Source organism: Anolis carolinensis, chromosome 3 (assembly GCF_035594765.1).
Source record: "Anolis carolinensis isolate JA03-04 chromosome 3, rAnoCar3.1.pri, whole genome shotgun sequence".
In the NCBI taxonomy this organism is placed as follows: Eukaryota; Metazoa; Chordata; class Lepidosauria; order Squamata; family Dactyloidae; genus Anolis; species Anolis carolinensis.
The window spans coordinates 244,968,764-245,230,465 of record NC_085843.1 but is presented as its reverse complement, the minus strand read 5'-3'; the positions used below and the strand labels follow the sequence as shown (position 1 = coordinate 245,230,465).

The following is a 261,702-nucleotide window of genomic DNA, read 5'->3' as shown; positions in this document are numbered from 1 at the left end:
CTTGTCTAGAATTCCACTGTTTTTGAGTGTTGTTCTTTATTTACTGTCCTGATTTTTGAGTTTTTAATACTGGTAGTCAGATTTTGTACATTTTCCTGGTTTCCTCTTTTCTGTTGAAATTGTCTACATGCGTGTGGATTTCAATGGCTTCTCTGTGTAGTTTGACACATTGGTTGACAGAGTGGTCCAGCATTTCTGTGTTCTCAAATAATATGCTGTGTCCAGGTTGGTGCATTGAATGAGTGCGCTGCCACGGCTGACTTCTCTGGTTGAATTAGTTTTCAATTCTCAATCGGAACAGAAATCGGATCATAAACACTGCTTCACTTTCTTCACTGACACTGCATAGCTTCTGCAAATTACCATTTCAGCACATTATTATTATTATTAGTAGTAGTAGTATTATCCCACTTATTTTCTCCCAAATTAGATTCAAAGCTAACAGTGAAAATCATACAATATGTAAATTAAACCCCAAAGCATACAATTAAATGGACTTATTAAAAAGACTTAGGCCTCTTCCACACAGCTGTATAAAATCCACATTGAACTGGATTATATGGCAGTGTGGACTCAGGACCTTTCCACAAAGCCATATAAGACAGAATATCAAGGCAGAAAATCCCAAAATATCCGCTTTGAACTGGGGCCCCTTCTACACAGCTGAATAAAATTTGCTTTGAACTGGAATATATGGCAGTGTGGACTCAGATAACCCAGTTCAAAGTAGATATTGTGGGATTTTCTGCCTTGATATTCTTGGTTATATGACTGTGTGGAAGGGCCCTGGGCTGAGTCCATACTGCCATATATTCCATTTCAAAGCAGAAAATGTGGGATTTTATTCAGCTGTGTGGAAGGGGCCTCAGATAACACAGTTCAAAGCAGATATTGTGGACCATCTGGTTTGATATTCTGGGTTATATGGTTGTGTGGAAGGTTTCAGTGGTTTCCGTAAAACCATTTGAAAACCTGTTAAACTACATAATACACAGCACATTACAGATTGCAAAGTCCTTTATTTTGATATACTTGTAGTTTATAACATCTTGTTTCTATTTATTTTTGAAATAATCCTGATACTATTAATCCCGAAGATTAAATCCCCATGAGCATTTAGGGCCCTTCCACACAACCATATAACCCAGAATATCAAGGCAGAAAATCCCACAATATCTGCTTTGAACTGGGGGCCCTTCCAAACAGGCTTTTTATCCCAGGTTTTGATGCCAGGTTTTCTGTTTATCCCAGATTATCTGGCAGTATGGGCTCACATAATCCAGTTTAAAGCTGAAAATCTGGGATCAGATCCTGAGATATAGGGCCGGTTTGGAAGAGCCCTGGGTTATCTGAGTCCACACGGTAGGCTATTAGGAATTGTGGGAGTTGAAGTCCAAAACATCTGGAGGCCTGAGGTTTGCCCATACCTGATCTCCAGTTCAAAGCAGAAAATGTGGGAATTTAATTCAGCTGTGTGGAAGCAGCCATAGTAAGTATATTTACTAAATGTTTGCAGACTTTCTTCTGCAAAATATCTCCACATGCCACTTTATTATTTAAAGTTTACAAGAATCTTTCAAAATATGTAGAAACCTAGTTGTGTGGGAAATAGCATCGCAAGCTTTTCAAATTCTTAATCTATCTGGGACAATCTTTGCTGCTGCCATAAGGAGGAAGCAAAATCCAGAAAACTTGCATGAGATTTAAATAGCAGTTTAAGGCACTATGTTTTTACTGTTTGAGAACTAAAATTTAAATATCTAAAAAAGTTATATTTTGCTGCTTCCTAGAAGTTTTCAGATTCAGTGGAACTTTGTGGGAAGTGATCGGTATTTCTCTGCCGGGTATTACATGTTGAACCCAGATTAAGGAAACTGGAAACTGCTTTCAATTCCTACAGATAATAAATGCTTATTGTGAACTAGTCTATAGTTCTACATTATCAGGCAAAGCCAGGCTGGGACCAATTTACTGTGTGACGTGTGAGGGAACTATCTATCCTTAACGAGACATCTTCAAAGCACCAGTGGTGGGAATTTTTTAAAGTGGATATACAGTCTTCATAGCCATCCCACAAAACAGAGTCCAAAAATGCAGACAGATATGTTGCTTCATATCAACAAATAGGTTATTGCTTTTATCATGTGTGGCAAGAGCTGCTAGAAGAAACGAATTACTCATTTAAGATCAAACCACTGTATTGCAGCTGATCTATATATATAAAAGAGTGATGGCATCACAGCAATTCACAAAACAACAAAAGTACAGGCCCCCCAACCTCAAAATTTGACAACACAACCCATCATCCACGCCTCAAGGTTGATACAACAAAAAGAAAAGAAAAATAAAGTCCTAATTAGAGGGAGAGCAATATTTTTTTTTATCCAATTGCTGCCAGTTTAGAGGGCTAATCTCTGCCCACTTGGTTGCCTAGCAACCAAGGGACAGCCAGGTTTCAGTTAGGGGACAGGCAGATTTAGGCCTCACTGAGTCTTCTTCCACAGATTATCTAATTTGCACTGGATTATATGGCAGTGTAGACTCAAGGCCCACACAGCTATATAACCCATTTATAATCTTATATTATCTGCTTTGCACTGGATTATATTGACTCCGCACTACCATATAATCCACTTCAGTGTGCATTTTATACAGCTGTGAAGAAGGGGCCTCAGATAATCCAGTTCTGAGCAGATAATATAAGATTAGAAATATACAGTAGAGTCTCACTTATCCAACGTAAACAGGCCGGCAGGATAAGTGAATATGTTGGATAATAAGAAGGATTCAGGAAAAGCCAATTAAACATCAAATTAGGTAATCGTTATACAAATTAAGCACCAAAACATCATATTATACAACAAATTTGACAGAAAAAGTAGTTCCATGCGCAGTAATGCTATGTAGTATTTACAGTAGAGTCTCACTTATCCAACACTCGCTTATCCAACGTTCTGGATTATCCAACACATTTTTGTAGTCAATGCTTTCAATATATCGTGATATTTTGGTGCTAAATTCATAAATCTAGTAATTTCTACATAGAATTACTGCGTATTGAACTACTTTTTCTTCCAAATTTGTTGTCTAACATGATGTTTTGGTCCTTAATTTGTGAAATCATAACTTAATTTGATGTTTAATAGGCTTATCCTTAATCCCTCCTTATTATCCAACATATTCGCTTATCCAACATTCTGCCGGCCCATTTATGTTGGATAAGTGAGACTCTACTGTACTGTATTTACAAATTTACCACTAAAATATCACAAGGAATTTAAAACACTGACTACAAAAACATTGATTATGAAAAGGCAGACTGCGTTGGATAATCCAGAACATTGTATAAGCAAATGTTGGATAAGTGAGATTCTACTTTAATATGAAATAATTATGGGATAGAATAATGCAGAACAATATAATCTCTAAAACCAGGACAGTAAATAAACAGGGGAATTCCACACAGGAAACATTCAGGGCCAGCTAACACCTCCCAACAAAGTATTCCCATCATCAAAGTCTGGCAAATCCTCTGTTTTCTCAGGGCCACAGACAGTAGAAGCACATAAAATATCGCAAACAACACCACTCTGAAAACAAGGGAATTCCAGACAGGAAACAATCAGGGCCAGCTAACACCTCCCAACAAAAAATTCACTCAGGGAGGAAACAGCCAGGCTTTAAAGCTGCAAGGCTATTACATCCTAATCATTTTTCCTAATTGCAGCATTCATACTTGCCTCCAACAAACAAAAAAAACCAATCAGAAATATTGTATATTCACAACCTTTAGGAAATAATATCCCCTGATGGCGCAGAGTGTTAAAGCGCTGAGCTGCTAAACTTCTGGACCGAAAGGCCACAGGTTTGAATTGGGGGAGCGGAGAGAGCCCCCACTGTTAGCTCCAGCTTCTACCAACCCAGAAGTTCGAAAACATGCAAATGTGAGTGCATCAATAGGTACTGCTCCGGCGGGAAGGTAACGCTGCTCCATGTAGTCATCCCACATGACCTTGGAGGAGTCTACGGACAACGCCGGCTCTTCGGCTTAGAAATGGAGATGAGCACCAACCCCCAGAGTCAGACACGACTGGACTTAATGTCAGGGGAAAGCTTTACGCTTTACCTTAACTACCTCCAATTCCTCAATACTTTATTTCCCATACCACCAGACTTCGCCACAGCAACGCGTGGCCGGGCACAGCTAGTAATTCATAAGATATTATTCAGAAATGGGGGCTCCTGCCTTCAATGGGATCGTAAGAATACCGTCTTTGCCCTTATAGTAAAACATTGCACCAAGCAAGCTCAACACTCCTGCTGCTATGAGGAATACAGCTAGCTGATAGTGCATCTATATTGTAGAATTAATGCAGTTTGACGCCACTTTTAACTATCATGGCTCAATGCTGTGGATTCATAGGGGTTGTAGTTTGGTGAGGGATCAGCACTCTATGGCAGATAAGGCTAAATATCTTGTAAAACTACAACTCTCATGATTCCACAGCATTAAGCCATGGCAGTTAAAGTGGAAACTGTCCATCTTCCCTGTTCTCAATCATCTACCTACCGGCACCACTTTTTACTGAAGGAACAAGCACAGTTTTGATGACAGTGCAGTGCACATACTTCCATTTTCTAGACAAAGACCTATTCCCAAACTGTCTTTAGTTAAACATGTTAAGTGCCTTGTCTAAGAAATAGTTTAAATAACTCAGTGTGATGACTGATGCACTGAGACATGATTGATAGAGCTTAAAAAGATGCATCAGTAGATTTTAATGTTTGAAATATGCTTTATTTTAAGTAAATGGAAGAATGAAGAGAATCACTCCTCTTTTAAAGTGGGCAAATTAACAGTTGAAATAGTGAGACTATGTCTAAAAATATTATAGTTATTTCCATTTCAAATAATTTTGCCACTGCATTAGTTTATGTGCCAGGAACTGAATTTTATGTATCACGATAAAGTTCTGCTTTTGATTATGGCACCAATATGATGTATATCCTGCCAACCTAGCAGTTCGAAAACATGCAAATGTGAGTAGAACAATAGGTACCGCTCCGGCGGGAAGGTAACGGCTCTCCATGCAGTCATACCGGCCACATGACCTTGGAGATGTCTATGGACAATGCCGGCTCTTCGGCTTAGAAATGGAGATGAGCACCAACCCCCAGAGTCAGTCATGACTGGACTTAACGTCAGGGGAAACCTTTACCTTTTATGATGTATATAGTAGGGATGTTGTGCACTTAGCTCACAAGGCACTGGCTTGTCTGAAACCTGTTTATGGATTTCTGAGTCTTGCTCTGATTCTATGCTTGGTTAAACTACATCTAAGTTACTTTTAAATAATTATGAACTGCAGGTACTGTTAAATATACTTTAATGCCTGTTTATTTTCACTGGCAATAATTTATTATATTACAAATAGCAAGGATGAATGTGGAGCTTCTGTGCTTACTGAGTAAGATTGCCAATGGAATTTGTATAATGTTGCCTGAAAGCAATAACTGAAGGAATTCAGGTCATGCCTCAGATGAAGTGGAGATAGCATGTTATTCCACTATAGATGTTGTTGGGGCAAACAAATGTGCCTGTGACAGTGGCAGGACCGAAAGCAGGGCCTCTCCAGAAGATCTTAGTCACAGTAGTTCGTAAAGGGAGATGCGTTCAGACAGGTAAACTGGGCTGAGGCCGTTTAGGGCTTTATAGGCCAAAGCCAGCACTTTGAATTGTGCCTGGTAGCAAAGAGACAGCCAGTGGAGCTGACGTAACATGGTCATTGTGTGCTCCCTATATGCCACCCCAGTTATTAACCTGGCTGCTTCTTGTTGGACTTTTTGAAGTTTCCAGACAGTCTTCAAAGGCAACCTCATGTAGAGCGCATTGCAGTAGTCTATCCTGGTTGTAACGAGAGCATGGACCACTGTGGCCAAATCTGACTTCCCAAGGCACGGGCACAACTTGCGCACAAGTTTTAATTGTGCAAAAGCCCCCCTAGCCACCACCGCAACCTGGGGTTCCAGGCTCAGGAATGAGTCCAGGAGGACTCCCAAGCTGCGAACCTGTGCTTTCAAGCCATCTAGCACAGGCTGTAACCCTATACTCTGTTCGGTCTTGCGACTGACCAGGTGGACCTCTGTCTTGTCTGGATTCAACTTCAATTTGTTTACCCTCGTCCAGACCTTCACAGCGGCCAGGCACTGGTTCATAACCTGGACAGCCTCCTTAGCATCAGCTGGAAAGGAGTAATAGAGTTGGACATCATCTGAGTACAGATGGCATCGAACTCCAAAACTCTGGATGATCTCACCCAACGGCTTCATGTAGATGTTAAACAACATGGGGGACAATACTGAACCCTTTGGGATACCACGGGACAATGGCTGCAGGGCCAAGCAGGTGTCCCCAGCAACACCTTCTGGGTGCAGTCTTCCAGGAAGGACTGGAGCCACTGCAGAACAGTACCCCCAAGACTCATCCTCACGAGTCGACCCAGAAGGATACCATGGTCTACGGCATAGGTTCCCAAACTTATTTGGCCTACTGCGCTCTTTCCAGAAAAAATATTACTCATCGCCCTGGAAATTAATTTTTTAAAAATTTTAATAGCAATTAAACAGAAAGATATATGTACCTGTGGCCAACACCGCTCCCCTGGATTGCTGCAGTGCCCACCAAAGGGCGGTAACGCCCACTTTGGGAATCACTGGTCTACGGTATCGAAGGCTGCTAAGAGGTCGAGGAGAACCAACAGGGACACAGTCCCTCTGTTGAGTTCTCTACAGAGATCATCCACTAAGACGACCATGGCTGTCTCAGTTCCATGGCCCGGTCTGAAACCAGACTGCGATGGATCCAGATAGTCAGTTTTGTCCAAGAATCTTTGGAGCTTCGAGGCAACCACATGTTCCAAGACTTTGCCCAAAAAGGGGAGGTTGGGAACAGGCCAAAAGTTGTTTGAATCAGTGAGGTCCAGTGATGGTTGCATTCGCCTCTCCAATAATCTTGTCAAAGTCCTCGGGTTGCACAAATTGAAATGAATCCATTAAAACCAGAGAAGCAGGTGCTCTCGCTACATCTTCAGAGACTGCAGTAATTATGGTGTCCAGATTGGGGCGAATCAGAGCGACTTTATCTGCGAAGAATTGAGCAAATACCTTACAGCAAGCTGTCGAACAATGAGGCAGAACAGTGTGAAACAATATATGTAACAGCAATATAAATCACCATAATGATTATTTTAAAAAGCAGCCAAGTTTTAGCATAACAGTAAATAGAGGGAGGGAAGATTTAAAGAGTTCTTAAATGGGGATATGAATAGCTCTTTGGGTAGAAGAAAAGTGAAATAAGGATTAAAATGTCCAAGGATTTCTCAGTTTGCTTACACAATTGCTTGCAATATTTTTGAATATTGCTTAATATATTCCCAAAACATACATCTTAGGGCCCTTTTACACAGCAATATAACCCAGAACATCAAGGCAGATAATCCATAATATCTGCTTTGAACTGAGTTATCTGAGTCCACACTGCCATATAATCCAGTTAAAACAGATAATATGGGATTTTATACAGCTGTGTGGAAGAGGCAATATATTATTTTCTGTGACTCACAATTTTGTTCATGAGGGACACAACAGAAGGCCCCGCTAAACTTGTGGAAACTACTGCAAAAAAAACATAGTGGCAGAACAATAATGATACTGGTTTCACTGGAAGTTTTTGTTGTCAATTAAAAGAGAAGGCCTGATGATGACTCAATCAGAATGCAATTGCAGGACAGACACAACATCATGAGATAAACAGCAACCAAAGGCATTTTTATCCTTCTGGAATTGCTTTATCAGTATTGTGTGATAAAACCCTGAATCTGAAAAGAAGTGTAATAGATTATTTTAGGCCCCTTTCACACAGCTGTATAACATCCACATTGAACTGGATTATGTGGCAGTGTAGACGCAGATAATCCAGTTCAAAGCAGATATTTTGGATTATCTGCCTTGATATTCTGGGTTACATTGCTGTGTGGAAGGGACATTGGATGTGGATGGTTCAGCTTTGTTTTGTTTTTTGCTGGGGATTGAACTAGATAAGCCATAAGCATTATATTTTTATGATTGTATGAAAACTGCATTTTTGGAAAAATAGATATATAATTATTTTAGTTTTAAAGATTGAATAATCGCAGATTGTATTTTATTATTATTATTTACCTTTATAATCTAAAAGATAAAGTATATCTGATGACAGGTCCTTTAAAAACGAGTGTTATACTAAAAATGTTTATTTTTAACCTGCTACATCAGTCTGCTGTTTTTTTTTACTACTAAATTATTTAAACCCTGAGCAATACAGAAACTAAGAACTTCAGCAGCCAGCAAATCATAAAGATAAATTTGAGACCCATGAACTTTGGAGGCATTGTTCAGAAGCAACTACAGGCTGATGATAATGCTAATATTGTCATTGCCATCTCCACCATTGCCATCACCACCACCATCATCACTGTGTCATGTTTTGTTGGGCAAACTTCAGCCAGCAATGAAACTATATTTTTATGATTTATTGCTAAATAAGAGCTGTGTTAGAGGAATGATGTCCATGAAACAAGAACCTTCCTTCTCACACATTGTATTTCCTCATTTTAGAAGGAACCAACCAAACCAGAGTTCCTGTTTGGGTTTTCAGTGATGTTTTGTAGTTGATGTTATGTCTAAATTAATAAAAAAAATAGGTTGTGGGTATTAATGGCCCCATCCAGACAGGGCCTATAATGCTGGAGCTCCCGCTGTTTTACTGGAAGCGTCCAAACGAGATCTCTGGTAAAACCAAATTAATTCAAGACAAAGCAGGAAAATTAATTAATTTGATAGCCCATTTTTGAAAGGTTAAGTTCCAATGGGCTATGCAAAAGTTTTATCCTTTTCATTATGTCTAGTCATGTCTGACTCTGGGGGGTGGTTCTCATCTCCATTTCTAAGTTGAAGAACCGACATTGTCCGTAGATGCCTCCAAGGTCATGTGGCTGGCATGACTGCATAGAGCACTGTTACCTTCCCTGCAAAGCAGTACCTGTTGATCCACTCACACTTGCATGTTTTCGAACTGCTAAGTTGGCAGAAGCTGGGGCTAACAATGGGAACTCACCACATCTACAGATTCGAACCACCAACTTTCCAATCAACAAGTTCAGCAGCTTAGCAGTTAAATCAGCTGTGCCACCATGGCCCCTCATTTTTAAATGTAACTCCTCCCATAGATAGATAGATAGATAGATTAGCTTTGGATACCATAGGGAAAGGTTAACACTCCTGTGGTGTTCATTTTGCTGTCTCTGCCCAAAAGATTTCTCCTCACTTTCTGTCCCTGTGATAAATTTTGAAAATTTTGGATTGTTGAAATAAGGACTGGTGATAAAGCTTCTGTGGAGACACTTTTCCTCCATGATAACCCTTTTAAGAGTGTATTTCCATGCGTAGGGTTAGATATCCCCTTACTTCCTTTTGTTCCACCCCTGTTCTTAACTATGAGTTGTTTGTAAGTTGATGTTTGTAACTTGGGGACTGCCTATATACATTTTGTAAGAAACCTTCAAGTGATATCTAGAAAGTTTGAAATATTTTTCTTATCTGACCTGGTTGATGCATTTCACACGTGTCTGCTGAAATACATTCAACTGCTTTTCTTTTAAAAACATATTTATTAACATATTTTTACACCATACTCTAATGTTTAAAACACATGTTCCAATGAAATTTTGGAGAGCGTCAGGCAAATATAGGGCTTTTGCTATGCTTCCTTGGCATTGTTTCCCTCATGGCCATTTCCTGACAACATGCTAATTACATATTAATTTAGATTGTGATACATTTTGCTTGTTGTGCTCTGCATTCATTACTGCTATCTAATCCAAAGTGCTCTGCAGGGAACTTGATTTTTACTGAGATTTTATTTTGGCAAGGAGGCTTTTAAAAGTCTCCCTTGCCTGCTTATTACAGCAGTAGTTACAGCCAGAGCCTCTTACCTTCATATTTGTAATTACTTTTTAAAGGCCAATGGAATTGCTAATCAGCATGACTATTGTCACGACCCAGGCTGCAGAGCACCAATAACCATACACAGAGGCCAGAATCTATCTAATATCTTTATTGAAGGAATATATAAAGTTAATAAAAACAAGTGTAGAAAATAGTTCAGAATTAGACCTTTCAGGAAAGGTCAGAATTAGTCCAAAAAGCAATGTCCAATAAGAAATATTAAGGTCCAAAGTTGTAATCCAATAACCGAAACACTCACTTTGCCAAGCAAAGTGAGGGGAGATGACAAGGTCCTTTAGTCCATGAAACTTGAGCGAGGCTAGGAAATAACTTGATACTTAAAACAAGGCTTGAACGTGGAACAAGGTAACTAAGAACAAGAACAAGGTCCGTGGAATAACTTGATAAATCCGTGGAACAAGGCAAGGATTGATCCTGGGAAACAAGGCAAAGTCCGTAGATAAACAAAGGCTGGGAAGCAAGGCGAAGGCTGGATAGCAAGGCAAGGCTTGAGCAGGAGCGAGGCTTGAACCGGAGCGCGCTGTCCAGACACAACTCGCTCCGTAGGCTGACGAATTGACTCCGCGAAGTTACTACGCGGGTAAAACACCTAAATAGAGTCTAGCTTTCCCGCCGAAGCAGTTCTCTGGGAATCAGAACCGAAAGCTAACTCTGAGACCAGATGTGAGACTCCCCAAAGATTCTCACGAGAAGCAGTCTTAATTGGCCACATTCTTAGCTGCAATCCTCGCACTCCTGCGCGAAGCTGAATCCAAACTTCTCTGTTGTTTACAAAACTCCCGGCGCAAGAATACGGGAGAAGTAGGCTCTGGGCTTGTTTGACATACTTCTGGGAGACAACTTTCTTGCAGGTGCAAGGTTCCCAGATCTGCCTGGGAAAGATCTGGCTGAGAGGAATCCAGTTCAGACTGGGAAGGTAAAAAACCCAAGTTTTCATCTTCATCAGGAATTACAATGTCCTGAGCAGGACTACAAGGCCCATGGGTCATCACACTATCCCCCTCCTCAAGGCCCCTCCCAAACTGGGGCCCTCTCCCCGAGGCGCGAGGTCGTGGTTTGGTGGGATAGGTCTGATGAAAGCGACGGGTTAGATCAGGAGCATGGACTGTGGAGGCGTCTTCCCAAGAGCGTTCCTCAGGGCCAAAACCCACCCAGTCAATGAGATATTGTAGGCGGCGGCGGTGAAAGCGAGAATCCAAAATGTCCTCAACCTCGAACTCCTCCTCCCCATTCATCAAAACAGGAGGGGGGGCCGGTTGGTCTGTATCAGGTCGCACACCATCCGCCGGAAGGAGCAGGGAACGGTGAAACACGGGGTGAATGCGCATTGAACGCGGAAGTTGGAGTTTGAAAGTCACGGGGTTTAATTGCGCCACCACTGGATAGGGACCAATGAAACGGGCATCTAACTTCCGGCAAGGGCGGTGGGAGGGCAGAAAGCGAGTGGACAGGAAAACCCGATCTCCTACCTTGATTTCGGGGCCCGGCTGGCGATGTTTGTCAGTGTGGCGTTTATAGTCCTCCTTGGCTTGGTCCAGTTGCTGGAGCAAAAGTTGTTGCACCGCTGTGAGTTCCTGCAGCCAATCCTCTGCTGCGGGAACCTCTGAAGTTTCAATGACAGGGGGGAAGAAACGTGGATGGAAGCCGTAGTTTGCAAAGAACGGCGTTTCTTTTGTAGAAGCTTGAACTCCATTGTTGTAGGCAAACTCAGACAATGGTAACAGAGAAGCCCAATTGTCCTGTTGATAGTTTACATAACAGCGAAGATACTGCTCCAAAGTGGCATTGGTGCGCTCCGTTTGCCCATCTGTTTGGGGATGATGAGCTGAAGATAAGCGAGAGTCTATGCCCAATAGTTTTTGTAGTGCCTTCCAAAAACGAGAGGTGAATTGAGATCCACGGTCTGTGACTAAACTCTTGGGCAATCCATGTAGTCTGAAAACATGTTGAAGAAATAGATCCGCAGTTTCCTTGGCCGTGGGGAGGCCTTCGCAGGGAATGAAATGGGCTAACTTGGTGAATAGGTCCACCACCACTAAGATCGTGGTGAATCCACAGGAAGGTGGTAGGTCAGTGATGAAATCCGCGGAAATTATTTCCCATGGGCGAGATGGGGTAGGAAGGGGGTGTAAAAGTCCTGAGGGCTTCTCCCTTCGTATCTTGGAGCGCTGGCATACTGGGCAGGTGTTGACATATTTTTCCACATCCTTGCGGATCTTGGGCCACCAAAAATCCCTTAGGATCAAATGCATAGTTTTAAATAGTCCGAAGTGTCCTGCTGGTTTGCAGTCATGACACAGACGAAGCGCTTTTTCCCTGCCCGGTCCGGGTGGGATATAAACATGATTTCTATAGCAGAGCAGCCCATCTTTAAGCGAAAAGGGGAAATGCAGACCTTGGCGAAGTTGGTCCTGCGCCCAGGCATCTGCTTGCTGACTAGCCCTGATTTCTTGAGCACAGATGGGTCCTGGAGTAGGGGAAGTTGAACCAATGGGAATGGATTTGGTGTTCCCCACCGTGAGCGTGGCAAAGTTCTCAGGTTGTAGCAGTTGGGATTCAAAGGTCTCCTTGCGTCCTGCAGCGTATTCCGGTTTACGTGACAGGGCGTCTGCTTGCTTGGTTTGGGCTGGGGTCACATAATGGATCTGAAAATTGAAACGTTCAAAGAATAAAGCCCAACGTTGCTGCCTCTGATTTAGTTTGCGGGCAGTTCTTAGATGTTCTAGATTACGATGATCAGTGTGGACTTCAATGGGAAATTTGGCCCCTTCTAGCCAATGTCTCCAAGTTTCAAAGGCTGCCTTTATGGCCAGTAGTTCTTTTTCCCAAATGGTGTAATTCCTCTCTGGTGTGGTTAGTTGACGAGAATAAAAGGCACAGGGGTGGAGGTGATCTCCCACCGGTTGTAAGAGTACAGCCCCAATTGCCACATCAGAGGCGTCCGCTTGCACCACAAAAGGGGTTCCAGGATTTGGGTGCTGTAGAATTGGCTGGGAGGTGAATAGTTTCTTTAGTTGCTGGAACCCTTTCTCTGCTTGATCAGTCCAGCGGAAAGGCTGCTTTCCACGGATGCAGCTAGTGATGGGGTCGGACCAGCGGGCAAAATCTGGAATGAACTTGCGGTAGTAGTTCGCGAACCCCAAGAAACGCTGCACCTCTTTCTTGTTAGTTGGCGCCCGCCATTCCAATACTGCTGAAACTTTGGCTGGATCCATGGAAAGCCCTAGAGGCGAGATGCGGTAACCAAGGAAATCTACCTCTTGTAGATCAAAAGCGCATTTTTCCAGCTTGGCATAAAGTCCATGATCCCGCAATCGTTGTAACACCATTTTGACGTGGTTCTCATGTTCTGATTGTGATCTGGAAAACACCAAAAAATCGTCCAGGTAGATTATCAAGAACCTGTCTAGATAGTCCTGAAAAATGTCATTGACAAAATGCTGGAACGTTGCGGGGGCTCCGCATAAACCGAAATTCATAACTCGGGACTCAAATAATCCGAATTTGGTCTGGAAGGCGGTCTTCCACTCGTCCCCTTCCCTGATGCGAACTAAGTTGTAAGCCCCCCGAAGATCCAGCTTGGTGTAAACCTTGGCTCCTCGAAGCCGATCCAGTAGATCCGAGATTAAGGGCAGGGGATAGCTGTTCCGCTTGGTGATATTGTTCAATGCTCTGTAGTCCACCACCAAGCGTAGTTCCCCTGACTTCTTCTTCACAAACATCACTGGGGAGGCGGCTGGGGATTGAGAGGGTCTGATGAATCCCTTGCGAAGGTTTGTCTCTAGGAATTCCCTGAGAGCTTCTTGCTCTGGTTCAGTCAGGGAGTAGAGATGCCCTCGCGGGATCGGGGCCCCCTCCACCAAGTCAATGGCACAGTCATAAGGTCTATGTGGGGGTAATTTTTCGGCTTCTTTCTCATTGAATACATCCCAATACTCGGAGTACTTCTTTGGCAAGGTGATGATGGGCTCGGTGTCTGTGGCATGGCATACCTTGGCTACGAGGCAATGGTTTTGGCAGTACGGTGAAGCAAACTGCAGTTCTCTGTTGGACCAGGAAATGTTAGGGTCGTGGAGAGTCAGCCATGGAATTCCCAAAATCACAGGGAAATGGGGGACCTCGGTAACAAAGAAGGAAATCTCTTCCATATGTTCCCTTATCCACATCCTGGTGGGTTCCGACCACTGACTTACGGGGCCCGTCTTGAGGGGACGGCCGTCTATGGCTTGCACCACACGGGCATTCTTGAAGTCATGATATTGTAATCCCAGAGAGTCGGCATACTCTCTATCGATGAAATTGTTGGTAGCTCCAGAGTCTATCATGGCGTGGATCATGACGGGTCCCCTTTTTGCTGACCATAATGTGACCACGAGAAGGAACAGGACCCCGGTTGGCGGCTCTTGGATGGATTTTTTGACCGGGTTGGCGAGCCTCTCTACACCCGGTCGTTGGCTTCCCCCGCCGGCTGTGTGCCAGTCGGCTCAGACGCCTTCGTCTCCGTGGAGGACGCCGCCGCAAGACGGGCGGCAGGCTTCCCTTTGGCTGGGCACTCTCTGGCGAAGTGGCCCCCGTTCCCGCAGTACCAGCAGAGGTTTAAGCGTTGACGACGGGCCTTCTCGGCGGCATCTAGTCTGGGACGCACATTGCCCAACTGCATCGGCACCTCCTCGCCTCCTCTGGGGTATGGGGTTGGCGGTGGGGGTCTCCACACCGGACGTGGCTGAACGCTGGCGGGAGCGGGGGGTTTTGCCCCGGCTCTACTGCCCTGGCCTCGAACCCACTGTTTTCTGTTGGCAATCATGACTTCAGCCCGTAAACATTGATCAATGAGTGCCTCGAGGGTCTGGGGAGGATCCACCTTGGAGATTTCTTCCAGCATTTCAATGTTGAGACCCTCCCGGAATTGTCCCCTGAGGGCTACATCGTTCCAGCCGGTGTTGTGGGCCAGCACTCGGAACTCGGCTATATACTGAGACATAGGTCTGTCTCCTTGGAAAAGGCGACGGAGTTTGTGACCGGCTGCCTCCAAATTGTCCTCGATTCCCCAAGTCTCCTTGAGGTGGTCCAAGAAGTGTTGCGCTGATCTTAGGTGTGGAGAGGCTTGGTCGAACAGTGCCGTCGCCCAGCTGGCCGCTGGCCCGTCTAGAAGACTGTAAACCCATGCCACTTTGATGTCTTCTTGGGGAAACTCGGCAGCACGGGCCTCCAGATAAGCTTGACATTGGCGACGGAAGACATGAACCTTAGAAGCTTCTCCAGTAAACTTGGTTGGCAACGCCATGGCCGGAAGACGAACTCCGCGTTCCTTCAAACCCCTTATTTCTCCATCCTGTGCATTGAGCTTATCACGGATTCGGTCCACCTCTTCCTTGTCGATGGTGTAGGTAATCGGCTGGCCGCTCGGCCCAGGTACGACTCCGGTAGACATTCTGGCCGAGGTTAATTGGTGCTTAGGGTGGCGGAGTCAAACTGTCACGACCCAGGCTGCAGAGCACCAATAACCATACACAGAGGCCAGAATCTATCTAATATCTTTATTGAAGGAATATATAAAGTTAATAAAAACAAGTGTAGAAAATAGTTCAGAATTAGACCTTTCAGGAAAGGTCAGAATTAGTCCAAAAAGCAATGTCCAATAAGAAATATTAAGGTCCAAAGTTGTAATCCAATAACCGAAACACTCACTTTGCCAAGCAAAGTGAGGGGAGATGACAAGGTCCTTTAGTCCATGAAACTTGAGCGAGGCTAGGAAATAACTTGATACTTAAAACAAGGCTTGAACGTGGAACAAGGTAACTAAGAACAAGAACAAGGTCCGTGGAATAACTTGATAAATCCGTGGAACAAGGCAAGGATTGATCCTGGGAAACAAGGCAAAGTCCGTAGATAAACAAAGGCTGGGAAGCAAGGCGAAGGCTGGATAGCAAGGCAAGGCTTGAGCAGGAGCGAGGCTTGAACCGGAGCGCGCTGTCCAGACACAACTCGCTCCGTAGGCTGACGAATTGACTCCGCGAAGTTACTACGCGGGTAAAACACCTAAATAGAGTCTAGCTTTCCCGCCGAAGCAGTTCTCTGGGAATCAGAACCGAAAGCTAACTCTGAGACCAGATGTGAGACTCCCCAAAGATTCTCACGAGAAGCAGTCTTAATTGGCCACATTCTTAGCTGCAATCCTCGCACTCCTGCGCGAAGCTGAATCCAAACTTCTCTGTTGTTTACAAAACTCCCGGCGCAAGAATACGGGAGAAGTAGGCTCTGGGCTTGTTTGACATACTTCTGGGAGACAACTTTCTTGCAGGTGCAAGGTTCCCAGATCTGCCTGGGAAAGATCTGGCTGAGAGGAATCCAGTTCAGACTGGGAAGGTAAAAAACCCAAGTTTTCATCTTCATCAGGAATTACAATGTCCTGAGCAGGACTACAAGGCCCATGGGTCATCACACTATCCCCCTCCTCAAGGCCCCTCCCAAACTGGGGCCCTCTCCCCGAGGCGCGAGGTCGTGGTTTGGTGGGATAGGTCTGATGAAAGCGACGGGTTAGATCAGGAGCATGGACTGTGGAGGCGTCTTCCCAAGAGCGTTCCTCAGGGCCAAAACCCACCCAGTCAATGAGATATTGTAGGCGGCGGCGGTGAAAGCGAGAATCCAAAATGTCCTCAACCTCGAACTCCTCCTCCCCATTCATCAAAACAGGAGGGGGGGCCGGTTGGTCTGTATCAGGTCGCACACCATCCGCCGGAAGGAGCAGGGAACGGTGAAACACGGGGTGAATGCGCATTGAACGCGGAAGTTGGAGTTTGAAAGTCACGGGGTTTAATTGCGCCACCACTGGATAGGGACCAATGAAACGGGCATCTAACTTCCGGCAAGGGCGGTGGGAGGGCAGAAAGCGAGTGGACAGGAAAACCCGATCTCCTACCTTGATTTCGGGGCCCGGCTGGCGATGTTTGTCAGCGTGGCGTTTATAGTCCTCCTTGGCTTGGTCCAGTTGCTGGAGCAAAAGTTGTTGCACCGCTGTGAGTTCCTGCAGCCAATCCTCTGCTGCGGGAACCTCTGAAGTTTCAATGACAGGGGGGAAGAAACGTGGATGGAAGCCGTAGTTTGCAAAGAACGGCGTTTCTTTTGTAGAAGCTTGAACTCCATTGTTGTAGGCAAACTCAGACAATGGTAACAGAGAAGCCCAATTGTCCTGTTGATAGTTTACATAACAGCGAAGATACTGCTCCAAAGTGGCATTGGTGCGCTCCGTTTGCCCATCTGTTTGGGGATGATGAGCTGAAGATAAGCGAGAGTCTATGCCCAATAGTTTTTGTAGTGCCTTCCAAAAACGAGAGGTGAATTGAGATCCACGGTCTGTGACTAAACTCTTGGGCAATCCATGTAGTCTGAAAACATGTTGAAGAAATAGATCCGCAGTTTCCTTGGCCGTGGGGAGGCCTTCGCAGGGAATGAAATGGGCTAACTTGGTGAATAGGTCCACCACCACTAAGATCGTGGTGAATCCACAGGAAGGTGGTAGGTCAGTGATGAAATCCGCGGAAATTATTTCCCATGGGCGAGATGGGGTAGGAAGGGGGTGTAAAAGTCCTGAGGGCTTCTCCCTTCGTATCTTGGAGCGCTGGCATACTGGGCAGGTGTTGACATATTTTTCCACATCCTTGCGGATCTTGGGCCACCAAAAATCCCTTAGGATCAAATGCATAGTTTTAAATAGTCCGAAGTGTCCTGCTGGTTTGCAGTCATGACACAGACGAAGCGCTTTTTCCCTGCCCGGTCCGGGTGGGATATAAACATGATTTCTATAGCAGAGCAGCCCATCTTTAAGCGAAAAGGGGAAATGCAGACCTTGGCGAAGTTGGTCCTGCGCCCAGGCATCTGCTTGCTGACTAGCCCTGATTTCTTGAGCACAGATGGGTCCTGGAGTAGGGGAAGTTGAACCAATGGGAATGGATTTGGTGTTCCCCACCGTGAGCGTGGCAAAGTTCTCAGGTTGTAGCAGTTGGGATTCAAAGGTCTCCTTGCGTCCTGCAGCGTATTCCGGTTTACGTGACAGGGCGTCTGCTTGCTTGGTTTGGGCTGGGGTCACATAATGGATCTGAAAATTGAAACGTTCAAAGAATAAAGCCCAACGTTGCTGCCTCTGATTTAGTTTGCGGGCAGTTCTTAGATGTTCTAGATTACGATGATCAGTGTGGACTTCAATGGGAAATTTGGCCCCTTCTAGCCAATGTCTCCAAGTTTCAAAGGCTGCCTTTATGGCCAGTAGTTCTTTTTCCCAAATGGTGTAATTCCTCTCTGGTGTGGTTAGTTGACGAGAATAAAAGGCACAGGGGTGGAGGTGATCTCCCACCGGTTGTAAGAGTACAGCCCCAATTGCCACATCAGAGGCGTCCGCTTGCACCACAAAAGGGGTTCCAGGATTTGGGTGCTGTAGAATTGGCTGGGAGGTGAATAGTTTCTTTAGTTGCTGGAACCCTTTCTCTGCTTGATCAGTCCAGCGGAAAGGCTGCTTTCCACGGATGCAGCTAGTGATGGGGTCGGACCAGCGGGCAAAATCTGGAATGAACTTGCGGTAGTAGTTCGCGAACCCCAAGAAACGTTGCACCTCTTTCTTGTTAGTTGGCGCCCGCCATTCCAATACTGCTGAAACTTTGGCTGGATCCATGGAAAGCCCTAGAGGCGAGATGCGGTAACCAAGGAAATCTACCTCTTGTAGATCAAAAGCGCATTTTTCCAGCTTGGCATAAAGTCCATGATCCCGCAATCGTTGTAACACCATTTTGACGTGGTTCTCATGTTCTGATTGTGATCTGGAAAACACCAAAAAATCGTCCAGGTAGATTATCAAGAACCTGTCTAGATAGTCCTGAAAAATGTCATTGACAAAATGCTGGAACGTTGCGGGGGCTCCGCATAAACCGAAATTCATAACTCGGGACTCAAATAATCCGAATTTGGTCTGGAAGGCGGTCTTCCACTCGTCCCCTTCCCTGATGCGAACTAAGTTGTAAGCCCCCCGAAGATCCAGCTTGGTGTAAACCTTGGCTCCTCGAAGCCGATCCAGTAGATCCGAGATTAAGGGCAGGGGATAGCTGTTCCGCTTGGTGATATTGTTCAATGCTCTGTAGTCCACCACCAAGCGTAGTTCCCCTGACTTCTTCTTCACAAACATCACTGGGGAGGCGGCTGGGGATTGAGAGGGTCTGATGAATCCCTTGCGAAGGTTTGTCTCTAGGAATTCCCTGAGAGCTTCTTGCTCTGGTTCAGTCAGGGAGTAGAGATGCCCTCGCGGGATCGGGGCCCCCTCCACCAAGTCAATGGCACAGTCATAAGGTCTATGTGGGGGTAATTTTTCGGCTTCTTTCTCATTGAATACATCCCAATACTCGGAGTACTTCTTTGGCAAGGTGATGATGGGCTCGGTGTCTGTGGCATGGCATACCTTGGCTACGAGGCAATGGTTTTGGCAGTACGGTGAAGCAAACTGCAGTTCTCTGTTGGACCAGGAAATGTTAGGGTCGTGGAGAGTCAGCCATGGAATTCCCAAAATCACAGGGAAATGGGGGACCTCGGTAACAAAGAAGGAAATCTCTTCCATATGTTCCCTTATCCACATCCTGGTGGGTTCCGACCACTGACTTACGGGGCCCGTCTTGAGGGGACGGCCGTCTATGGCTTGCACCACACGGGCATTCTTGAAGTCATGATATTGTAATCCCAGAGAGTCGGCATACTCTCTATCGATGAAATTGTTGGTAGCTCCAGAGTCTATCATGGCGTGGATCATGACGGGTCCCCTTTTTGCTGACCATAATGTGACCACGAGAAGGAACAGGACCCCGGTTGGCGGCTCTTGGATGGATTTTTTGACCGGGTTGGCGAGCCTCTCTACACCCGGTCGTTGGCTTCCCCCGCCGGCTGTGTGCCAGTCGGCTCAGACGCCTTCGTCTCCGTGGAGGACGCCGCCGCAAGACGGGCGGCAGGCTTCCCTTTGGCTGGGCACTCTCTGGCGAAGTGGCCCCCGTTCCCGCAGTACCAGCAGAGGTTTAAGCGTTGACGACGGGCCTTCTCGGCGGCATCTAGTCTGGGACGCACATTGCCCAACTGCATCGGCACCTCCTCGCCTCCTCTGGGGTATGGGGTTGGCGGTGGGGGTCTCCACACCGGACGTGGCTGAACGCTGGCGGGAGCGGGGGGTTTTGCCCCGGCTCTACTGCCCTGGCCTCGAACCCACTGTTTTCTGTTGGCAATCATGACTTCAGCCCGTAAACATTGATCAATGAGTGCCTCGAGGGTCTGGGGAGGATCCACCTTGGAGATTTCTTCCAGCATTTCAATGTTGAGACCCTCCCGGAATTGTCCCCTGAGGGCTACATCGTTCCAGCCGGTGTTGTGGGCCAGCACTCGGAACTCGGCTATATACTGAGACATAGGTCTGTCTCCTTGGAAAAGGCGACGGAGTTTGTGACCGGCTGCCTCCAAATTGTCCTCGATTCCCCAAGTCTCCTTGAGGTGGTCCAAGAAGTGTTGCGCTGATCTTAGGTGTGGAGAGGCTTGGTCGAACAGTGCCGTCGCCCAGCTGGCCGCTGGCCCGTCTAGAAGACTGTAAACCCATGCCACTTTGATGTCTTCTTGGGGAAACTCGGCAGCACGGGCCTCCAGATAAGCTTGACATTGGCGACGGAAGACATGAACCTTAGAAGCTTCTCCAGTAAACTTGGTTGGCAACGCCATGGCCGGAAGACGAACTCCGCGTTCCTTCAAACCCCTTATTTCTCCATCCTGTGCATTGAGCTTATCACGGATTCGGTCCACCTCTTCCTTGTCGATGGTGTAGGTAATCGGCTGGCCGCTCGGCCCAGGTACGACTCCGGTAGACATTCTGGCCGAGGTTAATTGGTGCTTAGGGTGGCGGAGTCAAACTGTCACGACCCAGGCTGCAGAGCACCAATAACCATACACAGAGGCCAGAATCTATCTAATATCTTTATTGAAGGAATATATAAAGTTAATAAAAACAAGTGTAGAAAATAGTTCAGAATTAGACCTTTCAGGAAAGGTCAGAATTAGTCCAAAAAGCAATGTCCAATAAGAAATATTAAGGTCCAAAGTTGTAATCCAATAACCGAAACACTCACTTTGCCAAGCAAAGTGAGGGGAGATGACAAGGTCCTTTAGTCCATGAAACTTGAGCGAGGCTAGGAAATAACTTGATACTTAAAACAAGGCTTGAACGTGGAACAAGGTAACTAAGAACAAGAACAAGGTCCGTGGAATAACTTGATAAATCCGTGGAACAAGGCAAGGATTGATCCTGGGAAACAAGGCAAAGTCCGTAGATAAACAAAGGCTGGGAAGCAAGGCGAAGGCTGGATAGCAAGGCAAGGCTTGAGCAGGAGCGAGGCTTGAACCGGAGCGCGCTGTCCAGACACAACTCGCTCCGTAGGCTGACGAATTGACTCCGCGAAGTTACTACGCGGGTAAAACACCTAAATAGAGTCTAGCTTTCCCGCCGAAGCAGTTCTCTGGGAATCAGAACCGAAAGCTAACTCTGAGACCAGATGTGAGACTCCCCAAAGATTCTCACGAGAAGCAGTCTTAATTGGCCACATTCTTAGCTGCAATCCTCGCACTCCTGCGCGAAGCTGAATCCAAACTTCTCTGTTGTTTACAAAACTCCCGGCGCAAGAATACGGGAGAAGTAGGCTCTGGGCTTGTTTGACATACTTCTGGGAGACAACTTTCTTGCAGGTGCAAGGTTCCCAGATCTGCCTGGGAAAGATCTGGCTGAGAGGAATCCAGTTCAGACTGGGAAGGTAAAAAACCCAAGTTTTCATCTTCATCAGGAATTACAATGTCCTGAGCAGGACTACAAGGCCCATGGGTCATCACAACTATTTATTTGCTGCATTTAAATTCTTCCTGTCCTCCAGAGAGAGGAAGCTTAACTATGTGGACAGTTCAAAAGGATGTGCATATTTAGATGACTGAGCAGGTTGGAAGCCCATCCTACAAAACGGCCAGAAAACATTTTAGGAGTAGATGGTTGCAGTGTTCCCTTAGGTTCACTATTTATAGAATGGACTCATGTAAAAATGTGACACAGAACTCAGATCAAATGATTCATTACTGTTTTCAACTGTGAGAAGTAGCTATTGCAAAACCCTGGCAGTCTTTGATTCCTTCTTTTCTAAAATTGGTTGCCTGGATAAACGAATATTGCCTAATCCTTAACAACAGTTTTCTGTAGAAGAGAACAGTGTCCCTGAGGATATGGTTCTGTTAAACTCTGAGTAAACAAATAAAAAAGGCCATGTGTTGGTTTATTGTATCTCTGTATTTCCATTTAAATATACTTTATTTATATTCCACTCTATTTCCCTGAGGGGACTCAGAGCAGATTACAGGTACATATATAGCAAACATTAAATGCCATTATACAATTGACAAAGACATACAATACATAAACAAAGGCAGGCTGCCCTCTTTCATTTCCGACATCTGGAGGCTGTGCTCGACGGCCATGGGGAGGTGCTGTTGTTCCATTCTTCCACATCGAGGAGCCTGTCGATTGAACTGCCAGCATGTTTTTCAGGGGCCCCTTTTATCTCCCTGCTAAAGCGGTACCTATTTGTTTACTCACATTGCTGTCTTCTAACTGCTGATAGGCAAAAGCTAGGCTAATGGTGGGAGTTCACTCTGTCCGTGGCTCGAACTAGCAAGATCTTCTGTAGCTGGCAGTTTAACCGCTACGTTAGCTGCAGCCTTACAACTATTTGGAGATTTGTAATCTTACTGATGATTGGTTTTTATTTCTTTGGTCCATTAATACACAGTTCACACATTTTCAGTGTCAAAAGGCATGCATGATTTTTAAAATTTCATATTGGCTAAATGAGATTTTTACATTACAGTTTACATTAGTATGACATAAATTATATTACTGGAACAACATTCAGCACATAGATGCCACCAATGTGTAATCCAATCAGTGTGCCACTGCAAGAAGATGCATTTTCCTTTACTTTTTGGTCAGCTCAAAATAAACTTAGAACTCCATTCCCAGACAATAGTTCCTTATGTTCAAACCATATCTACCACCATACATTCATTTACCACACAAAAGGAACATATAATACCAGAAACTAGCTCTGGCAGTCTCTCTCATTGGAATGGGGTCATAACAGTTACCCTTTTTATTGTTATTTAAGGATCAGCTGAAAATAATTCATGAGATAAACAAATGAAGCACTTGCCTATCTGCCGATTCTTGCTGTTGATTCTACTGTGTTATAGCTTGAGATTTCAAAATCCAAAATACAGCAGAGTCTCACTTATCCAACACTCACTTATCCAATGTTCTGGATTATCCAACGCATTTTTGTAGTCAATGTTTTCAGTGCATTGTGATATTTTGGTGCTAAATTCGTAAATACAGTAATTAATACATAGCATTAATGTGTAATGAACTACTTTTTCTGTCAAATTTGTTGTATAACATGATGTTTTGGTGCTTAATTTGTAAAATCATAACCTATTTTGATGTTTAATAGGCTTTTTCTTAATCTCTCCTTATTATCCAACATATTCACTTATCCAACGTTCTGCCGGCCCGTTTATGTTGGATAAGTGAGACTCTACTGTACCCCAGAATCCAGTCTGTCTGATACCTTTGAATTCTGGTGGTTCAGTATACACAAAATTTCTCCTTTGTGGTCTCTGTGAAATCCGCATATCCATATGTGTGAATTTCACAAATGACCACTAAAAGAAACATGATTACAGATAAGTAACCCATTATTATTCCATGTACAAAACAATTTAAATATTGTGTATAAAATAATCTGCAGGTATGTATATAAAGTGTTTATGAAACATAAATTTCATGTTAAGACTTCAAGATAACTTATTACGTATTCAAAAATAGGAAAGAAATTACGAAATACGAAACATTTTGATCCCGAGCATTTTGGACAGGAGAATGCTTAATCTTTATATGTCTGTGATTTTAGAATTATTATTTTGTACTATTTGTATATTACATTTGCTTTATGAAGATTTTTAGCTACCCGAGGGTGCATCAACACTGCCCCACCTTAGGAACTTTAAGCCTATGAAGTCGTGCTTTTTGAGTCTGTGAATGCATTTATTATGTATAATCTCACACCTTCAAAATCAAGAATTATCCTTGAATCACCCGAGTTCAGACTTACAGTATATTTCACAGAGAATGGTTAACTGCAAAGATGAAACTGCGGTTTTTTGCATTTTTAGAAAATCAATAACTTTAATTATTAAAACATTTCTATCCTATCCTACACCAAAGAGATCCGGGCAGTGAAATACTATCAGGGGAAGATCTGATAATCATGGATATTAAATTTAGAGGTATTGTTTTGATTGGGGTTAGACTTCATTATTGGATCTTTCTTTCTGGTTCTTTTTAGTTTCTTCCCAATGCTTCCCAATAACAAAGGGCTACATTTCTTTGTCAATAAACAGAGTGGGTTTACAATTTGGTTGAAGTTGATCAATTAGTTTTATTTATGACACAATGCCCATTATAAAACATGTTCATACAATGTAACTGCTTGGAAATAATCAAAGATGGCTAGAACACGAATTCATGCATGGCAAAGGAATTACATGTAAGGTAAGAAATAAAACAACAAATCCAAATATATTATGGCAAGCCAATACTGGCAAGATTCTCTTTGCAATCTGTTACTGATTTTTAAGGAATCTGCAGTGAATCTTTTGGGCTTGATTATAATAGATTTGGTTAGATCTGCTAACATATCTCAGAAAACATCAAGCGGCGCTTTCTCCCAGAAGATTTCCCAAGACATTGAAGTCCATTCCAGCTTGAAAAAAGCTTCTTGGGCCTCAAATGTCCTAAAACACGACAATCAAATCCTAGGGTGCACCTGCACTAAAGAATTAATGCAGTATGATATCACTTTAACTGTCATAGGAATAGTGGGAATTGTAGTTTTCACAAGTGAATGCCAGTGCCTCTGCAAAGTAAAAAAAAAAAAAAAGATCCAAGATTCTGTAGCATTGACCCATGGCAGTTAAACTGGTGTCAAGCTACATTAATGCTGCAGTGTAGATGCCCTCTCCGAGACTAGAAGCAGCAGCTGAGGATGAGTTTTCAGATCTCAGCATTATTTGACTGCTTTTTAAACCTAAATATTTCCAGAGTCCTGTTTTTCAGATTCTTGATTTAGATGTGATAAATACTTGGTGGATAGTTTCAGGGAAGCCTCCTGAAATTCCTTGTTTACAAAGTAATAACAAATGGCATCCAAGCAGCAGTTGGTGTTGGCAAGAATAGCTGCCAGGCTGACAAATAATTCAATATTTTCCATTTCAGCACAGCTGGCTTTTCTGAAATCAGCAATGAATCGAATGAAGAGTGCCACATGAAGGGGTAAAAAGCATACGAAGAACACCCCCATATTTGCAAAAATTATGTTGATTGCTTTCTGGATGAGCTTTACTTCTTGTGGATGGGTGTTTTTCTTCTTTATGAGTTTTGTTGTGATTCGAATGGAACAGAAACTCAAGATGGCTAAAGGTATTAAAAATCCCCAGATGACAGATGCTAAAAGAAATACTGATGGTTTTTTGGTAATCTTTATAAAACAAATTTCTTTCTCAGATCGTTCATCCACAAATTTCACCGTACATATTATACTTATAAGCAAGATCCAGAGAAATCCACAGACAATAGCTGACTTCCGAGGAGACCTTAGATTCTTTGCTTTAAGAGGGTATGCTATAGCAATATATCGATCAATTGCAGTTATGGTGATCAGGAAGACACTCATGTACCTGTTGACAAAGTATGCAGACTCCAAGACATGACACAGTGTATTTACAGACTTTGTCTTATAAGCTAACCTGACAGGCAACATCAAGACGAATAAACAGTCGGCAGCGGCTAAATTGGTCATGTATACTCTAGTTTCACTCCATTTGTTCAGTTTAGAGCAGAACACCCACAAGGCCCAAACATTTAATAAGAGTCCACAGATGAAAGCTGGTATGTAAACAGAGGTTTCAATGATGTATGTGAGTTGACTTTCAGTGCTGTTGCAGACTGTTCCATGCATTTTGTCTTGGTTCATTACTATGCTGATACTGTGAAAGAAATATGGTCATAATTACTGTATCATCATTCATGCTAACATCAGTTTCAGAAAACTCCTTTTTGATCTACAATTCCTAGGACCCCAACTTAATTGAGCAGCAGCCTGAGAGTGTTTTATTCAAATTAGAACTTGTTTAAGCTCTGGATAATTATTATTAGGTTCACACTTCAGTGGGTACAACAAGCTCTATGGCATCCCCTTTAGAAACTCTACAAAGAGATCAGGGGACCTTCTTGTCTAGAGTAGGCTCTGGTGTCGGCACAGGACTCGGAAACTAGAAGGAGACTAGTGGAGCTCTTTTGAAAGCAGATCCTTAATTCAACCCATTATGTTTCACATTTAAAATACAGCTTAAGAAGACAATGTGCGACTATTCAGTATTTAGTCCTTCTCTTTTAAAGATTTTTTTTAAAGGTGGTAATGACAACAAAAAAGAAGACCTGTTGGGAAAACATGGACAATTTAGAAATCAAAGCTGATGAGGTCTGGGAACCTGGAAATGTGAATGAATCAAGGCAATTGAAATAAATGCCTTACCTGAACCCAATGGTAGAGTAGAATCTGAGTGTTCAAAGTACTTTTCTGAAAGAGGTTTGAGTTCTTTCTTCTGTTAAGGTCTTGTCATAGAAGTGATCTTGTCATGGTTCATTGTCCTTTCTTCTCGTGACTTCACCAGATAGCCTGCTGTGTCAGGTTCCTGGGTCAAAAAAGCATCACATATACTAATATCACTGAAGGATCATCAGTTCTCATTTGGCCAAAACAGCGTTTGGCTTTTCATATGCTGCCTGCCAAATATTATTTCTCTATTGTTTCATGAGAAGTTGATCAAGCACCCTTATCCTGTAGTAAATGCAGCAGTTGTATCAAAGTTGTTACCAATAGGTTGTACTTTTTGTGCAGGCTATGTAGATTATAAAATGATAGCTCCCCATTGATATTATCATAGCACAATCTCTTGTTCAGCATTGATCATTTGATAATGCCACAGGAAAAGGTAGGCTGTTATTTTTTTGTGGTAAATTAATTGTAGGCGTGAATGCAACAGTCATCATGTCTTGGGACGAAAATGAGATTTTAATTCAAACAGATAATAAACACGTCTTTTAGGTAGAGTTTATTTGCATAGTACTGCTTAGATGGTAGCAGCCGCCAATATTAGAGATAACTTCAAAAATCTATCATGCTCTTTGAGTTAGTCACCTCCACCTCCATGTTTTTCATGATCTTCCAGAGCCTGTAACATTCATGGCCTGAATTCTTCAAATCTTTTCATATTTTTGTCTCCCTCTTTTCTCTGTCATTCATGCTATCATTCTTCTTAACAACTTTCTGGCAATCCTTTTCTTTTTAGGACAGATGCCCATATGCCTTTGAATGTTATCTATTTTTTTCTACTATCTGTTTACAGGATATAAAAATCTTCTCCTTTTTCTTACATATTTCATTTGACCAATACCTGGTTTAAGAGTTCTTGGCTCAGGAATTTCTGAAGTTTAAGTAAAGGTAATGATTTTTATAATGCCATATTACAGTGTTCCCTCACTACTTTGTGGTTTGCTTTTCGCAGACTCGCTGTTTCACGGTTTTTAAATAAACACTAAAATAATATTATAAATCATAAAAATTATGATTTACAGTGGTGGTGGTCTCAGTTGGGTGTGGGCGGTGGGGCGGAGAAGGAGCCCAAATGGCAGCGGGAGGAGAAGGAGGTAGCACCATGTTCCCCTGCATCTTTCTTCCCTTCTCTCCCTCTCTTCCTCCCTCCCTCTTTCGACTTCCTTCCTAAGGAGAAACCTAGCGTCCCTACTTCGCAAATTTTCACTTATTGCGGGTTGTCCTGGAATGTAACCCCCGCGATAAGTGAGAGAACACTCTATTTACTACGGCCCCTTCTACACTGCCATATAATCTAGTTCAAAGCAGATAATCTGCATTTTATATTGCAGTTTAGAAGGGGGCATGGTGTACTTTTATGATTTTACTTAGTTCTCTGAAGAAGCCATAGGCCAAAGGAGGTCAAGCTCTTCTGCTAATAAAACAACTAAATTTTGAGCATTTTATTGTTTTTTTCTGTGGATCCCACCAGATGGGTTCATTTGCTTCTAATCTTAAAATGGATCTACACTGCCACATAATCCAGTTCAAATCAGATATCAGTATTTTATTTGGCAGTGTAGATGGGACCTAAATCATAAACCACCTGGGACAATTTTGGGTTCAGTGTGTTATTTGGAAAATTAGATTGAATTGTTAACTATAGTAAAAGCTAGGATCTTCATTAGTGGTGGCCTGGGTCTAAAAATATTGGTTGCCAGGAGGCAAAGAAGGTCCACCCACAACTATAAGGCTATAATTTAATTTAATAGTTAAAATAGTAGTATAACTTAAATTTTAGTTTCATACAGTAATCATATTGGAACTTCTATTATATTTGCAAGGTACTAAAAGATCTTTAACATTTTCAACATATGTTTAAGGGGATCCACTCAACATCAGGCAAGCTGACACTGGCCAGTCCACAATTGATCTCGACAGATGTTAGTATATGAAAGAAATTAAGAGACTGCTGTATTGGTTTAAATATAGTTTTACAAACTACAGTAATTTGTAAAATGTTTTACTTAAAAACATTTTAAATTATTTTTCAATCTTGGTGAATTAATTCCATTTTAATGTTATTCTGATTGATGTAACTATTGCATTTTAATTTCTAAATTCTCTTGAATTCCAGTTTATAGAAAAAAGCAAGGCATAAATTGTCAATAAAGATAATTATCCATGTGTATGCCCTTGCAAGAATGCAGTATAGAGATAAGTAGCTTGTTTATTTCTTGCTACAGGTTACCCACCCAAAGTGCATTCTCTCTCCCCCCCCTTTTGCTAGCAACCCCACTCCCAATCTCTTTGTTTCCTCTTAACTTTCCCTGCTCTCTTATTTCTAATTTCTATTTTAACTTACCTCATTGTATGGAAAAAGTCAGATTAATTAGAGAAGAAACTAGAAACAACTAGAGAACTTGGAAGTGCAGTTTGTCCTTGTCCTCGAGGTTTTGGAGACATTCTTCCATCACCTATTTGTCCCCATGACTGACAATTGTTGCTTCACTCCCTGTGCTGAGATGGCAACTAGAGCGAAACAAGCAATGTTGTCCGGACAAGGCTTAAAAGAAAGAAACATGTTTTGAAGATGTGAGTGTTCTGGTTTCTTTGGGCTTTATGGATTTATGGGTTCTACCGATTTGCACTCCTTGCACTTCTGGTATAGCCACCAGCTGAGTGTGACTCATGGGATGTTGGCCAGAGATAATTGTAGGGTAAATGTTACGATATGTGCTGCAATAGCTACCGTGACTGCCAATCTGTTTCCATTCACAATTGAAATACAGTACTTGTTAGCTGCCATCTCCACTAATGTGGCTCAAATCTATAGAAACATGAGAGTTTTAGTTTGGTGAGACACATGCATTATTTGACAGAGAAAGCTAAAGATCTTCTAAAATGCCGTTTCCATGATTCCATGGCAGCTAAAGTAGTTGCAAATTGCAGTGGGGATGCACCCTTTGTCTTTTGGCCATCCCATTAGTGAGAGAGCTCCAAGTCATGTTATCATTAACTGGCCAGTTTACGTCTTGCAGATGCAGGACTTTGACTTCCTAGACTGAGGACCTCATCAGATGGTTGGGGGGAAAGTGGAGAGAACCGTCTTACACTGTTCCCTCCTGTCTTTCCCTGCCTTCAGGGATAGCTATCCCTGTTTTTGCTCAGGGATGGCTTTCCCCCATCTTTCCTCTGCTTTACCCTGTTTTTTTCTAGCAGGAGTCAATTGACACCTGACTCCTGATAGACATCTTTGTGCTCCGTTTCCATGTGCTTGGGAAACGGGGCACCACAGAGTCCCACCAGAAGTGGCCCTGTGTTGTCTGATGACTTCCAGGGGACTTCTTTTGTTTATTGCTAATGACTGATTGTTTTTGTCACATATATTATTTTTAGCTTCTCTGAGGGCACTTTATATAGAAAGGTGGAAATATAACTTTAAAACACAACAACAATACATCCTGAAGTGTGTGAACAGAAAGCTGATATACTTCAGGAATAAACAAAGAATGAGGGCTTACTCCTAGTTCTACAACTTTAAAGAGGAAAGGGAGCAACTGCAATGTAGGTGGATATCAGAAATGGTTGCTGGTGGCTCTCTGGTTTTCAATCCAAATTTTAAAGGAGGTATTTAATGTGTTGAACGTATTTTGGGGATCAGGTTTAGTACCTTGGGTATCTCCTATAAAGTTTGGATTAAAACCCGGAATAGATACACCTTTCAGCTAACAATGAAACAATCATTGACTCTATCTACCAAAAATGGCAAGTCAGTCTTTCAGTTTCTAGCAACGTCATTTTGGGGGCTGTGAAACCGAGGTTAAGACCAAAGGTAAAATGCTGCTTCATGAACAACAATTTGCCGTTAGAGGGCAAAAGTGTCTTTTGAAATGGAGGGGCTTTGAGGCCTAGTCTTAGTGAAGGTTGGAGAACTCATCCACCCACCAGAATCCACTTGGGAGTTATATGTGACTCTTAGCCTGCAGATTCCCACATCTGCTTTAAATATAGTCACCAATATCAATCAACTAGCTGCAAGCAACTTTGTGATGAAATGGGGCAATAGCAGAATAGATAGATAGATAGATAGATAGATAGATAGATAGATAGATAGAAGTTGTAAACATTACCTTGATCTAATCTCATATCTTCAAAGCCATCAAGAAATCTTTTGAAGGACATCTTCCTTCCAACATTTAAAAGGCATCTTCAACATAATGTTTGCTAACAATTGTCTGACTCAGTTTTGCCGCCTTCTTGGTACTTAGAATCCTTCTTCGTTGTGTGGTCTGTTAGCTTCCTTCCTGATTAGGATCAACTGAGTTTTTTTTTTTATCACAGCAATGTTTTTCTTGACTTACAGCTTCCACTGAATTTTGTTTTCTTGCTGTAAAGAGGAAGGCAAAGCTTGAAACACAGGCAAAGGAACTACAATGTAGATGGGAAGTTTCAAATTTTGTACTTTAAGCCAATGCTTCTCAAAGTACTGGTCCATGAACATAATTTGGTTCATGAGCCACTAACTGCCAATCTCTGATGACTTGCCAGCAAGGAAACAATCAGATGTAGCCTATAGGCATAAATGTGGTACCAGGCTGGCAAAACATAGATGCCAGTTCCCACTATCAGATTGCTTGGAAAGCATTGCTCTAAACTTAGATACTTGTCCAGACAAGGTCTAGACAAGTATCTAAACTGCTCTAAGCAAAAACAGAGTCAGACATTGCGTTTTTGTCTGTTTGCTGCCTGGCAAGATTTTCTATAGAAATGGCCATTGATTCCAGAGTTAGCATCCTAGATGTTGGAGGAGAAGGAAGATAATCATATGAAACTCTCCATTGATCTCTGTTGGTGTTGGAAATTTTGTTAACATAAAGGAAGTCTTGTTAGATGCAACAACATGGCCTAGCATGTTGCTTCCCACAGTGGAAAAAATTGGCCTGTGTGCATGAAATAAGCATGATATAGTAGCATTTGCTCTCTCCTACCATTGCTCCATAAACAGTGGTGTTCAGAGATATGTTGTCTCTGATTCAGAAAGTAATGTAAAGCTGTAGTATCTCCTAGCTCTATTGTTTATCTGATCTCATGTAAAAATCTTTTAAATTGGCACCTGTACTGCAACACATAGTCGCATTTTCACATGTGAAGAAGTTATTCCTTTTGTGTCTCCTGAATGTTCCACCATTTCGCTTCTGTGAATGACTCGAAGTTCTAGTGTTAGGAGACAACTTACTTTGTTCCACTTTCTCCATTCATAATATTTATCTCTGTTTCTTTTACGTCATCTGTATTTATTTTCATTTGTACAATATGTTGGATATTACACACACCGTGGCTGGTTCTTCTCTTTCATAAATTGGACTAAATTATTTGAGACATTTGGTTATGTTTTGGAGGAAGGAAATCAGTGTTGTGATCCCCTCAAACTATTACTTAACTTAAAGAGATGTTTAACATACCTATCTGCTTACCTTTTTATTCCAACAGTTTGCTGCTTGGGTTAAGAGACTCTTGTACTTATAGAATAAGACTCCTTTGCACACCTGTTCTGCTACCAGCTACATGATTAGATAGGCCTCATTTTAAAAACCTGTGTATCATTGCGATCTGAGTGTTGGACTAGAAGTCCAGAAGAAAAGGGGTCAAATTCTTCGACAGCCATGAAAATCCACTGTCAGATATTGAGAAAGGCAATGGCAAAACTATTAGATAATTTTAAAAGAAAAACCTATGGTTGATTTGCTTTAGAGACAACTTAAATGGGAGTCAGTGTGAAAAATTAATGTAGAGAGTGTAAAATATAAGCTGGATCTTGGTTAAATGACCCTTCTAGGAACTTAGATATGCCAAAAAGGGGGTAGAAAATAAAGAGTATTAAAAAGAAGAAGTGGCTATTTGGGTCATTCTGGGAATTTAGTGGTTCAGTGTGCACTTCTCTAAATTTACAATGTTGTTTACAAATGACCCTTAAATCCCAAGATGTGCATGTACAGAGAAATTCTCATTTATAGGCTATGTGTTAGGTGTGTGCTTTGGTTGCCATCCTTGAATATGGCATTTTTTTTGAGCTTGTCTATATACTTACACAAATTCAAAAACATAGCTATGTTAGTTTGGACTGTCAATGTGCACAAGGGATCTCCTAGCACCTTAGAGACCAATTGAGAGAATAAAGTTGGTAGCATAAGCTTTCATAGAGTAAGTTGTAGACTAGTTATAACTAAGACTTACGCTACTAACTTCATCCTGTCTAAAATGCAACAAGATCACTTTACAGACTGCTTACATGAGTGAGAAAGTGATAACCTCAAGATCACCTTGTCTACTTTTTAGTTGACTAGGAATGTGAACTTGGGTTTCCTCAGTTCTAGTTTCCCAATAACTGAGATGATGGGAACTGCAGTTCAACAATATATGCAGGGTAACAAGTTGCACCTCCAACCACTGTATCACCCTGTATAATATGGACATTATTAATTCTGTAAGGAAGCTGTAACAGAAATATATATCCACCAAAGATTTATATGTGTATTAATGATACACAAGAAACAAACAAGTATGTTGTTGTTGTTTATATTCCACCTTTTCTCTCCATACGGAAATTCAAAGCGGCTTACAAGTAAAGCATAGCAATACAATTTAAACTATACAAATATATAAGTACTGAAATGGTTTTGAACATCATTAAGAGCATATAAAATCACAGCAGCCCCTGACGATTTTAAAAACCTTCTTCTTTAAAAACCGGCTGGTTAGGACACCAGCCACAGGACAGCCCATTTGCCCACGTCATAGATTTGATTCAATGTGGGCGATTCTGACAGCTCTTATCCCTCATGTTTTTGTACTTTTGAAATGGAAAATCCCAGTTCGAGAGTCCAACGATGATCTCAGATGGTCTTTTTCCCCTTCCCTTTTTTATGATCATTTCTTACATTTGACTTCCGAGTCGTGATGGACGCAGACAGGAAATCCCCCTGCATCGTGGAATGGGCTCCATCACTTTTCATTGCCTCAGTGGCTTAGAAGTTTTTAAACGGGGGTGTGGACGTGGGATAAGTTCCATAGCATTCCAAAGACAAGTCTGCAGGCATTTTCAAAAGACAGCATCATTTTATCAATTTAGCTCTAAAGTTGTAAATCTTCAGTTAAATTGGACTTTGACTGCATTTCAGTTAGATTGGACTTTGACTGCATTGATTTAAGGGCAGGTAAAAGAGATGCAGCTTCCTGGAATTCCTTAGCAACCAAATAATAGCAAATAGCATCCAAGCAGCAATTCAGATTTGCCATGAATGAAGTTGCATGTGTGGTATTGCTGAAAATGCGGCGCACCTCACAGTCAGCGGCATTCATTATATATTGAAGTAGCAGGCTTATGTTGAAAGGCAAAAAGCATATGATAAAGGTGCCCAAGTTCACAGAGATCACCAAGATGGCTTTCTGGGTTAACTTTTCTTCATGTAGACTAGCATTCTGTTTCTTCTTGAGGCATCGGATGACTTGTGTGGAACAAAACAACAAAATTACCAATGGTATGCAAAAGAAAATGGTAAATTTGATAGGGATATGATGCAAGGATTGTCCATCCGAAAACTGAAAAAAACAAATCTCGTTTCCTCCTGAAAGGGAAAGGAGTGTAATTCCATAAATAAAACAACAGATCCAAAAAAATAAAGAGATGATGGCTGCCTTCCTCGGAGACCGTATTACTTTGGCTTTTAGAGGATGCTTGATTGCAACATATCTGTCCAACGCTATTAGTGTGATAGTACTGATGCTCATTGGCATATTGATGCAATGTATTATCAATATGACTAAGCAAAAACTATCAGTAGGCCAGTTCGTTTTGTGAAAATACATTATGAATGGTAAGGTGAGGACAAGCGTATAGTCTGCAAGAGCTAAACTGATCATGTAAATTCTAGGCTCTGTCCATTTGCGGAATCTGAAGCAAAACACCCATAAGGCAATCGTGTTGAATATGATCCCAAAGAAAGTGAACAGGCTGTAAAAAATGACTTCAAAAGTCATGAGGAGCCCATCAATTGGAAGTTTGCATTTACCATCATCAGACATTCCTGCAAAGAGAATTTTAAATTAAGTATCAAAGATAAATATATTTAAATAAAGCATTCATTCATTCAGAAAACAGCAACTGGTTTAACTCTTCCATTTCCAAGCTCTCCTCTTGCATATGCTACAAGCAGGGGCAATATGTTCTCCATATTGTCCTGAAAGCATTCATGTATTGTTTAGACAATTTCAGATTTCTGTTGTGTCTCAGGTTCCCAGTGGTGCAAACTGCCAACCTAGCAGTTTGAAAACATGCAAATGTGAGTGGATCAATAGGTGCCGCTCCGGTGGGAAGGTAACAATAATCATGCAGTCATGCTGGCCACATGAACTTGGAGGTGTCTACAAACAACGCTGGCTCTTTGGCTTAGAAATGGAGATGAGCACCAACCTCCAGAGTCAGACACGACTAGACTTAATGTCAGGGGAAAACCTTTACCTTACCTAGCTCATGCTTGCTATGTAAATCCAGTATTACAATATTTATCATTCTAACATATGAAAACAGTTGGAAGACTTCTTTGTATTCGTAGCCAACTAAACAATACAAAGATATGTGAATGTGTTGCTGTGTTCCTTCAAGTCATTTCCAAATTATGGTGACCCTAAGGTGAATTTATCATGGGGTTTTTCTACAAGGTTTGTCCAGAGAGATTTGTCTTTGCCTTCCTCTGAGGCTGATGAGTGTGACTTGCCCAAGGTCATCCACTTAGCTTCATGGTTGAACAGCGATTTCAAACCTAGTTCTATGCTCAAATGATAAATAATATTAATAAAGGACTCTTATTTGCTATTGCTCGGTTGCTCTTGTACTCATCTTCTCCCAGTCAGGTTTGCAACCTGCTCCTGTCTGGCTACAGAGAGAAGAAATGTCTATTTTCGTTTGCCATTTCCCTTTGCCTCCCTGTGGTTTGCTTTGCTGTGTTTACTGAAAATTAGACACAGGCAGTTTTTAATAAAGGTCTGTTTGACTAGTTCCCCATCACACCATTTAAATAACAAAACCAACAGTAGCTGGAAAAGCAATGCACGAGAGAGGTGATTTTTAATGTGAACATATCAGGCTGTGCTTTCTTCCATTACTCTTCTCTGTAGTTATATCCTATTAAACTGTTTCTCTATGTCTTCGTCTCTCCCTGTGTGTAAGTTCAAATAAATACCTAGTTTTCTACCGTATATATTTCCTAATTTGATCCTCCATTTCCGGAAGTTGTTTATAAAGAAAAAAGTACAGTGCTTACACAATATAATATAACATCAGTGGCAATAAAGCAAGATAAACCAACTATAGTATGAAATATATATAAGACAGTCAGGATTTGAACTCAGTGCATTATTAGACTGCTTATCCCTTATGTCTGCTATCTAATTATTGTCTTACATGCAAAATGGAGTTTTAATCCTGCTCAAACTTGAGCAGAGCAAATTGTGAGGAAAAGGTGAATAATTACCTGACATTTTGATTGCAATCTTCAGGAACCTTAGAAATTCAGTCTGTAGAAAATTTCCTGTGCAGAGTCAATGTGGTTGTCTGGATGCCACAGGAAACAGTTCATAGTATCTGCTGTTTCATAGCAGTACTGGATCCCACCTACATATCGGGAAGTTGTTATTACGTCAGTTCTGCAGCCAATTGCTGTGGTATTATGTATGTATTTATTTTTGTGTCAAAAGCATTGCATAAATAAACAAATATAAAACTGATAAAATAGGTGAACACAAGCGGCTAAATGATTTTAGATCAAAAATGGGCAACAGCAACCACATTGTCTGTAGCTTTAACAGTTCTTCCTCTGTGCACGAGGCAGGGCATTGTGGTCAAGCATACAGATGCTTAGTTGTTTGTTCTGCTCCACAGCCGCACAAGGTGGAGGATTATTCTAGGCAGTGCCATTTAGCCAGGTTATCTTTTGATCTCACTACTCCACTTCTGAGTCTGTTCAGGGACTTCCAAGTTGCCCATCCTTGGTTTGCTCCTGGAGGAAGACCCTCATGGGGTCCATCCATTTGGGATTTCCTGGTTTAGCTGCCTACAGGGATCTCCTTGCTGTTGTTGGATGAACATTAAGACGAGTGGTGGTTCTCATTAAACTTTTCCTTGATTTGAGTTTACTGGGGGGAGGCTGATAGCCATGCAGTGGGTGGCTTTCCCAGTGTTCAATCTTATTTTTCTCGCAGTTGGCAGCAACTTCCTGTTACACATCGGGGCGGGGGATGCCAGTTAGCTTATAGAGTCTATCAACAGGTGTAAGTTTGAGATATCCTGTAGTTATTCTACATGTTTCATTCAGTGCTATATTCACCTGCTTCACATGGGCAGACTTGTGCCAAACAAGGCAGGCATACTCAGCAGTTGAGTAAGACAAGGCCAAGCTGATGTTCTTATTTATTTTGGTTCTGCACCCCATGCGTTATTAGTAAGTTTCCGCAGGATGTTATTGCATGCAGCTACTTTGTGCTTGGTGTTCACACAGTTTTTCCTAAATGTTAGTGTTTGATCTAAGGTGACACAGAGATATTTAGGATGGGAACAGTGTTCGAACTCTTGGCCTTCCCAGGTAACTTTCAATTTTCTGTTGGCTTCATGGTTACATAGGTGGAAAGCACACACTTGTGTCTTGGCAGGGTTAGGCTTAGTGGTATTATGTGAAGTAATACGATGCAATACTACTGAATGTAAAGGAAGAAAGGTTTTTCAAAGGCTTTTACTTCTTTTAATCTTGGTTCCTTGAACTATTTCCAAACTTTTAATTCAGACATTCTATGCAAATTTGAAAAAAAAATACTCTTCTTTCTGCAAGTAATATGTATGATTACAGTGATCTCAGTAATTTCCTGTCTCACATTGAACAGAGGAGTATGTTAAGAAAGAGAACTTTGAGTAAAAGAGGTTAGTTCTTGGGAAGCTAACTAGAATACTTTGAATATTGGCTCACCACAAGCATATTTCTAGTAAAGTAGTTATCAAAGCATTCTATGTATAATTTTGCATATTAATCTGTATATAGATGGAGGAAGACTTTCTGTCTGCAATTTGTGTGTTTGTGTGTGTATGTGTGTGTGTGTGTGTGGGGGGGGTGGAATTTCCCCTTGGAAATATTTCATCAGCCACAATGATGTTCTGCTTTCTTTTTCTGGGAGAGAAAATGAGCTGATAAGGAAAACCCACCATGGGTAAAGGCTTTGAAGGTCCTCTGCCATGGATTTTGAGGTGCAAAATGTCTATATAATTTTGAAAGCAAATAATACCATCAATAGAGTATCATATGCATTTTGATATTTCAGTTTCCCATATTTTCTTTTCTTTTTTAATGAAGTTTCTACAATAAGTTGCTAAGGGGCAAAGTGCCTGCTCTTTGCAAACAAAGGAAGTGTATGACCACTTATATACCCATGTATATACGTATATACTCCGGTGGTGCAGTGGGTTAAACCACTGAGCTGCTGAACTTGCTGACTAAAAGGTCGGTGGTTCGAATTTAGGAGTGGGGTGAGCTCACACTGTTAACCCCAGCTTCTGCCAACCTAGCAGTTTGAAAACATGCAAATGTGAGTAGATCAATAGGTATCACTCTGGCAGGAAGCGAACAGTGCTCATGTTGGCCACATGACCTTGGAGTTGTCTAATGGACAACGTCAGCTCTTTGGTTTAGAAATAGAGATGAGCACCAACCCCCAGGGGTGGACATGACTAGACTTAATGTCAGGGGAAAACCTTTACCTTTACTATGCATTTAAGTCAAACATCACCCCCAAATCCCTGTGTCAATGTAAGTACTATACCATAATTCTTATTTTTTTTTAAAAAAACCGGAACTATCCTGTTTTCTGGGTAGAGTGGTTGACAAAAAAGAGCTTACACCAGGGGTTCTCAATCTTTTTTTAATCACAGAAATTCAAGATGTAGCACTAAATTTCATCTCATATTTGATAAACAAAATGACAACAATATTGACGAAGCAAGGTAGTTTCACAATTTGAACATGCAAGACATTAAGTTTTATCATTCAAAAATTTATTTTCTCCATCAATGTCACATTACAGACAAAACTACAAGCACAAAAGAGATATAGAAAAAAAAGAGAAATGATAACAAAACTAAGACAAGACATGGAGAATGAATTCGGACAAATATTGCAGGTCCACAGTTTGTTACACAAATACAGTACAAGGTATTTAAAGACATTGTTACATTTGTTACTAACTTTTACTTGGTTTTGTAAAAAAAGGAATTCAATGAGGATGGGACTTTTTTATTTTGCACATTGAGACTATATCTAGTTGAATTTTTGGCAGTTGCAACCAAATATGATTTAATACCATAAGTAGGTATGAACTTCAAAGAACTAAAACAGGCATGGGCATACTTCGGCCCTCCAGGTGTTTTGGACTTCAACTCCCACAATCCCTAACAGCCTACCTGCTGTTAGGAATTGTGGGAGTTGAAGTCCAAAACACCTGGAGGGCTGAAGATTGCCCATGTCTGAACTAGATGGCTTTTTAAAAAAAGGAGCCTCTGGTGGCTCAGCGGGTTACACCGCTGAGCTACTGAACTTGCTGATCAAAAGGTTGGCGGTTCAAATCTGGGGAGTGGGGTGAGCTCCCACTGTAAGTCCCAGCTTCTGCCAACCTAGCAGTTTGAAAACATGCAAATGTGAGTAGATCAATAGATACTGCTCCAGCGGGAAGGTAATGGTGCTCTATGTAATAATGTCGGCCACATGATCTTGGAGGTGTCTGTGGACAATGCCGGCTCTTCGGCTTAGAAATGGAGATGAGCACCAACCCCCAGAGTCGGACATGGCCAGACTTAACGTCATGGGGAAACCTTTACCTTTACTTTTAAAAAAGAGGAAAGCAGATGTTTAGTTTCGCTTCCTTTAGAAGTAACCAAAGTGTAAGATTTCAGTGTCATTTCCTTCTTGTATCACTGAGGAAGAATTTCCCCTCAGTCTGTTCCATCTCATTCACTTTCCATTCCCAGATGTTATTTGTTATTTTTACTTACTAATTACAGAATTGAATGAAGAAACTACACAAACAGAAATAGCTAAATAATAAAAAAGTATCTGAATTTTGCTTTGTAGGCATTAAATCTTCTGCCATATATCTAAACCTTACCAGAATATTACATACATAGTATCAACAACCACTATGACATAGCACACTATTTTTTTTTAAAAAAATTGTATTTATGATTTTAAATATACATAAAAAGTGGTGGAACAATGTTTGACAATAGATAAGGAAAAGAAAAAGAAAAGAGAAGAAGAGGAGAGAAAGAAAAAAACCTCACCAAAGCTGTTGCACCCTTCCAGCTCCTCTGCATCACGAGGTACGTCTTCTGACCTAAATATTTGCTGCCAAAACAACCATATACCTCTAAAAGCCAAGGATTACTTATTAACGCGTATCACACAAGTTCTATTTTCCTTCCTTTCAAGTATTGTCTCAACTTATTCCAGTCTGTCTTTTGTCTTGGTGAGATACTCCATGATATTGTTTGTGTTAATGTATCCATATTTTTGATATCTAATATTCTTAGCATTCATTGTTCTAGTGAGGGAATTTCTTGCATTTTCCATAATTTCGCTATGCATATCTTAGCTGCCATTGTCATGTATATGAAAAGCTTTTCCATATTTAGATCCATCGGAAAGTCTATAATTCCTAAAAGGAAGTACTCCGGTTTTAGTTCAAATTTATTTTGGAGTATTTTCTCCATTTCTTTGTGAATTATCCACCAGAAACCTTTTACCTTCTTACACCTCCACCACATATGTATAAAGTCACCCTTGTGTTTCCCGCACTTTCAGCATTTCCCGTCTCCTTTACTCTTATTAAATTTCGCCAGCCTCTCCAGTGTGATGTACCATCTATAAAAGATCTTGTACGAGTTTTTCTTCAGTTCTGTTGAGTATGTAAATTTTAGTTTTCTTTTCCAAATCCTCTCCCATTCTGCTATGGTTATAGTATGACCTACCTCCCTCGCCCATGTGATCATAACCTCTTTAACTTGTTCTTCTTCCGTATCCCATACCAGCAGCTGCTGGTATAGTAATTTAATTGTTTTTATTTCTGTTTTTAATACTCTGTCCCAACAGATATCTTTGACTTCAAATCTTGTCTTTTTTGTCTTCTTTATAGCTCTCCCTGATTTGCCAATAGTTTAACCATGTCATTGTCGGTTCCAATTGTTTGATCTCTTCGTATGATTTAAGACTGATCTCTTGATTTCCCAGCTATAATAGTTGTCTATATGTCAACCATCTTTCTCTTGGTAGTTCCCTCATATGCTCAGCTTCAAGTGGGGATAACCACATTGGTACCTTCGTATAAAATCTGTTCTTATATTTCTCCCAGGTTCCTATGAGCGCTGCCCTCAAATCATGATTTTTGAAGTTTCTTTCCTTATTGATTTTCCCTTTCCAAAGGTAGGTGTGCCACCCTTTGTTTAGATCTTGACCTTCGAGGGTTAGTGCTTTTTTCTTCTTTAAAGTGGTCCAATCCTTAACCCAACTCAAGGCGGCTGCATCATAATAGAGCTGGAGGTCTTTTAAATGTTTGAATCCTATTCTAGCCCTTTCCCCTCCCCATATAAACTTTCTTATTTCTTTTTGCCATCCTGCTAGTGTTGTTTTTGTTTTTAAAATTGGTAAGTTTTGAAAAAGAAATATTGCCTCAGGCAAGATCTTCATTTTAACTGCTGCTATTTTCCCTAAGAGTGAGAGCTGGAGTGTCTCCCATCTTTTCATTCTTTCTTTTATCTCTCTACATTTTTTATCATAATTGTTTTTTTGAAGTTGGGCATTACTAGCCATTATCTCTATCCCTAAATATTTTTTTTTTACTATTTCTATTCCCATTTCTTTTTGTAGTTTCTCCCTATTCCTTTGAGTCATATTCTTTGTCAAAATTTTAGTTTTTTCTCTGTTGATTTTTAATCTGGCCATTTTGCTGAAGCTCTCGATTGTCTCCCACTATTGATTAAATTGCTTCAAGGGTTCTTCTATAAGACATACTAGGTCATCCGCATACACACGTATTTTATAACTATTGCTTTGGGTTCAAAGTCCTTTTAGTTCTTTATTTTTCCTTATTGCTTCTAGAAGAACTTCTAGTGTCAAGATAAATAATAAGGGGGAAAGGGGGCACACTACTTCTTAAACTGTAAATCCCAACTTCAAATGGTGTCCCTTTAGCTGTTTTCAGAGCTGCTTCATGGAAGTACAGTAGAGTCTCGCTTATCGAACATAAATGGGCCAGCAGAACGTTGGATAAGTGAAAATGTTGGATAATAAGGAGGGATTGAGGAAAAGCCTATTAAGCATCAAATTACATTATGATTTTACTGATCAAGCACCAAAACATCATGCTTTACAATAAATCAACAGAAAAAGCAATTCAATACACGTAACATTATGTAGTAAATACTGTATTTACGAATTTAGCACCAAAACAATATATTGAAAACATTGACTATAAAAACATTGACTACTAAAAGGCAGAACGTTGGATAATATTGGATAAGCGAAAGTTGGATAAGCGAGACTCTACTGTAAAATTAAAACATGTTTATTCCAATAAAATCTGGTATACTATCTGCAGATTTTTGCCTTTCATCAAGTTACTACTAGAGTGAGAATAGTGGCAACTATATATAGCAGAGACGTTGGATAACAGCGCAGTTCAAAAAAGTTTGACAGAGGAGTGCCAACATGGAGCATCCCTGGATAATAACAAACACACACAATATTATGACTTTTCACAACTATATGTTATTGGGATTTAATATAAGCTTTTTAAGGCTGGTGCTTTTTTAATACCCTTTAGGGAGCACAGAAGCAGCACATGCAGGAACGTGAAAGACATTGCAAGTGAAAGTTATGGTATTTTTTATGTCTCCCTCTTGAGGTGTGTGAGAATAATAGACAATTTCAGACACCAGCTTCCTAGATGTAGTCTTGTTGCTCTCTTCACACAAAATCTTCTGATGCACAAAATAAACGTGCAAACATCATTTTTGGACTTACATTTCAGGCTCCACAAAATGATAGAAAAGCTGTATATGAAACACACAATGCTTGAAATGCAAAATAGGTTTGTGGAAAGGTCTTGCTAAAACCAAATCTAGGCATGTAAAAAATAAAGTCTGAAGTTAGTAGGGAAAGAGTTCTCTAAGGCCCCTTCTACACTGCCATATAATCCAGATGATCAAAGCAGATAATCCACATTATCTGCTTTGGACTGAGTTATATGAGTCTTACACTGCCATATAATCCAGTTCAAAGCAGATGATCTGGATTTTATATGGCAGTGTAGAAGGGGCTTAAGTTATGGGCTGTGGAATATAAAATATTTTCCTTGGGGAGCATGTAAGGGATGAAGGGACATGCAGGAGACTATGTGAAGTATCTCCCTTAGTAACAGTGATGCAGGGACCCCTTATTATTTTAATGCTTAGGAGCCCAACACTGCCAAACAAGTTGCTATTATTTTCCTACTTGAGAAGGCAAATTAAACATTCCTAAATATTAAGACTCTCACAAGCACAATGCAGACCTCAAAATGTGCACTAGGTAGACTGCAAGCAATATTTATTAATCGAGGGGGAGGGGAGGCCCCGGTATTTCATAGCTCTTTGTGTATAATACAGTTTTGATTGATAATGCCTGAAGAAGCTCAGCTATGTTGGAGTCTTAGTGGTCCAATTTTGCCAGATCTTTTGGGTGGGGATTCACCCCCCCCCAGTCTTCACCCCCACTCCTCTATCCTCCTCCTCCTCCTCCTCCCTCCGCCTCCTCCTCCTCCTCTTCCTGATTTTGGAATTATCTATTTCTAAAACATTGGTGGCTCTATGCAATGTAAATGTAAGATAACGAAGTGCTCTCCACTGCAAGTTAACTTATGCAACCTTGAAAAAGATAACATTCTAAAGATTGCTGAACAAGCTATAAATATGGAAAAATTCTTGTGGTTCACAATATATTCAGCAATTTTCAGAAAGTTATCTTTCTGAATACATGGGCGTTATTATCAGTGTTGATGATAACACTATGTAACAAAATTTGAAAAAATGTTCCTGGTTTGAAAGTGTTATTTCCTGTTTAATTGTGCGGTTCTTACTTTGACAGTCATTGTTATACTCCAGAAACTTTGCTTTTCTGGCTGTCACAAACTATGTTGAACTGGTTGAGACTCTATGAGATATTAATTGAAAAACAAAAAAACAAAAAACAAAAATTGTGCAGTTTAATAAACTCTTTCCATGTTTTTATGATAGACTCAATTAGGAAATTTATAACTCAGGAAAATCATGCTACATAGTGTAATATACTGGTTGGCCAATGATTAGAAATTTTGGGAACTGAAGTCCAAAAACCTGGAGGGCCACAGGTTGTGCAGGCCTGCTCTAGAGCTAGCTTTTAGGAAGGATTGGGCTTTGGAGAACTGTGCAAAGTAACTGTGACCCTTTAGAGTGGCAGGGATCCTCAATGTGTGGATGAAAGCATCATCATCATCATCATCATCATTTAATTACTTATTAATCGCCCTCCATCCACGATGCTCTAGGCGATTTACAAGATAAAAAGGATAAAAATACATACATACAAATATTGATTAAAAATATTAAAATAGATTAAAAGCTCTAGTAAAGAGCCATGTCTTGAGTGCTAGGGTAAAAGGCCCCAACTCACGCATGGCTCTCATATAGGGCGGCAAGGCATTCCATAAGACAGGGGCAGAAACAGAAAAAGCTCGGCGCCTGGTCCTCTCCAAGTGCACTTCTCTAGGACCCGGTACATAGAGTAAGTCTCGTTGGGATGGTCGTTGCGACCTCCGATGATGGGAGAAGGAGAGACGGTCCTTTGAGCAGCCTGCCTCACTAAATGGAAGAGCTGGTCATGAAGCAATCAATATGTAATTTTTTTTCTTTGCCTCACTTTATAAATCTTACATTTGTAAGAAGGGGATTTTATTTTCCTTTTCCAAAGTAGAACTTGCAGAAGAAGAACCATTAAAATATCTCCAACAATGAAAGCGTAGGATCAAAATGACTCCCATTAAAATGGTTCAGATTACTGCTAGTGAAGGCAACGGAGAAAACTTTTAAAACCTAAGTTTGTTTTTGCCAGAGACATATTGAAGTCCACATAAGTAATCTGAACAGGCTGACATGTCCTAGATGTATGCGGCCAACTATGTGGATAGCTTATATACTATGCAGTTTTGTAGACAAGAATGTCCTGACGGAAAGCTAATGAGCATTCCCAATGTGGCAGTGTCGACACAGTCATGTTTGCAACAACTCTGACATTGTTTGTTTACTCAAGTACATTGGAAAGGGAATGCATTAAAAGAAGGGACTTGTTTTTATATTTCTCCCCTAGCTTCACTCAATCTCTCAGTAACCTGAAATCCTAAACTTGGATTTTGTTGAGTTGGTGTGTATGTACTGATTCTACTTTTTCTAGAAACTTGAAATGAATTTGTGTCATACAAGTTTTTGTTGTTCTCGAAATTGGATGAAATTCTCCCAAAGGATGAATTCCAAAGTTAAATATAAAATTTATTTTATTTTATTTTACATTTCATAGAGTTGTGCAATTCTGAAAAAGTGGCATTTCCCCCTCCCCGCCTTTTACCTAATTTCCAGTAACTCTGCCAAGAGGGGCAGGAAAACTACACAATACATAAGAGATTAACTCTCCTTTCATAAACAGATCACCTCAAGGGAACTAGACAGGAAATGCACACCCACTAACCACAGGCTGGAACTTTTCATATGTCTATACTAAAAGCTCTTTAACAAGATAAGCTTGCCCACAGTTTCAAAATTACACACCTATCATCCTTAAGAATCACATGAAACTCGCACTGTACCCTTCATAATTCCTTATGATCTCAACATATATGCTAATTAATAAAGATAACTGGTTACGCTGAAGCGGGGTAACTATGTCTGCACTCATACAATCCAGTGCATATCTCCTGGGAAACTAAAATAATATGATGTGCCTATGTGTGTACCTGAGGGGTATTTCTGGCTTCCCACCTACTGTGAAACTAGAGCAATCAGGAAGGGACAATGCCAGCATGCAAAGATAATGCCGTCATGTAAAAGAGTTTTCTCGCTTCCTGAGGGAGCCAGAGAGGATTAACTGTTAGACATCTTTGCACAGATTAACTCTGTATACTTTTCATTGAAATGTTTATACAGTATTTACATAAAAAGCCATTGTGTTTTCTGGAACTCACCTTTTGTGTAAACTGGACTGCACAATTAATTGCATCACAGACTACCTATATTCCCCCACCACATTCCAAAGGTCTGTACCTTTCTCATTACCTTCCAACTGACTCCAATAGCATTCCACAAATGACAACCACAACCATTGGTGACATCAAGAGGAATCCTCAGCCAATGAATGCCCAGATCCTAGCTGGGCCAACCTTTAAGCTAATCAGAGGACAGGTTTTCTGAATGACTTATCAAAATGAACAAAATGTTCTGTCTCTGATGCATGCTATATGTTGGATCCTTTGAGAGTATAGACTCCATATCTGACATCCCTTCAGGCCTGAAAGTAATACACCTCAATTCCTGTTGCCTTCAAATCTGGCTCATGTATTAATTTGGTCATTGGTGTAGTGGAGCGCGCTAGGCACTGGACCTCAAGTTGTGATCTTAGCAAATAGTTGAAATCTAACCACACTATTTGGTATTTTCCAACATGTGTTATGATTTTATGTATATTCCAAACCCTTCCCTGACAGGCTTCGGTATATGTTTCTGTTTGCTGATTAAGTTATTGGCAGCTCCACAGGCATTGGGTCCTCCCTCCTTTCTGTTCCAGGTAATGAGTCATCTAGGCTAAAAAGATTGCTGAGAGACGGCTGCAAGAGATGGTGTCTGAGACAGCTATCACAGCTATATTCCAACTTATAATGTGTGTGCTGATACTTTCCTTGATTGAATTCTAAGTAAGTTCATCTTCAGGACACCATTGGATGCTATCTTTGAACTATTTCTTTCCCCCTCCATATGGGGGTCTCACAATGGCCAACCATCAATTATCATCCAGAATGTTACACTTGGTCTTCTCACTTTGTGAGGTCCTTTTGCAAAAAAAAAGAAAAAAAAAAGAATGTCATACTTTGTGGTGCTTGGACCTCCCACAAGGGCATGTAGTTTAAGCATGTTTTATAAATGACTGGAAGGATACTACCATACTCAGAAAAAGCTGATAAAACTATAAATACAGTATATTTTACCAATCATTTATTAATAGCATCCTCTACTGCCTCATCCTTTTTGCTCTCCTTGTGATTGGTTATGACCGTCCTCGCCATCAAACTTAAGATGGGAGAAGACTGTCAAGTAAAAACATCAAAGATCTTTTCCGTAATCCTTTTAGGAACAAGTATATCTGGAGAATTCTCATGATCCTTAAAGTAAAAGAAATGGCTTCCAAAATAGCTTCACCACCCTTGTTCCAGGCTGCATAAGGACACATGGTTGACCAGCACCCCCCTTGTCTTCCTTCTAAAAGCCTAAGCAGGTGAATTGGGCACATGCACAGCCTCTGTCTGGAATATGTGACGTAAATATACTGCAGAACTATAACATTAATGCAGGGGGAACATAGCCGCCCACTACACCCCAGAAGTATTTACTGCTTGTTTTGATCTGTCATTTGAAAGCTCAGAAAGACACTAGGGAAATGTCAGCAGAAAGATTCTTACCCTGCATTTTCAAATGAGGCTTCTGGTAGGATTTATTGGGCAGAAGAAAGGAATTATATCTTAAAAGAAGACAGAGGTTCTCAACTTAGATCAAGTACACTTTGCAGTATTTATATTAGTCCCTGGAGAGAGCATAAATGTACATATCTGTCACTTTATAAGGAATGTCATTAAAGAGAGGGAAAGGCAAACCAGTCACCAAAAAGTATGCTATTAACATTATTCTGCAGTTGAGAAACAGCAGAGGAGAAAACGAGATGATACGAGAGAAAGCCTCAACTCTCACTTAACTCATGGTTACAGTAGACAACTTCCAGAGAAGATTTTCCAGGGCTGCTAAGAGGGAAAATAGTAGATGAATAAAAGTCCATGTCTAAAGTAGCAAAGTTCTTCAGGAGCTTTTTTTAAAGCATGATGATGTTTATTCCTGGCAAATTCCACAAAGCTTACAGTTAGGTGAAAGTTAGAACTTATTAGGATAATATATATCTACACGAAACCTTTGACATTGTAGGAATGTTTGGTATGTACAACAAGTAGGGTTCAGCATAGCCAGTGTAATATGATGTTGTGGTAGGAAAGGTTACAAGTGTAAAGGTTACAAAAACCTTACACCAATTGTTTCAGGAAACCCAACTTGGGGTAGGAAAAGAGATACATAGAATGACTGCTGCCCAGTAAGGGGGGATTGGGAACTTCCACTATGTACTTCATCACACAGGCTTTCAGACCCATTGTAAAACGCTCAGAGCACAGTTCCTGGATGGAGTCCACAGGATCTCTTTGCACGATGCACAGCTACATCCAGCAGGAACTATGCTATCAGCATCCTATGACAGAGCAAGGAGAGCACAGGACGCACTCTGTGCTCTCTTTGCCAACAACAGGGACAGAGATTGGAGAAGCCAGCCAGTGACATTTCCCCCTGTGTGATGTGGAAAGTGGTACTGCAGACGATGCAGGGCACAAGGTGATAGATTCCCCTGCTGCCCCATGGATTCATCATGATGCCTGGTGAATCCCTCCACTGTCACCCATGCTAGGGAACTAAATGTGATGAGGTCCTAGATCTACATAATTGCTAAACTGTTTTATGAAGACAAAACAATCATGAGTATGTAACTCTAGCGTACACATGTGTAACTGCTCTACAGAATTCTGGCAATAAAACACCAAACAAGATTAGCACTATAGCACCATAATACTCTCTTATTTAAGTCGTATTTCTGTTGTATTGTGTCCAATTTTTGTTGGCCCTCTCTTAGAGTTCTTGGCAAAATATATTTGAGGCTGAGAGACTGGCTTGCTCAGTGCTTCTTCATGCTGAATGGTGATTAGAATCTTAGTCTCCTGGAATCTTATGACTTCATCACATGACATGATTGCCACATGCTGCCAGGACGCTCCCTCCTTGGAGTCTGCCAAAGGCCATCACATGACATATGGTAACTTCTGGCGGGGCTCTGTAGAGGAAGAGTCCTGACAGTGTGCTAGGATGCTTCCCTCAGAACACAGGAGATTTCCCTTGTTCCATAGAGAACAATGGGGACAGTGTGGGAAGAAAGAGTGCAGCAATGCTTCCCCATGCATGAGAGGGAAGCATCGCTGCAGGTGGGGCATGGGGCTCTAGGATTGTCCTGCTGCCCCACTGATTTGCCACAGAGACTGGCGAATAGCCCCACGGGATCAATATGATGAGCTCTCTAGTTCACCACTCAAACCATTACCCAACCACACTACATACAAATTATTTTTTAAAGATGGTGTTCGACAAATAGTTTCTTGTTCAAATATATAGACCGAAAGGGATTTCAATGCTAATTAAAAGATTAATGTAGTAGTGAGACAGCTCATACAGTAAAGTTTCAATGAATTTATGCTGAGCCTGAAAGAGCCATTCAGGTGCTATGCTTATTGGTGCAGATGGAGCATAGTGGGAAAAAGGCAACAGAAAAATAGCATTATTTCCAGTAATGTAGAAAGTCACTCGAAATTCCATTTGTCGTTTGCAGAAGAAAGGCAATTATTATTAGTGCTAAGCGCCAATCATCTGGAATTAGCAATCTCTCTCTCCCTCCCTCTCTCTCTCCCTCTCTCTCTCTCTCAATCAATCACCTGTCTATCTAGACATCTTCTATGCACACACACTAAGCAAAAGACAACTCTACCATTAAGAGGCCTTTGAGCCAATCACTCAGAAGTGATTGGTTCTCTCTTAGATGAGTGATTTAAACTAAATGAGTCAATCACCTCCATGAGGTGAGAGAATGCAACTGGGCAGCAGCGATAGTAACAGAGTGTGTCCTTTGTGCAAGCGAGATTTGTGAACACCAAGCAGCCACTTCTTGATCAGCAGGAAGTGGCCGTTATTGGTAAATGGGAAAAATCTGGTCAGAATCCACTACATAGAATCATAATTATGGCACTATGAAAAAAGCTACTGATTTTCAGCCTTAGATCTTCCAGATGCATTGGACTTCAACTCCCAGGAATCCCAGCCATCTTACCAGAAGTCCAAAATACCTGGAAGACCAAAGGTTAAGAACCAGTATAGTACACAATGGCCATATTAAATTCTACCAGTAGGCTTTATTAGGTTGCCAGGCATCAATTCTCAAAAAGAATTAGTTTGTCAATTCATAAACAAAAATGTAATTGTGCTTTGGAGCAAACAAAAATAATGGTACCATTATTTTTCTCCAAACTATCAACTAGGAAAGTATTGACACAACTGTTCTAGGACTAAGATTTTAAATGGAGATTGCTTCCAGAATTTTTCCATTGACTTAGATAATTTTCTTACACTGTAGAAAATGCAATCAATTTATTTTGACTAGATAAATTCCCATTTGTCTTCTATAACTACCATACCGAAATAAAAAGACTGTTGGTGGAAATGTTTTAAATTCTCTTCAGTGATGTGTCATTTGCTAACAGAGGTGATAGCTGCATTATTTGAATAATTATAATAAAGTGTGTCATGCTGCCTACATTCAAAGAAACATTAGTGAAGAAATCTGTGGTAGCCGAATTCCTTTGGTGTTCGCAGTTAGTCAAGTGGGAGAACCTTTGTCGTCCTTAGACCCACTGTTGTTTGTGCAGAGGATGCACAACTTGAAATTGTGTTGGATTTTACCCTTGTCCACAGTCTATAACAAGAAGCCCAGGGGTATAATGCCATCTACTCAAGTTGGTTCAATGGTTGCCTTATACTCTGTTATAATGTTGTTTTATTCTGTTTTATGATATTGTTTTATGTATCTCAGTGTTTTATGTATTTTAGTGTTTAACTATGTTGATTGGGGTCGCCCCTTGTAAGCCGCTCCGAGTCCCTCCGGGGAGATGGAGGCGGGGTACAAAAATAAAGTAGTACAGTAGAGTCTCACTTATCCAACATAAACAGGCCGGCAGAATGTTGGATAAGCGAATATGTTGGATAATAAAGAGGGATTAAGGAAAAGCCTATTAACCATCAAATTAGGTTATGATTTTACAAATTAAGCACCAAAACATCATGTTATACAACAAATTTGACAGAAAAAGTAGTTCAATACGCAGTAATGCTATGTAGTAATTACTGTATTTACGAATGTAGCACCAAAATATCACGATGTATTGAAAACATTGACTACAAAAATGCGTTGGATAATCCAGAATGTTGGATAAGTGAGTGTTGGATAAGTGAGACTCTACTGTAGTAGTAGTAGTAGTAGTAGTAGTAGTAGTAGTAATTATCTATTTAAGTACAGGAATGAGCATTTGTAGGGCTGTAACCATCTTGTTTTGGGCTGCCTTGTACCTTGGTGAGGCATACCAGAAATGATATTTTGTTCACTTTGGTTTTCTTGCTACTTGCAGCTTGGTCAGTTGGATTAATATCTGTATTGTATGGATTAATATCTGCACTTTAATCCTATACCAATGGCATGTGGTACCAAACAGGGGTATCCTGGTTTGGTTTATTTTATTAAGAGAGTTTCTGAATAATTACATCAAATCTTCTTCTGAGGATAAAGGAATTGTGTTGTGCAATCAAACTATGTCATCAATCTTCATGCTTATATGATTTTGATGCTCAGTAATCCTGTGGTGGCACTTCAGCATTAAAGATTGTACTTGGGGACTTTTCAAAATTATCTGAGCTGAGTGTTAATTTTAATAAAATTGACCATAAATATTACCCAGATATTTATTTCCTGGACATTAAATATTTCTTTAGCCAGTGAACAGTTTCATATTAGGATAACTAAGAAAGAATGTAGAAATCTTTATTTTTAGTAACAGCAAACCTAAAATGGGAAAAGAGTTTAGATTTAGGTTATTTCTACCTAATGGATACATGATAACCTGAAAAAACTATTCATCTATTTGTGCTATTTTTTTAACTTTGATAATTAAAAAAACCTTACCAATTGGCATAAATTGAAAATAATTTAGTCTTGTTTCCTGAAGCTGTTATCCATGAAATGTACTTTTTCTACTCTAAACTGAGTTTGTAAACTTGGGAAAGATGCTTTAATGTTACATCATTAATACCACTCTATGGACACCTGGAGTTATATGTAAAAGAAAAATAATTTAATGTAAAATGTTTTGATAAGGGAGGGTTAAGTAAACCGTGGGTTCATCTGACTGATTAAAAAGAGCAGAAAGTTTCAAATTTTGAATGTTTTGTTTAGTCCAGAGTGTTTTTTGTGCACTCCCAGTACGATGAGAAATTTTTTACATTACTCCCCCTGACCATTTTCAAAAGCAATATAGAATTAGAAAAATCAGTAAGAAAATCTGGGACCTTTCCAATCAATCTGGATGTAGACTGTGAGACTTCTTTGCTGATAGCCAACCATTTTTATAGAACTGGTGGAAGAATCAGTTTAAGGGTTCAAATATAAACTGTCTTACATGGTATCTGGTTGGTCAATTTAATCAGACAACAACATAAGAAAATTCAAGTTCTATGGCATCTCATCCCATCTTCAATTTTGTTGGATACAATTAATGGTTATGTTAAGGGATTTCATAGAATCATAGAATTGCAAGAAACCTTATGGGCCATTCAGTCCAACCCCCTGCCAAGAAGCAGGAAAATCTCATTCAAAGCAACCCTGACAGATGGCCATCCAGCCTCTTGGGACATGTCTCCCAAGTATGTAATGGTTTGATTAGTTTTGGCGTGAGTTCCTCAGATGGCCTCAAAAGGAAATAGGAAACTTACTGGAGATTGGATTCCAGAGTTTAGGGTTCACTCAGTCATGGAAACCCACTTGATAACCTTGGGCAAGTCATATTCTCTTAGCGTCATAGGAAAGCAAAGGCAAACAGGCGCTGAATAAATCTTGCCAAGAAAATCCCATGATAAATTCACCTTAGAGTTTTCATAAGTTGGAAATGACTAGAAGGCATACAACAACAACATGAATGTACAACAATGCTGAACAAAGTTGAAAAGAATCTGGACGGTCTTTTGTGATAAACCAGATTTTTCCTATAAAATGCCATGTATTAGAAATTCCGAAACGCTGTCAGACTGCAGTGCATGTAAATGCTTCTCTAAGACTCTCAATAGATAAATTATGGAGTCCAAATATTGTGTAAGATGATATTTTTACCACTAAAATATTCTACATGTAGTGTTGTGTACTAGTAGAAAATAATGTACGATTTGTCTATAAAAGATAAGAAGTGTCGATAGAAGCAATGGGTCTAGAGATTATGAAATGCCAAAAAAAGAGAATAGGCCAAGGCTGGAATGTGTTAGTAATATGATTATCTTTCAGGAGAAGTATGTAACAACATAAACTAATTGTTTATTTAATAAATATACAAAACAGATAACACTCCATGTTTATTCTTTTGTATTATACATTTTCTAGAAGTCCAAAGCTTTAGAAATTGTTATGGAGGATGCTGATAATGAATTGACAATACTTTTACTTCCAGGTCTGGGAACTCAGGTGACCAAAATGATAAACTTTCAAGTAATTCTAGCTTGATACAGATTGGCAAATATAAAGCAAGGAACATTCAGTCCCCAACTAAAAGATGTATGAATGTGTGGCATGCACTTTCAAGTTGTCTGCCAACTCATGGTGACCCATGAGTTTTATTAGGAAAGGAATACTCAGAAGTGGTTTTGCTGTCTCCTTCCTCTGAGATATAGCTTACAGCAGCTGACATTCACTGGCAGTCACTCATCCACTTATTCAGAGATGAGATGGGAGAAAACATGCCTTTTCAAAGATGAAGCATTTCCAGTGGAGTACCTGAGATTAGATGGGTCTTTGATGTGATCCTGCAGCACTGTTCTTTTGTAAAGAAATCCTTCTCTTGAGATGGGAGGGACTTATCTAATTAATCAGGTTTTAATCTTATTTCAATAGGCTCATTTCACAGGCAGACTGTAGATTATCTGTGCCAGAAGGAACACACATTGGATTCTGCTCTCTGTGAGTGGCATTTACATCTACGCTTAATCAGACTGTTAATTAAAATGATTTCTATCGTGTCTTTTGAAAGTGCTTGGAATGATATGAGCTACTGTACATCCTAAATAAAAACCAATGAAGAATATGGATGCAAAGTTACACATCCGCTTTTAGAATGACAGTAAGCCCCATTGTATTCATGGAACTTAACTGCACAAAACTTCTAGATATTTGCATGTCGATGATTTTATGTTTCTAGATATTTGCATGTCTGTGATGACATTCAAAGAAATTTTGAAGTGACAAAAACTTGATGTCTGCCCAGTATATTATGGTAGAGCAGAGTTTCTCACCCTGGGGGTCGGGACCCCTGCCGGGGGGGGGTCACAAGGGGCTGGGTCAGAGGGGTCGCCAAAGACCAGCATTTTCTGTTGGTCATGGGGGTTCTGTGTGGGAAGTTTGGCTCAATTCTATTGTTGGTGGGGTTCAAGGGGCTCTTTGATTTTAGGTGAACTATAAATCCCAGCAACTACAACTCCCAAATGTCAAGGTCTAGTTTCCCCAAGCCCCATCAGTGTTCAGATTTGGGCATATTTATTATTCTTGCCAAGTTTGATCCAGATCCATCATTGTTTGACTCCACAATGCTCTCTGGATGTAGGTGAACTATAACTCAAGGTCAATGCTCACCAAACCCTTGCAGTATTTCCAGTTGGTCATGGTAGTTTTGTGTGCCAAGTTGGTTCAATTCTATCATTGGTGGAGTTCCAAATGCTCTTTGATTGTAGGTGAACTATAAATCCCAGCAACTACAACTCACAAATGACAAAATTAATCCCCCCAACCGCACCAGTATTCAAATTTGAGTATATTACGTATTTGTGCCAAATTTGGTCCAGTGACTGAAAATACATCCTGCATATCAGATATTTAAATTACGGTTCATATCAGTAGCAAAATGACAGTTATGAAGTAGCAACGAAAATAATTTTATGGTTGGGGGTCACCACAACATGAGGAACTGCGCATTAGGAAGGTTGAGAACACTGTGGTAGAGGATGGCATGAAAATTTGTTGAATTCATGCAAAAGGAGTATCTTAATTCCTTCCTTGCCTTCTGCTTTGAAAAAAAAATGTCATATGGAAATCCAATTTGCATTTATTTTAATGAAATCACCCAGGCAAGATAGATTTAATGTTTTTAATTTCTTTTTTTTATCTGACAAAATCACCAGCTGTCACCACACCCTAATTAAATGTCATAATTTTCCATGGAAGACAGCTACATCTTATGTTGGTAATTACTTCCGATTGCTTTAAAAATTATTTGAATCTTAATCAAACAGAAGTCCTACCTAGACTAAGCCTTCTGGAATGAATGGAACTTGTTAATTATACAACACTAAAACAACAGCAACATTGATTTCAGTGGGTTTACTCCAGATAGAAATGTAATTCAAAAATGTTCAAAGCATGGATCTCCAGATGTTATTGGACTGCAACAGCCTCTCTTGTGACGGTGGGAGCGGGAGGAGAGCCTCCTCAGAGGATCGAAGTGTGAATGTTGCAATTGATCAAGGTGATCAATTGCAACATTCACACTTGCCTCAAACAGACAAGTGTTCTTTCTCCCACCCTGGACATTCCACAGATATATAAACCCCCCTTGGCTAGTTTCCAACAAACCTCACAACCTCTGAGAACATGGCCATACAGCCCGGAAAACTCACAGCAACCCAGTGATTCTGGCCATGAAAGCCTTCGATAACACATTTAACATGTTCAAGATTTACTATTTCCTATTTTTTTGTAAATGATTATTATATATTAATGAAAAGAAAGGTAATTGGTATGAGGAGAAATATGTTGATAATTGGTGATGATAAAGCATTTGTCAGGTAAATCAAAGCTGAGTAATGCACAGAGAAGCTGCATCACGTCTGCTCCTGCGTAGCCTTACCCACAGTAAAGAAGACATGGGGAAATGTTTGTTGAAGGACCAAGAAGGAGGGTTTTCTTTTTTACCTCCAAGTGTTGTCCCATCTCTTCAGGTTAAAGGTAAAGGTTTTCTCCTGATATTAAGTCTAGTCATGTCCGATTCTGGGGGTTGGTGCTCATCTCCATTCCTAAGCTGAAGAGCCAGCGTTGTCCATAGACACCTCCAAGGTCATGTGGCTGGTATGACTGCATGGAGTGCCGTTACCTTCCTGCCAAACGGTACCTATTGATCTACTCACATTTGCATGTTTTCTAACTGCTAGGTTGGCAAAAGCTGGGGCTAACAGCGGGTGCTCACTCCACTTCCCGGATTTGAACCTGCAACCTTTTGGTTTGCAAATTCAGCAGCTCAGTGCTTTAACACGCTGCGCCATCGGGGGTTCATCTCTTCATTCCTTTGTTTTTGTTCTGCAGGACTGCACAAGCACAACAAACATCTCAAAATGGATAGAGTTGGGTGTTCAAGTTTTAAAACAGACAGATACTGAGTTTTCTGTTCTTGCCCTTCTTCCCCTGAAAGCCAGGAAAACAACTTCAGTAGACCTGCCACCCCAAAATGATTAATATATTAGGAAACGTGCAGGGAATAATCAATCCAGACAAAGCTAAACAGTTTGAAATCCTATTGATTTTCACAATGGGATGAATTAATTGTATCCTTAGCTACATAAATGTCATGTGTCCAATTGAAACCACTGAGCTTTGACCAGATTGTGACCTCTTGTTGCACAGGCTTAGAGTTTGGCAGAAGAGCTCTGTTCTGTTTCCTGTTTCAAAAAACAAACAAACAGAGTTTCCTTTTATTGGTCTTTGGGTGGCCTCTGTGGAGACTAATTGCAAGTTACAGTCTATGGCCTAATTGTCTTGTTTGGTGTTGCAGTTGCTTAGAGTGAAGCCTTTTGGGTTTTGGGATCAATTCTATAGAGCTGTTTACTTAGAGTTCCACTGGTTCAAATGCTGCAGATTTAAACATATTTCCTTGAGATCAATGGGACTAGTAACGAGGAAGCATTCATCAAATAGAAATGTTAAGCAGTAATTACACATTGAACTTTTTCTTAATTTTACAAAAAGACTTTGCTTTTTAACCCCAAAACAGTTGCTGACAATGGTGCTCTTCTGAAATGTTGCTTTCCTTCAAACAATGTTTTGCAAATACTGAGTATGTGGAATCTTGTGGTGTTGAAGAATGCAACATGAATATTATATTGCATGGTGAAATTAATTTTTGTTCTTTCTTCTTTGGAGATTTACAGAAGATCAATAGTCACAATTAAAAATGGACTGATGACCCATTGGACCTTTCAAGCTCTATGATTCTATAAAGAAAACTAAAACATATAGAACCTTCAAGAAATTATAGAATCATAATCTTTCAAAGGTTCAGTATGTTTTAGTTTTCTTATGCAAGGTTGACTTGATCTGGTTCTTTCATTTTATATGTGCTAATTATTAGCTTTCAATAAACAGGCTGCTGAGACATGTTGAACTCTCCCTCTTGAAGTTCAGGAACCCATTTCTATTCTTTCTATGCTATTTCTGCCTTTGGTACTAATATTTCTATTAATGAAGTAAAGCCCAGGAACACACCTACTTTGCCAACTGAGGTATGCCTGCAAAACAATAAAGTGCCCTGTTTAAAGTCCTTTCCTCAAAAACCCAGTTCCTAGAGCCCATTGGAAGAAATGTCTGCCAACAGAATGACAGAAAAGGGAGATAATAATAATAATAATAATAATAATAATAATAATAATAATAATAATAAAAAATCTTTATTTCTATCCTCCCCCATCTCCCCGAAAGGACTTGGGACGGCTCAAAATACGACTAAATACAATACATAATATATAGGAACAAATAACACATTAATAACAAGGAAACAAAATAACATAAAACAAAATGGACACATTAAACTATAAACAGTAAAAGCATTAAGAAAAACATTTGAAACATTTGAAATGAGATAATAGAAATGTGACACAAGCATAGTTTTCCCAAGGCTTAAAATGAAAAGCCTCAGTCCTGTACAGAAGAGACAAACTTTGCGATTGTAGGGAAAAAGTAGTATAACAGCCCTTCCTTCCTAACATTTTACTGATATACTACATTGTATCCTAACATTTGAAGTGGGAGAAGTGTTAAATCAAGTATGGGCCAAATTCACCCCCCCCCCATGGATGTAAGGAATGTTGAGGGTTGTAGAAATAAATAATTAGAAGCTTTAACACAGTTTTTGAATCAAGATAAACCCTGCAGTATCATTTCCAGGCAGCTGCTGTCCTCCCTCTCCAAGATGAAAGTGGCAGTTAAAACCATTTGCCTCAGCACCAAACTAGAGACAGCAGCCAATCAGAATCCTGGCTCTTGACTGTCTCAGCCAATCAGCTGTCGCCACATGCCCTTTCCAGTGAACTCACCACATCATGGTGTCTCTTTTACAAACCTTCACAAGAGATGCATTACAACCGTCTTAGGAAGAGAGCCTAAAGAGCCTACAGAGCTTAAAGGCAGACACCAAAAAGGACCTTTCTGTTATCTGTACCAACCATATCTGGGGAGGTGTTAGGATTGAAAGAAGGGCTTTTCCTGAAAATCTCAAGACTCAGGCCAACTTATCCAGGGAGGCTGGGCAGCCTGACCCTATATATAAGGCTTTATAGGCCATAACCAGTACCTTGAATTGTGTCCAGAAAGTGACTGGCAGTCAGTAGATCTGTTGGAGAAGGGGAAGTGTATGATCCTTACAAACATTTCAAATTAACTCCCTGACTACAGCTTTTAAAAAACCAATGAAGTTTCTGAACACCTTTCAAACGCAGCCTATTACAGTTATCCAAATGTAACAAAACTAAATTTAAGGATTCTAGTTTGAAACATATATTCATTGGAGCATGATGATTATAGTTCTGAAAATGAACAATACAGACTAATATGGAATACATATGGCTGGGATTTAAAGAAAGGATTAATTCATGCATCTATATAGAAAAAAGGAATGTATCATTAGCCTGAAAATAGAACAGCCAGCCGCAGCACTTATCCATCATGAAGAAAGAAACTCTTGCTTTGCGACTTAAAAATACAAATAGAACTTCAAAAAAACCCACAGCTTTCCCTATGGAAACATAGTTGTGTCGTTGTTTACCACTTAGTGAAGAGGACTTTCTTTAGTGTTATAATATTTTCAGAGCATCCTACACATATCCATCAAAAGTAAATCCAACTAACTTCAGTGTTGATATTAACTAAGTTTCTGAGAATTTCAGCTTTATTATTCAATACAACTCTTATAATTGCTAGGGATTTCACATATCAATTTGTTGTATGGATGGACACACAGAACTGGAGATAATAGTGAAGCCTATTGAAATGGAAGATGTCTGGCCCAAGAATACCATACAATCATGTCAGAGGAGCTAGAAAATGCCCAAAAAGCATGTATTTTGTTGGTTATGGATAAATTAAACCACAAATGCCCCACAGATTGTACATGTACTGTATTGTACATGGCATTTCAACATAGTCTACTTAAGTTTAAGAAGTCAAAAGTTTGTTGACAATTTGTACCATTTTTGTGGATCTAAGAAAACCCTATGAAATTCATGGGGTCACCATAAATTGAGATAGGACTTGAAAGCACATGAACTATCACAATAAATGTTTTACCCTATATGTGTTATGGATTTGGGAAGGTGACTACTGTAATATTGATAAGGGGCCACTAGATGGCAGGTATTGCAATGATTTCAAAGACACACTGATTATCATGAAATAATAACTATATTTATGTAATGGCTATGCTAAAGGCACCTTTAGGGGGAAATGTAGTTTTGTTTTTGTGACCCAAATGTAGTTTCTATATAATGAATCATTTATGGCATAAGCTACATAGACCTGCCATCTTTTAATAACTCATCTCATAGTGATGAGTTAAGATGATCATTCTGGCATCTAAATAAATAAATTGCATTATTTTATTTTTCCTTGTTTCCCAGAATTTAAATTTTGAACTAGTTTGAACTAAAGGTGCTGCCAAGCTTCGTAAAGAATGGGCTTATGTCAGAATACAGATTTTCTCATTTTTCAGACAGTTCCTTTGCTCTGAAATTCTTCCCGAGTTAATAATTCAAAATTCCTAGAGCCCGTCGGAGAATATTATGAGCTCATGTACTGGTTTTGTAGCTCCACAGGTGGCATTCACCACATTGGTTTGCTGAGAATTGCTGCTGCGTTTTTAGAGCTTGAATGACTTAATCCAGTTTGCTCCAACTCTGGCTACGGAGGGAGGAAACATAGTTGAACACAGTACTTCTCAAGCTATTGGATGTGAGGGATTCATAATTACTTTTTTCAGTATGTCAGATCCTGTTAGCCTATTGGTCAACCAGCACTGGCCCATGGACTATGCTCTTGAATTGCACTGGTCTAATACATCCAGAGGCCACCCAGAAAAACATACAGTCAGCTTTCACATTCATTGGGGTTGTGGATACAAGATCCTTGCAACAACAACAACAAAAAAGACTAAAAGAGTTTTTTAAAAACACTTCTCTATGCAGCTCCAGGTTTTCCATCAGGACTGTATTCTCAGCTTCAAGCAAAAGTTGACTATAGAGCAGTGGTTCTCAACCTGGGGTCCCCAGATGTTTTTGGCCTATAACTCCCAGAAATCCCAGCCAGTTTTCCAGTTGAAGGCCAAAAATACCTGGGGACCCCAGGTTGAGAATCACTGCCATAAAGTCATAATGGAGGGCCTGGGGAGAACATCATAATCAAATCTGTGAGTAATAAAATTCATAAATGTCAGACTTTCAAATGTGGAGGGCTAACTGTAGTTCATTGCTTTCAATGTATAGGAAAATTTAACTGGCAGAATGTGGCTCTAAACAGTGGTTCCCAATTAGGTCCCCTAGATTATGTTGGATTTAAACTGCAGAAACCTCAACCAGTGGCTGAAGGCCAACAATATTTGGGTTCTCAATTCTGATTGCTCTAAAGCAGTGGTTCCCAACCTTTGGTCCTCCAGATATTTTGAACTTTAGCTGCCACAATTCTTAACTGCTGGTAAACTGTGTGGGATTTCTGGAAGTTGAAGTTCAAAATACCTGGAGGACCAAAGGTTGTGAAACACTGCTCTGAAGCAGCCAACTGTCTTCAACATTTTTACATAGGATTTGTAACTGGAAGAGACCACAAGGATCATGTAGTTCAACCCCCATCAATGACAACATATTATAATTACTGTATTATATTTATTTATACCCTGCTTTCTCGCTCCCGAAAGGGATGCACTCACACTTGAGAGATAGCATACAACCTGTGTATAAGAACCACCAAATAAGGTACCCAAGGTGGATGTGCAAGTGATTTAAAGGTCATACATATTTATCTCCCAGGGTTGTCTATATGCTCCCAGAAGTCAATTTTGTTTTACCTCCAAATGTCCTCTAAGAAAAGAAAGAGTGAAGAGCATAGAAAAGGTGTTGTAAAGAGGACCTTCTTTATCAGTTAGTTGAGTTATTTTTGCACACTGAAAAGCCTTACATTCATATGAACTATTTCAGAATTCATGGCAGTCTATTAATTTGTTATCAACATTTTGGCACTCTTATTTTGCACTGACAATGTCTGTATCTGGTTTTTTTTTTTTTTTGCCATGAAGCAAAAAATCCAAACCTGCAACAAACCCCTTTGAGGCAACTACACAGTGTAGCTTGTAGCCAGTGGTAAAGGTACATGATGCTCGGACTATTATGGAGTGTGTAGCCTTATAGAAGCTTCTCTTCCAATTACCTGTGCCAGGGTTATTGACCCAGTTTTCTTGATCTATCGCCACAACTGGTCAAAGAATTCTTTCCATGCTTCCCTGAAGATGACTTCTGAGACCTCTGTACATTTGAAGCCTACGTGTTTTGCTATAATAAACCAAAACTGGCATGCAAGCACATTAAGGTCATAGAAAAGGACTTTTCCATGGCTAAATGAGCAGTTTTAATAAATGCACAATTAGCAATTCTGACCCAGAAGTTAAGTTTCTGACATTTCAAAGGACCTTTGAACTTGGACTAATGTGATAGAAGGAAATTAAAAAAAACATCACCAGGCAAAGAAAATTCAACCTGGGCAGCTTCTAGTTGCTGCCTAAAACCTTGTATTATTAGGCTTTCAATATTGAGTGTCATTCACACAAATTTTTAACATGCTTTTGAGGAATGCTTGTAATTACATTTGCCTTATGTGCAAATGTATGAAAAGTTAGGTACTTAAAAATGGGCCAAACACACAGTTTGGACGGGGGTGGGGGGTTTCTGTGCTATTGCGCACGTCTTAAGAGAGCAGGTTTTTTTTTTCCAAATTGCAAGACAACTCCAATGAGAAGAGATTGGCAATTAGATACTGGACTTACAAAAAAAATGATTTGCATTATAGCTAATACATTTGAAAGTTTGTCTATCTTTTTCCTCTTGAATTTCAGTGCCCATCATGGCTAATATTCAGATATAGTAGGAGCTTTAATTGAAGAGCTTCTAGAGCAGGCATATTGAAATTTAGGCCCTCCAGGTGTTTTGGACTTCAGCTACCACATTTGGCTGTTAGGAATTGTGGGAGCTGGAGTCCAAAACACCTGGAGGACCAAACTTTGCCCATGCCTACTCGGTTCTTCATGTCTGGATTAGACCAAAACAACATAACCTGTCAATTTTGGGAAAAGGACTCCATGAACCATCTCTGATATGTTCATGTAGGCTTTTTGCCCACAATTGCCACTACATTCACTTTAGTGTAAGACCATAAGAAAAAGACAGCTTATACATATTGCTTGCTGCCCATTCTAATAAATGAAGATACATGGGCTTCAAATGACATGAGAGTAGACAAGGAGCTTTATTTTCTCAGGGCATGACTTTTTTTCCAAAACTTTTCATGCAAGTAACTTTGCAAACGGGAATCCTATTTTAGGTATAGCTCAAGTACTTTTACATCCTATAACCAAGGAACATTTTCTGCTGGTTGACAGGATAATCTCTACTCATAACGTGCATTCAAACTTGACATTGAAAATTAAAAGGCAGCTTTGAATGCTTAAGTTATTAATAGCGTGGAACAAAACTTGAGTTTTAGCTTGATTGTGATAAAATGACAGATGTAGATGGTATAGTGGACATAATATAGATTTTTCTAAATTGCTGTTGTGTATGTCTGAGTTGTTTCTGATTTATGGCAGCCCTAAGGGAACTCTGTCATGGGATTTTATTGGAAAGATTTGTTTAGAGGAGAATTGGCATTGCCTACATCTGAAGCCGAAAGAGTATGACTTGCTTAATGTCACCTGGTGGGTTTGAATTACCAAATGGGAATTCAAACCATGGTCTCCAGATTTGTAGCCCAATGCTTAAACTACTACATTATGTCTGCTTCCTGTATTCCAAATGTGTGGAAATTTTCCACTCTTGATTTTTGGGAAACAAATATAGCATCTGTACAGTCAAAGCTATATAAAAGAAATTCCAGTGATTTCAGTGGTAGAGATATACAACATAGCCTTCAGAATCTTTATGCAGAAGCAAAACCTATTGAATTCAATGCTTTCTTTTGCACAGATGGATGTGCTTAGAATTCCAGTTTAAAACATGTAAGTGAGTGCTTTGGTTGATGTGTGGCTGTTCAATTTTCCTAGGGATGATAGGAATTTTTTCCATCTTGCTATGAAAACCTCCTATAAAATTTCCTTAGCAATGTTCAGCCATCCAACATTGAATTTTTGATTGCTGATTTTTTTTCTTCCTATATATAATTTCTTATTGATTGACCTTAAGTATACTAATTACATGTTTATGTGAAGAACTGTTTTAAATATAATTTTGTGTATATCTTCTGCTCAGAACACCAGAGAGTATGTCAAAGGAAAACAGGTTATATAAGGATACTCCTGCCATCTGTCAATGCATGTTTCCTGTCTATATGCAGAATATTGTATGTCCAGCTCTACTAGACACAATCTTTATTTAGAATTAAAGCTGGTAGAAGAAAAATATTTATAGATTAGAAGACAGAAAGAGAGCCATGATAGACATTGGCAACTTCACAGTCTCACCAGAAGATAATACTATAAGTAAGATTGTTTAGATTCTCCTTTGCTAATCTACGGTAATGACACTGAACCAATCAATGCAATTCTGCTGGTTGTTTACATTGGAAACCTCTTAAAATGTTTTTCCCTTGCAATTTTCAACCATTCTGCCAAGTAAATTACAGGTTTTAAAAATATAAATGTCATTCTAACCCAAGAGGTTTGTCTGTGCACAGCCATGGTTTGAGACCTGTTGTTAGCTTGTCTAACATGCTTTTAGTCCAGACATGGGCAACCTTGGGCCCTCCAGGTGTTTTGGACTTCAGTTCCCACAATTCCTAACAGCCTACCAGCTATTAGGAATAATTGGAGTTGAAGTCCAAAACACTTGGAGGGCCCAAGTTTGCCAATGCCTGTCTTTTTTTGATAATATTTTATTAGGGTTTTTTTTTAGAGAAAGAAAAAGAAAGAGAAATACAGTAGAGTCTCACTTATCCAACATAAATGGGCCGGCAGAACATTGGATAAGCGAATATGTTGGATAATAAGAAGGGATTAAGGAAAAGCCTATTAAACATCAAATTGGGTTATGATTTTAGATATTAAGCACCAAAACATCATGTTATACAACAAATTTGACAGAAAAAGTAGTTCAATATGCAGTAATGCTATGTAGTAATTACTGTATTTACGAATTTAGCACCAAAATATCATGATATATTGAAAACATTGATTACAAAAATGCGTTGGATAATCCAGAGTGTTGGATAAGTGAGTGTTGGATAAGTGAGACTCTACTGTACATTGAAAGAGGGGGGACATTGTTTTTTATAGGAAAGTAGGAAGAAGAAGAGGAGAGAGAGAGAAAAAAGAGAAAAAAGAAAAGAAAAAAAAGAGAGAAGAAAAGGGATGCAAATAACAATCCGGGAGGAATATGTATGTATGTATGTGTATGTGTATGTATATGTGTATGTGTATATATATATATATATATATATATATATATATATATATATATAGGTTAAAAGGTAAAGGTTTTCCCCTGATGTTAAGTCCAGTAATGACCGACTCTACGGGTTGGTACTCATTTCCATTCCTAAGCCGAAGAGCCAGTGTTGTCCGTACACACCTCCAAGGTCATGTGGCCGGCATGACTGCATGGAGCGCCGTTACCTTCCCGCCAAAGTGGTACCTATTGATCTACTCACATTTGCATGTTTCGAACTGCTAGGTTGGCAGGAGCTGGGACTAACAGCGGGCGCTCATTCCGCTCCCGGGATTTGAACCTGGGACCTTTCGGTCTGCAAGTTCAGCAGCTCAGCACTTTAGCACACTGCGCCACCACTAGGGGCTATATATATATATATATATATATATATATATATATATATATAAATTAAAATTGACTTCCATCTTATTTTTGCTGGTTCTTGAGTTCATTCATAATTATTGTCCTACAGTAGTAGTCCTGCTTCCCCTTCCCCTTCTTCCTTCCTTGGAGTTGGGTAAGTTCAGCCGATAGCAGGGCCGGTCCAACATGGAGGCCGTTGAAGCGGCCGCTTCGGGCGCACGTCAAGGGGGGGCGCTGTCAAGGCCTTGACAGCGCCCCTGTGTAAATTTACTAAGGAGGGAGGCGGCGGCGGCGGCGGCGGGGATCATCGCCTCCCTCCTCAGTGAAGAGTTAGGCCTCAGATGAGGCCTTCGCTGAGGAGGGAGGCGATGGTCCCCGCTGCCGCTGCCTCCTCCCTCCTCGGCGAATGCGGAAGGCCTATCTGGGGCCTAGCTATTCTCGCGAGGTCTTGCGAGGACTCATGAGACCTCGCGAGAATAGCTAGGCCGCAGTAGGCCTTCCACGTTTGCCAAGGAGAGAGGCGGCGGCGGGGACAATTGCCTCCCTCCTTGGCAAAGGCCTTCCGCATTTGCCAAGGAGGGAGGCGATTGTCCCCGCCGCCGCCTCTCTCCTTGGCGAACGCGGAAGGCCTACTGCAGCCTAGCTATTCTCGCGAAGTCTCGCGAGGACCCGCAAGACTTCGCGAGAAAAGCCAGGCCGCAGTAGGCCTTCCGCATTTGCCAAGGAGAGAGGCGGCGGCGGGGACCATCGCCTCCCTCCCAGGTGAAGGCCTTCCGCATTTGCCAAGGAGGGAGGCAATGGTCCCCGCCGCCGCCTCCCTCCTTGGCAAACGTGGAAGGCCTTCACCTGGGAGGGAGGCGATGGTCCTCCCCGCCACCAAAGCCGCCGCCGCCGCCGAAGCCGCCGCTGCTGAAGCCACCGCCGCCGAAGCCGCCGCCGCCGCCGCCGCCAAAGCCGTCGCCAAAGCCGCCGCCGCCAAAGCCGCCGCCAAAACTGCCGCCGAAGCAGGTATGTGCAGGGGTGGGGGGCGCAATTTCGGGGGGGGGGGCACTAGGTTCGCTTACAATGCGAAATTACCTAGGGCCGGCCCTGGCCGATAGGGTTTAATTTCATCTGTTTCAAATAGTCTTTTACTAGGTCCCAATTAGTTTCCTTCTTGGTAGACCCTGATTTTGAGATAACCAGTAAGTCACCCTGTCCATGTTCATGATGTCTAAAATTTTATTTAGCCAGTCCTCTTTTTGTGGTATTACTTTTTGTCTCCACACCTTGGCATATACCATCCTTGCTGCTGTAACCAAAAAATTAAACAGAATCTCTTTGTTGTTGTCATTTTCTATGTCTAGCATTCCCAGCAGGAAGAATTCAGGCTCTCTTTGAATTTTTATTTTTAGAATTGATTGTATAGCTTCATGTAAAATTTTCCAAAATTGTTGCGCTTTCGGACAGGTCCACCAACCATGGAAAAAAGTTCCTGTCTGTTGTTCGCATTTCCAACATTTGTTGGATACATTCTTATTACATTTAGAAATTTTGTATCGTGTCATATACCATCTGTATTGCATCTTAAGCCGATTTTCTTTTAGATCATATGAATAGGTATATTTGAGCCTTTGGTTCCAGATTTTTTCCCAATGTTTTAATTCAGTTTGATGGCCAACATTTGGGGCCCACTTCACGATACAGTCTTTTATTTGTTCTTTCTCTGTTACCCACTCTAGTAATTTTTTTTAATAAATTTTAGTAATCAGTTTTCTCTCCATTTTCATTATATTGTTCCAGAAGCCATTTTTGTCTGCAAAACCCAGGTTCCTGTCTTTCTTAAAGAGTCCAAACACCTGCCTATATTAGAACCAGGAGCAATTTGGAAACATTGTTAAAAAATAACAAAACAGTTAAAAACACAAATTCAATATAAAATGTCTGTGTAATAATACTCAGCGAAACCAGTTGCCATAGTACAATGGGCGTGATCAGGATATATAAGGGATAGTGCAAGGGTATTGGATAAAGTGAAGAGAGTAGCATATTCTGTGGAACCTAGGAACTGGGCATTTGTGACTAGGGACTAGGCATTGTCAAAAGCAAGCTGAAACAACCAAGTTTTCAGGTCCCTACGAAAGGTGGACAATGTTGGGGATTGTCTGATGGCCTGAGGCAGGGCGGGAAATGTGACAAAATGCCTATCCTCTAAAGGGCATTGGGCATATATAGACAGCTATGGAGGGGCACAAAATGGCATTAGCTATAACGGGGAGTCATGCAACAAGAAGGATAGAACTGAAATTCACTATCTGTCTTCTTCAATGTTCACATTTTAATGAGATGTCACATGCAATAAATTCTCAGCCTGACACCTGTAACAGAAACCACAGTTAAACATTACCTCTTTTCATCTCAATGTGTTCTAAACTAGAGATGGAGAAGCTAAAATCCTTTAGGTCAGTGCTACTCAGGATGGAGGCCCATGGAATAGTGCTGATCTGCAAATGAGCATCATTGATCTATATATTAATGAACTACAAAGAATAGAAATAAATGCTTATCCTTCATATTGTATGCGTTTTATAGGTTCAGAGAAATTTAGTCTCCTTAAAAATATTTTACCAAGGCTGGCCGAGACTGATGGCAACAGTCTCAACAACTTTTGGAGGGCCATAGTTTCTCCAGTCTTACTTTATAGGAAACCTACTTCTTGGAAGACAGCAGCTTGCTCAGTATTCATGGGATCTCAATGTCCAAGCTGAAATCTATCAGTTGTAGCTGTAAATTCCAAGAGCCCTTGAAGTCCTATTTTCATCATGCACTTCTTGAAATCTTGATTTCTGAATAGAAATAGTCTCATTATTAGGAGTGGAGATTTGATGTTTGTATCCTTTTGTACTTTCCGAAGTTCTTTCATCACCATCTTTCTGAAAAAGCTTTATAAATCGTATCTGTTAACCATAAATAGCTTCAATTATTTCATAGAATCATAGGGCTGGAAGAGGCCTTGTGGGCCATCCAGTCCAACCCCCTGCCAAGAAGCAGGAAAATCACATTCATAGCACCCCCGACAGATGGCCATCCAGCCTCTGTTTAAAAGCTTCCAAAGAAGGAGCCTCCACCACACTCCTAGGCATTTCCTTCTCACACTAGTCTTCTTTTGGGTGGGCATCTGCCTTTTTGCCCATCAATAACAAGGGCTGGGATAAGTATGAGGAGAAAGCAGACCAGCAACGGGATGCACATGGCAACATAGGGACTATTATCAAAGGTGATGGTCTAGCTTCAATGCTGGTTTTTCCGCCTCATGTGATAAAGTCCTCCTCTGCCTTAGAAAAAATAATATCAAAGCTCCTCTCATTAAGTCAGTGGTTCTCAACCTGGGGTCCCCAGATGTTTTTGGCCTACAACTCCCAGAAATACCAGCCAGTTTACCAGCTGTTAGGATTTCTGGGAGTTGAAGGCCAAAACATTTGGGGACCCCAGACTGAGAACCAGTGTGTTAAGCTTTGCAAAGAAAGCCACCATTATAGGAAGTCAATCAATCTGAACGTGCTCAACAAGAAATCATTCGCCCAATAAGTTTTGCATTTTCCAGGCTAAAAATGCTCAGTTTCTGTAACTTTTCTCATTAATTTTTCTTTGCATATGACTGACCATCTTCTTTGCTCCCTTCTGAACATGGGAAGCTGGAATTTGGCTCTTGGCACAAAGCTTGCTACAAAACATGTACATAAATCCACTATAAAGAACTTACATCCAAACATTTGTCTTGAAAGAGTTGTCTACAGGAACAGTACTCTGCATCTTTTAAGAAGTTAATTGCTGTTGGGTTTTTACAAGTGCAATCCTTCCTTTTTTATTTCTTTATAGAGCCAGCCAACCCTCCCTGGCTGTATTTTTCAGCTGATCTCTCTCAATTTATCACAAAACTGAAAATTACTGACTTTATGAACGATTTAAATATTTAATTAGACATTTGTATGAATTATAAGAGCTCTACACTTTTACACAGTATATTTGCAGAGGTGTTACATATGCTAAATGGTGGGTAAATTTAACAAAGGGCACATACAGAGTGTCGTATGTCAAGGAATAGTTTATTGAGGCATATAAATAGCTATGGATGAAATATCTGTTGAGCTTAAAGCCATTTTTGTCACTAGGAAACCAAAGATGTTTGCATACACACACATATATACTCACACACCAAAAATAAATTTCAATCTATCACTTATCCTTAACAAGAAAGAATCAGAGCAAAGTCTATGTCTCACCAATGCAGGCAATATGAAGTGGGAGGACATGACAGAAGGTCTCCTTGACTGTGGAGCTCCATTTGCAGAATGCTTTCATCTGCAAGGTCCACCTGGTGCCAACATAGGTTTCTTCCCAATGTGAAATAAAATGCATCTTTTTTATTAATGTTTTAAGGGGACTGATTAATTTTTGGGGTACACATACACAGTTTTCAATTGTTGAACTGTTGGCCCTCCACATTTGCAGGTTTTTGTCACTTCTTCACTTAGACGACCCGTTCCTCAGCTTTCGCACAGATCACAACATCTTTTCTAATCGCCTCCATTCATATCTATTTTGAGTACAAGTTGACCAGTGTACCATTTATGACCATGTTAGTCTCTCACATTATATATGCCATATGGAATGATATTTTTGGACATCCTTGTTGTGCAGTCCGCATTCTCTCCGCAGAGTTTTGTGGATTTGCTTATTTTGGGATTTGATTGATACACTCTCTAGGAATGTCTAAGTTATCCACTATCTTGCATACTATATATTTAAGTGTTGCAATATACATAGTACCAACGAGTAGATATTTGGGTGCACTTCAACCAGATGATGGGAACAAAAAGACTCCTGTAGTTCCCTTTGGTTTCTTTCAGATTTCCTAAATAAATAAAATGGGAGATTAATATTGTCAAAAGACAAGAGTGACTTATCATTACGCTATGGCTTGGTGCTAAAGCAAGAAAATGGAACTGAATTGAATCATTTCACTTTAAGTGAAAAATCACAAAAGTTTTCCAGAATACTTACCATCTCTTTGCTTTGTTAAGCTTAAAACCAAGATCTAAGCTGTTCGTATACATCAAAGAAAAACCTTTTGTTTTAGTAGTGTTACTGGATCTCTACTACATAAGAATTCTTTGTTCCAAGCAGCCAGCACACACAGACTTTGTGGCAAGAAGATCTTTCAACTAATCAGCTGCTTAATCTTCACAAAGGATGAAGGATTTTTTTAGCTTTTCCACCTCAAATGTTCTAGTAGTGTTTTGGTAGAGAAATAAATAGATACCAAAGAGCCTGTGCAAAAGAGTATAAGTGTGGCATCAATGTAAATGGTGACAAGTCATCTATAACAAAATGAAGTTCAATGTCTTATCTAAAGCTGGAGTTACTCTGTGTGCAAGTAATTCAAGGCAAGTATCTGAAGCAAGCTATGGAGAAGAATTCCAATGGAACAGAAAGATTGCCCAAAGGAAAGGATGAAATGCTGGCTAATGATGATAAATGTTTCTTCTCAATACTTTATGCATTATCAATTTGTTTATTCAACTTTATGAAACTGCACAAGAGTATGATTTCACAGCTTTTGAAATGGCTATTGGCTAGCAGACTTCTATGAATATGTATATATTGTAAAATGATGCAAATGTCACATTGACTAAAATGCTTTCCAAGCCTTCTGCCTGTTTGAGAAGTAAGATTCTTTTTATGTACTGAGGGTTCTTAAATCATGGCAGGACACAAACAAATTTACAGTAAATATGAAATATTGTCAATTCCTTCTATGCAAGGTGGGGAAAAAAAGAGACGCTATCAACAAAACAATATCTAGGAGAAGGAAACTTGGAAGAATAATGAATGAGACATGCATCAAAATAAGATGGTGTTGTTCCACAGAACATATTATGGTGCAGTACTCAGATTGGGTATTGAATTTAGCTCTGGGTGCCCCATTTTAAGAAGAATATAGATGAGTAGTAGTAGCAGTTATTGTTGTTCTTTTAATACCCTGGTATTCCCTCTTGATCAAGATCCAATGTTGAATTCAGGAAAGGTCAATGGGGATGTTAAGACATATGGAGGACAAATGAAAGGTGCTAGACACGTTCAGCTTGGTGAAGAGAAAATTGAGAGGTGACATGATTGAGCTCTTTAGATACACCAAGGGCTGCAACAGGGCTTTCCAACACTGTAAAAAAAAGACATACTCAACCAAAAGCTGGTGCTGGCAATCACAATGCATAGCAACTAAGTATCTAGAGGTTTTTTCACCTTTAATCTGACTTGACTCCACATTTTTGCAGTATTTATGGACTTTGGGACCATCTTGGCAGCTGGATCAAGTCAATTTCACCCCAATCTATTGTCAACCCACACACTACCACCATCATCCTTTCCTTGCACTAATCAATGCAGAGAATGGGATGGGTTGTTACTGCTCCTCTCCGACCATGGAGTTTCCTGTGAGTACCTGCCCATCACAGTCATGTCTGCTGAGATCAGAATCAGCAAGAAGGAGGGACTCACTTGGCAGAATACAGATAAGAGGAGGACCCAGGAACTTATTTGGACACCAACATAATGCTGTGGGGGGTTTGGCCTGATGCATGTGACCACCATCATTAAGTGGCTGATGTAAATAGGGCCACAGAAAGGAGGGAATATGCTTATTTTCTGCTGCTGGAAAGGGTAGGAATGGGTCTAATAATTTTAGATTACTTAAGGGTAGATTTTGATTGAATATTAGAATGAACATCTCAAAAGTGAGAGTATTTCAGCAAGGGAACCAATTGTCTCGAAAGAGATGGTGGGGTCACTTTCATTTGATGTCTTTTAAAAAATGGCTGGACAGCTACATGCTGTGATGCTTAAGCTGAAGATCTTGTACTAAGCAGCAGGATTTGCACTAGAAGCAGCCCCTCCCAACTCTATTGGTCTACAAGTCAATGAGTTTGCAAGTAATGCTTAGTTTCATAAGAATTTTCTCTTGGTTTGCAATGATGGCACCATGTTGGGCAAAGGCACTGAAGCTGAGTATGAACGTTTGAAAATTTCCACCTTGATACTTATAATTTGGGGTTTCTGCAAGCATGCAGCCTTCTGTGTAGACTAAAAATCCATGCATAAGTTTGCAAAATGACTTCCAGAAGCTTTCCTAAGAACACCTTAGGTGCCTGGCATTTATCACTCAATAAGGTTAAGGTAAAGGTTTTCCCCAGACATTAAGTCCAGTCGTGTCCGATTCTGGAGGTTGGTGCTCATCTCAATTTCTAAGCTGAAGAGCTGGCATTGTCTGTAGACTCCTCCAAGGTCATGTGGCCAGCATGACTGCATGGAGTGCCATTACCTTCCCGCTAGAGCGGTACCTATTCATCTACTCATATTTGCATGTTATCGAACTGCTAGGTTGGTAGAAGCTGGGGCTAACAGCGGAAGCTCACCCCACTCCTTGGATTCGAACCACCTACCCTTCAGTCAGCAAGTTCAGTTGCTCAGCAGTTTAACCCACTGCGCCACCAGGGGGCCCCATTATCACTCAATATGTATTTAAAAAATTGTTGTAAAATCTTAAGCATCTGCATGGGAGATTAATATAATGTTTCAATGTTTCTGGTATTCAGTTTCTTAGGGGTTGGAGTGTACATTGAGAATTCCCACTCTGTGTGCAATTGTTTTTAATGTTTTGTTGGCAGATTTTTAAAACCTTTATGACAAAATGTTGTTTGTGATGGTAGTGGGAGCATTGTGGAGTCTTCTTCCATCCTCACTTCTGCCTCTACCAGCTTGGGCACAGAGTCAGAGGCTTCTGAGTGCCCTTCAGCCAACGGTACTTGCTCTGTTCTAAACTATAGTGGTTGCTTGTAATCCTAGATGTGATCATGGTCAAGATATGGTGGAAGTAGCTGGCAGCTTTTCTCTTCTGCTTGTGAAGCCATTGCAATTAATGAAAAAGAGAAAAGTTTGAATCTATGCCTAGACATACCAATTGACATAAATCTAGTTGCTTTTGATGGTTGTTCTGTGCTGAGACAGGACTCAGCTCAAGTTCATAAACATTATTATTGCAAGTATTATTTCTGCTAGATTTTTTTTAAAAAAACAAACATCTTGAACCTTGTCTATGCCTTCCCCCATGTTTGTTAGTTGTGAGTCTCATAGTGTACCTTCTGGCAAATTAAATTAATTTTTAGCAATTCCATTGGATTAATTTTTTCATTCCTTATTTAGTAATTAAATTAAAGTAATTAAACCCCATTTAATTAATTTTTATCAACGTCATGCAACAAAGTTTGCATTACCCAAGTAAGTGCTATTTATTTAGCTATTTGTAAGAATGCAGAGGGACGTGCCTTGGAAAAAGAGAAACTTGTTTGTATATAATTACCTTTGAGCAATGTGTGTAAAAGCAACTGCAATGCAGGGATGGAGCTTTACTTTTTTCAGAGGTGCACATTTTTTGTTGGCACATTGTGCTGCACCAACTTACTTGAATGAATCTAGCAAGACATACTGAGCTCTATTTAGCCAACAGTCTCCTCCACAGAAATAATACCTGAGTAGTGAGAATAAGCATCTTAGTTCTGCTCATTTTAGACTCTGGTTGTTGTTGTTGGGGGTTTTTTTGGGGTGGGGGGAAGACCCCAAAAAAGACCCTTTATGCCTTCTTTGCCATTATGATCTGCTAGTACTGTTCCTCAGTTGTATTTACTGATTACAGTACTGTACTTGCAAAACAGTCAATGTGCAATCAGACAGTGGAAGCTATGACTTTTACCAGTTTTCATCACAGAGCCTCTTTCAAAGGTCATACACCTTATACAGATGCATACAGGGAACCTGGACTCAAGCTGCATAGCTAAATATCTGGATAATCAGACAGCTTTAAACTTTATGTCTAAGCTACAAGCTGGTAGGGCTGTAGACGTGTTGGTAGTCCTTAGATGGGCACCTCTTCTCAGTGCTGCCACTGCTAGTGCTATATTCCAGAATAGGTCTCTATAGTTACCTACGGACCCACCGCCAAGACCTTACACTTAGAAGGCAATCATACCCGGCCACAAGTGATACCCGATGATGATGATGAGTACTATATAGGACTGCTCTGCTCCATGAGGTACTTTGCTAACATAAGACAAACCTTTTCAAGCAAATGATTTGCTGAAATATCTGGTCAGGTTTCTGAGTTCCATCATCTAAATTTCTGAAACTGAATATAAAAATCATCTCCCTCGTCCCCAATTATTCAGATTTCTTCTTCAAGTCAGTACATTCATTGAGACATTCATTATATATAAAGTTGCTTGTTCTCATATGAATACAATGTTATAGCCACATGTACACTGATCAGACAAGATTTACTCTTGTCTGGAGCTACATCTCAGAGGAATTTAATTCATGTAGGATTACAGATCACATAAAAATATTAGCCCTATAAAAAGATGTGGTTATATTGTATACTGCAGTTATAAGCCTGCTGAAAAATACTGCCCTAAAGAGTAATTTCTACCATTTATCTAGACTTAGTGTAAATCTGTTGACATACCAAATCCATTGAGAGGAACTAATTGCAACTCTTTTGAATCCTTCATGTTTGCCATTGGTCATGTTAGTTTTTCTCACAATGTTTGTGATAAACTGGACTGATAACTGCAACACAGGATCAGCTAAAAGAGTATGAATAAATAATCCTACAAAAAAGCAGCAGTCTATTGTTGCAAATTAATTCATGACATCAATCAAGAGACTTAAAATGACACAGCTGTTCCTCTTTTAATAATGGAAAAAATGGTTATCAGTTTCAATTAGAATCTGACCGAATCTACAGTATTACTGGAACTCAGAACAAAGTGAAATAAAGCAGAAGCAGCACAAAAAGTGGAGCACAAGTGCATAACCTTTGTTTCTCCAGATGTTCTGGAAATCAGTTGCTAGAAGCCCCAACTCCCATGACAACTGGCCAAGCTTTCTAGCTGTCCAAGTCTGAAAATGTGCAAGGTCAGAGATCGAGAACCACTAATGTAGAGAGAGAAATACATTATAAACCACCATGTGGTGAGGGCTACTGTTGTAAGGCACCCAAGATGTATCACTGATCTCAAACAGTTTGCCTTAGAATATATGCATCCAATTATTTTCATTCTGATTGTGCTTACAACATTAATGAATGTTGCAGAAGGGAAGTCTGAGAGGAGACATGATGGCCATGTATAAATATGTGAGGGGAAGTCATAGGGATGAGGGAGAAAACTTGTTTTCTGCTACCCCGGAGATTAGGAAAAAGAACAGTGGCTTCAAATTACAGGAAAGGAGATTCCACCTAAACATTAGGAAGAACTTCCTCACTGTGAGAGCTATTCATCAGTGGAACTCTCTGCCCTGGGTGTGGTGGAGGCTCCTTCTTTGGAGGCTTTTAAGCAGAGGCTGGATGGCTATCTGTCGGGGGTGCTTTGAATGCGATTTTCTTGCTTCTTGGCAGAGAGTTGGACTGGATGGCCCACAAAGTCTCTTCCAACTCTATATGATTCTATTATTCTAACTTGGGACATTTTATGGCCTTTTTGTTTTTACTTCTGTTGTCTATTAAGTTGAATAAATAAATTTATTCAGTTATATTTGAGGTTCCAGGTTTCTCTGAGTAGGCGCTTGAACTGGATCAGAATACAACAACAACAAGAAGAAAAACCCCTATAAGCTAAATTGGGAGAATGTTCAAGAGTTGCAGCAGTAACATATTTTCCAACATTTCATGCATGAAGCCTGGCGTACGTGTGGCCAAAGCACAATCAGAGTGTGGTCAAGATGGCACAAGTCATTAATGAGGAAGAAACATTTGAGCTAGGTGTCAGCAGTTGTCTTTGCCAGACAATACTGGGAATGGCAAGATTCAACCTCTTTCTCTCCCCATCTAAGTTAATTGAGAGAAACCTTATCTTTCATTTTGAATATCACTGGGGCAAAGGGGGAGTGGGAGAAGAGAGAAACTGGGATATTTTAAAAACAGCTGATGTCTCTGCCAGATCGAGACAGTTGGAGGGTGTGCAGCAATGCCTAGCTGTATGCTATAGTCTGCTTTTAAACTAATACGAATGTACAAGAAAGCAAAAAAGTGTCCCCAGTGGCACAGTGAGTTAAACCTCCAAGTTGCTGAATTTGCTGATCAAAAGGTCGGCAGTTCGAATCCGGGGGCAGGGTGAGCTTTCGCTGTTAGCCCAGCTTCTGCCAACCTAGCAGTTTGAAAACCTGCAAATGTGAGTAGATCAATAGGTACCGCTCCGGTGGGAAGGTAACGATGCTCCATGCAGTCATGCCAGCCACAGAACTTTGGAAATGTCTAAGGACAATGCCGGCTCTTCAGCTTAGAAATGGAGATGAGCACCAACTCCCTGAGTCGCACATGACTAGACTTCAGGTCAGGGGAAAACCTGTATATTACTACAAGAAAGCAGCTAATTGCATGAATTTGCAGCGCATCATATCTCACAACCATTTCATTTCAGAATTTTTGTACACAAAAGGTTATATGCACAGAGCTTTTCTGGTCTGCTCACTGGTGACATGTTGTCACTGAAGATATTTGGAAAGAGGACAAAGTTACAAGAGATAGACTTAACTATGGTACATCTAGTTTGCTACGCAACATCCCACTTTATGAAGTCTAAGTATAGGTCAGATCCCATTTTGGTTGGGAAAGGTTTCTGGTTAGCTGGGGTGTAAATGTGGAGGAGACAAATGGGGGCACTGAATAAGAATTCTGCTCCCAAACAACATTTTTCTCCAATCCTCAAATTTCAAGCATTGCAAAGAGAGAGAGCACTGAAAATAATTTACACCTAGTACCCTTATATTTGCTGTGTTCTTATTCCCTTGGTAACTTTACCTTCCTCTTTTCTACATTCTATTTCTAAATACTAGACTGGACTTTTAAATTACTGCAGTGCTAACTGAAGGAACATTTCATTTTGGACAGAAATCTTATTTGGTAATATAACATCCTCATTTTGCCACATCATAGCTACACTCCAGTGGTAAGGTAGATGGCATCCCATCTATCCAAGTAGTATGATATCTTCTGAGATTGAATTGAATGATATAGCCCAAAATTAGTACTTCATCTTTAAAAAATAAATGGATCGTGTCACAACCAACTGAAGAAAGATGAGGTGGAAAGCAAATAATATTGCATATGCAGCAAGAGACATTATGTTTGTTTATTTTATCCCAGCAATAAATTTGGGTGCGTAAAATTGCAAGTCTATTTCTATGCATAGATTACCAATTTATTTATTTCTTTGGATTGCTCCGTCCGTCCAATATTTCACTGTATTGATCTGTTGTGTGATGAGGTGAACAAAAAGTTTGAGAAATTGATCAATCAGAGCCAATTTCACATTCATCCTCTTTTTGAGATTGACTTGAGTAAATTTTCTGTTGTGGTTCTAAGGATTCTTCAAGATGCTTGGTTCTAACGGGAGCCCAATACAGGGAGCGGTCAACCCTCCTGCTTAAGGAGCTCCACTGGCTACCGTTCATTTTCCGGATCCAATTCAAAGTGCTGGTGATCACCTATAAAGCTCGGAACGGTTTGGGGCCCATCTACCTTCAGAATTGTCTCTCTCCCCCTATGAACCTGTATGGTCTCTTTGGTCATCGGAGGAGGCCCTCCTCTTGCTTCCGCCAGCATCACAAGTGCGGTTGGTGGGGACGAGAGAGAGGGCCTTCTCTGTAGTGGCCACCCGGTTATGGAATTCGCTGCCTGGGGAGATCAGGCAAGCCCCCACCTTGATGACATTTCGGAAGAGCCTGAAAACCTGGCTTTTCACCCAGGCCTTTGGTTAAGATCGCCTTTCTCCATCACAATTATTATGCTCCTCGACCTTTTGTACTGGTCGCTCTTCCCCTGATTCCTGATTGTTTGATATTCAGGACTCCTCCCTACCTAATGTGACCTTAAATGATTCTAATGCACTTTATCTATTTCCGAATTTGTTACTCAAAATGTGCATCTTGCTTATCCACTATTGCAACCTCATGGTTTTTAATTTGATGTTTTAATTCTGTGTTGTGTTTTTTCGCCTATTGTGTATATTTTATTACTGGTTTTTGTTGTTGTCCTTTGATGTTTCATATTTTATCATTGCTTGTATTTTGATTTCGCTGTAAGCTGCCCCGAGTCCCCTTCGGGGGAGATGGAGGCAGGATATAAATATACAACAACTTCTTCTTCTTCTTCTTCTTCTTCTTCTTCTTCTTCTTCTTCTTCTTCTTCTTCTTCTTCTTCTGTTGTTGTTGTTGTTGTTGTTGTTGTTGTTGTTATTATTATTATTATTATTATTATTATTATTATTATTATTATGCTATAGAGGTCTCCACCACAAGCAGTTGCCCAGGTTAATGTAAGTAGGCACTCCTCTCAAATGTATTCCACGGTTCCATTTCCTTCTCTATTTTCTAGTCACAGGGTGTCCTACATAATACCCTGGGGGTGGGAATGGAGAGGAAGTACTTCCTTCATCAAATACCTTTGAGAGAGAAATACTAGAGCAGCAAATGAAAGCACATCCAAAGCAATAGCAAGGACAAAGTGACCAGTAGTTTCCTGGGACTGATTCAGAAAAGCAGAGAACCATTCAACTGAGACCCCTTCCATACAGCTGAATAAAATCCCATGTTACCTGCTTTGAACTGGAATATGTGGTAGTGTGGACTCAGATAACCCAGTTCAAAGCAGATAATGTGGGATTTTCTGCCTTGCTATTCTGTGTATATGGCTGTGTGGAAGGGTCCTAGGTTATTCTTGTAGGACACAAAGCCCTAAAGACTAAAATGCAACCAGTTTCTTGTTACTTCCTTACTTAATAACTGCAGCAGCTGAACTAAATTGATATGGCTAAAGCCATACCCTTCAAAGCAGAAGAATAATCACTGGCTTGAATCAGCATCATTTCTATTAAGAGTAATGGATCAACATCTTGGTTTGTGCAAATGCCTTTATTTTGCACGGGGCCTGCCAATTCTTCCATCTGTCAATCTATCTCAGTACAATGATTTATGCCACAAAATGAACATCTTCAGCTAGGGAAGCATTTTTAGTAATCAGCAAGTCAGTGCTGCTATACTGAACAACATATCTCTTGTTTTTCAGATTCTGCTTAGTAGCAGCATTAACACATCCTGAGTGACATTGTCTTCAATTGCCATTGGGATGGACTGGGCAGCTGGTGTAATTGGCACACTTCAGTTGAAATAAAGGGATTTAACAACACTAGCCAAAGTCCTGTGACCCCATCACCCTTCCCATATGCACTGGGAGGTTGTGTATTGAAATTAATTACCTACAGTTTGAATGAGATCTGCATGGTATCACTAGTAGGTCAAACAAGGTCCGTTTGGGGTTAGCAGAGAAATTCAAAGGAGGTCTTGGCAGATTCTGATGGCTCAGGCCTATAGAAGAGGATGCATGACCTTTACTGGTTAAGCTCTGTCATCTAAAAGACCAGTCCTTGTGGAAATATCAGGGGTTGCTTTTGCAATATGCTGAAAGTCAGCCTGAAAAATTAGTATCTGAGGATAATGTCATCTCTAGCTAGCTACTAGTCATGATAGCCAATAGCAGAGATAGTATGCCTCACAAACTGCTGGTAGCAGGTACTGTTCCTATCTTCAGCTTGTGAACATCTGGTTGGCCACTGTGGGAAGAGAATTCTGGGCCAGAGAGGCCTTTCTTGTGGTTCAGGAAGACCCTTCTGAAGGTCGTAACTCTAGACATAGAGGCCTATAGGTAAAGGTTTTCCCCTGACATTAAGTCTAGTCGTGTCCAACTCTGGGGGTTGGTGCTCATCTCCATTTCTAAGCCAAAGAGCCGGCATTGTCCGTAGACACCTCTAAGGTCATGTGGCTGGCATGACCACATGGAGTGCCGTTACCTTCCCGCCAGAGCGGTACCTATTGATCTACTCACATTTTCATGTTTTTTAACTGCTAGGCAGAGCCGGCCCAACATAGAGGCCAATGTAAGCACCCACTTGTGGCAATCTTCCAAGTGTTCTAGGAAATCTACTCTCATCAGCTTTAGTCAGCACAATCAAAAGTAAGGAATGATGTGAAGTATGGTCTAATAACACTTGGAGGTTCACAGGTTGCCTATCTCTGTGTTAGAGTTAAAGTTTCCAAATGCTTTTGAAGTCCTACGTATAAAGAAGATCATACTTTTTGCCTTTATCCATAGAATATAATACAGTCTACTTAGAGTCCTATTCTAGGTATATTCTCATTCAGGCAGTAACTAGACTCAGACTTGTTCTGTCATCCTCAGCTACAGTCTACAGATTAGTCCTTTTAAATATTAAACATTAAGAATTCTTAATTCTTGGCTATTTTGGACTTTATGTGGAGTTCAGTATTGATTGAAGGCAGAAGTGGGGCCATAATCTAAGGATGATCAAGACAAAACTGCATCAGGTAAGATAATTTATTGGTGATCAACGGATTCTACAGGTTTCTAACAGATGTTGTTATGTGGAGCCCACTTTTAACAGGGAATAGAATCAAAACATGTAAGTTCTTGGCATCAAGTTACGGTCTTTTTGGATGCTGGCTGCTACTTGGAGATTTAGGAATTTAGCCCAAAACTTTATATGGGCAAGGCTTGTGTGTCTCTACTGAAATGCAATCCATGGTTATATAAAACAAAGACTATGGTGATATACATGTGAAAATGTATGAAAGACCAAGCCCTCTGGTTTTGCTTAGAAACATGTCAAATAGCAGATTCTGCTATAGTCTCTATATCAGTGGTTCTTGACCTGGGGTCCCCAGATGTTTTTGGCCTTCAACTCCCAGAAATCCTAACAGCTGGGATTTCTGGGGGTTGTAGGCCAAAACATCTGGGGACCCCAGGTTGAGAACCACTGATCTATATAGTACTAGCTTTGCCCGGCCACGCGTTGCTGTGGGTTCTGGGGCGTATAGTTGTGTTGTTATAGTCACGGTGCCCACAACTTTATCCTTTTATATATATAGATTGGTGTGCATGTGCCTTCAAGTCTCCTGTTAACCAATGGTTACCTCATGAATTTTATAAGGCTTTCTGAGTCATGGAATACTCTGAAAGTTCATCCTTTGAAATATAGTGTCCACCTCTTGCATTCATTGGCATTCTCTCATCCAAGTTTTAATCAGAACTGACCTCTCTTAGTTTTTAAGATCAGAAGAGATCTAAGACTTTTCGGGTATTTAGAGTATACATGTATCTACATACAATTGGTAAAGAAACTATGGCTAGCAAACTTTCGGATCCTCCAGAGCTCCAGTTCCCATCATCTGTAACCAGCCTCTCCAATGGTGAGGCAGGAACTGAATAATAGTACACTTGGAGTACTACATCTTTTGCACCCTTTACATAGGCTCTTAAGTAGACTTGCATAATGCAATTCCCCCACCCCCTTGTGTTCATTTTATATGGCTGAAATTTTGGCACAATCTTTTTTCCTGTATTGGAATAAGAAGAATCTGGTTATAATTCTTCAGCATTGGTATATACACATAATCTTCTCTGCATATTGACAACTGAACTGGGATTTATTGTCAATGCTAGGAGGAATTCATTACCACAAGAAATGTGCACACTGCAGGCATACAATAAATCACAAACAGCATCTGAAGAAACATAAGGAAAGAGAAAGTCCTAGTTACAGTAAAGGCCATTGGTGCTTCGTGATATATACCTTCTGGCCAGACTGAGAAGGGCAAATTCAGTTTTGATGAAAGACACACTTTATAACCTGGTTGCTTGTTTAGGAATGCTCAAAGTCAAAGCAGGTGCATAAAACAAGTGGAAGTATGACTCTTTAAGATTTCAGATTGACAGTATCCTCAACTTACTCAGCATTTTAGAATACAGTTCTAAATTGACCTTGGCAAAACTACAGGGATTGGATTTTTACATAGTCTATCTGTTTGTAAACATTCTCATTTGCACACTAAACCCAAATGGGGTTTACTTTATTTTAAAGAAGCATTTTTAAACAACATGGATTTTTTTTAAAACAACAGGAGAATATTTGTCTTCCGGTGAACAGAAACTCTCATGCAAGAGAAAGCAACAAAAGCAAGGAAGGACATCTCAAGTTGGAATACAAAATAAGCAACATTAGTGCTAGCAATATGATTTGTGAAGAGGTAAGGAGAAACAGCATTCAAACCAGCATTCCATGTAAGGTACTTACTACATTTTGGCATGAGAAAGACATTTCAGTTCTCTCATTTTGGCCATGCAATGTTTGATCTAAAATGAGAGTCTCCTCTCATTTTGAGATTCCACATTAAAAATGGTTAACCATGAATGTGAATTTTTTAGGAGTTCATGAATAAAACCATTCTTAGTCAAGCTGATAACAATTATACTTTATAATTGGTAAAGTGAAAGGTTATATAATCCAGCCCTTCTAAAATCTTATTATTTTTGCAAACTAATATTGCTAAACCCAACCTGCCTGTTTTGTGAAAGAAAAACAAGCTAAGTGACAGGATATATCCACAGAAGTTCACTAAACAAAATAACATACCAACCTCTTTCACTACTGTTTCCATATGATACATAAAAATATTGTCTGCAACTATCTAATTACAATAGTTAGTGGTCCCAATGTTCTGGGCACCCATCCATTCTTCTTCTGTTTCTCAATTCTCATGTTGATGTTAGCTTTTTTCCCTTGCCAGTTTTAAAAGAAAAAACTAAAACAAATCTCTGATTAGTACACTTCAATTAACATTTTAATATTCATGCACATTTTGCCTCCCCACAATCATGCATTGTTACAGAATTAGATGTACAATATACGATAGTGTGACAAGTGTAAACAATGGCTGGCATCCTGTTAGAAAGGATGTCGCAAGGTAGACTTATGACCTCATAACTGTTTGGCTTTTATATTTATGATAATAACACCCCGAAGGGATGGAGGACTGTGGCACTAGAAAGCTAAGTGATGGAAGATTATGTGTCCAGCCAGTGAGCAGTTATGTGCTCAGCAGAAGTAGGGGCCAGCCTGGAGCTCCTATTACAACTTCTCTTTGCATTACCACTTACAGGTGGAGGCTGGGTGCATCATTCTCCAACACCCTGCACACCTGCACAGCTGATCTCCATCCTTGGATTTTGAAGTAGATTGTGAGGTCACATCAGGAAATCGCCCATAGCCATGACAGTGTAACTATCTTCCCAATGTAGGATCTCCGATGTCCAAATTACAGCCATTTGCCATGTGCAGGGGTGGGTTTTTATTTAGAAAAATATCCTAACAAAAGTATTGCTTTTTGCAATGTGGGTAATTTTTCTTTCCAAATAATGCAATCTGGATGTAAGTCTCGTGCAATTTTTTTGGATGAAGTGTGGTACAAAAAGGCTGAAAAGATGTACTCTGGCTGTGAATAAATTGTTCCCATGTGCAGACTGCAGAACAACAACGCATGAGATTCTCATTTTGGGTCAGAGGAACTAGACGTGTACAATAAACCTTATCCTTAACCAACAACCTAATCCTCAATATCTTGGAATTCCCATTGTGATCAGAAAATATCCCACAATCTATTCAAGGCAATTTTTTGTTATTCCAGATAACAAGAGTGAAAAAAAACCCCCTTTAAATTAATGTTTACTTCATCAGACTGTGAAATTCATCTAAAGTTTCTTTTAAGTACTTGACTTAAAGTCTTTCTTGTTCCCTGTGCCTTTGGTCTGTTTTCAGAATATCTCCACTTATTTTTATTCCTTTTCATTTATTTCAGCATCATGAGCAAAATCCAATATATTTCCTAACTAGCATCCTGCACTCAATTTTGTCTTTATTGAAAACATTCTTTTTTTGCTTCTGAAAGATATAGCAACAGATATGGGCAACGTCCAGTATAAGTGATTTCAAAATAACGAGTTGACCAAAAAAAGCTAACTAACAGAAACAATAAAAAGGAAACACTTAAAATAGTGAGTCAGGCTTACGTTAAGATTAGTTTAACTTCTGTTTTCTCTTTTGCCCTATACTCTGTAGGACATGGCAACAATTGTATTCAAGCCATGAATAAAGATGGTTAGATAGCAAGAATCCAGTGAATGAATGGCTATAGTATGATATATGTTCAAATGTAATGATGCATGAATCACAGTGTTTCTTCCTTCTCCAGAATTTTTACTGTGTTTCTACGTATTCCATTAAAAATGCTGCCTATGTTAGTATTACTTAATGATGTGTTATTCTGGTTTCATAGTATATTTAAAATGTTATATAGTTTTGTTTGGAAGCAATAGATTACAAATAAAAATATATTTAAATTTACCATTTCCCAATAATGATATTGTAACTAGCATGCATCACAATTATTCCTTAATGTGGGGCAGCCACGGCTTTTGCAATATTTCTTGTACTTTTATACTTACAGGATAGATTACATCTAAAAATTATTTCAATTTACCATTTCCCAATAATGGGAGTGTAGCTAACATGCATCACAATTATTCCTTAATGAGAAGCGGCCACTGCTTTTGCAATATACCTTGTACTTTTTAGTTACAGGATTGTGGGCTCAATACATGATGGAGGAGTGTGGTTCAAGTTTGTGCTGTACCTTATGATTCTGTATTAGGACTGTTACTTTTTCTTAAAATGAGAAATTCAAATGCAAAGGACTACAATTCAAAATACACATATGGTAAGTAATTGTTTAGGGCAGAGGTTTTCAAGCTGTGCTCCGTAGAGCCACTGGGCACCATGCTGCTTCCCACCTCCTCCTCCTCTTTTCTCCTCCTCTTTTCTCCCCTCCTCCTCCTCCTTCTCCTCCTCCTCCTCCTCCTCCTGAGAAATGCAGGGAAATTAAAGCTTGGAGTTGCCAAAGCAGTAGCCGCAGCCTCCTCCCAAAGCACAGACCCTTCCCCACTGGCTCCCTTGCTGCCCAGACTCTTTTCCTCACTACCCAGACCCCTCCCTCCACCTTCTTTGCTTCCAAAATCCCATTTCCCTCCCACCGCTCAAGGGGTGCTTTGATTGTGCTTTTCCTGTATTCCAGAAGGGAGTTGGACTGGATGGCCCCTGGGATTGCTCCTCCTCCTCCTCCTCCTACTACTACTATTACTACTGAGGCTGGATTGCCATCTGCAAGGGGTGCTTTGTGCTTTTCCTACATGACATAAGGCGGTTGACTGGATGCCCCTGGGGTTTTCCACAGAAATACTGTTAAGTTTATGTTGGTTACAATTGTTCTTCGTTTTAAATATTGTATTGTTCTTTCTTTCTTTTCTTTTTTTAACACTACAAATAAGATATGTGCACTGTGCATAGGAATTTATTCATGTTTTTTTCAATTAGTTCACACAAACACTCTCCACCCATCTGCCACTTGTCTGGCCCGTCTGTCAAATTTTAAAATGCAGTGCGGCCCCTGTGCCTAAAAGTTTGCCCATGCCTGATACATAAATATATACATTAACTGTGCTCCATGCAGTCATGCCAGCCACATGACCTTGGAGGCGTCTATGGACAACACCGACTCTTCAACTTAGAGACGGCGATGAACACCACACCCCAGAGTTGGACACGACTGGACTCAATGTCAGAGGAAAACTTTATCTAATCTAATCTAAATATTTATTGGGGCTCCACAGGAAACTTTTGCTTCAAAAAGGGCTCTGCCACCAAAAAGGTTTGAGAACCCCTGGTTTAGGGGATACCTTGGTTTAATATTGTAATTATTTAATTTAATTTGCCAAGCTCTTCAATGAATGAAATGTAGCAGCAATCGGGATTTCCTTCAGACCAGAACTGACAGAAAGGACATTGATCTGCCAGTTGCAACATGTTATAGGTTACAATTTAGCTCAGTGGTTCTCAACCTGTGGGTCACCGGATGTTTTGGCCTTCAGCTCCCAGAAATCCTAACAGCTGGTAAACTGACTGGGATTTCTGGGAGTTGTAGGCCAAAGCATCTGGGGATCCAAATCAGTGGATCTCAACTTGAGGACCCACAGGTTGAGTTCCACTGATTTAGCTCCTCAATTTTATTAGTCTGCAAACAGATTTTGGCTTCTCTTTACTCAAAGATGGAGTGTTATGACCCTCCTTTGTCAGTTTCTCCCATAAGAAAAAACCAGGCAATTGAAATGACGCGCCCCGCTAGTTGAATCCATCCCTGGAGCGTTTCGGGGTCGTCTCTGTGCGCTGCCCAGCTGAAAATCTCGGGGCGTAGTCCCTCTTTAAATAATTCCACTTTGGTCACTTCAGACCATTCTGGTACCCTTTCCGCGAGGTGAAGGAATTCCTCTGCGTACTCGGGCACTGTTTTGTCCCTCTGCTTTATTCCTTTCAGCTGGTCTCGAGCCCTCAATTGCTCTAGCCGGTCTCTAAACCGGTTTTCCAGTGCGGCGAGGAAGCGGGGCACTGACCTCAGGCATGGGTCGCGTCTGGCATGAAGCTGCACATACCAGCTGGCTGCTCCTCGCTTTAGTGTGTTGCCGATGGCTCGAACCCTGCTTGCCTCGGAGGGGAATGTGTGTGCATTGTCTTCCATGTATCCTCTGATGCTAATTAGAAAAAAGTTCAGTTCATCTGATTCCCCTCCGTATTCTAGTTTGAGATCTTCCCTTCTAGGCATCCATTCTGCAGCCCGTTGATGCTGTCTGGGAGGCATGGGGAAGGGTTGCATCAGGTTTCCTCGGGCGGCTCCTTGGAACACGCCGCGCCCCACTCCGGTGGTCATTCTGCGCGGCTCCCGAAAGTCTGCCGCCGCTGTCGGCTCTTCCGCCCATCCGCATACTGGCCTTGCTGTAGCCCCCTCATCTCGCCTTTCCTCGTCGTACGGCACATCCTCCTCCTCTTCCTGGATCCCCCGCTCCTCTCCGCCTTCGTCTGCAAATCCACTGGACCCGATCCCTGGCCCCAGTGGCCTTTCCACCCCGACGCCCATTCGGGGGGTTGGGAGCTCTGTTGGAGATGGCGGCCTCAGAGTTCCCAGGGCTCGCTGACGCTCCACTTCTCGCGCCATTCTGTCCCGGAACTCCAGCTCCCGCCAGTATTCCTCATCTCCCTCGTCCCTTGCCGCCACGGGACTCTGCGTTGACGCTCGCTGGCCCCTCTGGCTCCAATCTCCTTCTTTACTTGGTTCTCTCTCGGCGCCATATCGGCTGGGCTCCTTTTGGAGATTCTCTTCCAATAATGGCACCAATCTCCCCACGGTTTCCGACAGCCTGGATAAATTAGTTTCCAGGATGGATAACCGCAGGGCCACGGTCTCCGGCATACTTCCTCCAGATCCCCAACTGGTTTCTGCAGCCGCAGAGACGCCTCTTCCTCCCCTGGGAATTCTCTGGGTCACGCCGTTCGGCCTGGGGTACCCCGTAGAGGAAGCTATGGCTTGCAGCGTTTCTTCTCTCTTCGGCCGGGCCCCTTGCAGAGGCCTCTCTGCCCCATTTGGGCTTTGATCTCCTTCTTCACTCATTATCACTTCACTGCGAATTCCGCAGGAGGGTGAGAAATGGATTCTCGACTTTAATGTCAGGCTCACTTCAAAGGACCAGTCTGAACGCAGATCAAAGATAGCTGCTCTCAAATTCAATCTTTATTGAAGAATACATGACTTTGGAAAAGTCGAGAATGACCTAATGTTTACATACATCTAATTTTATCACTTCTGATGCAACGTAATATCACACGCAAATATCATCATCAAACCCCACCTTCGGGATCACATTTCTACCATGATTTCTATTCCCACACACTACAGCAATTATAATTGTTTATACTTTCAACTCTGAGTTCCCAGGCTCATTTTATCTTCTCCCGCCAGGTGCTTGCAGGGTTGTTTTATGTTATGAAGTCAGATTCAGGGCTTGGAAATTCAGCCCTGGGATCTGGCTCCATGACAGAAATGCTTTAAAAGCTACACATTTAGAAGCTTCTTACACAATATCTCATCCCTCTATTTATCCTTTTAGTCATCCCCTGCCTTTCCTCCAAAGCTGAAACTTCTGCTAGTTTATGAAACAAAAATAAATAAATAAATAAAAACAACTGGCCAAAAACATTATAAAAGTTTAAAGTGGCGATTAAAATAATGAGTCCTCCCTCAAGAGCTCAACCGACAAGAGTGACTTTGTTTATGGAGTGGCTTCTTCGGGGGGTATTTGTACATATGCAAAAACCAAGAAGGAAACTGGATCAGTAAATCCTAATTCAGCTCCCCCCCCTTGTTAAGTGTTTATTTGAAAGCAACGCTGCTACGGCTTTGTTTCTCCCATCTAACTACACCTTAAAGATTTGGGTTTTCCAGAAAGTGTACTTGGTAGGATCAATTTTTACGAATTTTGTGTGCAACTGTTTGTTCCTCTGCTATTGACAGGCATGGCAATTTGGCACCTTAATTACTATTCAATTCCCTCTCTGCAGGCTCCAGATGGAAATTATTAGCACTTTTCTTAATTACGACAATGAAGACCATAAGTGGAGAATCAGTAAGCAAGTTTCAAGACACAAAGTATTGTGAAGTTACATGACTCTTTCGTCTTTTTGTTTTTAAAAAAGTTTGTGTTTGTTTATAGTCCTTGTGAGTTTTGACAAATACTTTATTATAGAAACTGCTTAAATATGTGTGAGATCAGAAGTTGGAGGGAGTTGTGGACTGGAGAGAATGATATATGTGACCATTCAATTAACAGATAATATGTGATGCCAACAAATGCATTTCTTGAGTGCAAAGTCTTAATCCTACATGATACTGTACCTTTAACCCAGTCTTTCTCAGCTTTTTGACCCTGGAGAGCTTGAAATAATGTTGAGGTCTCAGGGAATGCCAGAGTAAAAATGATTATACTGATGGCTCACTCTGCATAAGTGTAATGAATAAATTATAGATATGATTATCCAATACATTGTTAGTGCTATTTTGAGCAGAAAATGATATTTTTCTGTGGATCTGAATATAGGAAATTTATTACCCTGCTCTTTTTGTATGGTTCCTGTTCCCCACAAGGAATTCCAATTCTAATGTAAATCAGTAGTGAAAATCTGTTTCTACTTCCTTTCAATTTTCTATTTGATATTTTTAAATTATATCCAACTAGGCCTAAATGTCTTATCCATTTTTTTCTGTTCTATAACATGATAAGGAAGTATAGAATGAACAAGAGTATATTATTATTGACTATTTATTTATCATTTACTTCATTTCTACCCCGCCTGTCTCAACCCTGGAGTGGACTCAAGGTGGCTTATATTTTTTCTCCATTTAAAATGAATTTTTTTTTTAAAAAAAAAGCTCTTTAAAAACAGGTTCTTTCTCTTTCCTTTCCTTTCTTCCTTAATCCTTTTCTTTCCTTTTTAATATATTTTTAAAACTGAGAAAGTAAACATAATACTTTTTGTATTAACTTAGTGTCTTGAGCCAAAGTGGGATATAATTTTTCTAAAGCCGATTTTGGTACATTTAATTTAAATAGTAGTTGTATATTGATATTATGAATTGTATTTACAACAATTTTTTTACTTTGTCAGAAGCGAATTGAAGTTGCTTCTGGTGTGAGAGAATTGGTTGTCTACAGAGACATGTGTCCAGGATACACCTGGATATGTTACCATCCTACTGGGAGGCTTCTCTCATGTCCCTGCATGGGAAGCTAGGACTGACAGATGGGAGCTCACCCTGTCTTGCAGATTTGAACTGCCAACCTTCAGGTCAGTAGTTCAGCCAGCACAAGGGTTTAACCCAGTGGTTCTCAGCATGTAGGACTCCAGATGTTTTGGCCTTCAACTCCCAGAAATCTTAATGGCTGGTAAACTGACTGGAATTTCTGGGAGTTGTAGGCCAAAACACCTGGGGGCCCACAGGTTGAGAACCACTGGTTTAACCCATTGTGCCACAGAGACCCCTTATTTACAAAATGAAAATATATTGACAGTGCAGACTAGAAAAACTTTGAAAACCATAAGCCAAATCAATATGAGAAAAAAATAATCTGAGACACAATTTTATACAATACTTTGAAAACCTATTTTCTCACTAAGCCACATGATCAAGCTCAAAATTCCTCTGTAGAATGAAAATTCATTTCTAAATTCTAATAACACTGGTAGAGCTTGTTTGCTCTTATAAAATCAGTCGGTAGCACACAGGAGAGGCAATTTGGTAGGGAGCGGTTGAGATCATCAGCTTACAATTCTTCCTTCTATGCAGTTCAGAGCTCACCAATTATCCATCCCCCCCTCCCTGGTCTGGCCTCGAAACTGAGAATAGACTCCATCAAATGAAAACAGTCCTACTGTGCACTGTTATGCAGGATGGAAAGAAAAGGGGTTACTCGGTCATTTATATGATCCTATATTACAACTTCACATGCTGTGCACCCTAGCAACTTTCTAGGGCTCCAGGAATTCTAAGTTGAGATGCTCTAATCTACTCCTACATAGTATGGTGCATCCTAACTCTTTCTTAAACTGTGCTAGAAAGCAGTGCTTCTTATGGTATATTAATGTTGGTGACCGGCAGTTTTTCCCTCTCCAATATGTCACTATCTGTGGATTATAATTGTTTCGTTAATGGGAGCTCTCCAGGTTCTGTGGCCCCCACTTTGAGTAGCATTGGTTTAAAGAGTTCTTCAAATTGAATTCAGAGCCATAGGTGGGATTTGGGTCCATAGTCATTAAAAACATGCTCAGGTCCCCAATGAGTTTTCCCAGTGAGTTTTCTCAGCTATTTGACAGCAGCAGGAGCAAATCAAGATAGATGAGGGCTGCCAGTGTGTGACTATGGGCAGGCCAGCCAAGCAAATATTTCTGCATTGCGATTGTGACTTTCAGCTGAAAATGAAAGGGGCTCTTGTGAGCTGAGAGGATTCCCTGAGACAAAATGCTTGCAATAATGGAAGCTCCTACAGCATTCCTGGCAGTAAGGAAAATATTCAAGGGGATAGGGCAGTTGCAGAAAGGTAGGCAGTGGATGCAGGAGAATAGGAATGGTTCCCACTTTTTGGAACATCCTGGAGCCTGGCTCAACTGGAGGATTTCCCTTTTTTGCTCCCGAGGTCAGGAAACTTTACCTTTTCCCTCCTTCTCCCTAGATTCTAGAGAAAGAAAAATTTTGTTTTTTAAACAGAAGTATCCTGTGGGTTAAACTGCTGAGCTGCTGAACTTGCTGACTGAAAGGTCGGCGGTTTGAATCTGGGGAATGGTGTGATGTCCCACTATTAGCCCCAGCTTCTGCCAACCTAGCAGTTCCAAAACATGAAAATGTGTGTAGGTACCACTCCAGCAGGAAGGTAACAGCACTCAGTGCAGTCATGCCGGCCACATGACCTTGGAGACATCTATGGACAACAGCGGCTAGTCAACTTAGAAATGGAGATGAGCACCAACCCCCAGAGTCGGATATGACTAGACTTAATGTCAGCAGAAAACCTTTACCTTTACTTATCAAGGTTCTTTCGTATGTCAGCAGAGCAGTCTCCAAAGCCAGAGTGCTTTAAAATTTCCCCTAGCATATCTTTTCTGGAACCTTTTGCTGACAAATTGAGGGTCCTGTTTTTTTTCTGGTGATTAAACCAAATGTTTAAAATAAATAAAAGCAGAAGCCTTATCTTGCTTCCTCCTACCTTTTTTTCTTAACCTTTTAAAGAAATGTATCAAATATGTGTGCTGGAACACTGTGCCTTTCTGTTCTATGATGATCAGTAGTCAGACTGTGAAAGTCTACGTTATCATTTCATTGCTTCTCACTATAAGAATTTAATCACTGATAGATATCATCAAAGCAAATAATTATGGAAAGTTGCATGTTTCTGAAGTTTTAAAAAATTAGGTGCACCTATTTAAGATTGCTTCTCCCCCGGTTTGAAGGTTGATAACATAACATCCAGTTAATTATGGTGGGCAACCACATAAAGCATACTACAATGACCTTCCCCCTCCCTTCATTCTCATTCCTGGCACTTCCCAGTTATTCAGCTGTTATGCAATCTGTACACTTTAGCCCTGGGGATACAAGTCAGTGAACCATACAGTCTTTAGCAGTGAAACTTACTTCTGCAACTATTTTTGCTCCTCTTTGAAAGGGCCTCCAGGAATAGAAGCATACTGTGAGCATCCTCCTTCATCACAAGGGTGGTTTATCCACAGAAAATCTGTTTTGAGATTGCCCTTTATCTCACCTCATGATACCAAGGCCAAGCTGGAGTCTATTCTCTTCTTTCCCATCATATGCTTGAGGCATGTCTGAGAGCTACAACTGTTTTTTTTCCCAACCTTGGGATTTAGAGTTTGCTGTAATATCCCTTGGGTGGGAGGGATGTTAAAAATGAAAACCCACTCTCATCCCTCGCTTATTAATTTGGCATGGTTTTCACATGACAAAGTCTTGATCGAGGACTCATTTACACCAAGCAGTTAAGCCTGTTGTAAGCAGCTCTGGATCCTTACAAAAAAAGGGATGTTGTTTACACAGCCAAGGAGTACAACCTCTCCTATGGGGCAGTGTGCACCTTACCCCCTCCTAGTTTGCATTGCCATTGCTGCTTCTAGCTGACTAGGGAGCACTATGCTGACACCAGAATGGGATGCCTATGAAACCAGGAAGCTGAAGGGGACAATCCCTTTTCCTTCTTCCTGATTACATGGGTGTCCTATTCTGATATTGGCAGAGGCATCTGTGCAACCACAAAGAAGGAAGGGGCATTGCCTGGACATGTGGCTGTCTCTGCCAGTGTTAGAATGGGGCGTTCACATAATCATAAATAAGAAGGGGGAACCCCCCTTTATTCTTTCTGTTTGTGTAGATGCCCCATTCTGATGTCTATCCAAGGCGGCTGCAACAGCCAGGAGCTTTCATAGAGCTTTGCGGCTAGCTAGAAGTGTCAATGACACTGTCATGATCTATTCCTTTCCCCTGCATTGATAAGTGCAGAGAAAGGGCCATGGCACCAGTGTCCCATCTGGGCAGTGGATCATGCTTGATTGGATCTGATTTGGCTGTCCAGAATCCCCTAAAGGAGATACAATGGACTCCCCCCCCCCCCCAATGCCATTTCAATAGTGCTGTTTCGTCATGGTGACACTTCCCCCATCACATGGGGGAAGTATCGCCAAAGCGGTGTAGATCCATGATGGCCAGCACAACACAGGCAGGCTCCCGTGTTTGGAGGACGCTTCCACTCTGGTTGTGGGTGGGGATTCCTCTGGAAGTCCAGCTACATCGTGATGGGCAGCGTGGCCATGGGGAAGTGTCCTAGGATACTAAAAAAGCCCTGTGTGATAAAGTGGAGATTGTGGAGTTTCTAACAATGTCTGGAATATCCCCCAACTTTGCCCAAAGCAGAGCAAAGATGACTAAAAGTTAAGAGCCCTGGGATCCGCACTGGATGGGGCTGTGCATTGTGAAGATAGCCAGCCTTTAATCTGCAGTGAGCCCAGGGTTTTTGGCTTGTATAGACAAGCCTCAATTTGTCTTCTCAGATTAACTGAATGCAATTATTGGTTCCAAATACAACAGAGCCTATTGAATCAGTGACATTTACCTACATGTTACATCAATGTTGAACAGTTTATTCTAGTTGGGACTTACCAGTGGGCTTCTGTGTATTAGTAAAGGTAAAGGTTTCCCCTGACGTTAAGTCCAGTCATGTCTGACTCTGGGGGTTGGTGCTCATCTCCATTTCTAAGCCGAAGAGCCGGTGTTGTCCATAGACACCTCCAAGGTCATGTGGCCGGCATGACTGCATAGAGCGCCGTTCCCACTGGAGCGGTACCTATTGATCTACTCACATTGGCATGTTTTTGAACTGCTAGGTTGGCAGGAGCTGGAGCTAACAGCGGCCGCTCCCGCCGCTCCCGGGGATTGAACCTGGGACCTGTGTATTAACGACATTAATTAATACATTTAATAGTGAATGCAGTTTATTCATATAATAACATGCAACAGAGAAGTCACTCCCTATTTACAGACATTATTTTATACACAGTGATCATGTTCACCAATGAATATGTTAGTTTATCACTAATTTGATTAATGAACTATGAACAAGATCTATGAAGCTCCCAACAATTAATTATATTTAGTACATTTATTGGCCAGACATCACTACAAATCACAGGCCTAAGCTCAAGAGTTAGCCCATTGAATCTCACATATCACTACCAAGTCCCAACTGGTTCAATGAGTCCACACTAATTGGTACCAAAATTGTGGTCCCAGAGTGGTTTTATAATTCAACAACAATAAAGCACATAAGTAAAGCTTACGCTAAAGCCAACACAAAATCTTTAAAGCTGCAGGCAGAAACTATTCAACTGGTAACATCAATAAACCCAGCAGAGCAAGCAAATGACAAATAAAGATTTTACAGACTCAAACTAGTCATAAAACATGCAGAGATGTGCAATCCATGCTCTCCAGAGATTTGAGAACGTTGGTTCTCTCAGTTCAATACTTTGCTAGAACAAGAGGCTTGATCTCAAAATATAGCAGATGTAACAGGGCACATCAATCCATTGTATTTTTTGTTTTCTCTCAAAATGGAATTGGCTGTACACATTAAAACTATCAACACTTTCCAGTATTTCAAGGCTTCTACTTTCCTAGAAATTAAGCCTTCAGTTTCTCTTTTTCCATGGCTAGAGAGCAAAACCAACTACTTTAACTATCTAGTTGTTGTGATACTCGGTCAAAATTTTGCAATTTATCTTCCATCTGTGGGTTTTCCAGCAACTGAGTTAAAGACAGAACTGAAAACACATGTAGTAACATTAACATATAAAACAAATATTTCTCTTAATAGCTGTGAATAGTATCTATTAGAGGTTGATGATTGTGACTATATTTTCCTAACTGAAGGAACAAAGGCATTTTAACAAAGTGTAGTTAGTTTTTAAAAATGAGGATGCAGTGATAATGACATATATGAACTCTAATGATAGTGAGAGTGCAGATAACCACTTGTTAATTATTACCTATGTTTGACACTTATAGTTTTTATTGTTTTAAAACTACTTTTTTTAAAAAAATAGAGGAGCTTGGAAGTTTGCTAGAGCTCTCTCTCTGATTTCTATATATCTCCCCCTAAGCTTCCATTGGATGTTGTCATGGCAGTTAAAATGCATATACCAGTAACTATGCCATAATTCTGCTGTGTGAAAGGACTACTGATGTGAGGGTGAGAACACAAAACTGTCTGCATAACTTTTAGTGTTTATACATTTAGTATGATATCAATATTACAACCCTCTCCATAAATCTAACCTAGGTCAGTGACAATCTTCATCCAGATGCCATTCATCCCACTCAGGCCCTGGCTGAGAGTACATCATAGTAAATTACATCTATCCCAGGACAAAATCCTTATAAATATGTATATGTGTCTTGGTTTTTCCAGAATCTCACTGGTGCCCAGTAGGTTGAGCACCACTAAGCTAAGAGATAATAACTTCTTAAATCCACCTAGGACCTCTTCACATGGTCCAGAGGGGCTGTGTCGTTGTGTTGGTAGTCACCGGTGAAAGAGGAGGCATGTGGGGTGCCTCATGGTGTCCTGTGAACTCTCCCCCCTTCCCTCTGATGGGGATTATGGGATTCAGGTTCAAAATCAGGTTCAGAATGTCCCTGTTGTAGAAGATGAGGAACAGGGAGTTTTTCTCACAGCAGGGAATGATGTTGATGATACTGAAACTAGCCAAGTGCAAATTGACTCAGAAAAGGAGGACAGTTCTCAGTCTGATAGCAAGCAGGCTGACGCTAACGAGTAGATTGACCTTGATGAAACGGAATCTTTAGATCGAGCTGACTGTTTGGAATTCAGGGTTCTAAGGAGTGTGAGAATAGAAAATAAGAAGGAGGTCAGAGGCCAAAGAAATGCTTTCATGCTTTGCAAAGGGTATTAAAGCAGTGTGTGTGAAGACAAACCTTTGTCAAAGCAACTTTCGTTTAACCAAGAAGCAAGCTCTCGTTTCCTGGATTATCTTGCAGCCTTTGTGTTCATGTTCTTGGGACTTTGTCATGCTCTATTGGGACTTGGTTTTATTCCTTGTGATTTCTTGGATTATTGTTTAAGGCTTTGTTTTGTAACAATCTTTTGGAACTTTACTTTTGCTTTTAAAGAACTTTTTATCTTCTATTTTCTAATAAACTACAAAAGACTTTAGACTGTGTGCAGTCTGGTGTATTGAGCAAGGTGAAGCTAACCAGAGGTGCGACACTTGCTCTCAACATACACCACTGAGACAGACTTGGTAAACAGTTTATTGGTAAAAAGATAACAAAAGGTAAAAATGTAGTAATAAAATAGGATCAAAATTTCCAAAAGACTTAAAGCATGAACATAAACTCCAAGGTAAAATCCAAAGGCTTAAAACATGAACGCGAACTCCAAGGCAAAATCTAAAAGCTTAAAATATAAACATGAACTCCAAGGCAAAAACCATATTACATGAGTCAATACAGAAACAATGAGGCAAAACCCATCCCAAACACATAGGCAAAACTTGAGCAAGAAACCTGAGGCTTGAACAGGAATCAGACAGGAGACTTTGCACCAGAAGTGACGTTGCTTGATATGAGATTCTAACTCAAACACCTTTTCTATTTACTCATTCTTGCAAGACATGAATACATTTCTCTGACCTTGAGTACCCTGCCTTCTAGCCAGAATTCTCAGAGAACATCTAGGAGGCCAATTTCTCAAGAGCAATCTAGCATCTCTGTCTAATTGCTCTTTCTCATAATAGCTATTTGAAAGTGAAACACCTGGTGATTGTTGATTGGCAACATCCCGTTCTGGGAGCTGTGAATCTCTCACACTCATGTCAGGGTCAGGCTGCCCTGCAAGCTGCAACTCACTCCCTCTCTCCTCTGCTATGTCATCCTGGCTGCCTGCCTGGGGAACAGTCAGAGGCTCTTCTCATACTGCAAAACATTCTCAGACTGCAAAACCCCAAATTCTCCATCATCATCAGACTGAGCCACAACAGTAACTAAGGCGTGGACCACCATGGCCATGTCAGATTTCACTAGGTACAGCCGCAGTTGGCGCACAAGCTTTAATTGTGCAAAGGCCCTCCTGGCCACTGCCAACACCTGAGCATCAAACGCGAGTCTGAGTCCAGGAGGACTCCCAAACTATGAACCTGTGTCCTTAGGGAGAGTGTAACCCTATCGAGCACAGGTTGCCATCCTATACCCTGATCGGCCACATGACTGACCTGGAGGACTTCTGTCTTGTCAGGATTAAGCTTCAGTCAGTTAGCCCTCATCCAGTCAATCACAGTGGCCAGACACTGTTCCAGGATCTGAGGGGCTTCCTTGGAGTTTTGTGGAAAAGAGTAGTAGAGTTGTGTGTCATCTGTGTAGAGATGGCACTGAACTCTAAAACTTCAGATTACCTCGCCCAGTGGCTTCATGTAGATGTTAAAGAGCATAGGAGATTGGAGCTACCTGAAAAACACTTTCCTCCATGTGGTGGAGGAGGCAGCCTCTTCTGATGCTTCCCTTCCACTTTGAGAGGAATGTGATTGAGGCCTGCCAAGTGTCTTTTGATGACTCTCCGCAGTCCCCATCTAGGCCCTGGCCAAAAGCAGAAAAATGGGGCTATTTAGCCCTATGTGAAAAGGTCCCTAGTGAGCTCTATGGATGACTAGGGATTTGAACTAAGAATGACTCAGAAACATGTGAATGGAAGCATATTAACCTCATGGAAACAAATGACTTGCATGAAAATCCCCATCCAAATATCTGTTGGTCTCTTAGATTTATGATGGCGTGAACATCTGATCATCTTCCACAAAGTTGTTGTCATGTTTACATGGCATATCTCTCCTCTTCCTTATGCAGAACCAAGATTTCTATTTTTGGTTCAATGTCTTGTTTGTGTTATTAAGAGAGAAATAATACACTAGAAATTAGTTGGAAACAAAGCTTTTTGACTATTTGAACAATTGTGAGCTCCTGTCACATTCATACATTGTTTCTATGGGAAATGGACAAATGAATTCAGCTCCTCACCAAATCCATTTAGACTTGCTGATGTTAAGTACAGTGGAAAATGAGATAATCAGCCTCCCACTGTTAAACTAAATGGATTCGGCCCAGGGCCATGCTAGTTATTATTAGACCAGTTGAAAGGTTAATATATTAGCTTGTCAGTTCCCAGGACTCAAATGCACGCAGGAAGACCCTCTGCACTTACCAGATGAAAAAAACAGGATGTATATTGAACTTTACATCATTCAAGTTGTCTGTTCCAGTGCAAATGAGAGAAAAAGGAAAGAAAATGATTGAAATACACATATTTTTCTTTTCTTTTATGGAGCCACTCCTTCTCTTCACCTAATTGGCCATTATGATTTCATTTTAATTTCTCATTAAAGTAGTAGTCCTTCAATTTTTGCTGGTTGCTTGAGAGTTCTGGTTACCTGAGAGTCTACTATATTTGTCTTTTTCCACAGAGAGAAGAAAACAAGTTGAGTTACTTATCCCTGCAAGCGAGGATGAAGCAATTGAGCACCTGTATCCCAAAGTTCAACATTGTCTCCTTTAGTGGCTCCCAACATGTGAGCAGCAGACCACTGATGGTACTTCGGGTGGTCTGTGAAGGACTCCTTAGTGGAAGTGAAATGTATGAACCAATCACAGGAAGAGAGAAGGGTGAAGATCACACTAATGGAGCCTCTCATCATTTCATCATTTGCCATCATTTCTGTTTTTTACACTGTGTAATAAATATGAAATATTTATATATAGGCTTCTAATACTGGGAAAAGGCAGGCTTTAAATGGATAAAATAAATACAAATACATAAGTAATACCTTTGTGTGTGATGTTTGATACACGCTAAATTCAAAAGTGCAAACAACTTTCTTACACAGGGCCCACAAAACCTTTGATACTGATGCAGTCTGCATAAAAGAAAAGGCTCAGGATCAATAATCTGCTAGCAGTGATTCTCTAGGCTTTCAGGCTAGGGACATTCTCATAACTGTCTGAAGACTCGTAAGAACTGAACTTGGGAATTTCTGCATGAATAGCATGTGTGCTGTCAATGAGTCATGGCTCACACTTCTCATCTTTTTTCTTACACTTTTAGTAAAGCCTTTAGTTTAATTACTGTGTTTGATATCTGATTGTAGTAAACTGCCATTAAAGACATTAATGTCTCCCACATGTGCATGGGGAAAACATGGCTCTCTCTCACCCATTGCCTCCAATATGCATGCTGGTCATATACAAGCAGTCCCCAAATTACGAACAAGATAGGTTCTGTAGGTCTATTCTTAAGGTGAATTTGTATGTAATTTGGAACAGGTACATTTTAAGTGTAATGCCAGCCATATATAAAGGTAAAGGTTTCCCCTGACGTTAAGTCTAGTCATGTCTGACTCTGGGGGTTGGTGCTCATCTCCATTTCTAAGCCGAAGAGCCGGTGTTGTCCGTAGACACCTCCAAGGTCATGTGGCTGGCATGACTGCATGGAGTGCCGTTACCTTTCCGCGAGAGCGGTACCTATTGATCTACTCACATTGGCATGTTTTCGAACTGATAGGTTGGCAGAAGCTGGAGCTAACAGCGGGCGCTCACTCCCCTCCCGGGATTTGAACCTGGGATCATTCAGTCTGCAAGTTCAGCAGCTCAGTGCTTTAACACACTTCACCACCGGGGCTTCAGATATATATATTTTCTTACCACTATGGACAACGCTGGCTACATATATATATATATGGTAAAGGTTTCCCCTGACGTTAAGTCCAGTCATGATCGACTCTTAGGGTTGGTGCTCATCTCCATTTCTAAGCCAAAGAGCCAGCGTTGTCCATAGACACCTCCAGGTCATGTGGCTGGCATGACTGCATGGAGCTTCGTTACATGAATAATACTTTAAAGAGAAAAAAAATTAAAAATATAAGTACCTACTTATCTGAAACAAAATCCAAATGTGGATTTTTTGCTTTAATAACCCGGATTATCAGACAGTGTAGAAGGGGCTAAAGAAACCATGGCCTTGAGTGTGAAAGACCTGAGCAAGGCTGCCACAAGTCAAAGTCAACTTGATGTTGATGACAACATCAGTAAGCTTGACAATATACCTTTGTTCAATAGTGGTAAGAAAATATGAAATACAATACATTTTGGCATCACCCTTAATGACTTGACACAATAGAATTGTGTATTGATTGTATGACTGCTTTTCATGTTTGATTTTACAATGTGTAATTTGTCACTGTTTTTATTATTGCTGTGAGCCGCCCCGAGTCCCTTCGGGGAGATGGGATGGGATATAAGAATAAATTATTATTATTATTATTATTATTATTATTATTATTATTATTATTATTATTATTATAGAATCAAAACTGAGATGAAGATGTAAGTATAATGTAAGCCACCCTGAGAGGGGACGGGATATAAATAAAGCTTTATTATTTATTTATTATTATAACATTTTCTATTTCAAAGGCAAATCCCTGCTCAAAGTCACATGCTATTTTCAAAAAAGCAACAGAAGGTCTAACACCGTCATAAGTGTAGTCCTCAATTAACTATAGGTCATGAAATAAGCAGCTGAGAATTCTTTATTCTGGAAATGTGCAGAATATTCAATACTAAATACTGAAGAGTACATTTCAACAAAGAAGGTATTTCAAGAGTGGGAAATTTCAATGATAGCTCTTTTGTGATATTCACGGAGTAGCATCAGCTGAATTCTGTGCCTTGTTTATTGCTGTGCATTGTTATGATCTGTCCCTGAAATGTTAGTAGGAAGCTTTGGACAATTAAATTGATTGATTATTAAGGTCAACCTTCTTGAGCAGCTTGGTTGCCTCTCTGCATTTATTAATTACCTGTCCTAATGGTAAGTAGTTTAATAAGCAAGCCTATCAATCTAATACGCTGTCATAAAAAAGTTCAAAAATTATTCTTGAAATCTTAATTTTTGAAGGAATCTAAACTGAATATACTTGGAGGCACTGCCCATCGTAAAGAAGAGTTCATGTTTGTAACCAGGGCATTGCAGAAAACTTTGATGAAGGGATCTAAAATGATAATCTTAAAAGATAATGTTTACAAAATTATGTGTAGATGACATTTAACTTCAGAAAACATATAAAAATGCAAAGGAAAAAATAATAAACACTGAAAATGTGAAGTTCATGCAGGGTCTTCTATATTTCTTACGTGTCTCTCCTCGTGGCTTGGGATAGGTTACGACATTGCTAAAACACACAATCATCTAAAACATTCTATAAAATACACATACTAAAACATAGTTCTATGAAATACATATTAAAATACAAAGATTAAACATAAGTCTCCAGTTTAAAATTCATGATTAAAACTGGCTGGAGAGGTCTGCCAGAAGAGATAGTTCTTCAGATGTGTTTTATATTCTGACAGTTCATTTAGATGTCGGAGCTCTTCCAGCAGGTCATTCTACAGTTTTGGGACAGCTGATGGAAAGGTCCTCTGGGTGACGGTCGCTGATCAGGGTTCTGGCTGGTTGGAGTAGATGCCTCCCCTGGGGACCTCAGGGTTCGAGGCAGATTGTATTGGAGAAGGCGAACCTGAAGGTAACCTGGACCCAAACCATATAGGGCTTTTAAGATCAAAACCAACATCTTGTATTTTGCTCAGAAACTAATTGGCAGCCAGTGGAATTACTTCAGTGTAAGAGTAATGTGCTCACTCCTGGATGTTCCTGTACCTAATGTGGATGCCATGTTTTGAACCAACTGGAGTTTATGAACTTGATATTATTATTATTGTTGTTGTTATTTTATTATGACACAGCAAACAAGATAGATATGCTGGAATTTGTACCACAAAATCACAAGTCGAACACTTCCCAAGTGTCTAGGACTGTGTGATGTATTTTCGGATGATGCGTGCAGATCCCAGTAGGGTGGCCTTTTGCAGTTGGCAGATCGTAATTTTGTCAATGTCTATTGTTTCCAAATGCCGGCTGAGATCTTTTGGCATGGCACCCAATGTGCCCATCACCACAGGGACCACCTGCACTGGTTTCTGCCAGAGTCTTTGAAGTTCAATCTTGAGGTCCTGATAGCGGCTGAGTTTTTCCTGTTATTTTTCGTCAATGCGACTGTCACCTGGGATGGCAACATCAATGATCCAAACCTTTTTCTTTTCCACAACTGTGATATCTGGTGTGTTGTGTTCCAGAACTTTGTCAGTCTGGATTCGGAAGTCCCACAGTATCTTTGCATGTTCATTTTCCAATACTTTTGCAGGTTTGTGATCCCACCAGTTCTTTGCTGCTGGAAGGTGGTACTTGAGGCATAAGTTCCAATGAATCATTTGGGCCACGTAGTTGTGCCTCTGTTTGTATTATTATTATTATTATTATTATTATTATTATTATTATTATTATCCTGCTTTTTCTCTCCATATGGAGACTCAAAATAGCTCACAACTAAAAGCATTACAGTACAACTTAAAATATACAAATATACAAGTATTAAAATAGTATTAAACATCATTAATATTAAAACAATTAAGGTTAAAACCGTAAAAGCATATAAAATCACAGCAGCCCCTGATGATCTTAAAAACCTTCTTTAAAAGCCTGCCTGAATAAAGAGGTTTTAGCCTGCCGCTGGAAGGACAGTGGGGAGGGGGACATTTTGATTTCCTTGGGCAGGGAGTTCCAGAGTCGAGGGGCAGCCACCAAGAAGGAAGGACCACTCTCTCATTCCCACCAACTGAGTTTGAGATGGAGGTGGTACAGAGAGAAGGTCCTCTCCTGAAGATCTCAAGGCCTGGGCAGGTTCGTACAAGTGGATGTGGTCGGCCAAATAGCCCAGAACCTGGACCGTCTAGTACCAAGGTAGCCCAATGTACAGCACATTGCAGAAGTCCAACCTTGAGATCACCAGCATGTGCACTGCCATCTTTAGGTCCTCCAAATCTAGGAAAGGGCGCAGCTGGTGTATCAGCTGAAGCTGATAATGAGCACTCCTTTGTTGTTTCTGGAAAAAGGCCTAATCCATGGGGTAATTTAAGACATTCTTGATATAAGAAAAACCTTCAAGCCAGAACTCTTATTATTAAACCTGGTGGATGAACAAATAAAAAAGAACATGAGAGGATACCACAGTACATATTAACAGTGGCAAGAATTCTATATGCTTGGCAATAGAAAAAGACAGAAATATCAGGCAGAAGAGTAGATGGTAAATATGTGGGAGCTAATAAAAATGGACAAGTTAATAAATGTGTTGAAGGATAAGTCACTAGACACATTTTTAAAAGAATGGAAACCTTTCTATTAATATACATTTGAGGGTGAGAAAAAATTTCATGAGTAGGTTTCGAGATATAAATTGTTAGGATATTTATTTTTATGTTAAAACAAGCAGAAGCAATACCTTGTCAGAAATAAGATATGATGAAAAAGGGTTAAACTACAGAGAAACTGCTGAAAGGGAAGCAGGAAATCCTTTATACAAATATTTATGTATATGATGAATTTTGAGTCTTCTTTGTAGAGAGAAAAAGCAAGGTATAAATAAACATAAACATAATAAAATATATTTTAGATTTATGTTTAGTTATAACAGAGATCTACGTGTGAGAAATAAATTATATAGTTATGCATGTTAGAAAATGATGTTCAAGTATTTACGTTTATGTATATGTATCACTGGCTTTTATCTTTATTGTATGTCATGTCTATGAAATATTTGAATAAACAATATATATAAAAAGGCTTGTAACCAGGGCAACTTTTTGTTCGCCCACATCATGAGTACTAGCTTCCAACTATGATGGATAGAGACCTGTCTCCAAGCTAAGTTATATAAAATATAAAATATATTTATATAAATATAAAAAGGAGGAAGGGAGAAGTAAGAAAAAAATAAATATGACAGCACTTTTATGATTAACTGGTTTTTATTTTAGTGTGACATTTTGTAGATAAAACTCTTTTTTACTAATGTGACACATTCTTTTTTGAACTCCCCCCTTTCCTTCTTTTTATGTTGCAAAGGATGAACATGGCTACTGCTTTGAAAACATGTACAAAACAGTATGTAAAGGGAGACATCTCTGCAGGAATTCATTCATAGTAGATCAAAAATTTTTGCTCTTTGTGTATAAAGTCAATAGAGAAAGTACAGTGTTTTGCATGAACCAGCCAAATGTTGGAAAGACCACCCTTTATCTCTGTTTCTTCAGCACCCTTTTCTTTTCCACCTTTTTTTAAATTCCCCTACCTCCTAGTCTCTCCCATCATTCTCTTTTTTTCCATCCATATTGCTTGGAAATGATGGGGACCAAAGTCCAATATATCTGGAGGCAACCAAGTTCGGTACTCAGAGAATAATATATCCTAGCCACAAGCACCACTTACTTTTTATTTGAGAAATATTTAAATATCTGCATTTATCCTTGGCCAAAACACTAAAAGTCTGCTACAGATTCTGTGTGATGTTGCATAATTATTTCTCCATTACAGTATCTAAGATTCTTGACTGTATACATGGATAATGTGTCCCGTTAATCTGAAAGCAAGTTGGCTAAAGGGATTCACTGATTCAAAGATGAAATAAATATGGCAGAGCATGGCGTCAGATTACTTTTAATGTAACTTGCAGGTAATCTTCACATATAGCAGTGGGGGGAAAGGACAGTTGTAATCATGGTCTCACTCTCTTCTGCCCCCCTCCTTGACTTTGCCCCTCTTTTTCAGGATCTCATACCTTCTGCTGCACCATCACAAATGAGTGATGGGGCTGAGCAGGTTAGGAAATTAATTTAATAAGCCAAATCTGATACAATATTTAGGTTACCTTAATACCAGATATAGGTGATGTTAAAATGTCCATAATAATAGGCAAATATTTTATTTATTTTTATGGAAAACATTTATATTTTGCCCTTCTCACCCTGAAGGGGACTCAGGGCAGAGCACAACATATATACGGCAAACACTCCATGCCGGGGCATAAAATAATTATAAATGTACACAAACATTAAAATCAGTTATAGAGAGGAAAGAGTGCATTAATCTGGTTTATAAGGACTGTGTCATATCCAAAAAGAACCAAGATTCAGAATGAGACAAAGCCACTTGTATGAAAGAAGTTTTTTGTTGACAGATAATGGACACAGCAAAAGAAGCTCTATGTTCTGTCTTCCATGGAGGGCTCTAAACCACAGAAAACTGGTTTGTTGGGGCTATCATGACTTGGCGCATGTCCCCAGCTCCAAGCCATAGGGAGAAACATGGCAGTAAAGCAGAAACTTATAAGGCAGGAGGTTATTATCCAAATAATGAGAGAAAGTTGACAGCCCCTACAGAAAGCTTGGAGTAGTAAGCTGGGGGGCAATAGAGGCTTATTGTCCAAATAGCTAGACAGGCAAATCTTGCTCGCAGCAGCAACTATTACAAGATTCCTTCCTCCAAGCTCTCAGAGAAGGAAGGGAGCGAGCCCCAGCTCTTTTCACTGACAGGATGGGAAGCTAATGAGCTGCCATTCTCCTGGCATCTCTTGATCTGAAATCCATCCTGTGGTGGTATTTTATTGTACCATCCAAGGCATAAAATGCAACATGTTAGCTTGGATACTTCACAGGCTTCCTCATCAGTTAGAGATGGCAGAATAGCATATAGGGAAAGGTACAGTGTTGTAGTTCCAGGGTTTATGTTAGGCTTTGGATGTTACAGGCTATTTATTAATTTATCGTGTCAGAAGCAAATTGAGGGTACAAGTTGTAATGTATTTGAAAACACAAACAAAGTTAAAAAACTTGGCATTATACTAAATGTCCTTTTACCAATAGCTGGCCAAAGGTGTTGCTATAAGGTGCTCCATTGTGCATGTGGCAGGGCTCAGACTGCATTGTAGTAAGTGGTCTGTGGTTTGCTCTTCTCCACACTTGCATGTTGTGGACTCCACTTTGTAGTCCCATGAGAGACATGAAAGAAGCCTCTCCGCAGGATTGTGACACATCCGGGCATCCACTGGACAACGTCTTTGTAGACAACTGATTCTCTCACAACCAGAAGCGACTTGCAACATACAACCAAACAAACAAACAAAACAACTGACCTTTTCAGGATGTTACAAGAAATGTGTGTAGAAAAAAGTGAAATCCCTCTATGGCCCTAAACCAAATATGAACAAAACCAATAAAAAGGCAGTTGGGCTTGTCCATTTCAAGTACAAAGCCCCCCTCCTTCTGAGAACTATATTTGGACCTTTCCAGTTTGAAGCTGTAGGCCACTATGATGGAGGAATATCGGTTATGCAAGAGATTTCATCTCTCTTGGAAAATCATGCCAGGGTCACCAAAATCCAGTGATGCCTAATAGTGTTGATTGTTCTATGTGTAAGGTACTCTTTCAAGTCTTTTGTTGGCTCTGTTATAATGTGCCCTGGATGATTCGTTTTCACATATTGATGACAATTTCTCTTGGTGACAGTATTTCATGACTCCTACAACAGCAAGATATAAATGATAGATCCAGATCCAGAGCAACAAAATTCAATCCAGGAAACAAACAGACAGCTGAATTGTATTTGCGAAGGCCATGGCATAATCCCAAGCCATTCATTCTCTTGCTGTTTGTGCCATCAGAAGGAGCACAAATGTTTTCTAATGGGAAGGAAGATATAAGACAGGCATCTGTGGTCCAATGAACCCATACTGCACACAGTCCTGTTAATCTTTTTTTCCTGGCTTTTTAAAACTTCTAGGCTCCCTCTGTAGCTGCAAGTTGAAGGAGAGAAATAGCAAGGGGAAGAACTATTTAATCATTTCATTTACATTAATTTATTACATTTCTATCCTGCCTGTCCTTTAACAGCTAATGTACGGGGAAGCTAGCAATGCCATTAAAATATTAAATTAAAATAATAAAAATAAATTACAAATGAATTAGACAATTAAAAAATTAGGTTTTCTCATTAACCAAGCAAATTAAATAACCACAGAAGAGCAGTGGGTGCAGTAGTGTATCTTAAAGGCTGGATCTACTCATATTGAGATATCCTGGGATAAACTGCACCAGAGCAACCACAGTGGAGTGTCCCTGGAGCCCTTCTGGCATCCAGGCGGATGGCCAGGCTAAAGGCACATTGAGGCCACTTTTGCTTTTGCTACAAGCAACCTCTTGCAGAAGCTTGCTGATAATGTTGCTTTTCCTGGTCCCATGGCTGGATGCCCAGTTGTGATCTTGTCAGATGCGATGGTTCCAGCAAACCTCTGTGACGAAGCTGTTTGTGGCTTTTGCTGGACATATGGACATTGGAATAGGGTAGATCCAACCTGATCCAGCAGTTCACACCTCCAAAACAGTAGGATCACTGGAAGCTCAAGTTAATCCTATGTCCCCTGGCACTGGATTAAGAGCTGCCTGCGAGTCCAGCCATCTGCTGCGAGTCCAGCCATACATCCTGTAGACTTCCTACAGCAGTTGAAAGGTGAGTTTACATTGTTTGGCCTGTGAAAACACAAACTGAGCAGTGGTTTAGATTTGGTAAACAATATGGTGCAATGATTGGCAAGTGGATACACTTCTTTCCAGATGCTCTTTTACTAAAGAGTCCAAAGACTGCCCTCTTCACAGTGATCCAGGGAATCCATAGTTGATACAAAGCAAATGGTAACACTCATGCTAGCTGTGAGATTTGTGGGAGTTACCTCCTAAAAAAACTTTCCAAAATATGGGATAGAAGTATGTAAAAAGAGAAAGTAATAATATGCTATTTCCTGTTTAAACACCACCAAAGCCCTCCCCCACACCTTCCTGAGTAATATCAGTTTAAAACAAAGAGGAAAATAAGGGGAGTATAGAATCCCATCTGCAAAGAAGAGTCCTTTAAGGCCTGTTATTGTTATGTTCTGAACTGTTATCAATACTAACAGATTGCTTTGATCCACTGAATGGTACATCTGGACAGACTTCTTTAGTTTCCTCACTAGTATTTAGCATATTTTTGAAAACTGAGCAAGGGAATAAAACACGTCCACATGTGTATGCTCAATTAAGTACTTCGCTTTCAAAAATTAATCATAGTTGAATCCACCCTTGCCAATTAAGTCTTTCTTTCCCCAATGAATGGCTGTTTTTTTTCCTGAAAATTTTGTGGTTATATTGATTAGTACATCCTTTCTACAATGTAATCCCGCTTGTTTATGGATAAACATCTGTTGAACCACTATTTACAGTGTGGCCTGATACAGAAGTAAGATCCACTGAATGCAATGGTAGTTAATCCCAGGTAAGTGTGCATCGGATTGTAGTGTTTATTTTGAGCCAAGAGGACTTGTATTTACACTGAATTTAATGAAGATATTTAAATGCCTTCTTTCCTTTTTTATTTGCATAATTCAGAATACAGACAATACATACATTGGACAATTTCATCTGGTGTAAATGTACTCTTGAGCAGTCTTGGATCCAGTATATTCAGACTGCTGTTCACACATTTTGCTTCAAAAGCTACCATTGCCACCATTTCTAGCTGGCTATAGAGCTGTATGTGGCCATAGTGCTGACATCAGAACAAAACACCTGTATGAACAGCATGAATTAAGTGGGTAACCTACCCACCTTCTTCCTGATCACATGGGTGCCCAACTTTGATATCGGCAGAGGAACCTGCTTGATCTGGAAGAAGGAGAGGGGAGTCACCAGGTTGTGTGGGGTGATCATGAAGAAGGAGATTGCCTCCCTCCTTGGCATATTAGCAAGGAGCAGCTGTGGCAGTGACATGGCCATGGTCCATCCCCTTTCCCTGTGCAGACACATCTGGGCAATGGATCAGTGAAACAGACTTGACTTATTTGTCCAGACTGACCTGAAGCCACAAGATATTCCAGAGCTTCCAGCAAATCCTGATTTGAAGTAGGGCAAAACTGGCTTAAACCAAAAGATCCTGGGATACAAACTGGAAGTAGCTGTGAATTATAAAGATACTATAGCCACTAATCAAATTAAGGTGAGTTTTGTGTTTTTGGATAGTGTAGACAAGCCAAATCGATTGAATCCCAATCTCTTTCCTGCTATATTATGGAATCAGACCATCACAACTGTATATTGTGCTGGATGATAGCTGTCCAAAGTCGCTGCTTAGAGTTGGGTGGAGGAGAATAGGAGCCCTTTGTGTACATTCTTAGAAGTGATTCTGTGATTCTATTATTCTATTCAAACAGGCATTTGAAAATGGGTAAACTTAATGTCATCCAATAGCTGGAGATATAACTGTAGATTTAATTTAAATTGGATATATTTATGTGTTTTATTGTCAATATTATTTGTTTAATTATTGTTGTGAGCTGCTCTGAGTCCCCTCAGGGAAATGGGGTGGGATACAAATAAAGTTTATAATAATAATAATAATAATAATATATTTATTATTATTATTATTATTATACATACAACTAATTTGTGGAGGGATGTTAGGCTGAATGCAGAAAGGAATGAATTTCAGCATTGTGAGTTTCAAGGCTCAATGAGGCTTTGAATAAGAATTTTCCAAATCCATCCATCTACACTAACCATATAATGCAGCTCCAAGTTGACTCGAGGCGTCAATGGCCATAAAGCACACACTACAATGCACACTGAAGTTTGGATTCAATAGGAAGCATCACATTTTTGAAAGTTACAAGAATGTTTCATGTGAGTCATAAATTGTGTATAATGTGCTGCAGCTGATCCAGGGCAGAATTAGTTCCACAAAATGCGAGTGCATTGTGAACACCTGTCCTGCTGTAAGCACAGTAAAGAATCCAGAACGAGGGCTGCCAAAAAGTGGCTCAAGGGCATAGCAGGGCAGGAGAAGGCTAACTGACTTACTGAGAGGGGTATTGATTACCTTCACTGCTGACTGTCACTTTCAATTTTTTTCACCTCATATGCCTCCAGTGTGTTGATGTGCAGGTTTCCCTGGAAATGGTGAAAAAAATGCAAAATGGTTTGAGGCCAGGATCCATGGCAAATTACCTTCCTGGCCTCATATCAGTTCCAGGCACAGCAATCTGACCATCCACATAGTGAAATTGGTTCCTCCCAAAACCAGTTCCAGGCTGCATTACCGTGTCAGTGTAGATGGGGCCCTTGTCCACCACTGGCCCATTACATTACCTGGTACTTTACCACTGGAGATAGTACATACTAGACGTGTGCGAAATTCGTTCCTACCATTTTTCTGTTTCTTTCATGTCTTCCATTTATCCAGAAGCATGAAACAGGAAGCCCCCTCCCGACATGGAAATCTGCTCAACACGAAAACCTGCTTTTGTGTTGAGCCGAAATTGCCTCCTTGCCTGCATGTAGGCAGGCCTGGAGCTAGGCTGCAGGTGAGCTCTGGGCCTACTTGCAGGCCCCACCACACATATATTCTTCAAGAGTGTGACGGGCATGTTTGGTGGCTGCCGGGGCCTGCAGGTGAGCTCCAAACCTGCTTGCAAGCCCCACCACACACACACACACACTCTGAGAGTGTGGTGGGTGTGTTTGGTGGCAGCAGGCATGTGTGGCGGCTGGCAAGGTGTACAGATAGGCCCAGAGCATGCCTGCAGCTGAAAGCCTTACTCCAGAGGAGCAACAGCAGGTGCCAACAGGTAAGAAGAATGCCAGGAAGGGGAGGCAGTGGGTTGGAAGCCCCCAAATAATGGTCCAAATTTCGGGGCCCTGATGTGAAAAAAACTTACAATTTTGGGAGGCTCTTGAAAACAGAACAGGCCCCCGAACAAAAGCCGGGACACGAAACTGGGCAAGGTTTACCCTGAAAGCACAAGACTAGTAGGTGCTGAAAATGAACTTATTCATTCCAGCTACACACCTAATTTTGTGAACCTTTTCCAAATTTGTGAAGCATGGAAATTATAGTATCAGTATTTATTTCCTGCAAAATAAAAACTGACACCTTGAAAATATGATAGCATGGTATCACGCTTAAGCCTTTGCAATGGAAAAAGCAGCTAATTTTGGCAGTGCCGTAACTTCATATTGGAATGTAATTTGATTTTTCTCTCTAGATTTGATGAAGTAGAATTGCCTCAAACCTGATGAAAATATTTCCTAAACCAGCCAAGACAAAAATAAATAAAAGGGATGTATAAATGGAAACTCATCTATCAAGATTTTTTTGCAAATAATCTGAAGCAATGAAGCAAGAGATTTTGCCATGTTTTTATATTTATATTTCAGTGCAGCACCAACTAGGAGGGTGGAGGGAGTTGTTGTCATCCATAATAATTCAATCTTTCCCATCCACCCAGGCACCAATTCTAAAGGCTTGTAACTTGTACTGGGACAAAGAGAAATAACAATGATGCTATTTCTTCACTGCCTATCTTCCTGCCTGGCAGTTGTTTGAACTGGCCAAGGAGGCCTCAGAGAAAGGGTTGGGAAGCCCTAGGATTTCTTGGGGATTTCAGGGTACATCAGGTTGTCCTGATGAAACTGGTTCAAGAATTCATGGCTACTGTGATAACCATGTGTTTGTTGTGAATGTGTTTTGAAGAATGAATAATTAATCCCTATGACAGGTCCCGTCTCAGTGACAATTGTCTATGTGATGCACTTTATATGTTCCTCAGTTGAGAATAACACTATTGTCTATTCCACCCCAAGTCTTTCACTTTTTTTTCTTTTTTCCGTGTCCGGAGCAACCGGAGTTGCTTCTGGAGTGAGAGAATTGGCCATCTGCAAGGACGTTGCCCAGGGGACGCCCAGATGTTTTGTGGGAGGCTTCCCTCATGTCCCCGCATGGAGCTGGAGCTGATAGAGGGAGCTCATCCGCGCTCTCCCCGGGTGGGATTCGAACCTGGCAGCTTTCAGGTCAGCGACCAAACCTTCAAGTCACGAGGCTTTTATCCCTAGGCCACCGGAGACTCCTTTCACTAAATGCAGCACTACCTTACCTATGGGGTTTATAATTTTCACTCCTTGTACTTTGGCCCAGTTCACCCTTGTTTAATTCCTGTCTTGTTTTTATACTATGTTTTATTATGTTACTATTACTATTTTGCAGTTTTATTATGTTACTGTGTAAGTATTTTTTACTTGTTGATGACACGTGCCTTGTATGTATTTTACTTTGTTTTATTGTAATTGCCTGGGCTTGGCCCCATGTTAGCTGCCCTGAGTCCCTTTGGGGAGATGGAGGAGGGGTACAAAAATAAAGTAGTTATTATTATTATCACTATTATTATTAATAATAATGTGAAATTATGGAGTCACAAAGGGAATTGAGTACTGTTCCATTATCTAGGCAGAGCTGAAAAGGGAAGGATAGTCCATTTTATGGGGGTGGGGGTGGGGAAGGGGTTGAAGGAGTAAAATCATGAGGAAAGTGTTGCCTCCCTTGTGGGGAGGCCTGTCCCAGCTCCAATGGAGCAAGCAGAATATGGGAAGCCTCTCCTGTTTGTGTGGAAGCTTCCGGTGACACTTTCATCCTGGTTGGGTGTAGGGCCTCCACTAGATGTCAGTCTCCATCCCCTTGGTGGGGTGAAAGCATCACAGGATGCTAAAATCACCCTGTCTGAAAAAAAAGCACTTGGTTGGTTTAGGATGCAAATGTGATAAGGAGTTTTAACCTTTCACCTACACGTAGACAAAATATGCATGAGTGATTCAGAGAACATACAGGATAAAGCTGTGTTTTTGGTTTTGACACAGGAAGAAAGACCAACAGATGGAACACAAGGTTAGGCTTAGGGGGAAAACTCAGACTACTATATAGGATACACTGTTCTATAGTGTTTCCATTCCACCTGGAGAGGAGAATTGGAGGAATTCCTGTTCAGCCCCATGGCAATGAAGTAATTGGAGGGAGGAGAGGCATGGGGTTCTATCTTAATACTCATGCTGTTCAATATCTACAGGAAGGTGCTGCAGTGGGTAGGAATTAGGTGCCTCGAGCATGCTGGTGACATACACTTCAATTTCTTGACCTTATCACAAGGCTCAAAATAAGTGTCCTAGGATGCTTAGAGCCTTCTTCAGGGACAGAGCCCCATGGCAGCCATCAGATGACGTTGTCTGTGGTTCCACCCCCAACTGGGGTAAAAGTGTCACCAGACACTTTCCTGGCAACACAGGAGATTTCCTGTATTGTGTTGGCTCCAATGGATGGGGAAAGCTGTGTGAGAGGGAGCTGTGTGTTGGGCGACACATTCACCCTGTTGCTCTTCCTTGCCTGAAGCCAGGCAAAGCAGGATGCTTTGCCTGGCCTTTTTGATAAGGTGGTTGGTCACTGGGGCTGGGACTGGGGTGATGCTGAAGCTGTGCCTGGGTGTTGTAATGGGTTGGATGAGGGCCAATGAATTGAAGTTGAATCCCTATAAAACAGAGTCTCTTGGATTATTTTTCTAATTTTTGGAAATTGAGTACTTAATAGCATTCCACTCCCCTGAAGAAGAAGGTACGAAGCCTGGTAATGCTCCTAGATCATCCCCACCACTGGAAATTTAAGTGGATTCTGTGGATCAAAGTGCTTGGCACCAGTTTCAACTGGTGCCCCAGCTATGGCTTTTCCCGGACAGAAAAAAACTAGCCACAGTAGTACACACATTGGCTACCTTTTGACTAGACTACTGTAATGTACTCTACATTGGGTTGTGCTCAAAGAAGACTTGAAAGCTGCAGCTAACGCAGATGTAACAGCTCGACTGCTGACCATCGACTTCATCAGATGGGGTAGTTTTCAGTGGCATACTCCAGTTAACCTTCCCTTTTGCTATGGAGCACATCGGCTCCCATTCCACGATGTAGAGCTACTTCCAGTAGGGATCCCTTGTAAAAGGGAAGGTTAACTGGTGTATGCGGGGCATAGGATTCCCTCATCGGGCACTGCCAGATTTGCCGTGATGCATGCAATTCCAGCAGCCAATATGAAGAGGTCGTAGAATATCATATAGAGAGCATGCAATGCCAGCCTTACACTTGTTCCCAATATGTTTTTGGTTTGAATTCAAGGTACTTGTGATGACATTTAAAACCTTAAATGGCTTGCGATCTTGACGTTTTAGTGTTAGTAAATCAAAATGAATGAGAAAAGTTTCCCATTCTATGTATAATGTGTTCATGGGAATTGATGACCCTCTGGATGAACATGAATCGCAGTTCACAGTATTCCTCTCCACTGACTATGTTAACACTGTTTTGAACTACATTGTAGTAACATCGAGAAGACCACATGCTATATTTCATTGCATGGTAGTCACACTTTTTTCCCTTTTTAATTTTATTTTTTTTATTTTTTTATTAAACTGCTGTTGGAAACAGTCTAGCTAGGCTTCCCTCACCACATGTCTTTTTGTACTGCATATAGTAAACAAACAGTTTTGCTCACCCACACCCTTTCAGCAAAGGTACTTCACTCACTCATTTTCACCTAGGAACCACAGTGGCTCAATGGCTGAAGTGCTGACCTGAAGGTTGGGTTGCTGATCTGAAGGTTGCCGGTTTGAATCTGCAACTGGATTCGGGATGAGCTCCCATCTGAGCTCTAGCTTGTGGGGATGCCTCCCAGCTAACACACCCCAGCATCTCCTGGGTAACGTCTCAGTAGACTGCTAATTCTCTCACACCAGAAGCAACTTGCAGTATGTTCTCAAGTCACTTCTGACACAATTTTTTTTAAAAAAACATTCACTTTTCAGGCACAACACTTTCTGCAGCTGAGTCTGTGCTTTTGGATGCAGTTGCAGGAAGCACCATGCCTGAAAAGTGAGTGAACAGGCAGGTGAGTGAGTGCGTGCGTGAATGAAATGCATGCCTGAAAGGCGGGCAAGTGAGTGACTGAGGATATGAATCAAGGATGCAACAATTATTTGAGGAGAGTCAATGCAATGATGATTATGCAATGAAATATGATGATTCCCATTCCTAATATATTCTTGGGAATGGATTCCGCACTACACGATAGTTCCTTGGAGCAAGCACCCATATATATAAAACACTGTAATTCCACTCTGGTATTTTGAAATTGTATTCATAGACAGGCTGTGGGGTCATGTGCGTATCAGAAGATTTGGGGAACTGTAGTTTTAAAAACCTCAAAATAATAACTTTTCTAAACCTTATGGGGTTCCCTCTGGGGAAAACTGTAACTTTGTTCCACCAAGCACAGTGGTAACTTATATCTGTATGCATAGACTTTCAAAATACCTGAACAAAGCTCATGTTTCCTTTCAAATAGTTATCAGGAAAAGAACTAATATCTACTAATATATGTTTTGAGTATAAAACAATAATCTTATTTTATGAAAATGACCATCAGAACAGAGAGAATCCAGATTTTATGGACCAGAAAGTGTCTCTTCTGAGTTCAAACAGTATTGTGAATTGTCTTGAAAAGTAGAATTGCAATCCATGAGGGAGCAACTGAAGTGTATGAGTCAGTTGTGGGGCACAAGGTGAAAATGAAAATATTCTGAAGCGCTTGTTCCAGCACCCAGAACAGCTCCTTTGTAGACTGCATGGTATTAGGCTTTTATCTGAGGGCCAGTCAGTTTTAATGGTGGCTCATGATGAATATGATAAAAGCCTTGCAGAAAAAGTGATCAGTGCTTGGACAAGGGAACCAGACATGGCTATTTTTAAATCTGAAAGATTTCTAAAGATTGAAATGGGCTTGCATATACAACTGTGGCACAGTGTGTTAAAGCGCTGAGCTGTTGAATGTACGGACCAAAAGGTCCCAGGTTCAAATCCTGGGAGCTGAATGAGCGCCTGCTGTTAGCCCCAGCTCCTGCCAACCTAGCAGTTCGAAAACATACAAAATGTGAGTAGATCAATAGGTACCACTCTGGCAGGAAGGTAACGGCACTCCATGCAGTCATGCCAGCCACATGATCTTGGAGGTGTCTATGGACAACGCCGGCTCTTTGGCTTAGAAATGGAGATGAGCACCAACCCCCAGAGTCGGTCATGACTGGACTTAACGTCAAGGGAAAACCTTTACCTTTATCTATACAACTGTAATGCAAGAATTGAGATCCTAGCCTTTAACCTATTTGAATACAAATTGTATTTCCATTAGGTGTCCTCTGAAACGTAGAAGCCTATGCTAAACATCATGATTTCATTCATACAACACTTTTATTTCTTGTTGAAGCAATATTTTAAAGGTTTTTTTTTTAAAAAAAGAGAGGTCCTTTTACTAACTTCATCATTATTCTACGTTAATTATGCAAATATTAGCAATTCAATCTCTTGTCTTGAACTGTGTGCTGAAAAGTCACATCTGAATAAGCAGTATTTTGGAATTAAACAGTTTTGTGCAACCGTGAAACTCTTTCCAAGCTTCTCTAAAAGTCTAGCATCATGTATCATTTTGTTCAAGAGGTGCTTGTGTGCTATTCTTTCCATTTTCCTGTTGGGAGCAATATTTGTGTTCTTTGCTTTCCAAAAATAATAGGAAATGGAACTTGAATGTTATCAAAACTTGAGCTTACTGAGGGTATCCATTTCGCCTTATCCTTGTCCAGTCCTCTGAGCTCATTTCCACTTTTAGAATGCTCCCCACATGGCAATTTGTGTCCTCCCGACATCAAAAACAAAAGGTTCACCATTTTATAATCTCTCGGGCTTGCTGCCCCAAGTCCCTTCGGGGGGATGGAGGTGGGATATAAAAACAAAACAAAACAAAACAAAACAACAACAACAACAACAACAATATTGTTGTTTATGAAAAAGTATGGAATCGCCAAAGATCTTGTAAGCCACTTTAGGAGCCCTTTTGGCAAAAAAATTAAATAGAAATAAACAATAAAGGATAACAATAAATGTGAAGCCCCCAGTGGCACAGCGGGTTAAACTGCTGAGCTGCTGAACTTGCTGACTTAAAGGTTGGCGGTTCAAACCCGGGGAGTGGGGTGAGCTGTTAATCCCAGCTTCTGTCAACCTAGCAGTTCGAAAACATGCAAATGTAAGTAGATCGATAGGAACAACTCCAGCGGGAAGATAACAGTGATCCATGCAGTCATGCCAACCACATGACCTTGCAGGTGTCATCGGCTTGGAAATGGAGATGAGTGCCAACCCCCAGAGTCAGACACGACTAGACTTAATGTCAGGGGAAAACTTTTATCTCAACAATAATAGTAAACAATATGATCTTATCATGGTCTACTGTCTTGTTGATGTTTATCATTGCCTTTAATTGTTTTCAAATAATTTTAATTCTATAGATGGCTGCCTTAAGACCCAGTATAGAAAAACTATAAGGGTCATGGAAAAGACCACAAAAGCCATCCAGTCCAACTCCTGGCCATGCAGGAATACTCAAAACACTCCCAAAAGATGGCCATGCAGCCTCCATTTAAAAATGTCCAAAGGACTCTCAACCACACTCAAGGCGAGGTATTCCACTATCAAACTATTCTCATTGTCAGGAAGCTCTTCTTTGTATTTTAGATGGGATGTCTTGTCTTCTAATATGAACATTAACAACCTCACAAGCAAGCCTCCTCCTAGCTTACATGAACAAACAGCCTTACCCCCACAAACACAATAGCTTCAATCCAACAAACACCCCCCAAAGACTGTCTGGGGCTGGGGACATTTAAAACAATAGACAGAGCTCACCTTATCCTGTCTCTTCCACCATGTCATTATAAAAGGCCTGTTTGTTAAGCTCCAGGGACTGGAGCTATATAGAAAGCTAGCGGCTGCTAGCTTCTCCATCAGCTAAAAGTCTTTGACTCAGTACCTCTTAACAGATATCCTTTTCCCTTAAGGCAATATTTTGAAGTAGAGGACTTGAGGCTACACACACACACACACAAAACAACATTAATGAACATAGAAGCATGCTTCCACTCCATTCACATAAATGATCAATCCTAACCCAACTTGCTCATGCTCATCAAAAACTAAAGAACATTAATGAATGTGCAAGCAAGCCTTATTTCAGCTAACACCAATAAACAGCCTTGCAGACACAAAAGCATTTCCCCAGCAAATTCTTCTTCCCAAAGACTCCTTGTGGATGGGAAGGATCAACCCAACAGACACAAGCTCACCTTATGCTTTCTCTCCCACCACATCCACACAAAATGCCTGTTCATTGAGCTCCAGGGATTGGATTGAAGTTTACCAGTCCTATGAACAATCTTTATGATTTCAAGCTTCTAATACTAGAAAGTTCAAGAAATTTTATAGAGAGGAGAAGCATTTTATGTTAGGGATATCGATCTGTTGACAGCATATACACAGGCTCTAAGGAACTCTTTGCACAATATCTGCTCTTCAAAGTTTCCCACTCTCAATAGCCCTGTAAAAGATAGAGAAATTGTTGGTTCTTAGAGATGCTGTCAATCATTGGTTCTAAACCAAAGAGTCAAAGTTTCCTTGAAAAGCCCAGGTCTGTTCTCGATAGTGATGAAGACCCAATATATTGATTCTAATTCCCAATTAAACAATACGTAACTTTAAAAAAAGTAATTCATTCTTGTACTGGTGACTAAGATTTTCTATTGTTCATTAAGCATGGTTTAATGTCTATCCATATAATCTATTTAAACATATACATAAAGTAAATGAATGTCTGCCTTAGATGTGGCACAGAAATCACACTAGATCCCCACTAAGGCTCTTGGAGCAACTCATTGCCTTTTTGTCTCTGCTTGAGGCTGAAAAGGAGATTATCTAAACTCTAATTTGATTAAAGTAGAATGGTTTACGCAATGTTCTCTTCAGAGTTATTTTTATGGAAGATGACCTCCGGAATCCCCCAACAAACACGGTCACTAAATAGAATGGCTGGACAATTTGACCTCCAAAATAAGTGTTGCATACTCTATTCCTTTCTTGTAATTGAATTTTGGCATGTGAGAATCTTCACTTTTCCTCTCTTCATGTTTGTATATTTTTTATATTTTGATATGGTTTGGAGAAAAAAAATCAGAAATGAAAAGAAGTAAATGTGTAACTTTTTCAAAAAATAGAATAGACTTTAACACATCCAAAATCGTGACATGCAAAACATGAGGTGTTTTGATGATTGGCTCTCTTCAGCATTTAATAGCTAGACATCACAATGGCCACCCCATGGCTAGACTATAACAGAATCCAAGATGATGACAATGACTTCATATTACTTCATATCACATATTACTGAAGATAGTGTTGGTGAAAAATGAGTGAGGTGAAAGACTTGGCTTGAACCTGAACTACCTGAAAATGAGCAGTAGAACAAAACAATGTGCAGGAATATTTTCCTCAAACTATTGCATTCCATGATAGACCTATGGATGGGCGGATGGATTCTGCTTCAATTACTAATTCTGACTGGTCAGTCTATGATATTGCTTTATCATATTTCTGAATCCTATTTCTTCTTCATAATCTTTTCCTTTGTCTTCTTTTTACTTATACCTGCCTTTCTCGCAATGAGATTCAAGGTGTCTAGCAACATATTTGAAAGTCTAAATCAGCAGTTCTTAACTTGTGAGTCCCCAGGTGTTTTGGCCTACAACTCCCAGAAATCCCAGCCAGTTTACCAGCTGTTAGGATTTCTGCGGGTTGAAGGCCAAAACATCTGGGGACCCACAGGTTGAGAACTACTAGTCTAGATAAAACTACAATTCTCCCTCCACATTTGCAGTTTTGATCTTTGTAGATCTGATTATTCACTGATTTGATTAAAATGTTGTCTGTAGGAATCTCTACGAGCTTCAGTGTGACTCCATGGTGAATTTCCACCAGCTTTGTTGGAGGACTCAGAGATTCCAAGTAAGAACAGCTCTCTAGCAATCTCAAGTTCCACCAACACATTTCTGTGTTCAGCTTCTAGCTGACTGACTATAGAGTCATGTCAGAAGACCTAGAAATTCCTAGAGAAGTATTCTCTCAGATAAAAAAGCCAATTTCTTTATTATAATGAAAGCAAATATAGTTCTTCAAATGGACTGAACCCAAACCATATGGGGCTTTATAGCTCATCGCCAGTACCTTGAATTACACCCAAAAATGGATCGACAGCCGGTGGAGCTGTTGTAACAAGGGAGTTGTGTGCTCCCTGATGTAAGATGTCTCAGTCCAGTCAAATATTTAGATAGCCTTTTTTGTTATTTTCCTTCAGAAATGCTGATTTGTACTCAGTGGAGACTTCCAAGTCCTCCCATTCTTAAGGACAAGGTGCCAAAAAAATTGGGGGAAAGCAATAGCTGATCAATGTAGGGATTCAGTGCTAGAACTCTGAAAAATCCTTTAATACTACATGGTCCCTCCGTTTGGTCCTCACATGTAGTCTTCTGATGAAAATCATGAGGCATGTGTCTGTTGATGGGTTAAGTCTGTGCGACTAGATTGATAAGTTGACAGGATGCTGGAGAGCAGTGGGTGCTGACTGGAGAGGTGTGAGGAGGTGCTCCAGTGAGGAAGGATCTCAGCTGTGACCAGGCATTGAGGTGAAAAGAAGTGAAGCACAAGCAATAAGTACCTGTGCCAGCAGAAGGTAAGCACTACTCACTTCTTTAATAATTTCATATACTAAATATCTTAAATCTCAATTAATGTGATCAGTGTATAAGGGTAACATCTGCACTTGGATGCATGAGTAAATGCACAACTGTGTGCAGATGGCATTCCCTTGTACTGCATTGCTTTCAGCAAAATGCATTGGAGTCATGAAATACTTTAATACTTTCAATGCACACTTTCAGGCTGCCTTCTAGGCTCTCTCTGGACAAAGTTGAGTGCCTTTTCTTAGCAACCTCAACAGACAGGGATAGCAAAGGCATAAAACAGGCATAAGCTATACAAAAGAAGAAGGGGAACTTTTGTGAAAAATTCTTGCAACTCTTCACATTCATACAACAAAAAAGTAGATTTCATGAAAATTTAGCACAGCATGCTAGGTTCGAAATGAAATCAAGATGAACAAAATGATGTTCTAGATTACTTTACAATGGATTTCAGCATAGTGCCTGGATTAAGTGCTTCAGTCTACCATTCTATGCATATATGTGTGTGTATGTGTGTGTGTGTGTGTACATGTGCAAAATCGTATGCTATGCATGCCAAGACCAGAACACTGGCTTCAGGTATTTTGAATCCATTGTGTTGTATTTCTTTCTCTCTCTTTTAAACAAATATAATCTAGTTTCATAATGTATCAGATGTCCAGAAGAACAGGGCTATATCTTATGAACTATTTTCCATAGTTGTAAACAAAAACATCAAAACGTGATTGCACAGTTCCCTACATTTTGACAGTTATCTAATTCAGATAAAAGAGTTTATTTCAGCTGCTGCCCAAAACATAAAGAATTAAAACTATCTCCCCTTACCAATCAAAATATTTTTTACAAACTTGTTCAAAACTTTAGCAATGTAAAAATACGACAAAGCAAGGAAGAACATTTAACACATACTTCAATAAACCCCTCTTCTGTTCTATCACCTTGCCTTTCTATATTATGTTTTCCATAATATAGAAATCAGCATCTTCTATGTGCGTTTCTCTGACCTACATTTTATGATCAGGTTGCACCGGTTAGGTGGTTGATCTGATACGGTACATCAGACATAAGCAAAGGAAGCAGCGAGAGCCGTCTCTTCTTGGCCACATGGTGGAGCATCATCGAAAGAAATCCTTAGTACATTTTAACTCATTGAGGTTACTGTCAGTGTCTACCTAATTCGAAAAACCTTATGAGAAAGAAAGAAAGAAAAAGAAATAACACAGGGGAGGCTTTAAAAAAGTGTCTTGCTTGTGTGTGAGAGAGTTTGTGCATCTGTTCTACCTATGAGGTTTCCCTCCTCTCTGCTGCTCTTGCAATGCTTAGCCAGGCACTCGAAGGAGATCAGGAAGGAGGCTTACTGAAATGACCGTGCCTAGCATCAGCCCCAGTTGCATTGGTGTCGCGAACGGTGTCTGGTGCAGCAACGGCGGCAGCAGTAGCAACAGCCATCACCGACATGGGCAAGAGCAGAGCCTGAGTCCCACCGGCCACCTCATCACAGCCATCTGCCTCGGTGTCATTGGGAGCCTGGGTTTCCTGAACAACCTCCTGGTTCTGGTCCTTTTCTGCCGGAATAAAGTTCTCCGGTCTCCAATCAACCTGCTGCTGATGAACATTTCATTGAGTGACCTGATGATATGCATTGTGGGCACCCCTTTCAGCTTCGCTGCCAGCACGCAGGGCAAGTGGCTCATTGGGCCAGCAGGCTGTGTCTGGTACGGCTTTGCCAACACCTTCTTTGGTAAGTACCACTGTTCTGGCATGTGGTGTCTGTCTGACAGCATGCTTCTTTTACTCCAGTGTATGACTCATTTCTTCCTTTTGAGTAGTCTGCTCAGTGTATCCCATCCTGTATTGCCAGCTCTGTGTATTATTTGTCGAAAACCTGGCAATTCTGTCAGATTAGGGCTCTGAGCAGCCTTTGCTGACTTGACAGAGCCTTGCCGAAAAACTGAGATGCTAAAAGTGGATGGGATTGTTAAGAACAGGAACAAGATGATATCGCTTGTTGGGAAGACAAAGAATTTGTAATGCAGTGAGGGCTGTGAGCATGGAGGAATGTAAGTTAGGAATACGACTATTGTATGTATTTACAGAACATTAGGCTTTTCTCGCACTTTCTCCCCCGCCCCTTCTGTGTGCAAGAGAGAGATGAAAATAGGTGTTTATTAATGCTAGAGGTTTTATAGACTTCCACCCCAAAGGAATAACTATGATCCCTGCTCATATAAAATGCTGGAACATGCAAAAGACCTCTATGATTTAGGTGTGCAAGGAATACATTAATAATCTGGCTTGGTGGTAAAGTTTTGTGGATTATGTGTGCTTGAATGCAAGAAGAGAAAGATTTAACTGCTTGATGATCGGGCGTGGGGAGAAGATAGTAAGATGTAAGGGGAATGCATTCATAGGCATGTGGCTTTATTCCTGATTTGTTTTTTTTGCCTTTGGGTATAGTATTGCAAGTATAGGATAATGGAGGTCTTTAGAATACTAAGAGATGAAATTAGGAGTCTAATGTGTGCTTTCAAGTAATTTCTGACTCAATGGTGACCCTAAGGCAAACCTATCATAGGTTTTTTTTTTGCCAGGATTTATTCAGAGGAGGCTATTTAATGCTTTCCTTTGAGGATTAAAGTGTGACTTGTATGGTCATCCAATGGGTTTCTATGGCTGGGCAGGGATTTGAATCCTGGTCTCTCACTTTCCCAATCCAGCAATCAGACTACTATACCACATTGTCTTTGAAAGTCTACTACAATGGGTAAAATTGTGTTTTGAAACGATGGGTAGAAAGTGAGTACCTGCGAGTTGTGTCTCTGGATGGTAAAATTAGTATAAATAGTAGGCTACAATCTTGAAGAAGTTGAAAGATACTTATGAATAGACATGTCAAGGATAGCACCAAGTTTGGGTGGAAAGTTCACACTGGTGCTGAACATATGCATAAAGAACCGAGGGGTGTAAATAAGGTTAACATGACTGGGTTAGAAAGTATGGTGACTTACTATAGCAACCCTCCTTCCTGCCTGCACCCCACCCCTTTTTCTGAATTTGCCAAGGATTGAAAATCCAGAGATAGTGAAGAAGTTATTTAAGTTATTGCAGTTGATTGCAGTTCGGTTTGGTATTCGTTGCTTGGTTTGGTATCCGTCCCTCCCAGGCAAAAAAATAGAAAAAGAGAAAACAGTCAGATGTATTGCAGCCATCACTGTCAATGGTAAAATTAAAGAGCATAACCATCCTTCTTTTTTTAAAAGGATTTTTTTCATGTCAGGAGCGACTTGAGAAACTGCAAATCGCTTCTGATGTGAGAGAATTGGCTGTCTTCAAGGACATTGCCCAGGGGACACCCAAATGTTGATGTTTTCTCATCCTTGTGGGAGGCTTCTCTCATGTCCCTGCATGGGGAGAAGGAGCTGACAGAGGGTGCTCACCCGCTCTTCCTGGATTCGAACTGGCAACCTTCAGGTCAGCAGTCCTGCCAGCATCACCAGAGGCTCCAAAAAGGAAATAATCTAATGTTATCATTGTTTTTGTCTATTTTTCCTTCTGTAAACTATAATCTTTAGATAAAATTGAATGAGAATTAAATTCATCAATAGGCTCTTGCTTATTGTCAAAGAATATACAGAGTGTTTTACATGTAGGAAAATTCAAAGGCATTTATATTGTAATTGCTGTGTTGTGTTGGCTGGTTTTTTTGCAACCCTTAAGAAAGTGTCATCATTGAGCCATTTGCAAGCTGAAAGGAAGATGTAGTATGGGTAGTATGGGTTAAACCCATGTGCCGGCTGAACTGCTGACCTGAAGGTTGGCAATTCGAACCTGTGAGATGGGGTGAGCTCCCATCTGTCAGTCCTAGCTTCAAATGCGGGAATATGAGAGAAGCCTCCCAACAGGATGGTAACACATCAAGTCGCTTCTGACACAATAAAAAAGTATGTGGAGGAGGAGGTTGGTACTTTCCCTCTGAAGTTATGAGGAGCAAAGAAAACACAGCAACTTTGATGCTTTTGGGAAAAGAGACACAATATAATTCGCTATTTTCAAGGGCTGCATTTTTGGTCAGACATCTTTAGTTTCTATTTACAAAAACACCACCGCAGAGGTCCATCAAGTGTAGCCCATTAGTTTTATGGAGCTCCAAAGTGCTTTTAAAAATGTGCATCCCATAAAGGGAGCCCCACACACTTTGGACACATTGTGTCACTTGTACAGACTGTTTCAGTTCTCTCACATGTGTGTCTTCTACTTGGATGATATGCAAAAAGAAAACAAAAATAAATAAATGGATGAGATCCGATACAGGCAGTCCTCAAGGCTCTGTAGGTTTGTTCCTAAGTTGAATTTGTATGTGAGTCAGAACAGATACATTTTTAAGTGTAACTCCAGACAAATATACATATATCCAATTTTCACAGGGACATAAGCATAGTGCTTTGGATAGCACAGGGAAGGGTGAACACCCTTTTGGTGTTGGTTTTGCTGTTCAGAAGATTTCACCTCACTTTCTGTCCCTGTGTCAATTGGATTTTGAAAAATTGGCTTCTTGTGGAAACAAAGATTGGTGCTAAAGCTTCATTGGAGACACCTTTCCCCCATGATAACTTTCCCAGGAGTGAATTTCCCTTCTGAGGTATAGATTTCTCTCACTTCCTCTTGTCTCACCCCTGTTGTTAAGTATGAGATATTTGTAACTCGGGAACTGTCTATGTTATCATTCTACCAACAGAATATTAAATATGATTATATAGGTCATGAAACTCTTAGTCAAAAAACTGAGGCCCAAATACTGAGTTTATCCAAATGTCAATGTTAGTGGCGTACTTTAGCTCTTATAAAAAAGGAACCATCCTCTTCTCTGAGTAGGGCGATTTACTGTAGTTCCTTCCTCATCCATCCAGACTTTAGTTATGGCTGCTGGAATTTTGTAAGTTCTTTGGCATAGGTTTCCTTTGCTTTCTCCTTCACATCTTTTGATACATGCCTGTGTATCAAAGACACTGTATCAAGTGTTACCCTTGACTTAATCATAAGTCATATCAAAAACTATATTTTTGGCCACAAAACGTGCCCTTGACTTATACATGAGGTCGACTTATAAACATGTATATACAATACTTCTATCAATAGAAATATAAATGCCCCACCCTCACCCCTGCATCTTAGAAGCTTCCTGTGGATGGGACAGGGGCAAGAAGGGAATACATTTATTTTAATACAACTTTGATTTTAACCTACTGCATAAAAAAAAAATCACTATCAGTGAGAGGTAACCAATTGAAATGGAATAATGGTGGGTTAATAATCCTGCACAATCACTCCGAAAATATACACACACACACACACACACACACACAGTAGAGTCTTGCTTAGCCAACATAAATGGGCCGGCAGAACGCAGAATAAGCGAAAATCTTAATAATAAGGAGGGATTAAGGAAAAGCCTATTAAATGTCAAATTACATTATGATTTTACAAATTAAGCACCAAAACATCATGTTTTACAACAAGTCTTCCACTTGTTTGGGAGCATGGCTGCACTTGTGTTGTTGGGCGTGTTGTTGTCTAGAGAAACAGCTGTGGATCCGGGTGGGAGGCAGACTGCATTGGATAATACAGAACATTGGATGAGCAAAGGTTGGATAAGCGAGGCTCTACTGTATTTCAAATCTGATAAGCTATTGCAGAGGAAATGTTATGAAATAATAAGGAAAGTCTTCTAATCCACATGACATATTTTAGCTGAGAAAACAGCTTGACCTAGAAATTCCAATCTCCTGTACAACAAAACAACTTTTGATGAGTAGTGATATTTCTTGTTTCAGACATTGTTGTATGTTTATTTTACAAGTTACCTTTTGAACTTTTGGTTGTTTTGTTGGTGGCTGTTGATACATTCTGCTCCCCACTCCAATGTGTTGCTCCTACCCCAAATTAGATCCTAATTTGTTACTTGGGATTTTAAAATATAATTTTATTTAGATTTGTTTCAAGTACAATACACATTACAAATACTTAAAGAGAGAAAGGATAATTAAAGAAGAAAGAGAAAATGTAATATAGGAACAAACAGAGATAGAAGAGTGGTTTCTGACTTTTTTTTCAGTGGTTATACAGGTTGAGCCTTTCTTATCCAGAAATCCAAAAATCCTAAATACTCCACAAGCCAAAATGTTTGTTGTCAGTTGCCCCTTTCTGCATTTGGGAAATGCGGGCTAGTTACATGTCTAGTGCCTGCTGGGTTTTTCCTCACTTTCTCTACCGCTGTCAGAAATTTGTGGAGGAAAAGCCACAGGACTCCAGTTCCTGTGGCTCCAATCACATAGGATATCTGAAAAAACAAAAAAACAAAAAACAAAACAAAAACATATGTCCTAGATACCTCTTCAGTTGTCTGCAAACTTTGCACCCTTTTAGCAAAGTAGACCTCATAGCTGGGAAGGGATAGAGGGGAAAGTCCAGTTGGAGTCTTCTTCTTATAGGGACTTACGTAAGCAAGGTGCAGGATACAGGGTCATCCTTTCTCTCCCCCTTTCTTTTACCCCTCCATCAGATTTTTGGCAGTGATGGAATCTTCAAAAAACTCATTGGTGTTGGGTGTGTGACTAACATTATTTCCCACATCCCCATTTATACAGGGAAATACAAGTATCAAACAAACAAACAAACAAACCCCATCAAAATCTGAAATCAACCCTTCTGGTTCCAAGCATTTTGGGTAAAGGAGACTCAATCTGTGCTAATATAGGCTATAATCATGCCTCTGTCTCTAAAACAACTTTTTCCATGAATCAAATATGGCTAATTGTCATAACCAAAAGTTTTCCTTTTTTTTGCAAAAAGTCGATAAAAAGTTTCCAATAATTTATAAATGTCACTAATGATTTTTCTTTGATCAAACCAGAGAGTTTTTCCATTTTTGCTACATCAGCCAATTTTAGCATCCACTCCTTCATTGTAGATATAATTCAATTCTTCCATCTTTGTGCATACATTGGTGCATACCTTGACTCTCAGAGTAGTCTTCCATGGCTCTTTTGAAAATAAGAAATAAACAATTGTATTATTTGTTATTGTTATGTGCTTTCAAACCGACTCGAACCAATGGCAAATCTGGTTTTCCTTGACAAGTTTAACTGAGAAGAAATATGCCATTGCCTTCTAAGGCTGAGAAAGTGTGATTTGCTCATGGTTGTAAAGTGGATTTCCATGACAGATTTGAATCCATAGTCCAAGAGCACTCTTGCTGGATTACATTGAAACTATAAAGATATCTATTGCCTTTAGAGTTAGATCTCATCTCATCTAAATTGTCCTACATAAAACTTATTAAAAAGCTTGATCAGAACTGCCTCTATGGTAGTTTTGTTGTTAACTGTCATAAAGTTGATTTTGACCCATGAATAAGAGATCTTCAAATCACCCTATCATTACCTTACCAAGGATTATTGTCACTTCTAAGGAGTCCTCTCTTCTCCTGAAATGGCCAAAGTATGACATTTTCAGTTTAATCACCTTGGCTTCCTGGGAGAGTTCAGGCTTCATTGTCTTTTAATACTCCACAATATCCCCGGAGCTATTCTTCAGCACCACATTTTAAAAAAATGATGTTCTTCACTATGCAGCTTTCACAAGCATACATAGAAGTGGGAAAAATGATGGTATAGACAAGTGGTTCTCAGCCTGTGGGTCCCCAGGCATTTTGGCCTACAACTCCCAGAAATCCCAACCAGTTTACCAGCTGTGAGGATTTCTGAGAGTTGAAGGCCAAAACATCTGGGGACCCATAAGTTGAGAACCACTGACGTAGACAATCCTAACACCATCCAGTGATATCTTTATACTTGTCTATGTGGCTAAAATTACAGCTTCATTTCCATCATAACTTCAGTCACATAGGTTTGCCTTGACTACTCAAATTAACAGAAAAATCTGGAATTTAGAGACACCACTCTGCCCCTGACATGCATCAATTTTCAGGATAGTGAAGAAGCTTGTGCTGTCACAAAGGATATCATATTATATTCATTTTGCTTACATAACGTCTTAAGAGAGTGATACTGAAAGCTGCTATTACCTGACATTTTGCTTGTATGGTCATTGAAATGAATGATCACTCTTACCTAAAACTTGTTTGTGAAAAAGAATGGAATATAGATATGCCAAAGCAACAACTGAAGTAAAAGTTATAACTGGGTCAATTTTTAGCATGAATCATTTTGAATTGGAGTCAGGTTTTGATACACATCTGACCATTCTTACCACATTATACAATTGCAGGCCTCTTCAAATGCTTAGCTTTATGTTATCAACTAAAGGTCTCGTTGTTATGAGCAATAGTAGATTGAGATTGAAATGGTGGGGTCTTTTTGTGACTTGACATTTTTAATTTGTCAAACTGAAGCTATACATAAATGTAGGTTATGCAATTATTTTTGCAAATTAGAAAGCCTTTGGGCATCTTTTCCTGATGAAGCTGTTTTTCTCTGTCCCCCTTTTTGATGGTCTGTGAGGGAAAACTATACTTAGAAGCTGAGCAGAAAATATATACAACTCTCTGTATGTTTAGCTTGGAAAAGTTAAAAAGGTGAGACAATAGTCATATTTAAATTTTTGCAAGGATGTCATGTTGAAGAGGGAGCAAACTTACTTCAAAGAGTAAGGCACGGAGCAATGGATTCAGGAAAAGATTCCACCTAAACATTAGGAGAAACCTCCCGATGGTAAGAGCTATTTGACAGTGAAATATGCTGCCTTGGAGTGCAGCAGACTTTCCTTCTCTGGAGGATTTAAATCAGAGGCTGGAAGCCATCTGTCGGGAGTGCTTTGATTGGACATGGCAGAATGGGGTTGGACTGGTTGGCTCTTCCAACTCTATGATTCTATCTTTTCAAGTTAAGAGTTAAGTGTGCCATCAGGTTTGATCCAGAAAAAAGAATTTTCTTGTTCTAACAGCCAAAGATTGAAGAAAGCCTGCTGTAAAGCAGGACTTCTTGAACTTTTCCACTCATGATTACTTTTGGCCTGATAAATTTTTCCGTGACCTCGGGAATATAGGTATATAAAATAAGTATAAAAAATCAAACATTTACTGATAACAAATCAGCATTTTCAAGACTTGTTAAAAAGGCTGAATTTCTTTTTTATGAAGTACAAGTGAAGCATCTTCTGCAGAGACCACTATAAACAACAGATTCCTGCAAATGTCTAAAACAGCCACTAAATGATTTTCAATCAACATTGAGCTAAGGGGACCTCATTTGGGATCAGAACCCACAGTTTCAGAATCAGTGTTGTATAATAGTAAGGAAAATTAAATCTCTAATTCGGTTTTTGCAGGTGCCCTGGAAGCAGGAAATGGAAGAAGGTACAATCACAGTTCTAGATCCTGGATCCTGGAGTGATCACATAATTACAGTTCTATGATTACACTTTAATTGCCATGGTCTCATCCTTTGGAATCTTACAATTCTGAGTTTAGGCTGAAGTATTCTCAGCCAAAGAGCTGTAGTGCCTCACCAAACTACAATTCCCAGGATTCCAGAGAATGTTGCCATGGCAGGATAAAGTAGAATCAGAATGCTTTGGATGCATAGTGCTACTGCAGAGGTGTGTTTCTATTTATTGGAATCTTCCTGTGAATATTGTTTTATTTTTATACAAAGTTAAAAATAGGCATCACTGTTTTTTAAGAAACACATTGGATTTTATTTTGAATGGGATACACATGAATATCATCTTTTGCCCTGGACCTGACACAAATTTCATTCTGCTGTTATTCAGACTGTTTCCCCCGTGTGTTTTCTTGCTTACCTGGATGAAATGTTTTTTAATGAATCCAAATGTTCATCACCCATCTATCTATTGGTTTGCTTATCTGTCTTTCCCCAAAACCTCTCATGCAGCCATGGGCAAACTAAGGCCCAGGGGTCGGATGCAGCCCCTGGGCAATTACCTCAGACTCTCCTCATTTTCCCTGTCCTCTCAGCATAAAGACATGGTGGCTCCCCACATCCTTATGCAAAAAGGACAGGGGAGAAAGGCACAGAGCAAACTGAGAGCCCTCTGAAGCGCTCTCAGCCACTGCATGTCTTACCCTCCTCCCGGCACAAGGACGGTATGAGTGACCCCGTCCTTATGCTGAGCGAACGGTCTGAGGAAGGAACACAGCAGCTAACAGCCCTCCAGAGTGCCCTGGAGAACATCCCGAAGATCGGGGAAGGAGAATCAGGGAGGAGCAGTTGCGATATGTCTCATTTTGTTCCCAGCATAAAGATAGGGCGAGCAGCTCTACCCTTATGCCAGGAGGACAACCTGAGAATCACATCCCCCCCCCCCCAGCCCCATCCTCTCACAGGCCATCTCCCCCTGGCCCAGCCCTCTCAGTTGAGCCCACAATGCAAAAAGGTTTGCCCATGCCTGCTCCAATGCAAGGAATTTATATATTTCAAAAACTAACTGGTGATTTTATCCCTTGTTTGTCTCTTATTGCTTTACTTCTCTGGTAATGAGGGTTTCCCCTCCTTATATATTATTCAAGCTTAATATCTAATGAGGAAACAAATGAGAGGCTAGCAGGAGGCACTGATGCCAAAGTATTTGTTAGCTCTCTGAAGAAGTTGTTATCTTCTGTGAGCTGGCATCAGGAGAGTTTGCTGCTTGAGGACAATACAGTACCTCTTCCTATTACACGAAACCCCGGGAGCGGCGTGAGTGGCTGCTGTTAGCTCCAGCTTCTGCCAACCTAGCAGTTTGAAAACATGCCAATGTGAGTAGATCAATAGGTACCGCTCAGGTGGGAAGGTAACGGCGCTCCATGCAGTCATGCCGGCCACATGACCTTGGAGGTGTCTATGGACATCTCCGGCTCTTTGTGTTAGAAATGGAGAGGAACACCAACCCCCAGAGTTGGTCACGACTGGAATTAACGTCAAGGGAAAAACTTTACCTTTACCTATACAACTGTAATGCAAGAATTGAGATCCTAGCCTTTAACCTATTTGAATACAAATTGTATGACTGGACGTAACGTCAGGGGAAACCTTTACTTTTACCTTTACTCCTATTACATGAACAAAACCCTATAGTGCTGAGAGTGAAATCTCCCCTTGATACTGCAATATTAGTTGGCTTGTTTGTTGGGTGGGGACCAGGTCATGTAAACAGCTCTATCTTCTTATACTCTGCATCCATGGAGTACTTCATGTGATGGACCATAGTGAACACTTTGGAAATGAACGACCTCTGGCCCAAGAGTCCTATAGAGTTGAGCTGGAGGACCTAGAAAAAACATTTTGTCAGACATAGATAAATGAAACTGCAGATACCACTCCTGCAGATATGGGCATTGTGTTATATCTCAGTGGGGTACTACTCACCCCCTTCTGAGCTAAACAGCTTCCTACTGGGTGGCTTGTGCAAGAAGCAGAGTTTGAGAAAAGTGGCCTGCATCTGAGTAAGAATGAATAAGATTGCATTGTAAGGTTTCTTTCATATGTGTGAATTCCTTTGATGGCATTAGGCCTGCCACTTTGGAATTGTCTGTGGTATAGATGGTTGGTATGTTAACACGTTGAATCTATGCATGACAAATATTTTACAGACCATATGTGGGCACCAACAGCAGAAAGTAGTCAAGATAGCAAAGCTTATTAATGAGGAACAATACAGAAGCTAGGAGAGGCTGCAACAGATTGCTTTTGCCTGAGCCTACTGGGAATGGTGAGATTTGACCCCCTCCTCTTGTTTCTGTGGAGTGAATATGGAGCCCCTGATGGCACAGTGGATGAAACCCTTGTGTTGACAGGACTGCTGACTTGAAGGTTGAGTTGCTGGCCTGAAGGTTGCCTGTTCGAATCCAACCCGGGGAGAGCGTGGATGAGCTCCCTCTATCAGCTCCAGCTCCATGCAGGGACATGAGCGAAGCCTCCCACAAGGATGGTTAAAACATCAAAACATCCGGGTGTCCCCTGGGCAATGTCAATTCTCTCACACCAGAAGCAACTTGCAGTTTCTCAAGTCGCTCCCAACACACAAAAAAATGTGGAGTGAATTGAGTGCTAAATAGTTCTACGCTTTGAATTTAGTTTGTATGAACTAATGTAGATTGAGGAGAAGAAAATGTAATGTTTGAAATGCAGCTGAAAAGATGGAATGACAGAGAAATCATCACGATTTGTCACACTTACTCAGTCTCAGGGCCTTTCCACACAAGACCATAACTTGTGATGGGCCACGGGTTTACTTGAGGTGTCCCAAAAGGTAATGAGAGGAGAGCTTTTATCTCATGTGAAAATATTTCAAAGGAGTTTCTTTGTAGGTGAAAAATGTTACAGTGTATTCTTGTTTATATATGTGAGTAAACAGCATTTGAAAAACCTTCTACATTCCCATATTCAATAAATATAAAAGGGTAAGGAGCAGGCAGCAGCTTGAAGGAAGATTTTGACCTAATGAGTCACATATAATACATATTTTATGCATTTTATTGTACATTGCCTCTAGCACTCTACAGCAGAATGGCAATGTATAAATATTATATAAAAATATGTTGCTTGCAATATCATTTTGGAGAAATGCAGAGGTGCTCAGAAAAAGAAAGGAGCTGATGCAAAATTTGAAGGCATCTAGTTCTCACACTTCATAACCAGATGGTATGAGGACATGAGAGTACAGGAACTCTCCGAATTACAAACACCCAACTTACAATGACTCATAGTAAAGAAGAGGGGTGAGACAAAAGGAAGTCAGACAAATATATCCCTTGGAAGAGAAAATTATTCCTGTAAGGGTTATCACAGGAAAAATGTGTTTCCACTGAAGCTTGATTACTAATCATTGTTTCCACAACAAGCTATTTTTTTTCTAAATTCAATTATCACAGGGACAGAAAGTAAGGTGAAATCCTCTGAACAGGAGCACAGATAGCAAAACCCCTCCCTATGCTAGCCAAAGCTGATACATATATATAGAGCTACACTTTAAAAATGTACCTGTTCAGACTGATAAACACATTAAATTTAAGAACAAACCTACAGAACCTATCTTGTTCATAATTACAGGACTGCCTGTAATTGCAAAGGAAAGAAACTCATTTCTTTTAAAAATATAAGCAATCAGCCAACATAATCCCTGCTTTCTTCCATGTGTACAGAATCTGCTTTTTAGTTTAATTTTTTTTGTTTTTCTTTTTTTGCAGGGTGATGGTGGTTATAAATCAATGTTCTGTTTTCCTTGCTGTTTGGGTTCTTCATGTCTCTTGCTTGGGTTCATTGATTTAAAAAATCACATTTTCCTCACACTTTTTGCCTTTTAGTTGCAGTCTTTTACACATGAACTTGGGCCTAAGGGTTTGCCTAGACCAGCATTTCTCAACCTGGGGGTCAGGACCTCTGGAGGGGTCGCGAGGGGATGCCAGAGGGGTCACCAAAGACCACAAGAAAACATTTCTGATGGTCCTAGGAACCCCTTTGGCAGGGAAGGTTGAAGATCTCTCTACCTGTCCTTCTCTTCCTTTTTGAAAAGAGATGGCAAGTCCTCCCACCAAAAGCCCTCCTCCTGCTGTGACTAGATGCAGGGAGAACTACAATTACCATCATGCTGGGCTAGTCTCACCCCATAACTCCACCAGTATTCAAAGTTTGGTGCAGATCCATCAGCTGGGTGCACATTGCTCTGTCGATGTGGGTGAACTATAACTCCCAACCTCTGAGCCAGTCCCCTTGAAACCCCATCAGTATTCAAAGTTTGGCATGTTGGGTATGTGTGGCAAGTTTATTATTTCCATCACCAGTTTGGTACAGGGTGATCTCTGAATGTTTATGAAGTACAACTCCCAGAATTCAAAAACTGCCCCCCAACCCCACCAGTATTCAATGTTGGCCATGTAGGTAGTGTACCAAGTTTGGTGCAGACCTGTTGTGGGCTGGGTTCAGAGCGCTCTTTGATTGTAGGTGAACTATAAATCCCAGCAACTACAACTCCCAAATGACAAAATCAATCCCACCCAATCCCACCGGTATTCAGATTTGGGTGTATCGAGTATTTGTGCCAAATTTGGTCCAGTGAATGAAAATACATCCTACATATCAGATATTTACATTACGATTCATAACAGTAGCTAAATTGCAGTTACGAAGTAGCAATGAAAATCATGTTATGGTTGGGGGTCATCACAACATGAGGACCTGCATTAAGGGGTCACGGCATTAGAAAGGTTGAGAACCACTGACCTAAGTTGTAGAATTAAGGCACTTTGATACTATAATTATTACCATGGCTCAATGCAATGGAACCCTGTGATTTGTAGTTTTGCAAGGCACCAGCAATCTTTGGCAGAGAAAGCTAAAGACAAGTCTCATGATTCCATAGCATTGAGCCATGACAATTAAACTGGTGTCAAACTACATTAATTTTACATTGTAGGTACATACTGTGACTTTCTGAGTGTAAGAAAGGGAGTAGCTTCTGTGAAGGGCATATATAGGGTGGCACATCAGTAGCTCCAATATGGATCTGATCTTGGAAACACTTTAGGTACAATTTTCCAAGTAGCTCTGTTGTGTTTTCAATTATCACAGGGACAGAAAGTAAGGTGAAATCCTCTGAACAGGAGCACAGATAGCAAAACCCCTCCCTATGCTCCAATATGGATCTGATCTTGGAAACACTTTAGGTACAATTTTCCAAGTAGCTCTGTTGTGTTTTCTCTGTCAGTGCATTCCTACTCAGTTTAGCAGGGCATATGCCCCAAACAAGCATGCACAGGATTACAATTTTATTCTATTCTTGTTGGCAAAGAATGTTTGCTCAATGACCTTGGATGATAAGGTTATTGAACAAAGTGTAAGAAGTGTATTTACAAAATTGCAACTTGACCGACTACCTGTCACTTGCATCTGGGTTGCTGGGTAATGCCAGACATACTCTTTGAACCAAGATGAATGTAGCTGGTTGGAAGCTAGGCAAGTATTTCTGAAACCAGCTATAAGAATAGCTGCAGAGAAGAGAGGGACAAATTAGCAGGAATCCTGTTGATTCTGTTCCCTGTTTCTAAGTTATTAACCTGTCTTTTGTAACTCTACCTACAGCTTCTGTATTGTCATACCTTCTAAACATGTACTCCAAGAAGTCATTTATGATGTGTCATAGTGTGTCTTTCAATTTTTGAAAAAAGTACCTTTTCTACCGTTTCTCTCATTTGAAGCTGTGCACTATATATAATCCAGTCTCATCTTGGGGATTTTTTTTAAACAGGGACCTTATTTCCTTTGGTCTCTTTGCATTAAATGATCCCAGAGATTAGCGCTGGAGCACTGTCATTAACCTTCATCTTAACTGATGGCTTGCTAAGACTTCACAAAATTAGCTAATGGATGAAGCCAGTCTAGAAGAGCAGCCAGGAATCATACCCTAGATTGGGAAACGTTTGATGTTTTCCTCTTTTGTTGATAAAGGGACACAAAAGTTTAGATCCAAACTTAGTCATGCTTAGAAACAAACCAACGGGACACGTCAGTGATAGCTACAGTACAATTTCAATGGGTGTTCTCTAAATCTATGTAAGTCTGAGTCTAGCACAAAAAAATGTCCTAACTGAAAAAGTGCAATGTGAAAAAGTATATAATAATGGGATTTTTAAAATGCAGTTAATGCTGGCATGAGGAAGAGGGTTGCCAGATTGTCTGCAATATGAAACCGACTCTCCCTACTTGCCAGGCCAGCTCAAGACTGTCTGGAACACATGAGTCAAGTCTTGCAAGAGGATGTCACTTATGATGTCTGGTCTCTCTGCCAGGTTTTAAATCTTGAAGGATCCCAAAAACCATGGAAATCTCACAATGGCATGCCAGACATTGTGTGACTGAAAAGTTGCGTTGTTTGGTTAGTTGGAGAGGAGAGCCAGAAGCTGTTGCAGCCTGGTATTTGGTAAGGCTTACTTGCTGAGTACCAAGTGGTCTGGGTAGATGTGAGTTTTTCAGGCTCTATGGTCATGCTCCAGAAGCATTCTCTCCTGATGTTTCACCCACTTCTATGGCAGGCATCCTCAGAGGTTGTGAGGTTATTGGAAACTAGGCTAGTGAGGTTTATATATCTGTGGAAGGTCCAGGGTGGGAGAAAGAACTCTTGTCTGTTGGAGGCCAGTGTGAATGTTGTAATTAATCACCTTGATTAGCATTAATGTTCTTGCCAGCTGCATCTTCTTCCTGCCTGGGGGAATCTTGGCTTCTTCCTGCCTGGGGGAATCCTTTGTTCAGAGGTGTTAGCTGCACCTGATTGATTCATGTCTGGAATTCCTCTGTTTTCAAGCAGAGCTCTTGATGAACCAACCTGGACACAGTATATTATTTGAGAACTCAGAAATGCTGGACCACTATAACAACTATCATGCCAGACTACAGAGAAGCCACTGAAATCCACAAGCATGTGGACAATTTCAACAGAAAGAGGGAAACCATGAAAATGAACAAAATCTGGCTACCAGCATTAAAAAAAACCCTCTAAATTCAGAACAGTAAATAAAGAACGACACTCTGAAAACAGAGGAATTCCAGACATGAATCAATTAGGGGCAGCAAACAAAGGATTCCCCCTGGCAGGAAGAAGCCAGGCCATGAAGCTGGCAAGGCCATTAATGCTAATCAAGGTGATTAATTTCAACATTTAACATATCCTGGGATATGGGGCAGTGTAGAACTTTACTGATAATGGACAAAACATTGAGATGTACATGGTGTTTCTTTTGTAGAATTTCCTAATAAGACTGAAGTGATTTTCTTGATAGCTCCTTACAGAAAATCAAAACTGCCAGTGAAATTTGCATTGCTTTTGACAGTTACATTAAAAAAACCACACACACAGATTGTCTTTTATTTAGAATCTAAATGCGACACTCGTTTTATAACAGAATCATCAAAGACATAACAGCCTTCGTTATTGCATTTGATCCAGGATGTTTGCATTTACTGTATATACTCCTTAAAATAAAACAGTTTATTGTTAGTAAATGTACTATGCATTGAACCGAGACTGCTTTATCAGATTCAACATCTTGTCTGATCTGATATCAAGACAATCACTGTTTCTACAGATTGAATATCTCTAATGTGAAAGACTTGGGGCCAGAAGTATTCCATATTTTGGATAATTGAATACTTGCATATACGTTATGAAAACCCAAGTCTAAACACAAAATTCATTTATGTTTCATCTAGACCATATACACATGCAATATTTTTAATACTCTTGTTCATGAAACAAAGTTTGCTACACACAATAATCTTTGGCTATATTGGGAGGCCCTCAAACACATACTTTTACTGCAGCACTCCTCACCACACAAGTACAGGTACTTGTACTTATTAGGACGTGCCCTCTTTTATATTCTTGCCATATGTAAATATGCATGTGTTTCCAAAGTTATGGCACTGCTCAGATGAACTATATAGCCAGAGGCTAAAGTGCTGCAGGCGATCGACCGATTGACTGCAACCTGCATGTAGAAAAGGAGAATTTTGGATTATCTTTTAGTGCTGGCAACAAGTTAAGTTTTTATGGTGATCTACATGCCTAACTAGCAAGAGAGGGAAAGAAAGGAGTTTCAAGGGATGACAGCTATTGTTCCATTTTGTCTCATAGATGTGGTGCTAACAACTAGAAAGCTGAGTTCTGGTAACTATAACACCCACGTGCATTACTTCAGATTCGGATGTTTTTTAAATACCCTTTTCAAATTGCTGCTATTTCTGGCAACAATAGGATCAGTGTAAGGCAAAAAGGGTGTAATTATGTCTGTGTGGGACTGAAAGGGACATTAAAAAGAAAGGAAGAACCACATCCTTATCTAGCAATCTTATTTGTACACTATCTTCTCTCTCCTTTGGTCTCTTCCCTGGCATCTGCCGAGGACAAGGAAGTCACGCCAAGGTGGTTTTGTATGCCTAAGGCACTCTCCTCTTCCAATTTCCTCCGAGAGCTTTCTGTCAATGCATTTTTTGCAACTAACCACTGTAAAGCTGACAGAGAAGAATTGGTCAGCTGGTTTTAGAGATGCAGCTTTGCTGAGATCGATGCTGGACTTGTCTACAAACAAAGCTTTTGGAATCTGGCTTAATCTGAAATTGACCCACAATGAGCTTGGACTGGATCACACTTGTAGTCTCTTCCAACTATATTTCTATGATTCCCTGGATTCAACACTCTTAGGTAAAGGTAAAGGTTTCCCCTGATGTTAAGTCCAGTTGTGTCCGACTCTGGGGGTTGGTGCTCCTCTCCATTTCTAAGCCGAAGAGCCAGCATTGTCTGTAGACACCTCCAGGTCATGTGGCCAGCATAACTGCATGGAACGCCGTTACTTTCCCACTGGAGCGGCACCTATTGATCTACTCACATTTGCACATTTTTGAACTGCTAGGTTGGCAGAAACTGGAGCTAACAGCGGGCGCTCACTCCGCTCCCCAGATTCGAACCTGCGACCTTTTGGTCTGCAAGTTCAGCAGCTCAGCGCTTTAACACACTGCGCCACTGGGGGCTCCACTCAACACTCTTATTTCCCCACTTTTTGGGAGTTATTGGTGAGAGAGGGAAAGTGGTTACTTTAGACAACCCACACAAATGCTGAAATCTTGGATACTGTAGCAGCATTATTTAAGGAAGCTGAGACAAACCAGTGGTCTTTGCACTTCCAATCCAAGGAAGCAGAACAAGGTATAAGATACCCATTGACTATTCCAAGTGCAACCACCACATCTGATAACTTGTATGATCTGGAAATATTAGACAACAAACCTGCAGCAGTAGGTTCCTTTTCAGAGCTGTTTTTAAAGCCTTCATAACCAGCTTAGAATTGTCACCACAAAGGAACAACATCCCAAAGCAGCTTTCAGGGAAAGTACAATTCCCATTCTTTCTGGCATAACATCTTGGTGTATGTTGTATCCTGGCTATCCAAGAGAAGATTCATCAAAACATGTCTTTCTCTGGGGTCTGGGCATCTCATAGAAAGGGAATTTCAAAGAAAGAATTTGATGGTTTCTGTAAGGTCAGAATGATACTTATATACAAATGCAAGTTGGGATCTAGAGCTGCTTGGCTATTCGGTTTTCATAAAAAGTAGTGACAGGGATTGGATATGGTACAGATTAGGACTCATGAGACATATACACTAGCTGTGCCCGGCCACACATTGCTTTGATGTAGTCTGGTGGTATGTAAATAAAGGATCCCCTTGGTAGGAAGCAACCAGGATTTGAAGCAGGCAGGCTATTCAATGGTATTCAAGCTGGCCAACAAAGGATTCCCCTAGGTAGGAAGCAGCCAGGCTTTGAAGCCACAAGGCTATTCAGTGCTATTCAAGCTGGCCAACAAAGGCTTTCCCTAGGTCAAAGCAGCCAGGCTTTGAAGCACCTAACACATTGGATTGATAGGTGTATTGTGGCCAAATTTGGTGTCATTTCATCCAGTGGTTTTTTAATTATGTGCATCCTAAAAACAAACATTACACACACACACATATATCTATCTATCTATCTATCTATCTATCTATCTATCTATCTATCTATCTATCTATCTATCTATCTATCTATCTGTGTGTGTGTGTGTGTGTGTGTATCCCCAGAAAAAAAGCATGAGCTTTGCCATCCACCTTGAATAGATGGAGAATCCTGATGGGAATAAGGTTATTATTTAGTCTGGGTTGCCACATGTCTACTAATATGATCTCAGGCAACAGAATGGGTGGAATAAGACTGAGGCCCCATTTACAATGCCATATAATCCAGTTTCTGAATCCAGATTATCTGCTTTAAATTGGATTATATGGTAATGTAAACTAATATTATCCAGTTCAAAACAGATAATCTGGATTCAGAAACTGGATTATAGCGCAGATCCAGCCTGAGAGAGATACAGGGAACCTGTTGCCAGTCAGAGTGGGTAGTACAGTAATATATATCAAAATAATTCAGTATAAGGCATCTTGATATTGTTACATATACTCCAGTTCTCCCTTTGATGTTAAATTCCATTTGTGCAGCCAGGCTCCAAGCCTAATTTAGAGAGACTTGGAAAAAACACATAAAATAGACTCCTTTTCTACACTGACACAACAATCTCCCACCCATTAAGTGTGCCTTAATTCTAGAATTACTGTTGCAGGTCTAAATATCTAAAAGCAAAATGCCAGTTTGTTCTACAATACTTTAACAATAACAACCAGCTTGAGGTCTTGCTTATTAATAAAAGATTATCCTGTTGGCATCTTGCTTTTCTATTGCAATAGACCAATACAGTTGCAAATATTGTTCATATTAACTTTAAAGCTTTATCTTTTTATTGGACTTTTTCATTGCAAAATCCTGAATAAGCCTAACATATTTAACAGCCTTTTCAGAGAGGTTAGACCTTCTTTGCTAATTTTCCACAGGTGGGTGAAGACTTTTTTGTTTCAGTAGGCCACTGAGGACTGAATGTTTACGATGTCTTTCACGATGTCCTGGATGGTATATTTGGTTATTAAAAATGGTTTAGATATATCTTTAATTTTTAATTGCCTTTTAATACCATTTAAATTTTTATGCAGTTAATTTTTTGCTGCTTGCTTTAATTGTTGTAAGCCACATTGAGTCCTGAACTGGGGAAAAGGTAGAATGAGGATTATGATGATAGTGGCAATGATGTTAATATTAAAACTATAAGTAACAATAATGATGATAGTAGTAATAATATTAATATTAAAAAGGTACTGTTCCATTATCTGGGTGGGGGGCCACTAGGAGACGCTAGAGAGAGAAGGATAACCCATTTTACAGGGAGGGAGTTGAAGGAGGAAAACCATCTCCCCCATTTTCACTGGTTATTCCCCCTTCTCCCTTCCCATATCATAAACAAGGACCCTCCACCCCCATAAAATGGACTTTCCTTCTTTCTCTATCGCCACCTAGTGGCCTCCACCTGGAAAATGAAACAGTACCTAAAAATAATAAGTAGTAATAGAGATGACATGGGACAGTATTTCACTTGCGGGCTTGCTGGTTCATATTGCATACTTTGCGAACTGAACTAGGGAGGAAGAAGAAAACTCTCTCTGCTTCCCCTCTGAAGAATGAGATGTTTTAGAAAGCAACCTAAACTGTTTCCAGAGACCAAATTTGAGAAGTCTGTTTTGTTTTCTGCCTCAGACTGAAAGCTTGCATGTTGCTCTTTATATCCAGTCACCAAGTTTACATTATCTCTTACTGTGGCCCCTTCTACACTGCCAGGAAATCCAGGTTGTCAAAGCAGATAATCCAGTTCAAAGCAGATAATGTGGATTTTATACAGCTGTGTAGAGGGGGTCTGAGGGCCCTTCCATGCAGCCCTATATCCCAGAATATAAAGGCAGAAAATCCCACTTTATCTGAGCGTGGACTCAGATAACCCAGTTCAAAGCAGATATTGTGGGATTTTTTGCCTTGATATTCTGGGATATGGGGCTGTGTGGAAGGGCCCTGGGAGGCAAGAAAAGCAGCATCTCCTTTTCAAATATTTGCTGGTCAGTGAGAATAAGAGCAATCAGCCATTACTTAGCAATCTACGGCTTGCAATATGGCAACATATTATCTCCAAATTACCTAACAAAGAAATATGCCACACTTCATCTGGACAATTATTTTGAATATTTTATCAATTGATGCTTGCTCTAGGAGAGCTGGTATAATGATCTGAGTGTTGGACAATGACTCTGGAGACCAGGGTTCAAATTTCTTCTTAGCCATGGGGTTAGGTTTGTCTTAGTGTCACACAACAGCAACTCTTGTCTAGAATCCTGGAGGCCATCTAGTCCTATGTCTTGGTCACATCAATAACATCACATTTGCAGACACTGAACAGTGAAAAACCAATAAAGCAAGAAAATAATTGTACAGTAGCATCAGATACCTTAACTTTTATTTTATTTTTTAAAAACTGTTTCCTATCTAGTATTTCCAAGTGTAGCACTCTTATAAATTGACTACTAAACAATGATTCTTCAAAACAAATCAGATCATTTGCTCTTTCTTTACAGGTACTGTCTCACTGATATCTCTGGCTGTGCTTTCATATGAACGATACTGCACAATGATGGGAACAACAGAAGCAGATGCCACAAATTACAAGAAAGTATGGATGGGCATCTTCTTGTCATGGATATATTCTTTATTTTGGTCACTACCACCACTTTTTGGATGGAGTAGCTATGGACCTGAAGGACCAGGCACCACATGTTCTGTGAACTGGCATTCGAGGGATGCTAACAACATATCTTACATCATTTGCCTTTTCATCTTTTGCCTTGTCATTCCCTTTATCGTTATTGTTTATTGCTATGGAAAGCTGCTGTGTGCCATCAAGAAGGTGAGTGGATTTTTCAGTCAGTTATCCAACACATCATTGGGTTGTTGTCCTCCTTTATTATTCAGTTAGGGCTTTGATGAATGGAAAGGATAGGAGCCAATTTTTAATGATATGCCTTTCCCTTTGGAGTCCCCTGCAACCTGCAAGATCTGCTCCAGAAGACTGGGTTGATCTGAGCCAGAGCAATCAGGAATATATGGGTATATGGAAAGCATGGATTGGTTTCCAGCTTTAATACTGTCAATATACCTAAGGCTGTGTAGAAGATAGATTTTAAAAAGTACAGTTAAAACACAATGGTCATAATAAATTGAAAACAAATGGACTATCCTATAATCAACCACACAAATGTAAAGCAGTTCAAAAGCATTATGAGAATAATTATGAGAATAATTAAGTACAGCATATCCTGTCTATGGTTACACAATTTCATGAAAGCTTCATGATTCAGAGAACACCAAAAACAGAATTTCCAGGCATTGAAATAGGATAGTCGTCCTCCAAGGATGGCCTCTACATTAAATTGGAGTTATGGTCTCTGCAGTACCGAATTCACAGTAATGTTAACAAGGGCGAGTAGAATATGGTCCAGTACTTGCCCTTGTCCATCCCTTAGTTCTTGGATCCAAGATATGATCAAGGAGGGAACCTTTTAAGAATAAAGAAGAGAGCATCTTCTGTACATGGGTTGTGCCTGAGTGGCGCCATGTGACTGAAAATATGTTAAAATCTCATTATTGTTAGGCTTAAATGGGTTGGGGATGAGCAGGAATGGCTGACTTGATAGATTGGGATGAGGGTCCCATTCACACCTCATAATTCTAGCACTATATTTCATGTTAACTTCCTGGGATTTGTATTTTGGGAAGGCAGTAGAGCTTTCCCACTGAGAATCCTAAAAAGTTGTCCCTTAACTGCAAATTTTAGGATTTCACGAGACATTGTCATAGCAATTAAAACAGAACAGAACAATGTAATTAAATTCAATGGCTGCATGTTCCATTGGGCACAAGGGAATCATGGTCGCTTTTACCATTCAGATAGTGGATTAATTGAGCACCACTATATCCAGCTAAAATGTCTGTTTTTCAATGTTCACTTTTACTCTCTCTGTTTTTTTCATTTAATGCTCTATTGTAATTTTCCAAACAGAAAAGCAAGGTGTTTTATGCATTTGCCACATAGAGACAGATATAGGGAGCAAGAATCAGCAACTGGGCAGAGTTCAAGCTTTCAGGATATCTATATCTATATCTATATCTATATCTATATCTATATCTATAAAAGGGTAATGAAATTTCAGCCTAGGACAAAACAACAAAACTGCACATCCCAGAAACACTAAACTTGGCAGCACAACCCCTCATCCATGCCTCTACGTTCATACAACAAAAAGAAAAGAAAAATAAAGTCCTAATTAGAGGGAGAATAATAATTGTTTTTTATCCAATTGCTGCCAGTTAGAAGGCTAAGCTCTGCCCACTGGGTCTCCTAGCAACCCACTCAGCCCAGGGGACAGGCAAAGTTAGGCCTCATTTAGGCCTCTTCCACACTGCCTATAAAATACAGATTATCTGATTTTAACTGGATTATATGGCAGTGTAGACTCAAGGCCCTTCCACACAGCTATATAACCCATTTATAATGGACTTAATATCAGGGAAAACCTTTTCCCTTTACCTTAACTACCACCAATTCCTCAATACTTTATTTCCCATATCACCATACTTCGCCACAGCAACGCATGGCCGGGCAAAGCTAGTGTATATATATATATATATATATATATATATATATATTTCTTCAAGTGGATCAGAAAAAATAGCTCTTTTTAAAAAGAACTCCAAGAACCCATGAATGTTGTGCCCAGGAATTTGTTTCATACTCCAACTTTTGACTCTGACTCAGAACTTATTCTTTGTACCCAAATCTTTTTTTAAGGAATAAGTAATTTAGGGATGTGAGGAATTTTTGTTTTGTTTTAGTTCAGTATTTGACCATTGGAAATCCTAATATATTTGCTGCAGATGCCCAAGTGTCGCACCTCAGGCTAAGTTCACCTTGCTAGGATACCCAGTCAACACACAATAGTCTTTTAAAGTCTTTATTAAAGCAAAGCAATATAGATGAAGCAAGCAATCAAAGAATATTCCAAGTTATAAAGGAAATGTCCAAAGGTAGTAGGGAATCAATAATGCATAAATGTCCAACAGTTCAAAAGGCAAGGTCCATTGATTCAAAGGCAAAATACTAGCAATAATCCATGAGGCACAAAGTTAGTCCAAGAAATCCAAAGCATAAGATCTTAATCCATAAATCCAAAAACATGAAGTTCAGAGCACAAGGTCTTAGTCTACAGGATCCAAAATACAGGTTCCAAAAGCAAGAAACAGGGTCCAAGAATGCAGGAAATCCCAGGGGCAAAGTGTAGTCCTTAGAAAGCACAGCACAAGGATGAAGCGATGAAATTGCTCTGACCAAGGGCATGGTCCGAACAAGCTGGTTTTAAAAGCAACCTAAGAAGGCGTTTCTTTTGCCACAGCTTGAATCTTTCGAAAGCTGACTTTTGCGCGCCAAACGAGCGCTTCTGAGGAGCTCAGAGCTCCGCCAAGACAAACGGTCTTGCCTGGACAGCTCAGGGTCACTGTTATCTTGTACCTGGTCTTCAGTTGCCCCGGCTCCATCATTATTTGTTAGTTCTCCAGTTACCTCCTCATTATTTCTCCTAACTGCCGAATCCTCCTCAAAAACTCCCAAAGGAAGAATGTCAGCTTGACCGGTATCTGACTCTTCTGGAGCCAACAGGTCATCTTGCTGAAAGTGAAACTGCATGTCTTTAACAGGAGGCTCAGACTGCTGCAAAATCCCCAAACCAGAATCCTCTTCTGTTCCATCTTGGAAACCAAAATCCCCTTCAGTGTCATCATCTTGAACGTGACCATGGCCAGCCTGTGGCTGGGATACAACACCAAGATCTGTAATGAATTAGTAGATTCAGATCACAGTGAGATATCTGAATATAACCCTATGCAGTTGAAGAAATCAGAGGTGCAGTCTTATCAATGAAAATTTCCAAAGCTATAATTTAAATGGAAAAAATGCTCCAACTTTTCCTAGCTCTGACATCCCTTCAAAGATTAATTTTAACACGTAGAAACTGCTGTTCATTTATAGAAAGTTCCTAAGCAAAAAATAAAGTTTTTCAAACTCTACTTAATGGGTTGTGCCCATGAGCAAACCCTTGTCCTGAAATCTCTGTCTTTTCCCTAAGGGCCAAGAAGAAGGGCCAAGAAGAAGGGCCACAGTCTGAAATGTTTGTGTGTATGTGGGGGGGGGGGGGGGGGGGGGAGGGGAATGACAAGATGCTAACCGGATAGTCTCACTTTCACACCGCATAAACAAGTTGGTGAAGAGCTGTGCTGGATGGACATTTTTGGATTGATTTCCATTAATGATTCCTTGTTCATGAAATATTCTTCATGCAGGTTTGGAAAAGTTAGGACTTGGCCACTTCAACTATATAACCTGGATTTACCACGAACCCACTGCTGCCTGTCTGTGTGACATACAATGACCTTTGTTTAGTATCTCAAGTTTTCTTGCCTTATTCTGACTGCACCAAAGTCAAGGGATTCTCCAGAGTTTGCTGGAAACTCTGGAGTAAACTAAGGATCACTTCACATGGGCCCTGGGGCCGTGCTGTTTCACAGGCAGTCACTGGTGAAAGGACAGGCGCATGGGGTGCCTTGTGGTGCCCTGCATGCCCTCCCTCCTTCCCCCATCACATAGCGGGAAAGGGACAAGGTGCATTGGTGACCTGTCCCCATCATATGGGTGAAAGGGCAGCAACATGCATTGTCGCCTTGCCCTTTCCCCCATGAGGTGGGGGAAAGGGCAACAAAATGTGGGTTTTATATATTATTATTTATTTACAGTATTTATATTCTGCCCTTCTCAACCTGAAGGAGACTCAGGGCGGATCACATTATATACATATAGGGCAAACGTTCAATGCCCATATACACATAGAACAGAGACAGACACAGAGGCAATTTAACCTTCTCCTGAGGGGATGTTCGATTCTGGCCACAGGGGAGAGCAGCTGCTTCATCATCCACTGTGACGGCACTTCCTCATTCCAATGTAATAAATTAGTTAAATTTTCCTCCCCACTTTATAAGTGGTACCTTATTTCCTACTTGACAGATGCAACTATATTTCAGGTTGCTATAGAGGCTAATGGGGCCATTTCAACCCCAATGTGATGACGTCATAAGGCTTTGTGGCAGTCTGGACAGCTGCATCAGGTCAATTTTGGATTGATACCCTGTGCAGACAGATACTGCCACTATCATATTTCCCTGCACTGATCAACACAGAAGAGAGATGACTTGTCTCTCTTCACCACCACTACAGCTTCCTACCATGGAGCTTGCTGTGAGTGCCTGGCTATCATGTTAATATTTGCTTAAGTGTGTGTGATCTCCCCTTCTTCTTGCTGCTTGTGCAGGGACACTGATTTTGCTGGCCCTTAAGGATGTCTGTTTTGGAGTGGACCACAAATTCCGGGCAATTAATACAACATCACATTTTAAAGTCAGGCTGGTTTGGTTGTGGATTTTCCTAATTTCACTTGATGCAACTACATCAAGCTAGACCTTTCACTTCAGGAGTAAGTCTGAAGATCCATGGGGATTACACATTAGTCACCTGTACCCTGGGACAACTGTGATTTTGCTCAGCAAATATGTGGGCATGATTGGATCCTTAAGGGAAGAAACAGGAAAGGATAAAGGAAAGAACTGCATGGAGGATAACTAATTTTCTGTGTTTTTCTATGCAGCTGACAGTCCTTATGTTGCTCCAGACACTGACTTACCACTTTGGTGTTCTTTCTCAGGATTAAGTGCCAGAGTTTGTCTGTGTAGCTGTCTTGTTCTTCTCTCCCTCTCTGCAGTGTATTAAAGTAATTCAAGATTCATTTGAAATGGAGGAGGGAGTGGTGCTAGTGAAACTGGAACAGTATGAAAAGGTGCAACCAAAATAATGATGTGGCTGGAGCCAATCCCACAAAGGAAATGTTACAGTGTTATTGTCTGTTTTTCTTGGTTAAGATAACAAAAACAAGCAAGGGGGTTACATAAAAGTGGAAAAGCTGTGTTTTGGACCACAACTCCCAGAACCCATTACACAATATGGACCATGGCTGATGTAATCTAACTTTTCTAAACTGAAACCATTTACAGTTGTGGCAATGGCCACTAACTCAAAGGTCTTTAGAAAGGCAGGGCAGCAGTGCTGATGGCCACATGCTATCTTCATAATCAGAGGAACCTTGTCAGCTGCTAGGGAGAAGAATGGGAGAGAGCTACTTGTCTCATATTCTGCTTGTGATCTTTCCAATTGGTGGGGCATTGCAAGATGATAAATTACATCAATCAGAGGTAGAAACCATGCTTTCCTCCTCCTCTCCTCCTCCTCCTCCTAATAATAATAATAATAATAATAATAATAATAATAATAATAATAATAATAATGTTTATTTCTTATCTGCCTCTCCTTGTGTCTCGAGGTGGGTCACAACATAGCTAAAAACACATAAACATTATATAAAATACACATATAAATGTTTTTCTATGAAATACATATATTAAAATACACAAAACAAAGACTAAAATATAGTAAATACAAGACATGAGTTTAAAATTCATAGTTAAAACTGACTGGGTAGGCCTGCCAAAAGATTGTGTTTTAAATTCTGATAAGTCATTTAGCTGTTGGAGCTCTTCCGGCAGGTTACTCCACGGTCTTGAGGTGACATTCACCAGTGTAGTTCTGGCTGGCTGGCTGGAGTAGCTCCCCCACAGAGAACCTGTTTGGGGTGGATTGTACAGGATGAGATCCTGTAGGAAACCTGGACCCAAACCATGTAGGTTAAATCCAACACACTGTACTTTGCCCGGAAACTGATTGGCAGCCAGTGGAATGATTTTTATGTGGGTGTAATATGCTCAATCTTAGGATCTCATTTCATAAGGGAGGGAAAGTGGGAAGAATAATCTTCTTACCGTGGCAAAAATTACTCACCCCATCACATAGGATTGCATCCCCCTGTTTCTAGTTAAACCTTGCACTTAATTTTGCATCAGGTGTTGTCTCCTTCCATTCCATCAACTGTAGATGGCTCACATCAGAGGAATTAAATAAAAAATCAAATTGTTCAATTGCAGAATTTCAAAGGTCCAAAATTGCAGTTACAGACACAACAAAAAAGGAGTCCAAAGAGTAATGGTGGCAGAAGGAACATCAAGGAGCATAAAAACACCGCCCACATGTACACCCACACTGAAACGTCAGAATGTGAATAGAAAAAGGGCAAATGCACAATTTCCCATCCCATGAAAAATTACCAGTTTCTAAATACAGCGAGATGAGTGGAGTCAATCTGTTCCTACATGCTGAAAAGATGGAGTCCTATGCGTAATTTGACCATTACAGTTGTTGCCTGGTTAGAATTCCTTCTTTAAAAACAAAAGTGTTAGAGCACCAAAACATCCAGTGATGTCAAGGAAACCTTTAGGGTGCATCTATGTTGTATAATGAATTGACTTTGACTGCCTTGGTTCAATGCTATGGAATCCTAGGGACTGTAATTTTACAAGGCCTCGAGCCTTCTATGCCAAAGAATGTGGATGCCGTACCAAACAAATCCCAGCATTGCACAGCATAGAACCATGGCCACTAAATTAGAGATGAAATCCCTCAAATAGGAGCTCCAACTGCAGCTCCTGAAAACACCTTCCCCTTTAGCTTTGGCTCATCACTAAGATGACTGTATTATGCTAATCTAATGTGCAGCCAAATTTTGGCAAGATAATTTAGCCAAAAAAGTTGAGCATCAGACTCCAGTAAATAGTACAGAGGTAGCCCTATGCACATTGCCTCCTCCCGGGCGCGTGGAAGTCCGGCTCCATCGCTTGCGACTCCCCCCAGCCATGGTGGGAAGGGCTGAGCCTGAGCGGAGGCCGTTCCCATGGGTCCTACTGAGATTGCTCTGCCAGGCCAGGCCACGGCGCCCCCTAGAGGAAGGCGCCACAGGCAACTGCCTAAAATGCCTCACGGTTGAACTGCCCCTGGCTGCATGGTGAATCCCCCTGCTTCCCCTCATGTGAGGAGCTCCTTAGTTTTTCATCAAGAGCTCAGAGCTTGATTAGCTCTGAACAAAAGGCAATTCTGGTATCTCTTGAATTCTACTGTCTTTCTTTTAGATAATAAATTTGAATCTAATAGCCACACAGAAATAGCTGAATTATCAGAATAAAGGGTCTGCAAAGAGCCTTTTGTGCAGTGGTTTTCCAGTTATATTAGGCTTAAATTGTTCCTACTTATTACTCTCAGGACACTTGACTATCCATTTGGCATTTAAGTTTAATCTTCCCTTGCAATCAGAAAGTAAACTTTGAGGCTGCTGTTGAGAAGCAGCTGAAAGAGTATTAGAAAAGAATTAGCTATCACTGCCAGGAGAACTCTGCTGCATTTCATTCCTTAGCCTCAAAGACAAACCACAGCTTTTGTGTGGTTTGTATTATAACACTGAACGATCTCTGGCTGGACTCTATAAACTTGGCCTAACTCTTTTACTGTTCTCTCTAATTTCCTGATTTCTTTCCTTTTTCATATTATTTTTATTGCAAAGATATGAGGAATGAGGAAGTGTAAAAGAGTGAATATAGAACAGGGGCATTTTAAACATCTTACATTTTTGCTTTCTTCCATTGTTATCTAATACAAAAAAGGTTTCTATGAAGTTAAAAAAAAGAGAAAAGAAAAGAGAAAATGTCTTTTCTAATCCAAAACAGAAGAAAACAGTTTTGAAACAAAGGAGAAAAACTGAGAAATAGAAAATAGAAAGCCCTAACTAATGCTTCCTACCTTTTTTCTGCTCTTTTCTTCATAATCAAAAGATCCATCAATTTGTCATAAATCTTCTGATAGATTAACTTTCCAGGCTCCCTTGGATATCATTGGGGATCTTGTTATTCTTGTCACTAACTTCTCTATTTTTTTTCTTTTCTTGTTATTCCTATATCACTATTTATTTATTTATTTATTTATTTACAGTATTTATATTCTGCCCTTCTCACCCCGAAGGGGACTCAGGGCGGATCACATTATACACACATAGGGCAAACATTCAATGCCCATAAACACATCAAACAGAGACTGAGAGACACACGCAGAGGCAAGTTAACGTTCTTCTGAGGGGATGTTCGATTCTGGCCACAGGGGGGAGCAGCTGCTTCATCATCCACACTGACGGCACTTCCTCATTCCAGGTCGTAAATTAGTTAATCTTGCCTCCCCACTTTAGTGGTACCTTATCTCCTACTTGATAGATGCAACTATCTTTCGGGTTGCTAGGTCAGCAACGAGCAGGGGCTATTTTTTATTTTTAATTGACGGATGCTCACCCCGCCACGGGCTGGCCTCGAACTCATGACCTCATGGTCAGAGTGATTTAAGGCAGCTGCTCAACAGCTGCGCCACAGCCCGGCCCTATACTACTAATTTTCCCTTAATACTATTAAAAACCCAATATTTCATTTTCATTTCTTCTTTTAAATAGTCAATAAAAGGCTGCCACTCTTCTTCGAATTTGGGAGGATCTGGCAATTGTATAAACCAAGTCAGTTTGTCCATCTCTGCCATGTCCAACATTTTTGTAATCCTTAAATTTTAGGTAGGAATTTCTTTTGGTTTCCAATAGTAAACATAAATAATCCTTGCTGCAGTTACCATGTATAAAACTAGTATCAATTTTTTTTGGTAGTGTTGAATTTGTAAGCCATAATAGAAAGGCGTGTGGCTCTAGCGGTACTTTAATTTTTAAGATGTTTTCAATATTCTTATGAATTATAATCAATTTTATGTGTTAGGACATGTCCATTACATATAGTAAAAGTAACTTTTTGATGACGTTTTCAACATTTTTTTTAAAAAATGGTTACACCTTTGTTAATAATAATAATAATCTTTATTCTTATACCCCTCCTCCATCTCCCTGAAGGGACTCGGGGCGTCTTACATGGGGCGAAAGCCCAGGCAAATACAATAAGAAATATGAAACACATCAAATAACAAAAACCACGAGCAAATGAGAATAAGCATTAACATAAAATAAAATAAAATAGCAAAAACATTGGTAAAAATGTAAGTTAAAATACAGCAATAGAATCTTCCAAAGGTCATGTACCATCTATATATCATTTTGTAGAAATTTTTTCTTAGTCCATAACATCTTGTGAATTTAATCTTTGTACCTTTCCCATTTGACTGGGTAGAGATTATGACTCATATTCTTTGACCATTGAATCATGCAATATTTGATTAGATGTACCTTTGTGTCTAATTTTAATAATATTTTATATGCTTTTGCAATTTGTTTTTCCTTAGACTGAAAAAAACCTATCTATTTCATTACCTTTCCAGTCAATGCCTATCTTTTTATCCATTTGGTTACTTTCTTCTAGTTGTCTATACTGGAACCATGAAAACTGCCTGTCCTTTTGTAGTTGACTTGGATTTTTTAGATGAGATTCCTTTTGTTGTCCAAATAATATGTATTTATAGGTGAGCCATTGGTCCCACCCCTACATCTTGGTCCAACGGAAGGCTTCTTTGGTAGATGTCCACAGAGGTATTTTTAAGTAGAGTCTTGATGTGTCCTTTTTCTATATTCTGTATAGTATATTTCTTAGTAGGTAGCTCTTAAAATTAGTCAGTTAATGTTTTTTCATATTTTAAGTATCCATGCCATCTATATCTTAAATCATGTTATGAAGAAAGCAAATCAGGGAGATTGGAGGACAGCAACTAGATATAAATTAGGCTTTCTGAAATGGCTCTTTTCAGATGTTTCTCCTTGAGTTCCTATAAAATATATGACCACGAGTTCTGTTAAATAGCACTGGTAGTCAGAATCTACTCAGAGATTCAGGTTGGGGAAATATTTATTGTTGTTGTTGACCACTGTTTTGGCTTCCAATTTATGGTGACTGCATGAATAAGAGACCACTAAGAGCTTAGGCTATCAATAATCCTACTCAGGTCTTGCAAATTTAGGTTGGTCCATTGACAATATAGCTTTTCTTTTTTCCTACTGCTTTCAGCTTTCCTGAACTGTAATGTATTTTCCAATGAGTGACATCATCTCATCTCATGATATATCAAGTGTTCAGGGGAAAGGAGAGGAAGACCAATTTATGCTCATATCTTAGACAACAAAGAGACATTTGAAGCAATATAGGAGTGTTCCAGTATTTATTGATTTCTGGTCATCAGTGGCATGCTTGCATTTTAGCTATTCTTTTATAACTTCACCAAATGAAACTGCTTATATGACCCTACATATTAACTCTTTCGCCTCCACATGGGATATTACAGAATTCCTATTCCTCTCCATACATTTAATCTCATATTTATAAAACAAATGGTCTACAAAGCAAACACAAAATACCTTAACTAAGAAGAATGTTGATGTATTGCAAGGCACTTCATAGGGGGCAATCATACATTTATTAATGAGTTCAATGTAGTTCCTACCCAATGTAGTTCCTTCCTGGAAATTTTCTAGATCCTCATATACCACTGATGTCTTGCCAAGATTCTCTTGTCTGTTGATGCCTTTGTTGTAAGACTAACAAACATCCTGCATTTCCCTCTATTATTTATTCCCAGAAAACTAGTATTTGCATAAACATGAGAAATTATTGAAAAAAAATCTCTATCAACAAATGTTGCTCCTTCAGTGGCTTGACTGGTTGGTTTTAAATCAATGAAATTGATTAACATTAACAAGGATGGCAGCTTTAATTTGAACAATCAGTTCTACTCAACATTTCCCAAGCTAAAGTGTAGCTCGGGAGCCCAGTACAGATGGCATGAATCCTGGGAGCAATCAATGTGTCACCAAGGGAAAGCAATGCTCCATCATCGGCTCCTTCACTTGACACACACAATACTGGGCAAAAGCATTTGCTCCAAATTTGTTTCAATGCGTGGATAAGCCATTTTCATAAGGAGAAATAAAGAAGGATACATTTGTAGCAATGTGGCAACTGTTTTAAATTTATTTTCAAGAACGGAATGTTGAAAAAGAATCTCCAGGTATATATTAATGCGGTATGATCTAAGTATTGGACTAGAGGTGCATCTACACTGTAGAATTAATCAAGTTTGACACCACTTTAACTGCCATATTGTAATGCTACAGAATCATGGGAGTTGCAAATTGGTTTGACAGTCGCACTCTTTGGCAAAGAAGGCTAAAAACCTTGCAGAACGATATCTCCCACGATTCCATAGCATTGAGCTATGGCAGTTAAGGTGCCATTAAACTTCATTAATTCTATAATGTTGACTCTGGAGACTAGCGTTTGACTATCTACTCGGCCATGGAATTCCATTGGATGGTCTTGGACAAGTCGTGTATTCTCAGCCCCAGAAAACCCCATGAATCATAACAACAACAACAGAATTATAGAAATAGAACAACTGACAATATATAACAAACTTTTATTAATTTTTATAGGTGACTGCATAATGCATGAACATGATTCTATATGTCATATACTATTAAAATCATACTGATAAGTTTTAGGACTGGGAGGGGTATGAACACAGTGTTTGTCATATGGGATGGGGAGGAGATGATTTAGCATCTCATCTAGCACATAAGATCTTTGCAGAATTCAGTAAAACCAAAGAATTTTTATTTATTCTATATAATATTTATTGAGTCCCCCTCGGGATAGAGAAAGGCGAGGTATAAGTAAGGTAAATAAATAAATAAATTTAAAAGTTGGATTACTTTCAAAAATGAATTTCTTCTCTTTCTTTATAACAGAACAAAAAAAATGCTTTTCTGGGCTATCTTTAGCAACTCTGCCAAGCCAGTCCCTTTGTAATGAGGGATCAAATGTCCTGTGGAAAGGATACAGCATGATGAAACCGTTCCCTGGGAAATCCTGCTGGGCTGCTGTTCAAAACAGTAAGCCAGGAACATTGTATTGTTTTAGAAAACAATTGGCTACCTCATCTTTCAGGTAAACCCTGAACATTGGGGGTGGGGGGAAGATTCCCCTTTTAACTATAGATCCCCAAATCCCCACTTAACATGCTGGATTCTGGAGATTGTGGTCTGATACTTCAGTGCTGCCACTACTTTCACAGGAATGCACTTGTAAAAGTGTATGTATGCTGTGTCTTTCATATAGCCATATTGCCCTGAGTTTCTGTACAAAATCTATGCAGTTTGGTTTTCTCAGCACAAATAGCAGCCCAGTAAAAATGCAGGTTATACAGAGTGCATTGGGAGCTTAAATAAGTATATCTTGCTTGAGTATAAGCAAACCCAGTGGATGTGTGGGAGTCCACTTTCTCTCCCACTTGGCTGATTATCCCTGGAATTAATCTTTCCTGTGACAAGGTAGAATTACATCCAATACTGGATTATGCTTTTTTGGAGAGTTGGTGGAATTAATGTATAGTCATATTCTTTTGTACTTGAAAAGGGCAAATACCATTATAATTTGTAGAAACCATGAGACAAGTCTGCTTTCATTCCTCTAACTAACTCCATCCTGTTTTAACTTGCATGAGGTCCGCAGAGTGCCCTTTAAGTCCACAGAGGCAGGATTTAGTCTTTTGTGCCTGATGTGGAAAAGGAAAGGTAGAGTTAGCAGGATGCATATAATTCCTGCATTCATTGCTTATCAGCTGATGGGGGGAGTTGCCATTGTCAAATCCCATGCTATTTTTATTTCACAATAATGGACTAATCTGCCCCCAAGGGAAATGATCATGTAACAGATAAGAAGACAAATAAACGTACACTAAACATGCCCTGAAGAATTAAGGGACCCGGGAAGCTGGGTTAGAGGAACAGCTGGAGTTTGTAACTAAAATTTTTGGCATTGGCATCATACCCAGGATGTCCAAGTACTGCTGGCAACTAACTGTGCCAGATATTTTAGCGGAGCTTAGGCATTCACTTTTAAGATGAACAGATGCAATAACATGCTGCAGCTATCCAATGCACCACCCTTCCACTATTGTTTATGGATAGCTTCATCATGTCATGTATATTCAATTGTCTTAGCTTCCCAAGCATTCATTTTAACTCTAGTATGAGGCTAGTTGGAAATTCCACAAAGAGCCTTAGTAAATTACACACCCCAAGATTCCATGGGATACATCCATAGCATTTAAAGTGGAATCATAGGGTTATCATTCTCTAATGTAAAAGGGTCCGTGGTCTATTTAATCTTCAGGTGCTAACTGCTGATCATTGACTTTAGTTTATCCTATGTTTAACTTTAAAACATATTATATTTAAATTTTTCATTTGTACTGGACAGACCCTCAAATAGAGAGCATTCTCAGAATGGGATGCTATCTTCTGTAAAGCAGGGCACCTGATCAGCTTACCATTAATATGAGAAGCCTTCACTAGTGAGGTAGCTGCTGCTCCCAGGATGGTCTCCCTTGCCCTAAGGATGATCATTCTTGTCTCCTACCTAAAGGAGGAGCTGGTGAAGGGATAGTTTGCTGTTTCTCATACTACTGGGTGCTTCTACAAGAGATGTGAGTCTTGAATGTAGATGGGCAGTGTCTACATGTTTTAGGAATGTGACCTAAATGCTTCCAGTGGATGAGAGGATTCACAATGGAAGTAATTCTCTGTATCAGATATAACCTGAAAAGACCCAGTGCCATCACTGGTGGGTGGATGAGTGGGAAAGATGCGAACCATCAGAAGAGATGACACTGATAGCGCTGTGATTTTACATTTCTGTCTGTCTGATAAAAGGAGGATGAGTCTGGATGATCCATGGGGTCCCTATTTGGAAAAGAAAGCACAAAAGACAAAGTGGTTTTCTCAATCTGTCAGGCAATTAGGAAAGCACAGAGATTTATGGGGGCAAAGCAGATTGGAAGGACTCTGATAAGACATTTATTTCACACTACCTAATTCAAACCAATTAGAAAATACTTCTGCCTGGTGTGAACCAGCTTTTTAAAAAAGAGTTTTCATTACATACAAATATTCACACCTACTTTTATGTTAATTTCTTGATGAATATGCATAATAAACTTGTCTTCAATGATGTCATCTTGTTTGTCATAACCAATCGACTGAGCTTTTATGCAAACACACAAGGTTTTAAATTCCTGCTCATATTGCTGTAATTTAGGAAAAAACACCACTTTAGAAAAACAATTTCCAAGGCCTTTTTTCCATTTTGCAGAACGCTAAGAATTAAAGGTTTGTTGATTTCCCAGACTTGGAAGTGTTTTTTTAATCCAAAGATTATTTGCAACAGCACCAAAATGACTGTCTATATTTTTGTGCAGACTTTTAGCAGAAATTTATTTTTTTAATGAAAACATCTCTGCAGTTATGTAGGGACTTCAGCTAGGAACGTGGTTAGAGTCCATGCCCAGCGAGAATATGCTAAACCAGATCAGCTAGGGCAGAGAAACAAACTCACCAGGTTGAAGACAAGCCATAGAGGTTTATTATGATTCATCCAAAAAGGATGCAAGTACAAGCAATTTGCTTCAAAAGGTACAAGCATAAACATACAGATAAATGCATGACATCGTCTACAGTTCTGAGAGCTTTTCAGACTTACTGCTCCCTCCCCTAATTGGCTGGAAAAAAGACCAGCTAGGATCCGCACTAGGATTGGCTGAGGGTTCCTTTGATACAGCTGCCTACAGCTGGGGATTCCTGTGGTGGGAAGAATGACAGCCCCCTGGGAGAGATCCAGAAGACAAAGGTGTTGGATTTAGACAATCAAGGACTTGACTGCGGGCATAGAAGGTAAATGCACATCTACTAAGCCCCCTCTTCCACAGAAGCAGCAGACTCTCAACCTAAGGTTAAATGGACAAACATCTTGAGCTTAATTAGTTGGTAGGATCATCTATCTATACATACACACAATTGTTCTGAAAGTCATCTTTTTTGGGAAATAGCTGGAGGGATCTTGGCCAAAGTCCCCTTTTCCATGATATTATGCAAAGAGGGGGCATGAAGACGTGGCTGCCTTCAAATTATATTTTTATACACACAGTAGAGTCTCACTTATCCAACATTCGCTTATCCAATATTCTGCATTATCCAATGCATTTTTGTAGTCAATGTTTTCAATACATCGTGATATTTTGGTGCTAAATTTGTAAATACAGTAATTACTACATAGCATTACTGTGTATTGAACTACTTTTTCTGTCAAATTTGTTGTATAACATGTTTTGGTGCTTAATTTGTAAAATCATAACCTAATTTGATGTTTAATAGACTTTTCCTTGATCCCTCCTTATTATCCAACATATTCACTTATCCAACGTTCTGCCGGCCCATTTATGTTGGATAGGTGAGACCCTACTGTATATTAGAAACAGTTTACACACTTCATATTAGGAACTGACACAGTACACATCATAGAAAAGATATAAACTATACAGAAATAATCAAATTGATACAATATATTAAAGGGTTTAGAATTGATAGTCTTTGTAAGGTATAGCTGCTTGGTCCACTCCTGATTTTCTTATGCTTTAGAATTTTGCAACTCCAGACATTCGGAAAAGTTTTATTTAAAAAGGAAAAATCATATATTTGCTTGCAGTCTCTTGACAAACTATCTTTTTTTGGGGGGAGGGGTGGCACCATGGCTTGACAACAGTTAGATATAACTGCAAAAATATGTTTGTAAGTCCACTTACATGTACTGTACTAATATATCAACAAGGCTGCCCATTTTATAATAGCCCCATTCTCAAGGTGTTGCCAATGCTATATTGCACTTTGTCCATTTCAACTGTGAAATTACCTTCCCCATTTCGGCCCATTTCGGCACATGTTGCACATTGCCTGGGTTCTATGAATTAGTCTCCAGTGTTAATATTGTATGTTTTATGTTGATTTTAACGATTGTTTTTACTGTAATTGATGTTTTTATTGGATAACTGTTTTATTGCTGTGTTTTGATATTTGATTGTTTTATCGGGCAAGGCCCCATGTAAGCCGCCCCGAGTCCCTTCGGGGAGATGGGGCGGGGTATAAAAATAAAGTTATTATTATAGGTATTATTAAGGCTAGAACTCTATGCTAATTTGCTTTCTCGTCAGAGCTGTCATCATTACCAAATTACTATGACAATTCAAAGCACTACTACTACTACTACTACTACTATGAATAATAATATAAACCACATTGCTGCTGAACTTGCTGACCGAAAGGTTGGCGGTTTGAATCTGGGGAGCGGGGTGAGCTCCTGCTGTTAGCCCCAGCTTCTGCCAATATAGCAGTTTGAAAACATGCAAATGTGAGTAGATCAATAGGTACAGCTCCAGAAGGAAAGTAACGGTGCTCCATGCAGTCATGCTAGCCACATGACCTTGGAGGTGTCTATGGACAATGCTGGCTCTTTGGCTTAGAAATGGAGATGAGCACCAACCCCCAGAGTCGGACACGACTAGTCTTAATGTCAGGGGATAAACTTTACCTTTACCTAGTGCTTAGAACGTTATTTATAGGTTTGTAGTAGTATTTTTATTGTAATGCTTTCCCTAATATGGTTGTCTTCTGATGTTTCAATTATTTGGCTTTGTAAAGTGATTCAGCCCTTCTTTGAGTTTTCCCCAGGAGACAGAAGTGGAGTTAAAACAAATGACAATGACATGCATTTGTCTCACTTTAAATAATTTTATTTCATTCAGATGCAGATCTTTCCACAGGAAAAATGTACAAGTGTTCTGTTGCTTAATAACCAGTTCCTCCTAAAAATCAACATTAAAAAGTTCCTGCTGATTTGCTGAGGTTAGAAGGTGCCTCCTTCTGAGAATCTTCTCCTGATAGATTTCTTTGTTGTCATAATTTACATTTAATTTAATTTCATTTGTTAGGTGATATTTTGACGGAAACATTTCAGCTTGTTCTGCTTCAGTGTAAATGTCAACATTCATTAACATTCTTTTTAAAGTGCTATTTTTTTTAAGTAACTAATTTGAATTCTTTATGATGATATATTGGCAAATTATTTTAAAAGTAAATAGGAATGGAAGGGGAAGATAAATGAAAGTGCACTAAGGAAGCTTTCTCTGCCAAGTTCCTTATGAAAAAACAAACTATTCCTGTACCTATTTAGTGCTCCACAAAGAATGATTCAGTCCCATAAACAGAGATATCTCAACTAATCAGTTTTGGCTTATTTTAACTAGCTTTTGCTGCCTGAGAATTATAAAAGCTCCCCCACCCTTAACTGCCAATTTTTTGATTCCATGGAATGTAACTACAGATATATCTACACTGTAGAATGAATGTAGTTTGACCTGGCATGGCTGAATGCTACAGAATCATGGGCATTGTAGCTTTACAACGTCTTCATCCTTCATTGCCAAAGAATACTGTTGTCTCACCGAACATTGAGCCATGATATCTAACTTCATTCATTCTACAGTTTAGATGCACCCATGGTTTCCAAGTGATACTGAGGCCTCTTCTACACTGCCAGATAAAATCCATATTATCTACTTTGAACTTGATTATTTGGCAGTGTAGAGTCATATAATCCAGTTCAAAGCAGATAATGTGAATTATCTGATTTGATAATCTGGATAATATGGTAGTGTAGAAGGAGTCTGAGAAACCCACTGAATCCTGGACAGAGGCTAGATAGGTGAGGGCAAAGAAAGGATGGGACAACAAAGGATGTCTCTGAGGCTGGATCTACACCGCTGTATATCCTAGGATCTGAATTATCTTCTTATCTCAGATTATCTAGCAGCCTAGACTCATAAAATCCAATAAGTAAAAGGTAAATATTTCCCCTGACGTTAAGTCCAGTCGTGTCCGACTCTGTGGGTTGGTGCTCATCTTCATTTCTAAGCCGAAGAGCCAGCGTTGTCCATAGACACCTCCAAGGTCATGTGGCTGGCATGACTGCATGGAACGCCGTTACCTTCCCGCAGGAGTGGTACCTATTGATCTATTCACATTTACATGTTTTCAAACTGCTAGGTTAGCTGAAGCTGGAGCTAACAACGGGCGCTCACTCCACTCCACTCCGGATTTGAACCTGGGACCTTTCGGTCTGCAAGTTCAGCAGCTCAGTGCTTTAACACACTGCGCCACCGGAGGCTCCATAAAATCCAATACAAATAAGATAATCTAGAATCAGATCCTGGGATATAGAGCAGTGTAGATCCAACCTGAATGTAGTAGGAGAAATATTAAATAATATAAAACTTTATTTATATACTGCCCTCTCTCCTCAAGGGATTCAGGGCGGTTTCCAATATCACAGCAAACATACAGCAGTTAAAACGATACAGCAATCAAAACATAATAAATCAATTAACAAGCAATTAAAACCTAAATAACATTAGTTATGAAGGCTATGAACTGGTATGTCATTCAGTTCATCTCTCAATCTTTGAGAGATGGGCAATCCTCAATTCTGGCTAGTTAAGCATTGAAAAAATCATGTTGCCTTTTCCATCTTCAAAAACTGGAATATCCTACCGTATCCTCAGGTGGAATGTGAAATAATTATCATTTTGGACTTGTACTACCAGAATCCCTCCCCCAATCCCCCTTTCCACTGGTAACATTTCCAAACTCTTCTTCTCGTGTGGCTTCAATTCATTTCCAACTTATGGTGACTTTAGGGTGACCCTATCAGTTTTTTTCCTGAGCTTAAGTGTGTGATTTGCTTAAAGTCACCCAGTAGCTTTTGATGGTAGAAACTCCTTTGGTATACACCTGATTTACCACCTCATCACACAAGGGGCTTTTGGCCCCTTGCTCCTCTTTGGCGACAGGACCTGCTGAGCACCATCACATGACACAGACTGTGGCCCTGCCCCATTGATGGCCAAAGTGGCAAGGAAACATCGCAAGACTCTTCCTCACCAACAATGCTAGATGAACAATCTTTTGGATAGCTCTGATGGAGCTACCTGCATTCTCTGAGGCTTTCCCCCATTTGATGGAGTAAAGGGCAATGTGGCAACGTGCCTTGCCACCCTTTCCCCCATCTGATGTGGGCACAGACAGAGCACCAACACAATGTGTCCTGATGCCCCCATGTGATGTGCAAAACAAAATGTGGGGGCATCTGTATGATGAGGTCCATAAAGGCACTTTCTGCTTTAAACAGATCTTGGAAAAATACTTTTGGGGACTAGAATCCCTAGAACCCTGTACTTATTTGAAGAAATGTGATCCAAAAAGATATATTTTGCAAGCAAAGCCAAGTAACAGCTATTCAAGGGACTTGACAAGAGATTCTTGGGCCTCCTCCTTCTCCTTGCAAGATGAACTATGAGAATCTAGTACAGAAAAGCCCCACAGAGTCATTCTTTCCTCCCACTCTCTCCCACATAACCCAGTGGCACACCACTGCTTCTTATGGGAATCTGATTTGCGTATCTTGGGTTTTCTAGAAATGGCAGTCCTGTAGATGAACAGGTGGGATCTTGCTTAATTGCCATCTGTTTAATGGTTTCATGTTGCCATCTACTGCATCTGTTGCCTGCCAGGGAAAACCTGTGTGGATTATACTATCTCTGATTAGTATGAACTTCCCGAGTCTTCCCAGGCGCTACCAGTTAACACAATCAAAGTCTCCTGCACCATTTCCTATAATGTCTTTTTCACCTGTATGTAAATAGCAGCTCTTTACCTTAATGTCATTACAACGGTTCATTAATTTTGTCTCATCTGTTCAGTAATTGTTTTTTTTTTACCTCTCAGTTTTCCTGGGGTCTGAAGCTTGACTGTTTGCCCTCATGCTGTTTTTTACAGCAGATCCGAGGGAGGAAGCAATTTTAGGAAACTCCGATGCTTGACTCAAGTGGGGAGAAGCACAGTGACAAAAAAAGGTTATGAGCTGAGAAAGAAGTGCTGACTGAATCATCCGTGTCGGCATTTCCCTCTGATGTGAAGTTAATCCTGCTATAGGACAGAAAGCACTTTCAGTTATCTTTCCTGTGACAAGGATCTACAGGCTATATTTTCAGAACTGGTTGCAGATGGTTAAAATCTAAGCATTATGCCCAGAAAAGACTAAATTAATCTGACTGCACATTCAAAAACTACAGGACCATGTTGGTTGGTTTACATTTGTGTATATTAGATGTTGCGGGGTTGCTTGCTTGCTTGAGTGGTTGAAATAACAGGTGAAATTCCCAATTGTTTTCTTACCATTAAAGTGACACGTTTCAAGTTAGTCAGTGGTTTCTTTATTCATAGCCCAAAGGGAGCTACTATAACATAAGGCTTTTCTTTCATGATCCCCAGCCACTGGGGAATGTTTTTTTGTATTGTTCTGCTATCAAAACATTAGGAGCTGCTGTGGCGCAATAGGCTGAACCCTTGTGCTGGATGATTTACTGTCCTGAAGGTTGGCAGTTTGAATCTGTGAGACAGGGTGAGCTCCCATAAGTCAGCTCTAGCTTGCTGGGACAAGAGAGAAGCCTCCCAGCAGGATGGTGACACATCTGGGCATCCCCTGGACAACATCTCTGTAGTCGGCCAATTCTCTCACACCAGAAGCGACTTGCAATATGTTCTTAAGTATATGCTTCTGACATGATTTTAAAAAAATCAAAACATTTTCACTTTAAGGTGGAGTACTGAAGCCAAAAGCTTGTTTTGTCAGTATCATCCTTTATGCTTTAGCTGGGTTGAACAAGTTTTTCCATCAAGAGCAAAAACACAGTAGGGGACAAAATGGTCAAATTAAATCTTTGGTATTCTATTTGAATCTGTTGTTTCTTCCTGTCTCAATCTATGTATGGATAAGAATATATTATGATGGTGGTGAAGAATTAGTATACTGGATTTCTGTATAGGGTAACCGGTGCAAAACTATATGTAATAGCACCATATCATTTTAAGGGTTTGTGCAGAAGGAAGAACCCTTCTTTCTTCTGCCCAAACAGCTCAATGACAGAGCACATGCCTTGCCATTAGAAGGCCCCAGGTTCAGTTCTTAGCATCTCCAAATAAATTTAGACCTTGGAGAATCACTGCTAGTATAGACTGAGCCAGGAGCACTAAAGGGTTGACTTGGTGAAAGGGCATTTCCTATCTTCTGTTTTCCTGTGTCTTGAAGCTGTTTTTTTTTTTAAAAAAAAAACAAGTGTTTAATCCACTGCACCACTAGGGGCTCCTTCCTCAGTAATGAAACCTAAATAATAGATAATACTGAGCTCATATGTTCACCACTGTGGCACACTGAGGGTAGCCACTGGAATACCCACATATTTCAGGCTGGGTCTATCGAAAGGCAGAATAGCATGATTGCCTCAAACCGCAGATCTGAGGTGTCATTAAAGGACAATAAATGGCTGTATAATTTTTTTGGCTTTTTCTCAGAGTAGCACAGTGTTGTGAAGGGTGGGAGGTGGCAAAAGGTATATTGGCTGATCTTCCTTGAAGAAAGTCCTGGTTAATGTATGTCATAGCACTGTGCCATGATCTTGGAAGCTAAGCAGAGTCAGTACTTGTATGGAAAACTGCCAACAAGATCAGGTGTTGTAAGCGATATTTTAGAGGAAGGAAATGGCAAAACACTTTTGAGTATTTATTTCCTAACAAAACTATGACATTCATAGGATCGCCGTATGTCAACAAGTGACTTGAAGGTGCATACACACAGAGGTTAGAAGTGCTATGCCAGGAGCCACATGTCACTGTCCCTATGCAAAGTCTGCCGTTGTGATGAAGCCAGTCTTGAAGAAACAAAGTACAGGTTCATTGCCAATAAGTGCATAAGCAACTGTTAGAGGGCAGAATTTGCCAAAACACTCTGAAAGCTGTTAGTTGCTCTGGAGGATTAATGATGCTTATTGAAGGAAAGCATCACACCATCCCTTGAGATACAAGGGTGACAGACAACAAAAAGATCACACTTTCCCCCCTAAATTCCTATTCTTTTGCTTCACAGTAATCCCCAGTGAAGCTCTGTGCTGACTTCATTTTCCAAGCAAGATGTTTCAATCCCTCCTTCTGCATTGCAATCCAAATTTTAGTGACTTTCCAATTAAGATAAGTAATGAATGAGTTCAATAATATTCACAATCAGCCATTTGTTTAGTTCAGGACCAACAGCATATAGAATAATTCTATTCATATCAGAGGACAGTCAGACATGAGACATTTTCCCCCTTAATCACTTATATGCCCCAGAAGAAAATATAATTAAATGGAGTAGTTAGCCAAGAATTCAGTTTTCAATTTGCAGGCTAGTTTATTAGAAAAAAAAAACCCAAGCATAATAAAATAGAGAGATTACAAATTAATTAACAGAGCTCCAAATCTGAAGGTTTCCCAAATGTTCAATGCACATACACGGTACATTTGGACAGTTCTTGAACACAACTACCATGGTATCTATGTTGGTAAATTAAAGGAGAAATGCTTAAGAAACAATTAAGCTCCAGCAGGATTCCAAGTCCAACAAAAGGGAATATTGCGGGGGGGGGGGGGGGGATGACATGTAGAAAACAGAGTGTTTCTGCATGAAGCTGTATACAAGTGCTATCCAGAAGTCTTGTCCAGCAGACCATCCTATTAGCTAGGTGCTCTGCTAGGTATGTGTCCATGTAGTTTCCCCTCCTTGAACACTCAATCTACCTGTTTGTAGACTTGGTGTCCCCCAACAGCCATGCACTGAACAGGGTAGCCAGACAGACAACTATATGGCATTGGTTATCATCCTGGACTGCTGAAAGACTCTGAGGCTCAAGAATGTATTTTTTCTTCCTGCAAGCAGCTTCAAGATTGCAGCTGACTGGGTATTTAGCTGTCCTTCCCTCATGACCCCTGGGCTCGGAATAGCTGTGGGTTAGAAGGCACTCACTATGTAAGTAGCTCATGGGGGGAGTTTAATAGATGGAGGTTCACCATGACCAGAAGAGTTACATAATCAAGTGTAACTTTAAGGGGTTTTTTTTTCTCATGGCAGGAGCGACTTGAGAAACTGCAAGTCGCTTCAGGTGTGAGAGGATTGGCCATCTACAAGGATGTTGCCCAGGGGATGCCCGGATGTTTTGATGTTTTACCACCCTTGTGAGAGGCTTCTCTCATGTCTCTGCATGGAGCTGGAGCTGATAGAGGGAGTTCATAAGCACTTTCCCCGGGGTTGGATTTGAACCCGCAACCTTCAAGTCAGCAACCCAACCTTCAAATCATCAGTTCTGCCAGCACAAGGATTTAACCCACTGTGCCACCAGGGGCTCCACAACTTTAAGTTATACCTATGTATATACTGTATCACTAACTGGATGCAACAAAGTGCTATATATCTCCTCATACATTGAAAATGCCAGTTAATTTTCTTAGGTCAACCTTAATCAATATTCTAATCATTGCTGGGTTTCTTATACATGTTTGTCTCCCAAATTTTGCTTTAATTCTAAACAGGAGGCCAACGACCAAAAAGTTTGATGCAAAAATCTAAAAAGCATAAAGGAGAAGGTTGAAGGCCAGCCTGGTATATTGGACTATGGCTCTGGAGACCAGGGTTTGAATTCTTGCCTGTCCATGAAAACCTATTGGATGGCTTTGGTCAAGTCGCACATTCTCTCTGTCAGTTGAAAGCAATGAAACAACTGAATATATTCTGGAAGAAAAACCTGATGAAAGGGTTCCCTTAGGGTTGTCATAATTAGGAACAACAAAAGAGAAGATACTGGTGATACTTTTTTGGGTCTAAAAATTAGAAAAGCTTCCTTCTGAAGCTATCAAAGAACCAGCAGAAGATACCTAGTTTCGACCTTTAATCGTCTTTCCTGTCCTGGTATGCAAGAGGAGAGCAACTCAGCCCAATTTCAAAACTGATTTCCTCCTGCTTTGTTCCCCTCTTGCACCTCCTGGAATGGGATGGATGCTTCCAACAGATGCTTCAGTGACGTGGCTTTGAAGGATTTGTGGGCTGAATATCCAGGTGGCTACTCCATAGCAACTCTAAAGTAGTTCTGCACTATAGAACATACTTATGATGACAACAAGCCACAACTTGTTGGTGAAATAAAAGTTAGGGGAGAAAGTTCTCAGGTCTGTAAAAGGCAATGTCCACTAATTTATTTCACATCTATACTGAATGATTCATGATTAAAAGCTAGTAATTGGAGCCCCTGGTGGCGCAGTGGATTAAACCACTGAGCTGCTGAACTTACTGACTAAAAGGTCAGCAGTTTGAATCCAGGGAGTTCCCGCTATTAGCCCCAGCTTCTGCCAACTAGCAGTTTGAAAACATGCAAATGTGAGTACATAAATAGGTACCGCTCCGGCAGGAAGGTAATGGCGTTCCATGCAGTCATGCCAGCCTCATGACCTTGGAGATGTCTATGGACAACACTGGCTCTTCGGCTTAGAAATGGAGATGAGCACCAACCCCCAGAGTTGGAAACAACTTGACTAAAATTCAGGGAAAAACTTTTACCTCTACCTTAATTGGTGGGAAAAGTTTAGTTATTAACAGCTAGTCAGTGGAAGAAAATGTTTTGTTGTTAAAAGTTAGTAACTGGAGGAAGTCATGCACCATTAATTACAGGAAACCAACATTCAATGCCTGCATTGAATGTCTGCCACTGAAAACTGCAAATGTCAAAAGTGCATTAGAATAATTAGCTAATTTCTTCTCTACTGTCACAAAGGAAGGTCTTACATTGTACCCCTTGTCATAGCAGTGATAATTTAGCCCATATTATCATTTGTTTTTGTACCTAGCAATGAAAATGAGACTTTGTGTTATTTAATGCCAAGTTTGTATTAATCAAGTGTAAATTAAAACACATGAATTTCAGTTTTTCATGTCAACAATGGTTTTCTATAGTGCAAATGAAGAGACTGCTTTTTCTAGGGCATGGTAAAGTTAATGAATGAGCTGTTGTAAGATGACCATAACATTTTTTTCTTTTTGTCCCAGAATAACAAATAAAGAGTGGCAATAGGGACATCTCTAAAAGGAATGCAGAAGAAATTGTGTTGATTTTTTCATATACCGCCACTAGTCTTTCAATAATTTTGAGTGCATCCCATTGGCTTTAGAACCCGAACAGAATTGAATTATGGGGATTAGAGATGCTTCATAAAGTCTACAAGCCCCATCCCTTGATTTTGCCCAATTGCAGCCAAATCTCAGTATCCCTGTAGCATTCTAGAACAATAATTAAAATAGGAAAGCCTTCTCCCTTCTGTGTCTTCTCCTGTAGTTCAAGTACTAGTAGAGGCTACACTCTCTCTCTCTCTCTCTCTCTCTCTCTCTCTCCCCCCCGCAGCCCAAGATTGATGCATCTGTATCTATTTGGTATTCCTTGGTTCTGCATTAAGGTTCTTTTAAAGTTTTTTTTTAAAAAAATAGGGTGTGATTTGCAAGGTTGTATAGAACCAAGGAAATATTTTCTGTTCTCTGTTTTGAAAAATAAATATTTTAAGAGTTATGATGCAAAAAGGTCATTTTTTAAGAATTATAATTCTAAAAGAAAGAAGGAAAAGGAATGAAAGATACTTTTTTTGTTCTGATATGTCCTGAAATTAAAAAAATACCCACTTGAAGCTGAAAAAATATTTTTGAAGCTGGTACTATGAATTGCCAGAGAACAGTATTATAAAGGCAGAAATGCTGTTTGGATGTTTTTTAAAAAATTGTAAGAAAAATTGTAATAAAAATATTTTTTTAAAAAAATGGTAAGAACTACAGCAACAATTATTATTATTATTATTATTATTATTATTATTATTATTATTTCATTTCTATCCCACTTTTCTTCCCTGGGTGGGATTCAAAGCAGCGTACAACATATAAAATGCATACAAATACATTAGACAGCAATACATAATCAATTAAAACATCATATCCCGATTAAAACCCAATTAAAATATTAAATAAAACAATTTTAAAACTTACAACAAGCACCATATTAAAGCATCAAATATAACATTATTTTGATGGATTTCATGTTCCTGGAGGAGCGCTTTAATGCATATATAATATGATAAAATAAGAATGGGAGTGAGACAAAAGGAAGTGAGATAAATCTATTCCTTGGAAGGCAAATTTAATCCTGGAAGAGTTATCATGGGGCAAAGGTGTCTTCACTGAAGCTTTATCACCCATCCCTATTTCTACAGCAAGCCTATTTTTCAAAAATCCAGTTGTCACAGGGGCAGAAAGTGAGGTGAAATAGTCTAAAGAAGGGCATAGAGAACAAAACAAACATCACAGGGGTGTTAACCCTTCCCTATGCTTTCCAGCTATATATAGCTGGAGTTAAACTTAAAAATATACCTGTTCTAACTTACAAACAAATTCAGCTTAAGAACAAACCTACAGAACCTGCCTTGTTCATAACGTGGGGATTGCCTGTATTTAGAACACCATAAGTGAAGTAGTTGTAGTCCCAAGGTATTCTTAGCTCTAGTTTATGGATAGGAATCTTTGGGCCTCCAAATGCTTTCTCCTACAACTCCATAATTGAAACCCAATATAGTGAATGGTAAGAAGATATGGGAGTTAAAGCCCAAAACAGCTGCAGGGCCAAAGATGTCATGTACTAGTTGAAATCAGGAAAGCTGCCTATGAGTGACTGTTGCTTTTTTACAGGAATGTGTGATATGTAGCTTTTTGAAGGAGAAGAAAGAAGCTTCTGTCCCATAGCATATGTTTCCCTGGGGCTGCAGAACCAAAGAGGAGCATGATGTGACCTCTACCATCTGCCCGGTTACTAAAGACTGGGTTGCATTTTTATATCTGGTTAAAGGCAGGAGAGGAGGCCCATTCATCCATGTTAGATAGTATGACTGAAACTGTAGTTTTATTTAAGTATTTGAAATTGTTTACAGGAAGCCAAGGACCTCAACCTACATCTTGAACAAATTATTATTTAAAGCAGTATATCCTCCAGAATTCGCCTATCACTATCACCACTGGGGTTTCCACTTAAGTTTCCTTCATCACCACTTAAGTTTCCTTCATCAGACATCCAACACTATTTTATCTTACACTTCCACCTCTGTTATAGACCTAATATTGAGATGTGATAACTGAGATGTGCATGTGCTTAATAATTATGTTTGAAAAGATTGGGAATCTTACATTTTTGATTGTACAAGAATTTGTAGTTGCATTTGCTTGAATACAATTACATTTGTACTACTGATCTTTCCTGTCAGCATGGGCTCAGATCACCACAGTTTCAGGTTACTTATCACTGAGCCTTATTTGTTTGAAATAGATATGTCGGTTGAAGAAGGCTGAACCCCTTTGAACAGCCAAAAGCACTCTAAGAATCCTTCCAGACATGACTACATTCTGGGAGGAACTGAGATATTATATCTCAATTCCTCCCAGGATTTAGTCCCCACCCCAAACTCTGGGCTTTCCGGGGGGGGGGGCTTCATGTCCTCCTAGATTGGTTGACCCAGGAGGGCCTGGGGTCAGGTCCCAGGCCCCATTTTCCCCAAAAACATATGTGAGGGGCCTAGCTACATGCTTGGCCACCCCCCCCCCCCAGAAAGCTCCTGGCACATCAAAATTATATGTTGGGAGGGGGGAGGAGGGATTTACCAAAGAACTGGGATCGCTATGGGGATTGACCCCCGGGATCATGAAAGCAGTCCTTGGGTCGACATTCGGAAAGATCCGGACCTTACATTAAGGTCTGGATCTTTTCAGATGCTTTACTAATCCAAAGTAATTTGAGAAATCCTTGTTTACACTGGATTAATTTGAGTTTACTTGAGGTGCCATTTGGACACTCAAGGTAAACATGTCCTGCGTTTTGGACCCTTCTGGAAGGGCCCTGCGTATTCCAAATGTACCCATTGACTTAAACATGGGGATTTTAATTTAATACACTCAAATTTTCAATCTTGGCATAATAAAATAATGCCTTGGAATTTCTTAGCCTGTTATATGTTTATTCTCTGCTGCAGAGATAAGATAACAAATGGTTATATGCATAATCTTCCCCAGTATGTGAGAAGGAAAAGGAAGTTAATGACAAAACTATCTAAGAATAAAATATCTTAGTGTACGGCGATTCCAGTTCATGGTAACTCTACCTAGGTATTAGCAAATCATTTTTATTTTGGCTCATTTCACAAAATCCCACCAGCATTATGTCCACATTGTGCATTGTAGGACTTGTCTTCTTTCCTGCATAAAAGTTCATTCACATTTTGGTTTGCATTGCCCCTAGTATATGCATTACTTTGTTTTTTGGACTGAAGTATGTTGAAAGATTCTATTTGTCATGTTTTTGATTATAGGCAGTCCCTGAGTAATGAACAAGATAGGTTCTGTAGGTTTGCTCTTTAGCTGAATTTATATGTGAGTTGGAACAGTTACATTTTTTAAGTGTAACTCCAGCCAGTTTTTTAAACTTTAGATAGAATAGGGAAGAGTTAACACCCCTGTAATGTCTGTTTTGCTGCCTGTTCCCCCATTCAGAAGATTTCACATCACTGTCTTCTCTGTGATATTTAAATTTTGAACATTTTAGGTTGTCATTGAAAAAAGGATTGGTGAGAAAGCTTCAGCTGACACACCTTTTCCACATAACTAACAGGAGTGAATTTACTTTCTCAGGGTTAGATTTTCTCTCACTTCCTGTTGTCTCACACCTGTTTGTTTCTAGGAGACTTATGTATCTCAGAAATGTCTGTAATTGCATGTAGTTCAAAAAAAGAAAAGAGTGAGATGTTTCCTTTTTCCTTTTAAAAATAGCAAACCCAGACACGTTCATAGTCTTGCAGAGAATGAGGTGGATGAATTCCTTAAAAATTGTGTTAAAGTGGAGTTCTTTTCCTTTCCTAAGAAAAGTTTGTTCTCCTTTTTTCCACTATCCTCTGATTTAAGCATTCACACTAAGTTTCCAAGAAGCAAAAGAAAGGGGACATGAATTTCTGAAACCTACCCTTTTGTGAGCGTGGGCACTGTTTCCTGCATTTTCCATTAAACAGGTGGGTGGCAGTTGAAATTTCCAATGAAATCCTGCAGCCTGACACCAACAGCAGTCTGGAAGAGAGACAGACTATAATCATGCCTTTCATTTAAAAACCATTATTTGACATCCGCTTTGTTTTGCTCTGTTAGCTAGGTGCAACAGAATGAGATCTGTTAACTGTGGCAGGGAGATATGTTGAGGTTTGTTAACTGCTTGCTTGGATAGGATATAGCCAGCTTGGGTCAAGGAGGAAGAGAGAATGAGAAGGAGCATTCAGGGTGCCATGGAAAAGTGCTTTTTGCATATCAATGCTGGTCAAGTTTCTTGCTGTCTTCCTAGAATGCATTTTCTTAAATAAATAAAGGATGAATTTCCCTGCTACAGATAAGTCACTGGAAATAAATGGAAATTTCAGGTGCAGCTACCAGCTCATATGCAGTAGAGACTATATTTCAGTTTTTAATACTACGAAATGTCAGAGATGGGGTGGAAGAAGAAAGGTCGGCATTGTCTTCACAAAGGCAAGGAAAGCCACCAGTCTGACTGTGGCTTGAGGACAAAGTGTGTAAAGAAGAAAGCCATCACTCTTATTTTCCCAGGAATCAAACAGTGCAGTTTCCCAGAGGAAACTTTAAGCACAATGCAAGTTTAGAGAGGTCATCTAGAAGTCTCACCCTCAGTAACAGCACCATATAGATAGTGCTAAAATACCAAAAATGTTGTTCTAGCTTCCTCATCCTTTTTATGGGTGTTGACTACACCACTTTTTTCAAAAAGCACAAACAATTTTCTCACTTTCATGAGCAGACAGGCAGCTGCAGCTTAAAAGCCTCAGAAGTGTGATACAGTTAAGAACATAAGATTTCTCTCTTTTGTTTGTTACGTTTTCATCCCACATTTCAGAGTGCTCAAGGCCATGTATTCTATCTTCTTCATTTTTATCCTCAAAACAACTCCATGAGGAAAGTCAGGCCAAAAGAGATTGACTGCCAAAGATCACTCAGGGAGCTTCATGGCTAAGCAAAGACTTCAACTGATTCCCTGGTTCTCAGCCCAATATTCTAACCACCACACATTGTGAGATGGAGGATTTAAATTGAGGTTTTAAATGAACTTTAACAGGGAAAAAGGCAAGGTATTTGACATTACAGAATCAACTAATCAACCATAAGACAAATTGTTTCATTCATTTCGCCCCATTTTTGTTTTGGTTTGCAGCTTCCAAAAATGGGACTTTTAGCCAAATGGGAGTTTTGTCCCACGCCCGAAAGAACAAAATTTTTTGGACCATTGGTGGCAATGAGAAAGCTTCCAAGGCTCGCCCATCCCTCAGTTTCAGGGCTAGAGGGGTGAAAATCATCATACATGGAAGGCATATCGACCCCTTTTAGCCCAGCAACTTTTAAAAGGTTTTCTGAATGGAGAAGGTAGGAGCCCAACAAATTCTCTCCTTTGAAAAATATTTGTTTGTTTTTTTTTTTAAAAAAAAATCCCAATACTACCCTGGGGGAGGAAAAAGGGGGGATTAAAACAAAGAATTAAGATAAAAGATTTAAAGATTTAAAAATATCAAATCAAATAGAAGCTACAGAGATCCCCTTCTGTCGCCCACCCCCAAAGTCCCGCGCGCACTCCCCAGCCAAACTCACCCCACCCCTTCAAAAATCCCAGCCCCCTTCCCTTCAAAGAAAGAATAAAAAAATAGAAGCCAAGCAGCTAAGCTTGGCAAAAAATTAATTCCAACAAATCTCTTTCTCCTGGCAGCCAGGCAAGGAAGGAAGGCAAGGCAAGAGGCAAGGCAACAAGGCAGCAAGCAAGCACACTAGCACAGAGACTGAGTGAGCTGAGTGAGCAGGAGCAAGCCAGCCAGCCAGCCAGCACCAGCAAAGGATGTGCCCACAATGGGCACTTTGGGGGTGGCCACCCCATTAAATACCCTTTGGCCAAAAGCTCCAAAGATCACCTCCTCTGATGCATGTGGAAGAACTCCCTGGGCCTCGTGAGGAAAGCCACACAGCCTGAAAGCCAAACAAAGAAACGGAAACTGCAACTTTCTCTTTCATTCCACCTTTTGTTTCATCTGAAAATGGGCTCTTTGGTTTTGTGCCATCTGAATGGACGGTATAAATCAAATACCCAAATGAAACAAATGGAACAAATACCTCGCACACCTCTATTAACTAGCTTCTCCTCCTCCTCTTCCTCTCTGCCATCAGATCTAGCCCATATCTCCCTTCTTCAACTTGGCACCACAATGTCTCTGCCAGATTTTCCAAGCCCCTCCACTTCCTAGATGCACTGATTGCACATTAAGAGCTTTGTTTTGCATGTTTTCATGGGTATTTGTTGACTACGTGTCTCCCGCTACGACCCACTTCAAAGCTTAAGATCATCAGATGAGGCCCTGCTCGCGGTCCCGTCAGCCTCACAGGTGCGGCTGGCGGGGACGAGAGACAGGGCTTTTTCAGTAGTGGCTCCCTGCCTATGGAACGCCTTCCCCAGTGAAGTCAGGCAGGCTCCCTCCCTCCTATCCTTCCGTAGGAAGGTTAAAACTTGGTTGTGGGGCCAGGCTTTCGAATAACAATTAGCAGCGCTGGAACTCAATCGACAGACCCAGTCCTTTAAAATTGAACATGCCCATCTGTATTTTAGAATGTGTTTTATGAATGTCCGATGTAAGTTAATAATTTTTAACTGTTTTATAGTGCATTGTACAATTTTTATATATGTGTTTTATTGTAAGCCACCCTGAGTCCCCTGTTGGGTGAGAAGGGCGGGATATAAATATTGTAATAAACAAATAAATAAATACCTACTACAGTTTTAAGCGAGCTTCAAACTGCATTATGTGGTCAGTGTTGTTGAGGCCTAGGTCATCCTCTGTACCTCATCAGGGCTGGTGTTGATTAATTCCTGATTTTTCTCAAGATTTATATCTGAAACACTTTTCCAATTACCTTTTTTGCCAACTCCCTAATGTCTTTCATAATCTCTTGAACTGGTTTTGTAGTAGAGTAAATAACCTCATTCACACATTCTGGCCAAAGTTTCTTCCAGCATGAGCATTGTTTCTGGCTAGATAGCTTTTGTGGCTCTTTTGGTGACCATTATGGCATCAGCAGTAATGTAACTCTTCCACTTTTCCATTATGTTCTCTACATTGGGCTCTTTTTCCATAGAATGCATAATATTCTCCATATTCAGTATCATGTGTAGTGTAGTTTAAATGTTCTTATTATATCCTGATCAGGTGGCTGGATGAGAGGTACTGTGTAGGAGGGAGAAGGAGGGAGAAGTTTTTTCTGGACTGGCAATTTATTCTATAGTTTCTGGAACAAAACCACTATAGAAAAATCCTTCTTGTTGTTCAAGTCTTCTTATTATATGTCTAGAAAACTAGCAGCTGGAACTTATCCTTTTCTTTCAAGGCTCAGGGGTTAGCTGCTTTATAAATTAGGATAGATTTTATCATAAGCCCAGCTGTCCTTGCACAAAACAACATGGTTGGACTGTCTTGCTGCCATAAAGCTTAGTGCTCGCTCCCCCTCTTGACTAGTCAATGTCCTCTGTGGCATTCTCTTCTAAAGCAGAGTGATTACATCTGCATCAAATATCTGCTCCAGTTCATGTCCCTTTTCTTATATAATTTTTCTAAAGGTGTCAGGAAACGTACTAGTTTGGTCAGCAAAGGCATCTTCTATAGTTTTCACATTATGTAGGCCAAATCTTTTCTTAAAATTTACAGCATAAAATTCTGTAGAGTTAAAACCTCGCCTTCCCATTCCTTTAAAGGAACATATATACTTTGCCTTCCCTCTTATCTTATTAGAATCTACAAGACTGGGTTTTTTATAGCAAACCTACACCCATATAAAAATATCACTTTTTACGCAAGAGATCATTTTTATGACATCCAAATCAAGCTGTATTTTGCTCTTTGTGCCCAATGGTCTAGTTGCAGCAATGACTTCAAAAATCCTCTCTGTCTCTTTTAAATGCCTAATGGTTGATTCGTTGGTTCTGTAATGCCAAATAAAATAGCTGGGTAGAAGAGGGACTGAAATACTCATTAAAATGCAAATAATTATAGTTTAGGCATCCAGGGGTCAGCTTTTGCCATTTTATTTTTTGCTAGAGTTTTTCAATATGATATTTGTGTTAGACTGAAGCATATTGTCCAATCAACAAATCAAGTAATTTTGTGCATTAAAGCTTTTTTATTGTTTTCTGAAGTCTTTCTTCTTGGTCATGAATAGGATCAGGCATTCCCAAAAGAGAGAAGACCTTTGAGAGCCTAGGGCAGTGGTGACCAACCTATGGCGCTGTTGCCCACTTGCCGTCCCGATACTCACCTGCTTGCTTGCCCCCCCTCGCTTGCCTGCCCTGCCTCTTGCTTGCTCACCAGCCCACTTGCCTCCTGCCCACCCGCCACTCACCTGCATGCTTGCCCACTTGCTTGCCCCCAACTTGCTCCCCTGTGTTGCACCCCAGGGCAGCATGAGCACTGAAAACCAGACAGAGGCCAATAAACATATAATATATTTATTAAAACAATTATAAATCCAGGAATGAATAAGTGGAAAGGTTGAGCAGATAATAGTCTTTATGAAAAGGTATGAATTAGTCCAAAGAATTGAAGGGAAATGTCCAATATTATTGTCCAAAGTCTAGAAACCGAAACATGCCCAAAACTGTTGGACCTTTACCTTAAAACTATACAATCTACAGGGTGTTCTGGGAATTATAGTGCAAAAGATAATCTGTCTAGATTCTAGTGTATAACACAATGTTCAATGCCTATTCAGTTGATATAAAACAGATGGTATAGTGGATAGAAGGATCAAAAACTTGGGTTGTAATCCCTGTTTGTCCAGTGACTGAGCTGACTGGGCATCCTTGGGGAAGTCTCAGACTCTTCTTCTAACCTATCTCAAATGATTACACTATGTAACAAAATTTGAAAAAAAAATCTGTTCCTGGTTTGACAGTGTTATTTCCTGATTAATTGTGTGGTATTTACTTTGAAAGTAGTTGTTATATTTCAAAAACCTCATTTTGTGGCTGCCACATACTATGTTGAATTGGTTGAGACTTGTTGAGATATTTATTGAAAAACTATAGCAAATGTGCGGCAGGATATCCAGCAAAACCAAGTTTTTGCACATGGCTTCTTCCACACTGCTGTATAAAATCCATATTGAACTGGATTATATGGCAGTGTGGACTCAGATAACCCAGTTCAAAGCAGATATTGAGGATTATCTGCCTTGATATTCTGGGTTATATGACTGCGTGAAGGGCCCTGAGTGCTTCCCAAGAGAAATAGGCAGATATATTATTAATAAATCATGTTATTAATAATTTCAGTAGAAAACTAATGCTGACCAATTATTTTCTTCTGATATGACATTTTATCTAGAGTTAAAACACAAGCATGTGCTTTATGTAAGAGATAATAGAGCTAAAATCTATATGGCATATTAAATCTGCTTAATTTTAAAAGCCTGGGTCAAATGATTTGTTAGCACTGCAACTACTTGATAATATTTATAAAACATTAATAATCATTTCCCTCATAGAAGGTCATTCCAGAGTCTAGACAACTAATAACATGAGCGATGTTGGCACTGCTATTTTTTCACTAATTAGTACAGGCTTTCATTCTGTGTTGCCAAGCGTTTGCCAAAGAAACAATGGCCCATAGTTACACAGAGAGCTGAGTTTCCTGCCACATAAGTCTGCACTGCAAAGCTAATCAACGCTTTTGTTGCATTTCTTGCTTAAAAATATCCATCATAGCATCCAAATCAAATATTTTTCTCTTTCACAAGACAAATATACATACAAATATTGACAATACATAGCACCAGCTGATTATCTAGGCAAAATGGATGATGTGTAATTGACAACAAAATCCACAGTAGAAAACATTTAATATTTTCATTCTGAGTAAACAAAGGAAGGGACACCAGAAAAGCTACTGAAAATGGTATATTGAATCTTTAGTAGGGATAACTAAAATCAAGATAAGATTACATCCTGGCACAGCAAAATGCCCAATTGACATAATAATAATGGATCATTTTTGGCTTGCCATTCTGAATGTGCCAGTCACCATTCAGAAGGTGTGACTTCTGCTAATGTAATAAAGTTTTGGATGTCTGTTGTGTGAACAGCAAAAATGTCAAATGGTTGTTACTAATGATCTGTTGCACAACACTTTGACTCAATAGGATTTGGACTCAAAACTTTGGGCTTACTGGAAAATGTTGTAATATGGTCGATTACAGTACTGCTTTTAAGTGATATGTAGTTCATGATATTATCACATATTCTCTATGGTTTTCTCAGCTAGACAATCTCATAAAACCATAGGTAAGGAAAGAGACCCTCAAAGGCCATCTAGACCATCTTATAGGACCATAGGTAAGGAAAGGGACCTCCAAAAGCCATCTAGATGGCTTCATAAGGCTGTAGCTAAGCAAAGAGACCTTCAAAGACCATCTAGGTGATCTCATAAGGCTATAAGTAAGCAAAGAGACCTCCAAAGACCAGGTAGACTTAGGTCAACCCCAAGTTTAAAGTTTAGGACAGGGGCCAGGTAAATGACCTTCGAGGGCCGCATCCGGCCCCCGGGCCTTAGTTTGGGGACCCCTGGAGTATAGTGTCTAGATCCAGGGAAGTCATGCTACCCCTCTATTCTGCCTCGGTCAGACCATACCTGGAATACTGTGTCCAATTCTGGGCACCGCAGTTTAAGAGAGATGTTGACAAGCTGGAAAGGATCCAGAGGAGGGCGACTAAAATGATCAAGGGTCGGAGAACAATGAGGAGCAGCTTAAAGAACACGGCATGTTCAGCCTGCAGAAGAGAAGGCTGAGAGAATTGATAGGCATGTATAAATATGTGAAAAGAAGTCATAGGGAGGAAGGAGCAAGCTTGTTTTCTGCGGCCCTGGAAGCTAGGATGCGGAACAATGGCTTCAAACTATAGAAAAGGAGATTCCACCTGAACATTATGAAGAACTTCCTCACTGTGTGAGAGAGCTGTTCACCACCGGAACTCTCTGCTCCAGAGTGTGGTGGAGGCTCCTACTTTGGAGGCTTTTAAACAGAGTCTGAATGGCCATCTGTCGGGGGTGCTTTGAATGCGATTTTCCTGCTTCTTGGCAGGGGGTTGGGCTAGATGGCCCATGAGGACTCTTCCAACACTATCATTTTATGGTTCTATATCTGCGGTCTTGCTCTGAGTATCCTCTCCTGTTAAAATATAAAAGATAGCTTGAAAGCAAGCCTTTCATTAGTAGCCTCCTTTTACATCCTACACTTATGGGATGCTATCTCCATAAAAGATCCCTTCTGCAGCTTACCTGGTATTTTTGACAAAGGCCAAAATATTTTTAATCTTGTCTTTTGCATTCTGTATATATTTGTGCAGCTGATTTAGTTACAGTATGACCAATATATCTGTAGGACTGGTATCTAGGGTTTAATCTCACCACATCCAACAAAAAATGTCCTCTCTAAGGCATTTTCTAGGTCCTCCAGTGCAATTCTATTATATACATCTGCTGGAAGTCCTTCATTTCAATAGCATTCACTATCATCTGTGGTTTCTCATATACACACCAAGTCTGTATACCCTATATAGTGGTCATATTTTTTTTTCCTGTGCAGTAAAGCCGTATGGTAATGTTGTACAGAATAAATCCCATACAATATTACTTTCTAAGCAAGAAATGGTATTTTCCGCACAGCTGATTCCTCTGCTCAAAATGTTGCTTTCTGTGCAAAAGTACTATGGACAATTTTTACACAATATAAGTCCTGAACTGCAAGTAAACTTCAAAAATGGTGCATTTATCAAAAAAACCTCTTTGGAGTAAGATGAAAATAGATAAAATTAATCGTTGCTTCCTTCACGATAATGGGATGTTGTGCATTACATCAGGGAAGTGCATGGAGTTATCCATCAATTTCACTGCCTCCCATCTTTAATTTTTTTCTAACTCTAAAAAAGGAGAAATGTCCTTGTTTTAGTAAAGCTCCCCTTCCTCAATTTGAATTGGATTTTTTTTCCATTTCGACTTGGGAAATTGGTTATTAAAATAATGAGTAGAAGAAAGAGGCAGTGGGAAGCTTCTCCTAGATCCCAATGTACTTTTGCAATCCATCGACAAATGTGTACGTGTGATGAGCAAGTTCTTGGAATGGCTTCTGGGTATAAAGAAGGTTAGGTAGGGAATCCATCATCTTGATTCGAAGCAGCTCATACCTGCACTGAGAGTGGCAGTTAAAAAAAAAATCAGAGCAGCACATTTTTTAAACAAATGTTACAGAACATTTAAGCCTGTGGGTCCCCAGATGTTTTGGACTTCAACTCGCAGAAATCCTGACAGTTGGTAAACTGGGAGTTGTAGGCCAAAACACCTAGGGATCCATAGGTTGAGAACCACTAATTTAAGCCATATTATAAAGTTGTGTCTCTTATCTCACCCAACATGTACAGCATATACTTGGTATATTAGCACCTGGTGGCACAATGGGTTAAACATTTGTGCTGGTAGGACTTCTGACTTCAAGGTTGGGTTACTGACCTGAAGGTTTCTGGTTCAAATCCAGGAAGAGCGTGGATGAGCTCTCTCTATCAGCTCCAGCTCCCCATGCAGGGACATGAGAGAAGCCTCCAACAAGGATGGTAAAACATCAAAAATATCTGTGTGTCCCCTGGGCAACGTCCTTGCAGATGGCCAATTCTCTCACACCAGAAGCGACTTGCAGTCTCTGAAACCACTCCTGACACAATTTTTTTTACAAAGTTTGAAAGACTGCAAGAATGCAGAGAGATCTTTAAAATATCACTTAATCCACAAATTGCACACATTGCCATCATGTAGTCAAAAGTTTCATGATTTTCAGAATAATCTTTGGATCAAGTCCAATAAGGGAAGAATTAAAGTACTGAACCCAGATGCTGGCACCAAAATATCAGTCATTGGGGTCACTGAGAAAAGAAGTGTGAACTCACAACTTGTTTCTTCTTGAATAAGTGTGGTTAGGCTCGGACATTTGAAATGCAAATTATGTCATATGTCTTGATAGGATGGGATGAAGTGTTCATATTCACAAAAAGATTCTAAAAATCATTTGCCCCATTCCAGACTTTGGGAAGTAGAGCACTTGCCTATTTTTGGCAAAGGGGTTAGTCAAGCTCTATCATGCCATCTGCTCTGATCTCAGTCAAAGGCTTTCACTCTTTCCTCTTAACTATCTCATAAGACACAACGATCAAAAACCTAAGTACCCTTATCATAGGCCAACACAAGCACCAAAATAATAATAATAATAATAATAATAATAATAATAATAATAATAATAATAATGATGTTGTAAATGATGCTTGTCATTTCTGGAAGAAATCCAGAAAATTTGCAAAGTAGATTACCATCAGACCACAGCACAGACAGCAGCAGAGACTCCAGCAACACTTGGAATGGTGGAACAGATTGAACCAGAAGAAAGTGTGGCGCTTTTGCAAGAATTTGAGGAACCAGCACTTGAAACATCTGTTGAACCACCAGGAACCTTGACAGCAAGACAACAAGAGCTCAAGGATAAGATCATGGCTCATGCTGCAGCAAATGCAATAAGACAGCGGCTCCCAACTCTAAAAACAGTGCCCAAGAGACACCTGGCGCCTCTCATGAAAGATGTGAATGCAGCACTCTCCACTGTCCAAATAACATCAATTGAACAAACAAACCAGTTTGCCTACAGTGCAGCAGTGATAGTAACAGAAGAACTTGGGCTCCTACAACCAAGGCAGCCCCAAAGAAAATCGACTGGAAAACCAAAGTGGAAGGTCAGGCTGGAGTTGAAAATCAAGAAACTTAGATCAGATGCAAGTAACCTGAAAAATATGAAAGAGAGGAAGCTGAAGAATGACAAAATCAAGCAATACCTGATCCGAAAGTACTGGCTGAACACCAGAAAAATTGAAGAAGCTTTGGAAATCGTGAAAGAACAAATTACAGCAACAGCCAGAAAAATTGAAAGGTATGAAGCCAGAATCATCCAGTACAGACAAAATCAACTGTTTCAATCAGACCAAAGACGGTTCTACCAGAGTCTGAACCAAACAACAGACACAGTAACCATAAAGCCAGAGAAAACTGCAACAACAAAGTTCTGGAAAGAACTTTGGGAAAATAATAAAAACTACAACAAAAACGCTGGGTGGATAAAGGAGTTTGAAGGAAAATTCTCACAGAACAAAATGGAACTGATGGAAATAACAACTGAAATGATCAGCAAACGAGTGCAAAAAGTCAAGAACTGGACATTGCCTGGTAGTGATCAACTTCATGGATTTTGGCTCAAACATCTGATTAGTTTACATGGAAAAATGGCCCAACAATTCAATGAAATGCTGCAGAAAGGAAGTATCAGTGAATGGCTAACAACTGGAAGAACATACCTGATACAAAAGGATCCAGCAAAAGGAGCAGCACCAGGAAACTACAGGCCAATAACGTGTCTGCCCACTATGTTTAAACTACTGACTGGCATCATAGCTGACAGAATTCAAGACTATCTTGAAGAAAAAAACATCTTGCCAGATGAACAGAAAGGCAACAAACGGAAAAGCAGGGGCACAAAAGACCAGTTATTGATTGACAAAATGATTCTGGAGAACTGTAAGAGCCGAAAAGCTAATCTTCACATGACGTGGATTGACTACAAAAAGGCCTTTGACTCACTCCCACACAGCTGGATCATCAAGTGCCTGGACGCCATCGGGATTTGTAAAACAGTTGGCACCTTCATTGAAAACATGATGGAGCACTGGAAAACTGAACTGTTTGTTGGAAATGAAAGCTATGGACTTGTCAACATCAGGAGAGGAATTTTCCAGGGAGATTCATTGTCCCCTCTGCTTTTCATTATTGCCATGATCCCTCTGTCAACAATCTTACAAAAAACAAATCTCGGCTATCAAATATCTAAGAATTCTCACAAAATTTCACATTTGATGTACATGGATGACCTGAAGCTATATGGGAAAACGGAAACTGAAATCCAGTCTCTGACCAACACTGTCCGAATTTTTAGCACTGATATCAACATGGAGTTTGGTTTGGACAAATGTTCGACAGTGGCATTGAAGAAGGGAAAAATCATTGAAAGTGAGGGCATAAATATGCCCAATGGCCAAACAATAAAGTGTCACCAGCCAGAGGCCTATAAATATCTGGGCATACTACAGCTGGACAACATCAAGCATGAACATGTGAAAACTGTGGTCAGCAAAGAATACACACAAAGGGTCAGAAAAATTCTCAAAAGCAAGCTCAATGGAGGCAACACCATCAAGGCCATAAACACCTGGGCCATACCTGTCATAAGATATACTGCTGGCATTATAAATTGGACACAGGTGGAACTGGACAATTTGGACAGAAAAACAAGAAAACTCATGACCATTCATCATTCACTGCACCCTCGCAGTGATGTTGACCGGCTATATCTGCCTAAAAGATCAGGGGGCAGAGGACTCTTACAAGTAAAGCAAGCAGTCAAAGAAGAAGAACATGCCCTGGCAGAATATGTCAAGCAAAGTGAAGAACCTGCTTTGATTGAAGTCAAAAATCAGGAACTCCTCAAAACACAGCAGACAAAAAACCAGTACAAGAAAACCGCACTACAAACTAGAGCTGACAGCTGGCACAACAAAACACTGCATGGAAAGTTCCTTGACAAAATTGAAGGAAAAGCTGATAAGGAGAAGACCTGGCTATGGCTCACGAATGGGACCCTGAAGAAGGAGACAGAAGGCCTGATCCTTGCAGCCCAGGAGCAAGCCATCAGAACAAATGCAATTAAGGCCAAGATTGAAAAATCAGCTGATGACCCAAAATGCAGACTGTGCAAGGAAACCGACGAAACCATTGATCATATCCTCAGCTGCTGTAAGAAAATCGCACAGACAGACTACAAACAGAGGCACAACTATGTGGCCCAAATGATTCATTGGAACTTATGCCTCAAGTACCACCTCCCAGCAGCAAAGAACTGGTGGGATCACAAACCTGCAAAAGTATTGGAAAATGAACATGCAAAGATACTGTGGGACTTCCGAATCCAGACTGACAAAGTTCTGGAACACAACACACCAGACATCACAGTTGTGGAAAAGAACAAGGTTTGGATCATTGATGTTGCCATCCCAGGTGACAGTCGCATAGATGAAAAACAACAGGAAAAACTCAGCCGCTATCAGGACCTCAAGATTGAACTTCAAAGACTCTGGCAGAAACCAGTACAGGTGGTCCCGGTGGTGATGGGCACACTGGGTGCTGTGCCAAAAGATCTCAGCCGGCATTTGGAAACAATAGACATTGACAAAATCACCATCTGCCAACTGCAAAAGGCCACCCTACTGGGATCTGCACACATCATCAGAAAATACATCACACAGTCCTAGACACTTGGGAAGTGTTCGACTTGTGGTTTTGCGAAACGAAATCCAGCATATCTATCTTGTTTGCTGTGCCATACAACGTCGTTGTGTTGATAATAATAATAATGATGTTGTAAATGATGCTTGTCAATCTTTTTTTGAATAATTACTCTTAGAATCCCCCATATGTTACCATGTTGGACCAAAAAAAGTAATTTTTAAAGTTCTGATTATAACACACTCTGTAGCATTTTGTCATTTCTACTAGGAGTAACAAATTATAAACAGCAAGAAAAAGAAAAGCCTTATTAATCATATTGTACAAGAAATATGTGCTCCTTGTGGGACACATTTGTTCAGGTGTACCAGGGCAGCCAGAGCCTTCTGGATCCCAAGTTACCTGGCTACTGACCTTGAATACTTAGGGAAAGTGCCAGAGCAGCACCTGGAAGGTTTTGGCAGCCTCGTATATTTGGGAAAGAAACAGCAGCTATTGGCCCCTGGGCACCAATGCATGCATACAGGTGTGAATTTACACTCTGCGGATGGCTAAGAGGATGTTGGCCTCTTGTAAGAAATACACAAAGGATAACTTTTATTTCTTTTGCAAATGTTGTTACGTTTCTAGCTACATGTACATAGCCTCACTAAATGGTGATGGAGAAATATTACAAATTTCAAGTTCTGGCTTTTCTTGTGCTGTTTCCTGGTGTTTTGTTGTAGTTATTGAGGTGCAGAAATAAGAAAATTAGTGGTAAAGGATTAATGCAGTTTGTTTAAAGCTAAGAAATATAATTAAATTGATTTTATGTTAGAAGGGGCAACTTTATCTATTTGGTTTATGTTAAACTTCCATTTGCATTTAGGTTAAATGTTAAATGCTTTACCAGAATGAAACTCCAAAGTGCCATCCATGACATTGACTTGTCATTGCTTCAGTCTTGGGCTCAACGATATACATATTTAGAAATCCCATTTCTCATCCACCACACAAGTGTTTCTGTCCCTCTTTCAGCAGGTGAAGGCCTTTCTCTTCCAACAGACTTTGAGGAAATGATATTTATACACCTAGGTCTTTTAGTCCTGTGATATGCTATGTATATTTTTATCCCCTTTTTTAAATTGATATACTTTCTATCATTTTTATTGTATGGACAGCTGGATTACATTTGCAACTTTTAATTTTTTTACCTGTATGTATTTACATCTGTAATTGTATTCTGTAAGCTGACTTGAGTCCCAATGAGGTGGAGGCTGCAGGACATAAATATCTATTGTGTATACTCGTGTATAAGTTGACCTAATGTCTAAGTCTAGGGCAGGTCTGACTAAATTTTAGACTTTTTCATGAGTATATAGGGTAGCAACTACACACACACCGCTCACCACCACCGCCACTATGCCTCCAATGGTATCACACAATTGCATAGCATGCTGAATTAGAATTTTAGACACAATTACAAACTGCCCAGGAGGAATCTGATCTCGTGTGATTTTGTAGACTGGGAAGGGCTGTGCCTGGTTAGTACTTGGATGGAAAATCAGCAAGAAATGCCAGGGATCTTCAAGAAAGAAAAGTTCCTGAATCTCTGGAAAACTGCTGCTAGTCAGGATAAATAGTAGTAAACTGTACGAAGCAATTGTCTGATTCAGTATACAGCAGCTTCTTATGTTCCCTCCTGTATTGTCAAAGCAATTCTTCCATGAAGGATGCATTACTGACAAGAGGGCTCATCTGGAAAACATTATTTTAATCTGTAAGTGCGCTTGTTTTAATTTCTAGTCAAGCCACACACCAGCTGGGCAAACAGACTTCCCGCTGAAGTATGATTTTGTAGAGGATATGCAATGGAAACCTCTTCTGCTTATAATGTCTTTGGTTTTGTTTCACTAGTTTGAATAAGGTAAAACAAGTGTTTTAGGAGGAGTGGCTTAGGGAGCTGGGATTGTTTAGCTTGAAGAAGAGAAGGTTAAGAGGGGACATGATAGACATGTTTAAATATTTGAAATGATATCATATTGAAGATGGTGTAGGCTTGTTGTCTGCTGCTCCAGATAATAGAATATGAAGCAATGGATTTAAAATGTAGGGAAAGAAATTCCACTTGAATATTAGAACATCCTGAGGGTGAGAGCTGTTTGACCGTGGAATATGCCACTGTGGAGTGTCTTGGAGCCTCCTTCTCTATAGGAGGGTTTTGGTTGTGTGTTCCTGGGTGGCAGAATGATGTTGGTCTGGATGGCCCTTCTGGTCTCTTACTACTCTATTATTTTATTTAAGGAAACTAGACTTAGAAGTAAAGAAACAAACAACAAGATCCATTTAATCAAATAAATCCTACTGTATATTACCGTGTTTCCCCGAAAATAAGACAGTGTCTTATATTAATTTTTGCTTCCAAAGATGCTCTAGGTCTTATTTTCAGGGGATGTCTTATTTTTCCATGAAGAAGAATTCACATTTATTGTTGAACAAAAAAAATGAACATTTATTATATACTGTACAGTAGTTGTCATCATAAACCAGCATAACCAGACAAACTGTGAATCCTATCAAGAATTTCTGGTTACAACCAATATTTCCATGTACAACACTTTATGGTACATCCTGCATGCTCTGGTGTTCTGTTCATTGGGCATGCTTCCAAACAAAAACTTTTGCTAGGTCTTACTTTTGGGGGAGGCCTTATATTTAGCAATTCAGCAAAACCTCTACTAGGTCTTATTTTCTGGGGATGTCTTATTTTAGGGGAAACAGGGTATAATCAGTGGCAACAATTATATTTTGGACTAACAGTCCAAAAGGTTTGCAACTATTTTCTCAGCTCAGACACATTCACCCCTTTTTGTCTGTTTCAGAAATACCATCTTTTTCAGTTCAAACTTTTAAAAGCATTCATAATTACCAGCCAGCCTTCCTTGGGCTACCCATCTTGAGACCATAGGATTGTAACCTGGCTACTCTTTCCATTTAAACTTTTAAAAAGATACTTTCTGTTGATGGAATTGGCATGCATAAACTTTCTAATGCATGATTCAATTATACCTTATATGTGAAAGGTATCTTTTCTCCAAATAACTTCTAAAGTCAGTCTAACAGTGGGAGATGTTTCAATACTGAGCTTGGGAGCTTACTTTGAAATGTAATTGGGTATATCTAAAGATCTTGGATTCCTCAAAGTGGTTAATTACATCATCATTGCAATTTTACATGCCCTGTTTCTCAAAAGTGACAAGGATGATTCGTTTTAGTTAATTTGAATGCTATAAGTTATTGGCTTGTGCTACAAATACCCTCGTCTCCCAACAACCTTGTCACTTCAACATCCACAAGAGAAGACAAGGAAGCACCATAAAGACACATTACAAAACAGTGTTGGACAATTCATTTCACATTCTTCTTTCATCAAACTAAACTCCCATAAAAAGAAAAGTTGTTAGAATGATAGCATTATACTGCAAGGAGGTTGCTGGCAAGGGCCCAGTGCATCCAAGAGAGTCAAAGAAGACATTAAGACCATGAAGGAGGGGGGGAAGGTGTACCCAGATGCTGTTTTTATATTTTTGTGTTTTAATATCTTAATGTTAATGGTTTTAAATTATATTTATATGTTGATTGTTACTATCGATTTTTTGTTATGTTTTATTTGCTTTGTATAATGTGGCATTGCATTTTTGTCTAAATATATGTTGTACGCCTCTCTGAGTCCCCTGCGGGGTGAGAAGAGCGGGATAGAAATGAAGTAAATAATAAATTTTGTTAAGTTACAATTGTAATGTTAGTTATCTCTTCTTCCAGCAGCAGCTGGGGGCTTTCATTCTGATGGGTCAGAGACTTCGCTATGGACTTCACTCTGAGTTTTAAATAAGCTCTCCAGAGTGCTGAATCTGGAGGATAGGGTTCAGCTTCTTGGACAGCTCATTTAAACTATATTAAAACTCAGGAAAGAAATTGCTGCCCCATTAAAAGGGAAGCTAAGCCTGCATTATTGGAAAAAGAAATTAATTACAGGTTGTATATTATTTGTGTGTGGGAGAGTTACTTGTTTGAAAAAGGTAATTCATTTCATGACTTGAAGATTAGCAAAAGCAAAACAATGTAATTCATACACTTTACACTTTTTTTCTCTGAAGGACTGTAAATATTTTTTTCTATCTCAGAATCAGTGTAAGCAGAAAAACAAACAAAAATTAGCAAATGTGTTGTGTCTCAAGTAAACATCGACTGAACCATGAACTTGTGTTTACTTTTTTCATTTGAATGATTGAATGATATCTGCTATGTCTATGTCATTACGCATAATATTCCACCACTTCTATTATTGTTATTAGGTTTCATATTCCATTTTCTAGGAAACAACCTAGAGGTCCAAAACCACCAGGAAATATAATTTAGAGAAGTGCTGGATCATGATTTCAGTAATATGGTGTCATTAAAACATAAAGCTGTTTAGTGTTCTTTTTTTTTGAGATGGGATGTCATCCAAGAAGAATATCTAAAATAAAGGTACAGTTTTCAGATGTTGGTTCACAGAGGTCTTTGAAGGTCTCTGTGATGATATCCCTACATTATGGATGAGGAAGCAATTCCAACTAGGGGTCAACTATAATGCCAAAGAAGTTCTTGGTGACCATATTTCAGTGGTGGGCAGGGTCATTGACATAAGGATCACTGAAACCTGGTTGGACGAGCTCGGTGGGGTAAATCTCACCCAGCTGTGTCCTCCAGGTTTCGGGTTGCAACAGCAGGCTAGATCCGGGGGGCGGGGAGGTGGTGTTGCGGTGGTCTTTCGGCAGTCCATCTCCCTGGTCAGGTGCACCGTCCCGCAATCTACAGGTTTTGAGTGTGTCCATCTTAAGGTGGGTTCCCGGGACAGCTTGGGGATTCTGCTGGTGTACCGTCCACCCCGTGACACAGCAGTCTCCCTACCTGAGCTAGCAGAGGTGATCTCTGATGTGGCGTTTGTCTCCCAGCATCTGGTAGTGCTGGGGGACTTTAGCATCCACGCTGAGGTAGCCTTAACAGGAGCAGCTCAGGACTTCATGGTTGCCATGATGACCATGGGGCTGTCCCAAGTGATATCTGGTCCCACCCATCAAGCTGGTCACACACTCGACCTGGTTTTTGTTGCTTTGGATGGTGGTGTCAGAGTGGAAGAGCAAAATATTCTTCCGTTGTCATGGTCTGACCATCACCTGATCAGTTTAAGACTTACCGTGACCTGAAACCTCTGCAGGGGTGGTGGACCCATTAAGATGGTCCGCCTCAGGAGACTTATGGATCCTGATGGATTCCTGAGGTCTCTTGGGGAGTTTCCTGTCATGGAGGCTGGCGATCCTGTCGATGCCCTGGTAGACCGCTACAATAGTGAGATGTCCAGGGCAATTGACATGATTGCTCCCGAACGTCCCCTCTCTTTGCGCAGAGTCAGGTCGGCTCCCTGGTTCTCAGAGGAGTTGGCAGTGATGAAGCGCAAGAGAAGAGGACTAGAGTGCCGCTGGTGGAAGACTCAGGACGCCTCTGACCGAGCACGGGCTAGTGCTGCTATGTTGGTATGTTGCTGCCCGCATAGCGTCTGCAACTAATAGACCATCGGAGTTGTTCCGTGTCGTCGGGGAGCTCCTCCACCCTCCTGGGGGTGGGGAGGCACCCGAGGACACGGCAACTCGGTGCAGCGAGTTCGCGCACCATTTTGCAGACAAAGTCGCTCAGATCCGTCATGACTTGGACGCTAGCGTTGCTGCAATGCCATGTGAGTTAACCGAGGCACCTGTCTGTCCTATCTTGTGGGATTCGTTTCAGCTTGTTCACCTAGATGACGTGGACAGGATCCTTGAGGCGGTGAAACCAACTACCTGTGCCATGGATCCTTGCCCTTCTTGGCTAATTAAATCAGCCAGAGGTGGGTTGCGAGACTGGTTTGTGAGGATAATTAATTCCTCTTTGGATCAAGGTAAATTTCCATCATCCCTTAAACAGGCCATAGTGAAGCCAATCCTGAAGAAGGCCTCCCTTGATTCGACCATTTTAAACAAGGTCCTGGAGCGGGCGGTTGCCTCGCAGCTTCAGGGTTTCCTGGATGACACTGATTTTCTGGACCCATCGCAGTCTGGCTTTAGACCTGGTCACAGTACTGAGACGGCTTTGGTCGCCTTGGTGGATGACCTCCGCAGGGAGCTGGACAGGGGGAGTGTGACCCTGCTGGTTCTCTTGGACATCTCAGCGGCTTTCGATACCATCGACCATGGTATCCTTCTGGGACGGCTTTCCGGGATGGGCCTTGGGGGTACTGCTCTGCAGTGGCTCCAGTCCTTCCTGGAGGGCCGTTCCCAGTTGGTGAAGCTGGGGGACACCTGCTCGGACCCCTGGCCATTGACCTGTGGGGTCCCGCAAGGTTCCATTCTGTCCCCCATGCTTTTTAACATCTACATGAAACCGCTGGGTGAGGTCATCCGGAGTTTTGGAGTGCGGTGCCATCTCTACGCAGATGACACCCAACTCTACTACTCTTTTCCACCAAACTCCAAGGAAGCCCCCCAGATACTGAACCAGTGCTTGGCAGCTGTGATGGGCTGGATGAGGGCGAATAAGCTGAAGCTTAATCCCGACAAGACAGAGGTCCTCCAGGTCAGTCGCATGTCTTATCGGGGTATTGGGTGGCAACCTGTGCTTGATGGGGTCGCACTCCCCCTGAAGGCGCAGGTCCGTAGCTTGGGGGTCCTCCTGGACTCATCGCTGACACTTGATGCTCAGGTGTCGGCGGTGGCCGGGAGGGCCTTTGCACAACTAAGACTTGTGCGCCAGCTGCAACCATACCTCGTGAAGTCTGACTTGGCCATGGTGGTTACCTCTAGATTGGATTATTGCAATGCGCTCTACGTGGGGCTGCCTTTGAAGACGGCCCGGAAACTTCAATTAGTTCAACGCTCGGCAGCCTTGGTTCTAATGGGAGCCCAATACAGAGAGCGGTCAACCCTCCTGTTTAAGGAGCTCCACTGGCTGCTGCTTATTTTCCGGACCCAATTCAAAGTGCTGGTGATCACCTATAAAGCTCAAAACGGTTTGGGACCCATCTACCTTTGGGATCGTCTCTCCCCCTACGAACCTGTACGGTCTCTTCGGTCATCGGGAGAGGCCCTCCTCTCGCTTCCGCCAGCATCGCAAGCGCGGTTGGTGGGGACGAGGGACAGGGCCTTCTCTGTAGTGGCCCCCCGGTTATGGAATTCGCTGCCTAGGGAGATCAGGCAAGCCCCCACCTTGATGGCATTTCGGAAGAGTCTGAAAACTTGGCTTTTCACTCAGGCCTTTGGTTAAGATCATCTTTTTTCCATCACAATTATTATGCTCCTCGACCTTTTGCACTGGTCGCTCTTCCCGATTCCTGATTGATTGATATTACTCAGGACTCCTCCCTACCGTACCTAATGAGACCTTAAATGATTCTAATGCACTTTATCTATTTATGAATTTGTTACCCATAATGTGCACCGTACACTTTGCTTTTCCACTATTGCAACCTCATTGTTTTTAACCTGATGTTTTAATTCTGCGTTGTGTTTTTTAACTTATTGTGTATATTATTATTATTATTATTTTTATTGGTTTTGTTTTTGTCCTGATGTTTTATATTTTATCATTGTTTGTATTTTGATTTTGCTGTAAGCCGCCCCGAGTCCCCTTCGGGGGAGATGGAGGTGGGATACAAATAAACTTATTATTATTATTATTATAAGGATCAAAACTATTAGCATAGTCCTATATATATTGGCATATTTCCAGACCATCCCAGTCAGCATGGTTAGCATGAGCTTTCAACCTTTGGCTGGCTATTACTGCCATCTTCCCTTAGCATGATAAGAGATGCTGGAAATTGGAGTGACAATTTTCTGTAATTTAAAAGTGAGAAGAAAGAACAGAGATAAGGAAATACACTTCAATGTCTTTAATCTGCAATTGTTTTCAAGCTTTGAATCAACTTTCCCAAGTTGTTTTTTCAGCTTGGGGGGGGGGGGAGAGAAGAAGAGAGGGAATCTAAGGTAGTTCTGTCTCTGGGTAGAAAACAAGTTAAAGGAGGTGATTCTGAGTATGAAAAAGGTTTGAGATACAAATGCTAAGCACCCTCCATCCAAGTGTTTCTCCTTCACAGCGACTCACAACCCGCTTCAGCAGCTTTTGGTGCAGAGGAAAGGCTAACAAAAGTTCACAGAGCATTATGATTATTGATTGATCTGGCAGATCTAAATGAGGTTTTCACTGAAATATATTGATTATAAATTTGCTTCTCCTTGTGTAAAATTACCAGTGGAGTTGAATCAAATTCTCCCTAAGCCTTAGTCCCAAAAGCCACTTTCTACTTTAACATTTTGAGTTTAATGCTCCTCCCTCTGGTAACTGGACTTCTTTATGGTCTATTAATAATGTTTATACAACAAAGGAGTGTGTTTCATTTGAACTACTAGCTAAGGGAAAATTTGCGGAGCGCTCACCTTGTACTTTATAGTCCTGAGAGCTTTCAGTTTTGCTCAGCAAAGCACTTAGCTGTTTATTAAGGGTTGTTCTTTGGAGTTACAGTATGAGCCCATATCTGCAGGGGATACATTCATGAGTTTACCATGAAAACAAGAAACTGTGGATAACAGCAGACCCTATTGAAATTAATGACTTTTGGTGAAAGTCATCAGAAAATTCCTAGAGATGATATATTTTGTTACGTGCGGCTATGTGAATGTACTGTACATTTAAAACAGTTGTAAGTGTAGTACTGAAGCATTCAAATTGTCAGTTGCGAATTGCTATGGCCATGCATTTCACATTTCAGCAAACCAATACTCACTCTTTCAGAGCTTCACAGATCTCAATATTTCTTCATAACTGATGTTTTCTTTGTCACAGAGAGTATGTGGCACTGGAATTTAAACACAGTGGTATGATTTCACTGTACGTAGGAGTAGAAAAATTTACTGTTATTCAGCTTTTTGCATTCTTTTTCACAGGCAGGCTATAAAGAGCCTTGGCTAACTGTACCCAATGGATTAATTTGGGCCTCTTTGGCCACATTGCTTCATATTCTTATATCTCTAATCCCAGTTCTCTGACTCCTAGAGTGCAGCTACACAGTAGAATTAATGGAGTTTGATACCACTTTAATTGCCATGGCTCGATGCTATGAAATCCTGGGAGCTGGAGTTCGGTGAGGAACCAGCACTCTGTGGCAGAGAAGGCTAAATACCATAGAAAGTTGTAACTCATAATCCAAAGCATTGAATTATGGCCATTTCTGGCCAAGGCGCAAAGACACTCTTGTATGAAACTATGGATGGCCTCAGTACTATTAGTCCTGATTAGAGTAAACATGTTGAATTAGTGTGATTTACCCATGCATTGACTTACCAATCAACAGTAAGTTGAATGCGTCTCATATACAGTAGAGTCTCACTTATCCAACACTCACTTATCCAACGTTCTGGATTATCCAACGTGTTTTTGTAGTCAATGTTTTCAATAAATCATGATATTTTGGTGCTAAATTCGTAAATACAGTAATTACTGCATAGCATTATTTTGTATTGAACTACTTTTTCTGTCAAATTTGTTGATTAATATGATGTTTTGGTGCTTAATTTGTAAAATCATAACCTAATTTGATGTTTAATAGGTGTTTCCTTAATCCCTCCTTATTATCCAACATATTCGCTTATCCAACGTTCTGCCGGCCCATTTATGTTGGATAAGTGAGACTCTACTGTAGTTGGAACCAACCAGTAGACTGTTAACCGCTGAAGATGATACCTAGTAGATGATCCAATGGTGGTACTTGGTGTAAAGTTCCTATATGCCACTGTGTTAGTTACATCTACAGTAGAGACTTGCTTATCCAACATAAACGGGCCAGCAGAACGTTGGATACGTGAAAATGTTGGATTATAAGGAGGGATTAAGGAAAAGCCTATTAAACGTCAAATTACATTATGATTTTACAAATTAAGCACCAAAACATCATGTTTTATAACAAATTGATAGAAAAAACAGTTCAATACACAGTAACATTATGTAGTAATTACTGTATTTACGAATTTAGCACTGAAACATCATAATGTATTGGCTACAAAAATATTGACTACTAAAAGGCAGACTGTGTTGAATGATATAGAATGTTGGATAAGCGAAGGTTGGATAAGTGATTTTACAAATTAAGTACCAAATTAGTTTGATTTGTAAAGTTCCATGACCTTAGTATTAATAAGAAGTTACAGGTCCCCTGCAATAGGTCACACAATCTAATCACAAGTGCTAGTTTTGGCCTATAAAGGCCTATATGGCACCAGTCCAGGTTATCTGAAGGACTGCATTTTCCCTCAGAAATCAGCCCATGCTTAGAGATCTGCTGGGGAGCCCTTTTCATAGTTCCACCACCAAGGTTTGGAGGTTGTCCATCTAACTTAAGTGGCAAGGGAGTTCAAAAGCCTGGGGGCAGCCACTACGTTTCTCATCACATTAAGGCCCTGAAGTCAGTCGACAGGAGGGGGAATTTCCAGGCAGTGTGGTGAATTTGTGGGGCAGTAGGGGAAACCATTGCCCTGTGCCCTACATTGTCCATTGTGCTGCTTTTACCATCACATGGGGGAAAGCGTAGCTGCCCAACTTCCCCCAGTTTTATCTAATGGGAAGCTTCCCTTGTTCTTTGGGCAGTATCCTAGGATGCTGCCAAGATGCTTCCTTTACGGAGCTCCGCTGGAAGTGTCTCATGTATCATATACCTTTTGTCATGTAATGGGCTTCGTCGAGGAAGCATCCTGGAAGCATCCAAGGACGCTTCCCAAAGATAATGTGAAGAGATCTTAAGAAGGCTATCCCCACAAGAGTACATTTGATGAAAACAAAGGAGAAAACTTTCTCAGTAACTGTCACCAGACTTTGGAAAACGCTTGCTAGAGAAGTTAGACTGGCATCCTTCTTACTTTCTTATTGCAGATAAGTAAAGAAATTTCTGTTTAGATGAGTATTTGATGATTGACTATATAAGGCCTGTCCCATTAAAATAACATGTTCAATCTTGTAATTGCTGTTCTTTCTTTTAAAAAGAACATATTATTTAATCTTGAAATAAGCTTGCGTTTTGGAGATTTGTTGCGTTTTTGGAGATTTGTAACAATAGGTTTTTTATTTTGTTGTAGGGCACTTTGACCCTTGAAGCAGGATAGAAATAAATGCAATTATGATCACAAACAATCATAATTATCATCACAATAATGTAACATATCTTTTATTTCATCTGCTGAACCCACATAGGAATTAGGTTGTTCCCAGATAAAAATGTTTAGGATTATAGATTTAAATGTGATATGTGAGTCTAGAGACAGGTTTATTATTTCTGCATATTATTGTACTAGGAGTTCCTGTGATATGCCAATTGTGTCTAGCTTTGTGAAATGTCAAATTTTGCAAAATTCACCTCACTTGCAAAGACTGAACAATGTTTATAGGTGTTAGGTAATTGGCCCTTTTCAGCAAAGCATTTAAAAAGCAAAAGAACACTTAGCAGAGCATTTGACTCATAACAGCAAAAAGTGTCAGTGTGTCTAAAAGCTTTAAGAACTTGAAATGCAGAGTTCAATCTTAAAAAGTTTCCCAAAAAAGTTTATTGAAACACAATTACATTTTTAATAGGAAAGGTAGAGTCTAGGTGTTCCAACTAACTCCATTACTAGTTCAAACAAAAGGAAAAAAAATCTAAAAACTACATTCTCTCATTCACACACATGACTAGAAATAGACTGACTGACCACGAGGTCATTCTTCTTGGGGCTTAAAACAAAGGAAATATAAAGAATTCAATTCTACACCAGCAATTAGGATGGGAGGAGGGAGAGAAGAGAATGAGAGAAAAAGACACAGACAACAGGAATTCAGGAATGAAGGAGAAGGGATTCCCTCAGCCTAACTTGTTTCCTATCTGACTGTTGCCTCACTGAGGACTATCGGCTTGAGTCATGTGAAGTTGAATTCCAACAATAGGTTGCAATGCTAAGGATGTAAAGCAGAAAACTTCAGCAATATCCACATTCAGTTTCAACTATCTACTGTTTGTCTACTAAGCAGCAGAGTTCACACCATTGGCCTTCCCTGTTCCTGCAGCTCACCCATAATGAAGACTTCCAATACCATTTTCAGAGATGTTTTCAGGGAACAGTGAAATCATCCTTATGTTTTTCTTCTAACATTGTTCTCTCCTTTCTCTGGGTAATAGCAACAGCCAGCCTTCCATATTTCTTGGGGTTCGGGACATAGTACCTTTGTGAAAGTGAAAAAACAAAACAAAAATTAAGATATTGTTTTTTTTTTTTTTTACATGAGAGAACATCTCTCTATGAATTCCTAGGTCTTCCAGCATAACACTGTGGTTAACTTCCACTGGAAACTGCCAATAGAATTACATAAGGGAAGCTTTTTCTGAAGACATCTCTATAGGAAATTGACCATAGAGTGACACTGGAGAAACTAGAGATTCCCAGAGATAACATTGCTAATCAAATCTGTGAATAATCAAATCTGCATAAATAAAAACTGCAATTGAGGTGGGATGACTGTATTATCTTAAGCCATATTTGTGTATTTCCAAAGCTATTGTGATTTAGAGTTACATGTAAACAACAAGGCTTATTCAATTACATATGGAACAGCACATGAAATCTTCCTAAATGTCAAGCTGCCAGAGGCCCGTGTATGCATGACCTTTAACCAGATGGTGAATAAGTCTTCGGACTAAGGCAATTCACTCAATGGACAGCTGACTCAGTTGACTGAAGTTTCTTTAAGGCTCTACACTGATTGTGTGTGGCATATTACCTGTGGCTCATAGTCAGCATTGTACCTAGTTGATGTACCTTTGCTTTAGTGGCTCATTTCCTAGCAATCTAAGAAGAGTTCTTCTAGATCAGGCATGGGCAAACTTTGGCCCTCCAGATGTTTTGGTTTTCAACTCCCACAAATACCGGCTGTTAGGAATTGTGGGAGCTGGAGTCTAAAACACCTGGAGGACCAAAGTTTGCCCATGCCTATTCTAGATAGACCAAAGTCCTACATAATCCAGCATTCTAGTCTCATGCAAGACACCTATGGGAAGGAGGTGAAAAAGAATATGCATACAACCCTACTACTCTTCCCTAGAAACTGCTATTTAAAAAGCATGGCGTTAATTTGGGAGATGGTCTGTAGTACATTGTGTTAAGTGGTTTAATTGTTGGACTGAGACTCAAAGAGATCAGTGCTGAAATCTCCTCTCAGCCATAGAAACCCACTGCATGGCCATGGATAGACTACATTTTATCAGTTTCTTCAAAGGGCAATGGCAAATCTCCTCCAAATAAATCTTAGCAAGAAAATTCTATGAAAGAGTTGATGTGAGGTCACCAAAGAACAAGAACATAACACAATATATTAGCTACTGATAGCCTTTTCCTCCACAAACTTGTCTAATGCCCCTTCAAATCCATCATGGTCATCACTGCATTTTGTGGCAGTAAATTTAATAGTTTTGCCTCTGCAGTCTGTGTAGAGAAGTGTTGCTTGCTATCAGTCCTGAATCTCCTACCGGTTTGATTTATTGAGTGAATATTATGAGAAGGGTAGAAAAATAAGTCATTTTTCTACATCATACATACTTGAATATTTGGCAAGATGTCTTTTATCTAGAATAGGGCAGAGAGCTGTAAATGGATACAGGATGCAAATTTGGTATCATGCTGTTTTGTGAGGCCTTCGCAGAACCATCTTGGCCACATTTCCAACTGAAAATGGGCACAAAACCCAAATGAAAGTTATGTCCATTTATGATTTCTGGAATCCTTGCCTGTATTCTCAAAGTCTGAGTAAGGATAGAAAGCTGTGTAAGAGTAAAAACAATCAACTGCTTCTGGGATTCACCTTATTAAGAGAAGAATGCCAATTTCTCTTTTTATTTGGAAGTCTGGGATTGGGGGGGTGGGCGGTCGGAAGGCCCATCAGTTGCACAGTTGACAGACATGATTTAGAAAAGAAGAGATAATGCAGAGTACAGGCTTTAAAAAAAATCATCTCAGAGAACAAACTGGATTCACTAGCAACCATTAAATCAGAGATGGACAGAAGACAATACTTCACTTGAAATGCTTTGTCAGCTAAAAAATATTTGTTTCGTAGGCAGAAAAGGGTTTAATACATTTTTTTCTCATTTTATTTAAAGCCACAGACTTTGGAACTCAGCAAGTATTTACAGACAACCCATACATGATCACAAATGTGCAGCACATTACTTTGGCACTAATTATTCCTAATCAGCAGTAGTAGAACACATGATGAACCAAGCTGGGCACAGAAAATTCTTTGAGATCACAGAAATTCTGGACCACTCTAACAACCACTATGTCAGACTACACAGAGAAGCCACTAAAATCCACAAGCACGTGGATAATTTCAGCAGAAAGGAAGAAACCATGAAAATGAACAAAAATGATTACCAGTATTGAAAAACACTAGCGTCAAGACAGTGACTAATGAACACCACCCAAACTCAGGAGGTCTCCAGACAGTAAGCATGAAGGGTTAGTGAACACCACCCAGACAAAGGGTGTCCTAGGCAGCAACAATTCAAAGGGAACAAAGGCCAGGTTACTTCTATGCAGAGGCCCTCACTAACTGACTATGCTACCTTCATAGTTACTCACATGCTAATGGGTGTATTCCACTCAACACATACAAATCTAGCCCACCCTGGGCATCCTACAGGTATATATACTCCACTTGCTTTACTACCATAAGCTCCTCTGAAGATGCCAGCCACAGATGCAGGCGAAATGTCAAGAGAAAAAGCTGCTAGAACATGGCCATACAGCCCAGAAACCACACAATACACCAGTGATCCCGGCCATGAAAGCCTTTGACAATACGCTATTGCCTAAGTTTTAAAAATAATGCATCCATTTCAATTTCAAATTCTTCATGTCCCCACAGGAACTCAAATATTATTATATAAAGCAAAGTTAATTAGTAAATCAAGATGAGGAAGCAAACTTCAAGCAGAATTAGAAATTAGAATAAGATGAGTAATTGTTCTGGCTTCCTATAGTAATTGTATCCATTGTATCCATTTCTGGTATTCCCTCCCTCCCTCCCTCCCTCCCTCCCTCCCTCCCTCCCTCCCTCCCTCCATCCCTCCCTCCTTCTCAGATGCAGTCTAAGACATTCAAAGTCAGAGTGCCAAATGATACCCACCCCTCCAAATTGCATGATATTGAAATCCAAACATATTATTTTGGCCGATAAAGCTGAAATTTCTAATAGTACTGTTTTCTACCACTGGCAGTGACTAACAATTCATTGTCCTTTGGTGACATCCAAAATTTGCTGCCTCACTTTGTTTAACAGCAGGGTTGACCCTGTTTCATCTACTTATTAATGATACAGTACATGCAATTAGGAGGTAGAAAAGCCAGGTGACTCGAACCACTTGTCAGCTCTTTATAAAATCTAGTGCCAAAAGATCAAAAGCGGTTTCTTTTTCTCTTTCTCTTTGTTCTTTTCCTACTGGCTTTCATCCTTCTTCCTGTCAGCCCACTGAGATGTTGGTAGCCCAAATTAGGCACTCTTTTGCAGCCATTGCTGGTATTATAAAGTTTCATTGACTTCTGGAAACATTTCTGATGAAAATGAAGGGCCTATATATATTGTGGCTGAGAAGTGTTAGGTGGCTATACAGAAATGTAAGCAGCCTTCTCTGATCTTGCACTCAGCAAATATGTTAGACTGTAGTGCTCATCGTTACTGCCTAAGGTGGCTAATGTTGGTGAATTATGGTATTTGGAGTTCAAGACTACAAACAGCTCTTGCCATTTACTTATATAACCCAGAAGGAGAGAAAATGGAAGCTATCATGAGCATGTGATCCTGACTGTTGTTCCTTGTGCTTCCCACCAGTTCTAAATATGTAACCTTTAACTTGATAAAGAGTTGAAATTTCAAGACCCGAAATGGAATCCACTGGAAGTATGGCACAAACAGTGTAGGAATGTGTGAACTTTATTTTTAGACTCACAGAACGTGCGTAGGGGGAGGACAGGATCATCTCTGATGACCCTTGGCCCTGTATATTGGCATTCAGGGCAAGTTCTAAACAGAGCCAAAGTGTCTTCACAATAGGGGTATGCTATTTGGCAAAAACACATGCCGTTTTCGGTGGCCGGTTTTCGGTGGCCCCCCTGTTCCGTTTTTAGGGAGCTTCCCGAATTCAGAAGGGGTTTCTGTTTCCATGCTGGAAAGATTTATCCATTGGCGCCAATGAGTAAACTTTAGAGGCTCACTTCTCTGTCATTTGTAAGCCTATCACCATGAAATTCACCTCACTTGTAGGCCACATCTTCTACTGCAAGCCTGCCAAGTTTCAGAACGTTTCATCAACTCACAATATTTTTTGAAATTTTAAAAATGTTTTTACTATAACATTTTTTTTTAAAAAAAAACCCACAAGAGGGGGTTCTGGAAACTGAAGCCCAATCACACATCACCAGAGGGGAGGAGAATGGATGGACACAGTCAACCAGGCCTCTGATTAGCTGAGAAAGAAAGTGAGAAGCACACACAGAGAAAAACCTTAACTCGCATCATGCCCCAGGAGAAAGCACAAGGCTCCTTTAATTCTTGCACCACAAGCGTGCTGCTGGGAAAGCAAATTCCCATTTGCCTTAAGCAGGCACGCAGGGTGTAGGAGAACCTTTGGGAAATGATGGGGAAGGCTGCTGGGGAAGAAAGTAAAGAAGGAGCAGCAGCTTTCCTGATTAGCGAGGCCCATACACTGCCTCCTCCACCTTAGGTAGATTGCCGCTCAGCCCCATTGGTCCCCATTATTAGTCCCCATTAGCCAAAAGATCTGGCTGCTGTGATCTGTACCAGCTTAAGGCTTCAGCTGCCCTATGCCAGGGTCTTTTTCATGCATTTGGCAACTGAATCCACCTAATCATCTGAATCCAGTATACAAAAACAAAACTCTGCACACTCCTACTTCACAACACATAATACCTAACTGTATGGAGATGAACTGCACACAACTTGAGAATCAAGGGAATGCTTCAAGGTGTTTCTACACTGAAAAGCACATAGAACTAGGACTGGTTAGCAAGATCTTGTGCTCTGACTGCATGCATTATATGACTCTAGATGGGTCTTGTATTCTAGTGGCTGATTGTAGGGGTGACATTACTATAGGCTAGCAACATTTGAGAAATTGTTATTCAAATCCTTCTGAAATATGGTGACGCAAAGGTCTTTTTGGTGCCCATTTTTTCAAACTTTTCAGTCATTATGCATTTTTTAAAAAATGTTAATATTTTTAGAGGTTGCATTGGTCATATTTCCTTTACTTGTTTATTTATACAGTTTGGGTGTTTACTATTTTAATCAAGCTTTATTTTGTGAACTGCCCAAAGTGCTAACACATAATTTTAATATTATTATTGCTGTTATTTCACTATAAAATAATGTCATAGCTGAGAACAACTAAGTAATTTTGATACTTCATTAAAAAAATAAGACTGAAACTGATTTGGTCATCTTCCCCTTTCTTTTCTCTACATCAAGAAAATCAGCATCAGTTTGACAAAGGATGTGAGATTTTCTCATGGGGAAAAGAAAACTGCATTCTATGATCATAGAGAACTTTTTTTGTAGATCTCTATACAATGGGGAATTCTGTTCAAAATGTTTTATTTAATATGGGATATTCACTTACTGGACATACAAAAAGTGTGCTCTCATATTGGACAGATACAAGGATTAATAGTATCTACCTTTTTATTCCTTCTTTCTTTTTTCAATACACTCATTCATCCACTCCTTTCAGCCGGTGTTCAATTTCTTTTTCTTGTCATATAACTGGATTTTAGATTTTGAATTTGACAGCAGTATTTTTCCATTGCATAGCCACTTAAAAGGAGTGGAATACGAATAGCAACTATAATGGAGGAAATTAAGGCCTTTGCCTTTTCGGGACAAGTTGCAAATTTCTTTTCACTGAAAAATAAGGAATTCGGTAAAGTTGGAGAGCTGGCTTATTGCTGAGATAAGTATCAAAGCAATTGTATCATTACTTTCCTAGGATGACATTCAATTATTTAAACAGATTACATCATTTAAAAGGTGGCTGGATGCCCACATGGTTTAACCACGGGACTTTCTCTAAATATATGACACTTCACAAATAAACATCTTTTGAGTTTTTCTCCCAAAAAATATTTCATTCAAATGTTTATTGATGCTGATAGCAGTCCTCAGCTACTTGAGAAGCTAGTAACAATAGTTTTCCTTTTGAAACACACTCAGGCCCCATCTACACTCCCATATAAAATTCAGATTATCTGTTTTGAACTGAATTATATGGCAGTGTAATATAATCCAGTACAAAGCAAAAAAACAAACAAAAAAAACAAAAAACAAAACAAAACAAAACAAAACAAAACCCCTGGATTTTATATGGCATTGTAGATGGGGCCTCAGAGCCTTTTTAAAAAGACAACATTGGGAGAATTTATTAGTTTAGGTTTTGAGGATCAGTAGAGCTACATTTGCTGTAGAAATGCAAATAAGATATTAGTGTACAGCAGTGGTTCCCAAGTTTTATTTGACCAAGGACCACTTTGACCAGGGACCACTCTCCAACATTAGTATCAAAAGGGTTACAAATCAGTATTTGGTTTAGATTTGGTTTGGTTATTTGGGGTGCTGATTCAGAAAATTGCTGATGGGGTGCTGATTCAGAAAATTGTCGCTGGGTGAGTCTTCTCCACCCTGGCCTGGGAAGTCTCCCAAGGCTGAGAAAGTGATGGCGAGGATGAGGGCAATGTGCTGCTATCTCTTTCCTTCCTTTTCTCCCCCTCCTTCTCTCTCTCTCACCTTTGTGCATGCTGCCAAGTGTGAGAAAGTGCTGAGAAAGTGCTGATGAGGGCAACACACTGGTATCTCCTTCCTTCTATTCCCCTCCTTCTCTCTCTCTCTCTCTCTCTCTCTCTCTCTCTCTCTCTCTCTCTCTCCTCCTTCTAATGGCAGCATGCACCTCTGGCATCAATTTTCCTCACATGTCCTGGTGGACTGCGACCCACTGGTTGGGAACCACTGGTGTACAGGGTATTTATTAGTTTGACAATTATAAACACTCTCCTGGAAGTTATCTCTTATCTATCTTATTTAGCCCCTTTTATTTTCTTTTAGTTGTACAGTAGAGTCTCGGTTATCCGAGATAAAGGGGCAGGCCCAGTCTCGGATAACCGAACTGCTCAGATTGCTGGGAGGCCCTATTATCCCTAGCAACGCCCAAGGGGCGAGGGCTCGCCGAGGGACATCTCCCCGGATCTCATAGAATCATAGAATAGTAGAGTTGGAAGAGACCTCATGGGCCATCCAGTCCAACCCTCTGCCAAGAAGCAGGAAATAGCATTCAAAGCACCCCCGACAGATGGCCATCCAGCCTCTGCTTAAAAGCCTCCAAAGAAGGAGCCTCCACCACTGTCCGGGGGAGAGAGTTCCACTGCCGAACAGCTCTCACAGTGAGGAAGTTCTTCTTGATGTTCAGGTGAAATATCCTTTCCTGTAGTTTGAAGCCATTGTTCTGCGTCCTAGTCTCCAAGGCAGCAGAAAACAAGCTTTCTCGCTCCTCCCTATGACTTCCCATCACATATTTATACATAGCTATCATGTCTGCTCTCAGCATTCTCTTCTGCAGGCTAAACATGGCTAGTTCTTTAAGCCGCTCCTCATAGGGCTTGTTCTCCAGACCCTTGATCATTTTAGTTGCCCTCCTCTGGACACATTCCAGCTTGTCAACATCTCCCTTCAATTGTGGTGCCCAGAAGTGGACACAGTATTCCAGGTGTGGTCTGACCAAGGCAGAATAGAGGGGGAGCAGGACTTCCCTGGATCTAGACACTATACTCCTATTGATGCAGGCCAAAATCCCATTGGTTTTTTAGCAGCCGCATCACATTGTTGGCTCATGTTTAACTTGTTATCCACAAGGACTCCAAGATCGTTTTCACATGTACTGTTGTCGAGCCAGGCGTCCCCCATTTTGTATCTTTGCTGGAGGAAGGGCCTGGCTGAGGAAAATCAAGGAAAACCTGCGGCACACTCCTCGTCTTTCAGAGGGACAGGCCCTTGCTGGAGCAAGGGCCTGTCCCTCCGTGATATGCCCTGCACGCCCCGGATCTCCCTCAGCCAGGCCCTTACTGGAAGAAGCTTTTTCCTCCAGCAAGGGCCTGGCCGAAGGAGATCTGGGGAGACGTCCCTCAGCGAGCCCTCACTGCTTGGGAAGCACCCCACGAGTGCTGCTGCCTAGTAGCGCTTGTGGGGTGCTTCCCAAGGGGTGAGGGCTTGGCTCAGAGAAGCACCCCACGAGCACTGCTGCAGTGATCACGGGATGCTTCTCTGGGCCACGCCCTCACCGATTGTGGGGTGCTTCCGAGGTGCTTTCTCCTCCCTCTCCCTCTCCTTTCTCTCAGCTCCTTCGCTCGAGAGAAGGAGAGGGAGAGGAAGGGCCGCCCCCAGCGGCGCCTCGGATAATACAGAGGCTTGGTTAACCGAGACTCTACTGTATATGGTTATAGTTAGGTTATGTCCTACGCTACTGGAGAAATTATACTGCTTAGCTAGCATTGCACCACCTGACATCCACCGATAAGTAGCAGCCAACAATGAAAGGACCAAGGCAGTGACATCTCCGGTACATGCCCTGTTCAGATATCAGCAAGCATGCCAAAGCCTTAAATCAAGAAATAGCTTTCTAAGATCTACAGAGATACTTTCAGGAACACCTCAGCAAGCGAGAGTCCAAAAGTGGCAGGCTAAAACCCGGGACCTTAATCAGTGGCTGACGCCGGATGAGAGACTCCCCACTGGGCTCACAGAAGACTGGGCAACTTGGAAGGCACTGAACAAACTATGCTCTGGCACCACGAGATGCAGAACCAACCTTAAGAAATGGGGCCTCAAAGTGGAGTCTGCAACATGCGACTGTAGAAAAGAGCAAACCACAGACCACCTGCTGCAATGCATTCTGAGCCCTGCTACATGCACAATGGAGGACCTTCTAACAGCAACACCAGAGGCAGTCCAAGTGGCCAGCTACTGGGCAAAAGACATTTAGTATTAATGGCAAGTTTTTTTTTCTTAAAAAAATCTCTATGTTTGCAAATCCATTACAACTTGTATCCTCAGTTTCGCTTCTGACACGAGAAATAAAATAAATAAATAGTTAGGTTTCTTCTGTTTTCTTGTAATTATTTTTAAGTGGTAGTTTTAGTCTTGGTTTGTGCATTTTGCCCATTCTAAAACCAATCTCAGCAGCATCTTCTTCAGGACTTCCAGCGGATGCTTTAGCTTCCTTAGCTTATGCTGAGGTACATTGTGTTTAATGTACAGGACACAATCTTTTCAATCTTTTTTAAAATGCTGTGATGTGTTAAGTTTTCACCAGAATCATTCACAGGATGGGGAAGCTTTAAGCTTTTTCCAACCTAGTCTTTTTTCTTATTTGTCTTTTCTCACACAAGGGATTAAAATCAGGTAGGACACCAGTGGTTCCAATGATGTTATATCTTATCATCTCATGCATTTATTATGTATGGGACTGGCAGATAGTTACATGATTGAATATAAAGCATTTGAAAGTGATCCATATGAAAAGCTTTATATAGAAATAAAATTATCAGAGCAGCTACTTGCCCCTTTTCTGTTACATGAAATGAGAGCCATTTGGAACAGAAACATCATGTTTGCCATAATTTTCCACTAAGTGAATTAACAACCTTAGACAGTAGATGTCATAAAAGGACCTCAGACTCTTGGCTGTTGCCTTGATGATTACAAAGGAGAAACACTTATGAGATATTCTGCCTTCTGCACCAAAATAATGTGAATATCTGAATTATTCACTTTGACCAAGGCAGGAGTGTGGCACCATTTATTGTTATGCCTCAGGTAGCAAAAAAGTGCTGTTTTTGTCCTGGGTTAGCATTCATTCAGTTACTCTGTGTGATAAAGAGAAACACATGACACCCATAGATATATAATAGTTTATTTTTCCAACTTATATATACTTACATATGTCTACATAAGTAAACTACGTAAACTATCAGCTTTCTCCTTTCTCTCGCTCTCCTGTGGGTGTCCAAATATTTTAGGAGGGTTAAATTTTTTGATTCCTTGGGTGTTTCTCTGTTACACGATTACATCAGTCTGATACCACTTTAACTGTGAGTGTTCCATCCTCAGATTTGTTTTAACATTTCTAAATCCATAGAGCTGTCTTTGGCAGTAGAGTGGCCGGAGAAGCTGTGTGTACAGTTTGTGCATGATGTACCCATGTATCCATGACATTTTATGTTATGTTAATAAATAGGATTAAGTATTTCTGAGATACTGCAATTTCGACCTTTCATATATAATCACCTATATGCCTTATGAAAAACAAATGTGGTGTTATTCATTTCTGTAATGGGCTTTGTACAATGTGCTGGGTTTTTCAATCTGTTATTTTTGTTTTTATGGAGTACTATATATAACTTTAGCAAGCTACCCTGAGGCCCATACTGGAAAAGGATGCTGATTATGATGATGTTTTCTTAGTGTTCCATGCCCCCAAGTGGCATTTTTCAGTTCAAGGAACACATGGGTTTTTTTGTTTACGTGCAAAATTGGTTTCTGGAATTTGTGTTTTCTACACAGAATAATTCTTCTGCAACACTCTGAGCTGTTCACAAATGGGAAGAATATTGTACTGTAGTATTTACTTTCTCCTGTGCAGGAAGAACACTGCAGCAATTACATGTCCTTGCATTCAAGGATGAAATCATCAGGAATTTAAATTCCTACTCTCACCTTCTCTGTCCTTTGTAATTTGCCTTAATATTTCTCTGTAGTAACATGCCATTGACCATGTTGGAGAGGCTGATGGAAGTTTTAATCCAAAACATATTGAAGACTAAAAGCTCTCTTACTCTGCGCTAATGTAATATATCATATATTTTGTAGGATGGATATGAAACTAAACATTGTTTTCCAGATGTCAGTCTGCAACTTCTAACCAATATAGCCAGTGGTCAGGAATGCTGGGAATTGTAGTCATAATCCAAAGAGATATATTTTGCTTAGACAGTGAATAAACAGTGCATTTTCAAATTTATCAATAGAATTAAGCTCTGAAAGTAATTACATGACTTGGCACTTAACCAGGCAAATATTGTGTTCTGGTCCTGCTGGGTAACTGATTTGTTGCTATCTGTGATTCATTTATCGGGTATTAAATAATGTATTCAAACAAATTTGGCACAAATTTCTATCACTTCTACATAATGGCATTTGCAAATTACAGTCTGGCCTGCCAAATAGTGAAAAGCAGACTAATTGAGTTAATTATTATTCACAGAACTGGAGCAGAAAGACCTTTATGCCCATGGAAGGGAAATTAATGTTGTATTTAATTTATAAAAGATATTAAACTAATCCCCAGTTCAAAGATCTCTGGCAATTGTGATGGAAAGAATGCCAAAAATGGCATTGGCTTTTTATTTTATTTTTTTAAAATAAAGGGAGAGTATAGTGGTCCAGCAATCAAGTATCTGAGCAGCTGAGCAGAAATACTTGCCAGAGTTTTTAATGACTATAATATCCATATGTAAGCTGCAATATAATAGGTATTTGCTTGGTCTCATAGATGAAGTCTCTCTGATTGTAGGAAAATTATATAGGAAATAACAAATGGTGGAGAACAACACTTATGTGTTCACCGTCATACCTCTGAATATATGATTTACCTCTACGTGCTAATGCCATTCTCCTTACACCATTATTCAATTTGCTGTCTTTCTCCTTGGAAACATAATAATTCTTTACACGGTCAGAGAGCATGTGTGGGTTAGAACTGGGTTGCTCCTACTCATCATTACACCCTGTGTTCTGTTGAAGGTGTGTCTTTTGTTTGTGTCAGGAGCAACTTGAGAAGCTGCAAGTCGCTTCTGGTGTGAGAGAATTGGCCATCTGCAAGGACGTTGCCCAGGGGACACCTGGATGTTTGATATTTTACCACCCTTGTGGGAGGCTTCTCTCATGTCCCCGCATGAGGCTGGAGCTGACAGAGGAAGCTCTTCTGTGCTTTCCCCAGATTCGAACCGACAATCTTCAGCTCAGCAACCCAACCATCAAATCAGCGGTCCTGCTGGAGCATGGGGTGAACTCATTGTGCCACCGGGGGCTCAATGTGTATCTATAATTCTGTAAGTGTAGGGTTAAAGGCAAACACCCGAGCTTGGGAGTAGACTCCGATGTTGTGACCCCTCTTGTTCTTCAGGTTTCCACTGATTTTTTTAAAATCCCGTTTTAGTATAGAGCTCTGAAAAGTCACTGATTATGAGGTTGTAGGCCTAGAAATCAGGTAGAGACATAAGTGTGGCTTATGTCTCTTTTCAATTATAGCGCAAGGGGCTATTCCAAAAATTCCTCCCTTGCAACTGCTAAGCCATGGGATGGACTAGTACTGTATCTTATTGATAGAGAGGGGAAAAAGAAGAAATGAAGGCAGTTCAGATGCTGGAACTCAGAGAAAGGGGTGGGAGGGTAGACTCCATCAACAAGTATCATTTCCTGCATGTCTCTAAGCTGGGCTAAACTGGTACTTCATTGTCCTGTGAGCCTTCCTGCTCCTTCCTTCCCCCCCCCCCCCCCACCACCAGTAGCCCTTTCTGGGAAGTGACCATTTGTACCCCATCCAAAAGAATACATATGTGCGGTTGGACATGGAACTAACTGAGTAGAGCATTACATTCCACCTCTTGATGTAGTATCTAATTACAGTAGAGTCTCGCTTATCCAACATAAATGGGCTGGCAGAACATTGGATAAGCGAAAATGTTGGATAATAAGAAGGGATTAAGGAAAAGCCTATTAAATGTCAAATTACATTATGACTTTACAAATTAAGCACCAAAGCATCATGTTTTACAACAAATGGACAGAAAAAGCAGTTCAGTGCATGGTAACGTTATGTAGTAATTACTGTATTTAGGAATTTAGTACCAAAACATCGCAATGTATTGAAAACATTGACTACAAAAACATTAACTGCTAAAAGGCAGACTGTGTAGGATAATACAGAATGTTGGATAAGTGAAGGTTGGATAAGAGAGACTCTACTGTACTGTATAAGTAACTCTATTGCTAGATATAGTTACTGCAAGTTGCTACATGACTATTGGGTGATCTTGCAGTAACTTCCAAGTTCAGTTTACATATAGTCCTCCACTGTGTTTTAGCACTACATGTATGTGATTCCTTTGTTTCAGGTGAGTGGAGTAACCCAAGGAATGGCACAAACGCGAGAGCAACGAGTCCTGATCATGGTGGTTGTGATGATCATTTGCTTTCTGCTTTGCTGGCTACCTTATGGGATTGTGGCGCTGATCGCAACATTTGGGAAACCCGGATTAATTACTCCCTCTGCCAGTATCATTCCTTCCGTTCTTGCAAAGAGCAGCACCGTCTACAACCCAGTCATTTACATCTTTTTGAACAAACAGGTAAATGAAACTCACTTTGAGACAGGGAAGGAAATGACAAAACTATTTGACTGCAGTGGCCATTTGTCAAATAATTATTTACACAGAACAAACAGCAATAAAGGAGACTCACTTGTTTGTATTGGCTCAGGGTATTAAATCAGGAAAACTCAATAATATGACATGAAGTCTGGGTGCTTAATACTAATCTATTTTCTTTTTCAGTTGAGAATAATATGGCAACTCCTCATGGAAGTGTTAGGAAGTTATGTTTTTAAAATTTATTAGACAGAGACTTTTGAACAAAAGTAGCAACCTGTAAAGGAAATTTGGACTGTTGAAAGAAACAAAATCAGTACACTTGGTTGGTTACATGTCTTTCTGTTGGGTACTATATCACAGCAAAGTGAGACATCAGCAAATATATTACATTGAAATAAAATAATGGAAGAGTGGCAACAAGCAGTATAAGTATCTTGTATTTTTCTTGAGCATGTGCCTTTATAACAAAATCCACTAACTGATCTGTCAGATCTTCTGGCTGCTCTAGTTTTAGTTTTCTCACACCATACGTGGGCCTGACAAACTCAGAGTTAGTAGTTTGAACTCCATGGGAAGTGGCAACACTTTTATCTCTCATGTATCTTCTGCCTCTCGTGTGTGTTTGACAGAGTTATTGATCATCACATTCTGTACTCTTTCTTGGGCTCTAATAGTAAAGGTAAAGGGCTTTCCCCTGACATTAAGTCTAGTCGTGTCCGACTCTGGGGGTTGGTGCTCATCTCCATTTCTAAGCCGGAGAGCTGGCGTCCGTAGACATGTGGCCAGCATGACTGCATGGAATGCCATTACCATCCTGCTGGAGCAGTACCGATTGATCTACTCACATTTCCATGTTTTCAAACTGTTAGGTTGACAGAAATTGAGGCTAACAGCGAGAGCTCACCCTGCTCCCCAGATTCGAACCGGCAACCTTTCAGCCAGCAAGCTCAGCAGCTCAGCGGTTCAACTCACTGTGCCATCTATTACTCTATATAAAGTATTCCAGAAATTCATAGTCCATTCCATAATTGAAACATCCAATTAAGATTTATATTTGAGAAAACCTGTGGCAGAGCACTTATGTGACAACTTTTCCACCATGTCAATATTTTGGTAATTGCTGGAGTTTTTAAAGCCCACCAAAACAGTTACATAAATGGACCATACGTTTGTGTCAGAAGTATTTTTTCACACAAAGACTAAGGGCCTCATCACACTTGAGCTTTTATCCACTTCAATCCACTTTAAATGCTGTGATTGCCTCCTGCAGAATTTTAGGATTTGTAGTTTAGGGAGGCCCAGGGCTTCTCTAGATGAGCAGTTTGAAGTCCCCTTCCCTAAACTACAAGCTTCAGAATTCTGCAAAAGGCAGTCACAGCATTTAAAGTGGATTGAAGTGGATATATGCTCAAGGATGATGAGGCCAAGGCTTGCACTTTCTGATACACAATCGGGAGTTATGCATCTATAACTGATCCACATTCTAGAACTAGTTGCATTCACGATTGCAGCACTAATGCTACAATCATAACTGCCTCTCTGAAGCCGACTTTACCAGGTACCAGCTGTGCTGAAAGAAATAGGCCCGTTCCCTTGATGTTCATGATGTAGTTGGATGATTTTTCTATTCTGCTCCTGTTGGTGAAAAAGGCTATGAGACTCATGGCAAGAAATTATACATTCTCTGATGTTTTGATGTTTTACCATCCTTGTGAGAGGCTTCTATTATGTCCCCACATGGGAAGATGGAGCTGACAGAGGGAGCTCATCCACGCTCTCCCTGGATTTGAACCGGCAACCTTCAGGTCAGCAACCCAACCCTCAGGTCAGCAGGTCTGCCAACACAAGGGTTTAATCCATTGCGCCACCGGGGGCTCCATCCTAACCACAATGAATGTAGAGGGTTAATTGTATTAGCTCTTTACACTTTGTGTATGAGTCTCCTGTTTTCATGTTAATGCTATCCCAAATATCAGAGAATGTATAGTTTCTTGCTACAAGCCCTGCGCAATAGTGTATCTGTGCAACAGTATCTGTTTTTTCACCTAACTTTGTACTTACCTTTTAATTCAGATTGTCATTTTTGGGCTTTTGTATGTATTCTTTGTTAAATTGATATCTTTCCCTGAAAGCAAAAACTGTCTCACAGAAGGGGTAGTATCGAAGCTATAGGACCAAGAAACGAAATTACTGCACTCTCAGATTGAAGAGGAGGAGGAGAATTTGTTTGGGCTACTGAGAACAGCTTTCTCTGGCATATGAAAGCATCCTAGAAATATCATGAATGAAAAAAAGACAAGTCACTTGGGGTTCATGAGTGCAATGATTCACAAATTCCTAGCTTTATAGTGTCATTCACATCCAAAGACAGTGGAAGATATCGTTTTTAGTATCAACCAATTATGTTAGTTTTCATATAAGGCCATTCTATAGAGAAATATCAACTGAGCAAGAATAATAGTCTGCATAAGCTGTGAGGCTGATGGGTAACATCTGTATTTTCTGCTGTCTTTGGACATAAAAGATATTGTTAACCCACTACTTATTTCACAATTCTACAAAATGCCCTAGTGAGGAACCTGAGCTAACTAGCTTTTATATGAAAAAGTCTTTTTGCTGTCATCTTTGTCATTATAGCACAACCTTTCAGCATACAGAAATTTTGCTTTTGATCATGCCAACAGTAATAAAAACATAATCAAGAGGTTAGCTCATCCGTTGCATTAACAACAGCTAGTTCTTAAGCCGTTATGGTTTAGTAGCCATTGCAGTCTTCTCAGTCCAGTAGCAAAGTTTGTATGTGGCAAGCAGCTTTTATTTTTCTCCCCTCAACCCCAATGTGGTTTTAAATTGTGTTTATTCGGTTGTTTTACTGTGATAATAATTTTAATTGAATTTTGCTATTATTATTATTATTATTATTATTATTATTATTATTATTATTATTATTATTATTATTATGACACAGCAAACAAGATAGATATGCTGGATTTCGTATCACAAAATCACAAGTCGAACACTTCCCAAGTGTCTAGGACTGTGTGATGTATTTTCGGATGATGAGCGCAGATCCCAGCAGGGTGGCCTTTTGCAGTTGGCAGACCGTAATTTTGTCAATGTCTATTGTTTCCAAATGCTGGCTGAGATCTTTTGGCATGGCACCCAGTGTGCCCATCACCACCGGGACCACCTGCACTGGATTCTGCCAGAGTCTTTGAAGTTCAATCTTGAGGTCCTGATAGCGGCTGAATTTTTCCTGTTGTTTTTCTTCAATGCGATTGTCACCTGGGATAATAATAATAATAATAATAATAATAATAATAATAATAATAATAATAATAATAATTCCCTAACTATATTGGGACCTAGTATTGGGGGAAAAGTGGAATATCAAAACAGCATTTTGTATTCAGATGTACTGGACATATAAGCAAACATTATTCAGTTACCTTTATCTGAACCTTTAGATAAACAAAAAATATTTCACAATCAGCATAACAATTCCTCTACAAATGCACAGTGTCAGTGTATGGCACACATTTGACGCTGAATATTTTACTATCAATCTATGCTTCTTGTCATTGTTGTTACTTGTCAAATCAGCTTTACTTGAGGTGAACCTATAGATAACTGACATCCAAGACCCCCATTCATCATCAGCCCAACTGAAGTTTTGCAAACTGGGCCCTTGCTTCTTTAATTAAGTCAAACCATATGTAGTGTGGAGTTCACACTGTCCTACTTCCTACCACTTTACCAAGTATTATTGTCTTTCCAGAAAGTTGTATCATCTCATGATGTGACCAAGTCCAATAATCTCAGTTTAGTTATTGTGGTATTTACTGAATGTTCAGGCTTAATTTGTTTTATTCATCTTTTTGGCAGCTTATTATGGAATTCACAGAACCACATTTAGCATGAATTGATTTTCAGCACCACATTTAATATGAGTTAATCTTCTTCTAGTCACTGTCTGGCTTTCACAAACTCCATAGAAATCAGAAATACTATAGCACTAATGATCCAGAATTTGATATTGAATGATACATTTGCTGCGAGTGCTTCTGATTTACTTACCGTATATACTTGAGTATAAGCTGACCTGAATATCAGCCAAGGCACCTAATTTTACCACAAAAAACTGGGAAAACTTATTGACTTGAGTATAAGATGAGGATGGGAAATGCAGCAGCTACTGGTAAATTTCAAAAATAAAAATAGATATCAATAAAATTACATTAATTGAGGCCTCAGTAGGTTAAATGTTTTTGAATATCTACATAAAGCTGTAAATTAAGATAAGACTGTCCAATTCTGATTACCTATATACTCGGGTATAAGCTGACCCAAATATAAGTTGGCCAGGACCCTCACTCGAGTATAAGCCAAGGGGGGCAATAAAGTTGCATAAAAAGACTTCATGAGTAGAGCTGCAAAACTCAACGTCTTTTGGAGAGTATTAGAAATGAGAGAGATAAACTTCTGCCTACCTTAGATCCAAACAAGTATTTTTAGTGAGGTAAATACTTTTCTGTGAAAACGGCTGCTTCCTTATGGTGGTTCTGTCCATCCCCTGAGACCGATGCTTTTTACATACTGTGAACATCATACATCACTATAAACCTGACAGGAGGATACTATTTATCATGGAGCTGTCTTGAAACTTTCTATGCTCTACATAGGAGTTCTCCTGGATGACAACTGTGAAGCTTCATCATGTGGCTTAAACACATCTGGGTTTTTTCCTCATGCATTATTTTAGGGAAATGTAGGTCAGCTATCAAAGGCAAGAGGGTTGTTACCACAGAGATTAGGCATGAGACCAAGGAATAAACTTATTATAGCGTAGTGCCATCAGTTGTCATCTGAATAAAAGACTAAATGTAAAGTGGCAATTTATGTCACTAAAGCCTTTTCCTTTTCCTACATCCATCAATGTCAAAGCAAAAGGAAATCATGAAAGGATTTAAGGATTAATATAAGTCAGATCATTCAAGTTGTCTTTGTGGAACATTTCCCATGTTGATGTTTCTTCAGAAGACCCCCCCCCCCCACATATATTTCCTGGAAACACAGGAAATCACAGGAAATCCTAGGGCATATTGTATTATATTCTGATGGAAGCAGAATGACATGGTGCAGCAGCTCTTAAGCTTATTGGCTTGTCTGAAGATGTTCTATCAGTTGCTCTAGAACATAATGCATTTTTCACCTGCTAAACCAGCATGCTTTAGTTTGTCCCACATGTATTGTATATTGTATATATACGACTGGATGAGTATCACGAGAATAGGAAGAAAGGAATGCCCTTCTCTTGTGTAATCTTGAGCAGGGAAAAGCATAGTCCTTAGGACTGGATACAGCAAATGAACGACAGATTAGATAGATTGGTCGTTCCTCATTATCAAGATCCCAGTTGCCCTGTGAACCTGCTCTCTGGTCTACTGGGATTAGGTTAATCCATAATAAAACAACCACCACCCATGATTAAAGGCTGATTTGGTATATATTACTGAGGCTCTGGTAGATGAACTTGGTTGGATGGACTTATCCCAGATTTGTCTATCTAACTGAGCAGTGTAGCACCAGGGAAAGGAGTCTCCATCATCCATATATATCACAAGGAAAACCGTCCACAGTGGTGCCAGTATTGGGGGAATTGTACCTTGAGTCAGACCAAAGAAACAAAATGACGATACTGCTGGTATACTGCACATACCTCTCCACAACAGTCTCCCTGCCCAAGCTTACCAAAAGGGTTTGGAGATGGTGTTGGAGAACGTGAGGATGAGTTGGGGGCAGTGCAAGGGATGTTTTTGTTCAAGATTAATGCAGTCTCAATTCTATTTCAAAATTACCATAAAGGTTATAAAGATCCATATGAAAAAATATGCCATGATAAGGAAAAATATTTCTAAATAAAGGAAATACAATTTTTTATTTTTTATTTTGTACTCAGGAAATCAGGTATGTATTTCATAAGTAATCATACAAAGTATGATATAATCTCATGCTTTAGATAGAAGATTGTATTGTTCCCCTTCTTTAATGTATGTCCCACAATTTCAGCAGGAAATAATAAACAAAACAGTTCAACCTATACTCAAAACAATAAATCTGTGACTCCAAAAGTCCCATAACTTTATTTCAATTGATGACTCAGTTCAGCAAATGCAAAGATTAATTCATGCAATTCATGGAAAGCCTAAGTTTTTCTGGTTTGGGATTATCCTGAACAAGGCACATCTCAATTTATCAAACAGAGTTATTATCCACCAAAACCACTATGTTGCTATCAGATGTTTGAATCAGAATAAGAAATTGTTTGTCTTCTGCTAAAATACACATATTTATTGCTTTACCTGCCTATAAAATAATTAATTTTAATGGGAATCTTCAATAATCATTAATCTTGTGAAACCATATGGCCAGTTTTTAATATTAGAGACTGATATCTCTGTTAATATTGAAACCTGGAAACTTTTCATTGAATGAGTGCAAGACCTCAAGTGAATCAGAAGTAATACAGAGGAGTGCAACTACTAGTGGGCCTGATCCATTTCCATAAATGTACTGCATACAGGCTACATATACATGCTCATAATATCAATGATTAATCCTAATTATTGATTTACATCCAATTTCTAATCTGAATTAGAGCAGGCCATTTAATTAATGGAACACACATAACTGTTGACTTACCAAATTCCCATTGATTCAAAGAGTTTACTCTAGTTTGCCCTAACAATTGACTTAAGCCAGTGGTTCTCAATCTATGGGTTCCCAGATGTTTTGGCCTTCAACTCCCAGAAATCCTAACAGCTGGTAAACTGGCTGAGATTTCCGGGAGTTGTAGTCCAAAACACCTGGGGACCCACAGATTGAGAACCTCTGCTTTAAGCTATGATAATAATGCAAGTTGATGACAGAATGGGGCATGACTTATTGAATTGCAGCCTCTTGATGTTTGAATTCCTTTTTGAATGTAGTCAGACTAACCCAGTCTCCAGTGGTTTTTAACTATGTTTCTTCTGATTTTTTTTATTTTGAAACTGCTATGGAGTGTGGTGAAAGCTCCCCTCCTTGGAGCCTTTTAAACAGATGTTGGATGGAAATGTTTTCAGAGGTACTTTGTGCTTTTCCTGCATGACAGGGGGTTGGACTAAATGGCCCACGTGGTCTCTTACAACTCTTATGATTCTATGGATTCTATGAAATTGGTTTTCTCTGTTATTACTAGTTGTGAATTTTTAGTTTTAGGACCTCATCATATGGAGGTCCCCAATCCAGGGAACAGTGGGGGATCCACCATGGTTTGTGGCAAATCCAGCGTGAGGCGTTGGGAACCCGTCACCCCGTGCCTCACATTGCTCGCATCACTCCGACTTCATCCCATGGGGGAAACTTTACCACCCAGCCCCCCCCCCCCCCCATTTCCTATACCTCCCTTGTTGCCAGCGCTGCCTCTTACGACACTTTGACTTCACTTGAGGCACTGAGCCCTGCCAGAAATAGATCAAAATCATGTGATGGGATCTGGCATGCTCTGTTCCTCAAGTGAAGTCGAAGTATCCTACTATGGACAATTTTGCCAGTCTGATGAGGTCGTTCATTAAGTTTAATATGTTCATATTATTGTTATGCTTTATCTTGGTTTTAAAAGTTATTGAATGTCTAACCATAACTCACAGGCAAATTTATAAATATTCTTACAAAAATAAACAATCTGGCTTCCCATTCTAACATCAGAGAAGTGAAATTTGAAGTCCTGAGCTGCTGATTCAGGCTGAAATATCTTGAGTCTTTGGGAATACAAATGCTGGAATGGTGTGAAACTGTGTTTTTTATTGCACAACAGAGATTCATCAATAATACTGGCAGACATTTATGTGAGGTGTCCCTGGTTTGTTGAGAGCTAGATTTATCCCTAATGAAGTTTTATAAACAAAGTTATATATTTTCATCTCTTGCTGGTAATGGTCTGGCATTTTCACCCATTTGAAATTAATTGATCATGAATTGTGATGGGCTGTTAACTGCTTCATATTCTTAAAAAAAGTACCCTGAGCATAGTATCAGCACGAAATAAGCACAGTGGGGTTGCTTCCAGATGGAAGATTCTTAGTGCTACCATTCAAAGTGTGTTGTTCAGCTATTCAATCATTTCCTTTCTTAATGGATTATATTTTGTTAAAAGAAGAAAAAGAAGCAGCAGTGGTGAAAGAACTCATGAGGGTTACAAATAGAAGTCAGCAGCTGCTATCCTGTATTGCAGTTATAGATTCATAAACAAGGATGCATCTACACTGTACAATTAATGCAGTTTGACACTAGTGCTATGGAATCATGGCAGTTCATGTTCTTTGCCAAAGAGTGCTTGTGGCTCATCAAGTTACAAAACCCAGGAATCCATAGTATTGAGCAATGATAAAGTGGTGTCAAACTGCTTTAATTCTACAGTGTATATGCATCCCTAGAGTTACCGATCTATATCTATATTAGTTATGCTATGAACGTTATCACAGGAGGCAGGCAAACCGGCTGGACTGTCATGTTTGGTGATGATCCCTATGACATGACACCATGCACATCCCTCCACTGCCCCCCATGAATTCCCCATCTCTTGCAATAGATTCCAACCCCACAACATTCCTATCATCTACTTTGGTGCAATGGGTCTCTTCTGCTTCTGTGTCTGGGTCCAGACTACCTGGCTAACCACATCTCCTCATATGAGCCTGCTCAGGCACTACACACCTTCTCGTGGCACTACCCCCGTCTCAAACTTGGTTGGTGGAAATGAGAGAGAGGGCCTTCTCTGTAGTTGCCCCTGGCTCTGGAACTCCTTCCTGAAGGAGATCAGAACGGCCCCATCACTGTCCTCCTTTAGGAAGCAAATATGTACCCCAAACATATGGAGATGTGAATGTTTAAAAGATTCAGGACTATGAAATACAGAATAGAATTTAGACACACCTTTTAACTTTGTTTTATTAACATTGTGCGATTTATTATTATTTTCATGTGATCTGCTTTATTGTTGAATGCTCTGTTATTTTTAATTGTTTTAGTCTGCTGTTGCATTTTACAGCATTGAATGTTTGCCTCTTATGTTGTGAACCGCTCTGAGTCCCCATGGGGAGATAGGGTGGGATAGAAATGAAGTTTTACTTCCTTACTTATCCTCATTACTGCTGGCATGTGCTACAGTAATGTGACCTCAGGAGGTGGAATTTTTCTCTTCTACTACCTCTCCTTTCCCCTTGCTATTCCAAAACTGTCTGTGTTTTTATGCTGAAATTGAATTACTGCACTAAAAATAAAATTTGAAAAATAAAGGAAGCGTAATAGTACAAAAAATAAAGATTACGATGGTGTACAGAAGCATGACTACAAGACAATGTTGAATGTTTCCAAGTCCTACCTTAAACTCCAGGGAGCTGCTCTAAATGATGGAACTCTATCTGCTGCAATTGGGATAGAGTAGAATGACCTTTCCAGCCCTCTCCCACCAAGGAGAGAGATTGTTATAAACAGAAAGAGGAGCCATGTCTCAATTTGTTGTTTCATCATAAATCACTAGGAAAATCATTATGCTACTCCCTGGTCACAAGTAGAATATGCCTCCATTGCTTAGAGCAGCTGCTGGTTGTTAAGGTAGCTTTGAGGAAAATTGTATAATTGTGATGTAGGATATTGGCCACTGTCATCTGGATCCTTGCAAACCTCTCTAAACTTTTGAAAAATACATCTTGTAATGTTTTTCCCATAAGTTCCATAAAGTTTTGTTTGTGTGAAGTCATAAACAATCATTGTATATAAGACGAGCTTTAAATTAAAGCTTATATAAGACGAGCTTTAATTTCTTTAAAAATATATAATCACGTATACCAAAGCACTATTGAAAGCTGTATTGTTACTTCTCCTTACAAGTCAATATTTTTCTTCTCTGATCTTCTCCCATCACCTGCCAAGGTGAACAATACATGGGATTTGCCTCAAGGTTAAATATAAATTGTAGGGAGAAAAGAAAATATGTAGAAATTCTTAGCCATGGTCTATTGTTTAAAATGTAGAAAGACTCTTATCTGTCTCAAGAGAAGTCATTTTCTAAAAAAAAAAAAAAGACAGTCTACAGAAAGGAAAAGTGGCTCATTAAACAAATAGACACAGAAAGTGATAGTTGCAACTGTCAAAACTCTAGTGGATGATTAGTTGTTAAAACCAAGAACAATGCAGGTTCTGTGTGGCAGGTATTAGCATGAAACAGGACTCAGTGGTCTCTCATTTATGTGATTTAACAGCTCAATGACTTCTAACATTTAGCAAATACTGTAGCACTGGTTTAATTTTATTCAATTTGAAATCCTTGTGCGTTCTCTTAGGCCAGTGGTCAACCTGTGGGTCCCCAGATGTTTTGGCCTTCAACTCCCAGAAATCCTAACAGCTGGTAAACTGGCTGGGATTTCTGGGAGTTGTAGGCCAAAACACCTGGGAAGCCACAGGCTGAGAACTACTGCTCTGGTTCATTCCACTGATTCCAACCAATACTTCTGAGATGTATGCAAAGCTTTCCTTTCTCAGTCTTTATGGGCAGCATCATTCTTCCTGCCATAGTGAAGTCTATAGTGAAGTCTATACAAACTCTCTCCTTCTTGCGTCATCATCAGTATCTCCCTGTCTTCTTTTTCAGCCTTCATATCCATAGGTTCTGTATATATGGATTCAAATATTCACGGCTTGAAAATACTTCACCACCACCCTTAAATCCAAAAAACAAACCTTGATTTTACCATTTTATAGAAGGCACACTATTTTACTATGTATCTAATGGGAATTGAGTATCCAAGGATGTTGGTTTCCAAACTCCAGAGGTTACCAGCATGCCAATGTGTTTAAAAATGATGTCTGAGCTATCAAACAAGTCAGAATTGACAGAACAATACAAAACCATGAAAGAAACAGATAAAACAGGATTTGAGTCCAACTCTACTATCTAGCAGCACCTAATGTTGCTGACAAGGTTTTAAAATCCATCTGGCAGGTGACAGTGACCACATTCACTATAGTCATATTTCAGTCTTCACTTCTTTCTACCCATTTCGTATGTTTTCTACCAAGAACAACTCTTAGGTCTTATATATTAAATCATCACAAGTCTCTAATAAGCTGTCAGGGAGTATATAGAAATATCAGTGAAACACATTATGAGCAATTCTAACAACTAAAGTAGCAAAGGAAGTGAGATATTTTAGGACTTTCAGGTTGTCTCCATAGCTCTGGGCAATATCTGCCGAAATTCTAACATAATCAGCAAAGCTGTCAGGAGATCTCTAAGGCTGTTGATACTCTTATCTGCTGACAGGCACAGAACAGAAGCTGAAAACAAAGCAAGAGAACTTAAATCCTAATTAAAATTACAGTTATCTCAACAGGAGACCAAGAACATCATTAATTTATTTCACAGAAGAAAAGTGCTACGGATCACCAGTACCTTGAAAGCATGGTTAATCAAAATGCTTACATAACTAAAAAATATTGGTTTTACTTGTATTTATTATATATCTTTATCACTGTTATGCATGGTGGTGCACCGTGACTGTATATATTCTTCTTTTAAGCAAACTACTTGTGTTCCCAAGTCTGCAAATGCAATTGATAATTTTATTTCCTCCCCAACACAGCTTGCAATACAAATTAAACCAAAATACAAAACTCAACTAGAACCTGACAATAATGTTTGAGAACACTTAAAATCACATAAATACAGTATACATGAAAGAAGCCTTAGTACGAGCATGAATGAAAATACAGTTGCCTCTCCACATTTGTGAGCTGAACTTTTGCAGATTTGATTATTTCCAAATTTGATTAATGTGTTTCTTTAAGAATTTCTAGAACCTCTAGTGTGGTGGTTCTCAACCTGTGGTTCCCCAGATATTTTGGCCTTCAACTCCCAGAAATCCTAAAAGCTGGTAAACTGACTGGGATTTGTCGGCCAAAACACTTGGGGACCCACAGCTTGAGAACCATTGCTATAGTGTAATTTTATGATCAGCTGTGTGCTTCTATGGTCAATTTCTGGCAGAAGTTGAGCAAAGAGTTGCACTGGAGGACCAAGGGATCCTTTTTGTGAAAAAAACCCAAAAAACACTGAACAGCAATCATTTATGTTTGTCCTGATCTGCATTGAAAGCAGGTTTGATTCACGTATCAAAGAAAATACAGACTAGAAAGTTAATAATTTCTTAGGAGTTAAACCAACTGCCTAAATAATATGTAAATGATGTTGGCTATGGAAAGATTAAGGACCTTATCACATGCCCCCTCCCCCCATGCCGTTTTGTCAGCAAGCGTGGTGAATTGGCATGTGACTGTCACCCAGCGCACCACTCTGGCTTGGCAATGCTTCCCCCATGACGTAGGGGAAGCATGGCTCAGATGGGACAGAGGTTGCAGCCTTCCCGTATTGATGAAGAAGCATCTTATGACATTTCCATGCCAGTTAGGGATGTTGTATGATGAGCTTTGTGCCCATCCAGCGCTCAACTGGCTGGCAAGCATTCCTAGGATGCTTAAATTGCTATATGGGAGGAAGTCCTAAGTATTGTATTTATACTCAGGTTCATCTCCTCGGGATACATTGCAATTCTATCCTCTCTTCTGGCATTATCAGTAGAATCTATGTTTGGGTATAAAAAATAAGAATCTCATCCTGAATCTCCTTGCTTCAGTGGCGACTCCTTTCTCCTGTCTTTAAAACCAGTTGGGATGGAAATTTTTCATTGGATTTTGACCAAATTTTCAAGGCACAGTCTTCTAGAGACTTTTTGCTGCCACCCACCCACTTCCACCTTTAAGATGGTGTCTGTGTTGTTTGCTCACAAGGCGGAAGGGGAGGCTGGTAAACATCCCAGAGATCTCCAGTACAGTATATGGAGCTTATTTTGTTTTTTGTTTTTTTAAGGAATACAATATCAAATCCATCATGCCCAAAGTCTCTGACACCTTCTGACACCCAGATGGCATAGTGGACTAAGTGACTTGAAGGTTGGGTTGCTGACCTGAAAGCTGCCAGGTTCGAATCCCACCTGGGGAGAGTGTGGATGAGCTCCCTCTATCAGCTCCAGCTCCATGCGGGGACACGAGAGAAGCCTCCCACAAGGATGGTAAAAACATCAAAACATCCGGGCGTCCCCTGGGCAACGACCTTGTAGACGGCCAATTCTCTCACTCCAGAAGCAACTCCGGTTGCTCCTGACACGAAAAAAAAAAGTCTCAATGCATCCTCACATCTCCTTCACATGAGCCTCTGGTGGCCTAGGGGATAAAAGCCTTGTGACCTGAAGGTTGGGTTGCTGACCTGAAGGCTGCCAGGTTCGAATCCCACCCGGGGAGAGTGCAGATGAGCTCCCTCTATCAGCTCCAGCTGCATGCGGGGATATGAGAGAAGCCTCCCACAAGGATGGTAAAACATCAAAAACATCCGGGCGTCCCCTGGGCAACGTCCTTGCAGACGGCTAATTCTCTCACTCCAGAAGCAACTCAGGTTGCTCCTGACACGAAAACAAAAATCTCCTTCACAACACAGGTCAGCGAACAAACAAAACACAAGGCAAAAGAAAAACGAGGTTGGAGAGGGATGCAAGGATATGTGAAATGGTGGAAGACATGAATTCACACCAAGCTTGGGTTCCCTCCATTTCACAGATATTTCAAAATCTGAAAAAAAAAAATCCAAAACATTTCTGGTCACAAGCATTTTGAGTGAAAGATATCAAGTCTGTATTATAGTGTGTTTGTATGTATGTGTCTGTATGTACATACACACAAAAGCATCAACTCAAAGGTACGCTATCAAAATAATATGTGAACTGTAATATTCATTTATGTCTAGAAATAAAATAAATGTTTTGCTCTTAAAAGAAGCATCATCTGAGGATTCCAGCATGTAAATATTGTTAAATGTTTCCCTTGTCGAATTCTACAGATTAGGCACCTGTTAAGAACAGGAGTCTTGTGCAAAGCTGCTTGTTCTGGTCGATTATTAACCTCAGCACTTTGAGTGGGAGTGATTCATGCATGTATTTAAGTCTCCTGTTGAAATTAATGGGATTTCAGAGTGCTTTGATTTTAGCTGGACTGTGCTCAGAGAACAGAAGTAGGCAGTGTAATTACTCTAAAATGCATTTGAGCTGTTCCCTCAACTTCCCATGTCTCTCACCACGAGATGGATGGCATGGATTCTTTTGCTTTGCCTGCGCAGTTAGGGCTCTGGGCTTGGTGTTTGTGTGCAGTTGTAAATGCTGTTTAAGGTTTTGCTCTTAATAACATTATCATCAGAGACTGCCTTTGCAACCATCTGACCATGCTTCCTGTGACAGTTCAAGAAGTTATCACTTGGGACCTCATTAGATGGACAGGGGGAAAGCAGAGAGAATTGTCCTCCTTTCCCCATCTTCTGGCATAGCCAGTCATCCCACGTCATTTCCTGTCATTTGTCGTGCTTTCTCCATTTTCTCACCATTTTCTCCTGTTAGGCATTCAGGAATTTTCAGGATTCCTGAAAATGGAATCTTCTCCCAATTTTCAGGCACTGGCAACACAGATTCCCATGGACAGCCACCGGAAGTGGCCATGCATCATGGGATGGTATCTATGGGACTCTGTTTTGCCAGTGCCTGAAAACATAAAGATGCAGAGAAGACTGCGCCTGATGAAATCCTAGGTCTCAGATATCAGTTTCAAAATCACAAGTTCTGGCATAGTCCTAGATACCCCTATGTGTAGTATTGTAATCATAAGTATATTGGTCACATTCATATCTCTCATCAGTGCTTAAATGTGATTGGATATGTGAAGCAGTTACTAATGAATACGTAGCCACACTAAAGAAGATTATGGGCACTATCCTGCATGAGCTCATAGACCAGAGGTCTCCTGCAGCATCTTTTCCCATCCATCTCAAGCTGTTAGTGTAAAAGATTTTGAGGGTTCTGCAATCTAATATTCCCTCAGTGTCATGCAAAGCCTTCCAAAATTTCATGTTGGTGTGACACTTTTTAGACATGTGTTATTTTGTGACACAGTAATTCAGTTTTATTAGCAAACTGGAGGTTAAACCAATCCCTTGTATTACATTGTAATAATGAAATGTATGGGAACACAACATATCTCATGGAAACCTTTTATTTATATTTGGAATATCACAGCATACATTTACAAGATTTTTTTCTCATTTATTGTTATAGCCACGTGACACACCTATACATTGTAACTGACACACCAATGCGTCACAACATACAATTTGGAAAACTCTGGTGTAGTCTAAGACGCTATACAGCCCGCATGCCAAATGACAACATTTTGGAACTGCATAATATACAGTGCACAACCACAATAAATAATATAGGATGCACAACTGCAGTGTAAAATATAGGGTGCATGACTACAATGTACAATGAGCAAATGCAATGCACAATGTAAGATGCATAACACAATGCACAGTATAGTGTTGAAACAATTGAAAACTTGCAAGGTATTTACGTATCTACAGAATTTTGTTCTCAGCACACTAAACTGTATAACCTTGGCAAACCTGCTGTTTTAGAAACAGAAACTGTTCAACTTTTATTAGTATTGGGATGGAACAATACTGGAATGGTGTTGATTCCGAGACTGTACTAAGTCCCTAAATTGCACACCTTAACTGAAAAAAATTGAAATCTTCTCCTGTTACCCACATGCACATCATACAACAAAACACATGTATATTTATTACACAACGCAGACACAGAGTACATTAATCCTCACACCTCTGCGGCTTAGGGCATTGGCATATATATATATATATATATATATATATATATATATATATATATGCCTTATTCACTCACTGCAGTACTTTTGGCTTCTTTACATTCTCATCATATAATAATTTCATTGGAATTATTTGTCTGGGAAACAATAACAAGGTGTGCAACATTTCCATTGGGTAAAACACTGTTCATGCTGATTTGCAGGAAATGGGAACAGTCCTTCATCACAAGTGTAAGGGCTTCTGAAAGCCCAATAGTGCAGCTGCAGACCTTGCCTTTTCTAAAATTAACTCTGCAAGACTATTGTGACTCATACTCCATAATGCATCTTTATTTATTAATTCCTGGTATTATTCAGTGTACTCTCTTCTGTCTTGTCCTATCTTCTCCCACTTTCTCAAAAATTGCACAAAAACCCCTTAGCCAAAGGGATAAACTGTGCAGCATTTTGCAGAACAACTTACTTGTAGCAGATTGGCAAATAATTTTTAGCAACTGGGCTTTTCAGCTGTCCATCTGTCCATACTGACAGTTGTTCTGCAGAAAGTTGCACAGTTCCAAGCATAATTATGCAAGTTTTTAAAAATAGACATCCTTTTAAAGTTGTAGAAAAATTGCAGGAAAATACATTGTGGAATACCTTGGCACTATGGAAAGCATTGCTCAGGAAGTGGGAAAATCAAGATTTCTAGAACTGTACAAGATTACATCTGCAACATACAATATAGGATGCCCAAACTCAATGCATAATGTACACATGCAAAATGCAACACACAAAGCAATGTCCAATGCACAAAGGACTAAAGAACATGCTGTCCGCACAACACCCTTCCCACTATTTGCAGAATACATTGGTTACACAATGGTGTTTTTCTGCCCTGCATACATAGCATGATTTAAGAAAGCTTATGTCCCTATCTGTTTATTGATTATTGTTAATGACCATCACAAATTAACACATAGAAACAAGACACAGAAGATATCTGAAAATGCACTATTCAATATTAACATGTCATTGATATTTATCATACATACTTAAAACAATTAAACTTAATACGAGTAAAAATTATAACACAATGTTCCTTTCTAATACAAAGGTATACTATCCCCATCCCCAAACATTTTGTTCCTCCTTTCTTTATTGAATTTATACCCCACCTTTCTCCCAAAATGGGATTAACAAGACAAGAGACCATTCTTTTTGCCATGACAATATTTTTTGTGCATGGATTTTAATTTTATAGCTGTCATAGTAAACACTATGACCCACAGAGTAATACAACTATTAATGCCACCTAGTAGCATACACATCAATTCCAACAACGTATGTGAGTACAGATATGAAAATGGTTCCCTCTGTATTTGGTGCTTGTAAGTATATATAAAGAGGAGGTATGTAAATACAGTACAGTCTCACTTATCCAAGCCTCGCTTATCCAAGTTTCTGGATTATCCAAGCCATTTTTGTAGTCAATGTTTTCAATATATCGTGATATTTTGGTGCTAAATTCGTAAATACAGTAATTACAACATAACATTACTGCGGATTGAACTGCTTTTTCTGCCAAATTTGTTGTAAAACATGACTTTTTGGTAAAATCATAACCTAATTTGATGGCTTTTCCTTAATCCCTCCTTATTATCCAAGAAATTCGCTTATCCAAGCTTCTTCTGGCCCATTTAGCTTGGATAAGTGAGACTCTACTGTACCAGTAAATCTGTAGATGTACCATTGATCCCACCTGGTTTGGCTTTGGCTCGCCTTGCATTGGTATTCTCACACCTTGAAGGTTAATGCAGACATTGAAGGGAATACAGACACTGGGGTGAGGAAGGATTACCCTGAACTCTGGTTGATGAGAACAAACAAGGATTACACCATTGTTTCTTAGGGCCCTTCCACACAGCCATATAACCCAGAATATCAAGGAAGAAAATCCCACAATATCTGCTTTGAACTGGGTTATCTAAGTCCAACTGCCATATATTCTAGTTCAAAGCAGATAATGTGGGATTTTATTCAATTGTGTAGAAGGGGCCTTAGTTTTCATCTAGAGCTGGAGAATCTCTACCCACAGGCAACACTTCTTCTCATAAAGCCTTTCGCTGGCATTAACAGATTTTTTGAAGGAATCTTGCCAATAAAACTGGGGCTTGGTTAAATAGGGTTGAATTTTCTGCATGGGGAACAATGAAAATCAGTCCTCCAAACTGAAAAAAGGGAAAGAAGTATAGATGTTAGCTATATCTATAACATGTCACCGAGTCGTCAGTTGGTAGAGTGAAATATATTAATTTTTCAAAGGCACGATATATTTTCCACTTTCTTATTCCACTATTTTATCACATTCTGTTTGGTCACAGCTTTTAGTTGCAATGATTGAACTCATTATTGGCAATGTTTCCTTTGATCTTAAGTATCCATGACCAAACATTTTTCACATTTCAGTCAACAGTTCAGATACATAAATTATATTTTGTCTTAGATAATGAAATGCAAATATAAGCTATCTACTAGATCTTATCTATGAAAGAGTAATTGGGTATTTTGTGTGTGATATAATTTATTATCTAAAGATAACATGTTAATGATTTTCCAGTATGTTAAAGTATCTACATTCTTCTGGGAATAAAAATTCACTCAGTGATAAAGCACTATGCAGGAGTTTTCCACAGCATCCTAAACTATATTTTTGGTATAAACAACTCTATGCTGTTTCTTCCCACAAACATTTCAGATAATCACACACAGCAGACATCAGTCTCGGAACTATTTCGTCTCAGCAAAAGTGGAACTTGATTGCCCTGTATGTCATTTTCAGTCTTCAATTCCTCCCAGCCCGTTAAATGGAAAAGGTGAGTTGAGGCGAGTTGAAGACTAAAAATGCTGTGCAGATTCAAGGTAACTTTCCCACTACAGAAGACTGTCTGCTTTGGAAGAAGCCAACGGCTTCGTAGACAACTCAAGGAGAAAAGACAGGGTAAGTAGAAGATTATTCATCATGACCTCCTTCAAAAAATTGCATTTAACCATTTGCATATTTTTAAAAGCATTGAACCATGTCTTTCTTAATAAAAAATAAACCAATATTCTCCCTTTTTGTTGGTTTGAACCTCTAGGCTTTCTTTGTTCTGTGCTGTTCGTGAAATGGGTGGTAACATATACTGTTGAATGAAGTGAATTCAGTGATTGAACTGTAAAAATAGTTTTATAAAAAGAAGGTGTAATCCTAAATATCCTAGTTGTAGGGAGTTAGGAGATTATCACAAGCCTCCAATGCCATCAGAAATGCTCTTCTGCCCAACAGAACCATCTTCTAGGTAATCTGCTGCACCTCTAGACTGAAAAAGGTTTGGATTCAACTGTCCACCCAGCATCTTTACCAAGGCTGTTTCTGTGGTGTGTGTGTGTGTGGGGGGGGGGGGGGCAACATGGTAGGACAGGCACATGTCTGCTCTGCCAACAGAAATGCCCTTTCCATACTAGAAATCTCCTTCTTCTGGAATCTATCAGTAGCGCAATCTGTTCTGTATGTTAGGATCTACCAGGCCAAGAGCTTACAAAACGGGAGATGAGGGACAGGGCAAGAAAGGGGGCTAAATTATGCTAGATCCAAACTTTTTCCAGCCATGAGACACAGCCACAATGCCAGCCCAAAATTAAGTCAGAGCAAGGCTTAATTTCCAATACTCCATACATAGAGAACCAAAGTGGAATAATGATTTGAACACTGGATTATGGTTCAGCCACTCAACCATGGAAACCCACTGGCTACCTTTGGGTGAGTCACAAACTCTCAACCCAAAAAAGACCTCTGTGATTGGTTTACCTTAGGGCTGCTGTAGGCTGGAAACAACTAAAAGGCACACAACAACAACATTAGTAGGGATTTGGACAAAGCACAGCTTCAATTATGTTGGTTTCTCTGAAGTGACTTTTGGTGAATTTCACCATCATCATCATCATCATCATCATCATCATCATTTAATTACTTATTAATTGCCCTCCATCCATTAATTGCCTGGCTGCCGCATTCTGAACAATACGGAGCTTTCAGGTCGTAGACTTCGGAAGGCCAACATACAGGGCGTTGCAATAGTCCAGCCTAGACGTGACCGTGGCATGGATGACTGTTGCCAGAGCCTCATCAGATAGATAGGGTGCCAATTGCCTCGCTTGGCGTAGATGGAAAAAGGCCTGTTTGCTGGCAGCAGCGACCAGCGATCTTAATTTGACCAATTAAGATTCCACTCAAAGGCAAGAAACTTTGGGAGGCTTGATAGTAGTATAACCTGGAATTACACTAGAACACTGCTTCTTAAACTGTGGGTCCTGACCCCAAATGGGGTCCCTTTAGTTCAATGTTGGGGTCCCAAAATTGGCAACAGTAAAAGGTTTCTGAATGTCACTTGGGACTTCTTCACATGGGGCAAAAATGCCCCATTTGCCGCCTTCATGCATGTCTTTGACGAGACCTGCCATGCACCATCACATGACGCATGGCAGCCCCCACCCACTTTCCTCCCAAAGTGGAGGTGAAGCCCCAAAAGGCATTTTGCCCTCCACTATAGGGATGAAAGTGTTGTGCGGTAGTCTGATGGAGATACTTGCATGTTTGGACCCAAAATCCCATGTAATGGCAGAATGGTTAGCGGGGCAAGGCATGTTGCCACCCTTTCCGCCATGTGATGGATGTGGAAAAGGGTGCCAATGCTTCCTTTCCTGCCCTCCATGTGTGATGAGAAGAAGAGGGAGGGTGCACAGGGCATCACGTTGGCAAGACAGAATGGCCCAGTTGGGCCATGTGACAAGATCCATAGAGAAATGTATCTATAAAACCTATTCATATCTATGCAACTTTCATAATTCATTCTGTGCCAAATTTTAAAGGGTTTTTTCTATGTATAGTAACCAGTTTAGAAGTCGTCCTAAACTAGAAAAAGTCTTTAAAAACTGCATGGTTTTAGAAGACTGGTGGCACGAAAAACATTGCTAAATCATCTTTAGATACTTAATCATCTTTAGTAATGCCATTTGTGAAAAAACATTTGAAAGTAATACTGAAGAAACAGCATAGCTGTGCACAAAATATTAGAATATAAGTCTATACTATGAAATACAGTAGAGTCTCACTTATCCAATATAAACGGGCTGGCAGAATGTTGGATAAGCAAATATGTTGGATAATAAGGAGGGATTAAGGAAAAGCCTATTAAACATCAAATTAGGTTATTATTTTACAAATTAAACACCCAAACATCATGTTATACAACAAATTTGACCAAAAAAGTAGTTCAATACGAAATAATGCTATGTAGTAATTACTGTATTTACGAATTTAGCACCAAAATATCACGATTTATTGAAAACATCGACTACAAAAATGCATTGGATAATCCAGAAAGTTGGATAAATGAGTGTTGGATAAGTGAGACTCTACTGTAGTTCCATATTTTCTGCTGAATTCCTGGGCTATTTTTTCCATGTTCTTCTTTCCTGAAAATTAAGAAGACATTCACTTTTTCACTGGATATATCTGATTCAGCATCCTTTTTCCAATTCATGCTACATTGCATTGTGCGCACTTTTTGACACACAGCTTCCAAATATTTCTTGCTAAATCTTTTGCAAGTAGCGTACTTGAATGCCATCTGCTCCTAACAGAGGGAATCTTCAAGTATTTCAATCACATACAAAATGCTTTAGATATCTCCCATGACTAAAAAAAAGTTCATGCTTGTATCTCCCCATGCCGTCGGCATGTGGTTTAGTTTCTGCAAATGCTTGGCTCATAAAAAAGAAATGCTTTCATTATAATTGAGAGTCAATATGCCAAAACAGTAAGATTTACCTGACAGAGGTAAACACTCCAACTGTTAGGCTGCCCGTCTTCAAAGCCCTGCATTCTTCACATTTCAGCTGCAAATAAGAGGCATACCAATCAGAAAGCCATCATATTTGTTTCTCAGAACAGCTGAAAATGCTACCCTTCCCCCTTCAATTTCTTAAGTCACACACATTTCACTTGACAAGTTTCAAATGAAAGAGCATGCTTTGAACTACAGGTTATTCTTCAAAGAAGAGGTGGGAATGATAATTGATGGATATGTTATTTTGGAACACAACTAGTGTGGATTGAATGATACTCTTAGTAGGGATATATTTTGCTTGTGTTATTGATATGGTTTGTGAATATTAAAATGATAGGGATATTTAGAAAATAAAATAAAATACCATTCGGACTATAGAACTTCAAGAAGTATTTGGGTTTTTTAAATTTTGCGTGGGTACATGACATATTTTCTTTTCTCTAATTATGTACAGATGAAACAATGAAATCACGAGGCATTACAAAGTTATTTTCCCATAGCTTCAGGTCTTAAAATAAGTCTGGAGTCACAAAGCAGGACTTGGGGGCAAAAAATCCCCTCCTGCTGTCATTCACCAGCCGTTGGTATTCAAAGGCATATTGTCTCTGATCCTGGAGGCAGACAAGTCGTGACTACATGCTACTTCCAGGATCAGAGACAATATGTCCTGCTTTGGGACTTCCCACAGGCATATGGTTGACTACAGGATGAGGAAAGAGATAGGCCTTTGCTCCGATCCAGGTGGTCTTTTCTTTTAGTCTTCATTGATACATTTTGATACATGGGGGCTTTTGCATTAGTAATATCCCTATATTTCACCTGAGAAAATTTCTAAGCTACCTTTGGGCACTGAGATAGCTTCTAGGTGAAAAACATGAAACAATGCAATAATAAAAATAGGGTGGAAATTCAACGAGTGAAATTTGTAATCATTGAAGCAGCTGGGCCAGTTTCAAAAATATTGCAGCACTATCCTATGCTGGTTTTGTGGATTTCTAAAACTTTATTTTTCTCCAGATTGGGAACACACATAGCTAAAATCATATAAAACCGTATGAAAAGGTAGAATTTAAAACATTGCATTTAAAACAAAGAATAAAATTGTACAGAGCATTAAAAAGGTCCTTTTGTTGTAGAACAAGTATTTCCCAAAAGTTTGCTGGAAGGGTTTCACCTGCCAAGGGGGAAAAAACCCAGCAAAAACAGAGCCAGCCTTGTTTCACCGGGCAGTTGTAGAATTTGGGAGCAGCCGCAGAAAAGGTCCTCTTTTTACCTGTAAGGTTGGCACCATAATTCCATAATTCCATTTGTCATACTGCTGTGGTTCCTGGGAGCTGAAATCCAAAACATCTGAAGGACTGTATTGATCCAGAAAGCTTGACTGACTCTTGTCTGGCTAAATTTAATTTCAAAGACTACATTGAAGTAATGTTATAAGGCACCATATGTAAGAAACAGAAATTAAGGATGCAATGATAGAAAATAATCTTTTGGCTAGATGTTTATACAGCCTCAAATGCAGTTAATTCCAAGGTCACTTGCTGTTCTTCTGCAGTAATTGCTAGGGATTACATTATTTTCTCACATTTTTGGGCTAAATGCCAGCATTTCTCCTTCCAAGGCCAGGACCAAGGAAATCCCTCCCACATAGAGGTAATATACTTTAACAGAATAGCCATAAGAGTCTAAATAGCCTAAAGGCACCAGATCTTGTAAGTTCATCAGGATCAGCCCTGTTGAAAAGGAAAAGGAAACCAACAATAAATAACAGCTGCTGAAGGCTAGTATTTCAAATGAAGGAATTGGTAAAACCACTACTGAATATTCCTCGACTGAAGAAAAATTTGGCTGCATTTCTATTGATCTTCAGGTTTAAGGCGATTTGACTGAATAACTCAAGCAGAGTAAAAAGAAGTTATGAAATATGGGAGTTTATCAAACATGGCAGGTAAATTGCAATTACAGCAGGACAAAAGTGTGTTTGCCTTGAATTAATCACCTGACATTGTTCCTTTCCCACAGCTCTCCCAGTGGAAAACATCTTGTAATGTATTTATTTTAGAAACACAAATAATTTAATAATGACTGGGAGAGTGGTGGGAAAGGATGTGATGTGAAAAGTCCAAGGAAATATGCTATTATCCTGCTGAAATTGCGATTTGCCTTCCTCATGTGATAAACTCTGTGGTCTTTAAAGAAAGCTAGTATGTATATGATTAGGTTTTTTGTGTGTCAGGAGTGACTTGAGAAACTGCAAGTTGCTTCTGGTGTGAGCATATCAGCCGTTTGCAAGGACGTTGCCCAGGGGACATCCAGATGTTTTGATGTTTTTACCATCATTGTGGGAGGCTTCTCTCATGTCCCCGCATCGAGCTGGAGCTGATAGAGGGAGCTCATCTGCGCTCTCCTCGGATTGGATTTGAACCGGCAACCTTCAGGTCAGCAACCCAACCTTCAAGTCATCAGTCCTGCTGGCATAAGGCTTTAAACCACTGTGCCACGAGGGCCCTTAGTAGTTATAATGAAATGTGTGGACAGCTGAGAAGCCTAGCTGCTAAAAACTCCTTGTTAGTCTGCGATAAGCACAACTCACAACAAGGACCAAATGTTTCCCAAACTTCTTTTAGATTGGATAAGTAGGTGAGACATGCAACAGACACAACTTTTATTGTGTTTCTCCTCCCAGCTGCTGTAGCAAAGCAGGACTCCAAGTTTGCCATACAGCAAGATAGGGACAGGTTGTGTAAAAAAACAAAAAACAAACAAAAACAAAAACAGGGAAAGAATGGGAAGAGTCTTTTGCTTAATCAATAACACTGACAGATGGTGTCTTACATGTCAAGGTTGCCGTGAATATCTTGAGTTTTATTGCAGTGGACAGATGAGCTGTTCAAGATGCTGTACCCCATCTCCTTTAAATTCTGGAATGAAACCCTGCATCATGACATGCCAAACAAGGAAACCAATAGATGCCTTAATAAGTAGTTCAAAAAGGACAGAGTGGACTTCGAGATATGTTGGTTTATAATTGACCTGCCACCTACACAGAACGTTATGGAGTGTCGTCTTCCACTAATCCTTATGTCTCTTCCCACTGTTTCATCTGTGTTCTTAGGAGAGAAAATCCATTCAGGTGAAAAAGACAATAATGCTGCACAGTGTTGTTATATTCAGAGCGCTGGGAGCTCAGTGTCTCACAGTACCCATTTAAAACCATTTTCTAGTTTCATAATGTAAAACCCAAGGACACCTTTGTGGCTTTCTGTTTTTGTATTTTCATTGGTGTTTAGTGCAACCTTCCAATCATTCCCATTCAGATTGTCATTTGAATGCATATACGGTAATTATGTTGTATATTGTATTTCTTTATATTTGGTCTACCCTTTTTAAAATTGGAGGTGAGAATATATCAGCCTCTACACATTCTTATGAAACCTGGACTTTCATGACAAATAGTCAAGAATGATGGGAACTGTAGTACAAAATATCTGGAGGGACACATATTTTGTACTCTCTGCTTTAAAATATTATTCTAATTAAATCCTACTGCCCCATTATAATTTTATTACAAACCTATGGAAAAATCAGAAATATCTGATGAGGGTATTTTAATTTATAGGACGGTACTATGGAACTGATATCATAATTGTAATGGGCCAATCTGAGTATAGGAGATGTTTCTATGGCTACAAGTGCAACAATAAGTGTATCAGTTAGATATATTTCTAAGAGTAGCTTAACAGTAGCATATTTCCTTCTGCATATGCATACATAATTAGTCAATTACTGGTGCTATTTCAGCCATGGCACATTCATGGATGAGGTTAATTGACTACACAGTGATGTGCAGTCATTGGAAAGGCAATGGATGTGAGTAGTCTGCGGCCACTGCAGAACTCCTTAAGGATCACATCTGGCTTTCTGTCTGAATACCACTTAAAGCTAGGATTTGCTTGAATTGTCCAGATTCTTGTTTTTGGTCTGTAATCTCACCATGCCTAATATCCGGATGTATACATTACAAGTGGATCTGTATAAAAGTTTATGGATGTTATGAAGTTATGAAGTTTTGCATTATCCTGGAGGACTAAGAAAATAGACCTTAGTATTTCCAATTGTTCTCAAACTACCCTGGGAATCATTTTACTCATTTGTGCTTTTCTTTTGTCAGTTCAAGAGGTTAATTCTGTCACCTCCACATTCAACACACAGATAAAACACTAGTAGGGACAGAAAATAACACCTTAAAAGGGTGCTTTCACCACCAATCTTTGACAGTTGACTTTCTACTTTTCAATTTGCTTTATTGCTAGTGGGTTACATCTCAGTAAATATTTCAGTAGCAGTGCATCAGAAGAAAGAGTTACCTTCCCTTTCAAGTGCTTGAAGATAGTACAATGGCTCAAGGAGACCGAGTTCATTATTTTTAATGAGTTTTAATAACTGAAGGGCTTATCCCCAAACATTCTGTTGTATTTTATCAACAGTCACTCTGAAATCTGCCCAGAATTTCTTCCACAATTAATATTCTCTCATACAGTGGTGGCAGTTGACATTGGCTGTGCTTATATCCTGCTATCCATCACAGCTGAATAAAGGGCAAATCACTGGAATGAGAATCTATGCAAGACCTTCAAAAACATATTTAATCAATGTTGTTTGCAGGCCATAGATGGCCAAAACCTCAATGGGACACTTTGAATGTTATTTATTTGTTTAATTTATATGCCACTTTTCTTCCAGAGAGGGAACAGAGGTTGCTTCAAGAAGCACTGGATGGGGAATATAGAAGGACAGGATGGAGGGTATTCATACAATACAGTATACTAGCAAAAGTGCCTGACATTTGTCTATTAGTTTTGCCTTCAGTCCAGTCCTTTTTCTCTCTCCTCTTTTAGATTGCAGTTTAATTTTTAAGGTCTTTCAATCCTGATTTTCATTCATCCTGTGCCAGCTTTCTCAGTCACAATTACTTTTGTCTCCTGCAAACAAGGGTTGTCCTCTTCTGCCTCCTCCTTCTCCCCTGCTGCTGGTTCCTTCCATGCCAACTTTCACTTGGCCTTTCAAATACGCGTCTTTTATCCATTCAACTCATCAAGATTTTATCTTTTTTGCTAGGTTGTCACAGTCCAGTTCCTGCATTCAGGCAGCCAGATTCACATATGGTACATATTATTAATTCACTATGCAAATCATGTATTTACTCACATAACAGTTGAACAAAACACACAGTACCCCCCACTAGATCCCCATTCAAAAACAAACTTAATCTGTTTTATAGACAAAAGGTCTAGTTTCTTAGAATCTTTGCATGCAAAGCATTTTAAAACTTACAGCCTAGGATGTTTCGTGAAATCCACAACCACCTTTTCTCCTTCCATGCCATGTCTTCAAAAGCTGCGGTCGATGCAAATGTTCAGCAAGAATAGCTTTACCAGTAATACCGCATTGCATTAATCTAAGTATAACCAACATTGTGTTTATTTATATGATACTTTTCAATGGTAGAACAATACTCTATGAACCTCAGCATATGAAAGCAGGGAGAAGTGGAGGGAATTGTTTTCTTTTGTTCACTACCATGCCTTTCCATCTTCAGGGATGTAAGCCATCCCAAGTCCTTTCTCTGACTTTCTCTACTTCTGTCTGGCTTCTGTCCTTGGGAGTCGGATAGCACCCAATTCCTGAAAATTGAGGCTTCCCTTCATTTCCTTGCACTGCCACAACTGAGTCCCATAGGCAACAATAGAAAGGACTTATTTATTTATTTACCCTATTTATACCTCACCGTTCTCTATCCTGAAGATGATTCATGGCAGCTTACATGTGGCAACTATTCAATGCCTTAACACATAAAACATTACACTTAAAATAAATTGAATTAAAATTAGTACATATTTAACATTTAAAAACATTACATTTAATATTAAAATCACGCCATCCAGAAATTGTAGACTGAGGCCATTCCGTAGTCATTTCACATGTTCCGAATCCATTATTGCATTAAGCTATTCTCCAAAAGCTTGATCCCAGAGCCAGGTTTTTTCTTTCCTTCTGAAGGCTAGGAGGGAGGGGGCTGATCTAATGTCGCTAGGGAGGGAGTTCCGCAGCCGAAGGGCCATCACCGAGAAGGCCCTGTCTCTTGTGCCCGCCAGCCGCACTTGCGAAGCAGGCGGGACTGGGAGCACACCTTGTATCATGTGATTATCTGTTTCAACAACGCAGAGAAACAGAAAGAAGACATACGATTATGTGGAATGAAGTCTTAAGTAGTGTTTTTATGATAAAAGGGTCGCTTAATATAAAGAAACCTTTTGAAATAATTCCAATTATATAAGATTACTTATACATTCTTGCAAAAGATTAAACAACATTTTTGTCTTTATTCCTTTATTATAATTTTCAGATTTCTCTGGCTAGGAAAAATAAATGGGAGGATATTACTGCACTCATATATCGCTTGGTGGCTTATCATAAGAAATAAACCAGCCAATGTATGAACAGAATATTAGACTAAATAAGCTTTTGACTTCATCCAGCAGGGTTCCTCATACCTTTCTAATGTCCTAAATCCAAGGCTTTGTTGTAAAAGTTTAAAAAATTAGTAATCTGGGGAGGGTTGGCTAGAGGGGAGGAAACTGGCTCACATATTGTGGACCGCAATCTGAAGATGATGAGTTCTGCCTTTATTTCTCGCTGTCATTTACAAAAAAAAGGTTGTTTGGAGATAGGTTTACTTAACTTTTTTTACTTTTCCCAAATTATGTTGTTTCTACATATATCTTTTAATATTTAAAGAATCATTTTTCAAATGCTGGAAGCTGGGATAGAAAATGTTTTGCTGTTGCTGACTAAATTTGAAATGATAAAACCATGTAGCAGCATCCTCAGTTCCCTCGCAGAAGCAAAGCAAAGTCTTTGGAGAATCAGAAGAGTGTTAAGTGTGCTTTGTTCTGAAGTTGTCCTTGGTAAATAGTCAAGGGTGTGATTTAGCTTCGTGCAGCAAAGTGCTTCATAATAGGTTGATGCCTTTGCAGCCAATATTTAAATGTAAGCACTGGACATGAATTACATGACACACAGAGAGAAGGTTCACTGGATATGCCAATCCCCATTACAATACATAATTCAAATGCCCAGACCAATTCATCTTTTTTACAACTGAAGTGAAAATGTCCCTTGTGCTCATAAACATGATCACATATGGACTCAGTTCACCCAGGGACATTTTCAGTTGGCTTTGTGCCATATCTCCTTTTTCACCTTTCCTACTATTAAAGAAAACTCACAGCAACCCATTAAAGAAAATGTTTGGCCCGTTGATCCCAAAAAGGCTGCTACCAAATATGGTTGCACAATGAAGAGCAAATGAAATGATGGGTCTACCACATTTTTGGATGAGGTGCATCCTCCAATGGTGAAAGACGTCTGTATGTTATAGCATGTGATTTTCCTTATTTATGTATCTTACAAGTATGCTTTGTTTTATGAACAGTTGTTGGGGGGGGGGGTCCATTTGATAGTGTAATTGCTGAAGTATCTTTCATGAAAACCAGTTATGGAAACTGGGTTGATTTGTGTGAGTACACTTCCAATTATCATCTAGTTTGATCCTAGGGAGATGTGAAGTGTATGAACTGCATTGAGTGACACCATCTGAGGGAATGACATCAAAATGCCTGTTTATAAAAATTGTATGCAGTGTTTGAGCAGAAATTTATATTTAAAAAAATAAAAATATCCCTGTAATAAGATATAACCACAAAAACATGTTTCATAAGCCCAGCATACACGTGCTGCAGCCAATACACCTATACTAATTTCCTTTTTGAACACTCTAATGTGAATGCACTTCAGTTAAAACTGTCATGATTACCCAATTACAATGCCACTTCTAATCACGTATTATCTGCATGCAGTACAAAAATGTGTTGCTGTTTTCATTGCTCTTGTTTTTTCAGTCACCGATTTTATCAAATTTCCTGGTATTTTTGCTACAATATTATTGTCTGGTCTCGTACTGGAGGTGGTCCATGGAGAGGATATCAACCCTAGTGACATCCCTAATGTAACTAGAAATATCCGTTAAAAATAAATAAATAAAGCCAAGCAAGCAATTCACAGGAGAGTTTAATACAAAGTCGCCCTTTGCTTCCCCAATCCCCAGAGCCAGCTGCTTAAAGTCTACATTTCAAAGGGCCTGTATTCCCATTAACAGAGTTGTGGGCCGTTTCTGTAGTCATCAAATACCATCTTATTAAGAGCTATGCTTTCATGAAGAAATCAGAAAATTCATAAAAAGGATAGGGTCACAGGAATGCCATAATTAATTATAATAAATGCTTGATTTGCACATCGGAATGTATTCATTTGAGCAGAAGGGGCCACTGCCAAAGGAGGACACAAACAGCAATTACTGTCTATCTATAAAAGCAAACACTGGTCTTCCTAATGTATACCTAGCTCATTTTTCAAAAATCCTTTATCGGATCTATTTCCTATAGACAATGGAGTACTGTGCTGCTTAGATTTTTAAAAATGAGCAACTGCTCAACTAACAGCCGTACCTAAAACATAAAGAATCCTTCAAGAGGTAGTAGGTGGGTACTTATAAGAATTGGAGCCACAGAATCAGAGCCATTAAGCAAATAAATTACTTCATGAGATTTATGATAAACAATACACTATTTCTGAAGAAGTTTAAAGTAGAAAAGAAATGTCATATAAAATAAATGAAAGAGAGATTTTAATAAAAAAGATTATTCCCTGCAGTATCCTTTAAGACTTCCTTCTTATCTGTTTTTCTTCTCTTTGATTTCTAAATGGAGCTGCTTATCTATCAGATAAATAGCATCGTTTGTGCAAAAAACTATCTATTGAAGAGATAGAGAAAAATAAAATTACTGGATGGGATTCAATAGGTTTGTACAACTACTGGTGGGAATTAGTATATCCTTGAAGAAGGATATACATAATGGCTTCTAGTGAAATTAGTTTCCTAGTAGGTCCAGTCTGGCCCTTGTACACTAACTCATGACCAACACTACCTATGTTCTCTTAATACTCCCCGTGCCTGCATAAAGACATTGGCAGAGCTTTCCACTTCAATAGGATTTGATAGGACCTTGACCATTTCACTAGAAAAACCTTTTTCATGGTGTAGTGGTTTGGACATTGGACTACAACTCTGGAGACCAAAGTTCAGTTCCCCAATTGTCAATGGATGCCCACTGGGTGATCTTGGGCAAGTCATATACTCTCAGTCCCAGAAAACTACATGATAGGGTAACCATAAGTCAGAAATGGCTTGTGGGTGCACAACAACAACAACAGTTATTTGCATGTAAAGGAACAAACATGTTTTTATAGGGTCCCTAGGTTGATATTTTTGTTCAGGTGTTCAAGTTTCTAGATTAAGGAACAGTAAAAATAAGTTATTTGAAGACCTCATGCCAATGGATTTTTGTTAAAGCAATTATTCATTTGAAAGACCTGTTGCTTTCCTACACTGAAATTATATGTTCAATTGAGGTGGTATAAAATTATGCTCTTTGGAAAAGTTACAGCCCTTGGCTAGAGTATAGCTGTGACTCTGGACCTGCCACTCTCTGGTCTCAAAATCTTGCTATTTGGAGGCTATGTTGATAGTATTGGAGATTTCAGTTTGTGCTTTCTATTTGCTTCCTCCTTCTATGCTCTCCTACCGATAGCAATTCTTTAGGAACAGAAACGGTTGTGCCCATTAAGTAGAAGCCAATGTTGCTAGCTGCCATCCAACTAAACTGAAGACGAGGAGGAAAGGGGATACTAAGCAGTCACAAAAAGCCTTTGGGAAAAGAAGCTTCATAGAGGCATTGCTAACTGTGGGATATCTCTGCACTAGACGGTATGTCTACTCTCTACCTGGGAACAAGTCTGACTGAGCTAAAGGGGTTTTGCATAGATATAAATCTTCTGCTAGACTGCATCCCTGCATACTTATTTACATGATAATCAGTCCCACAGAATGCAAGAGGAATACTTGCATAGATTTTATTAGATTTTATTTTCATCCCTGTATACTGTATGCCTTAATCTAATTCTGTATTGTGCCCAGTCACATTCCACTTTTTAGCCTACATAGAACTGGTGACACAGTGTGTTAAAGCGCTGAGCTCCTGAACTTGCGAACCAAAAGGTCCCAGGTTCAAATCCCGGGAGTGGAATGAGCGCCCGCTGTTAGCCTCAGCTCCTGCCAATCTAGCAGTTCGAAAACATGCAAATGTGAGTAGATCAATAGGTACCGCTCCGGTGAGAAGATAACGGCGCTCCATGCAGTCATGCCAGCCACATGATCTTGGAGATGTCTATGGACAATGCCGGTTCTTCGGCTTAGAAATGGAGATGAGCACCAACCTCCAGAGTCGGTCACGACTGGACTTAATGCCAGGGGAAACCTTTACCTTTACTAGAACTGATTATAAGCCTAGCTTATTACTCCTGTGATACAGAAGTTTTCTTCTCAGACACAATAGCATTTGGCTATTCTGTGAGAGCACAGGTCGAGGTCAGTCTGTCCCGCTGGTGTGACTTGTTCATCAGATGACTGATTGACAGGATTTTACCTTTATCTTATATCAAAGCACTCACTGTGCTTTTAAAAGCAGCCAAAGTAAGGCAGATTAATAAAGAGTTCACCTCTGGCTGCAAGGATCAGTGCAAAAATGACAAAATGTAAAATCTACATGAAAATCTGACAAAAGGCAAGCAATGGACAAGAAGTTTCTCATAGGATCCAGTGCTTTGAAAGCACTCACTTTTAAGCTAAATCAAGGCAGTCAAAACCAATACTGTACACATATTTAGGCCAAAGAAAAGGGCATTGGGCAAGAATACAAAGCACCTGTGTTCCTCAGCCGAAGCTTGTTTAGCTATAAAAGAAAACCTGCATACATAATGAAATTGCAGACCTACTTATGTAACTTATGGGGTTATACAATTATTTATGGCCTTATAAAATTACATACCTGCTAGTCATAATGTTCTGTTCTAACAATTTCCTGGATTGAAAAGCTCTTTCAACTGGCTATTACTGAAAATATAGGGTGGATATCAAGGTGCATGTTGACTGCATGGTAATTGATCTCTCCCCCTTCCTTCTGCCCAGTTCAGGGATGGCATCCACTGTTACAATTTCTCATACACTGAGAAAAAGAAAAAGAAAGAAAGAAAGAAGTAAAAAAATCAGTCCTGTAACAAATATCTTAAGGAAAGGAGGCAGTGTATGAGAAATTGTAACAGTGGATGCCATCCCTGAACTGGGCAGAAGGAAGAGGGAGAGATCAATTACCATGCAGTCAACATGCACCTTGATATCCACCCTATGTTTTGGTTGAAACAGTTGTGTAGTAAAATGTCTTAAATCTACAACCATCAATTAAGAAAAAGTGTGGCAACTTTTGGAGCTCCCTTGGGGTTTCAATGTCCAGCCAAAGCCTTGTCACCAATTTTTAGTAGTGCAGCAGTGGAGGGTGAAGTAGGGGGAGTTTTTAAAACAAAGTATGTTGGAAAAATATGCCATGCATTTAGTATTATTTGTGTTTCTGAAGAGTTTTGGAAGTGCTGATCATAATGAAACCATGGTACCTTCTGTTGTTTATTTCTGCATTGGAATATTTTGGCCACACTGTTCAGGTGTTTGGCCACAGAGAACCTATGACTTGGTGATCAGAAGTCCACTGAAGCTTTGGTATCAATAGAAACTATTGGCTTCCCAGTGAGAAGGTTGAATAATCCCTTCAGGATTGTAGTCAAAGCTTTAAAGAAGCTCTCCAGGTTGCTGAACACAATGTCTAAAATAAATTCAGAAACTTGAATGGCTGCATTGAAGTTCCAAGTTAAACTTGGAATGGCCCATTGTCCCTCTGAAATGGACCCCACCAACCACCATTGTGTGGTCCATATGATATGGTTCTGCACTGCTGGCATCTCATGGCTGCTGCCAACATAAAACAATATAGACCATCTCATGTTGGAATTATGGGGTGCCTTGATGCATCATTTATATTTTTTATTAAAAAAGCAAAGCTTAGCAAAGCTAAACTTAGTTTAGTTTAGTTTAACTTAATTTAGCTTAATTTGGTAATAATAGTAGATGGGTTTTAATTTTTTGCCCTAGAAAATATTCCCAAAACAGCAGGGTAAAATTCACACATTCCAGAGACAATGTTCACACAGCTTTAGGATTTCAGTATCATAATTGTTTATACACTAAAGGGCATTGCTATCAATTACAACACTATCTTGTGCTTATGCAAATAGATAAAATGTGACAGAAAGCCCAAGGAAATCTTCCCTGTCTTTCCAAACACTCAAACACACACATCCACACTGTGGCTAAGGCTCTATATGTAAAGACAAGCATGTAAAAATCCTCTGTTCTGTCTTCTTTCTTTTTTAATGTAGGACTCAGCTTTGTCCTGTAAAGAGAGTCAAGGGAGGCATCCAGCTATGTTCTCATAGCTGGATAGTAAAACCATTTGTGAGATCTTCCAAAGGTTCTCTATAGATTCTACAGGATAATGTTGTCATTGTGTGTAAGGCTACAGAGATAAACCTGTATATTCTATTATGTTGTCTGGGCTCGTCCCCAAGTAAGCTGCTCCGAGTCCCCTTGGAGAGATGGAGGTGGGGTACAAAAATAAAGTTGTTGTTGTTGTTGTTGTTGTTGTTATGTTTTTGCCACCCCAACCAATATAGAGCCATGTCAGAGGGTCCCTGCAGAAGCAAGATGAGGCTTAAAGTGTTGGAGGTAATTGCATGAGGAAGATAGTTTATCTCTTCTTCGCCAATGAACATAAAAATACATACTTGGTTCTACACTAGTATATGGTACTAATTGAATGCCAACCACAATTTCTGGAGTTCAGAAACATCAGGTGATTGAATTGAATATTCCTAAAAAGAAAATGAACTAGCTTACACATATGATTCAGGTTACAATAGAGGAACAAGTAAGAAGCAGAGCCTAATCCATTGGCTCTATTGAGAAGCCATATCCATCTCGATCCTCGTTTTCTGTTTCCATGGAAGCTGGTCTTTATAACAATATTGCAAACGTAAGTGCCAGTTGCTGGGTATGCTTGCTTTCCTCTTCCCTCCTAATCTTTTTCTTAATTGCATCATGTCTTTTGGACTGTAGGTTCAACAGCAAGCTAAAGTGCTATAAATAAAATGAAAAAAAAACATTCAGCCATTTAAATGTTGTAAGGCAATTGCTGTTTACTTCAATCAATGATTCATTTCTAATCACCAGGGTGAGGGGCCAATCCAGCATTTTAATGTACTGTTATGTATTTGCAATACATAGATTGTTTCTCAATACAGTATTAAAGAGCAGGGTTTCCCATTCTGTGATCCCTGCCTACATGATGCATTGCTATTTCTATACTACGTAGAATGCACTTTTCTGTAATAATGCCATTTTATGATCACCATGGCCTATATCCAACCCAACTAGAGTAGACTTATGGATTCTATTGGAACTTGGGAGGTAAAACACTTATATGAATCTCATTGATTCTGTGGATCTACTATAGTGGAGTCTAACAATTTCATTCGGGCTTTGTATTAGACCTTCCTGAATGAAATTATTAGTCTCTACTTACCTCTTGGAGACCTAAGACTCATTTGATCTTAGAAGCTAAGCAAGGTCAGACCTAGTTAGTATTAGAGGATTACCAACAAATATCAAATGCTCTAGGCTATATTTCAAAGGAAGGAAATGTCAAATCATCCAAATTTTGAAAATCATAGGGTTCCCAGAATTCAATAAACTAGTTGAGGGCACAGACACAGCAGAACTCCAAGAATCCCTTGATCAAAATGGCTTAGTTTCATGCTCTGCACAGGCCTTTTTTGAGCTGGAAATTCAGTTCTCTTGATTACAGCTGCAGTCTTCAGGACACTTTCACACTTCTGTGTGACCTTGCAGCATTTCCAGGGAGCAAAAGTCATCAGCAATAAAGTGGCTTAAAATAATTAGAGTGTGACTAATTTTGTTGTCACACTGCTTCTTTTAACCCAGGCTTCTACAAAGTAAACAACTGGGCACCCTTTAAAATATCTTGTCCTTGAAGGTAGCTGCAGGGTGAAATCCACCCAGCGGCTTATTGAGCATCTTCCGAGGTAATTCAGCTGCTTTAACAGGTCCCATGGGATTGCATTGGCTTCGAGTAGCTGTATTTGTACTAATTATGAAATAAGACAGAACATATAGCTCTAATCACTCATTTTAAGGGCTCTACAAGATTAGACAAAGCCGAGCTACTATTTGATAAGTTTTTTTCCCACCACAAGAGGCAAAGGATACAAAAAACATGTAAGATTATAATGAATTGATCTCAATGTGTAATGTCTCTACATTCATCTTCCCAAGCCCCAGCTGTTTCATGCAATGACACTGTCTTCATTTAAGCAGTATAAGAACCTACTGATTTCATGAACTTAAAATATTTCCCTGATCTTCCCAAGTCCCTCAAATGGGTTCACATCAGGAGCTCTTGCCATCAACCTGCATCAGGATGACACAACAGAGGTGATGAATTATATTAATGCAACTCTACATGATATGGCAGCATTCTGTCCCATTTACTGTGCTGGCTAGAGCTGGTAGGATTTGCAATGGTAAAGCATTTGGGGAGACCACACATTGTTAACTACAAATTAGATTTTTTTATCATGTCAGATGCGATTTGGGAAGCTGCAAGTTGCTTCTAGTGTGAGAGAATTGGCTGTCTGCAAGGACGTTGTCCAGGGGATGCCTAGGTGTTTTGATATTTTTACCATCCTTGGGGAGGCTTCTCTCATGTCCCCACATGGAGCTGGAACTGACAGAGGGAGCTCATTCGTGCTCTCTCCAGGTTGGTTTCGAACCGGCAACCTTCAGGTCAGCAACCATCCTATAGATAAACACGATCCTTTCCATCACAATTCACTTCCTGCCAGCCTACCAAACATTTGCTAACCTTTTCACTCAATGAGATCCCCACATGAGTACATGCTGAGAAAGAGAATGATGTAGTGGTGAAAGAAATGTAGATCCAACCAACAATCCAGGTCTCGTCCTAACTCTGGCCACATCCACCTAGCTGTAAGCTTACTTTGCCACTTATCTGCTATTGCATATGGGCATCATAGACAAAATCGTTCCCTATGAACAAAGATGGGTGCAAGCCCCATAGAAATCATAGGTTATTTTAGTAGACATTAATGGGAATGAACTGTAAACTGAACATCTTCCTAAAACAGCATATTTCCATCACCAAGTGCATCCTGCTTCTGATTAAATCATCATTAGAAAGTCATTTGAAGTCTTAGTGACATCTTTTGATATTTCCATGCCATAGTGTTCAAGGGCTGCTGTGATTTTGCAATGTGATTTTATATGCTTTTATGGTTTTAACCTGGATTGTTTTAATATTAATATTGTTTAATACTGTTTTAATATTTGTATATTTGTATATTTTAAGTTGTATTGAAATGCTTTTAGATGTGAGCTGCTTTGAGTCTCTCTATGGATATGCGTAGGATATAAACACAAACATAACAACAACAACAACAACAACAACAACAACAACAACAACATTTATCTCTAGGTGAATCCCGATGCCCCGCTCTCCCCACAATCATAATAAAGGGATGGAATGGAGTGGCCTAAGATATAAAGTGGGGCATCATTTTGTAAACATCACTAGCATACAAATATAATGCTGGATTTTTTTTCTTATGCTTTCTTCAGATGGCATCTCTGAACCGAAAAAGTGTCTTAAAACAAATCTTATCAAGCAAGGATAAGAATGATGTGCAATGTTATTGATTGCATTCTTTTCACCATTCTGTCCCTGATGTGCTCTCACCACAGCCTTTTTCTTTCATCTTTAATACATAACATCTTCTGTTTGGATCAAAGCACCATGTTTTACCCTTAATACGTTATTCTCCTCTTCACCCAAAAGCTCACTGTTGAAATACATACATAAACGAAATACATGCTGTGCTGGACAATCTCATTCAATCCATATTTTCATATATATCTCTATCTATCTATCTATCTATCTATCATCTATCTATCTATCTATCATCTATCTATCTATCTATCTATCTATCTATCTATCTATCTATCTATCTATCTGTCTGTCTGTCTGTCTATCATCTATCTATATCTCAAAATGGTTTATTTATATAAAACAGCATTAAATTAAAATGGCATATATAAACTTTATGTATTCTATAGTAAAAATGACAGTACAGGAAGGCATAATATGACGACTTCTCAATCAGAAATTATGATTGGTATATATTTGAACTTCCATTGAATGTTATCTTTATTTAATTTCTATTAACTGCCTATTTCAACTCTCTCTCTCTCTCTCTCTCTCTCTCTCTCTCTCTCTCTCTCTCTCTCTCTCTCTCTCTCTCTCTCTCTCTCTTGCTTTCCCCATCCTATCTAATCTTGTCTTCACCAAGGTAACAAATATGGCCTAGTTCTTCTTAACATGAACAAAGGCCCCTTCTACACTGCCATATGATTCAGTTTATCAAAGCAGATAATTCACATTATCTGCTTTGAACTGGATTATATGAGTCTACACTGCCATATAATTGCATTCAAGGCAAATAATCTGGATTTTATATGGCAGTGTAGAAGGGGCCAAAGGATTTCTCATTGATCAGCAATGTTAATTTGGATGTTTCAGACAGTTCATACATTTTGACCAACCTATCCTTTTGTGGTCTTTCCATCTTTACACATACAAAATTATCACAGCTGCAATCATACATTTAACCATTCTTCCTTGCTCATTCCCAACAAATATCATTTCGGTCTTTTCTGTAATTATATATTTTAAATGTTTTCTGCCATCATGTGTATTTCAATCCAATATTTCTGTGCTTTGTCATATGGCAAAATATCCCTGACCAATATAATTTTATATATCATTTTAGAACCTTTAAAATGATGTCTAAATAATTATAGGAATTATTTCTATTTATACACATAATTAGACTGGATGCTTTTGGTTGGAAGAAAATCCTAGCTTTCTATGTAGAATCTAATCTACTTTCTATATTCATGGATTCTGTAACATTGGACAACCATCCGCAGCTTGAATATATTTTTAAAAAACTTAAACAATAAATCTTTATTTTACCATGTTATATAATGAACATAATTTTACTAAGCCCTTGTCACATCTATGGATTTTGGTATCCATGGACGTCCTGGAATCAAACCTCAGCAGATATCAAAAGCCCACTTTGTAATGCTTTTCCCATTTTGCTGAGAGAGCCAGTGTGGCATAATGGTTTGAGTGTTGTACTATGGTTGGATCTACACTGTCATATAATGCAGTTTCAGAATCCAGATTAACTACATTGAACTGGATTATGAGTCCACACTGTCATATAATCCAGTTTGGTGCAGTTAATGTGGATTCTGATATTGCACCATATATCAATTTAGATAGGGGCCTTTGACTCTGGATACTGGGTTCAAACCACCTGTACAGCCATGTAAATCACTGGGTGACTTTGGCCAAATTCCACTCTTTCGGTCTTAGGTTTGCCAAGAGACACAACTGCAGGCACACAATACACGTTTTGCTGAGCAATTATACCTGTTGTTGCTATACAAAGCACCACAATTTTTAATATTGTCTTATTTTTTTGTTCCCATTCTCCTTTCCTGTCTATGCATTGTTTCCTGCTTTAGTTTAGGGTCTGATGCTACAGTAATACAAAGTGCAGGAGGCCAGTATGTATGATAATATCTATTCTTTAAGTCATGGGGTGGCAGCCACCATTCTGGAAAATGTTTCTGTGCAGCCAGAGCTTGGGGAAAAATATTTCTTTATCACCCCTCCCTGCATTCTCCAGTCAGATCAGACACTGCTTGTGTAGAGGGACTCTCCTCATGCTAGCTGTGTGATTCTAGAAATATCAAAAAAGTAATATTTCCATGCTCTAGCTTTATTATGTAAACCCAAGGTTTTTTTGTTGACACTCACCCTCAAATAAGGAATGGGGGAGATATGTAGAAAACTGCCTGAACTGTGAGACAAACCATTTTACTATTTTTACTATATGCCAGGAACTACCATGAGAAGAAATATAAAGCAGTCATTTGGAGGAAGTTGTTTTGCTAGTATGTTCTCCAATTCCAGCTATCATTTAGGGCCAGCACTTCCATTAGGCTGAATGAGGCAGTTGTCACATGATAGGAAGCAGCAGCAGGATATTAGAAGAGAAGGTAGCTTACCACCTTCAAGTGCTACTATTTAATGAATTAGTCAATCAATTCCCATCTTACCACCAACACAGGCTTCAAGGCAACAAGTTAAAATGAAGCATAGCTTTGAACAAAATAGTCCCACATTACTGTCAAGATTAATTTACCAGTCTTTTGTTGTGTACCTTCAGATCATTTTTGATTTATAGTGACCCTGGGGTAAACTTATCTCGGATATGTCAGGGCAAGGTCTGTTCACAAAAGTTTGGCTTCTGCTTTCCCCTAAGGCATGAGAAGAGTGACTTGCTGAAAGCCATCCAGTGCATTTCCATGGCTGATCAGGTATTTGAATGCTGCTCTCCCAGAGTCCCAATACACTACTTGCAGCGCTCTCTGGACCATCCTCCAAAAAATCAGGTGCCCTGACAAATTTGTGAACATCCTTCGGCTCCTCCATGATGACGTGATGGCAACAGTCTTAGACAGCAACGGTCCCAAAGTGACAATTTAAGGTGGAATCAGGTGTCAAGCAGGAATGTGTTATTGCCCCTACCTTATTTTCCATCTTCATCGCTATAATACTTCACCTTCTTGATGGGAAGCTTCCCATCGGAGTGGAAATCATCTATCGGACAGATGGCAAGCTATTTAACCTCAGCAGTCTGAAAGCCAAAACCAAGGTCACCACAACATCTACTAGAGAACTCCAATATGCTGATGACAATGTAGTCTGTGCGCATTCAGAAGAAGACCTACAAGTCATTCTAAACACCTTTGCAGAAGCATACAAGAAGCTTGGCCTCTCACTGAACATCGAGAAAGCCAAAGTACTCTTCCAACAGGCACCAGCTAAACCCTCTGCAATGCCAAGAATACAACTTAATGGGGTAACATTAGAAAATGTCGACCATTTCCGCTACCTTGGCAGCCACCTCTCCACAAAAGTCAACATCGACACTGAAATACAATACCGCCTGAGCTCTGCGAGTGCAGCATTTTTCCGTATGAAGCAGAGAGTGTTTGATGACTGGGACATCCATTGAGATACCAAGGTGCTTGTTTATAAAGCCATTGTCCTCCCAACCCTGCTCTACGCCTGCAAAACGTGGACGGTCTACAGACATCACACCAAACTCCTAGAGCGTTTCCATCAGCGTTGCCTCAGAAAAATCCTGCAAATCTCTTGGGAAGACAGGTGACAAATGTCAGCGTGCTGGAAGAAGCAAAGACCACCAGCATTGAAGTGATGCTCCTACGCCATCAACTCTGCTGGACTGGTCACGTTGTCCGAATGCCCAATCACCATCGCCCAAAGCAGTTACTCTACCTCGAACTCAAGAAAACGGAATGTTGGTGGGCAGGAAAAGAGATTTAAAGATGGGCTTAAAGCCAACCTTAAAAACTGTGGCATAGACATTGAGAACTGGGAAGCCCTGGCCCTTGAGCGCTCTAACTGGAGGTCAGCTGTGAACAGCAATGCTGAGGAGTTCGAAGAGGCACGAATGGAGGGCTTAAGGGAGAAACGTGCCAAGAGGAAGGAGCATCAAGCCAACCCTGACCGGGACTACCTTCCACCTGGAAACCAATGTCCTCATTGCAGGAGAACATGCGGGTCAAGAATAGGTCTCTTTAGTCACCTACGGAGCCACCCCCAAGACCCCACAACTGGAAGACCATCATCTTTGGCCTATGAGGGATCACCTAAGTAAGTACAATACTTAACTACTATAAGCTGCTATCTATTCAATCTAATAGTCTGGTCAACTTTTATACATTAAAGAATGAAGGAACTGTCTTGTTTCTCAGACAGCAAAATGTCTTGGGCCATCCCAGCCACTGGTGCTATGTGCCTTGAATTCCTCATCCCAAAGGCCAGGAGCCCAAAAGACAAAGACCAGGTCCATGGCAAAACTGCTGCGCTTGCTTGAGAGTTATCCAGCCAATGCATTCAAGCTAGCACCAAGACCAAGAGCTGGTCAGAGTCTGATATTACCTAAGAAAAGTATTTTAGCTGGCCTTGTTGGAACATGCGTTCATAATGCATCCATGAGCTCTGGACACAAAGTATAATAGGCTTAGACATGAAAGGCCTCATGCTATCAAACAGGCATGGTGCTATCTGGTTGAGTTGTGGATGTGTACTCATCACTGTTTTATTCCTGGATTTGTGGGAACTGGTTATGGAGAGCTTTGGAGAAATGTGAATGATTAAGGTGCCGTCATTTGCCAGATCTTCACTCTCTTGCTTTCAGGAGTCTTCCAAGGTAGTGGTTTCAGGATATTTGTCATGCTCTAAAGTACGATTCCCATCCCATTTGTGGCACATATGCTGGAACTGGCAGTGGAGACCTCTTCTTCTCGGGTGGTTTCATTCATTTCCTAAGATGGGAATGTGATATTCAGCCAAAGAATGACATTCCAAAGCTTTGTGTACAGGGAGGGAATAAACTTCGTAGATCTCTTCCTGGATTTCTATTTTTAATATAATGGGATATTCATTGACTATATTTATGTACCTTCTCATGACATAATGGCTTTAGCACACCCACCAGGATTTGCAAAAAAGAAAGAAGGGGAATAAGGCTTATTTAAAACAATATTTACATAGGGTACTCAGTAAATATATCAACTCAAAATGACTGTTGTATCTGCTAATTTATTTTATTTTCAAGCTTGGATTTCACTCACTAATTTCTGTTTACTCTTGAGCATGCCAGCTCACTAAGCCAGCTGGAACACCATTGCATATTATGGTTTGACTTAACTTGGATGCTACAGGGTACCAGATTGTTCAATGTCATGGAGAAATAATAGGCCCGTCGCGTCCCAGGTTTAAATATATAACATCTATATATCTGTGTTAGTTTTACAGGTGCTTTTGTGCTCTTCTAAAATGTGGCAAGAAATCCATCGCTTCCAGCAACAAATGTTCTTCAAGGTCGACTCGAGTGTGTCGCAGCATCCGGAAACAGGACAACTTCACATTTGTTGCTGCTTCAGCAGGACCACCTTCCTCGGAGCACCAGGATGCAATTCTTAGCATCCAGAATCCAGAGCCCCCCACGGACAACAGCCCCAAGGCAAAACAAAGAGTTTTGCTCGTAGCTCATTACAGTGTTTGAGCAGAACAAAAACTTTCTTTCCTTTTTTGAACTGAGGAGGAGGCAGAGATGAACAAAGAAGGGAACATTGCATTTTGTGAATTCCTAACTCTACAATGAATAAGTAATGCAAACAGGTGTCATCTGGGGCACAGATAATCTGCTGTGTAAAATACTGTGAGCCAGAAAAGACCACAATAGAATCTTTGCTAAAGATTGCTTGGGTGTCCTGAAGGTCCTTCTAAATGTCCTATGAAAAACTTAAAAAAAAAAAAGAGTTAAAGATGTTAGTAGCATTTGATAGGGAGCATGAGTAGCCAGCTTCCAGGACTATTAAACATTTGGGACTTGATCTGGATCAGTGCTACTTCATGTTCTGGGATGCTTCCCACCTGACTAAATAAAGAATAATTCATATAGGGCTGCAGGGACTCTGGAATGTACCCAGCATGCCATTAGTTCTGGACTTGTAGCAGGGGTACCCTTGCCAAAATGGCTTGCCAATACTGAAGCTGATAAATTGAATATCTTAGGTTATTCTTCTATAAAACTAGCAATTTCAAATCGATTAATCAAGAGTTCTTATTGGATAGGGAGAGAAATGAACTTCTTTATAACTTACTCTATTCTAGCCGGCCGTTTCCTTTCAGCATGAACTATATCAACAGTTGTCCAAAACACCCAATAATTTTCAATTTCTATGGATAGATTTTTAATTAAATTTTGACTGAAACCTTTACTAGACATTTGACACTGTTATACACAGTACTGAATATTTTATGATGAATTCATATCTAAGCTCAACATATTGCCTTTTTAAAGACAGCAGTAGGCTACTGCAAAATAAAACAAACTGCTGGAAAGAAAGTGGGTTGGGAAAATTGTGCAACTGCAATTTAAAAGGGGAAATTATAGAGATATCATAAAGAAATGTTAAAGAATAAAGATTAAGTAGAAACATTTATTTTGCCCTAGCCATAAATAAACAAATGTTATATTTAAGAAACTCCATTTGATCTGCCATTATAAATACATTCTCTCACACATATAACATTACAAAGATTTAGACACTTTTCTTGGAATTTGAATATTCTTGCATTTATGGATATCAAGTGGAATCAAACCAGGCTATGGGCAATTTATTGTAATTCATTTGAAATGCAAGCAGAATGCAGTTAACCCTGAATTGACTAATGCTGGCTATGTTCATCTGTATTTTCTTCTTCAAATGGAAGACATGGGCATTGTTTGGCATATCCAGCATGCATTTTACTAAATGTGGAAATCTGAACTAAGCATATGCAGTGACAATCTACTTCTACAGTACATATGCATACTTTCATAATGACAAAATCAAAAGAACTATTAACATACTATCCAACTCATTCTACCCTTTCATTCTTTATGCCAAGGATTCCTTGCCTGGTGGAGAAATTTACTTTGTGAATCAGCAGTTCAGTTTGGAGAGAACTATGTTTCGGACTGTCTCGACAATCATATTTTTATATCATTGTAAGGTATCCTAATCCTGCAAGATTGTATTTCCTTGTTTATTAATTAGATTTATGTCACATTTTTCAACCAATGAGGTAAGTGTCCATTTTATCCACACAACAAGCCATGGAAGTAGGCCATGCTGAAAAGCCTGCAAGCATGCATCCACATTTAGAATGGATGTAGTTTGATACCACTTTAACAGCCATGGCTCAATGTGATGGAATCCTGGGATTGGCAGTTTGATGAGGCACCAGCATTCCTTGGCAGAGAAGGCTAAAGAACATGCAAATTTACAAATTGTAGTGCAGCTGGTTAATCACCAGCAGCAATCATTGCTGACCGGAAGGTGGCAAATTCAAAGCCCGAGTTGGATTGAGCGCCTGACTGCCAAATAGCCTAGCTTACTGTCCACCTAAGCAGTTCAAAAACAGCTGCAGCTGTGAGTAGAGAAATTAGGGACCGCTTAAGCAGGGAGGTTAATTTAATTTATGACACCATAAAACTGCTGGCGATCAAAGTGCAAGGAGGAAATACTATGATCAAAAAGGACTCCGCATCATGACACGACAGATCCCCCTGTGGCCAGAATCGAGCATAATCTCCAGAAGCCAAAATTAGAAAATGTTGAATTACCGCTACCTGTCTATATGGGTTGTATGTGTAAAAAGGGCATTGAATGTTTGCCATGTAAATGTGCATTGTGATCCACCCTGAGTCCTCTTTGGGGTGAGAAGGGTGGAATATAAATACCGTAAATAATAAATAAATATATAGGTATAATTCCATCACATTGAGCCATGGTAGTGAAAACAGAGTCAAACTGCATTTATTCTACACTATAGATGCACCCCAAGTAAGCCAGTGCATTTTATGGCTCATCAAATACTTGAATCTTCCAAGTCCCACTGCAACAGTATAACAACTTTTCCATATTGACACTCACTAGTGCTTGTGAGATTTGTTGGAACCAGTCAGAAACTGTTCTAAAATAATCCTAGATAGGCACACATTGTCTGAGAATTCCTTATATGTACAAGAAAACTCAGCAGCAACATGGCAGCCCCATTTCACTAGATGTAGGACACTGCGTGAAGCTCTGTCTTTCCTTCATGATTACTATTTGCTCAAGCCTGAAGAAAATGAAAATGAAACCCCTTAACCACCATACAAATTCCAAAATTCTTACTTCATACTTTGCAATTCCTGACTTGATGACTGGATTTCTTTATGACTGGCAATCACACAACTTTTTAGCACACTGAGTCCTCTTACTTTAAGATCAGTTATGTTTAAACAAAAGGGGAGTACATTGTTCAACAGATAGGTGTATAGAATTTATTTACACGGTTACAATAGTTTAGTGCTGCTTTTGCTATCAAGCATGAATCCTACAGAATCTTGATATTTGTAACTTGGTAGGTACTTCAAATTCTCTGCTTGAGAGTTCTGATGCATTCCTCTGAATAACAGAGTGCCCTTCCAAACAGGCCCGTATCCCAAGATCTGATCACAGGTTTTCTGTTTTAAACTGGATTATGTGAGTCCGCACTGCCAGATAATCTGGAATAAACAGAAAACCTGGGATCAGATCCTGGGATATAGGGCCTGTCTGGAAGGGCCCAAAGCTAGAGATCTCCAGCAGGAAATTCTGAGTACAGGAGAACTAAAAAAATCAGGACTCCATAGGATGCAGTACAATGATATTGAAGTAGAGTGTATATCCAATTTGTGAATTCCTTCATTCTGAGAAGAAAGAACAAAACTTGTGGCACAAGGTCATTTTGTCCTTATTTACAATTGAAGAATTAAGACTTAAACACCCTCTTCCCCAAACCATGAATAATAATGTGATGTACAATATGCCAGTTTCAGACGTGGCTTCCTGATTTCAGCTTTGTAGCACAAGAACAATTGTATGAACTCTTGGTGAGGGCACCTCCAGCTCATATTCTGAAGAAAATGTTGTGGTAATCTCTGAGCGGTTAGACTCAATTTAACCCTCTCTGGGGAAGATTCCACCAAAAATATAGCAGAGTAGCAAAAGCAGACTTTCAAACAGCAGATACTTACACGTGGTGAGCAAAGAGAAGCCTTTTTCTGTTAGGATGGCAATGGATTGCAGAGGCTCAGTAAAAGTTCAAAAAGCACTTATTTAGGTAAAAAGAATTCCATTGTATATAGGAAAGGTTTAGGAGCTGTCTAGCTCTTTAGGCTAGTTTCTAAGGTAGATAAGATAGGTAAAAATAACAAACATCTAGATAGTTACATCTTGCCTGGAGGGACAGCAAGATGCTGTTGTTAGCTTGAAGGACAAAGAGGAAGAGAGTGAACCAAAATGGTTCCGACCTCATGGTCCAGTTTATTGGGGCCATTCTGACCAATGGGAAGTTAGTGTCCCTGACGATTCACATTTCTACTAACATCAAAGTAAGGGACTTGACGTAAACAGGGTAGAAAGAGGGGAAACACAGTAAAGCCTAACTAGGCATGCTTTGGATACAGAGAAAGGATTCCCTCCATCTAATCCTATCATCTATCTAACTACATTTAGACTTGAGTAGTCCAGGATGATTCCCAACAGAAAATACAAAGGTCTTTGAGTATCTTCATGCAAGGTCATGGAGTACTTTCTCAGTGGACAACCGTTGTTCAATCCTGAAAAAGATGAGACAGCAGCTTTTTATTTGCAAGATAGTTGTAAGAGAAATGAGAAAGAAATTGAGCCAATTGATGCAACTGATGAAACTAGCTGTAAGGACAGTGAGTCCACTTTCTGTTTTATGGTTATAGTATTTTGTTTGCAGCTTCCATACATTATACATGTGTTATCTCTATGCTGGTCTCAAGTTCAGCACTGGGAAAGCCCTTGCAGAGTAGCTTCACTAGATCCACAGTGAACGGATGAATTGGTAACTCCCAACACATATTCTGAATGAAGAAATGTTATAGGCTAACAACACCTTAGAACAGGTTTGGAGAATACCCCAGATAATGTTGTATCGCCATCTCCATTGGCTGTGATGGCTAAAATAACTGGGAGCAGCAATTCCAATGTCAGGAGAGCCAGATGATGGTAACTCAAAACTGGATTCTTCATGTTTTCATGCTTCTTAGACCAGCCTCCCAAAAATAACCATAGTTTCACATGTATGTCAAGAAGAAGTGATAAAACTGTCATATTTGTGGGTTTTAATAGGGGACCCCAGCAGCCATTTCTTTTAGTTATTTCAGCACTATTTATGTCTTTATTCATTTTATACCATACATTTTTTTTTTTGCAATATGGGACCCAAGGTAGTTTACTATATGTGTGTTTACAGTAGAAGTATTAAGAAATTGTCTAATGTAAATGTATTTTAAAAACCTAAATGGATAAAGCATTGAAACCTATTTTAAAAGAATGTAAAAATATTTAAAATGGGTCTAACAGATTAAGATCAAATTCTAGCATACCCCATAAAAAAAAACCCTTTGCACAACTAGTTAAAAGTGGATGGTGAAATTAAACATTCTTGCCTACTGGCCTCTCATGGGAGGGAATTTCATAGTTCAATGTAATCTAAAAAGCAAATGGAGTAAATTAATTCTATCATACTTTGGACATTACAGGAAATGACATGGCTTACTGAAATCATGATAATTCACAAAAGACTATAGGAAAAGAGATAGACTACATTACGAACCATGCATATGGACTGACCCAATAAAGAAAGTCACAGACCTGGTTTTTAGGACTTAGCAGGACTGTTAACAATTACGAATATTCAAGATCTTTCCTTAATTTAATTGCCACAAATAATAGGCAATGTTATGGCAAATAAAAACAACAAATGCATTGTATGGGCTTTATTTATATGGATGCAACACACTTCAGTTGTACTGTCAAACTGGTTTGTCATGTTTCTATGGACCCAGAAAACATTATAAACTGAACTTTCCTTCAAAGAAATCTGGTCTCTGGTCTCAACGGTAAATTTAAAGTAAAATTGTAATGCAATTTATATGTATTACTGTTCTTTTCACTGAAAGTCTCCTTTATGTTTGTTTAATTGTACATCTTTTAAAATAGTTTTATTCTCTCTCTTTTTTAAAACTTACATGGAATTTGTCATCATTTTGATAGATGCCCACTATTGCTTAACACAAGGCATGCTTACAGCCCAGGGTTTAAGCAGTAAATCTGAAATAGGTACCAGTAAATGGATTGTGAGGTGCTAACATGGAGATTACTAGATTCCCCAACTTGGCACTTTCTGAATGAGATGCACTATAAATCCTAGTGCCTGCAACTAGTATGACAACTGGCTTTGTCCAACACATTCAAAGTGTGTTAAGTTGGAAAGAGAGAGCTCAGATAGCAGGTACATATTCCTTTCAACATAAAGACTTGTGTCAATAGGAAGATCTTTAGAAAAGGGAAAATTTTGGGGAGACAATTCATATATCACTGTTTAAATATTCTGCTTTAGATTTTAAAGTACAGTATACCATTATTTAGTTGATGGATTATGGTTCATTATGTTAACTATATGTAACTGAAATCCCATGCACAATTACCTGGGAGTAAATCTCATTAAACTCAGTGGGACATTTCTCAGTTGAGGGCTGCATTATTTGTGTATTTTAAAAGCTGTTGTCTGGATGGTTTCCCCTTGCTTCTTTTCCTCATGATCCTTTGGTTGAACATTTTTTAAAAGCAGGTTTATTTAACGACAAAATGGTATTTTTGAATAAGCATGGTCCTTAAAATCCATGATTTTACATGAGTAGAATGTGTGCATTTTCTGTGATCTCTTTTCCCATGTAATGATAAAATTCAGCTTCAGTGTGCCTCTTTGAGCTGTTGAAAATGTTACAAAATGGCATTGTATGTGTTTTGCTTTTGATGAGAAACTATTGTTGGTCTAAAATCATGTCCATGTGCTTATAAAGAATACTTCTTATAAAAGAAATCTGTCAGCTGAGATTTTTCACTTCACAGGGGATGAAAACATATAAATGGATAAGGTCAGCAAAACTGTCTTGATGAATTAAGTTTCAGTTCTAAACATACCTACCTATGAGTTTGTAAGCCCCATTGAACTCAGTAGGATTTGTTTATGAGTTAACATGCACAGGATTCTGGAGTGAATCACTCAGAGCAAATATTTCAAAGACTTCATACGGTCGAAAAAATATTCAGTTGTTGAAAATCAGCACCTCAAAATGGAAGCAATTAAATAAAGTTTCTTTACAGAAAACATTGGGCATGCCGGCAGTGGTAGTGGATGACCTCTATGTCATATGGGGAGACATGGTCTTTTGGACAGTCTGGGCCTAAGCCACATAGGGCTCTATAGGTCATGACAAGCACTTTGAATTGTATCCTGAAATGTACTGGTATTCAATAAGGCTGTTTAACAAGGGAGTTAAACCCTCCCTGTAACTCACCTGAGTCAATGTTCTGGCTGCAGCATTTTTGACATTTTGTAGTTTACAGTCTCCAAAGCCAGCCCACACAGAGTGAGTTATAGTAATCCAAATGGGTTGCAATGAAGGCATGTGTCACCATGGCAGGATAGGTAAAGGTAAAGGTTTTCCACAGACATTAAATCTAGTCATGTCTGACTCTAGGGGTTGGTGCTCATCTCCATTTTTAAGCCAAAGAGCTGGCATTGTCCGTAGATGCCTCCTAAGTCATGTGGTCAGCACGGCTGCATGGAGTGCTGTTACCTTTCCGCCGGAGCGGTACCTATTGATCTACTCACATTTGCATGTTTTCAAATTGCTAGGTTGGCAGAAGCTGGGGCTAACAGTAGGAGCTCATCCTACTCTCCTGATTCAAACCACTGACATTTCAGTCAGCAAGTTCAGCAGCTCAGCGGTTTAATCCACTGCACCACCATGGGCAAGATAGAATGTCTCAAAAGAACAGCACCAGCTGATGCACAAGTTTTAATTATGCAGATGAACTCCTGGCCACTGCTGAAATCTGAAAACAGGCTCAGAACTTAATCCAAGAAAACATCCAAACTGCGAGCCTGAGATTTATGGGGGGGGGGGGTGTATCTCCATCTAGCACAGGCAGAGTCCCTATTCTTTCGACTGATCAGAAGCACCCCAGTCTTGTCTGAATTATATTTCAATGTTTTTATCCTCTTCCAGTCTGTTATAGCTTGAGTTTAGCACAGGAACAGGATGAAAGGAGTAATAAAACTGGCATTACTGATAATTCCTGATCCCCAAACTCCAGATAACCCTTCCTGGTAGTTTTATGTAACTGTTAAATAGTAGACTGACCCCTGTGGGATTCCACTTGTCAATAGCCAAGGAATCAAGCATGAACTCCCCAGTGAGTGCCTCACCCTGCGAGTGCCCCTCCAAGACAGAATGGAGCCACTGAAGAACAGACCCATTCTAAGGCTCATTCCAAAAATGCAACCCAGAAGGTTGTCATAGCTGATGGTCATGAAACCCACCGAGAACCAATGAGAACACACTCCCCCATCCAGGTACATCAGTACGTCATCCAGCAAGGTGACCAAAGATGTGTTTGTTCAATAACCAGTTATGAAACCAAACAGGAAAAATCTAGATAATTTGAAAGGTTAGAAATTGACTGATTATTATTATTCAAAATGGTAAGAGGTAAGGAAGCATTTTTAGTATCATCTTCAATAATAAAAATAGGTTTTTTGCATCACTCAAGATTTGCTGCAAGGAG

The 261,702-nt window shown here is 40.0% G+C and overlaps 3 protein-coding genes, 1 long non-coding RNA gene and 1 other non-coding gene across 7 annotated transcripts; 3 read left to right on the top strand and 2 right to left on the bottom strand.

Annotated features, from left to right (window-relative positions):
- Positions 1 to 22,383: 22,383 nt before the first annotated feature.
- Positions 22,384 to 31,398, bottom strand: LOC100557680 (G-protein coupled receptor 35). Of its 2 annotated transcripts, XM_008106310.3 has the most exons (4): positions 30,953 to 31,398; positions 29,185 to 29,351; positions 26,760 to 26,919; positions 22,384 to 26,211 (listed from the first exon to the last, which is right to left on the bottom strand). In XM_008106310.3, the coding sequence occupies exon 4, from the start codon at positions 26,196 to 26,198 to the stop codon at positions 25,254 to 25,256; it is 945 nt and encodes a 314-aa protein (XP_008104517.1). In that variant the 5' UTR covers positions 26,199 to 26,211; positions 26,760 to 26,919; positions 29,185 to 29,351; positions 30,953 to 31,398; the 3' UTR covers positions 22,384 to 25,253. The 2 variants fall into 2 exon arrangements, with proteins under 2 accessions (XP_008104517.1, XP_008104518.1); XM_008106311.3 differs by lacking the exon at positions 29,185 to 29,351.
- A 1,929-nt stretch (positions 31,399 to 33,327) lies between these two features.
- On the bottom strand, positions 33,328 to 36,677 carry LOC134292270 (G-protein coupled receptor 35-like). The gene is made up of 2 exons (XM_003218339.4): positions 36,353 to 36,677; positions 33,328 to 34,906 (listed from the first exon to the last, which is right to left on the bottom strand). The coding sequence occupies exons 1-2, from the start codon at positions 36,357 to 36,359 to the stop codon at positions 33,954 to 33,956; spliced, it is 960 nt and encodes a 319-aa protein (XP_003218387.2). The 5' UTR covers positions 36,360 to 36,677; the 3' UTR covers positions 33,328 to 33,953.
- A 45,311-nt stretch (positions 36,678 to 81,988) lies between these two features.
- Positions 81,989 to 99,323, top strand: LOC134297826 (uncharacterized). 2 transcript variants are annotated; one of them, XR_010004708.1, is made up of 4 exons: positions 81,989 to 82,683; positions 85,068 to 85,209; positions 88,935 to 88,999; positions 98,967 to 99,323. It is a non-coding gene; the product is annotated as an uncharacterized LOC134297826 (long non-coding RNA). The 2 variants fall into 2 exon arrangements; XR_010004707.1 differs by lacking the exon at positions 81,989 to 82,683 and having other exon boundaries at positions 84,415 to 85,209.
- A 22,686-nt stretch (positions 99,324 to 122,009) lies between these two features.
- Positions 122,010 to 259,951, top strand: LOC100558074 (vertebrate ancient opsin). Its single transcript, XM_008106312.3, has 4 exons — positions 122,010 to 122,707; positions 143,015 to 143,343; positions 210,190 to 210,423; positions 253,266 to 259,951. The coding sequence occupies exons 1-4, from the start codon at positions 122,329 to 122,331 to the stop codon at positions 253,521 to 253,523; spliced, it is 1,200 nt and encodes a 399-aa protein (XP_008104519.1). The 5' UTR covers positions 122,010 to 122,328; the 3' UTR covers positions 253,524 to 259,951.
- mir727 (microRNA mir-727) lies at positions 229,063 to 229,162 on the top strand. The gene has a single exon (NR_129986.1). It is a non-coding gene; the product is annotated as a microRNA mir-727 (primary transcript).
- Positions 259,952 to 261,702: the final 1,751 nt, after the last annotated feature.

Bases quoted from the DNA above. Each gene is read 5' to 3' on its own strand.
- LOC100557680 (XM_008106310.3), bottom strand. From the start codon at position 26,198: ATGAACCAAGACAAAATGCATGGAACAGTCTGCAACAGCACTGAAAGT.
- LOC100558074 (XM_008106312.3), top strand. From the start codon at position 122,329: ATGACCGTGCCTAGCATCAGCCCCAGTTGCATTGGTGTCGCGAACGGT. The intron at 143,344-210,189 runs GTGAGTGGATTT...CCTTTGTTTCAG, and splicing joins TGCTGTGTGCCATCAAGAAG to GTGAGTGGAGTAACCCAAGG. The intron at 210,424-253,265 runs GTAAATGAAACT...TATCTGTGTTAG, and splicing joins ACATCTTTTTGAACAAACAG to TTTTACAGGTGCTTTTGTGC.